We start from the raw sequence: 267,894 nt of genomic DNA, 5'->3' as shown, positions 1-267,894 counted from the left end.
TCTCCGAAATCCCCAGTCTGCCCTTTTGGTGAGCTCTGTACCCAAGAAGCCCCATCTCTCTGCTTGCCCACCATGGTACAAAGGAAAAGGTGGAATGGATCTGAGCATCCATACTGAAGGACGGTCTTCATTTCTTCCTCCCTGTGTCTCTTCCCAGTTCCTTCCAACATCTCTGTCCACCCCAGAGTCCATTCATTGCAGCCTTACCCTCCCCTCTGCCCTGCAGCTCGAACCCCTAATGAGCAATGTTCACTGGGATGTGCTGCCCTTTGTGGGTCAGTGCCTGGTCTGGAGGGGAAATGCCTGACCCAGAAATGTACCCACCTCCTATTGCTTTGGACACCAATAGCTCATCGGTTAACATCTCCTGGCCCAAGGTGTGGTCCCTTGTTCCCGACTCAGAACCCTTGGCTTCCTCCTGGGGAAACCTTGGGCGCAGGTTTCCCATCCAAAGAGGACTGAGGGGCCATTAAGCCACCCTGCAGGCAGTTGTTCTGCAGGAATGTCAAGGGGCAAGAGGTTAGACAAGCTTTTGGGCACAAAGTGCCCTTCCTCTGGTCTGGAAAAGAAGAAGATGCAGCTTGAACTTAATACCAAACACCAGATGAAACGATGTCCTGTCTATAACTCCACATGCAAATAAAGACGACCTGCTTGAAGGAGTGGAGGAGCACTGTAAAGTAGGAGCCAAGAGGCCTTATCAGGAGGAGTTTAAACACAAGCTTGTGCAGTAGAAAGGAAACTTCGTAGAAGAGCAAGACCGTTCCAGAGGAAAAGGTCATTGCTACCTGTGGAATGAAGAGAGATGGACAGAGGTGCCGGGTACATAATAATGAGCCATAAATGATCTGGACACTGGTGTCAGAAGCGGACTGGCCAAGTTTGCTGATGACACCAAACTCTGGGGAAGAGTGTCCACGCTTGAAGATAGGCTGGTGATCCAGGCCAACCTCAGTAGGCTTGCAAGGTGGGTGGATGAAAACCTGACGGCATTCAATACGGAGAAATGCAAGGTGCTCCACCTTGGGAATAAAAACCCGCATCATGCTTATAGGCTCGGCGGTGTTACGTTTGTTAGCACCATGACCGAAAAGGACTTAGAGGTCATGATTGACCACAAGATGAACACAAGCCACCAATGCGATACCGCAGCCAGCAAAGCAAACAAAACTCTGGCTTGCATCTACTGATGCATCTTGAGCAAGACCCAGGATGTCATCCTCCTGCTGCACTCGGCCTTGGTGAGGCCGCAGATGGAGTACTGCATCCAATTCTGGCCTCCACAATTCAGGAAGGACGTGGAGAAGTTTGAGAGAGTCCAGAGGAGAGCCGCGTGCATGATCGGAGGGTAAGACAGGGTGGGCAAAATGCGGCCCAGGGGCCGGATGTGGCCCGCCAGGCCATTGTATCAGGCTATTAATTTTAGAAAATTAATATTAATCTGCCCTGGGCTGCCTGTCATATGGCCCTCGATGGCTTGCCAAAACTCAGTAAGTGGCCCTCTGCCCAATATAATTGCCCGCCCCTGGGGTAAGAGAACAGGCCTTATGAAGGGAGGCTGAGAGCCATGGGACTCTTCAGCCTGGGGAAGCGCAGGCTGGTGGCAGCCTGTAAATACATCAGGATCTGGGGGAACACCTGTTCACCAGGGCAACCCAAGGCATGACAAGCTCCATTTGTCACAAACTCCTGCAAGACCGTTTCAGGCTGGACATAAGGAAAAACTTCTTTACTGTCCAAGCCCCCCAGGCCTGGAACGGACTTCCCCCAGAGGTGGTACACGCACCTACTTTGGACACTTTTAAGAATCAGCTGGATGCCTATCTTGCTGGGATCCTTTGACCCTGGCTGATTTCCTGCCCCTGGGCGGGGGGCTGGACTCGATGATCTCCTGAGGTCCCTTCCAGCCCTAATGTCTATGAAATCTATCAAATCTATGAAATCACAGACAAAGGCTTCCTGGCTCATTACAGCCTACCTACTATCTCTGCTAATCACCCAACGCATCCTTGCCTCTCACTTCGCGCTTTTACACATGCTCCGGGGGTGGGGGGAGAGGGGTGGGATGCTTTAATTAGAGCACTCCTGGAGCTGCTCTAACTAAAGCGCCTGGAACGTCTCGTGTGTCACCCTCCCCACGCTTCAAAATGGGAGCGGAGGTGCCTTATCTAAAGCTTCGGTAAAGCACCCCGCGGCCGTGTTGAGGCGAAGGGATGCTGATCCATGAGATGCAGAGACTGCTGGATCAAGGTAATTACCACGCTCCAATGCACTGCCGTTCCAGTGTGTCACAACGGCCTCTCGGCTGGTGTACAACAGCCTTCTGCTCTTGGACTGTGTTGGCCATCACCACAATGCAAAAGTGTGTGACATTGGCTCCTCTTGCCATAGCAATAGAAACGATCCTCGCTCACCGGCCTGCTCTTCTGAAGTTTTGCAGGGTCCCTCTCAGGAGGCAGCGGGTGATACCACCCCCTCAACAGTCCCCGAGAGCGGCGTCATCGCTTGGGGACTCAGTGGATACGGGTGCAGTCCTGGCCTGGAGGATTTGGTGTCTCGCCTGCAGAGGAGCCTGTGTGGCCCCAACCAGCTCCGCTCATCAGGTACTTGTGTTCTTGTGCGCCACCAAGGAAGGCAGGGCCTGCGTGAAAGAGGAGAGTGCTTTTCCTCCTTGTCTCCCCATTCCTAACAGCAGCTTGTGGGAGGATAATAGGCGGTACCAGTCTTCGCCATGCAGTGGCACTGGGCAAGGGGGGGTGCCGTCTGTGCATAGTCCTGTTGGCAGACAGGGTTTTTTTGGATAATGCCACTGATATCGTGAGTGCAGAGATACTGAGAGATACACCACCGCTCAGGAGCTGGTTCTCATCGCTGACTGGAGCCCAGGACGTTTCCTTCTCATGGGGAATGTCTCCGCGGTTTTATTTAGAATAAAAACTTTATTTGAATGTCTCAAAGATACTAGTTCTGGAATTGGTCCAAAGGGGAAACAGTAAAATTTCATGATGAAATATTGAGATTTTGCACTGAAATTTTAGAATTTTTTTTCCATTTTTAGATAATCAATATAGTATTTGTATGGTCATTGAAAGCAGGGTCATAACAACGGTGTGCATTTTCACTATTCCCCCATCAGCATATTATCTGATGTAATAGTTGAAATATTTTATTGTTGTTAATTTATTTCTAATGTCTTTCGGTGCGGCTCCTGCCCATTCCTGGTTGAAATATCTGATCTGCTTTTCTAGATCAAAGTGCTTCCTTGTGAGACAGTTGACACTGGGCGAGGTTTTGTGCTCCCGAATCCCTCATGTCCTTTTGCAAACCTTGTGCTCCGTGAGCTGTTATATGGAAGAGTTTGCCAGTGTTCAGTGTCATTAATGGGGCTTTCTGCTCACTTTTCCCTCAGGGGGCACCAGCTGCAGAGTCTGCCCCATGAACTGGCTGCAGCACAATGGAAAGTGCTACTGGTTTTCTCAAGAGGCCCAGCCCTGGCATGAGAGCCATAAGGACTGTGCAGCGAAGGACTCGGAAATGCTGGTGGCCCCACACCTGGATGAGATGGTAAAATACAGTAGGGGAGGAGGGGCAGAGAGAAAGAGGGGAAGGGCTGAATTTCGAGGGCAGGGACTGCCCACTGGTTGCACCAAAAGGTCAGGATAGATGTGCACCTTATAGACTGACCGAAGTAGTTGCAGTGTCACAGATCTACAAGGGAGGCAGTATAATATATGCATTGTATAATGTGATGCATTGTGTGCCTTGGAAATGTGATCTCAGTATCTAATAGAAGGGAACAACCCTGTGGAGTCCTGCTGCCTGTGACCCCAGACTACAAATCCCAGGGGCACTGGGAAGCAGGAAGAGCAAGTAATGAGCAATCCTGCAGAGTCCTGCTGCTGTGATGCTGGACTGCAAACCCCAGAAACCTGGGGACAGGGAAGCAGGAGGAGGAAGCGAACCCACAGCTCATGCTGGTGATATGCCAGAGAGCCTGGGCTGGATGGAGAGAGCGAGCTGAGAATGAGTGGACTAGAGGCTGGTTCTTGGGGCAACGTCTGGAGGTAGGGAGGGGACTGCATGTACTGAATGTATGTACTCCAGGGGTGTTGAGCACTACCTGTTTAGTGGCCCTTTAAGTGTGTGTTGTTATACCTTGAATGTCTATTTACCTGTTTTTGTCCCTTGCCCATGGCCTGTCGGCCAGTGACCCTAATCCCTAGGATGCTCTATATAAAAGTGAGTAAACCCCTTGTTGACTTTGGAGATTGTGCCTGATGCCGCAGGGGTTTGCTACAACTGGTGGCAGTGGTGGAATTGGCGGCCACAGGTCATAAAGTGCCAGGCAAACTGTTGTAGTGAGTGCATAGTTTTGTCATTGCGTGGGCTTTGGGCAGGGGAGATGGATGCTTCAGGGGAAGGAGCACCCCCATGAGAAGGGAAAACACACAAGCCCCATCTCTTGGTCAAAGTTTTATATTCAATCCTGCACCCTGTAGTGGGGAACAACAGGAGTGGGGTATCCGGCATCCATATTTCAAACTGGCAGCTAAGGTAAATGGATGGCATGAGGTTGGCAAGCTAGATTTACTAGGCCTACTGCTCACAGGGAAGCAGGATTACAAAAGCCTATTAGGGGCCGTCAGGAAAGCTTTTGAACCAACCTCCAGTCCAGAGTCACTCTGTACTCGTCTCTAGGACAGGGATTACACGCAGTTGGTCTGCGGTTCATCTCCGCTGTGCAGAGGCTTCCCTCCCTCGCCATTCATTCCCAGCTCTCCCTCTCCAGCCAGCCCAAGCTCTCTTGCACATAGGCAGTCTGGGCTGTGTGTTTGCTTCCTTCCCCTGCTGCCCCCGAGGTCTCTGAGATTAGCAGTCCAGACTCACGGCAGCAGGACTCTGCAGGGTTGCTCATCACTTCCTCTTCCTGCTTCCAGGTGCCTCTGGTGATTTGTGCTCCACCTTCACAGCCAGCAGGACTCCACAGGGTCGTTCCCCTTCTGTTACACACTCACGTCCCATTTCCCGTACACACAATGCATCACATTACACGGCGCATACATTGCAGCAGGAATCCCGCCCCATGGGCTATGGTAGTAACATAAGGAGGTTGCAACCAGCCCTGCTCCAAAGAGAGGAAAAAGTACAAGCCCTGCCCAGCTGCCAGCTCGTTCCCTGCCCCTCCGTGCCCACTGTGCCTCCACTTGGTCCTCCTGCTGCCTTCTGCTCCTGAGCGCGCCTTCCCCTCTAGGGCCCAAGCACGGAGAGTAGCCAGACAGGGGCAAGCAGTGGCATCAGCCTGTCTGAGTGGAGTTTTCCCAAGTGCCCAGGAAAGTCCAGAACTCAAATGCTTCTTCAGACAATGACAGAGACTGTCGTTGTTCCTCGTGTTCTTCTGTCCCTGTGCAACCCGGCCCGGAGCCTGGGTCACTGTAATAGCCCCTTCTTGCCAACACTGGTGCTGCTCTGTGGATGGGAGCGATGGCTGGACCATCACCCGCCAAAAGTCACGTGTGGACGTCAGTGCTCCAGCGCCTGTTGGGAGGGATCTCGGTCAAGCTTTCTAGTTACCTATGAAGCAAAGAAGCCCAGGAATCCTTGCAGGCTGTGCTCACCCTGGCACCTTGCTCTGCCCCCTCCACAGGAGCTCGTGCACAATGTCACGCAGGGGCAGTATCCTGTCTGGATTGGAGTCCGTGTCGTATCCCCCATGGAAGAGTGGGTTTGGGTGAATGGCTCCACATTGGACCAAGATCTGTGAGTGTTGCCCGCTGTTTTGCGACTTCCTAAAATCCTGCTCTGGATTGGGTTGTCTGATCTTCCAAGATCATTTTTCAATTCTGTTATTCTATTCAATTCTGTTATGTTTATATAAGTCTGAATGCTAAAAAAATAAAAAAAATCCCATGCTTTTCTAGTCCTACTTCTACAGGGCCTGCTCTGTTAGTCCAATGATTATGAACAGCTTTCCAGGGTGTGTCTGTGCAGCTATTGAGGGGTGGCTCTTGATTTATAGATTCATAGATGTTAGGGTCGGAAGGGACCTCAATAGATCATCGAGTCCGACCCCCTGCATAGGCAGGAAAGAGTGCTGGGTCTAGATGACCCCAGTTAGATACTCATCTAACCTCCTCTTCAAGACCCCCAGGGTAGGGGAGAGCACCACCTCCCTTGGGAGCCCGTTCCAGCCCTTGGCCACTCGAACTGTGAAGAAGTTCTTCCTAATGTCCAGTCTAAATCTGCTCTCTGCTAGCTTGTGGCCATTATTTCTTGTAACCCCCGGGGGTGCCTTGGTGAATAAATACTCACCAATTCCTTTCTGTGCCCCCGTGATGAACTTATAGGCAGCCACAAGGTCGCCTCTCAACCTTCTCTTGCGGAGGCTGAAAAGGTCCAGGTTCTCTAGTCTCTCCTCATAGGGCTTGGTCTGCAGGCCCTTAACCATACAAGTGGCCCTTCTCTGGACCCTCTCCAGGTTATCCGCATCCCTCTTGAATTGCAGCGCCTAAAACTGCACACAGTACTCCAACTGCGGTCTGACCAGCGCCCGATAGAGGGGAAGTATCACCTCCTTGGACCTATTCGTCATGCATCTGCTGATGCACGATAAAGCGCCATTGGCTTTTTTGATGGCTTCGTCACACTGCCGGCTCATGTTCATCTTGGAGTCCACTAGGACACCGAGATCCCTTTCTGCTTCTGTGCCTCCAAGCAGGTCATTCCCTAGGCTGTAGGTGTGCTGGACATTTTTCCTCCCTAGGTGCAGCACTTTGCATTTCTCCTTGTTGAACTGCATCCTGTTGTTTTCTGCCCACTTGTCCAACCTGTCCAGGTCTGCCTGCAGCTGTTCCCTGCCCTCCGGCGTGTCCACTTCTCCCCATAGCTTTGTGTCATCTGCAAACTTGGACAGAGTACATTTCACTCCCACGTCCAAGTCACTGATGAAGACATTAAAGAGTATCGGTTCAAGGACCGAGCCCTGCAGGACCCTACTGCCCACACCCTTCCAGGTCGAGACCGACCCATCCACCACGACTCTCTGGGTGAGACCCTCTAGCCAATTCACCACCCACCGGACTGTGCAGTCATCCACATCACAGCCTCTTAACTTGTTCACCAGTATGGGGTGGGATACTGTATCGAAGGCCTTCCTGAAGTCTAAGTGTACGACATCCACCCCTCTTCCTGTGTCCAGGCGTTTCGTAACCTGGTCATAAAAAGAGACTAGATTGGTCAGGCACGATCTGCCTGCCACGAATCCGTGCTGGTTTCCCCTCAGCATAATTTGTCCTGCTGGGCTTTCACAAATGTGAGCCTTGATAATTTTTTCAAAGACTTTACCAAGGATGGAGGTGAGACTGACTGGCCTATAGTTGCCCAGGTCCTCCTTCCTCCCCTTTTTGAAAATGGGGACCACACTGGCCCTTTTCCAGTCCTCCGGGACTTGGCCCGTGCACCACAAGCGTTCGAATATTCCCGCCAGTGGCTCTGCAATGATGTCGGCCAGTGCCTTCAGCACCCTCGGATGGAGTTCGTCCGGGCCTGCTGACTTAAAGGCATCCAGTTCTTCCAAGTGACTCTGCACCACCTCAGGGTCTACGCATGGTAGTCTGGCGCCTTGCTGCTGCCTCTCTACAACCCCAGTGAGAGACTTGTCGTGCCCCTCACTTAGGAACACTGAGGCAAAGAACTCGTTGAGGAGTTCAGCCTTGTCCCCCCTGTCCTGCACCAATTGTTTCTGCCCATTTAGCAGGGGTCCTATTCCTCCCTGAAGTCTGCCCTCCCTTGAGTCTGCCCTGAAGAATCCCAAGCCACATGAGCTGGTCTGTCCCCACCTACATCACCTCGCTAAAGTTGTGCATGAGGTACTGAAGGGAGAAATGAGTAGCAGGCAGGCTGTTTCCTCAAAAGCCTGGACTTGTGCCTTTTTCAGGAATCAACCTGTCTACTGCTTATGTCTCCCTCCTGTGCTCAGCTGTTTAGGGGCAGCAGGAGGCTTGTCTGTACCATGGCAGCCTGTCCCAAAGAACCTGAGTGCAGGCTGTAGGGATGAGCCCCGAGCAGGCTCACTGGTGCAGCTCCAGCTCTGGTGCACATCAGTAGACTGTGGGTGCCTGGGGCATGCTCAGCCCCATCAACCCAGGGGCACTTCACTGCCAGAAGCCTAGGGAATAGGGTACAGAAGGATCAGACAGCCGGTGCTTGTGACTTTTAGCTCAGGTGAGTTTTCTGCACCCTGTAGGGAGGGGCAGGCCAGCGCTTAGCTTGACTCGAGGCCCTGCAAGTCAGGACAATTCCTGGGGGAAGCCGGATGCTTCCCAGGGTTGAGGAGTTAGACCCCGGCTCCATGCGGCGCCCAACGACTAGGGAAACGATGGTCCAATTACCGTGGATCCTGGTACTCGTTAGCCAGAGCCGAGCAGGGAGCAAACACCAGCACACATTGCTCGCAACAGCTTTATTCAGAAGGAGACAGCTTCGGACAAGGGCCTCACGCCATAAGAGACGGGGTCCTGCCCTGAACAATAGTTTTTTCCCACATTTGTACACTCTGGTTTATGCTCATTGCCATTCGTTCTACCCTCGCCCCTCCTGTGATCCCCCCATTTCTCCTCCCATCTCACGCTCTGCCTCTGTTTACTGTTCGTTTCATTAGCATGGAATTGCCTATGCATTTCATTCATTTACATATCTTTTTGCTATGAGCGCATGTCTAAGACCTTGACTTCTCTTCTTCGGCCAATGGGCGGACTTTGACCAAAACCTGGAAGCTGCTGGAGGCTTCTTCACCAATCACCATTCACCTTTTTCCATACGTTCATCTTGGATTCTGCTACCAATTATGTGTTGTTTTCCACATTTCAGCCTGTTTTTCTGTCTCAGGTTGTGCCATCCCCACCCTTTTTTGGACCCCTGTATCTTATCTCGTTCCTTACTCTAGCTGGTTCACAGCACACAGCCTTAATTGCTGCTTTTTCCAGAAAAATGGTTGACACAGTTAAGATGGTTATTTAACATAAGCAAATGGCTGGCTTAGCTATCATTCTGCCTTGGGGTCAGCAGCTCTGCTAGGCCATGGGTCATGCCTTGTATTCAGCTGCAAATCCAGTGCTCTCTAAGATCCAAATTATTGTCACCCTGACGGAGGACAGGAGTTTTCATGTAGAAGTCAGGCAGCTCTGGGCTAGAGGGCAGGCCTGAGGGTGTCCCAGGGTAGCAGTGTGGATCTGCCCAGAAATGGCTGCACATGGGCCGAGGCAGGGTAAGGAGCTGCCCAGGGGTAGTAACTGTGATGTGTAAGTGATGCAGGAACTTGCAGAAGAGGCGCGTGGGAAAGGAAGAGGAGGAGGAGGAGGAGGAGGAGGAGGAGGAGGAAAGCTGCCCCATGAGGTGGGGCCAGGTCTGTCCCTGGAGCTGCTTGTGCCATTGGCTCCAGTGGGACGACAGGGACCAGACGTGGCTCACTAACAATGACTTGCCTTCTCCTGTGCTCTCCAGGTTCCCGCTGCCAGGACCTGCTGACGGTAACAGCTGTGGGATGTTAAAGGGGGATCAGACTAAATCTGAAGTTTGCACTGCTGAGTTCAAATGGGTTTGCTGGAAGGAAGGCATCCCGCTGTGAGCGGGGGCACGGCGGCTCCTCCTTCCCACAACAGAAGAAGAGCTGCCCGGAGCGTCAGCCCCTGAGCAGAACAAGGCTAGGGCAAGATTATAAAAACAAAAAACAAAAAGGGGATCAGACCTTTCTCTGGATCACAAGAAGGCCCAGAGCTGTAATCAATTCTGATATCATTTCTGGCAAGGTCCCAAATCTCATGTTGCTTTGTAGATGCCTGGTGCTTAGGCCAAGAGCTAATGGGTCTCAGCCCTGTTGTTGCATGGTCCATGTATTTGCCTCAGACATCACTCATGGGCAGTAACCCAGGTCAATCTGTGCAGCTCCTTATCTGGGCTGGTGCTCAGAGTCAGCCATCAGTTGTGAGGCTGTGTGCTCCAGCGCTATAATCCCAGCCCTGGGCATCATTGCAGTGCAGCTGCGTATCCAAGTCACTTCTAGTGCGCTTAAATGCACCGACCAGCGTGGCACAGGTTTCCTGTGCTGTTTCTATCTTCCCTTCTCTTCCCCACAATCCTGCTGCTGCCCAAGGAGTGTGTGGATCAGCTTCCCCTTCCCCAGACATAGTCAGACACATGTCCCTTCTCACTGGGCTGGCACAAGGACTGATCCCATCTTGTCCCAGCCATAGCAAACTTGCCCAGGTTGTGCTCTGACTCCTGGGGAGAGACCCAGAGCAATGGCCTGCAGGGAGACAACCCCTGCCCTGGCTACGATCGGGGCCCCATTGTGCCAAGCACTGTGCTGAGACCTGGACAGAGGGTCCTCCGTGTCGCTTGCTGCTGCGCGCCGTGCAGGAGGCGCCTCACCCGCTTGGCCAGACTCCTTGTGCGCTTGTTTGAAAAAATAGCCTCATAAACAACATTATTTATTTTACCACAAAATAACCCCCTTCTCTGTGATCCCTTCAACCCCAAACTCCCCCATTGCGCCTTGACCACAGGGCCCAGCTGGACCACTGCAGGTCAGTTCGGACATGCCAAGGCAGAGTCTGTCCCCTGGCCTTTTGTGCCAGCACCGATCCTGGGGACATCATGTGCATGAGGGCCTTTGGATTTTTAAAAGCCTTCCCCTGATGCCCTGGGACACACTGTCCTGCTGTTTCCCTTTGGGAAGGCTGACAGGGGCAGCCGCATGGGTGGGAACAGGCGTTGGTCCCCAGGTGAGCACTCATGGCCCCACGTAGCAAGAGGTGGTGTCCAGAAGGTCACAGAGATGCTGTCTGTGGCTGCTGCAGGAGACAACGGCCTCTGTGCTGAGCTATCCTGGGCCAAAGACAGCCCTATCTGATGATGACCAGGGACAGAGCCATGCCTCCAACTCCCTCTGCGAGGGCTGCGGGTTGGTAGGCAATCTGGAGCACACGGACAGGGCAGGAGCTGGGGGGAAGTGGTCTGTGGCTATCCCCAGCTGGGGTTGAAGGGACATGGGAGAAGAGCCCTGAGATCTGCCTGGCCACACCTGGCCAAGTCCCCACTTGCCACAGCACAGCTGGCTCATGGAGGGGTCTGCACTGCTGTTGACCCTGCGCCACCACCCCACACGCCTGGGATAGTCCCTTGGGATGGGTGGTGTTTCTTACCCCTCTCCACAAAACCTATGCAAGAATGTGCTACCCCGGTTGTCTTCCCCTGGGGATCTGTGCCCATCAGTGCATGGGGACCAGACCACCTTCTTTAAGCACGGCAATGATTATTGTCATGGTGGAAACAATGCAGAGCCCTGCAGCCAGCAGAGCTTGGGCCTGATCCTTTCAGCTCCCTGCTGCAGTTTTGGTGCCTGGAGTTTCTGGGTCTTTCTGGACCCCGACTCTGTCTCTTAACAACCTCCATGTATTTGAGGAGAAGGGGCTTCCCTTGAGCCCTTCCTCCCTTTCCTGCTGGGTTTCCTTGACAGGTCTCTCCCAGTCCGATCCAAGAGATGCATCCACACCAAGCTCTCACACACAGCTAAGGGGATAAGGCTATGCGTACTATACAATACTGATGCCTAACCACTCCGGGTTCATTTCACATAGGGGAAGCAATAGGGTGGGGAAAGGGGGCTGCTGGATGAAGGAGAACAGGCATGCAGGGGTGGAGGGGCATGGCGGGGGAATGGGGTGGATGGGGGTCTTTAACTCTAACCCCTCCTCCCAGGTCTCAGACCCAAGGGGAGGACCCAGGTGTCTGGGCTGTGGCTCTGGGGCCCTGCACCATGGTAGAGGCTTCAAGGTGGCGACCTCTCCCCTTAGCCGGGCTGCAGGAACAAACAGAGGCAGTGGCTGCTCTTTACCAGTGCTTTACTACCAGGGGAGAAAGCTAGGGGCTTTAACTGGGGGGGTTATTGCCCTTTTTGTGGGGTTGGTGGGCAGGATCGTTATCTGTGGGGGTTAATTGCCCCTGGGTGGGGAGGAAGAGGGTGCTGGGGCTTAGGCCGGGGGCTCCAGGGTGGAGGCCGCACTCTCCACGGCCTGTGTGGCGATGCTCAGGTGCTTGCGGACGGCATCCCAGTCCCTTGCCGCATGGGCCTCAGCTAGGCCTGGGAAGGTGGGGACACCTGCGGCCCGTGGTGTCCACAGCACGTGGCTGAGATGGAAAGCAGAGGTCACTGTTGTTGTAGGGAGGGAGCACAGCTTAACAAGGGGTGCTATGGGGGGGGAGAGAGGTGGCAGAGCCAGGGATGCAACCCAGGAGTCTGGGCATCCCGTCCTCACTGCTCTCACTCACCAGACCCCATCGCCCATCCCGAGTGGGGAGAGAACCAGGCGTCCTGGCTCCCAGCCCCTCCTGCTCTTACTCACCAGCCTACACTCCCCTCCCGGAGCTGGGACAGAGCCCAGGAGTCCAAGCTCCCAGCTCCAATCCCCTAAAAACCATAGCCTTCCCAGGGCAGGGGGTGCAAGCCCAGTGCCCACACTCCCTGATCTAACCCTCCAGCCCCCATTCCCTTTCTAAGCTGGATGGGATCTAGGGGCATTTATACACATACTCATGAGGGGGTGCTTTAATTAGAGTGGCTCCAAGAGCCGCTCTAATTAAAGCAAGCGCTTGCAGCATCATGTGTATTAGTGACCCCGCACTGAAAAACGGCGGCAGGGGTGCTTTAGTTAAAGCACCCCCACTGCCATTTTTCAGCATGGGGACGCTGATGCGTGTGATGCTGGAGTCTGCTGGAGGGTGGGAATTCCCACCCTCCAGCGGTCTCAGTTAATCCAGTCTGCTCCGATCCACTGTAATTACAGCACATCAAACCAGCCTCAATGCATGTGTATAGGCACCCTAGGTATCCTGGCTCCCAGCCTTCCCTTACTAGACTTCACTCTCCTCCAACAGCTCATGACAGAGCCCAGGCATCCTGGCTCCCAGGACCCTTCTCTAATCCTTCAGCTCCACCCCGCTCACAGATCTTGGGGCAGACCCAGGCATCTGGGCTAGTGTCCTTCCCCCCAGTGAGTTACCTGTAGTAGTACTTGCTGGGGAAAGCCCGGGGATCCAGGAAGGCCCTTTCCAGTAGCATGATCTGGTCATTCACCATCCGGACCTCCAGGGGACTGGAGAGGTGAGAGAGCGGTGGGTGGTATGTGAGACGTGCATTCACAAGTGCGTGCAAGCCCCTGCATGGGTCACAGATGCAACTTGTCCTCTGCCCCTGCCATACCTCATGCTAACACCAGTGGACTTCACCTGTGCAAATGCCCCACAGGGTTTGAGCGTACACATGTGCAGAGCTGCATGCACATGTGGGTGCATCATATGAGGGAACCCAAGCAGGAGTGGCCCCTGCCTACAGATAGGCCTAAGTAGGAGCAGGCAACACACGTGTGTGATGAGTGTGTGTATGTATGTGTGTATGTAAAGCATGCCCACGGCAACGGGTTACACATGTGCATGTGCACTTGTGTTGCATGTATGATGCATGAGCCAATGGGCACCTACAGGGGCAACAAGGACTTGCTTCCATGCTGCCATGGGCACACACGTGTATGCACATGTGTGTCACAGGGCTGCTGCATAGGTAGCTGGACTTACTTAGGAGACGACTCTTCCTTGAGCTTCATTACCCGCTGGTTGAAGTCAGAGGCGATGGCCTTGAACTGATCGATAGCGGCTTTCAGCGGGGCTGTAAGGGGACAAGATGAAGGGTTGGAGAGCGGGGTGCCCCTAGTACTGGGGCAGCGGGGCCGGCCCTGCCTGCCCAGGCAGGGTGCCCCTATGGGCCCCCCTTTGTGCCAGGGCCTTGCAATCAGCTCTGCCTGCCTGGGCACCCCTGCTGGCTGCCCCCTGCCTCACCAAGGGAGATGTTGTGGGCTGCGAGGTCAGCTTGCACCTGCCCCTCGGCAGCCACACTGTACAGCCCCTCCAGAGCCTCCCCGTAGTCGCTGACATTGAGAGGCAGGACCAGGCTGTCGGCCAGACGCAGCAGCACGTTCCCAGCTGTCCGTGCCACGGCCTGGTGGCTGGTGAACCCTGTAGGGAAGGCAACTCAGGAATCTGGCCCCTCTGCTAGGGGTGGTGGGAGAAGGGTCCGAGCCCCTCCATTACCTGGGTCAATGAACCTGTCGGTATAGTCGAAGGTATCGAAGGCCGTGTGGTAGGCAGGGTAGATCCGGGCTGAGGTCTGGCTCTGGGGTAGAAAGGAGGGTACACACAAATCAGCTGGGAGTGGCAGGGGCATCTGGACAGAGCATCTCTTGCTGGCTGCCCTTGCAGCATGGTGCCGGGGGAGCAGGATCAGCCCTGCCTGCCCAGGTGGAGCACCTCCTGCTGGACCCTGTAATTGCCCCCGGGGGGAGCACTGAGGCTTGTTACCCGGTCATAGGTGTAGGCGAGGTCCATGGAAGTGATGCCCAGGTAGTGGATGAAGGAGGCATAGTCACTGCCGGCACCCAGCGACCCCAGGCTGAGGACGGTAGAGAAGTGAGGCATCACTGAAGCTAGCAGGGACACCCCTAGCCAATCCAGTGCCCCCTGGATCACCCTTCCCAGGCCCAGTCAGCCCCATATTCCCCCTCCTCCCCACGAATCAGCTTCCAGGGTCAGCCAGCTCCACAGCCTCCCCCCCCTTCCCCCTGGATTGACTCCCCAGGCCCAACTATCCCCATGTACCACCTCTCCACTCCCCAGGTTGGCCCTCTTTGGTGCCCTCCAAATCCCACCTGGGGACGACCCCATAGGCGGGGCTGCTTCGGTTGGTATGATGCCTCCAGTTATCATAGACTGACCCAGTGCCGCTGCCCGGGGCTGGAACCTGCGGGGGGTGAAGGGGAGATGCATGAAGGGGAGTTGGGGCAGGGAAGGAAGGGAATGGGTGGAAAGACCCCATTGCCCCACACCTGCTTGGCAGCTGTGAAGATGACGCTCTGGGCAGGAGGGGTCCCCTGGCCTCGGAGGGTGGCATTAGCTGTGGAGATATGGAGGGACATAGGGTCAGAGGACATAGGGTCATGTGTTTGGGCATATGTGGTCTCTCTTGTGCATTTTTATTACGTGAATGTTCTCCGGTGTATTCACATTTGCAGGCTTTTGCATGCATGCTTGATATGTATGCCTTTGCACACCCTTGCACACCCTCGCCTGCAGGGCCACTTGCACCTTCTCACACATGCTGTGCTGCATGCATGATCTCTTGCAGGCAGATTCTGCTTCATGTGCACTCACTTCTGCACACATGCCCTCTGCCCTGTAGAGGCTGCATATTCACTGCTTGCCCTGTGCTCTGACTGCTCATGCTGGCACACCTGCCTACCTCAGACAGCCCTTGCACACTCTTACATATGTGCATTTGTTTGCACTATATTTTGCATCCAGTGGACTTGAATCACTAGAGCAAGGTACAGACATTCAAAAAGCTTGAGGCAGAAGCGATCTAAGTTACATGGTTTTCTGTAAGCGGCATAGTTTATATCATTAGCAAGAAGATCAATAGCACACGTGCGTGTGCGTGTGTGTCTGTGCTCTCCTCCCTGCAGGGAGATCTCAGCAGATCCCAGAGCCAGGCCTCAGCTTAGAGAGGCTGCAAAGGGCACAGCGTGCTGAGGGCAGGGGTTGGATGGATAAAGGGATGTATAGAAAGACGCACCAAAGACGGAGATGTCCACATTGATGTAGGCCACGCTTCGTGCCTGCAGCTTGCTGGAGAACTCCTGGGGGAGAGATGGGGGTTAATACGGTGGGGGCTGGGGGAGGCAGGAGGGGATACAGGGCTGGCTGGGCCCAGGGAGAAATGGGGAGATGGGGGCCGATCCAGGAAGCGGGAGGGGACACCAGGCTGGCTGGTGAGCCAGAGCATGTTCAGTGCAGCCCTACACCCATGCACACACGCGTACCTCTGTGTACTCAGTTGAGCCAATCAGACCAAACTCCTCTGCCCCCCAGCTGCCAAAAATGATGGATCTTCTTGGGCGCCATGTCCCTAAGGGGAGAGAAACCCCAGGGGTTAGGGCCTGGGGCCGGATAGCCTGGCCCCTGGGTCCGGTGCTGCTCTGGGAAGGGAGTGAGGCCCAGTAGGTTACAATGGTGGGGGCTAGGATCCTGGATACCTAGGGTCTCTCCTGCTGCGGGAGACGAGTGTGGGCTGGGGGGTCAGAACGGAGGAAGCTGGGAGCTTGGATACGTGGGTCCTCTCCCTGCTCTGCTCTCCCCTCCTGCCACTCACCTTCCTTGAGCATCTTGCCCAGCACACGTGTGATCTCCAGCATGACAGCCGTCCCGCTCCCAGGGTCCACGGCCCCATGCACCCAGCTGTCCCGGTGGTTCCCATAGAGCACATACCTGTCTGGGAAGGCAGGGTTGGGGGGGACGCAGATAATGGGGCTAGGCTGGGCAGTGCAGGCAGGAATCTGGGGGGCTGGCTGGGTGTGAGAGGGGTACTAGAGGTTGTGTGGGGAGTGGAGATTGGTTTGTTGGGTGGGGGCTGCAGGGTGTGGGGGTTGGCTGGGTATTGAGAGCATGGGGGGCTGGCTGGGTGTGGGGGTCAGCAGGAGGCTATGGGACCCCGGGATTGCTCCCTCCCTGGGGGAGGGGACCAGCCTGGGAGTGGGGGGGCAGCCCTAGGGGCCAGATGCGAGGGGTCCAGTGGGGGCAGCTGGAATGGGTGGGGATCTGGGAGTGGGCACAGGAACAGGAACTGGGGTGGGGGAGTCTGTGTGGGTTGGAGGGTCTCAGGGGCATGGTGGAGGGGAAGCCAAGGGGGCACTCACCGGGCTCCTGGCTGCCTCGGATAAAACCCATCACATTGGCCGACTTCTCGATGACCCGCTGGTTGTAGACACTGACCTGGACCTCACTGGGGAAGGGGTGTGGGGGGTCAGAGCAGGGAGGTCAGCGCAGGGGGCAGAGGTTGGGGAGCGAGGGCAGGCCTTGGGGTTTGGTGACTCAGTGGTGGGGGAACCAGGGCCAAAACCTGCTGCATCCCTCCATCCTTCCATACCTGGAGCTGGGGAACTGCCCGTCCATCCGGAAGCCCGGGCCAATGCAGTAGGTGCAGCCCAGGGCACCCTGCCAGGCTGCGGGGGCCTCTGGACCAGCCAGGGAGCTGCAGCGCACAGAGATGGGGCAGTTAGATCCTCAGGCCCCCCTCAAAGCCACTGATATTGGGGAAACCCCCAGCTCCCCAGTGGGTATCCTGGTACCATGAGTGGGGAAACTGAGGCACAACAAGTTGAGGCAACATGATTGTATAGGGACACCTGGCAAATACAATATAACCCAGGCATCCTGGTCTTCCCCATCTCCCTTGGGGAGAACCCTCCCCTCCCCTCCCCTGCCAGAAACAGGAATGGATCCCAGGGAGCCCGGATGCCTGGGCTCCACTTCTGTTTCAGGGGCCAGGAATAGCACCCAGGCCAAAATGCTGAGTAGGTTGGAGTATGGGAGCCAGGCACCTGGGTTCTCCTTTCACTTCGGGAGGGGAACGGGGGCTGGTGCGGACTAGAGCAGGTGGGGTTGGGAGCCCAGACACTTGGGTACTCTCCCTGCTCTGGGGTTCGGGGCCCCACCGTGCCCTGTCACCCACCAGATGAGGGTGCGGGCATCCTCAAAGCCAATGGGCTGGGTGGGGATTGGGGGAATCCCCTGAATCTCTGACTCGTTGATCCGGTAGGTGAATTCTGGAATGGGGGGAAGAGAGAGGCAGTCAGAACATGGGTCACTTGGGGCAGGTGGGGACCCCACACACTTGGGCTCTTTCCCACCGCCAGGAGGGGAGTGGGGTGAAGGGTCACAGCAGGGGGCACTGGGATCCTGCACAGGGGGGGTGGGCTCTGACACTGAGATGTGGCTGCCGCTGCAATGGGGCATTGGCCCCCCTTGCCCAGCGCTGAGATGCAGCAGCCTCTGCAGTGGGATGCGATATTGCCAATCTGCAGCCCACAGCCGGCCCCTCCTGCTCTCTCTCCAGGCAGAGATCATGCCTGTCCCAAAAGCGCCAGAGGAGAAAGGGCAGACTAGGGCTCCCTCCCCAGCTCCGGGCAGTGGGGCCTGGTGGATCAAAGCAGGGAGGCCTAGGAGTCTACTGGGTGCCTGGGGCTCTCCCAGTTCTCGGGGGAGGGGAGTGAGGTCTGGGAGCCGGGTGCCCCACTGCATCATAAGCCACGTACCTTTAGCAGGGTAGTAGGGCGTCAGCAGGTCCCCAAAGCTCTCGGTGTAGGACCCGCGCTCAACACCCGAGGGGGGCAGATGCCAGGAGTTGGGGTAGGTGTCATTCTCGCCTGCCCGCCCATCATTGATGTCCTTGGGGTCCGTGTACACGATCAGGCCAGCCACGCCGAACTCAGCCCCCACCACTGCCTGCAGGGGGTTGGGGGCTCTGATGTCTGCCTCAGTTTCCCCTCCTCTAGTTAGACACTTCTGCTGTACCCTTCCACCCCCTCCCCTCCCAGAGCAGAGGAGTGTGGTCTGGGGAGTTAGGGCAAGTGGGGCACTGGAAGCCCAGATGCTGGGTGGGGGGCCGTGGGGACAGGGTCCTCTCTCACCTTGGTGGCCCGCCCAGCACCCCCATAGCGAACGATAGCGATGGTGCCGTTGAGGTCCAGGCCGAGTCCCACCAGGGTCTCATAGTCGCTGCGGGTGCCCTGGTGGGCAAAGACCAGCCGGCCCTGGGGAGGGAGAAGCGGGGTCAGGTCCACAGCGATGTCACCGTGGTAATGGGATGTCCCCAGGCAGGGGTCTGCTGGCGTGGCAATGCGGAGGGGCAGCCCTTCGCCTCTGAAGGTATGTGGCCATCAGCATGGCGATGCTGGGGGGTATGTGGCCGTGGGCATGGTGACACATGGATGCATGCTTTGTTGCCATGGCATAACTTTCTGAGGATACAGGGCCATCGTCATGGCAACGTGTGCCTGCGGATCTCTGGGGACATGTGGCTGTTGTCACGATGACACGTGGAGCAGCCCACTGTTTCTGGGGATACGTGGCCATCCCTGTACCAACCAGCAGGGGCCATGATCCTAGTCACAGCACCATGGGTACAATGGTCCATAGTCACAGTGAAAGTCAGGAGTGGTTGCCATGGTCCCCGCATGGCCTTGGGGTGGCCATAAAAGTAGGGCGGTCCTGATGATCAGATAACAGGGCTATTAACCCCCCAGGGGAGGGGACGATGCCCCAGAGGGCTGTTAACCTCATGGGGAAGACTGTTAACTCTGAAGGGGGGGGTCTCCCATACCTGGGGGCTCCCCGATGGTGCATATGCAGCGTAGGGTGGGACCACGTCCTCCTGGGCCTGGTCCGGGGTCAGGACCTTCTCGCTACGCCGGGCCTCGAAGAGCCGGGACCCATTCAGCACTGGGGGACAGATACTCTCAGGGCAGGGGATGAGGGTCAGGCAGGGGTGTAACCCCCATTTGCCTCCACCCACCCCATCTGCCCCAGTCCCACCCTGGTGCTGCCCCACTCATTCCCCTCCAACCTGACCAGTGCAGGGAGAGAGCCCAGGAGTCCTGGCTCCTAGCTCCCCTGCTCTCGGCCATCAGAGTCTCTTTGGCTTACACATACCCACAGCCACACTGTTGGGATGCGTGGGGTCAGGGAAGGAAAGAAAGACATCGTAGGTGCCCTCAGCAACACCATCCAGCCCCGTCTGTGGGTCCTGCCAGCGCTGACGCAGCAGCTGCACCAGCGCCTTGTCCCCTGGGGTTGTTGCCAGGTGGGGCCTCGAAGCCAGGACCCTACAGAAGGAGAGGGGTAGCGATCAGGTCATGGCGGGGCTGGTGCCCCGGGTCCCAGTCCCTCCTGCTCGAACCCAGCAGCCGCCATCCCCTCCCAGAGTGGGGAGAGACCCCAGGCATCCCAGCCCTCAACCGCCCTGCTCCAACACAGCAGACCCAGATGAGAAGCCAGGTGTCCTGGCTCCCAGGCCCCCTGAGCTCAGCCCCCAGCCCCACTCCCCCTCCCAGAAAGCCCAGACCTCCCTGCTCTGCTCACCGCAGGTTCTCCCGGATCCGGGCGCTATCCACCTGCCCCATGAAGTCCTGTATCAGCTTCTCATCCAGGTCTCGGCTCGCATCCTGTAGCCAGTTCGGAGGGTCTCTCCCACCCCCCGCCTGGGGCACAGCAAAGTGCCCCAGCAGGATCCCAGCCCCCAGCAGCAAAGCTCCCCCACAGACTGCCCCCAGCACCTGCCACTGCCACTTCATTGCTGCCTGGGCTGTGCAGGGCTTGGTGGTTTTTATAACCCCCAGATCCTGCTCTGTGGGGGTTACTCATTAGCTCCTATCCCAGCCCTGTCTCCTTATCACCTCACCAGCTGGCACTGCAGCCTGGCACCTCACCCCTGCAGCCTGACACCCTTTGATCATAAGGAGGGTCCAGGGGGTGGGTGGGAGGAGGGCATCTGTGTGGGCACAGTGCCAGCTGGCTTAAGGAGAGCTCAGACACCTGGGTTCCTTCTCCTGCTGTGGGATGGAGGAGTATTGCTGGATTGAGCTGGGGTGGCATCCATCCAGGCATTTTGGTGCTCCCCACCTGCTCTGACACACTTGAGTCTATGCGGAGATGGAGCCCAGGCGTCCTGGCTCCCACTCCGGGCAGCATGATCTTTCTTGGTTTCTTTGGGACAGGCATGATCTCTCCGAGCTGGCTGTGGGGGGTAGGTTGGCGATACAGCACCCCACCCCACAAGCAGCCACATCTCAGTGCTGGGCAAGGGAGCTCTGTCTACCCAAACCTGCATGCCTCACGTCAGAGTCAGTCACACCTCAGTCCCAGAGCCCCCCCCCCGAAAGCAGGGAGAGAACCCGGGGGCTCAGGATCCCAGCTCCCCTGTTACATGCCCTGGCCCCCACACCACTCCCAGAGTGGAGAGCTCACTCAGGGTCCCCCATTCCAGCCCCCCTGCCCTTCCCTGGCACCCTTGGACTGTGAGTGGGGGTGGGGGGGTGCAGCTGAACAGGTACAGTGCCAGCTGGCTTAAGGAGCGCCCTGCCCCTGCTCTAACACGCCAGCCCCACTCCCCTGGCAAAGCTCGGCAAGAACACATGTGTTCGGGCTCCCAGCCATGTCCACCCCTCGCCCTGGACCAGGGCACAGAAGTCGAGTGGCACAGGCTGAACCAGTGCTTCACAGAGCTGCTGCAGGGGCTGTTTGGGGCCCAGCGCCCAACTGGGAAGGGAGAAAGGCAAGTAGGGAGGAGGAGAAGGAGGAGGAGGAGGAGGAAGGTCTTCAGGGGCTCGTATTGGGGTCCCATGGTGTGGGAGACAGGAGTCAGGGCAGGATGCTAGCACTGGGGGTATTGTGCCCACTGCCCTCAGCTCTCTGGTGCAGGGGGAAACTCATGACCTTGCCGTGAGCCATAGCACCAGGCATCCCCAGAAACCACCCTGGCCAAACCTCCCATTTGTACCAGAAGACATCAGAGACATCCCCCCTCCCCCCAGTGCAATTTGCAGGGGCCAGGAGAAACCCAGGCATTGGGCTGCCAGTCCCCCACGCTCTAACCCACCAGCCCCAATCCTTGCCTCCCACAGAACATGAGGCTGTACCGGACCATGCACTGTGACCCCCGGCAACTAGGCAGCCACGGATGGCTGTGGGTACACAGGGCTGAGGCATCCTGGAGGGGCTGCTGGGGAGCAGGTGGAGGAGGAGCGGGTGGGCAAAGCCATGGAGTCCACGCTCTAGTGACCCCCGCAGCCATCCCCCACCTGTACATTTGCTTCAGCCCCCCACACCTGCCTGGCTCAATGCCCCCCAGCCCCTTGCCCACATCTCTTGCCCCCTCAGACCTCAGGGGCTGGGTATAAAAGGCCCCCTCACCCAGCATTCAGATGTGGCTGGTGCTGGGGTGGTGTTTGCTACCCTGGTGCTAATGGAGGTGGGGTCTTGGGGAGTCTGGGTTTGGTGGGGGGAAAGAACTGAAAAGGCAGCTTTTCATAGATTCATAGATGTTAGGGTCGGAAGGGACCTCAATAGATCATCGAGTCCGACCCCCTGCATAGGCAGGAAAGAGTGCTGGGTCTAGATGACCCCAGCTAGATACTCATCTAACCTCCTCTTGAAGACCCCCAGGGTAGGGGAGAGCACCACCTCCCTTGGGAGCCCGTTCCAGACCTTGGCCACTCAAACTGTGAAGAAGTTCTTCCTAATGTCCAATCTAAATCTGTTCTCTGCTAGCTTGTGGCCATTGTTTCTTGTAACCCCCGGGGGTGCCTTGGTGAATAAAACCTCACCAATTCCCTTCTGTGCCCCCGTGATGAACTTATAGGCAGCCACAAGGTCGCCTCTCAACCTTCTCTTGCGGAGGCTGAAAAGGTCCAGGTTCTCTAGTCTCTCCTCGTAGGGCTTGGTCTGTAGGCCCTTAACCATACGAGTGGCCCTTCTCTGGACCCTCTCCAGGTTATCCGCATCCTTCTTGAAGTGTGGCGCCCAGAATTGCACACAGTACTCCAACTGCGGTCTGACCAGCGCCCGATAGAGGGGAAGTAAGCCTTAGGGTTGCAGGGCATGGGGAGCTGTACTCGGCGCTGAGGGCTGGGTGACAGGGACTCTGGAGGTCAGGGAGGTGTGTGGGGGGGGTCCATCTGTGCTCCATGACCCCTACCTTTCCCTGCTCCCCACCTCTCCGGCCTGCCCCAGCTGGCTGCTGGGGCTCTTGGGAGACCCCTGGCCTTGTGGGGGGGGGGGAGGCAGGGACCCCCCACTCTACTCCTGCCAGCCGCCCAGGGCTCTTAGTTTTTCCCAGAGACACTTTTGGAAAACCAGAAGAATTTTCCCTTCCAGTGTTTGTGTCACAGGCTTGTGGGCTTTCAGAAGAAAAATCCAACACCTTTGATCTCCTCTCCCCCGCAGTCTCAGGCAGACTGCTTCATTGACAACCCTCCCTGTGCCATTCCCTGTCCTGCGGTGTCCTGGCCGAGCTCTAGGGCTGAATCCTGCCTGGGGTCTCCACTTTCTGGAGACAAACTGGAGCTGATTGATTTGAATTCCTCACAACGAGACATGCCTGACATTCACCAAGGCAAAGAGCAAGGACGGGAAATGTTTCCCCATAGCTTGGTGGGGGAGGAGAGGTCGATGATGAAGAGTCCAGACCAGAAAAGCAGCAGGGAAACCACTGGCAGAGGAGCCAAAGTCCATACAGGTGAAAGAAGGGAAGGCCTAGCCTGCTCCTGCAGCCGTATGGCTGAGGGCAAGCAAAACCCAGGGCATCCGAACCCTGAGCCTCCAGGCTTGGGCCTGCACGTCGGATGTCCGTCAAAGGATTTGGAAACGTCTGAAGCCCCAGGTGGGGTGGAGGATGTTCGCCGGTTGTAAGGCCGCGTATGGTTCTGGACTGACTCATGGATTTGGACTTGATTTGACTTGGAAAACAAAAACAATTCGTAAAAAATGTGAAAGATGGGAAGACTTTCTCTCTCTTATGCCTGTATCCGTCCTGTCCGCACAAGTCTCTCTGACTTCTGCAGCTTCGCGCCAGGCTCCCTCCTTTTGTTTGCTCCAGAACAATTTCCATTAACCTCAGTACCTCAAATCTTTGAAAATCATACTGTGTCTCCTTGATAATGTACTGCTGCTCTCGAAGCGAGATGACGGGCTCAAAAGAAGAGCCCCATCTGTATTTTCTGCTCTGAGCTGAGTATGTGGCACCTTCCTTTTCCTTCCTGACCACTCTCCAAACCTGTGTACCATAACCTCCCAGGACAGGACCAGAAGTCTCTGCCGCCTGATTCAGAGTATGCTTTTTGTCTGTTTGTTTAATGCTGTAGTCATGCTATCGTTTCTCTGGGGGGGTTGTGCTGGGGAAGTGCGGGGAATGGCACGTTCTCTACCTGCGGGGCCTTGGCTCCCAGCTGCGGGAGGGAGCGCAGCACAGGCTTCCCTCGCGTGATGCCGGTTCTGTATGTGCCAATTCGCTCTTGCGCGATGACCCTTTTTATACCAAAGACTCGTTACACGCCAGGTCAATTCGCTCTCATGCCAGCGGCGTGGTGGAAGCCCGCAGCCAGCTGCTTTGCACGGCGCATTGCCACGCGCCAACATACAGTCTCCCGTGTGGATCCGCGCTCGTGGCCTGCGACGCGTGCTTCTGTAGCCGCGTCCCCGTTCTGGCTTCTCCGCTTGTCTCCCGCCCCGCTGCCCGGTCCACCCGTGATGCCTTCACCACCCTCTCTCCCCACCCGCAAGACAGGCAGCGCCCGGTGCCCTGTTGCTGATGCATTGCCCTTTCTCCCAGGGAAGAAAAGTTTCATTGTCAGCCAGCCTTCACTGAGAATAAACCCGTTTCTACTACTCCTCGGCCGGGAATTACACAACGTCTCTTACCATGGGCACACCGAAAACAGCCATAGCTTTATCCTTCTGCTCTCCGCCACACCCCAGGTCACCTCCTCTCCACCCGCGCTCCCGCTGACGGCTTGTCTCCTTAAAGACGGGAGAACCGGGCCCGCAAAGTGGCGATCTCGGGCTGTATCCCCGCTGGATACATTGTTACCCGCCGATGGCTGCCCCGGGAAACCTTGCACCTGCCTCCCGCAGCCTGCACCTGCCAGGCATCCCTCTGCTCAGCTTCCCTTTTTTTCCGTTTTAATTCACCGCTGACAGCCGGTTCCCCTTCCCACCCCCTCCAGGGAGGGTTTGCCTGCCCCGGCGCCCGCGGGAGTTTCCTCTTGCGGAGCAGCCCACGTGCAGACGCAGGCGCGGCGCGGTTCCCTTCCGGAGCGGCGGGGCCGGGCCGGGCCGGGCCGGGCCGGGTCCCCCGGAGATGGAGGAGCAGGACGCAGCGGGGGAAGCCCAGTCCCCGAGGTGCTCGGCCCGTGCGGGGGGCGCCCTGCCCACCCTCGAGACGCGGCGCCGGCGCTTCAGGGGGCTCCGCTACCGGGCGGCCGAGGGGCCGCGGGGGGTTTGCAGCCGCCTGCGGGAGCTGTGCCGGCGCTGGCTGGAGCCCCAGCGCCGCAGCAAGGAGCAGATGCTGGAGCTGGTGGTGCTGGAGCAGTTCCTGGCCGTCCTGCCCCGGGAGATGCGGAGCTGGGAGCGGGCACGCAGCGTGGAGACCTGCGCCGAGGCCGTGAGGCTAGCCGAGGGGGTGCAGCTGGGGCAGGAGGAGGAGGAGAAGCTCCAGGTGAGGATGTTTCGCCCTGGGCATCCATGCTGCCGCCCCCTTCGCCATGTCCGACGCTTACCTGGCAAGGGGAACACCGCGACCACGGAGGAAGAGCGGGGGTAGTACCCGCCAAGGGCATGCATAACAAACCTCCCACTTAGCTGCTGGAGTGGGAAGATCTTGGCTTTCCACCCACTTTACGGAAACGGGCGACTCTTCCCTGGTTTGCCCCGGCAGCCGTACGGCTGAGGGCAAGCAAAACCCAGGGGCATCCGAACCCCGAGCCTCCGGGCTTGGGTCTGCAAGTAGGACGCCCGCCAAAGGATTTGGAAACATCTGAAGCCCCAGATGGGGGTGGAGGGTGTTTGCCGGTAGGAGGGCCACTTATGGTCTGGACTGACTCTTGGATCTGGAATTGGTTTTGGCTAATTTGGCTTGGAATATGGAAAATGTAATTAAAAAAAAAAAAATGTGTGGGAGGGATGTTCCCTCCAACCCCAGTCTCTCCCATTCCCAGCTCCCCAGTGACATGTTTGTCTCGTCCCCAGGTCACAGTGTGTGTGAAGGTCAAAGAAGTTGATTCGTGGCTGCAGCAGCCAAAGGCCCACTCTAGAGACGCGCCTCTGCAGGAGGCAGGGCAGAGAGAGCCCCCAGAGCCCCAGGATGAGCTGCCTCTTGTGCCCAAAGAAGAGCTCCTGTCCTTCCAGGAGTCGGGTAAGGTCCAGGCCTGGGTCTGGGGGCCTAAGTAGCTGTCCTGCATTTGGGGCGAGAGGCTCGAATGTCTGCCCCTGCCTGGAACGGGGCCGCAATATTTCTAACCGAATGGCTGGGGTGCCACAGGGCTCTGATCTCCGTCACTGGGCAGCACCAGGCTGAGGGCGCCTGATTTTTCTCACTGCATGTGTGCAGCACCCAGCAGAAAGATCCTTTATCTCATTCAGGCCTCATAATGCTACCATGGTAACAATCAATGATCTAATTGATATTCAAGTAATCAGTGTTCTACTTGCCCTTTTCTCGTGCCCCCCCACTGAGCCCTCTGTGCCTAATAAGGCAGGGATATGTGCACATGGCAGGGAAATGGGTTTCCCCACTTACAGTTAACCCCAGGCCTCTTTCCTGCTGCAGATTCCCCCAAAACAGAGGAGACCTGGGAGCGGTCAGCAGGTGGAAGCTCCTCGGGCTGGTGCCCCAGACAAGGCCCTTTCCCAGGAGCAGGTAAGGAGCTGTGTTTCACCCCTCTCCAGCAGCAGGAGGTACCATCCATCCATCAAAGGAAAAATCTCTGCCAGAACATTGCAATGGGGTCAGTGCTTCAACAGATCAGCTTTTCCTGTTCTCCCAGTGCCCCTGGAAGCATTTCACACACCCTGGCAAAGACTGCCCTTGCATTTCCCCTCCTCCTCCCCTTAATATGTGGGTGCCGACACAGTACCAACATCCCTCCAGCTTCTTTCTCATGGAGCAATGTCCGCCTAGGATCTGCCATGCCATGGTGCTGTGGTCACCACCGAGTTGGGACAGAGTTATTAGGGCTCATCTCCAGCGTCGTGCCTGTGGATATTTCTTAGAAAGACCTGTGGGATTTTTTAGTCCTCCTTCTCCCCCCCAACCCCGCCCCATGCACACACTGATGCCTCTGGCTGTCTTAGTTACAGGCCGGTACAGGTGACTAGCAGGGCTTTCCCCATGCCAGCAGCACCAGGGCTAACCTGTGGATTTTCTTCCCTACCCGGCAGGTGCAGGGACCTTGAGTAGAGCTGATCAGCAGCCTCCTGAGGAGGGGCCTGTAGACTGGGAGCTGCAGAGGACTTCCCCAGGGAGACTGGAAGAGAGGGGCTCCCTGACACCCGAGCCAGGCCAACTGCAGGAAAGGCAGGCCAGGCCTCCAAAGCAGGGGGAGAGCATGGAGGTGAGCAGGGCAGAGGACTTAGCTGGGTGTGGGAGTGCAGCTGGGGCAGAGCCCAGGAGGAGCCAGGGGCACAGAGAAGAATTTGGGGAGGGCAGAGACCTGAAGAACAAGAGGAGGCTTCACTGGTGATAGGGGCTGCAAACTCCCCACGCTGGCATTAGCAGGAGCTCACTCCCAAGTGCAGATGGCCAGTGGTGCCAACCCTGGAAGGCCAGGTCAGAGTCCATGGACCCTCTAGACGAGCTGCTACAGCTGCCTCGAAGGACTGATCAAACATGAGCTAGGCTAAAGCAGATACATTAATTTGTATGCCCACAGAGTTGCATCCACATCACATGTCAGCTGAACAATGGGGAATTTTGCACCCCTTCCTGTCCTGGCTAAGCTTCAAATATTTGTAGTGCAGAGTAGTACAGGTCAGGGCTGTGGGGGCTGGAGGCAGCTGGACCAGGAGATACTCGTGGTATAATGTTTTGTGACTGCAGCTCCGGCAGATCTTTGAGGACATGGCTGTGTATTTCACGCGGAAGGAGTGGGAGCTGCTGGAAGATGAAGACAAGGTGCTTTACCGGGACCAGATGCTGAGGAATTTCCATGCCCTCGTTTCCCTGGGTAAAGCTTTGCTTCTTGCTTCTCCATGGAGCCATGTGAGCTCAGAAGTTTATTGTCTTGTCCCTGGTTTTCAACAGTCTCATCCTCAGGAACTTTTGGCTGGTGGTTTAAATCTGCTTCCTCCCCACTGCTCTGTCAGTGATCAGGCCTGTCTTGCATTTCATAGTGATATATATATCCTCCTTTATTTGATGCAGTTGTCTTGCCTTGAGTCGTCCCCATTATTGTAACTTCTGGTGCTTCCATATTAGCAGCTTCATGGCAACACGATGTCCCTTTGCTTTCTCAGCGTATTCGTATCACCTCCAATTCCTTGTGCATAAAATTTCACTAATAACTAGTCCTCGGGGAATTATTCTGATTTCCTCCCTCTCTTGTCTAGTGTGTCCTGTCCAAACACATTTAATAATCCTAGCGTGCTGAATTCAGTGCTAGCTAAATCCCCTTTCTTGTTCTTTGGTTATGCCCCAACAGAAGTTCATGGAAGTCTTACCAGCCTCTGCTGCTACAACAGATGGATTAAGCATTTTCTCAACTCCTTCTCTAGTGACACGGTGCAACCCAGGTACTTCCAATAAGGAGTCACTGGAAACGTCCATCCATACTCCTTCCTAACATCGTCATCTCCATAGACCACAGACTAGCTTTGCTGCATGTACTTTGAGACCTGTGCTCTGTCTCACTGCCGGTCTCAAAAGTTTGCTTGTCCTGCTCCTAACACCCTTCCTCATATCCGATGTCCATCATAGTGATAAAAAGAAGTGGGCTGGGTGCAGGGCCTGGTGAAAACCAGTTGTTGTTTCCAGATGATCTCTAATACAGGCGCTTGTTTGGGTCTGTGTGGAGGTTTGGGGTATTCTACTTTTATACTATTATACTAGGTCAGTTGGCTTCTCTGGCGCTTTCTTTTCCCTCTAGTTCCCCCAGAGGACTTCCTCACGGAAGCGCTCAAATGTATTTTCCAGCTCAATAAAGACCATATAGAGCTTTTTATTCTTTCCTGTAATTATCTTGAAAGCGTCGGAAGGTTTTTTTTTCTCTCCTGTTGTAAAATCAAGCTGGTTCGCACTCATTTTGGTGGTCCTCTTGACTCTGGCTGCAATATATTTTCCTTTAATTTTTTTAGCAAGTAATTATCTGTTCTCTTGTTGTTGGAAAACTGGTATTTACTCCCTTTGTCTTTGCTGTCTTGTTACTTTTCACCCCCCGTCTCATGAAACCTCCATTCCTTACAGGTTTTGCAGCCTGATTTTCCTGACACGACTGGGTTTTACTTAATAACTACATCAGCAACTAAAAGTGCAAACTTCTTCACTGTATCCCAAAGTGTATCTGCATCAACCTCTTTATTATAATAACAAGACTGTTGGTTGACTTTGCTACATAGCTCAGGCGTTGTCTTACAAGCTAATATCTACCATTTTAGGTCTCTGTTTTGCCCTTTGGCTCTCACAAGATCCCACACTTTCGCTGTGTTGATATATCTGTTCCTAGTCATTGTGCAATCTATTTGTCTTGAATGCCCTCTCTTTTAGATGCGGTTCCAGGATTGTCTTTGTCTTGGAAAACTCCGTAGATCATTTCCGCATTATAGGATTTCACACGCTGTAAAAATGTTTTTCTGCCTTTAATCCATACCCGTGACTCCCATGAGCTTTGTCTTAACCCCTGCAGTATCTGGCAACTTGTGCGCCCATCTCCCCTCCTTGGATGATCCTACCATTGGATGGGATGATTGCTTCAGTTGCATCTACAGTTATTTAAAAAATCATCCTTTCCCGTGCCCTGTTGATGATGAATTGCCTTTTCTCCCAGGGAAGCAAAGTTTCATTGTCAGCCATCTGTCATGGATTCTTCTCACTGCTGAGTCCCCACTTCAAACCTTCGCTGAGAATAAACTAATTTCTACTCCTTTGCCTGGAATTACTCTGATAAGATAAATATTAGCCATTACACAAGTGTGTCCCATGTCTCTTAACAGCGGTATGTTGAAAACAGTAAAAGCTGTATCTTTCTGCTTTCTGCTACATCACAGATCACTGCCTCACCACCCCTGTCCCCGGTGACTCTATCAGTTTTGTACCCTTTTTATACCTGAGTGGTTGGTACTTTGTTCTTATGACCATCCCTCTACTACACGGGTGTTGAGGACTGTCATCTATTGAAGGCTTCTCCCAGCGGTGCCTTCTCTTTCATCCTAAATGCCCATCCTCCCTTGTCCTTCTAGACCCCAGTAGAAACCTTGAGTTCACTGGATCCATCCCTCAGATTTTGGTTGGTTATTCTTCATCCAGCACCCAGTCACAAACACTCCTTAACCGCTTCCAAAACAGGATATGGAGGTCCCACACCTGACGTAATCTGCCGCATCCAGCGAGGGGAGGCGGACCTCTGGATCTGCGATGATGAGAACCATGGGGGAATCTTAAGGCCAGAGGACCTGTTGCCAGGTGAGTTTTGGCTAGGGTGACCACGTGTCCCAAATTTCAGAGGCTGGTCCCAGCTGGCTGTGTAGAATTAGAATGGGCATCCCAGAAACTCAGGGGTGCGGGGTGCAGGCTAGGTGGGAGTCGGAGCAGAGTAGAGCACCTTGCAGGTGAGCAGGCAAGCACACAGCCCTACCCTCACTGAGCAGTGAAAGCGTAGGGCAGGGGAAGAGGGGACAGTCTCCCAGACTTCTTGGGTGATTTCCATATAGTCAGCCTACTTGTGGCTATCCCCTCCACTTGACTCCCCTCTCAGAAATATCCTGTACCCAGAGTGACAGGAGGACCTGGGAATGGCAGACCTGCCCTGTGCTGCCATTCTAGGTTGCTGACCTCAAACAGCTTATGCTGTAATGCGGGGGCAGGCAAAGCCTGGCCCATGCCTGCATCGCTCCAGTCTGTCTCCATGCAGATCCCAGGAGCTGTGGGGACCACTACAGTGCAAGCCCAGAGTGTGGTGAAGACTGGCCCAAGGGGTGATGGCAGAGCATATGGCTGGGCAGGGAGCTGCTCCAGGGCCAGGATCTTGCAGCAGTGATAGCATGGGTCGGAGCTGGGGCAGAGCCATGATCCAGTGCCCCAGGGGTGTGCAGGCAGTGGATTGTGGCTCTTCCCCGGCTCTGGCTTATGTTGGCACCACCACAAGCTCCTGGCCATGGAGCAGCTCCCTGCCCAGCCACGTGCCCTGGCTGCACCGCTTGGACCAGAGATGCTGGCCCCGCACTGTCACAGCCCCACCGCTCTTGGGGTCTTTATGGAGACTGGCCAGTACGATGTGGGCAAGGGCTTCCGGGAGATGGGTCCAGCCACCAGCTGGATCCACCGTTTTGCCCGTCCATACTGCAGTGTGTCCCGGCAGGTGTTGTTCCGTGGAATTCAGTGATGTGGAGACAAGCAGCTGTTCCCTTCTTCTCCTCCTAATTATGGCTGTTGGAGGACAAGCAAGTTTGCCATCTTGATTTTTAGGCCCAGATTGGTTTCCTTGGGATACCATGATCTTTATAGTTTCCAGCTTCACTCAGCAGTGTAAGAGTTCATTCCCCAGCCCAAGGTAGCCATACCTCTATACTCTTCCAGAGCATGATGAGATTTGTAGTCCCTCATGGAAATCAGCATGGTCGGCAGAAGCTCCGTGTAGCCATTATTGGACAGGAGAGAGGTTGGGGCTGTCCCTGGTTTCTCTCGGTCAGATTGATCTGGAACCCAGAGAAGTGATTGTGGTCTCAGGTCGCATTAAATGGCTCCACGGGGTGGGTGGGATTCACAAGCTATCATGCTGCGGGGGGAGGGCAAGTGAATACTCCATGGTTTGCACCAGAATCTTCCCCTTCCTGTTTCATCTCTGGGGACCTGAGTTGTACAAAGCCTGCAACTCAACACAGAGTCCATGTGCAAGTTAATGTGCCAAGGCCTTTATCCTGGGGCAGGTTCCTGTGACACGAAGGACAACTGGGACTTATCAGCAGAGGAAAGCTCCACGGGCTCGTTCCCTACATCAGACCTTTCCCTGGAAGCAGGTAGGAAGCAGAGCCCTGTCCTTCCAGAAAACAAAGAGCCGGAGCTCTAAGTCCTCCCCTCCCAGAACATTTCTTGGAGGGAGGGGTGAAACATTTTGGCTTTTTCTCCCAAGCATAAGCAGCACTTGTGTGTATCACAGAAGCAGCTGGTGCAATGTAAGGCAGTGCTCCACAGCCCCCCCATAACTGCTGACAAGCCCTAGAAATCCACTGTTAAGTTGTTCACCCTTGTACTCGATGCTACTGCCAGGACTGCCAGAGACCAAGGGTGAGCACAGGAAAGCAGTCTCACCAATGTACCTTGGCTTCCGGAGCATGTCAGGCCAGTCAGGTGGAGGGCTCGGCATCATGTCCCCGTGGGATAGCCCAGCCGTTAGGGAGCCTCGCTCTTCCTTTAAGCAGATGTCTCTGGTCTCATCCTCGGCCCGTTAGAGCATGAAGCCATTCCAATGTTGTCTTTACGCACATATCCCACATATATTTCTCCGAGCAGGCTCTGAGGTGATGGGGCTGACAGCTGGGACAGAATTTGGCTCTGAAATCCACTGAATAGAGAGCATTAGCATTGCACACTGACCTGCCCCTCCTTCACCCCAGCACTTGTGGTTTTGGAAGGAAAACCTTGTTTTCTTAAGGAAACACAAGTGCCAAGGTCCAGTCTTGCTCTGAAGCCCATCCCAGCAGAAGGGATCCCAGCAGTGCTTGCCCTTTGGCAGCAGTGTGGAGACTAATCCAGAGTTTCTCTTCCCCTGACAGGAGGTGCCTGGCTGCTGAGCAGAGCTGAAGAGCAGCCTCCTGTGGAAGGGTCTGCAAAACTCAAGCCAGCACAGACTTCCCCGGGGAGTTTGGGTGAGCTGGATGCCCTGAGACCTGAGAAGGACCAATGGAACAAGAGCCAGGGGAGACCCCAAAAGCAGAAGGAGACTACAGCAGTGAATCAGGTACCATCTTTAGTTGGGTGTGAGAGTGGAGACTGGACACAACCCAGTAAAAGCCCTGGGTGCAGGGAAGAATTTATGGAGCTGAGAGACGTGAAGAGCCACCAGACAGAGTTCCACTGGAGAGAGACGCTATATCCGAATGAAGCCAGCGGGGAGGGCCTCAGCGGGAAGCAGAAACTCGCCGCCGAGAAAAGGGAGAGAGCCCACCCCTGCGCTGAATGCAGGAAAACCTTTAACTGTCCATCACTCCTGGCTTTGCACAAGATGAGGCATGCTGGGGAAAAGCCCCACGTATGCACCAAGTGCAGGAAGAGCTTCACTTGCCTCTCGACCCTGGTTGCTCACCACAAGACCCATTCTGGAGAGCTCCCCCATTGCTTCACCAAGTGTGGGAAGAGCTTTGTGTACCCCATAGACCTGGTCAAGCACCAGCACGCACAAAAGGGGAAGCGTCAGTACTGCTGTACCAAGTGCAGAAAGAGCTTCACCCTTTCCTCCAACCTGGCCCGGCACCGGCGTGTCCACACAGGGGAGAAGCCATATCAGTGCGCTCTGTGTGGGAGGAGATTCACCCAATCCTGCCACCTGGCCCGGCACCAGCTCACTCATACAGGAGAGAAGCCACATCAATGCTCTCTGTGTGGGAAGCGCTTCACCCTCTCCTCCAGCCTGACCCGGCACCAGCGCATCCACACAGGGGAGAAGCCACATCGGTGCCCTGAGTGCGGGAAGAGCTTCACCCAAGCTTCCCATCTAGCTGACCACCAGCGCATCCACACAGGGGAGAAGCCACATTTGTGCCCTGAATGTGGGAAGAGCTTTAGCCAATCTTCCCACCTGGCCCAGCACCAACGTATCCACACAGGGGAGAAGCCACATCGGTGCCCTGAGTGTGGGAAGAGCTTTAGCCACTCCTCCCACCTGGCCCAGCACCAGCTTATACATACGGGGGAGAAGCCACATCGGTGCTCTGTGTGTGGGAAGGGCTTCACCCAGTCCTCCAGCCTGGCCCGACACCAGCTCATCCACACAGGCGAGAAGCCACATGGGTGCCTGGAGTGTGGGAAGAGCTTCACCCAGTCCTGCCACCTGGCCCGGCACCAGCTCCTCCACACCCAGGAGCATCCATAACTAAGCAGTGCAGGAAGGGCCTGGGGATCTCTACTTGCTCTACATGTTCAGGGCTGTATTCAGGCAATGCTGGTGCTACAGAAAAAGTTGACCCATGCTTCGGACCATGTAGGGCATCGCAGATCCCAAAGGATCCAGATGCTGGCCCCCAAGGTCTGATGGTGGGGAGGGGCTAAGAGAAAACGGCCAGGCCAGATGCTGAGAAAACTTGTGAGGAGACAATCTTTGCATCAGCCTTGCAGTCTAAAAGTGGTCACTGCTGCCAGGTGAAGAAGTACCCTCCTAGCGAGATATCTCTCCCCTCAAAGACATCCCTAACTTTCTATGAACTGACTCCAAATAACACCCAGGGACTAGCGTGGGACTTATTCCAGCTTTGTCTTCCTGCTTGTTTCCCAGGCTCCGTGCATTTGTGTACAGGCACCCGAGGTTACTAGTTGATTGCCCTGATTTCTCAGGAAGTGTGAGAACACCTCCCCTGTTGCCCCCTCCTGCTTGCTCTTCCTCTGGGTCACCCGCTTCCCCACTGACCTCAGGGCTTTGGTTTCCATCTCCCGGCAAACCTAGTTGAAAGCCCTCCTCACTAGGTTAGCGAGAAGTATTGCCTGCCCTGCACCCTAACCTCGACTTTCCTTCCCACCACATACCCCTCTCTCATGCCTGCTAATGCCTATTGGGGTCTGTAGAGTTGGTTTGGACGGTTTTGCTTCTCAGCCTCTCTTAGGACTCTTCACTGCCAGGGGCCTCATTGCCTCCTCTGCTCATAAAACCCCCAGAACTGAGCATTATATCCCTGTGGTTGGCCTCTATCCTCTCCAGAGCTGTGCAATGGGAGCAGACCAGACCCAGACCGTTTCCAGGGCAGATATCTCTGATTTCCTAGACACTTCCCTTTCCAAAGGAGTCACTGTAATCCGGGGCTTGTTGCTAACTCTCGGGAGCAGGAGTTGGTCACATTCGAGGCATTACTCCCATGTACGGCTGCGCAGCAAGGATCCTGCACTTTTGAAGGAGCCTCTGGCCAGGGAGCAGTTGAGTCCCTTTTCTGGGTGTAACGGGGTAGCAGGTGTGAAGGAGGTGCAGCCTGTAGCAGGTCCTGCCTCTCCTGTGGAAGGGTGTAAAAAATATGAGCACATTCCCTGGGTGAAATTCAGCACGCTGTAATCTCCCATTGTGAATAGTGAGACTTCCCTGCTGGTGCCAAAGCCATTTGGGTCCAGGATTGTTCTGTAAGGGCTACTCCAAGAGATTACTAAACCATTATCGAGCACACTTTTATTTGTCTTGTCTATAATTGTTATCACTGTTGATTTCTGTCTCCCCAGGTATAAAACTGCCCCCCCTTTCCCCATATTAAGGTGTTTTAAGACAATAACCTGTGACACTTGAAACGAGTCTCAGTTTTCTGGCCAGAGGGCTGGTTTGTCTTGTTGTTGGAGGTGGCCACCTCCATCAAAAGGGAGCGGGACTTTGTTCAATGCATTTTGAAATGGCCTGTTACTTTCCGAATGTCTAAGGGGCTGTGTAAGTAGGGGAGAAGTGTGCGTAGGCGAAGGAGTGTGTGTCAAAGGAGCTGATATCCTAACCACTCCTTTCCAAGAGGGGAGCACGTGCGCAAATCAGTTAAGGTCGGCTGATCTGTTGTCCTTGATTTGACTTGTGGTTAGGAGTGAAATTAGCTGATCAACGAGACCGTTCCAATCGCAATTCAAAAGCTTAATACAGTAAAATCTCCATTATCTGGCATGAGTGGGGAATGCCGGGTGCCGGTACTGTAAAAATACTGGTTATCTAAAAATCCTGGAGCTGGAGGGGAGTTTAGGAGGGGCTTGCACGCGGCTTGCACGTGGCGGCAGTGCAGGGTGGTTGCATGCGGCGGCGGTGCGGGGTGGTGGATGGGAGCAGAGCGGTGCCGGTTAATACAGTATGCTGACTAGTAGAATGCCGTAAAAACAGGGATTTTACTGTAGCAAAGACTGATTTTTAGTGATAAAGGCAACGCTTAGGCCACCTTGGATTCAGATACAATAGGTCTGCTGGCCTGGCATCTCTGCTTCCCTGGGGACTTTCACTGGGCTGGTTTCTTCTGCTGGGCTTTGGGAAAAGTCCAGTTTGTTGCTTAGCCCATGCCCAGTCTTCATAAATGGACAATTAGACATGCTAATAATTGACCCCTGGTTGGTTTTATTGAATTTTTTTTGTTTCAGTGGAACCGAGTGGAACCAGATTTTAGAGGTCCTGGGAAGGGGGTCGAGGGATCACCTTAGCTCAAGCTTTTTCTCCCTAGGCTGCCTGACCCTGGTCTCTCAATCACCTGTCAATTTTGACTTCAATCAATTGAAATCTATATCCCTGCGATAAGGAATCGTCCCTTCTGCTATCTCTCATTGTGACTTGCTCTTTGGTCTTGGTGTTATTCATTAACTGCAGCCCGTGGCCTAACAAAGCTGCCTTGCTCTTCCCCTCACCTGCAGAAGATGGCTTTCAACTATCACCTGAGCAAATGCAGGATGGCTGTTGAATGTGCCTTTGACCGCCTCAAAGCACGGCGGAGGTCACTGAACTACAGGCTCGAGTTGGAGCCAGAAAATAGTGGCTTTTATAGTGGCAGCCTGCATGCTCCACAATATTTGCGAAACCAGGGGAGACATTTTTAGGGAGTCTCGGGCTGAGGAGGCAGCGGGATGCAGGCGGGCAGTACATGGCACTCCACACCATCAGCACGGAGACGCTGGTCGGGCAGCCGTCATGCAGGATCGCCTGGCTGCACATATCACAGATGCCGCTGATGGAGTCGGTTCCCTCTAGGCCGATGGATACGTTCCTGATACCTGCTGCTGAGTGTTTCTTTGAATAAAAACATTTTCATTGCAACACAAAGTTTCTGTCTGTCTCTTAAGCACATTGTCCGTAGCGGCGGGGAGGAGGATGCGGTGGCAGAGGGTGTGAAGGGGCAGGTGGGGGTCCCTGCAGGCAGCTGCAGCTTCCCATGGTTATTGAAATATGAATAGCCGCCCGCCAAGGGTCCACAGACCACAGGTTGGAAACCACTGTTCTAGGCAAAGTCCTTGCCTTTGTTTCCTCGTCTTTTGCCTGCTTCAGCTCTTGGGTTCTCTCTCACTTTGAACCTGTGCAGCATGTGTGACGTGCACAGCATGACAGGGCCCCAATTTGACCTGGGGATCTGGGCAGTGCCCAGTGCAACGGGGCCCATCTTGACCTGCAGGTTCTGGGTCTCACACAGTGCGACAAGTGCCAGGCAATGCCCACTTCTTATGATCTACTTGCCCCTCTTCTGCTACTGACTCCCCTTTCGAAGCAGCTTTCGTTCTGCAGCATCAGCTGTCTCCATTTCAGCCACTCTGCAGCTCCCTCGGAGCCCCTCTCTTTGCCGTGCACTTCCCCTTCGCGAACTGACTGTTCTCACATACTACCTGGCATTAAGGTGAAGTTGGATCTGCTGCTTCCCCAGGAAGGGCATTTTGGGATCAAGAGCTGGTTGTATGGGGACCCCAGGCTGGGATGCAGCTGCCTCTGAGGTGTGGTGTATTGGGGGCTGGTTATACAGAGCCAAGCAGCAGCCACCTTTGGGGTGCGAGCCCCGGGGCTGGTTATACAGGGCCCCATGCCCAGCATCAAGATGCAGCTGCTCCTTGGTTTGGTTTTCTGAGTTGGGGTGGGAAGTGGAGGGACAGGATTACCTGCCCCAGGTGTTGCAAATAACCCAGTTCCTGAGTGTGATGTGGACTCCACACTGAAGTAGATGGGAGTGCTTTCCCCAGAAGCCACTACAGCTTAAACGCAGGGAACAGGCCTGGCCCCATCCTGCCCCCCAGCAGTAGCTCTCAGTACCAGGTTAAGGATGGCCAACCCTGCCCAGGGGTATTAACTCACACTGCTCCATCCCAGAGGGCCCCACTCAACTTCCCCACTCACAAGTGATTTCAACTAATAGAAGTTTATTAAAAGGTAAATAAATAAAAATATTTCAACCTCATCTAATTTTCCCTTCAACTATTCAAACTCCCCAGCCATTATAACCCCAAAATAGTAAAACATCCCCAAACAGCATCCCAAATGTCCAACACTTCAAAATATTCAACAACTTTAATATTAAATTACCCCAGCGTCAACCTCCCCCATTAAATACCCTAAAATATGAAAAACATTAAAAATATTAAGTACCTTATCAACACCTATATATTATGCACCTTCAAATTTTAAGTTTCTGGTTTAAGTTTTAAGTGCAAACTCCCCACCTGGGAATTGCAACCTTGCCCAGTGTAGTGGGGGTGGGCTGAGAGGTTTCTTCCAGGGTTACTAGGGACAGTTTTTTGTCACTGCTTGCTGCCTTTAGGTAAGGGTTGCTGGGGTCTCCATCTCTAGATGCTCATGGTCGCTGCCGAGGCAGCCAGCGTCACTGGGAGCTTGAGGAAGCCCACCGCCCAGGGTTACCACCGACTGGGTGGGTTGTCATCAGTCATCACTGGCTGCTGCTCCAGGGAGCGCTACGTGGGGGTGCTGCTGCTCTGGATCACCCACAACCACTTTAAGTGCTGCTGCCTTTCAGTACCCAAGACTGCAGTTGCCACTTTCACCAGCTTGCCACTGCTTCGAGTGCTGTCTGGCGACATCGCTGCAGCCAGCTTAAGTGCCACTAGGATTGGCGCCGTCTGGAGTCACCAATGAGATGTGGTGCCTGGAGCACCGCTCAGGTCTCCATCGCCTCTCAGGAGCATCATCTCATGCCGTTTGGGATCGCTGCTGTACAGACTTGCTGCTGCTGTCACCTCTGGACAGCATCTGTGCTGGCTCTAGGGATCGCCAATTGGGGTCTCTGTCACTTCACAGGACTGGTGCCACTGCTTATTACTTAGAGTCAGAGAGAAGTAGGGCTGGAAGAGGCAGGATCATCACTACCCAAACAATCCTATAAAAACCCAGTTTAACCTCTTACCAAAACTACAAGCCTGATGCAACACAAGACATAACATCCCAACCTGCGACACGTAAAGCTGGGAAACCGTGGCAGCAAATGTCCTGTAGCTGCACGGGTTGATAAACAATGCTTGAGAGACCAGAGGAAGAGCCCCCCCCAGCCTCCAAAATGCAAAAACTCCCAGTCAGTACCAATCTGACCGTGCGGTAAAATTTCTTCACGACCCCCAAGTACAGCAATGGGTCCAATGTTGAGTGGAGGGGCAAGCCCTCCAGGGTTTAAGTACCAGAAGGACTGGCAATCAAGTTTTTCCTGATACCCAACCTAAACCTATGCTGCAACCTCAAGCCATCAGTCCACGTCCTACTCTCCGCAGCACAAGACAAAACGTGCTTTTCCGCACTTTATGGCAACCCCTCAGGTATCTGAAAACTGGTATCATGTCCCTTTTTAAGCATTTTTTCCACAATCTGAACAAGTCTAGATCCTCCAGCCCCTTTGTACGATTTGCCTTTCAAGCCCTTTATCATTTCTGTCACCTCCCTCTGGAACCTAACTTCATAGATTTCATAGACATTAGGGCTGGAAGGGACCTTGGAAGATCATCGAGTCCAGCCCCCTGCCCAAAGGGCAAGAAGTCAGGAAGTCAACTTCTCCATGCCTTTTTTAAACCATGGAGCCCCAGATGGCACACAATACTCTAGACCATGGGGTAAAATTAGGCTTAACCAGTGTCAAGTAGAGAGGCGTTATCACCTCCCGTTTGCACCCAATGTTTCTACTGATGCATTCCCAAAATTGCGTTTGCCTTCTGTGCAGTTACTACCTCCCAAGACTCCAGAGCCTTCTCCGTAGTGCAGCCATCCCAGTTAGGTGTCACCCATTTTGCATTTTTGATTAGTCTTCCTGAGGTATACAACCTTGTGTTCATTAGCATTCAACTTCATCTGTCCAAGCCCAACTTTCCAGTCTGTAGAGACCTTTCTGAGTTGTGCCCCCTCCCCACAACATGCTGACAATCCTTCTCAATTTTGTACCATCTGAAAGCCTGCGCAAGCTTTCTACGCCACCATCCAGATCATTAATACACATGTCCAACAGCCCTAGGCCCGGGACACTCAAAGCCACCTGCCATTCTGACATGGATCCATTTATAATTACCCTTCAATGTCAGCTACTGAGCCAGTTGTCTATCCACCTCACAGGGTTTTTAGCTCACATTTCTCCAATTTGTATCCAAGAATGTCCCATGGGACAGTCTCAAAAGTCTTGCTGAAGTCCCGATACACTATACCCACAGCATTCCCTTCATCCACCTAGTTACTTTTTTGAAGGACATCAAGCTTGTTTGACACAATTTGTTCTTGGTAAATCCATGCTGACTGCTTGCAATCAGCTTTGCCTCCTTGAAATGCTTGCAAATCCTTAAAGGCTGCAATAACTTCCTAGTTGTTACAGTGAGGCAAAGAGGTTTATTGTTTTTCAGGTCCTCCTCCTTGCCGTTCTGAAGGGGAGCACCACCGCTCATGTCCGTCTCCCATGACTTCATGTATATCCCCACCAAGGGCTCCAACATCCCCTCTACCAGTTCCTTCAGTACCATGGAAAGAAGTTCATCAGCTCCTGCTGACTTGAATTCATTCAGACTCAAAGCAAACTCTTCGACTATCTTGTTATCTCACTCCTCGGTTTGCTCCCCTGCTCCTAAATAATCTTAATTACATGTTTGTTTGGAGCTTAATTTTTTGGGGGGGACAACATCAAAGTAGCTCTTGAGTAGCTCTGCCTTGTTAGGGTCTCAAGAATTCCCTTGGCTCGGTAAGTGGACCCAGTTTCCTTAGTGCTTCTTTTTGGGCCACCTTACTTGTAGATCCTCTTGTTCTCTTTAACCTCCCTCACCAGGTGCAGCTCATTCTTTATCTTTGCCTTCCTCATTTTGCCCATGCAGATTCTTGCTATTTCCTGGCAAGCTTCCTTGTTGACCTGCCCATTCTTTCATTGCCTGTATGCTTTCCTTTTCCATTGGAGAGCGAGATTGTCAGGAAAAGTCTATGCTTTTCTCTCTCTAGGCCAGTCCTATAAATGTGGTGAAAAGTGGGCAGACTTTCCCAATCCCTGTATCCCTTCCATTTTCCATGAGTCTCCCTGGTCTCTGTAACCCTTCCAGGACCCTTAGCTCCCTATTACTCAGGCTCCCCAGTGTGACACTTGCACAAATCTCTATCACCTTCTATCACCCCAAATACTATGCCTCCTGCAGGGTTTCCCTGCCCCCTGCAGATCCCCAAATCCCAGTCTTCCTGTGAGCACCTCTATCCCCCCAGGACACACTCCTAATGAATCCCTTATAACTTACAATTATAACCCTGATCTACATCATGGCAGGCTGCTCCTCTCTGCTTAGTTCTGTGGGGTAGTAAGGGCTATAGTGCTGTACCAGTCACCTGCCATACTCCCCCAACAACATGCCAAAGCCCTGAGCATGGGAAACCACCCACCCCACTCCCCAGAGCTGAAACTGGCTGGGGGGGGGGGAGGGGGGGGAGGCAGAGTGAGGAAGATGGGCTTCTGTGGGTTTTGAGGGTATGGAGAGAAAGAGCTGTGAAGGGAACGGGGTGCTGCAACAGACACACAGATGCTGTAACCATTTTGGGGGTCAGGGCTGGGACAGTGGGAGGTTAGGTTAGGGGTACTGTAAGGGAATTAGGCAAAAAGAGTGGAACAGGTGCCAGAAACACTGGTATTTTAATCAGTATGGTTAGCCCAGATAGGACTATGAGACCTCTCATTCCCCAGCTGCTCTAGCAAAGTGCCTGATGTTGATACAGCTCTGCTGAGCTGTATCTCTTTTTCTGCTTCAGCCCACGTCATCCGGAAGGTGGGACATCTACTCCCTCTGCCAGCACAGGCTGCATCTGAACTAGGGGTGCTGCCACCGTTACTGCACCAGCCAGGCCTCTGCAGTGCAGGTGGCCTGAGTCTCCCTTGCAGAAGCTGTTCTTGGCAATGACTCGCATGCAAACCCCCATGCCAGGACAGATGCTTATATCATGCCCTATCCAGGAAGCTTCAGCAGTTTGCAATAAAAAAAAAACCCACAAGCAACAACCCAAAATGTGAACCCCACCCCGTACACATGCAACCCCCCCTGCCAACCCAACCATGCCTCCCAACTGCCAGTCACACCCAGATGAAAGAAACCCTCCTGAGCCCCTCCCCTACCATCCCTGACCCACCACTCCACCTCAATCCCAGGCAAAAGCCCTTCAGTCTCCCCTCAATATTTCTTCCAAACCTGCTCCCAACCCCTGCGGAGAGGCTGCAGTTGTCTCCTCCCCTCCTCAAAGAGCATCCAACTCTTCTCCCTCCCCCCAGCAAGCACAAGACGAGAGTCCAAAACCCCCTAAAACAAACTAAAAGAAAGCCTCTCTGTCCCCACCTCAGACAATGTCAAAGGATGGCTTTAAGCACAAACAAGGGTAACCCATTTGAGTAGGTTTGGGTATTTGACTGGTCAAATAAAGTTCAGTCCATTGACCGGTCAAAAATTGTAAAAAAAAAGTTGCCAATAGGTCCAAATAATGCACAGGAAAAGCCCAATTTTCCATTAAGAAATGTGTCAAAAACAATTTTAAAAAAGTTATATTTCTGTCAAGAAAACTACAAAAAAAAAATTTACTTTTTTGGTAAAATTTTTGACCAGTCAAAAATATGCAGTTAACTGACAATATCTGACTGGTCAACTGACCAGATTGCCAATCCAAAACTTGAAAGACCACAGGGCTCCTGAAGCACAGGCCTGAGCCCACCTATCTCCTCCATCTCAGTTGCAGCCCAAAACCCAACTATGGCATGTTTGAGTCTCCTGGACAATACTCCTATCCCCAGGCCTGTGTGAGCCCCTAGTACCTGGGCAGATGCAAAGGTGAGGCCATTTTAGTTCAGGTGCCAGATCCTTCCCTACCACCCCAGGGCACAGACTGTAGGGAGAGAGAGAGCTGAGAAGAGAGCTGGCAAAAACTGATCCCACGTCAATGGCAAGGGTCTGATCTGTGGGTTTCCTGGTGCTTGCTCAGAGCAGACTGATCCCCAAAGCTCTTCCCACACTCGGCACAGCAGCATGGCTTCTCTCCCATGTGGACACGCTGGTGCACGTGGAGGTAGGATGGGCGGGTGAAGCTCTTCCCACACTCGTTGCAGCCATACGGTTTCTCCCCGGTGTGGACGTGCTGGTGCACGCGGAGGTGGGTTTGGCTATTGAAACTCCTCCCACACTCTATGCAATGATAGGGCTTCTTTCCGGTGTGCAGGCGCTCGTGGATGCGAAGCTGCGATGGGTAATGGAAGCTTGTCCCACACTCTGCGCATGGGTAGGGCTTCTCCCCTGTGTGGACGTGCAAGTGCGCCCGAAGGAAGGATGGGCGGACAAAGCTCTTCCCACACTCCGTGCAGTGGTATGGCTTCTCCCCCCGGTGCACGTGCATGTGGATCTGGAAGAGATCCGGGCGAGCAAAACCCTTCCCGCATTCGGGGCAGTGGTAAGGCTTCTCCCCCGTGTGGACACGCCGGTGGATGCGGAGCCGTGACAGGTCCCTGAAGCTCTTCCCACACTCATCACAGTGGTGTGGCTTCTCACCCGTGTGCACGCGCCGGTGAACACGGAGCCGTGACGGGTCACTGAAGCTATTTCCACACTCGGCACAGCGGTGTGGCTTCTCCCCAGTGTGGAGACGCTGGTGCACACGGAGGTTGGATGAGCGGTTGAAGCTCTTCCCACACTCAGCACAGCCATATGGCTTGGCTCCAGTGTGCACGTGCAGGTGCTGGGCGAGGGTAGACCTCTGCCGGAAGCTCTTCCCACACTCAACACAGTGATAGGGCTTCACTCCAGCATGGATGAGCTGGTGGGACTGGAGGTGGGAGAGCTGATTGAAGCTCTTCCCGCAGTCAGCGCAGCAGTAGTGCTTCTCCCCAGTGTGGATGCGCTGGTGCACACGGAGGTGGGACAACTGATTAAAGCTCTTTCCGCACTCAGAGCAGTGGTGCGGCTTCTCCCCGGTATGTACACGTTGGTGGACATGGAGGTGAGAGAGCTGGAGGAAGCTCTTCCCGCACTCAGGGCAGAGGTGGGGGCGCTCCTCCAGATGTATTCTCTGGTGCTCAACAAGACGGGATTTATAGGCATGGGGGTCAGCAGTCTCCCTCACATGGGTCCCCCCATGGACCCTGAGCTCCTGTTGATCTCTGAAGCTTTTACCACAGTCTCCACATATATATAACACTTCCCCCCTCAGAGTGCTGCCCTCAGGGCTCTTCAGATCTCTCCGCCCCTTGAATCCTTCCCTACATGCAGGGCTTTTTCGGGGCTGAGCTGCTTTCTGTGCCCATTGCACAGGTAGCTGGTTTCTAACTGGGACCAGCTCCAGGTATGCAGGTGCTTCCCTCAGATGTTGCTGCTCAGCTCTGCTCTCCATCCAGGCATCTGCTGGGTAGAGAAGGGAATGCAGAAATTAGACCCTGTGCCTCTGGCCAAGTGGAAGCGCTGCTATTCCACTTGCCTAGATGTGTCCCAGAGCAAGGCTAGGCCTTGGCACTTGGGTCCCCTGTGAGAACAAGAGATCCAACTTCAAATGTTCCCAGTGCAGATGATGGAGGACCAGGTCCGTACACTTTGCTAATGCTGCTTAAGTGGAAGACTCAGATTCCCAGTAGTTCTGTCCCAAATCTAAGCCTTATCTAAATGGGGAGAATTCAGAAGTGTAACAGTCAAGGTCTGTGCCCTGGGCACCAGTGCTGGTAGAAGCAGTGGAAAGGGCCAGTCTGGCTGAGGGCACTAGGTTGGCAGTGGCAATAGCTGCAGCTATCATTCATAATGTCCCTCTAAGTGGGCACTTGGGGCTGGTGCTCCAGTTGCCCATCACTCATCATGCTACTGGGAAAGATGTATCAGCTTAGACCCTTCAGGGGTAGACATATGTGGATTGTGTGTGCTGGCAAAGAATCTGACTGGCTCCATGCTCTCTATGGCTGGGAGACAAGAGGCATCCGCCTAATGGAAGAACAAAGTCTCAAAAGAGCTTACGTACACTAGAGCAGTGGTGGGTCCCGGAGGAAGATTGGGCCAAGCACTCTCCCACCCACCCAAAGTTGCTGCCATACTATAGAACCACGACTTCACCACGAGGTTGCTTGGGGCTCATGCTTATTTCCCAGGTCCCAGTTCTCTGGCCATCCTGAGAATGGCATGTGTGGGTAAATCTGAAGCAGCCTCACTGGAAAACTTCTGAGTCTGGAAAATGTTAGCAAGTGTGGGTGCATGGGGTGTGATGAGCACTGCCCTCTCTGGAACATACCACTGCTGTAGTATAAGCAAGCCCTAAGGCAGGGGTGGGCAAAATATGGCCCGCGGGCCAGATCTGGCCCACGAGGCCATTCTATCCGGCCTGCAAGGCCCCTAAAAAATTTAGGAAGTTAAGATTTATCTGCCCTTAGTTCCTGTCAAAAATGACAGGAACCAAAGGCAGTAGGACCCAGGCGGGCTCCCACAACAGCAGGGCCCACCCGGCCCCACCCCATAAGCCCTGGCTTCTGGCCCGGGCTATAGACCTGCCTGGGGCTGCCCGTGCCTGCTCTGGACAGCCCTGTGTGGGCTGCAAGCAGCTGCAGCAGGGCACACTGGCTAAGGGGCAAGGGGCTGCTTTCCCCCTCCCCCCATGCTCAGCTTTTCCCTGGGCTCTTGTCATGATCCAAGAGCCCTAAAAGGGAAAGAAAAAGTTAACAGTTGCTTGTGCCCACATCACTGAACTGCAGGGACTAGAAACACCTACCTGCCTGGACCACATAGATGCGGGTAAGCTGTTTAAGGTCAGTATCTTGGGGTGGAGGATGAAGGTGGCGTTGATGGGTTCCGGCTCCCCGTCATTCTGGTACTGAGAGGTTCTAAGGAGGTGGAGCAGGTGGAATTGCCACAACTCACCTGGGGACAGGCCCTTGGATGACGCGCTTTCTCCAGAATCCTCATCATCACAGACCCAGAGCTCCACCTCCCCTCGCTGAATGCGGCAGATTAAATCTGGTGTGGGACCTTGATATCCTGTGTAGGGAAGTGCATAAAGGATGCTTATGCTTTGTTAGTCTCCACTTAGTCCCCTATTGGGATTTAAGGAATGGATCCAATGGACTCAAACATCCCAAGAGGGCCTTGAAGGAAAAGGGAAGGACATTTAGCATCAAAAGGAGGGCACTACAGACAGAAGCCTTCAACAGATAATGGCCCATGCCACCCAGGTAAGCAGAAATTATGATTATATGAAATAAAAAGTATCAACCATTCGGAAGAAAGAAGTGCAATGATCTGTGATATACTAGAACAGATGAGGAAACTTTCGTATACTTTTAAGATACTAGGTAGAAAAGTTAAACAGACACACTTATGGATGGATACAACTTCTCAGGGGATTCCAGGCAGGCAACTGAAAATCAATTTAGTCTCACTAAGTTTGCACTGACAAGTTTTGGACGTGAAAAGGGTCAGTGACAGTCGGATGAAAATGAAGCTTTCTATGGCGGGTGGGAGGGGGAAAGAAGTAATTCATACCAATAGTGCACAAGAAAGAATGACTTCACATTAACTCTAGAGGTGACTATATTTTGACCTACAGTTGTAGACTGGTCTTTAACAACTTTGTCTCAACAAAACTAAGAAGTCTAAAAGACTGATTATATGAAGACTATAATAAAACTCTTACCTGACAATTGGTAAAAAGGGAATGGTGTCAAACTTTTGCTATACCTGTTACAACCAATAAGATTTCTAAACTGGGGGAGTGGGGGGAAAGAAAGCATTTATGTAGAATCAAACACAGTCAGATTATGGAAAAGAAAGAAATCCCCAAGACCCGAAAAGGTTACAAGCAATATGGTTATTAACCTAAAGAGAGAGATAAACATTACAATTCCTGGGGGAAAAAAGAAAATGGTCTTAATATTCTAAATGTTCTTAGTGCTATGGTTTTAAAATCACTAACAGGTGGCTAGCTTGTTAAGACAACCTACTTTACCCAAGTGTTAGAGATTAAGGGCATTTATACACATACATTTCTCTGCTCCGACACACTGGAGATCCAGTCCGTTGGAGCAGACACTATTAATCGAGTCTGCTCCACACGCAAGCTGACACACCTGGCATTGTGTCGCATGCATTTCTATAAATGGTGAAATGTGTCAGCACGCAAAGTAGCGGCACTGCACGTCTGAATTAAAACACCTTCAATGCGTTTTAGTTCAAAAGCGCACCACCGCCATGTTCTGTGTGCTGATGCACATTTCGCCGTTTATACAAATGTATGTGCTGCAGCGCTAGGTGCTTTTAGAAGTGCCCGGTGCTGCAGCAGGAGCATGCACACAAATGCCCTAAGCCTCAATAGCAAGGGTATCTAAACATCTGTAGATGTGTTCCTGTACCTGAACAAGATTTCGGTGCAAAAGTAACATAGCACCAGCTGAAGATAAAACTGCCCTTTTACCAGCCAGTTAAAACCTAAATAAGAATTTGCCTTAATGCTAATTGAAAGCAAGTCTGTGTGCTGTTCTAATATTTTGCAGTTAAGCTAGATACAAACAGGTCAGACTGAACTTAAAACCATTAACTTCTGCAGTCTTTCCTTGTCATTGTACTTTGTCTTGACTTTTTCCTTGGCTATCTAGGTTATTTGCCTATGATGTTACCTAGACTCTTTCCAGTTCTGTAACTTTTGTTTCCTTTAGCCTGTTGACATGAATTGGCCTAACATCGGTTCCTACTAGCTGACATTGGATTATTCCCACAGAAATAATATAATGAAGACAGGTAACCCCAGGGGAAAAGATGAAATGGTGGAAGTTAGCTCAGAACTGAAATCTAGGGCTTTATATAACAAATGCCACAGTCTTGTTATAATAATAAACTTGATGCAGATGCATTTTGGAATATAAGGAAAGGAGCTGTCTTTACAACCACAGAAAACTTATTAGGTGATATCAAGTCACATAAGATTAGGGTTGTAGGAAGGGCAGTGGTAAGAGAAGCAGCATAAGCGACGCATAGAAAAAACGAAACAGTAGATGAATGAGAAAACAATCAGCTGGCTAAAATCCACTATGCATGGACTTGGACAAGTGGAGGACTTGGATAATAAATGTCTCAAGTACTACTAGTGATGGAAAAGGTGGATTAACAGTTTAGCTAACAGAAATTGTCCGTGCATGAATGATGAATTTTGAGAATTTCTTGAAAGAAGAATATCCCAGAGAAAATTTATATCCACTGACATTGTAAATGAAATCGCAAAGCCAACTGACAATGCAGAGAAAGTTAGAAGAGGCAAAAGTAAACTGAATAAAATAGGAGAAGTGGCAAGGTTATAGAACCAACCTGTGGAAATTCCTAAAGCATTAGGAGATGAAGGGGAATGATGGTTGGTTGCTTCATCCAGAAAAGTGTATAGTACAAGAAGTTTCCAGATAACTGGCAACCAAATGCAGTATCACTATTCTTGTTCAAACTGAAAGAGAGCAGTACCATGGTTTTAATTGCAGGAGCAAAAAATTACTTAGGCATTCACTGAAGGAAAATGATGAAAAAGATATTTAAAGTTAGACATAAGAGAACCACAATAAATCAACAATCATTAGTTTGATTTTAGAAAAGGAGAAAAAGCAAGACATCCCCAGCCACTTACAAGAAAAAATAAAGAATAAGCTTGCCCTTTTTAGTTTTAGGAAAAAGACTAAACAGAACCTAAAAGTAGGTCTTTGATGAAGATAGAGGAAGAATAAAGCACCACAAAAGTACACCTGACTAGCTAAATGCACATACAAACCTCAACAGTAGTCAGAACAAGGATCAGGGCTCTGCATTCAGCCCACTTCTTTATCACAGTGATCACTGTCACCTGCCAAGAACTTAGATGCCCTGCACTCTGGATCAGGTGATGTTTGCAGGAGACCTCCTGAAATACGAAGAGATTTTAGAATGGAAAAAAACTTACAGAATAGCACAGTGAGCTTGAGAAGATGGGTATTAAAGTAAATGCAGAGAAGGCAAAATCCATAGTCTGTGGACATAGAGATGTTAGAGAGGTACGTGGGCAGAAACTCACAGGCACTCCTTAGAAGGACTCAGATTGTATTGCGTGTAGAAACGTCATCAGAGGACGAGTTGAGGAAATGGAAAAGCCAAATGTTGAAGGAGATGCTGATAAGATCTCCATGGATTGATGCTGGGTAGTAACCCAAGAGAACCAAGTGGATTAAATTCCACTGAAGCATGCAGCTTAAGACAGCTAAATGCTTGGGCATGATACAACAGGAAAGAGAATGAGAAAGGAAGACTCATATCTCAAGCCAGAGCACTTCTTGAATATTTATAAACAATGGGTTGGAAATAGTGTAGGCATACTGAGAGAGCCAAGGGAGATCTCTTGCAAAATAATTTCTAAATGTGGATGCAGCCCAAGGAAAACCCAGAGGAAAGGGGCTGGTTCAAATAAAGGAGGATATGAAAATACAGAACAGAAACATAAGCCTGATCAATGGCAGAACACTAGGGGAATGGTTTAAATCCACCTTCAGCCCAACCCTTCTTGAGGGGAAGGTTTTCTGCCATCCTGTTGCAGGGGGCACGGCCCTCTACTCAGGATCTCAGCCTATATTGACAACATTTCACAGGAACAGTTCCCTGGCTTTACCTACAGAAGGCGAGGGTCTTGGGCCTCCATTGTATCAGAACTGATGATAGTCTTTTGTAGAGTTTTATGTATTGCACAGCATGGTTTGGACAGGGACGATCCTGCCTCAGGCAGGGGGGTGGATTAGTTGACTTCTCCGATTTTATGAAGACTGTAGAGAAGAAAGTCAGAACAAGCTCACATAACTCTTTCCTGTCTATGCAGGGGGTCGGACTCAATGATCTACTGAGATCCCTTCCCACCCTAACATCTATGAACAACTCTGGGGAGAAGCAAGAAACAGAGCTTTACCCAGGGAAACAAGGGCTTGGTAATTCCTCAGCATCTGGTCCCGGTAAAGCACCTTGTCTCCATCTCCCAGCAGCTCCCACTCCTTCCGTGTGAAGAACAGCGCCAGGTCCTCAAACGCCTCCTGAAACTGCAGGCACAAGGGTTACGCGCTCAGTCCCATCGGCCCCAGCCTCCTCCAACCCACAGCGCCCCGAACCGTACGCTGCGCTACAAAGACCTGCCAACATGGCTACGCTGGCCGTGGCTACGAAACGTCCCACCCTTCTGCTAACACAGTCGCTCCAAAAAAAGCCCCCGGTGTGACAAACGTAGCCGTAACGAAACCAGCAGTAACGACCCCAACAACGTGTGCTGCTCCGCCACGGGACACCCTGCGATGCCCACACCTCCGCCCTCGCTCTCCGTCGCGACGACAAAGCAGCCTGGCTGCTCAGGGGACGGACGAGCAACTGCCGACCCCGCGGCTAACGCAGCTGTGCCGAGTTCGAAGCGCGTTCGCCCGCATCGTCCGGGGAGCGGCGCGCCCGCTCTCCCTCTCGGCACCGAGGTGCATCGTTGCACGGACTATCTACACCGGAGCGAGGATTTGGGAGGCAGCTCGCCTGCCAGGCGTTTGACCTAGCTGCCCTGAGGGTGTTTCCAAATCCTCTGGCGGGCGTCCTAGGCGCAGGCCCGAGCCCGGAGGCGCGGGGTTTGGATGCCCGGGAGCCTGGGGAGCCTCCCGTTTGCATCCAGTGGGTGTAACGCACTCGGGGCCATCCCGGCTTTCTGCTACTCTGTCCTCTACGGGCACGAAACCCGACGCCTCGATGTCCTCCGGTGACCCCCGAGTGAGGCAGACCTGTGCGGCCATCCCCGCTGGGCCCGGCGGGCGGCGGGGCTGGATCTCCAGGGCCCGAGGCCGAGGCCCGAGGCCGGCCGCAGCAGGAGGGAGCGGGCGGTGCCCGGACCAGGCCCCGCTCACTGCGACCCCCGCGCTCCGCGCGTGCGCAGCAGCACTCCCTGCCGAGGCAGGGCGGCCTCCTCCAACCACGGCTTCCGCTCTACTAGCCCAAGGCGACCGCAACTCTATGGTCACTCCGCCTCCGCTCTGCTCTGCTGGCCCCGGAGGACCTCGACTCTACGACCGCTCTGCTGGCCCCGGACGACGGGGACTCTATGGTCATTCCGCCTCCGCTCTGGTGACCTCGGAGGACCCGGACTCCATGGTCGCTCCGCCCTGCCCTGCCCGCCGAGGGCTAGCTCATGTGCCCGCGTTAACCCCTTCCGTCCCGGGCCGGCACGAGGAAGGAGGTCGGGGAAACTGTTTCTCAAATGTGTCCGTATTGTGCTTTGACAAAGCAAAAAGCAAAAAAAAAAAAAAAGTCAGCTGCGTGGCTTCCTGGATGTTCAAAACGTAGCCACATGAAAGAAGCCGCGGATGAGAGATTAGATTAGAAACGCTCTTGTAATCAGGGCTGCCGCCCGGCCACCGGCGCCTGATCGCTCGCAGACACACAAATAAGACTCGGATTGCAAACAGCACTGGCGCGGGCGCAGGGATTAGGCGAGGCAAGAGGCTGGGCTTCCCGGAGCGTGCTCTCTTACTGGACCGAGTGCACGCTTGGAATACACTCACTTGCTTATGTAAAAGCCTGTTTTATATAAGCCTAAAAAGCACCCCCCCCCCCAAAAAAAAACCCACGCGTGCCCGAAACCCCCCGCGGCGGGCGGGAAGGGGCGCGGGGCGCGCGCCGGGCACGGCGTCTTCCTCCCCGCTGCGGGGCTGCCGTGCGCATGCGCGAGGGCAGGGGGGCGCAGAGCGGGGCTGCGGGAGGAGCGGTGAGGGGCAGCGGCCGTGTGCAAAGGGGGGGCCGTGTGCAGGGGAGCGTGGGGGGCTGTGGCCCATGTGGGTGGTGGGGGAAGGGGCCCTGCCATGTGGGGCACGTGGTGCAGCTGGCTGTGGCCGGGGAGGAGATGTGGGGGTATCTGCTGGCTCTGTCCTGGGAGGAGATGGGCCGAGGGGCTGCGCGTGGGACTGAGGCGGGCGTGGGGTGCAGGCGCTCAGGACCACGACCAGGGCTGACCGCCGGGGTGTTTGGGGGGGACCCGCTCCCTGCGCAGCAGGGTGCGTCGGAGCAGGGCAGGACAGCACCACGTGGCCCCTCCGGTTGGGCCAGGCCAGGGGGACCAGGGCTGGGTGGGGTCGTGGAGCCGGAGCAGGGGGCCGTGGTCCCGACTCCCCCATCGGGCAACGTGTTGCGCCCTGGGGCATTTTGGAAACCTCTTCACCGGCTGGAACAGCCACAGTCCCATATTGCGCATATGTCATTGGGGTTCGTTTCCAACTTTGTGGCCAAAGCATGGTTCTTTGACGCTTCCTTTTTCCTTCTCTCCTGTACAATGAAGCTTGCAGCTCCTGTAGGCGCATGTCGGCATGGGGAAATAGAAAGGGCTTCCCTGTGCCCAAAGCACCAGCACTAACCTGTGGCATCTCTTCCCCTTCCAGCTCTTGCAGGGACCCGGAGCAAAGCTGATGAGCCGCCTCCTGAGAGAGAGCCTGTAAATCTGGTGCTGCTGAGAATGCTCCCAAGAAGATCGGGGGAAAAGGACTTCCTGGCACCGGAGCCAAGCCAACTGCAGAAGGGGCAAGGCAGCCCCCCGCGGCAGAGAGACAATGTGATAGCGAGAAAGGTACGTGCTCCAGTAGGGGGTGGAAGTGGAGCCAGGGCAGAGCCCGGAAAGATTTGGGAGCACAGAGAAAAAATAGAGAAGCTGAGAGACCTGGAGAGGAGGAATAAGCTTTACTGGAGAGTGGCTACTTTCAAACAGCTGGCAGGGGGGGCCTCGGGGAAGCAGGTGCTCACTGCCACATACAGATAGCCAGGGCGGGCAGGACTAGGACTGTGCAGTCAAGGCTCTCTGACACTAGAAGCAATGCCTCAAATAGCTCAAAGAGTTGCACACACAACATTTTACAAATCGGACCCCAAGAAAGGAAATCTCTTTTTTGTGACACCCAGCCAGCACCAAGGAGCACAGGGAAGAGGTCTCTGCAGCTGAGCTCAGCAAGGTCTGCCCTTAGACAACTAGGCCTGAGGAGCATGGGACGTTTCCATTGCTAATCCCAGCCGGGTCCTTCCAGGAGCAGGCAGTTCTTGAGAATGAGCAATGTTCCTGACTGCTGGAGGAAAATGGGAGCAGCCCATGAAGCAGTAAAATGAATCTCTGTTCCACTCTTTTTGCACCAGTGTCTAACAAGGTTAAAAGACGCATCCCAAAAGCTGTTACTATCTGGAGGTTGTGCCACCATGCACATGGCTTGTGCTTAGGAAAATCTGGGCTGTGTTATTCCAGGAGCTGTTCTTTTGTAGTCTCTGTGCTTGGGGGTGGAGCACCTTGATCCCCTCTGTCTCCTGCTTCTAAGCTGATTTTGTACTGCGTCTAGCCTGTCTTAAGCTACTAGGAACCCACATTTCCCCTTTATTCCTTCCCCAGCTCTTTGTTTCCACTCCACTGCAAGACACAACAGGGATGACTGCAACAGCCCCTGCTCAGATAGGACATCAGCAAGGAGGTTCTTGGGTGTTTAAGGGCAGTAAATCCCCTGGAATTCAGGGTCCTTCAGAGCTCCCATCCCTGATTCTTGACCCCATCCTGCAGGGTCCTGGGGTTTATGGGGAGGTGTCTGGTAGATGAGAGTAAATTCTGTGGATCCTCTGTCCCAGGGAGGAGATTTTCCCTGTGAGTCACTGTCATGAAAAGAGCTTCCTTGGGAGAGACTCAGAGCACCTGCCCTACTGATTCTCTGCAGGTGTAGTTACGATAGTGCCCAATGGTAGACATAGTCTATGCCAGCAGAGGCATAGCTGACCTGCCGCCTCATATGACATGGGCTAAAGTGGACAAATGCATTGAAGCACTGAATCCATGCCATGTTCCCTGCTGGAGCATCTCTACTTGGTGTTGCCATGCAGGAAAATTTTTGTAGTGTAGAATAAGGCTCAGGGCTGGAGGAGGCTAGAGCTGAAGGGACTGAAGATGAAATGCTTGTCATTGCAGCTTGAGGAAGCCTTTGAGGACGTGGCTGTGTACTTCACGCGGAAGGAGTGGGAGCTGCTGGAAGATGAAGACAAGGTGCTTTACCAGGACCAGATGCTGAGGAATTACCACACCCTTGTTTCCCTGGGTAAAGTTGTGTTGCTTGCTTCTCCTTGTAGTTGTGAGAGCTCGGAAATGTCCCTTACTTCTCCTTGCTCTTTTGCAGTCTCATCATGAAATATGGGATGCTGGTTTAAAACTGCTCTCTGCTGTTGTTCTGTCATTGATCAGGCCTCCTGCGTCGTGTATTCTTATATCCTCTTTTGTTTGAGTCTTCCCCTTGGTCTAACACCCGGAGCTTCCATATTCTGCAATTTCTTTTGTAAAATGATTTTCCCTTTTTCTCTCCCAGCATGTCCATACCATCTCCAATGCGTTGTTCATGGATATTCACCAACAACTTGTCCAAATATGTAGCAGTCCTCGTTTGCAGATTTCAGTCCTCTCTAATATGCTGGGGAGTAATAAAAAGAAAGGATAAGTTAATGGTGGTCTTAGCAAGATCTGCCGTTTCACCCCATGGTGTTTCTATTTCCACAGTTCATCCTCTGGTGACATTTCTACACATAACGGAACTTGGATACTTCTAAGAAAAAGTTGATGTAAATTTCTTTTAGTATTCCTTTCCACTGAAAATCGGTCTGCAAAGATAATTTATAGTTATTTATTCTTCTCTGTACTTTCCTTGACCGTGTCTGAGGGTTTGTTTAATCTTTTATTTTTCTAGAACCACCTGAATTATCCCTGAATTTTGTTTACAATGGTTGCAGTGCCTTTTTTTTATTGCTGTTTAGCAAATGACTAAGTGACTATTTTCTCTTGTCAGCTGGTTGGGCATTGGTAGTTACTCTTCTTCTGTTTGAACAAGAATAGTGAAACTTGGTCATTGTTCTGTAATCTTGTCTTCCTGTATAATTTTCTGCATTAAATGCAGTGATCACCATTCCCCTTCATCTCCTCATTCTTTTGGAACTTCCATAGGTAGGGCAAACAATCCTGCTATATTCATATTTTTAATGTAGTTATTGTGCTCTGTCAGCTGGGATTTCAACCCCATCTACAGTTGTAACTGAGGCACATGTTTTCTGGAATATTCACTTTTCAATAAAGTCTCAAAATTGAAATCCTGTGTGCCTGAAAAAACCTTGAGATCAGCTGTTAATCCACCTTTCCCATCATTAACATCATAGGAGACCTCAGTATCTAACTGCTTTGTTTATGCATTGTGGTTTTTTAACCAGATTCTCAGTTGTTCTTTCATCCTCGTTGCCGTTCAGGTTGACAGCATTCTGTTATGAGCTGACTTCCACCATTGCATCTATTTCTCTGGTGTTCTTTTTCTGTATTAGGGATTTGAGAATAGGCTGGAGTCAGCAGGTAAAATGCCGTGTTGGACCTCACAGTATCAACTTTTGACCTGTACTATATCTCTACTTCCAGTCCTGGTGAAATCTTTTTGCATTGGTATCTGAGCATTGGTGGTTCAATGGTAGAGTTCCTGCTTGCCGTGCAGGAGACCTGGGTTCAATTCCCAGCCAATGTAGCTTCTCTACGTGTTCAGTTGGGGTCCTACATGTCAAGATTGCTGTACTATTGGCCCTTGTTTCACACGTGTTTTCTAGACATCAGGAAGCACTACTTCACAGTCAGGGTGACTAGGATCTGGAATTAACTTCAAAGGGAAGTGATGCTCACTCCTACCCTGGGGGTCTTCAGAAGGAGGCTAGACAGTCCTCTTGCTGGGGTCGTTTGACCTCAGCATCCGTTCCTGCCATGGCAGGGGGTCGCACTTGATGATCTGCTCAGGTCCCTTCCAGCCCTACCAACTACAAAACTATGACTTGCAAGTCATTCAGTACTGCTTCTCTTGCTACTGAATTTTTACAGATCTTGTCTTTTCTGCATTAAATGGCTAGGTCCAAATCTATTTTTGTCACTCATTGGAGACTTCTCTCTTTCCTTCAGTCTCTCATTTGAACCTTTGTATCCCACCACGTTTTCTGCCTGGCTTTCCTAACATGTTTCATCTATGACTTCTTCAGTGGCTGCACAGATCATGCCTCACCTGAAATACTGTGTCTGCCTTTGGGCCACACACTTGAAGAAAGATGTGGCCAGATCAGAGAGAGCCTAGTGGAGAGTGATGCAAATGTGTAGTGGCCTGGAGACATGACTTACAAAGGAAGGCTGAAAGAACTAGGATTGTTTCGTCTGGAGAAGAGAAGGCTGGAAAGATGCAAGTCTTCAAATACCTGAAGGGAAATTAGAAAGAGGACGGGGATAACCTTTTCCTTGTATGTACTGGGGACAGGACTAGAAGCAATGGCCTTAAACTGTAACAGGGGAAATTAGGTTGGAGAATAGGAGGTTCTTTCTGACAATGAAGGTGATCAAACATTTGGAACAAGGTACCTAGAGAAGCTGTGGAATCTCCATCCCTGGAAGCTGTGAAGAGCAGGTTGGACAGATCCTTGGTTTGGTCTGGGATGATCCTGCCATGAGTTGGAGGCTGGATGTGATGACCTCATGAGGTCTCTTCCAGCCCTGCTTTGCTGTGCTCTGCATCAACCTTTTTCTGTTACAGATATCTGTTATGCGCTAACTTCCACCACTGCATCTATTCCTCTGGTGTTCTTATTTCTGTATTGGGTATTTGAGAATAAGCTGGAGTCAGCAGGTGAGATGCTGTGTTGGACCCCACGGTATCAAGCTTTGACTTGTGCTATATCTCTTCTTCCAGTCCTGATGAAATCTGTGCATTGGAAGGCCATCTCTTTCAGAGGTGATTCTAGGGTCATCTTTTTTCTAGGGAAGTGTTAGTTAATTTTGTGCTATGGGTATTTGTTTGGTTTTTGACTGTAAAAAATATATCTCCTTTCTCCTTTTGTCTGTACCCATAAGTCTGATGGACTCTCCTACATGCTGTCCTCGTTTTTGCAACCTGTGCATTGATACTCACTCTTGTGATGGTCCTTCTATTGGTTCAAAAGGCCATAAGTGCGTCCACAGTTCCAGTCATCCATTTTTGTGAACTCTTGATAGAAATTACGGTTTCCATGTCATCCATCTGCTATTGATCCATTGCACTTCCAAAACTAAGCACTGCAAAACTTGGAGAATAAACCCATTTCCGTTTTTTTTGCCTGGAATTACCATGATGAAATAAATTATATCCATCCATAAGTGTGTTCATTGTCCTTTTTTCAATTCAGTGTCTTACAAATGTATATAAGTCTTATCTTTCTTCTTTCAAGTATGTCACAGATCCCTGCACCAATGCCCATGCACTATGGTACTACTGTGACGTTTCTATCCTTTATGTAATCTGAATGGTTGATGCTTTGTATGTCATATTACTATTCTGTTTCCCTGGGGTACATGGACCATCAGCTTTTGCAGGTTTTGCCTGTGGTGGCTTCTCTTTCAATCTTAAATGTTTACTGTTGCTTTTCCTGTAAGGCCCCAGAAGGCCTGAGTTCACATAATCCCTTCCCCAAATCCCAGCTGAGTAATGCAGCAAGAGACCTTACCGCTTTTTCTACACTTCTTCCAACAGGATATCGAGGTCCCACACCAGAATTAATCTGCCGCATCCAGCAAAAGGAGGTGGAGATTTGGGTCTGGAGTGATGAGGACCCTGGAGAAAGCTCCTGGTCTGAGGATCTGTCCCCAGGTAAGTCTTGCCAGTCCACTCACTGTCCCTACCTCCCACTCAGGACTTCTCAGTATCCAGTGGGAGGTGGAAACCTGCAGATCTGACTTTAACTGTTGCCCAAGGAAGTGACCTTAAATAGCATACTGTGTGTTCCTGCAATTCAGTAATGTGGGAAATGACAATTCTTTCCTTCTTCCCCTAATTCAGGGTGTTTGGGCACGAACACTGTGTTTCCTATCACTCTCTCCTCTTGGAGTTGGAGCTGTAGGTACCTGTAGGCTCTGTTGTGGGGACCACCCATGAGGAAGGCATGCCATGCTAGAATTGAGGCACAAGTCTGGTATCCCTGGTATGCCAGGGGTTGGAATTTCCACCTTCATTCAGCAATGTAAGAGTTGACTCCCCAGCTTTTAACTATCACATCCTCTGCTAAGGTGTGATGGGATTTCTAGCATACCACAGCAGCTTTCATGGTCAGCAGAAGTCCTATTAGGGTTGAGCTATGAAGGAAGTGAACATGAAAGAAGAAGCTTTACTGGGTCAGACTAATGGTCCCTCTAGCCTAATAGCCTGTCCTCAGCAGGGGGAACCATCAGGTGCTGCTGGTTGGCTGGTCCTGGGCACAGCTCTGAGGTGCTGCAGGCTCTTGTACCCACCTGGGTACTGACCCATGCCTCCTTCCCCACTTGGGAGGGAGATGCTCCTCTCCCTTCTGCTGCCACAACTGCAACTGCTTCCTGCCAGAAGATGTACCCCAGCATTGCTGGTGGAGCTCTTCCACTGCCAGCACCACCTATTACAGCGCATCCCCCCCTAACCTTCCTGTTGCCCCACCTTCCCCATCTACTTTCCTGTGCTGCATCCTGTTTTCTGCTCCCTAATGATGTAGGTTGACTAAGCCAGCAGTTTGCTTTCCGTCCCCCACTTTGTCACTGTTTGTCTTTCTGTGTTTATTCCCCAGCTCCCTTCACCTCTGCTTTCCCTCTCCCATACTAGCCTTTCACACAGTCCCCCTCTTCCAAAGTGCAGCCTCAGGAAGCACCCTGATACACCTTCCCTGCATGCCACCATCTTTCTGCTCCCCCTCACCATCCCACCCCTTCCCCTTAGCTTCCCATGGCAAGGCAAGAGCCTACTGTCACTCTGGCAGTCTTCAGCAAAGGAGCAGCAAATGAGATGGGGAAGAAAAAGTAAGGCCAGGGGGCTTCTCTGGGGTGGGGGGGAGGAGGGAGGGCACAGATTCCCCCAAAGAAAAGGACAGAGGAAAACCCAAGGTCTTCTCAGTATCTTCCTGCAGATGGGGTAGGAAGGGGAAATGTCCTGCCACTAAAGGGAGTGTGCTACCACCTGCAGTCACTAGGTACTCATCATCAATGAGCACCCCACCCACTTAGCCTTCCCCCAGCCCTGCAAGGCTGGCTGTCCAGCAGAGCATTCTTCACCACACCACCTCATCAGGCAGGGGGATACAAAGCTGGTCTGTTTCCATGCAGCCCCAGCTCTACATACTTATGCTCCACCCTCCTTTCCTTGTATCCTGCCCAGACATCAGGCAGGGGGATACCCTTAGCAAGGGTCCCCAGACTAACTCGTATTTCACCTTGATGCCATGAGCCTCCTGCATGGAGCTGTGTCCATGTGTGTGTATCTGGCAAACTTCAGGGTCATCCCTTTGTTGACAGAGGGGGCAGGTGTTAGAGGGGAAACCCTCACACACCTAATTGGAGTGGCTGCAGCCCCTCTATTGGCTCCTGAGTAACCTGAGTTTCTGGCCACGCTTCTCCTTGCACCTCTTCTATGCACTGCCCATCCATGGCTTCACCAAATCCCAGGACATCCTGGTCTAACTCCTCCTCTCTCTAATCAAGCTTGCCATCTATCAAACCAGGAATCAAATTCTGGTGAGGGGGAACCCAGGCAATTCTTCCTGTTACTCCTCTGTGCATGTCTCTAGACAGAGTTTCACTGGGCAGCATCCATAGTTTTCTTGGACTTGTTTGAGGGGCAGTGTGTACTGGACAGTTCAAGTCCCTGCTTGGATCACTTGTTATTAACCTATGAGAATGTTCTTTGTTTTGCTTTCTATTCTCTTGTTAATGATGCCCAGCATTTTACTGACTTTTTTTGGTCACTGCTGCACACTGAACTGATGTATATATTTCTCTAAAAACAATGATTGCAGGAGGCACTGAGGTGGAGCAGTGGCAAGGCGAGAGCGGAGCTGGCTGCAGAGGGTGGCAGTGCCACAAGGTCCTGACAGCCAGACTGAGACAGCGGTGGCATGAAGCAGGACATGGAGCAGCAGCAGCCCATCTTCAGCCAGCCCAAGGTGAGTGGTGGGCGGGACCTGCTGCATCTTTCTGGGGCAGGGGGTCGGACATGATGATCATTTGGGGTCCCTTTCGACTCTACAATCTATGAATCCCCCCACATTGCAATGGGACTGGGGGGGAGGCACCCCAGCTCCCACCTTGCTCCCAGCTGGCAGCATCCAGGGGTGCAGCAGCTCGTAGAGCTCAGGACAGAATGGGAGCAGCTGTTCCTGCCACCATGGCCCCTGACCCACCCCAAATTCAATGCCTGGGTCTGGCGGGGCATGTGGCTGCCAAGCAAGAAGTAGAGCCCAGGTGCTCTCAGGCTGCACTGCACTGCAGGCAAGCAGTCCAGCCTGGCTGTGCCCTCCATTTGGGAGGTGCCCTGTGGCAGGCACTTTCCCCAGCAGCTTCCACCCTTCCTCCTGTGCTCCAAACTGCACGGTTTCTCTGCTTGCCAGTAAGCATTTTTTCCCCACAAGCCCACCAAAATTGTGGAACTGGGCACTTGGGGATGGCCTGAAACCATGGCTTAATTACCCTGGATTAAGCCTGGGGAATTAATTAAGCCATGTTTAATAACATATGGATTAATGGCTTCCCCTGGCTTAATCAAGGTAATTAAGCCTCAGTTTCAGGCCATGTGGCAATCTCTTGGGAAGGGCAGGACTGCTGGGGTCCCTTGGCCAATCGGAGGTGTGGGGGACTCCACCATACTAAGCCTGCAAAAATGGCTGGCCACCCTTTCATGTTCAGTAGACCCCTAACTATAGCAGTGGTAACTCCAAGGAGGCTGGTAGCCCAACACACCGAAGTGTGCTGACGCACTCCAGACCAGAATTTTACCACTGTGGCAGCTTCAGGCTCATCCCCAGAAACTTTTCCCTGGCCTACCAGAAACTGAAAGCTCAAGAGCAAGCACTGGGGGCTTGTCCAAGCAGCCTCACACATGAACTCATGGGTCTGGAGCATATCAGCAAACTCAGATGCATAGGGAAGTGCTCTTACCATCTTTCTTAGGAATAGTCAGTGCTTTATTTATAGACAAAGCCTTAGCAATCCTTACTTTTCCTTAAAGCAAGTGCTTCTGGTCTTGCCTCTCCCCTTTAGAGCATGGAGCAATTCCCATCCCAGCTTATGTCTGACATGGCTCATCCAGTTGGGGCTAATGTAACACAGTTCTCCCCACTCCGGTGTGGTCAGAGCTGGACAGAACCACTGAGAAAATGGATTCCACGTTCATTGACTGGGGCAGGGGTGTGGCATCTATGCTGGACTGCCTCCGTGTGCTAGATCTGGGACAGTTTGCTGGTCTGATCTGGATTGGCCCTGGATCCAGTGCACAGGATCAGTCTCGCATATGCAACACATGCAGTATGTGCCCCACACCAGTCCTAGCCCATGCTAGATAGACTCCATGTGCCATATGCAGACTGGGGCCAGTGCATGCAGCAGGCAGCATTTTGGGCTGGTTGACATGGAGTAATGTTAGCCTGGCACTCTCCAGTTCCTCTCTACCCCCAAGACTTGGGTACCTAGGAACTAGCAGGAGAGGGACTAATATTTAGGTTCCCTTTTCCATCCAGCAGGTGCCAGGGCACTGAGCAGAGAAGAGGTGCAGCCTCCAGAGGATGGGCCTCCAAACCTGGAGCTGCTGAGGACATCTTGGGGAGATCCTCTGCCCTGGTCTCTCTGGGCACAAGAGCTGGGCCAGCTGCAAAGGAGTTGGGGCAGGTCCCAAAAGCAGAGAGAAAATATGGCTATGACCAAGGGACTGTTTCCAGTTGCGTGTGAGAGTGGAGCCAAGTCAAAGTCCTTAAGGAGCTTGGAGTTCAGGAAAGGATTGGAGGAGCTAAGTGATCTGAAAAGCCATATAAGTAAGCTTCATCTGCAAGAGAGGATGCATCCTAACCAAGGTGGTGGGGAGGTTCTTGGGGGTATGCAGGAGCTCACCACCAACTGTAAGGAGAGAGCCCATCCCTGCTCTGAGCATGGGAAATTTGCTGACTGGCAGTCATGCCTGGCTATACACAAGCCAGTGCATCCATGCACCAAGTGTGGGAAGAGCTTCACTGACCCCAGCAACCTGGCCACCCACTGCAAGATCCACTCGGGGGAGAAGCCGCATAGCTGCATGGAGTGCAGGAAGAGCTTCGCTCGCCTGTCAGATCTGGTGAAACACCAGCGCACACATACGGGGGAGAAGCCATACTGCTGCACCAACTGCGGGAAGAGCTTCAGCCAGTCCTCCCACCTGACTCAACATTGGCATGTCCACTCTGGGGAGAAGCCTCACAGCTGCACTGTGTGTGGAAAGAGCTTCAGCCAGGCCTCCAACCTGGCTCGGCACCGGCTCCAGCACACGGGGGAGCGGCTGCACCACTGCCTTGAGTGTGGGAAGAGCTTTAAACACTCCTCCACCCTGGTCCAGCATCAGCGCATCCACTCTGGGGAGAGGCCATATCATTGCACCAAGTGTGGGAAGAGATTCAGCTCATCCTCCACCCTGGCTCAGCATCAGCGCATTCACTCTGGGGAGAAGCCATACTGCTGCATTGAGTGTGGGAAGAGCTTCAGCCAGGCCTCTGCCCTGGCCCAGCACCAGCGCACCCACTCTGGGGACAAGCCATATCATTGCACCGAGTGTGGGAAGAGCTTCAGCTCCTCCTCCAACCTGGACAAGCACCAGCGCATCCACTCTGGGGAGAAGCCGTACCACTGCACCATGTGCGGGAAGAGTTTCAGCCGGGCCTCCCACCTGGCCCGGCACAGGCACATCCACTCTGGGGAGAAGCCATACCATTGCGCTGAGTGTGGGAAGAGCTTCAACCAGTCCTCCAACCTGACCCTGCACCAACGTGTCCACTCAGGGGAGCGGCCTTTCCGCTGCACTGACTACAGGAAGGGCTTTGGGCACCAGGAGCATCTGGCCCGGCACCAGCACATCCACATGCAGAAGCCTTAATTCCACCTGCAGTGTGGAAGGGCAGGTGACACTCAGCTCCCACTAGGAGATGCTTTTAGACAAGCAGCCTCACCCCCAAACTGAACGCAGGAAAGAATTCATTCTGTCTTCATCCCTCACAAGACACCACACACAGGCCCTCTGGGCCCAGCAGCTGGTTCCTGATGTTTGATTGAAGGCTGAGAGGAAACCCCCCCTGTAAGTGGATACAGTGGAGGGGCCTGGGTTGGAGCCTGGCTCTGCTCCTTGTCATTTGAAAGAAAGGGGAGTGAGGTCAGCTGCCCGCTGTTTTCCCCAGCCCTTTCCCCTGCCCTCTTCTATAATGGTTTCTCTGCTAATAATGTCCAGAAACTGAACATATTATCTCTGTACTTGGTCTCTGTCTCTTCTCTAGAGCTGGAGCACGGGAAGAGGTCAGGTGCCAGAGCCCCTTCCAGGCCCAAAGGTTTCTGAGATTTCCAAGCCTTCCGCTTCCAGTGGGATCAGCGAGATCCAAGGGTTGTTCCCAACTCAAATTGAGAGCAGGTGTCAGTTATGCCTGGGTTACTGCTTTTCAGCAAAGACCCTCTGAGCTGCACCTGAGTCCCTCTGAGCTGAGGGCCTTTTCTGGGTGAAATGGGGGTGAAGGAGGTGTAGTCTGTGGCAGGCCCTGCCTCTCCCATGGAAGAGGATGGAAATGGTGCAAGCAAGCATGGTTCTGGGATGATGTGGAAGGAGCTATGCCTTTCCTGTACTATGGGTATTTCTCATGCTCCTGGGCTTTGCTGTTTACCGCATGGGGCTGGGAGGGATTACTTTCCCCCTCCTGTTGCTACAAGTCGGGGTTTTCTTCTTCCTTGGAAGCATGGGGTATTAGCTGCAGCCAAAGATGGGGATTTTGACTGTGCTATGCCAATGCTTCTGCTGGGACTAAAACCTGGAGGTTCCTGGCTTAGAGGGTCTTGTCCCTGTGCTCAGGATCAGAGCAATTATCATACATGGGGTCAGGAAGGAATTTCGCCACGTGGAGCGGTGCAGACTAGGGGTTTCATCTGTAGTGGTGGATGTGGCCCTCTTACTTGGATCTCCTTCATTACATTTTAACGCCCCTCACAGCAGCAGCACACCGGCCACCCTTGTTCCCCTGCTTTCTTTCGCATGTTAGGGTGTTATGCTTTTTGGTCATGACAGATTTAACCGTGTATTTTAATTAGTAGCTTAAATGAGTATTTATATGCAATGGTTTGAATAGGAATGATTCTGCCTCGGGCAGAAGTTTGGACTAGAGGTCCCTTTCAACCCCACGTCTCTTATGTTTCTGTGATCCTCTGGCTGAAATTCAGCACATTGTAATCTCCCAGTGTGAACGGTGTAGTCTCTGCTAGTCCCAAGGCTTTCTGGCTCTGTAATACTCCCATAGGGACTAATTCAAGGGACTAATTATGTGGCATCATGCACACCTTTTTCCTTTCATACTCTCCATTGTCCTCTGCTGATTCCTAGGCCATAAAACAGTCCTTACTTTCCTTCAAAGTAAATAAACCTTGTGACTTTTAAATGACCACTATTAGTTTTTGTGGGGAGGGCTGGTTTGTCTTCTCATTGGAGGTGGACACAGAATGAGGGAGGGGATGGGACTGTGCACCATGTGTTGAATTTGTAAGACACTGTAGGCTGGTGAGTGGTGGGAATAGGTAAGGGTGTGTGGGGTCAGAGGAACTGAAAACATAGTCATCCATTAATGAGAAGGTAACACAGTGGCAGATCTGTTAAGGTCACTTGTCACTTCTCTAAAAGGCATGAACTCATAACCGGGTTAGAGAAGGTTGCTTTCAGTCCACCCTGATGTAAATAGGAACCTGGCTCTTCAGGGTCGGCGGCGGTCACAGGAGGTAGGATGGGATGCTGGCTGCATCGCACACGGCTGCTGCTGGCTGTAGAAACACCAGCACGTGAGGCCTTGCTCAGCATTAGTAGACCTTTGGCTCTACCCAGAGATAGTATTCTCACTCACACCTGCAGCCAGGGCAAACAGTAGCCTTCAGGCCTTCCAAAGAGGGGAAACCCAGACCCACAACAGGGCTGTGGAGACCTTCAGGAGCAGGATGGCATAGAGACTGGGTGAGGAAACGGAGCCTCCAGCACAAGGAACATGCCCCATGTTTTCCCCAATGGTTTCCCCAGTGTCTTCTTGTGAGCTCAGTGGGTGACCTGCCTGCCTCCTCCTCAGCAGCCTTTAATTCCCAGCCCGGTCTCCCTGAGACCTTATATACTTTTCACTATAGTGGGACATAAGTCATATGTGTACAGCTACGAGGCGGGGACCCTCCCCCATGTGCTGTGCGCCTGCGGGCCCCACACCAGAGTCTGGGCTCTGCCATGATGCTGACCAGGACCACCTGGCAAAGGCCATCCCGGCCACAGTGGGGGAGATCTCCATGAACCACGCCGTCCTAGTGACCATAGCGAGCCAGAGCACCAGCGTGAGCAAGTGCTTGGGGATCGTCTTATTTGAGAGTGGAAGAGCAGGGGCACAAGGCAGGATTTTGGAAGAGAGAAGGCGGGGGGACCTCTCTGTCTCCACTTCAGAGGCCGTGGCAGGGTTTGGGTGGGCTGGGCGAGCCAGTGATTCCTCTGCCTGACCCAGCAGAGTGGGAAGGATGAGCTGTGGGTGCCCAGCCCACCTAGGCAATGGGAGGAGGTGGGCTGGACCTCCCTTGCCACTCACTTGTCAGCTCATCTCTCGCAGCAGAGGGCTGTGCCACCGTGTCTGTCCTCCCAGGGCTAGCACGCCCCATGACGGGCTGGCAGCCATAACAAGTAGTGGCATGGATCGGCACCACCACCAGCAGCATGCTGGAGAGAGGCCTGGCATGGGGTGCAGGCCCAAGGGCCAGCCCAAAGCACCAAGGGATGGCCTGTGCAGCTGGATATACTTGTGCTTGTCAGCCCAGCTTGGAAGCAAGAAGAAGCTGCGGTCCTCGCCCATGTGCAGCCCTGCGCCAGGCTGACCAAAGTGGGGAAGTTGCTGGGTTGTCCTCTGCTGCAATGGCACCAGCTGGGCAAGGAGGGAGCCTTGCAGGGAAAAGAGGAGATAGCTGTCAGCAGCAGGATTCAAACCCATGGTTTTAGGGGAGACTACAACCCAAACACTGCACTTTTGACCACTCAACCATCCTGACAGGTAGTGTTGTCTTCCACCCCTGATCTTCCCTCCAGCACACTCCGGCCTGAGTGTGCCTTCCAGGCCCAAGTGCTGGGTTCCCACCAGTTAGGGCTGCCTGGAAGGGAATCCCCTCTCCCAGGGGGAACCCAGCAGCCCCTTCCTTGCTAGGGAAAGACCAGACGGTGCTGCGGGCATATGCTTGGCTGCAGAGCCTGAAGGGTTGCTTGGCAGAACTTGATGGAGCCAAGGGTAGGCTATAGCCCTGGCCAGTCTCTGTGGTGCAATGGGTTAGCGTGTTCGTCTGTTAACTGAAAGGTTGGTGGTTCAAGCCCACCCAGGGATGTGGTTGGTGTACCCTCTCCCCGGCTAACCTTTTGGACTAGGAAGCAACTGCAAATGGCAGCGAGAGCTTTGTGCCTCTGTGGTGCTCTGAGGGCCTCTCCCAGTGCCAAAAAGTCATTTAGGGCATCAGTCCTCGCAGCAAGGGATGTATCAGAGCTTAAACTGCTAAGAACTGGAACTTTTTACATTTTATTTTTATTTGATATATTCCAGGCCCCAAGCCCCACCACTGCCCAGGTGGACAGCAGCCTGAGCTCTAGCCCGGTCCAATTCTCTCCCTGTGGGTGCCTCAATCCCTCCCCCCATCACTTACCTGTGAGAGCTGCTCTTCAAGTTCTTGGTGGCCACGTGCATATACACACACAGGGCACCCCCTGCCTCACTGCCCTCCTCCCGCTCCCTCCCAGCCTCTTGCAGGCTGGAGCTCTGCCTGTTTCCAAACTGCAAAATCCACGGGTTTCTACGGTAAAACGAGAAACCCACGGTTTCAACTGTAAAATCTGCAGTTTGCTCCATTTTGCCATGGGAAATGGAGACCCCGGATCCCTGCTCGTTAGTCATCCCATGGAATTGCTTGTTTCTGGACATGGAGAGAGAGAGATCACAAATTGGCTATGGCCAGCAGTATGAGATGTTGAGCAGTGCCTTTGAATTAAAGACCCCTCGTCAGGATATCCAGACACTAAGGAACTGTCAGTGGCTCGAAGACAAGGTAAAACTCGTCAAATGGGAATTCGTTTCCTTGTGCATAGATTAAAAAGTATATCTCTAACTTCTTTCTAGCTTGTTTACAAGGCTGGTTTCTGACTTTTGCTTTGATCCAGCAGAAAGATGTGAATTTGAGCAGACAGGCAATCCAACTTGACTTCCTCCCTCCCTTGCCCCCAAAAAAGCACTGGTTACCTCCCCAGAGAGACTGTGGAACCATCCTTAGAGGTTTTTAAGATCTGGCTAGACAAATCCTTGGCTGGGATGATCTAGTTAGGGATGGTCCAATTTGAGCCATTGGTGACGCGTAGGGGGTGCATGTGGCATTGCACCCCCTGCGAAAAGGCGATGCCAACATTGCTGGCGGCACCTGCAGGCGGTCACTGCTTACCGTTCCCCCCACTTACCACCGACACTGCTGGCGGCATCTCTGGGTTGTCCACGATTGCTGTTGGCCGCCACTGATGCTGCCGGCGGCGTCTGCGTGTGGTCGCTGACTGGTGGTTGGCACTCGCCACCCCCCGCCATGGACAGCACTGCAGCCTCCTGCAAGAGCTCCCCGCTGCCACACTCCCACCACCACCAACACCGCCCGCCGCCACCTGCGGGAGCTCGCTGTGGCCCCCCAGCCTCCAGAGGCATGCGGCGTTAATGCTTTGAGCAGGGGGTTGGCTTAGATGACCTCCTGAGGTCCCTTCCAACCCTACTTTTCTTTGATTCTATGAAATATGTTCCCTTATGAATAGGTGACCAATTTCTACATGAAACTTCTGGTGGAGAGCAATAAGAAGAAGGGATTTCCAGTGCTTCATGATTTCAATACTTTTTTCTAAGCCTGAATAATTTCTGGAGGTTATCAAGAAGTAAGAAGGTGGATACGTTCAGTAAGGACCTAATCTTGGTGCCGATTAACCGCGTGGAGCACTGGAGGTTAGTGGCGAGTCAAATTGGCTCTTTCTTTCAGCTAAATGAAAAAAGAAGCTAAAATAAAAAGACTTTCCGTTTCAGTCTGGTGTGGTTAATTCCTGTGCTTCCATAATAGGTGATATATGACAGAAGAAAGACCATTAAAATTTGGACTCCCTGGGTGAAGATGGCCAGCAGATATGTAAAAGTTTGCAGTAAGTAAATGTTTCCTTAATGCATTTCATACACCACCCCCCGAGGAGAAGGAGTTCCCAGGATTCCTAGCTGGAATGGGAATTTTTTATTAGCACTTGTCCTTGGCTGACAGGAATCTCCATTCCCAATAGAGTTACTCTCAACGGATGATAAACACTTGATGTTAGCACACCTCTCCATCCTTTTCCCCTCGAAACATCTAGTATCTTATACTCTACTTTCTTGCCAATATCCCATATCCGTTGGGTGAACTCCTGTCTGGGGTCGTGTGATCCCAGCGTGTGCTCCGGCCAGTGGCGGGGGGTCAGACTAGACCCCAAACTACTATGAAACTATCCCCACCCGCTGAGAGTGCAGATGGCATTCTGGGATTGTATAGATGCCTCATGGCACAATTGAGTGCCCTGTAAATCAGTATTCTGGGGAAGCACTGCAGGTGCCTGTGCTTCCCTGGGGGACCTCAGTGTTAAGACTGGCATGGGAGCCCATGGCCACAGTGAAACCCCTGGGCCTGTGGGTCAGACTGGTGTGCTGCTGGTACCACTGTTTGCTTGCTCTTGAGGGGGTTGGAAGTCATGGCCTGAGGATGAAGTGGATTGGTGTTGTGGGTCTGCTGGTGGAGACTGAACTAACGTCAAGTTTGTGAAGAGAGAATACATTGTGGGCATTGGTCCCACTCAGTGAGTTATCCAATACGGTATTTAGAGTCCTTTTTCTATACATCCTCCTCGGTGGTCAGCATGACCTAATTACGCACAGCATAAAAGAAGCCAGAGAAGAGAACGTGCTTTTCATGTGAATGACTGGTTTCACAGTGTGTTAGCCAAGGGCTGTGACTTTGGAGTTGGCCGGAGCTGTGTGCTGCCACAGCAGTCTGTCTCCGGATCAAGTAGGACTTGATGTGATCCCCTACCGGGAACCGCATGGACTTATGGACAGGGTATGTTGAAGAGGTGTGTTCAGTAGAACTAGTGGACTCTAGCCAAGCTGCTGCTGGAAAAGAGTTGGTAACCAGATCCAGTATCACGATGCAGTACTGTACTTCTGGTACCACAATCCACTCCTGGCACAAGCACAGTAAGTGCTATGGATCCGTCAGGCGGTGCCTCTTAAAATTCAAGGGGAGACACACAACTGAGTACATCTTCAAAGCCATCCATAGCAGTGCCCAGTTGTAAAAGTAGTCATGACATTGATAGAAAGACTTTCAGTTCCTTGAATAGTTCGGAGCCTCCTTATGGGACCTAATTCTTCAGGAGTGTATGAGTTAGGGTAGCCCACTTGCACCATTTGGGCCTTCTCCTCCTCTTTAACCTCTTTGAAATTAAGTCACGTTCATAAAAATGAATAGTGTAGTCCACAACCTCCATGTGTGTTGCATTAACAAGTTATCATCCCTTTTCGTCTGTGGAATGGAGGCTTTATCTTGCCAGCCACCCATTCCCCCTCTGCAGCTCTAATCATCACCCATGTAGGAGCATATTAACACCCCCCGAATTCTGCTCCCAGTCCCTACGCTTCCACGTGACGTCTGAGCACAGGACTTACAACAGATTTGGAATGAGCAGCCCCTGTTGGCAGCTTTCTTGCTGGCAGGGTTGCCAACCCAAGAAACTTTGTTGTCTCTTTTAATGACCATCTGCAAACTTTTTACTGACAACCACACTTCTGAACTGACCTGTTTTTTTACCGACTAATTTTCTACATAACGTTAATGCAACCCTCCCTCCAGGCCCTGCGCAACAGCAGCATGGGTCAGTGTCAAGTTTAGGGGTCTAACTCCAGCCGTCGTTGAAGGCAAAAACGTTTGTCAATGAGTAAAAATGTACACGTGGGTAGTAAAAAATAAAACATGGTGTTGGCAACCATATTTGTTTAACTCGTGCGGCTCCAAGTTGCCCGCTGCAGCAGAAGCTTTCGTGAGATCGAGCTTCCTTCTTCAGGTGCCCTGGGAGGCCTTTTGCGGGGCAGTTCGAGTTGGCATTTGAAGTTCCGTTGCTTGACAACGGCGATTGTGAGGTCAGCGACGGAATGTCCGCGGCTCCACTGGTCTGCCGCCGGCTGGCGCGTCTGGCTGGACGGGCTCTCTGGCTGGCTCGATCCCTTCTTTCTCTCTGCGCCTGTGTGTCCAACGGAGGTGGCAGAGGGGGAACGTTGAGCTTGTACGGCCCTACCTGACTGGTAGAGAACCAGGTGAGTGAACCTTAGATGTCAAAATCAGCATTCATAGATATTAGGGTTGGAAGGGACCTCAGGAGGTCATCGAGGCTGACCCCCTGCCCTGGGCAGGAAAGAGCGCTGGGGTCAGACGACCCCAGCTAAGTGCTTGCCCAGTCTCCTCTTGAAGACCCCCAAGGTAGGGGAGAGCATCACCTCCCTTGGAAGCCCATTATTTGATCTGATGTTGCAGCGGGGGCACAGCTGGCATCTGGGTCAGCTGAAAGGCCTCAGGGAGAACAGGAGTGAAGTAATCAGCTGCAGGAGAAACCTTGTTTGAAGTTGGGGGGCTGTCTGTAAGCTGTGACAGGTTTGCCTCCCACAGTGGGCTTGAAACATTCCTCCATTTCTGGGAGGCTTGGAGGTCATTTAGTGCTGGTGCCAAAGTGTTGAAGACCAGAAGGTTGTTGGTGGCACCCAGAGCGACTGGGTTGGTATTGTAGCAGGTTAGCACAGGGTCCGAGTCTGGCTCTGTTGATTTGAAATTGGGATTGACTTGAACTGGGAACTGAGGAACGAGCAATCATCCACAGGATGGATTGTGTTAAATGTGGTCTAAATAGGGACTCTGGATTTTTATCCCATTATCTGGATTATCCTAAAGGTTTATTGTACATTTGTTCTTCTCTTCAACCTCTTATGCCTCTCAGCCCTGGCCTCTCTCCTTCCTTTCTCCCCTTCTGTCTTCTGTCTTTAAGTTGCTCCTTTTGTTGCATAGCTTGCTCTCTCTGGAAAGCAAGCTATTCCCAAACTTATGAATCTCTGCTTCAGTTTAGTCTGTAAGGTGTACCTCTACCCTCCCACCTGCCTGACTTCACACTGACGTGGTTAACTGCTTCTCTCATGCAGTTCGGTGTGAGAGGTCTTTGCTTGCACAGGTCAAAGGCTAATAAGGAGATTTAGGTGTATAACGCGTGCAGATTTTTTTTTTAATGGATCTTCCAAAACATCTTAATAAAAACCCCTCACTCCTTGCTTTCTTATATGTTGCTATGAGACATTTTTAGCACCTGGGAAATTTCTGCCTGGTGAGGGAGTGAGAGATATCTGGAAAGCCTTGGGGGTTGTGTGGCTTTTCTCTTGCTTCTGTGTGAAGCCCTGAGTTGTTTGGGGTGGCTCTTGTTCCTGCTCAGTCCTTAACTCTCTGCTCTCATGTTTCCCATTGAGGAGCAGCCTGGTGTGTACATCCTGGGTAGTGCTACCAACATGGCAGAGGGTGAAAGGCAATGGAGAAGGGCAGGAAACCGGCAGGAGGGGGAGAGATGGGGCAGGGTTGAAAACCCTTAATCGCTGCTGCACGAGGCAGTGGTGTCAAGAAAAACAACTTCTCAATTTGGAAATGAAAAGTAGACGGGTGTTAGTAGGGCTGTGCGAAACGGCACCGTTACGGTTTCCCTTCAGTTTCGACGGTTCGAAGGAACAGCGTTGCGTTTCGAATTTCATTTAGATTCGAAACAGCCGTTCCATTCCATTCCGTTCTGTTCCGTTCTGTTTCATCGAAACAGAAAGGCTGGTTCGATTGCGTTGTGGGTGGGAAGTCTGGGCTGACTTCCCACCCCCAGTACTAGATCACACAGGGGACGGGAAGTCAGCCCAGCTGAGTTGACTTCCCAACCCTGGCGCTAGATTGAGTGGGGGGGGAGCGGGGCATCAGCCCAGCTGGGCTGACTCTCCACCGCACCCCACCAGATCGCAGCGCTGTTATCAGCTTCCGGCAGCAGGAGACGGGGAGTGCCAGGGCTGCACTCCCAGCTGGTGCTGGGAGCGCAGCCCTGGTTCTCCCCTGTCTCTCGCTGCTGGCTTTGCAACTCAAAACAGTTCGAAACTTCCGAAACGTTTCGACTAGCCTCGTTGTGTTTCGAGGCTGTTTCGAAGCCCTTTGTTTCAATTCGATCTCACTTTTTCGAGCTCAAAATTAGTCGAAACAGTGTCAAATCGAAACAACCGGTGAAATTTCACATGGCCCTAGTTGTTAGCTTTAAATAACATCCCAATCAGTGATCCTGGGTCTGTATTTAGGGTTGTGAAGGGTGCAGTGTTTCTTCGAGGTGCCTTGGCCATTCTGGGACCAGAGCCTCCAACTTTTTAACACAGCAGACTCAAACTTTGGCTTCTCTATACCTGTGTGTCAGAGGCTGAAAAATTTATCTTTGGCTATGGCATCTCTGGAAGGCACCTACCTGTGCTCATTTGGCACTAAACAACTGTGGTTGCACAGTAGCACTGAAACACTAGGTATTTGTCATTCTCTGAATGGCTGGCTCACATAAAACAGCCTTTCTCCTGCTCTCTATTCATCTAGAGGACAGGGTAGGGGTGCAGCTTCATCGACTAACTGATTTAGGTGAAACATAGCTTGGCCAGATGCCACGAAAGGGCATGCAGGGAGCCGGCTACCACCTAGGAGCAATGTAAATGCGGAAGGCATGGGCAGATTTGCACTGTGGAGACCAACTCAATCTGAGATGTGCAGCAGAAGCTTTTGTGAGCATGAGCTCACTTGTCCAGGTGCTGTGAGAGGCCCTGCCCAGGGCAGTTCCCATTGGGTTTTGAAGTCCTGTTTCTTGACAACGACGATTGTAAGGCCAGCGATGAAATGTGCAGGGACTTCCCTGGTCTGCCGCGGGCCGGTGCGTCTGCCTGGACTTCGTGTCTGATTGGGCTTCATTTCTTCTCTGTGCCTTTGCCAGTCTGTCTAGAGGAGGTGGCAGAGGGGCACTGTGAGTCAGTAAGGCCCTACATGACATTGGGAGAGAGGCAGGAGAATGAACGAAGGGATGAAAACACATGCCCACTACTATACTAGGGTCGGACTCGATGATCTACTAAGGTCCCTTCTGACCCTAAACATCTATGAAATCTAGACCAGTTGCCAGAGTCAAGAATCAACCTTCTCGATTAACCAATTAACATTTGTCTTTTCTTGCAGCTTTGAAATATGTCCCAATCACTCTTCCGTTCGATTGGTTCGAAAAAGACTGTGAAAAGAAGATGCCCTGATCTTACGTACGTATATGGCAGGGTAGCTCTGCTGATATAATGCCCTCACTTCTTGGGCAGTTGTTGAAAGGAAACATCATTCTGCCAGATTTATGTGAAAATAAGGAGCGCAGATGGGCACTGTCCTCTGTGCAACTGGGAGGAGGAGACAGAGCGGGGAATGTTCCCTTCTATCTGGCTTGTGTCTTTCTAATGATTGGGCCAGGATCAAATGATCAGCCTATTTTAAATGGTACCTCTCCCTGGTGTCACTCCTTTTTCCAGCTTAGTGTTAAAGGCTATGGCATCCTAACAAAATTGTATGCGTGGCTTTTGGGGAAGAGCTGGCCGAGAAAAGATTCACTTTTCCCATGTCCAGCTTTCTGGTCTCCTCACGGGCTACTCGTGCTCGAGGATTTCTGACTTTTGTCTGTAGATGTTGTGCCTAAGCTGCAGAAGCCATGGAGCAACTAGTTGGGCTAAGTGATCAAGGAGGAATTTCAAATCTGCCACTCTGGGCAGGTGATTGCCTGTATATGGAAGTGGCCAAAATACTTCTGATGTGACGAAGCCATCAGAAAAGCCAATGGCACTTTATCGTGCATCAGCAGATGCATGACGAATAGGTCCAGGGAGGTGATACTTCCCCTCTATCGGGCGCTGGTCAGACCGCAGTTGGAGTACTGCATGCAATTCTGGGCGCCACACTTCAAGAGGGATGCGGATAACCTGGAGAGGGTCCAGAGAAGGGCCACTCGTATGGTCAAGGGTTTGCAGACCAAGCCCTACGAGGAGAGACTAGAGAAACTGGATCTTTTCAGCCTCCGCAAGAGAAGGTTGAGAGGCGACCTTGTGGCTGCCTATAAGTTCATCACGGGGGCACAGAAGGGAATTGGTGAGTATTTATTCATCAAGGCGCCCCTGGGGGTTACAAGAAATAATGGCCACAAGCTAGCAGAGAGCAGATTTAGACTGGACATTAGGAAGAACTTCTTCACAGTTCGAGTGGCCAAGGTCTGGAACGGGCTCCCAAGGGAGGTGGTGCTCTCCCCTACCCTGGGGGTCTTCAAGAGGAGGTTAGATAGGCATCTAGCTGGGGTCATCTAGACCCAGCACTCTTTCCTGCCTATGCAGGGGGTCAGACTCGATGATCTATTGAGGTCCCTTCCGACCCGAACATCTATGAATCTATGAAAATGAAGCACCAGGTGTGGAAACTCTACATGCAAAAGGAAAACGAGCTCTCACAGATGTCCTTATTTTAGTCAAGTATTGGACAGTGGTAAACAGTCCATCTTCTCTGGGCTACCACCACTTTTTCGTTACTTTAATACCTGTTATCTCTGGTAGGAATCTACTCTTGGAAAGCTCTCAGGAGAGGTGAGCTGAGTCGAGGCTGGCATATTCCCTTGCCAGAACTGAACTGTTCAGACAACAGCATTAGGATTCGAGTCCAGGTGCCGCTCTATATAAGCTTCCAGGGATGCAGAGGGTGCTGGATGCGGGGTGCTGGCAACCTCCTAGTGCTGTCCATGCAAGAGGGAGGATGCCTCAGTGTTAGGGTGCTAGCCTGGAACTAGAAACCGTCCTTTGAAGCCCCACCACATGCTTGCTATGTGACTTGATCAAATTGCTTAGCTTCTTTGTGCCTCAGTTCTCTAGCTCAAGCGCTCCTTGTGCAGAGAATTGGCCTAGATGATATCTTGCGGTCCTTTCCACCCTGCTTTTCAAGGGCTCTGACTTTAACATGGGATTGACAGCAGTTCTGCACCCTGAGGCGGGGTTGGGATAGGCACTGTAGGTTGGGAAGGCCTCAGCTAGTTCAGTCCCTTATTGCGCTGTCAGTCCTGTGATAGGTAGTGGGATGTGTTGTTGAACAGTTGGAGCTTGGAGAGAGGGGAAGGGAAGAGGATCCTGCTGTACAAAAAAAGAGTTTCATCCGCCTGCCTGTGCCTTATCCGATCCCCTTCTTTAGAAGTTCACTTCCGAGACAGAGGCCAAGGGCAGCCCCTGTTCGGCTTATGAGAAATGGGGGATCAAAGCTGAGCCCAAGATCCCTGTCTTAGTTTGTCCTTACACCGAAGGTAAGAGGACTTTGCCCATTCCTGGAGACATCTGGGAGCTCCAGGGACTTATAAAGGTCTTGAAGTTCCCGAAGACCCGAGCGCTCATCTTTGTGAAGACGCTGCTTCCTGTAAAAGCCTCTCCTTTGACCACTTGTTTGACTTTGGTTTTACCGTGTGCCAGGGACTGACCTCAGACTGACCAGACAGCTCACAGCTGGTGCTGCATGGGACAGGGACAGAAGGCACTTGCAGTGTTTTGCCCAGAACAGCTCTGAGATCGTGACTTTTTCAAGGCCTTTGCTCTCATTTTCCCTCCCCCTGCCCCAGCAGGATGAAATGAGGTGGTCTGGCAAATGTTTGACTCTTGCCACTGCCTATGTTCATGCCAGTGGGTCTTGTGCCAGCCTCACACTACACCTGCTCACACCCTGACTGATGTCGTTAGGCCAGCAAGGACTTGTAGTGTTGGCCTGGCCTGAGTTATGCTTAAACCAGGGGCAGGCAAAATACGGCCCACGGGAAAGCTCTCAGGAGAGGTGAGCTGGCCGTATTTTGCCTGCCCCGATCTAACTCCTCATTCTTACATCTGCCACCTTTTGCTGACACTTTTTCTTCAGCTGCACCACGCTGTCACTTAGAAACGCTCATGGCCTTGCTCTACTTGGGGAGAAATTATACAACTGATTTAGGAAAGCGATCCATGAACCTGGACTCCTTGACTAATGTTGCAATAGACACAACTTAACTCCACTGCACTCGCATGTGCACACACTCACCTGGCATCCTCGGCGACACTCTTCTATCTGTCTGGCCCCTGCCGACATGCATCTGAATTCAGTGTTGACCAGAGGAAGTCTGCCCGCACCATCTTTTTATCAGAGGGTCCGACTTTGTTCACCTGCATGGATAGCAACAAACAACCCAAAAAAGCCCTACGCAGTCACGTGCGCTGGCTAAATGTAGACACCTGCCTACTTTGGCCAGTCATTGAATGCACCTAGCACAGGACAGATGACTTGAGCCCCTTGAATGAAATGATGGTTGTTACCAAAAACCAAGTAGGTGAATGGTTCTGTCTTGAGAGGAAAGACTTCTCTGCAAGCTTAGACATGAATTCATGGACACTTACAATTCCCTTGCTGATTTTTACCCTGCGTGTGTACACCAAGTCAAGATACAATAATGTTTCCTAGTGATCCTCCATTTCCTCTGAGCAGGTAAAGCATTGTTACCACCCAAGTCAAGGGCTAGAGACAGGTCTATTACCCAACATTTTGTTGATGATACCCCAAAGCATAAGAATAAGCACCTTTATGCCTAGCGAGCTACTTGCAACAGCACAATACAAATCTTCACCTCTACAGAGGCTGAGGAAGACGCAGGAGGGAGGAGGAAGCTAGCTTGCAGGCTGGAACCATGTCGTCTTGACTCAGTAAAGGTCTTTCCAAAGAACTCCCCCTGTTTTCATCCAATATAAATATTCTTATTGGTGTTATTTAAATGTCATTGTTTCATTAAAACTTTCAGGATAGGATTGAATCGGTTTTCCTGTGGACTTGGGAGATGCAACTTAGCTGGAGCCCATGTCCTCGAGAAACGTCCAGTTCTTCATGGGAGGACTTATCCCTTTCTCTTGCGATCTGGGAACGCTACTTGCCATGTTTTGTTTCATTGACTTTGCTGAATAGACCAGTTTATAATGGGCAACTGGTTAACTAAGCAAAACATCAGCTGCTACTTCTAGCTGCTGTTACATGCCTTTCCAAAAAGCAGTCATTCATTCTTGACCTAGCCTAGATCAAAGACTTGATAAACAGATTCTCATGCTACTTTTTCAGGCTACTGCTTGTGATTTAAGTCGCACGTATTAATTATTGATGAGCTATCATCTTAAGCACGTATGACTCAAAACTGGACTTTTGCTAGGTCTGTCATCTCACTAGTTGGCATGGTCTGTCAGTCAAGGACCACGTCTACAGCCTATGATGTTGGTGGGTGAGAAGTGCGTTCTTTGGGATCCTGCCTGGCATGCATGCAGACTGCATGGTTCACACTCACACAACACTGCTGCGGTGCCAGTGGCTGCAACCTTATCGACTTTGAGGTCCTCCTCTGTAACCCAGGGGGTCCTTAAGGCTGGGTGTAAGCAGAAGGCCTAGGGGCAGGTAAACTCTCCCATGTTACAGAACATTTGTTAGAGGTCGTGAGGGGAGCTCACCCTTTTAGACACATCTGCTGCTGTGAGTAACTTTTGCCTGCTCTTCCCTCAGCATTCATATGTCCATGTCTGTGGAGGACCCAGAGGAAGCACAAGCCAAAAGGCGAAGAATAGGTATTTTATTGCATATTATTTCAGGACTACTGCGGTGTGTCTGTGCAGGATGTGGTTGCCAGAAGTGTGAAGAGTCTGGCGGTGGCAGATACTCAAAAGCAATGACACCTTCATCGTGTTTCAAATGTTCCTCCTCTTCTCCTCTCCTTACTTCCCCCTGCCTCTTTAACTACCTGCACACATACCCGCAGGAGGGTGGTGGCAGAGGCTGGTGGGGCTTTTTGAAATCCTCTGGTTTCTTCCGGGACAAATGTGCCCACAGCATTCCCAGGCTGAACTATGTCCCTGTGACCCTTGCGGGGGGGCTTGGAGCAGAGCTCTAGATGGTTGCCCTAAAGTCAGGGAACACTTTTCATCGGGAATGTTCTCAGCAACTGTCTTGGCAGCGTGGCGTATGACGTGCAAGAAGCCCTTACAGGCTCCGACCGTCTGCCCGGGACTTGAGAAGATAGCTGGCATGGGTGGGCATGCAGCAAAACCCGTTGCTTTCTGATGGTTTGTCCTGCTGTTGTAGATCAGGGTGCCTGGCACCTGGGTGAGGCTGTGGACGGAGTTGCCGCTCAGGGGGAGCACCCTTCTCAGCTGCCCGGGAGCGATGGGCAGACGTCAGTCTCTGATGGAGCTCCGCGTGCAGAGTCTGCGGATGAGGTGAGTGGGGACGCTTGGCATAACGGTGTTGCCTGTTCTGTCTTGCGGAGGATGCTGGAACCAGACGAAGGTGCGGTGCAGACCGGCTGCTCACGGGTGGGCCCAATCCAAAGTGTTTCTTTTCCTGTTCGGTGGGCCCGAACTTGGCACCAGTACAGATCCTGTACTGGAGTATTTGTAACCGAGAAGCTGAGCATTTGCTCTGCTGCTCCTTGTTGAGGTAGACTATATCCCTCAGACCATGATTTTGTTCTCAAACTTATGCTTAAGGAATCCTTGTGCCTCCTTTCCTCCTGACTAATTCTGAACCAGAAACTCTTCTTCAAGCATATAAGAGCAGGCGGAGATGGGTGGGGAATCAGTGGGACGTGCTTTTCCCTCTGGCGTGTGTGAAGATCCAACTTTGTTACTTCCATGTGAAGTCTCCACACTGGTGGGTGCCATTCACTCTTTGTGCACCGTGCAAAGACCCTTTGGCAAAGCAGACCTGGGAACGCCGGCCATAATCCAAACCAGCACATTGAGGTCGCTGGATGAATATCATTGGTTAACCCTAGAGTGGGGGAGGCTGAGACATTTGCTTTGATCATATCCAGGTTTATTCTTAAGTCTTTCCTTTTTTTTCTTTTAAGACTCTTTCGGCCACTGCTGATCTTCTTCCTGAAAGCCTGTCAGGGTCTGCCCCTGAACTAGAAATGCTGCAACTAGGTAAGACTGACTTGAAACCCTTATTCTCTTCCTGTTTGCCTCCTGGCTGCCGGGACTCATCCCAAGGGGTATACAGTGGCATCACGTTTCACTTGTGTAATGCTGTTTTGAGGGTTTGAGTCCCTCATAATTGCGAAAGGGACACCACCTGTATGATTGCAAAGGCCAGGCACGCTGGAGAAAAAACCATGAGGGACCAGCTCCTGTTTCACCTGTGGCTGGAGTCCTTGAAAACACTCAATGCCAGACATGAGGGTGGTCCTCCTCTTCTTCCTCCTCCCTGCCTTGTTGCAACTTAATCTTAAGGCAATGGTGATGGGGATCTGGCCCTTGGTTTCCCTTCCTGCTTGAACAGACCTGGTACAAAGTGTCCTGTTTCTAGTTAACCCCCCTGCACAGGGGTGCCCAACTCCAATGAGTCAGTGGCCTCGAATGGTTAAATCATGGCAGCAGCAGCGTTGACTCCTTCACTGGCAGTGCTGGCAGTGACTCCAGCAGCTGCGGCAAGAAGCCTTGTGGGCTGGGGCTGGATCCAGACCACGGGGCTTCTCACGGGCATCTGAGCTGGTGTTAGCAGCGAAGGAGTTCCTGGTGATGCTTTTCTTATTGCAAGTTCTTAACACTCCTCTGCTCCCCTGTCATGACCACTAATGGTTGCATCCTTTTTCCTAGAGAAGAGAATTCCTCGTGAAACCAGTGTTTGCCGAAATCAGAAGACAGCAGTGACTTCTTGCCCGGCTGTACCTTGCTTGGGGTAAAAACCTTCCTTTTGCCTTGCATAGTCCCTTCTCTGCTTTTGAAAGGATTCCCTCTGCCTCTTCTTGGAGCATGTTGCTTATCCCTAGTGTCTAGGCTTGTGTGGCCTTGTGTTCATGTCCTTAGAGAAGTGCTTATGTGCCTTTCCACCTGGGTGTCTTTATCAATGGGCACTCCACTGAACTGCATCGCTGCCGATGTGCCCCTTTTCGCCTTCTGCCAATACCTGACGCTTTCAGTCTTTAAACTCCAGTTTTTACAGATGCTCTAAGTAGTAATACATGCCTTTCTTTTCGAGCAAGCTTGCTGGCATTGCATTTTGGTGGTATTAAAAAAACAAAAGTCAACCCTCCTGAAGTGAGGGGGAAGCTCCTTGTGCTGAATGGCCCTCGGGAGGGTGTGCCACAGCCTGAGGAAGAGAAGGGACAAGCAGAGTGTTACAGGCTCCTGGCCACAGGGGCAGCTGCGACACCCCGCGGTGGCCGAGCTCCTATCTGGCTCGGACTCTAATGTTACTGTCCATAGATTGCTCTCCTGCCATGCCTTGTTTTTAATATTAAAGGTTGATTAAGAGAGGCTGCCAACAGGCCTTAGAGTGAGCCCTAAACCTCATACTTTCCCACCGGGTTACTTGTGAGCCCCACTAGCCTCAATCCAGCCCTCAGGCCTAATGGGTCCCTTTCAGCCCAAGTAGGCCCCTGTAGGACACCTGTAGTGTTAAGGGAAAATTGCGTGGCTCCATTTCCTCCCCTACATCATGCCCAAAGTCTCATGGATGTTATCACTATGATGTTCAATTCACACACTTCTCTTTGGCCTTTAGACCCCCATGGTTCCACATTTGACCCTCTCAGGGCTCCAGGACCCCCAAGTCCAGCTTGCAGCCCTGTCTCTCTCTGGGCTCCCAGATCCCCCAATCCAGCTTGCAGTTCCCCTCTCTCAGGGCTCCTGGACACCCCCATACAGCTCGCAGCTTCTTCTCTCGGGGCTCCCAGACTTGCCCCTGCCCTCCCGGTCCGGCTTTCAGCCCCCCTCTCTCAGGGCGCCTGGACTCTCTAGTCCCGCTCAACCTGTCCCTGAGCCTATGGACCCTCTCGTCCGATTGTCCGTCACTTGCTGGTTCCTGAACATTCAGGTACTCCCCCTGTCTTTAGACCTTCTTTCGACCTCTCTCTCAGCTCTGTTTGTCCCTTGACCCTAATCAGACTCCTAGCCCTTTCTGGACCTGGGACTTGTGGATCCTGTGGTCACTACTCTCTAGGCCCTTGCAGCCCCAGCTGAGCCCCCACTCTCAGCCCCTGCTAGGCTACTGGACCTCTAGGTAAGCCTTGCCTGCCCTTGCAGGGCTCTAGGCTGAACTGCTAGGACAATTTAATAATGAATACTGCCCTCTCCCAGGCATTCAGGCCTTCATTAGGTTTAACATAAAACAGCCTGCCCATATAACTAAGCCCTCCTCTGCTCCAGGTACTTTTCCCTGTTCCCTGCATTGCAGAGCCACTGTCAGTTCAAAAGTCCTTCTGCTTTGCTGTCAAGGGCTCCTCACTCCATAGCTACCAGGGAAAGACTCACTGACGGTGCAGGCTCTGGGCTTATATAGCTAAAGCCTGAACCATCTTCCGGTCAGGTGAGCCCCTCATCAGCTCCCCTTTGCCACCTGCAAGCAGCAGGCACATCCCAGTGCCTTGCTACACAATGCAAAGAGTAGGATGGGGCACTTTGAGAGGCCCTGAGAGGGAACGTCAGGTACCATGAGAAGTGAGGTTCGAAGACTGATGGGAGCTCTTGTGGGAAGAAGGTCCTGGCTGTGGGCTAGAGGGACCTTGGAGGACCTGTTCGGGGAGCAGTCTAGCAGCAGGATGCGTGCCTGGAGGGTTCTTGGAACAAAAACGATTAGAGAAGAGAAGGGTGCTTGCATGTGACCCTTCCACCTGACTGCAAGGCACTGGTAAACCTTGCACAGCTCTGTAGCACAGGGCTCTGCCCTGAATGATGTGTGTGCTTCCTGAAACACCTGAATTTGAATCACGGCAATACAGGTCCCAATGTCCTGTTCTTACTGTCTCCTCTGCCCAGGGACATCTGCAGCGAGCTAGGTCCAGAGGAGCTGCCCGGTTGGGAGCCCGGCGTTTCCAAAGCCATTGCTTCAGAAGCTAAAGGGATGAGCTGGCCTTGCTCTACTGCTGAAGAGGCAAGCAGTCAAAAGAGAGCTTTGGAAATCTGCTTGCTTCGTCTGGGTTGATTCTCCCTGAGTTTGTCTGGCGAGATGCTGCCTATTGGGGGTGTCACGGGTGGCCCTGAGTACAATGGAAAGGGTTGGTGGAGTGGTGTCGCTGTCCTGACAATTGACGTGTCGTGTTGGACCCTTTTCCTTGCCTTGACCTGTGTAAAGATTAATTGTAAGGGTTGCAGTAAAGTGAGTGACAACTGCCTCATGCCAAAGGGATCATTTCCCCTTCTTGTCCTCATGGGTAGGCCTCTGCCGCTGTGCCTGGCCTCTCCCTCATGCTTTATCCTGACCAGCAAACACAACTGCAGCTCTTGTGGTTTTGTGTTTGCTCATTGTTGTCGAACTGATCTGTGTGGCTGCTTGCACGCTGTCCCTAATCCGGCTTCTTTTACCATATGCAAGCCTGGCGTGGGGTGAGTGGGATTTTCAACCTGGAGAGTGGCCCATTGTCCGGAAGAAACTGAAGTACAGGGGCTGCTTGAATTCTTTCCTATAATCCACTCATTTTGCTTTCAGGGATTAGGTCTGAGTGCTCCTAGTTCTCTTGTGCTTCTGTCCTTGGCTGGAGTACAACGCAGGTTTGGGGAGGTCCCAACGTAGGTTTGGGGAGGTTTGGGAGGCATTTGCTTACATGCTGTTCTTTGCTTTCTCTGTCTTGTTGCACTCAGAGGAGTTAAACTGGGAGACAGAACACGTTTAGGGGCACAAGAGGGGGGAGGCGCTGCTCCAAGTCATCATTGGACAGACAATCTCCAAACTAGCAGCTTGTGTAACAGTCATCAGATTGACCTGGCAATAGTTTTAACATGACTATTTCCCCTCCCATTAGGGTGCTGAAGGACAGGAGAGAGGAGAGTACAAACCTCCACTGGAATTTCTGAAGGAGCAGTCTTCTAGGAACCACCCCACTACCATAGCTGCAAGCCAAGACAAGTAATTACTGCTCCTAACCAGTACCTTTCCCCTTTGGGTTTAGTTTTGGAGCGTTTCTGCCACCTTTGAGCTCTTTTAGAGGGTAGATATCTGTCTGGATCACCCTCTGAAGCATTTCACATGTCACCTCTGTGCTCACACTTTCAATGTGAGAATCACCAAAGCCTGGGTGAGCTGTCACTCTGTATGCCAAGTGCAAAGAAACTGCTGCAGCCTGTTGCATCGTGTTGCTATGATGGGTTAAGCGGTTCATGGGGTTGGAGTTTTTCCATGAATGGATCAGTAGCCCTAACCCTGGTTGACCAGGTTCGGCTCCTTGTTCTGTGGTCACACTTAACGTTCACACGCCGGGGCTGTGTGGGAAGGGTTTGCAGCCTCCTTAAACAACGTGCGAGTCGTGGTTAGTCTAACACATGTAAGGGTTCCTTCAGAGGATGTTCTGACAGCCTTTTCTCCTCTTTCTGAATCTTGCTGTGCAAAAGTACTCAAGCCTGCTCCAGGAAACCTTTTGGGGATGATTCCCATGGAGATAAACGCAAGCCTATAGCAGTAGTGCACACATTCCCGATATGGAGGACTGGTGAGTACGTGTGAATTCCTTAAGCAGATCTGTATTGTAAATGCACAGGGGACCAAGCAGGTAGTGCTTCTTCCCTTTAGTCAGTGCCCAGGACATTGCGCACAGACAGGCAAAGAAATCCTGCCTGCTGTTGCCTTGCCACAGGTTCATCGCTTCATACCCATAGTCTGTGCTAGTAAGCTTTGCTGGTTTTACTACGCAGATCAACTTTCTTATTGTAGACACAGCTTATAGCACTGAAACTGCTTTAGCTGTCTTAGCTGAACCCAGTTGCCTAAATAAGATAAATGGCCTCGTGCTGTAGCCCTCAGCTTTGCTGGAGTAAAGTATTGTTAAATCCTATCCAGAATGAACATTATATAATGGCAGCCATGCAATGTAGACCTGGATGGTGTTGCTGGAATATGCAGTTTGTGAAGAACTGTGGAAAGCAAAGCTTGATTTTGTATCGCAGAACTGGATTGGAAGGATCCAGCAGTGGAAGAGACCTCAGGAAGTCACCTTGTCCAGCCTTGCACTCAAGTGAAGGAGACGTTGTTTAAATTGCTTTGAGGAAAAATGCTTAGGTGTGTTCTGAACTTGCAAAAATACATAGTTCACACACATTTGTTTTACAACAATTGAGAATAGTTTTTCAGGAATAGGGTCGAGGTGGGTGGGTGGGTGTGTAAATGACCGTCTCATAGAGGAATTTTCAAAGTTCAGTTCTGCATCAAGCCCTCAATAAGTATGAGAGCTCTCATTGTTCAAATACATTTCAATGTATTTAGAAAGTTAATGACTTTTATACCAGTGTGAGTGTTCATTGGAAGGCCCTTTGGAGCACAATAATAAGCAGGAGAACTCATTAGCTTTCTTTCTATGGTGAAGATGCCTAACCTTGCCTTGGAGCAAGAGCTGTCATAAAACCATCCTGGCAGCAACATTTGGTCAGAGCAACACCTTCCCGTGTAAGCGACTGGCTAAGAGTCAGAAGATGCTCATGGTATAACCTGTGAATGAGCTGCTCCCGCACTGGTACGAATCTGAAAGTTGACTTTGTTTTCAGTTTGCATTTCTTGTCCTTCCATGCAGGTAGCGGAGGTCCTGAAACTGAGAGCCTGCTCGCATCTGGAGGAAAGGATGCAAGCAGGTAGGAAAGCTCTTGTGTTTGGCTCGGCATGCCTGGCTCTTGGCATCTGTGTAGAAGGCGGCAAAAATCTTCATGCTACAGATAATCTACCGAGAGTGCAGACACACATCCATTGGGAGTGCTTTCCAAAGGAGAAGGGTGGAAGAGCAGCAGCTGCTACGTTGTATTTGGGTGCCACTTGTGTCGTTCTCCTCTCAAACACAATTAGAGTAAAGCAGCAGTAACACACCTGTGTTAGGCATGAGGACTGCCAAGACGGAGCTGTGTTGTCTTCCCTTCCTTCAGGGACTCAAAAATGGGTTGTTTTGATCTCAGATGGGGGGTAGTTGCAGATCTTGATGGTGTAGAAGACAGCCTGGCTTTCTGGTCCTCATGGCAGTCCCAGCTTTTATCTCCGGAGTAGGAACGTGTCCTCCATTTCTTCCATGTGCACATTTGTTAGCAGTGGAGGGGAGGAAGTTTTAAACGTGGTGTTCCTCCTCTCCCTGCAGGATTTACTACCTCACTCTGATACTTTGTCTATCGACTGGACCTCTGGTACAACAGAGACCCAGCTAGCTGGTGGGGACACGTGGTCCTAACTTTCCTTGCATTTACCTTTGTTCCTTCTCCTCTACTCACTCCCCCAGACTATCGGTGCTTTGAGATAGTCAACCTGTAACTCTTCTTCTTGCACATTAGTGATGCGCTAGCTGTGTTGATCCCCTCAGAGGCAATTCCCAGCCCCCCTCAAAACTATGACCTCAAGGCTTATTTGTCATAAAAAGGTGTATATGATTTGAAACATGCCTCATTTGAAATATGCCTCATTTCTCTATCCTAGAGGTCAGAGGATACGCAGAACCCTTGACGAACCTGGATCGACAGTCCAAAAAACAAGCAGAGGGGTAAGCTTGGAGTCCCTGTGTGTTTCCTCTTTGGATAAACTTGCCTCTTGTGGCTAAACTGTTTTCAGCCATAAGTTGCTGACTTCCTCGCTGGAGCATGTCATTGAGGGACTCTGCCATGCTCCTCCCTATGGTAGGTGGCCTTTGTAGGAGTGTGGTCACCAGAATGGCATGTATTGGAGGAGCAAGGGCCTTGAATCCCAGGGCATCTCCGAGTGCGGTCTGATTCCCTTTGTGGGCTGTTCCTGTCATCAGCTGATTAGTGAAACTTTAATACCTGGAGCACTGAGTGTCATTGAGTGCAGCTGCAAAAAATAAGACAAATGATGATGCACCCTAACGAAATACGTGCTACTGAGGTTCTTTCTTTTTAACAGAGACATGCTGAGACGGATGTTTTGGAGGAGGGGTTAATTTGGTCATGCCTGGCTTCTGCCTCGGCTGGGAGGCCCCCTGCACTTGAGGTGGAAGAACAGATACGCCCAAGCTCAGACAAGACTGTAAAATACTTTCCTCAAAGGACAGAGGTACCATGCCCTTTTACATTGCCTTGCTGAATGAGAAGATCATAAAGGGAATGGAGTGATGCAGCCTTTTCGCAGCTTATTTTGTGTTCCCCTGAAGTCTGGTGGGTTAAGAGCTCGCATCTGGCCACATACCAAGGACGAATAAACTTTCAGATCCATAGGATGTCATAGTTGCTGCGGTTAATTTAAATGTGCAGCCCTTGGCTTTGGGGACACAGGTGTATGTTTTAGACTGGTTTTAAAATTACCCCCAGGGTGACTGAAATCAGCATCTGATTGACTGATGTTTGCTTTATTTAGACCCAGCCAAAGATGCGTGCAGTAATGGCTGCATCAGCCACTGTGTGCATGTTCAGTAGGCCATAGCGCCGGCCTGGTTAGAAGGGATCCGTAGGTATATGGAAATTCTGCCTCGCATAGAGCAGAAATGTGTTTCCTTCTCCTTTCTAACAACGTCTAGATGTAGCAGGCATTAGATGTGCTGTAAAGTTTTCAGTGCTTTTTCTTGGCAATAATTTTTGTCCTGGGTAACACCCTTCTCAAGGAAAAGCGCTGCCTTGGGACTTCCCAGCTAGAAGCTTTCTTTGGTCTTCACTCTTTTGAAAGACCTTTCTGAAACCAGCCCTGGTGCAGTTTCTCAAGGGCCAAGCCTCTGGCTTTCAGACCCTGCCTCTTCTATGTGCCTGGCTGTTTCGGTGATCCGTAGGGCTCTTTTTTTTGTGGTCAGCTCCCAGAAAGGGGAGGTGTTTTTCTCTTGGAAATGCTGGGCCAGAGGACCAACGTCCTAGCCAGCACAGCGGACTTCCTGGCGCCAAGTAAACAGCCTTTATTGTGCCACAGCAGTTCCCTCTCTTGTTTCTCAGACTCTGCTCTGTTCTTCAGCCTGTCCACCCTGCAGCCACCCTTTCTCTCTCCCCAGCTCTCTCTGAACTTCTCTCATTCTCCTCGCACCCCATCAGCCAAACTCAGGAGAAACCCATTACAAAATTAGAGCATTAGCTGGGGAGCTAAAGCACTCCCAACCAAATTAAACACAATGTCCTGGGGAAGCAATGAGGGAGCAGTCTCTGTGGCCTGCTCCCAGGCCCAGATTGCCATCCACCCCGAAGGCAAATGGGCATCTAGATGTCCTACCTACAAAACTTTTAACAGAATATATTTCCATCAACACAAGCTCACACCGCACCTGCCCAAAGTGTTCCCCAGCAGAGCTGCACACTAGACCTCAGCCCATTTTGCCTCTTCCATCCTGACTTTACCATGGTTTTTTCTTCTCTCAAGGATGTTCCAAGAGAGGAGAGAGAAAAGTACAGACTCTCATTGGTATTTCTGCAGCAGAAGCATGCTAGAAACCAGTCCACTGCCACAGCTGGAAACCACTGCAAGTAATTACTTATCACTTCAATTCAATAGGGGTGCAAATGTCAGCCCTCCCTATTAGGAGAGGCCAAGGGAAAATGCTCTTTTGATTGGGAACCTGGTAGCTGTTTAGTGAAAGAACTGGTTCATGCTGTCCAGAATCCTGTTGACTGGACATTGCCAAAGGACTTCAGCATGCAGCGGGACTGGTCCAGCGTTGTATGGGAAGGGGTTCCAGCCTGCTTAAGCAATGGACATGCACGTGGACTTAGTATATGTAGGGGGTCGGTCCATTAGAAGAAGTTCTGACAGCCTTTTCTCCTCTTCCTGTGTCTTGCTGTGCAAAAGTACTCAAGCCTCCTCCAGGGAGCTGCTCAAGGCTAGTGGCCACGGGGAAGGACCCATTTGCGGAGTAGGAGTGCCTCCGTTTGTGACACGAAGGATTGGTGAGTGTGGGTGTATTCCTCCAGTAGGTCTGTATTGCAGATACATACAGGCATAAACAAGTAGGCCCTCTTCAATTAGCACCGAAGGTGCTAATTGAATTATGTGGGTGGACAATGAAATGGGTGAGTGGGGCAGGAAGATGTGTGGGGACCACCGGTCTGCCTATTCTAACCTCATGGGGTAAATTAGAGCAACAAAGCACTGTTTAATTTTGGGCACGCTGCCTTGGTTTAGGTTGCCCCAGCACAGGCACATGGACTGGTTCTGCCCATCAGCTGCCCCGGGGCAGGTTCCTGCCCACTGTTGCTTCCCTGCAGGATCATGTGCCCCTACCCATAGTTTGTGGTAGGAAAGGTTTGCCAGATTTACTACACCCGCTCACCTTCTTATTGTAGCTTATGTCAACTGCCTGAATAAAATAAACTGGCTGATACAGTTGCTCTGTACCCATGAGTTTTTGTTGGAGTAAAAATATTGTGAAAGCCTATCCTTAAGGAACACTGTAATATCGACTGTGAAGAGTAGACCTGGCTCAAGTTGATGGAGTACGTGGTTTGTGGGTAGCCAGGGAAGGAAAAGGTTGAGCTTATACCGTTGTATAGTCAGGTGGGAAGGGACCTCAGCAATACCTCCTGATACCATAGAAATGACCTTGAGGAAAAATGCTTAGGTTTATTTATAACTTGTATAACTTATACACATACACTCCTAAAGTTTTACCGTATCTAAGATCGTATCTTAGATTTACCGTATCTAAGATCGTATCTAAGATCCTCTTCTCTATAGATGGACAGACAGACATATCTGTCAAGAACACAGAAAGGAGAATCAAGACAAGAATAGAAAGAAGACAATTTCATTTTTGAGTGGATAGAAAAGAAAAGAAACTGCTTCTATATAGAGGCTGAGAAAATAAAACAAGACTTTATTGAATTGAAGATATTTGATATACTAGCTTTACCTCTGGGATACTTATTAAAGCAGATTTATGTATAACCCTAAATCTGATGACCAGTACTTCCTTGTAGAGCCTTGTGATACATCCCATTTGTGAATACTCTGTGGTGGGAGAATTGTCAGAAACAAAAAAAAGGATTTTTGAGGGTGATGTCTCTTAGTGAACAAATTGCATGGTTCAGCTAGATTTCAACAAGCTTTCCCAATGAAAAAATCCTTGGCTCTTGCATATTTCTTGTGGCTCCAGTATCACTCCAGTACAAGCAGAACGTATCAGTTAATTATCTCTTTTGTGGCTAATGAGAAATTTAGCTTTTTTTTTATTCAGTTATTTTTCTATGTAGCTGCCTCCCTGGCAAGTTGAAAAGTTGGTGTGCAACTTTTGGCAGTTTTCTCATGAAAGAATGGGCCGCTGGAGATGTGTTTTGAAAGCAGGTTAGTCTTTCAACTCCAGCTGTTCAACTTCAAGTAATAATCCGGTCCTCTCTCATTACATATTATAATTCTGCTGGTTAGGTTTGTAGCAGCGGGTGCCCTTTCTTTTCTACTTGCCATACGTAGTCATGAAACTACGGACAGTTTTTTGAAATAGTTAAGAGTCCGCATTGGAAGCTTCTTCAGAAAACACTGAGGCACGGGAAAATGCACCAGCTTTACCCTTTAGGGAAATTGTCTGAATTGGCCAGGGAGCAAGATCTGTCATAACCCCCCCGGCAGCAATATGTGGTTAGAGCACAATCTATTTCCTGTGTAAGCAAGGAGCCGAGAGTCAGACATAGCTCACGGTCTAACCTATGAATGGGTGGTCCCCATGCTGGTACCAGTCTGAAAGGTGACTTTTATTGATAGTTTCTTTTTCTCGTCCTTCCACGCAGGTAGCAGAGGTCCTGAGACCGAGACCCTGCTTGGGCCTGGAGGAAAGGGTGCGAGCAGGTAGGAAATCTCTGTTTGTCCTTCTGCGCCTGGCTCACAGTATCTGCCTAGAAGAAGGCCTGGAGGAAAGGGTGTAGAGCGTAATCCGGAGGGGCAGACACACATCCATTGGGAGCAGTTTCAAAAGGGGAAGGTTTTAGCGGGGAACAGCTGCTACATTCACATTGTTTAAGGATGGGAGAGAGACATACGAGGTAGCAAAACTCACTGTCATCCAGGGGTAAGTGGCACAAGGGGCAAAAGGAGGTTTTGTTCCATTTGTATCATTCTCCTCTCCTTCCCGCATCACAAGGAGAACAACGCAGCTACTGCCCTTCCTGCCCTCCTGCCTCTGTGCCCTCTTCACGCAGTTAGACATTTCATAGATTTCATAGACATTAGGGCTGGAAGGGACCTCGGAAGATCATCGAGTCCAGCCCCCTGCCCAAAGGGCAGGAAGTCAGCTGGGGTCATAGGATCCCAGCAAGATAAGCATCCAGTTTGCTCTTGAAGGTGTTCAATGTAGGCGCTTGAACCACCTCCGGACATGTTCCCCTGCTGCAGGCTCGGGAGCTAAAAAAAAGCCCGCTGCTACATCATCTCTTTATTTCCACCCACTGCTTTTTTCAAAGTGTAAACCGCCGGCTGGTCAGGAGGAAAAAGCCCAGTTCTTAATCTAAAAGTCTCCGGGGTAGAAGCATTTTGGTCTGTCACCAGATACCCATAAGGTTTTTTAGTAGCATCATCAAAAGCTTCTAGGAAGAACGAGGTCTTGCCCAGGTGCATCTGCCTTGCCAGGGATACCACCTGTAGCTTATTCCTGGGATTTTGAAACAGAACTATGTATTTTGTGTTGAGGGTAATGATGCAACTCTCTTTTGTCCCTTGACAGAAAACGTTTTGAATGATATATATGATGCTAAGAGTCCTATGATGCAAAGTCTGGAAGGGAAGCATTTGTGGGGTCCTATAATGGGTCCCCAGGGTAACTACCATCACCCCCAGTCTCAGGAGGAGCGGAAGCTTTTGTGGGATTTCCAGGATCACCATCACTAGGGGTCACTTACTGTTCCTCAACAGGCACTTAGCCCTTTGGACTGTCATATTTAAGAAGGCTCTGACTTTTTGCCTCTTGTGCCACTTACCCCTGAGATTATTACCTCCTCCCTGTGCAAAATGTGTGCTTTTGCTCCGACAATATTAAAAGCAACCTGCAAACTCTTTCTGCAATGTATGCATTTGCCTGCACCCCCAGTTGGCCACTTCTTTTTGTTCCAACACCAGTCGTGATCTTTCGAAGCAAGATGGGCACAATAATTATGATCTTTCAAAATCAGATGGCAGTGCTCATCCTGAGACTTCTCTGATGTACATTCACAGTCAGTACTGAGTTTCTTATTCACAGGTCCCAAAGCACCAGCTTTAATTAATTAAGTGTTCAGTGTAGGGTACCAGAGGCTCGTCCTCTTCATGGTTCACTCCATGGAAAGCAGAATTTGGGTCTTCAGTCCAGTGAATATGGTTTATCATCGCCGCACCCTGAGCAAAATGTTTCTCAGGGAGGCACAGAGAGTCCATAGAGTACCCTAATGCAATAACTGCTTTTAGACCACTTTCCATACACAGCTCAGTACAAAGTTCCCAAATTGTCTGGTTTATCGCCTCATCTGTCCAGTCCGCACACTCATAGCTTCCTTGTCCTGGTACAGCTAGGAGACAGCCCACACAGTCTTCAAAAGTCTCTTTCTCAAGCAATATTTCAGTATGCCGTAGGAACAAACACGGATAAGAGATTTCATGAGGCTTTTATGTTCCTGCCGCGAGACGGGTCCTATTCGTTCAGTCCCTAGTCGCCTTCTAAAGGTGACAGCATCTTCTTCTGAAACACCAGACCTCTGCTTGTCACAAAACCAGTTTCTCTTTTCCAATACAGCGGTTACAGGTTTGTTGATGTGCTGTCGTTCTGGTGGCATTAGAAAGGCTTCATCAAGCTGCAGAGGGATTTCAAAGGAAAAGCTCTAATTAGCTTCTGTTTAAGGAGTGCATAGCTAGTTCCTGCCCCATCAGGGTCCCCCCAAAACCCCTACCACCAACTCCCCTTAGGGCACCCACACCCACGGTACAAGTCACTCACCAGTGCCCCTGTTCCCTCGGAGATGTCTTCTTCTCCCGCCGCGTCCGGCACAAGCCACCCCCTTCTCCAGAATCCGCAGCATCTCCTCTGGGCCTTGGGCATCTCAGGCAACGCTTGGATTTGGGGGCTACTCTCCTTGATCTCCCCCTCCTCAGAACTATCATTACAGTTGCATTTCCTTGGCAGGCATCTTTCATGCCTTGGTGGTAAGGCAGGAGCCAAGGGCCTCACTGGTGTAGTGTAAGAATCCCGATTCGCTTCCTGCAAAGAGATTACATAGTTAACACAGATCCACCCTGTTACCATAGAAAGCTGCTCCTTCCAAAAAAATCTAGAGCAATGCCCTTGGGGTTCAACTTTTCCACCACTTCCATACTTTGCTGGTGGCTCTGATGCAGGCCATTGGTGGTGGTGGGGGGGGGGGGGGTGTCCACCATGGTCCCCAGACCTGTTTTAGGAGTCTGGGAATCTGTCTCCACCACTGAGCTCTTATCCATAGCACGGCACAGCGATGTCTGAACAGTGTCTGAGGCTTCCACAGCGTAAGAATCCATACTTGCTTCTGTCTGCATGAGCGTGGTCCCAGAAGACACATGGCCTGGTTTGCAGGGTCTCCCAACAGGATTTAGAAAAGAGGCATGCCAGGGACTTCCAGCTTAGGTCTCACCTCTATACTTGCTCCAATTGGTTCGGCGCCATTCTTGGGGGGGGTCTGATGCCCCTGAAACCCCCCACCTTGCAGATTGGTCGAGGGGAGCCGGGCAAATTGTTAGAGGGGTCACAACCCTTCGCTACCTGATAGCCCGTGCCCGTGGCTCACACACAACCTAGTGGGGGCTGAACTTCTGGCGTCCCAGGGTGGGCCGTGCAGCTTGCTGGGTGGTGTTTCCCAGTCAAGAAGCGTGCCCTCTGATGTCACGGGGGCATGCAACGGGGCACCAGGGGTTTCTGGGACCAAGATGATGCCCAGCATGGCTGCCAGGAGGGTGGGACTTCTGATGTCACGGGGCCTGTGACGGGGCAGCAGGGGATTTTGGGGCCAACATGGCAGCCAGCATGGGGGCCTGGGGGGTGAGACCTCTGATGTTACAAACCATGTGATAGGGGCAGGGGGTCTGGGACCATCATGGCGAACAACGCAGCGGCCATGGGCTAGGATGGCCACGGGGCAGGACTTCTGGTGTCGAGATGGTGGGTAAGGGGGCAGGGCAAGGGGGTGGAGTATCTATCAGGGGGTGGGGCTTAAAATTTGACAAGAGGTGTACCCATTATATACTGGTAGTCACCCCTTTTGGGAGTGGCTTTTCCAGTTCCCTTTCTTCCTTCTTCCCTAGTGTCTCCTGCAGAGCATCGGTCAACTCTTGGTCTTCTCCCCCAGTACTAAGGCATGAGCTGTGTTGGCCCCATAGAAGCAGCTCCCAGGGCCCTCTCATACCTCCAACCCCAAAGCATATTGTCAATGTGTGTGGTTTGAAACCCCCATTTCTCTGTCCTAGAGATCGGAGCCCACTCAGACCCTCCCCAGAACGTGGAATGACAGCCGGACAGACACACCGAGGGGTAAGCTTGGGATCCCCACGTGTTTCCTCTTTGGACAAACTTGTATCTCATAGCTAAACTGCATTGTCAGCCATTAGCTGTGCACTTCCTTACTGGATCACATCCCTGAGGCCCTCTGCCACTCTTGTGCTGATGCTACGTGGCTTTTGTAGGTTTGCGGTGGCTTGAACGGCATCTACAGAAAGAGAGACACTCTTGCGACTCTGGGCTTCTCCATGGGCTGGTCCAACTCTCTTGGTTTTCTGGTCTCCTCATGGAGCCTGCAGTGTAAATGGGTGCAGCTGCAGAGACCAAGACAGGGATGATGCACTCCAGCAACATCAAGCCCCTTTTCTCCTGGCCACCAGCTTCATAGTTTCAGTAGATCTGAAGTTTCCAGCTGCTGGGGAGCTGTGCTTTTTTTGGACATCTGTGAACTGCCACCCCCCCTTGCCTGCACCCGGGGACATGGCCACACGCTACTCAGCAGCACCCTGCCCTGCATGCATGCTGTGCCCTCTCATGGGCATACAAAAATAACAAATGAAGTAAAATGCCATTATTGCAGCACATTGCCACCACTCTCATGGCACAGTAGTCTCTGAGAGTCTGTGCCCGTGGGTCTACCTGTTCACTCCTGCCAGATCCCTCGGTGCCTCACTCTTTCTCCTTAGGCCCAGTCAGCCCCACTCCCAAAAAAACCATTGCAAAACCAAAGCATTGCCAAGTGGACTTACTCTCCCCCAGTGAAATTAAATATTATGTACTGGGAAGGCAATCACTGAGCAGCCTCTACGGCCTGGTGCCAGGCCCAGGCTGCCATCTCCTCCTCTGGGGAAAAGCGCCTCTAAGTGTGGTACTTAATCAAACCATTGACAGCACCAATTGCCATCAATACAGGCTCACACTGAACCCTACAAAGTGTTCCCCAGCAGAGCTGCAGGCTAGACCTCAGCCCACTTTGCTTTTTTTCATCACAGCTTTAACAGGGCTTTTTTTTCCCTTCCCTTAGGGTATTCCAAGAGCGGAGAGAGAGAAATACATGCTCCCACTGATATTTCTGAAGCGAAAGCATGCTAGAAACCAGTCTGATGCCATATCTGGAAACCACTTCAAGTAATTACTGATCATTTCTGTTTGTAGTAAAATGGCTTGAAATATGTCAGATGTCTCTTTTTGGAGAGGTCAAGGGCAAATGAGCTTTTAACAGAGAACCCTGGACTTGCTGTAGTGCAAGAACTCCTCATTGTTCAGAGTCCCGTTGACTGGACATTGTCAAAGGACTTCGGTGCTGAGACCTCCTCTGAACCTGCTGCAGTGCCTGCAGTTGTGTCACAGTGCAACATCTCTGTGGCCCTTACAGAGGCTTAAATAGTGCAGCCAGGACACTTGGCAGAGTACAGAGAGTGAATTGTAGGCATCTTTCTCTTCTCAGTTTCTTTTCCAAGCCTCTGTTATTTCTGCATTAGGGAAACTCTTCCCCTTAGAGCCATGCCTACAACCTTCGGACAGGAGCAGTAAAATGTGAGATCCAAGCCTCAACTTGGGTTTCATTCAGACAAGGGAGTTCTCCAAACCTGCAACCCAATGCAGGTGGAAGCAGACATGATGTCTGAAGTGTTTCCCACTGCAGACTAAGGGGCACCCGTCCTGGGCACGGGTTTCAAGGGGGTGCCAGAAGAGTGCCCAAGGAAGCCTATGCCGTGGAGCTTGCTGCAGCTGCTGCATAGGCACTGATGCTGTAGCAGCAATCTGAGCCCGGAGCAGTTTGCAGCCCTGAGTCCCTGCCAGGTTGCCAGGTGCCAAGCAGCAGTGGCCGGGGTCCTGGGTGAGGTTAGACTTGCTCAGATCTCCCCTCTGCACAGCATCCTCCTTCCCCCTCTGCTCTGCCCGGGGCACTGGCATTGTGAGATCCACCTCTGATCTCACAGTGCAGCTCTTGCTTTGGTGCGGAGGCGAGGAGTAGTGAGAAGGGGAGATGTGTGCTTTGGGAGAGCAGGCAGGAGAGCACTTGCCCTGTGCAGGGGTGTGGTTGGGAAGGCAGAGCACTACAGGATGCTGGAGGACCCAGGGATCCCCTGGCATGCTCTGAAGCACGTGCTTATACAGGAAGCCTTTAATTTTGAACCGCTGTTTCCTGTGGGGTTAGTTCTGCTGCATTTCTGCCACTTCCGGAGCTCATCAAAGGGCCCGTGCAGCTGCCTGCCTTGCCCTGTCAGGTGTTTCAGATCTTACACCTGTCCACACCCCTTCAACACTAGTGGAAGCAAACCCTGCCGGGTGAGCTGTTGCTCTGTCAATGCAGTGCAGTTAGTGGGGCCAACCTTCTTGGCAGCTGTGCTACAGATTAAGCCATGTGCCTGCACCCAGTGTCACTCCAGTTCCCTTCCCCTGCCCACCCTGCTGCTCTGCTTCTTGCTCCCTGCCCAATCTGCTGTGTGCTGCAGACAGAGGCTGCCCTTTGGCATGCATGTCACAGATTGGGCCCCCGATGAAACTCTGCCACTATGCCCGTGCACTGTGTTGATATCACTTACTGAAGAATCCTACCAGATCTGCATGGCTATGCTGGTCCAAAAATGCACAGGCCAGAGCTAACTGGAGTTGGATGTTAGAAGGACAAAAGAAGTGAGAACTGACTGGCTGAGGCAGAGAAAGAATCATTGTGTAGATTTGTTAATGTTTCCCTGCATGTCGCACCGCCCACTTAATATGAGCATCTGCCAGAAAAAGGAGTGAAGAGATGAACTTGGCACGTGATCTTTCGGGAACGGTGCTTGTGCCAAAAAACTTTAGCTCCCTTTTCCTTTTCTGTGAGGACAACATGCAAAGCCTCCATCTGACTTTTGTATCTGAAGTAGGCAAACCCTCCTTGCAGCATAATGTCCATATATCCTTCTGCTGCTTGAGGGTAGAGAAAGAGAATAGCTAAAACAGACAAAACCAAAATCTCAGTACTTATATCATTTGATGAGTAGTCATGACAGAGTGGCATACTAGCCACTTCTTGTTCTCCCCTGGCCTTCAAGATGTAATGAAGATCCAGGGGAGCTACAAGTCTGGTGCAAAGCATATGACAAGATAGTTACCCCTGGAAAAGGAGTTAATGACCTGATCAGGTTTTAGATGGGACAGAAAGAAAACTGGATTGTCCCAGAGAATGAAACAAGGCGACTCTTCAGTGAATTTCATATTACTGTGGTTGTGTGTGGGGGGGGGGGGGGAACCCTTAGGGCATGCAAAGTCCAGCCCATGGGCCAGATCGGGCCCTTGGTGGACTCCGTTTCCCAGCAGCCCCTACCCACGTCACTGCAGCCAGTTTCCATGGAGACCCAGGAGCAGCGGTGGTGGCGTGGGACCAGGTTTTCCATGGCAAGGCATGCAGCTGGGTGGGGAACTGCTCCAGGGCTGGGATCCTGTGGTAGGGACAGCATGGTCTGGATCCAGAGCAGAGCTGGGATCTGCTGCCCACATGCAGCAGATCACAGCATAGCCATGTCCACCAGCATAGCCATGCTGGGCAGGGGTGCGAAGGCAGCAAATTGCAGCTCTGCCCTGGCTCCAGACCAAGCTGTCACCACTGCGTGACCCCAGTCCCAGCCCTGGAGCAGCTCCCTTCCCAGCCATGCGCCTTGCCAGCGCTGCTGGGGCCGGTCTCCATGGAAACCCTGGACCCACACTGTCAGGGCGCTGCTGCTCCTGAGGTCTCCATGGAAACCGGCAACACGAGCAGCAGTGGCTGGGAAATGGACCTGACCCACCATGTTGCCCACCCCCTCCTGTCAACCATGTGATGGACTCACGCCCCATCTCTTGGGATGGCTGGGAGACGAATGCAGAGTTGTGCTGGAAGGGATTCCAGGATGCCCACACACTTTGCACATCTCGGTTACTTAATATATGTAAGGGCTGTTTTCAAAGATCGTTCTGACAGACGTTTCTCCTCTTGTCGAATCTTGCTGTGCAAAAGTACTCAAGCGCTCTCCAGGGAACCATTCAGGGCTGGTAGCCATGGGGAAGGACCCGGCGAAGGAGCAGGAGTGCCTCCACTTGCAACACTAAGGACAGGTGAGTATGTGTATTGTGGAAAAGGTTTGCTGGATTTGCTATACAGTCCACCTTCTCTTTCCAGTTTGCATCAGTTCCCTGAATAAGAAACTGTCTTGTACGGTTGCTCAGTACCTGAGGTCTTTGCTGGGGTAAAAATATTGTTAAAACCTACCCATAGTGAACGCTCTAGAGTAGCAGCCGTGAAGTTTAGACCTGGCTGACATTGTTTCCTACATAGCTACCTCTCTAGAAAACTGAACACTTTGGTGTCTAACTTAAAGCACCTTTTGTGTGGGAGAATGAGCCACTGAAAATGTCTTGAAAGCGGGTTACTCCCACGGTTCCCAACCTTGGGGTTGCAGTGAGAAAATGGGGTTGCAAAAGCACACAACAGTGGCAACTGATTACGACGAAAATCACAGAAAAAAAGTGGGCAATGGTGGGTTTCCCCTTGCAGGTTGGGGGGAGCTGGCAGGAGGGCGATCAGGCGGGGGTTGCCATGTTCATGTGCATGTGCCAAGAGCCTTTATGGGAAGGTCCTTCAGAACACGAGGGTGCACAGGAGAATTCACTACATCCTATGGTGAGATGTCTAAACTTGCCCTAGAGCAAAAGCTCCCATAAAGTCACCCTGGCAGCAACATTTGGTCAGAGCAGCATCTGCCTCCTGAATCAGCGATGGGCTGAGAGTCAGAGGCTGCTCACAATCAAACCTGTGAATGAGATGTTCCCACGCTGGCACCATTTGGAAGATGACTCTGTTTTAAATGTGTTTCTTGTCTTTCCATGCAGGTAGCAGAGGTCCTGAAGCTGAGGTTGGGTCTGGAGGAAAGCGTGCAAGAAGGTAGGAAATCTCTTTTGGCTTTGTCCTTGCGTGCCAGGCTTTCAGCACCTGTCTAGGAGAAGGCAGAAATCTTAATGGTTTTGAGTATAATCCTGAGGGGTGGACACCCGAAAGCTGATTTGTCAGAAGTCCAATGTATCTGGTTTGAAACATGACCTGTTTCTTTATCCTAGAGAATGGAGTCCATGCAGAAGCGCTGCAGGCCCTGGCATGACAGCTGGACAGACGAACAGAGGGGTAAGTGCAGGATCCCTGCGTGTCTCCACTTAAGACATATTTGTCTCTTGGAGTTTAATGGTGCTTGCAACCATAACTTGTGCCTACCTCACCTGAGGGCATCACTGTTGAAAGCTGCTTTTCTTATACCTGTGGTGGGTGGCCTGTGTAGGAATGTGGCCATTTGAATGGGAAATACTGGAGGAGAATGGCCCTTGTGACTCTGGACTTCGCAGCGTGCTGATCCAAACCACTCTGTGCTGTATTCTGATCAGCAGCTGACCTGTAAACTTTTAATGCATGGAGCATATAGTGTCATTGCAGAAAACAAGACAGGCAATGATGCTCCCTAGCAAAAAGTGTGCTCCTAAGGTTGCTTTCTTTAACAAAGAAGAGCCGAGATGGATGTTTCGGAGCAGGTGTCATTTGGGTCAGGCCTGGCCTCTGCTTCATCTGGCAGGCCCACTATACTTGAGGTGGAAGCAGAGAGATTCCCAAGTGCTGGAAGGGATGGACTTCTCAGTGCACAGAAGTAATGTGTCCTTCTCCTTTACCTGTCTGAACTGGTAGATCCTAAAGGAGCAACCGTGAAAAGGTTTTTAAGGTTATAGCAGACCAGCAGTTTTCAACAGCAGTTCCCTGAATCTGCCATGGCTGAAAGGGATCCTTAGTTATATGGAAACTGCTTCAAATTGAGCAAAGACCTGTACAGTTCCTGGCAGTAGTTTGTGTCCTTCGTTACACCTCTTTTGAGGTGAAGCTCTGCCTTGGGATTTCCAAAGTGGAAGCCTTCTTTGGTGTTCGTTTCCTGAAGGACCTCGCTGACTTAGCCACGGTGTCGCTTCTCAAGGGCCAAGTCTCTGGCTTGACACCCTGCCTCATCGCTGGCCCTAGTTTCCCCAGCAATCCATCACCTCCCTCCCTCCCCACAGCCCACCCGCTTTGGAGAGCTCCTTCTTTGTGGACAGCGCCGAGGAAGCAGGGTGTTTGTCCTTGGAACAGGAGAGCTTGGATCGCTGACCTGTAAAACAGCACAGCAAGCAAACCGCCTTCATGGTGCCACTGCAGTTTGCTCTGCCCTTCCCCAGTCTCTGTTCTTCACTCTGTCCCGCTGCTGCTCCCCTTTCTCTGTCCCCAGCTGCCTCAAAGCCTCACTTTTGCCTCATGACCACTCAGCCAGGCTCACAACAAAACCATTACAAAATCAGAGTATCAGCCTGGGGGCTAACACTCCCCCAGTCAAATTAAATATTACGTTCATGGGGAGCAGCCAGGGAGCAATCTCTGAGGCCTGCTGCCAGGTGAAGACTGCCATCACATCTGTGGGGAAAGGGCACCTAGATGTGGTTACTATGGGTGGCACCAATTCATGTCAACACATGCTTATGTTGAGTCCCACAAAGTGTTCCCCTGCAGAGCTGCGGGCTAGACCTCAGCTCACTTGGCTTCTTTCATCACGGCTTTAACAGGGCTTTTTTTCCCCTTCCCTTAGGGTTTTCCAAGAGAGGAGAAAGAGAAGTACAAGCTCCCACTGATATTTCTGAAGCGAAAGCATGCTAGAAACCAGTCCACTGCCATAGCTGGAAACCACTGCAAGTAAGTACTGATCACTACTATTACTATTTAGAGGGCTGGAAAGTGTCAGACTTCTCTTTTGGGAGAGGCCAAGGAAAGTGATCTTTTGACTGGGGACCTGGGTGCTCCTGCAAATGGCCCATGAAAGAACTGGTCCATTTTATTCAGAATCCCATCAACTGCATGTTGTCAAGAGATTTAAACATGGAGCCTGCATCCGAACCAGCTACAGTTCATGCAGTTGTCATATACATGGCCCTTAAAGAGGCTCCAATTATCGGACAAGGGGTACAAAGGATGAGCCATGGGAGTCTTTCTCCTCTTGTTTTTTTCCTGCTTCTCTGCTGTGTCTACATTGGGGAAGCTCTTCCTCTTTGATTCACTTCTGCAAACCACACACGGGAGCAGTAAAACAAGAGATCAAAGCCTTGACTTGTGTTTCATCCAGATGAAGGAGTTCACCAGCTGGGTTAGCTTCCATAATCCTTTTTCTTGCCTGGGTGAAATGGTTGTTGGAGTTGGGGTATTTCTATTAATGGATCAGTAACCTAATCCTGGTTGACCAACTTAGAATCATAGAGAATTAGGGTGGAAAGGGACCTCAGGAGGTCACATCTAGTCCAACCCCTTGCTCAAAGCTGAATCATCCCCAACTAGATCATTCCAGGCAGGGCTTGGTCGAGCCAGGCCTTAAATATCTCCAAAGATGGAGATCCCACCACCTCTCTAAATAATCTGTTCCAGTGCTTCACCACCCTCCTAGTGAGAGAGTTTTTCCTAATATCCAACCTCAACATCCCTTCCTGCAACTTGTATTGCTTGTACATGCTAAACGTCCCACATGCCAGGGCTGCATGAGAAGGGATTCCAGCCTGCTTAGACAATTTGCGCACGCTGGTTACTTTAGCACACGAAGGGGTTCTTTCAAAGGAAGTTCTGACAGCCTTTTCTCCTCTCCCTAAATCTTTCTGTGCAAAAGTCCTCAAGCCTGCTCCAAGGAACTGTTAAGCACTGGTGACTGTAGAGAAGAACATCATCGTGGAGTAGGATTGTTTCCATTTGTGCCACGAAGGGCTGGTGAGTACGCGTGTATTCCAGAAGCCGGTCTGTATTGCAAATGCACACGGGCACAGACAAGTAGTGTGCTTCTTCTCCTGGCAGTGCCAAAGGATATGATATAGACTGGCAATGAAGTGGATGCCTGATTGAACAGAGTGGGGCATGGCCTTATCACACAACAGCTTGACGTACAGTGACCCTCCATCTGCCTATTCCCACATCTTGGGTACATGAAAGCTAAACTGCGGCAACTTTAGTGCTGGTTCATTTGAGATAAGGAGGTCTCGGTTCAGCTTTCCCCAGCATGGGCACGTGGACTGTTTCGGCATGTCAGCTCCTCAGTGGGAGGTTCATACCCACTGTTGCTTCATGACAGGTTCCTTTGTCCATATACATTGTCTGTCCCAGGAAAGGCATGCTGATTTTACCAAAATAGCCAACCTTCTTATTTCGGACAGAGCTTATAGCACTGAAATTGCTTTAGCTGGTGTAACTTATGTCAGTTGCCTGATTTAAAAAAAAAAAATCTTCGGCGGTTGCTCTCTCCTCATTGAATTTTGCTGAAGTAAAATCTGAAACCCCACCCTTTGTGCACACTCCCCAACAGCAACAGTGAAGTGTAGACCTGGTTTAAGTTCTTGGCATGTTTCCATTGTGAGGAGCCAGACAAAGCAAAGAGTGAGCTTGTATCAGAGAGCAGTCTGGTTGGAAGGAACCTGAGGAAATCATTTAAGATACAATTTAATTTGCCTTGAAGAAAATGCTTAGCTCTGATTATGACTTATTACGATACATACTGCATACACATCGTTTTACCACATTTGAGAGGACTTTTCAAAAGCCGTGTGTGCGTGTGTGTGTGTGCACATGTGCGCGTGCACACGTGTGCAGGTGTATCCATACAGATAGACCAGCAATCTCTTAACTAAGGTATAGGAGGACTTTTCAAAGTGCTAGCCTGCACTGAACGCTACAGCACGGAGAGAGAAAGAATAGAGAAAAAAGAACTTAATTTTTGACTGGGGGTGGGGGGGGGGAATGGTTTCTATGCAGAAGCCAAGAAAAATAAAAATAACACTACCTTTTTTTTAAAAAGAAGCTGCTTGATATACCAGCTTTTACCCCTTAGCTACACATTAAATTGAATTAATGTGTAAATGTAAGTATGAGATACAGTAACCATGAAGAGTCCTATTGTATATCCCACTTATGAATACTTCATGGTGGGAGAATTGTGAAAAACAAATAATGATTTTTGTGGGCGATACATTTTATTGGACAAACAAACATGGTTAGGATAGAAATAGATAAGCTTCTGAATGCAGTGCAAAAACCCTTGCCTTGTGCATATTTCTTGGACCATCGTGGTTACAATATGAACAAAACCAGTATGCTGATTACACCTTCTGTGGCTAATGGGATGTTAGCCTCTTTGTCCTATTCAGTAATTTTCCTGCATAGCCGCCTCTCTAGCAGGCTGAGAACCAGGTGCCTAACTAAAGGCACTTTTCTCATAGGAGAATGAGCCAAAGAAAAATGCATTTTTGAAACAATCTAGATTTCCTCTCCTGCTGTCCAGGTACATCTACTGCAGTCCCCTCCAGCCATGCACCCTAGTTTGGCTGTTTAAGAGAGCTGCAGTGGGTGCCCTTTGTTCCCCTCCTGCCAGAGGTAGTTGTGAGATTGTGCAGAGTGTGTGAAACTGGTTAAGAGCCTCAACGGGAAGGTCCTCTGGAACACAATGAAGCACCATAGACTTCTCCAGCTTTACCCTACGGGGAGAACGTCTGAATTTGCTGTGGAGCAAGACCTGTCATAAAACCATGCTGGTGCAACATTTGGCCAGAGCAGCAACCATTTCCTGTGCAAGCGATGGGCATCCACCGCAACTACCATTGGGTCTTATTCATGGTCGACCCTATGAACGAGCCTTTCCTGCACTGGTACCAATCTGAAAGTTGATTTGTTTCCAATTTGTGTTTCTCATCCTTCCATGCAGGTAGCAGAAGTCCTGAAACTGAGATCCCACTCAGATCTGGAGGAAAGGGTGCGAGTAGGTAGGAGATCTCTTGTGTTTGTGTGTGTGTGCCTGGCTCCCAGCATCTGCCTAGGAGAAGACAGAAATCATGGTGCTGTAGAGCTGAGGGAGTGGACATGTGCCCCTGGAGCAGCTAGAAAAAGGGAAGGTTTCACAAGGGAGTAGCTGGTGTGCTTTATTATTTCTGTTGCTGCGGGAGGAAAACAGAACAAGGTAGCAAAACTCCCTGCAACCTGAACACTGAATCCTTCAGGGTTATAGCTAGAGGTTTTGCTCCATGTGCATTATTTTCCTCTCCTTCATGCATCGCAATGAGCAGGAAGGACCGGCTGCCCTTTCAGGCTCCTTGTCCTAGGAATATGCTTGGTTAGGCTTTTGTCCTGACAAGCGTGTTGTCTTCTCTTTCTTCAGAGGCACCAAATGTTGGATGTTTTGGCCTCAGACTAGAGGTAGTTACAGATGTTGATGGTGTAGAAGAGAGCCTGTCTTTTCAGTTCTCATGGCAGTCAGGGCTCTTTAGCTGTGGGCAAGGAATATCTCTTCTCTTTCTCCCATGCGCACAGTTGTTAGCAATGGAGGGAAGGACATTTTTAAACCTTCGGTGTCTGCTCTACCTGCAGCATTTACTATCCCGCTGACAGTCTCCTCGTTAGCTGAACCTTTGGTACAGCGGACAGTGACGTAGCTAGCTGGTCAGGACTCCAAGTGCTTTTGGGTTGCAGTGCTCCCTTCCCTCTGGGAGAAGTGGGACAGCTTGTACCCCTCACAGGTATTGGTTGAGACTCTTTGCAAACAGAAAGGTCATGTTGTGAAGGAAGTCTCTCTCCTGCAGCAGTGAGGCATTTTTAATGTGTTCATTTGAAATTTTGGGTATCTAAAGCACGGTTCCACCCCAGCTGCCGTGATTTGAAGGAGTGTCTGACTACAGCAGACCTGGGACTAGAATATGAACTTAAGTGAACAATGAGTGGATTAGGAGCCTACCTGTTCAGGATGCACCCTGACCAATGCACTCTTTGGACCCCTAACCCAAGCAACACAAACTTGGCGTGCTTGGGATTTATTGAAAGAAAAGAGGCTGGGATCTTGCACATAAGGAAGGACTTTTAAGATTAGCCTTGAGGTCAAGTGTCTTAGACACAGCCGTCACTTCTGGCTATGGTTTCAGTTTGCCTTCTAGTTGCCATTTTTCCTTCTTTCCAAATGGCTCCTGCAAGTTTTAGGCACTGTAAGATGCTCAATATTTACCTCTTGTCATCTTGCCCTCTGCTGAGGTCATAGCTGAGTTCACCCCTGTAGAAGCCGCTCCCAGCCCCCCTCAAACCTCTGACTGCAAAGCTGTTTTGTCAAAAATCAGCGTGTGTGGTTTGAAACATACCCCGTTTCTCTCTCCCACGCAGCACCTCTCCAGAACCTGGCATGACAGTTGGACAGACAGCCAGAGGGGTAAGCTTGAAATCCCTGCATGTCTTCTCTTTGGATAAACTTGTATCTCAAAGCTCAATGGTTTTTTCAACCATAAATTGTGCCCTTCCTCACCTGAGTGTGTCACTGATGGTTATACTTGTGGTATGTGGCCTGTGTAGGAATGTGGTCATTTGAATGGGAAATACTGGAATAGAACGACCCTTTAGACATAGGGCTTCGCAGTGTGCTGGTCCAGTTCACTTTGTGTTCTGTTTTCCAGCCCACTCTGTGTTTTCTTGTCCTCAGAAGCTGCTTTGTAAACCTGTAATACATGGAGCATTGCATGTAATTGCGTGCAGTTGCAGAAAACAAGACAGGCAATGATGTTCCCTAACAAAATACGTGCTGTGCTATTAAGGTTCCTTTCCTTTAGCAGAGAAGTGCTGAGATTGATGTCTTGGCGGAGGTGTCAGCTGGGTCAGGCCTGGCCCCTGCTGCATCCTGCAGGCCCTCTGCACTTGAGGTAGAAGAAGAGAAATGCTTAATCTTGGAAATGAAGGGCGAACACCTTCCTCAACTCTCAGAGGTACTGTGCCCTTTTGCTTTGTGTCTTTGAACCACAAAATTGTAAAGGAAATGAAGTCGCTCACTCTTTCATGGTTATTTTTGCGTTTTTCTAAAGTCTGGCCATCTGCAAGGGTGATTAAATGTTCAGATCTACAGGACCTGATGGTAGCTGTTGTATATTTAAACGGGCAGTCCCTGACCTGGGTGACACAGGGATAGATTTTAGAGTAGATACTTAGTTCATATACTGGAAGATTACTCCAGACTAATCTCAGGGCAGTTGAAATCAGGATCTAAGATTTGCTTCATTCACTACAGACTTAATACTAATGTAGGCGTGTCCGGTGGGATGCCCCTTGAAGGTGGAGTTGGACTGCTTTTTGTCTCTGGGGCTCAGCTTTCTGCTCCGTTATTTCATTAAGCCACGTTTTATCACCCCTTTGCCATCTGGCCTTCAGAGAGGGTGACAAAATAAGGAACTGCTTATTCTCATCAGTTTTGGACTGCCTAATGCTCCAGGTCCACAGAGGAGGTCCTCACCGCTAGAAGAGAACAGGGCATTTCTCATATCTTCTCCACTCCAACTTGGACAAAAAATAATTTCACAGATCAAAGTTCATGCTTTGGCAGCAGAAATGAAGTGTTGTTTTTTCACCTGTTTGCATCCATGTTGGCTTTGGATTCTGGCATGAGACCAACTTCAGACTACATATTGTTTTGGGGTTTTTTTTCTGCTTGACACTAACAGGCCACCATCTCTTTTCCTCTAGATCCTTTCCCTGTCGGGCCCCTCTCCCTGAAAATGCCTGCACAAAACCTGAAGTCTCTTTTGAAGTTCACCAGATTTCAGACTCTTACCAATTGGCTTCCTCCCCAGTATCTGACAGCCGCATTGCTGTGTTAGGGGCAATGGTTTTCTCTCTGCTCCCTTAGCCGTGCTCTGATGCATCTGCTTGTGTTTGTGTGAGCGGGGTGGTGGCCAGTAGGGGGTGCTCCTGTGCTGAGCCACCCACCTCATTGCACCCGTCCACCTGCCTCACTCCAAATGCCTCCCTGGGGGCACCTCATGTCTGGCTGACCCCCTTCCTGGACACCCGCAAGCCTGGGGGTACCGCTGCCACCACCCAGGGGTCTGGACTGGTTCTGGACCCTGTGCCCCCATGCGGTACACAGTCCTTGAGGATGCTTGACCCTCTGCAAAAGCTTGGGGTGCTTCCTTTAGCCTGAAGCACAAAAAGTAGCTTCCCCTAGTTAGCCGGACCAAGGGGGCACAAAGGCATGCCTCTCCCAACACGTCCACCACACTCGGTACAGTGAAGAACTTCATTGGTTACAGCGGGAAGGTTTGGGGAAGGGGGCAGGATAGAGAAGTATTACACAATAACCTTAGAGCAAATAGCAAGGCTGGGTAGCCTTTGATCATGCATCTGTGTTACTGCAAGCTATATATCTAGAAAGGCTTCAAGTAGCTTACTCACAAGCATCATCCAGAGGTTGATAGAGCTTCCCTCTGGAGGCAGGCAGTTTGTAGTGTGTCCATGGGTTTCAAGAGAGAGAGAGCAGCAGATGTTCAGTAGCCCTGTGCGAGTCGGCAGCGATCTGATCCGGCTTCGGATCCAGCCTCTTCAGATGGCCGCGATCCAACCTGGAGCTCCGGACCGGGTTTCCGCCTCCATTCGGCCAAAACTTCGGAGCCGCCTCGGAGATCCGGCCATAGGGTATAATGTGGAATCAATGACCTATCTATAACTTTCTTGTTTTCTGTCCAATTTGAATGAAACTTGCAGGGTGGTAGCCTCTGCTGAGAGCGTGAAACCTGCCAAGTTTCAAGAAGGTCAGTGCAGGGGTTTGGGGGGACTGCACCTCAAGCTGCAGACAAGAAAACTGGTGCCATGGGTGACACCGTGTGTGTTCAGGCGCAGCGGTGTGACAGCTGCAGGGATGGTGGCCCCTGCTGAGACACCTGCCAGCTGTGGAGGAGATCGGTGCAGGGGGGTCCTGGGGCCCTGCACCCCTAGCTGCTGATGGGCAAAACTTGTGCCAAGACTGTGTCTGTCTTGGGGCAGTTGATTGTCTGTATTGATTCCTTCCTCTCCTTAGCCTGGTGTTGTAGGTGCTAATTGCTGCTCGTTAAGTCGTTGTGTAGTAGCTAGGTCCTGTGTATTGAGCTGGTCCCTAAGTGAATCATGATTGATTGATTGGTAACTGGGAACACAGCACCTGAGCAGCCAGGCCTGCAGCAGTGCCTCCCCTCCCGCCCCAGGACAGACACAGCCAGTCCCACAGCACCCACGGCACCAGTTTTGCTTGTCTGCAGCTTAAGGGGCACTTCCCCCCAAACCCCTGCACCGATTTTCTTGAAACTTGGCAGGCTTTGTGACCTCAGTAAGAGCCACCACCTCTGCAGTGTTCACCCTGCTATGTTGTAACGCCTAGACGTGACATGAGTTTTGCTTTCAACAAGTTGGGGTACAGTTGCCCCAAAACCCCTGCACCGATCTTCTTGAAACTTGGCAGACTTTGTGGCCTCAGTAAGGGCCACCACCCCTGCCATTTTGACCTTGCTATGTTGTAACGCCTAGACGTGACGCGAGTTTTGCTTTCAGGAATTTGGGGTGCAGTTCCCCCCAAACCCCTGCACCGATCTTCTTGAAACATGGCAGACTTCATTCTCTCTGCAGAGTCTACCACCCCTGAAAATTTAATCCAAATCGGACAAAAAACAACAACGTTATGGCTATTTTATTGTTTCCCCATTATACCGTACGGCCGGATCTCCGAGGCGGCTCCGAAGCGCCTCGACCCGGACGTGCTGCTTCGGACCCCGAAACGTCCGAATCTTCTCTGGATCCGAATCTCTGTCCGGAGCCTCGCACAGCCCTAGCATTCAGCTGCTCTCTGTGTCTTCATGGTGGCTGCTCCCCTCCCACCGCCGGGCAGTCTTAGCTGGTGGAGCCCTATCCATAGCACCTTTGGGGGCCCGGCGGAGGCCAGGTGTGTTGGGTGTTCACCAAACAATTTAAAAAGCATCACAGGTCATCTCAGAGAGTGACACCTTTGGAGCCCCCGCCCCCATGCCATGAGCTCAGTGCCCGAAGAATAGAGGTTAGGGTAACCTGGGGCAACCAGGTTGACAGACAGGGGAGCGAACTAGTCACATGACCTGCAGCATTGGGGGGAACTTGAGACAGAGAGGAGCAGGTTCCTCCTCGGGCAGGGATGTCCCCAGCCCTGTTACCATGGAGACCAGGTGCATCCCGAGTGTGTGACCAGGGGGGCACAGGCAGGCAGAGGGGCTGATTCCTCCACGTGCTGCATGCTATTTCCTGCTCATTCAGGGTTTTTGTGTGTGTGAGTGGAAACAGGATAGTCCCAAATGCATCGAGGGCTGCGTTTAGTCTTTATGCAGTTGTCTTCTGTGAAACCTCTTGCCCTCTTATAATCCTCAGTCTTCACGAGTGAACTTCTGAGCTGAAGCGACCGTATCTGGGCTCTGATCTGGGAGCGTGCTGGCTATTCCAAGTGACCGCAGCAATGTTTAAATCAGTCCAAATGTAGCCATTCCACTTAGTAACCGTGAAATACAGAATACTGTTTTGCGGCTAAGGACCAGATGAATACACGTATTGGCAGAAAATGCTGCCACAGCTAATGCCCATCTGCTCTTAAAAACAGCACTAGCTAGTGACCCCCGTCTCCAGAATTGCCCTGTGATCAGGCAGACCTTACGCATGTGTTTCCCAGTTTAATGTGGTGCACAAACGGACCTGCTCTGTTTGGCCTCGCTACTTCATAGAATTGTTTTTTTCAGGACATGGAGAGAAAGATAATGAAGGCACTTGGCCATGGCCATCAGGATGAGATCCTGAGCAGTGCCTTTAATTTAAAGATCACTCGTCAGGACATGCAGACGCTAAGGAACCGTCACTGGCTCAACGATGAGGTAAAACACATTAAATGGGTATTAGCCTTCTTGTGCATGACATAAATAGTTTGCTGCAAACTTCTTTACAAGGCTATACTTGGACTCTTGCCTTGATCCAGAAGAAAAGTGTGAATCTAAGCAGACAGGCAACCCAACATGACTTCCTTTTTCTTTCCCCCCCGCTCCCTTCAAATTAGGTAGTAAAGCATTGGAACAGGTTCCCCAGAGAGGTGGTGCACTCTCCATCCTTGGCGGTTTTATGACCCAGCCAGACAAAGCCCTGGCTGGGATGATGTAGTTGGGGATGGTCCACTTTGAGCAGGGGGTTGGACTCGATGTGACCTCCTGAGGTCCCTTCAACCCTCGTTTTCTTTGCTTCTATGAAATATTCCCTTATGTCCAGGTGATCAATTTCTACATGAATCTTCTGGTGGAGAGAAATAAGAAGAAGGGGTTTCCAGCACTTCATGCTTTCAGTACTTTTTTCTACCCCCAACTAACTTCTGGAGGTTATCAAGGGGTAAGAAGGTGGACAAAAAATGTGGATATCTTCAGTAAGGACCTAATTTTGGTGCCAATTCACCTCCAGGTGCACTGGGGATTAGCGGTGAGTGAATTTGGCCCTTTCTTTGGACTGGATGAGAAAAGAAGCTAAAACAAAAAGGCTTTCATGTTCAGTCTGATATGGCTAACTCCTGTCTTTCCATAACAGGTGATAGATGTCAGAAGAAAGACCATTAAATATTTTGACTCCCTGGGTCAAGATGGCCACCGGATATGTAAATCTTTGTGGTGAGTAAGCACTTCCTGAATGGATTTCGTACACTCTTCTCCTTGGAAAAGGACTTCCCAGAATTCCTAGCTGGAATGGGGATTTTTTAGTAGCACAAGACTTGCCTTTGGATGACAGGAATCTCTATGCCCAATCGGTTTACTCTCAACAAATGATAAACAGTTGATGTTAGCATTCTTCTCCCTCCTTAGCCTCTAGAAACTTATACTCTGCTTTCTTGCCAATGTAGCCACATGCTAAGAGTGCAAGTGAAATTCTGGGACCGTACAGATGCCTTGTGGCACAACTGAATGCCCTGTAAATCAATATTCTGTGGAAGGACTGAAAGGGGGACCTCAGTGTCCGCTTCAGTGCTAAGATTAGCATGTGAGCTCTTGGCCACGATGAAACCCCTGGGGCTGTGGTTCAGACTGGCGTGCCAGTCATTCTGCTGGTCCCAGTGTTTTCTTGGTGTCACAGGGGTTGGAAGTCATGGTCTGCCACTTAGCCTTAATGGTGTAAAAGAAGCAAGAGAAGAGATGTCAGAGAACATGCACTTCATGTGAACAACCGGTTTCACAGCATGTTCAATCAGTGCTGTGGTTTTGGAGTTGGCCACAGACTGATGTGTGCTGTCTCCAGACTGGGTAGGACTACAATATAAAGCTCAAAGTGATACTGTACCACGAGCTGTATGGAAATAAGGACAGAGTATGGTGAAGAGGTGTGCTCAGTAGTACTAGCGGACTCTACCCAAGCAGTGTCTTGCTGCCACTGGAACAGGTTGGAATTGGTATCCCAGGAGAGGCCCAGTGGGGATCAACTTGGGCTCAGGCTCACACAGGGCCCACAGGCAGCCTCCCTTTTATAACCTCCATTAAGAGCAAGGCGTGGCAGGAGAGATTCAAGGGAAGGGCTGCAGCTGAGCCTGAAGTGGGCCATCCCATGGCCATGGACCTGCTACAGCAATTTGTGTATGTGAAGTGGAGGCTGTGCTTTGCCTGCCACTCATTCGCCCTCTGCACCTGGGATCATCACCCTTTATAGCGTATTAAAAAAATGCCTACTCTACTCCTACTTCCCAAGCTGCCAAGTGACTTCTGAGGAAAGGATTTACAACAGCTTCATAATGAAGACACCCTGTTATAATCTTTCTAGCTGGCGCAGTTACCAACCCAGGAATTTTTTTTTTCACTCACAACCAACATTTGTATTGACCTATATTTTTACTGACATATTTTACATTGTGTAAATCCAACCCTTTCGCCAACAGCAAGATAGGCCAGGTTCAAATTTAGGTGGTTAACACTAAGCGTGGTGATAAAAATAGTTTGTTGGTTAGTAAATTATTTGCAGATTGGTAGTAAAAAAAAAAAAAAGAAACTTTGTGTTGGCAACCACACTTGATAGCACCAATAGTTTTAAACCATGCTTCTCCCACCCAAGGGACCCCCTACTCCTCGGACAATCTGATCCCCCCCCACACTCCCATGCTGCTTCCTCCTCCAAACCTGCCCCCCAGCTTTACCCCTGCCAGCCCTGCTCCCCTCATCCTGGCATGGGCCCTTATGCAATACCTCTCCCCATATCAGCCCCACAGCTCTGCCCTATCTGCACCATCTCCTCCCTATACAACCTGGAGCTGTGTGACCCTGACTGTCTGTCAGGCGGTGGTATAGGTAGGTGACAGTATGCAGCAGTGGCAGCACATGGCTGGGGGGGGAGGGAGGGTGTAGAGAGCTAGGGAGGCTCTAATAGGTCAAGAAGTATGCTATGCTCCCGCTCAGACCACAGGGAGCTGCCTTGCTTTGTCTGTCCATCAACATTTTGCAGACAGCTTCCTTCTATCACTGAAACTCCATTCAAGCTCACGGTTGCTTCGTTTTGATGGACTTTATGGACAGGTGATTTTACCTTTTTCTCTGGACTGTCCCTACGTGTACGAGCTGTTGGAAACCCTGCTGGGTGGTTTCGATCAGAGACCTAGTTCAATACAGAAGCCTTGTAGATGATGTTGAGGTCATACTAACTTGTGATCTAAAATCTCAGCTGTGATGTGCGTAGTTTTAGGAACAGGAAGTTTTGCCTTTGACATGATATCACATTCTGTAGCCTTTCTTCTTGGCACCTTTTAGTCATTGGTGTAGAGATAGTTAATCCAATAACTTTACAAACTGTTGGCTACAGTATGAAGATGCCTGACGCTTTATTACTTTTGCACAGCCAATACCTGCTGGAAGAAAGCAAGACCAAGAGGAACATAGAGATCTCTCCTTCAGAGTGGACCCTCTACTGCATGAAATCACATGTACGTCAGCATTGTTTGTCTTTGAAGTGTAATAGTTTGAAGGGTTTTAGGCAGGCTTCCCCCGCCCCGACAGCTGTGTGCTGTCGGCAGCTTTTAGTCATGGTTTGCCGGAAAGGTGCTTTTCTTTGTATGAAATGGTATTTGCAGGGGAGAAGGGGGAAGTATGGCAGCAGCACTCTGGGCTTGATGAATTAGAACTGTGCCTCTCAAACTATGTGGCTTGAAACAGGTTCCTACCAAGTGGCATTAAATGATGGTCAAGAAAAGTTAGCTGCGAGTCCCACTCAAGCTTGAACTAAGCAGCAAGGTCCGGGTTTGCCTTGTCAGACCTGTTGTGCACGCAAAGCAGATTGTAATGCTACATCTGTTGAACGTCGCAGGATTGTGTTGCAGATTCGTGGGCACAGTAAACTCCCCAGCAGATCCCATTCAACAGTCCATCCCCTTCTTCCAGGCTCCTAACAGATCTTGTTTTTGTCGTGGGATTAGCAGTGAAAGTAGCTGTGCTTGGATATGTCAGGCAGGATCGGGCCCCTGCTGCCTCTGGGGCTCCAGGGACACAATCCTGCAAGACAATGCCTCTGGATGCCTGATCTAGACTCGGGGCTTATGTCTGTGGGCTCAGAGCAGGGAGCTCCAAGGGGTTTCTTTGCTCTGCAGTAGGAAACACATGCCCCAGCATCCCAAAGGGGCCACTTTAGAGCACAGGAAGCTCTGGGCTGTGGGGATCATACCATGACCCAACAGATATTCCTGGCAGTAAAATGACACAAACTATTTATAGGAATCGTTCTCCTCACATTTTTGGGCCCTGCGGGCGTTTTAAAGGGCACAGACATCCGTTCACTCCCATTTTGGGCAGGCACAAGCATTGTGCTGGTGTGACAGGGGTGGTATCTGTGTGCAGCCCCAGAGCTGTAACTTCCTCCCTCCGTGCAGCAGGAAGACAAGCAGAGGGGGGCAGATCTGACCCTTTGTCACACAAAGCCGCTGCTGAGAACTTGTGGTGAGGAAATTCTGAAGCTGTAGAGCAACATATGCATGTCCCATTGAAACCCAGTGCCGAAGCTGGTCCTTCAGTAGCTTGAACTGCAGCAAGTGATGAGGGGAGGGGCAGAATTAAACTGATGCCTCCACTCTAAGTTGTCTCTGTTGGAGATGAAAGGTCCCAGGTGGGACCAGGACCCTGTTGCGCTGGGCAGCATTCAAAGCAGGAATTGACTTCCCCTTGAATGTGATATATGAGCCACAGGAGCAGGAAGAATTGGTCTAATTACATGGGTGTTTTGGGAGTGAGTTTTAAACTTGGTGTGCTGGGATAGGCCCACGAATATGCTGGGAACGGAGTGTGGCTATGCAATCCTGCACCTCTTGCTGGCAGAAAGCAAGTTTGCAGTGGGATGGAGGAACTTGTGTGTAACCTCCCGTCCCTTCATCTCAGGAGATTCCACAGCAGCTGAATGGCAGCGACTGTGGGGTGTTTACCTGTAAATATGCGGACTATATCTCCAGGGACAAGCCAATCACTTTTACTCAGGTGAGTGAAGCTCATAACATTTTGGGCAAGTGACTTCATCTCTTGCATCTTGCCCAGTCGGTGGTTTATAAAGTCCTTGGGGCAACAGTATTTGGGGTGGGATGGGGAATGGGTGGTCTCTGGACCTGGGCCTAGTGCTGTGCTTTCCAGCCACGTGCAGCTCCATTTCCTTCTGGTGACTCTCCCAGGGGTCTGCCGCCAAGCCCACCTCCTGCAGACCAGGCCTTGCTGAAGTAGTACTGATAAGTAAGCCTTTGCAGGGCTGTTTATGTAGTCACCCGGCCTCTTCCAAATGCCCATTTGCCAAGGACAACCTGTCCAGCTCTTCTGAGATGGGGGACTGAGTTGAAGGACCGGAAGCGTGTGCCCCACTTTCATAAGGGTGTGTATAACGATCCAGTCCAGATTCCTGGGTGAACGCTAGCTAGCTTTCAGGTGTTTCAGGCTTGTTAGTTATCAGCCATTGACCCAGGTGCTACCATGTTTAATGCTGGCATTTCCTTGGGCTTTGAATTTTCTGTGTTTAGTGGAGAAGAAAACCAATACTATCACATATACCTTCAAGGAAAGTGGTGAATGCTGGTTCTTTGTAAAAATGTGTAATGTGAATGTAATGCGTTCAATATCAGGAGGCGCCAGGGGGAAATCTACAGATCTGTGCTGGCTATTAATTTGGACGACAACTCCCAGAAACCCTGAGGGGCTGTGGAGGCAAGGGAGAAAGAAAGACGAGGTTAGGGGGACGAGAGAGAGCAGCCTATAGGTGGAACGTGGTCCGTCCTACACAGAGAAGTGCACAGTGGATATGGAGATCTCACTGGCTCGGTCATCTGGCTTGGGGGCAACTGCAGTCTGCTGTCTGCATTGGTGATGCGCAGGGGGCACACGCGGGTGCCCCTGCACCCCCTGAAATTGGCTGCTGTTGCTGGCGGCATCTGCAGCAGTTGCCACTCGCCACCTTCCCCCCACCTCGATGCTATCAGTGGCGTCTGCAGGTGGTCGCCACCGCCACTCAGTACTTGCCATCCCCCCCATCCTTGCCACCAACACTGCCACGGCTGCCTGCAGGTGGTCCCCGCTCGGCCCACTCTTGCCGCCAACATCGCCGCGGGTGCCTGTGGGCAGTCCCCACTTGCCACCACACCCCGGCCGCCGCTGCCACCATCGCTGCCTGCAGGCGGTCGCTGTGCCCCCCCAGCCTCAGGAGGCACAAGGCGTTCATGGCTGCCTGAGTGCTCTAGGGACTAAAGCCTACTTTGGGGACACATACGGAGATGTCAGGGTGAAATTAAGGTGCTGACTATAAGTTACCACAATGCTGATGCGTCTTTACCTTTAACCTATTCCCTCCCTTTTGGCCCCTTGGCTTGTGGCGCTAACCCCTATGATTTTCAATAGAAAAGTGGGAACTCCCCCTTTCTTCTTGTGCCAGGTTCTGGGTCTGCAGGGTTGGCATAAATTATCATGATGGGATTGCCTACAGGTTTAAATCTGTTTTTTTTATTCCCTTTACTATGACTGCATGTCTAAGAGAAATTATTTTTAACTTTTCTTAGCACCAGATGTCTTACTTCCGTAGGAAGATGGTGTGGGAAATACTCCACCAACAGTTGCTATGATTTGAGGTATAGTTTTCTCTGGAGTATAGAAGATCTGCCTGATTCCTGAAACTGGTTTTGTAATGATCCTAGGAAGAAGGCGTTTGTCTCTTGATTTGTAACAAATCCCTAATGAAGCCCTTATGGCTAGAGTTTAATATTTATTTGTAGAATATATTGAATATGCGGTATATATTTATTTCTTTTTAATAAAATATGTATTTAACTTATGCAAGGAGTCTTTCCTGAACTCGGATGTCTAGCAAAGAAAATGTGAACGCATTTGAAGTTACTATTTAAAAATATATATATGTGAGAGGGGGTGTACCCAGCATCCAAAGAGATCGATGCCCAATCCTGTTCTAGGGCAATCTTCCCCACTCTTGCCTGCCATGCCTTTGATGTGAAATAAATGCAATGCGGGAGGCTGCCCCATTTGCAGCCCTGGTGTACTGGGCCAATCACACGGCTCCGAACCATCCCTACACCGTGCCCCATGCCTTGCAGATAGCATCCAAATCCACTACTCCTCCAGCCCCTCATTGGGCTGCACTCAGTCTCTTGCTCACTCAGGCCTCAGGCCCCACTCAGTGCGCCTTGACCCTTTGGCCCCTCATCAGGCTGCAACCCAGTTCCTCACTGGGCTGCACTCTGGGACACTTACCCATCAGGCCTCAGGCCCTACTCCCTCTCATGGCTCTCTGTACCGCTGGCCCTCTTCTATGCCCAGACCCCTTATTCTAGAAACCTCTTCTTAGATGGATTCATTTGCCATCATCATGTGAACTGTAGTGACCCTGGTTTCTATATGTCTGCAGTGGCCCCAATTCACGGACCTTCAGCCTCCCTGAGGCCCTGGCCCTGCTCACAAGCCAGTCACAGCGCCAGACCCTCCAAAGCTCTGGCCACACCTCACTGTGGGTTTGTTCCCTTTAGCCCCTCCTGGGCCCTGCCCTTAGCCTAGACCAGTTGAGGTCTTCAACACCGTTAGATTGGCCCTTGGTCACAGATTCTCCTTCTCAGGCCCCTTCAACTACGTGCTCTTCTCTTAGCCAGGTTCAGAGCCATGCCACGATTGGGTCAGTCCTGGTCCTTGGGAATGCCCTGGCACGGTCTCCATCAGGTCAGGTCCTCTGTCTGAGCCTGCCTGGTCAATCTTTGGCTGGATGACCCTGGGCTCTGCCCCCCAGGCTGGTCCAATCACCCAACCTCTACTTATTGAAAAGCCTCCGAGAAGTTGTGTAGCAAGTTGCTGGTAGATGCCTTTTCATGACTGAAATATATGTATTGTCAAGTTTGGACTCTGACTAGAAAATACCTTGTGGAGACACTGGGGTGAATTAAAATGAAAGAGCGTGTTGGCTGACTTGCTCAGCAGGGCAAATTTGGCCAGCACAGAGCTCTGTGCTATTGCAGGCCCCCAGGCTTGTGTGCAAACTGGCTGTATACTATGTTTTCCCAGATACACACCCTTTTCCCTAAAATCAGCACCCCGCCAAATTAGGGGCCGTGTTTTAAGCAGTTTTAAGCAGGGAAGCTTATTCCTTCCCTGGAAAAGAAGCAAGGCTGGTGCTACTGCGCAGCTGCCAACGTAGAGGGGTCCTGTCTTAAAAGCCTCACAGCCATAGCTGTGGCTGAGCACTTTAGCTTGCGCCCAGTGGCAATGCGTAGGGGGTGCACGGGGGTGCGTGTGCACCCCCTAAGAGTATCTCGATGAGCCTTGCGATGTGGAAACTGTGCTTTATTTACAGGAACTTATTTAAGAACTAACAGTCCTGGCAGTGCCCTTGCAGGGGTGTGGGGCCTAACCTTTGTCGACATAGAGTCAGTTCTCCTGGAAACAGTGTGTCCAGGAAGAATAGAGGTGACAATCTGGATGAGACAGCTGGCAGCAAGAATTTCTTGGTGCTGCACTTCCTGGGTACTCGATGGTCGCAGGGGGAAGCATACTGTGCCACACAGCTGGTCGTGACTTTGGAAAAGCCTTTTTTCCCCTGCATTCGGCCTTCCAAAAACAAGGTGCATGTTTTATCTGGGGGCTATTGGATTCAGGGAAAATAGGATAGAGAGCTGTTCAGCTCTTCTAATTAAGACTGCATTGAGCTTTCGACCTCCTATGATTACATGGGTTCAGAACAATGCAATGTGTCGTTCCTGGGCCTGACTCACAGATCTCAGACTGAGTCAGTGTCCATGTGTGGCCAGGACTGCCTTTACATAGGTGCTTCCTAAGCAACTTTATTCTGCAGGGGGAAGGCTTGAAGTCAAACGGTGCTTTTATTGTCTGGTGCATCACTGCAATTGGGTGCAATCTCCTTCCCCTCTTGTCATCCTACCCGTGCACAGCATCGCTTTTGGTGCCATAGGAATGGGTTCTGAGGGCTCTGAGACCTCGCCACCTGGCAGTGAAGCTATCAATTCTCTGCTGGATGCAGCTGCTCTGGGTCATGGTCCTTGATGGATAACACCCCAATAGACAGGTGCAGAGTGAAGGAACTTGCTTCTCTTCTGCAGTCTCCTCCTCTCCTGCACCATCCCCCTTTTCCCTCCCTCTCTTCCTTTTTTCTCCTCTCTCCTGTCTCTCCCAGTCTTTGTGCTTGTCCCCTCTCCCGTGACCTCTTCTCTATCTCCTCCTTCCTCCCCTCTTCTATCTTCCACCCCATCCCTGTCCCCATTCCTCCTTCCTTTTTTCGTCTCCGCCCTTTCTCCAGGCCGTCCCTGTCAGGATCAGAGGTCCTTTTCTCCGGGCTGGGAGGACATGAAAGGAGCATGCCCCAAGCACATGGGCTCTCCCTTTTGGCTTCTGGCCTTGCCCCTGACTCAGGGCCACATGCGGCCACTCAAGAACCTGGCAGATCAGGGCTGATCCCGGCATTGAACCAGACTTCTCCAGACAGTTGGGAGATGAATGACCTGTTTCCGCACCAGGTCATCACATTTAGCCAAGAGTTTAACCGCCGAGAGAAAAATGTCCTTTGTTAGCGTCACCTAGGCTCTTCCTGCGGCCCCTGAAGGTGGAGTTATGCATCACCAGGGTTAAAGCCACGTGGACAGAGATGCTCAAGTCCTGGCCTCCAGAACTTCTTTGCTTCCTTGATTTCTTTTTCAGGGTCTTCATAAGCAGCGCCATGTAATCCCCACTGCTGAAACCCTGTGCAAGCATTTAAGCACAAATGTTTAATTTGCATGACTCTCCATCCTTTCCACTAAATGAAGCCACTCTTCACACTGCTCACCCAGGGGAGGACAAGAAATAATGGACACAAGTTGATTGAGGATTGCTTCAGGCTAGGCATATGGAAAAACTTCTTTACAAGTCGAGTGCGGAGGATTTGGAGCAGGCTTCCCCCAGAGGTGCTGCAGTCACCCACCCTGGCGATCTTCAGAAAACGTCTTGCCGCCCACCTTGCTGGGGTCATCTGATCCCAGCGGTCTTTCCTGCCCAAGTTCAGCGCGGCTGGACCCGATGATCTGTAAGGTCCCTTCCAGCCCCTACCAACTATGAAACCTTTCACCGCAGCAGGCCACTGGCTGCTGTGGCCCCCAGCTTTCCCACGTTGGGCTGTGATGTCTGGCGCTATGTCGGGGGAGGCGGGCTTTTGACTAAGAGGTTGGAGGACGGGTTTGTCTGGGGTGATTTGGGCAGGGCTGGTCCTGCCTGGCAGGGATTTCTCTAGGGTTGTTGGTTGTAAGCGTGTTGGTATAAGGATATAGGCAGAAAAGGTTCTTTGGCTAGATGTGATATTTTTATTAGACCAACTAAATAGTTGGACAAATTGTTCTAGGATTTCTGCAGGGTTTTTGGTTGTTCTAGGATTTCTATCACTCTGTGGCTCGGACTGGTCACAAGGGGGCAGCACCAGGCTGAGGAATAACCCACGGGCACCTCCCCAGAGCCAGCCGCAGCCCCTAGCCACCAGGCCCTTCTGCTCCTGCCCCAGAACCCAGGAGTCCTGGGGACCTGCTCTGCGCCACTGCCCCGCCAGCCCCCAGCCCCCTTCCAGAGAAGAGTGAGAACCCAGGTGTCCAGTCCGGCCCTGCACCTATCTGCCCCCAGAGGCACCTCTCCCCTGCCCCAGACAGGCATCGGGCCTCCAGGCCTCCCAGCTTTCACCCCCCAGGTCCTCTGCCTGGCACGGATCCCAGGAGCCCTGGTGCCTTAGTCCTGCAGGGGCAGGGCTTGGGAGCGGGACCACGGGCAGAGCATCAGGCACAGGGGCAGTGCTGGGAGCTAGCCCTGCCATAGGGCTCAGCTGCCAGCCACCGGGACGATGAAGCCTGGTGGGGGCAACAGCTGCCGGGATGGGAGGAAGCCTGTGCCCCTGCCCCTGCCCCTACTTCTGCTCCTGCCCCTGCCCTGCTGCCAGGACTCCTGGCTTCCTCCCCAGGTCCAGCAAGTGAGACAGGGACCCTCAGGACCAGGGCTAGGGAAGGGGGATCAGTGCAGCCCCAGCCTCTGGAGTGTGCTCAGGGCTGTGGGGACAGCCCCACGGCCTCAGAAATCTCCCTCTGGGGAGTCCCCCCCCACCCAGCCATGTTGGGACCCTGAGACACAGGCCTAATGGGAAGGTAGACAAGGGAGAGGCTGGGACAGGCTCCCAGCGGCAGTGCCAGGCTGAGGAAGGACCCGCCTGGCACCAACCCAGAGCCAGCCACAGCCCTGACCCACCAGCACCCTCCCTCCCGCTCCAGAGCCCAGGGGGCAGCTGGCGCCCTGGATGTGCAGCACCCAGGAGGGCCTGGGAGAGGTCTGGGGGTCAAAGCAGGGGGGCTGATCCAGTCCATGGGGGTGTTGGGGGCCTGGGTGTATCCCTGACAGTCTTTACCTACAGCAGGGACCCTGCGCCTATGGCCCTGGCCGGCAGCCACAGGCTTATCATCGGGGGGAGGAGGGTGTCTGTGCTCTGCTCTCTTCATCAGTGGGGTCTCCCTTCACCTGCTGTGTCTGCCGGTCTCCCTCACACCCCCAGTCTGGACTCTCCAGGCACCCGTCCAGGTCCAATCTGCCGGCCAGGTAATCCCACGCACAGCAGACCCTCACCCCCACCTCCCAGATCCAGGGGATGCCACTGTATCCCTAGATGCAATGCCCACCCCAGAGCCAGCTGCATCCCAGAAGCAGTGCCCCAGAGCTGCCCCTGTGCTCCATCTGAATCCCAGCAGTCCTGTTCCCACCCCCCCACCCCTGGCCAAAGCCAGACACTGGAGCCCACCAGGCACCTCGCAGAGTCCTTTATTGACCAGCCCCAGACCCCAGCATCAAGCCCAGTCTCGCCCGCAGGCCCTGGGTGAGGGCCAACAGTGCATTGTGCTGGCAGCAACAGGGAGGGGGTCAGAGCCAGCACCAGCCTGGGAATGTTGCTTTGCTGTGTGTGCATGCGTGTGCATGTGCAAGTGTGTCACATACCTGTGTTCTGTGTGTTGGATGCCTGCACTGCGTGTGTGTGTGTGTGTGTTGAATGCCTAGGTTCCAAGGGGGGGGGAGGTGCAGGGTGGTCCCAGACCCCTGGATGGTCTGGGGTGGGAGGAGAGGGGTGTCTGAGGGACAGAAAGAGATGGGACAGAGCCCTGGTGTAGGTGTGACTGAATGTGTAAGTGTGAGAGATGCGTGCAGGAGGGTGCAGTGAGAGATGAGGGGGGCTCTCTATGTGCAGCTCTGCATACAGGGGGTGGACTGTGTGTGAGGCATGGGGCAGGGAGAGACTGCATGGGCGTGTGTGAGAGAACGACGGTGCAAGGCCAAATGCATGTGTAAGAGCAGGCAGGTGTGTACAGGCATGAGGGGCTGTGTGCGCACATGGGTGCCAGGTGTTGCAGGCCACGTGTGCTTGACAGACGTGGCGCAGACAAGGCGCACAATGCGAGGGGCTGCACCTGGGGAAGACCCCTGCAAAGCACAGGCTGGGGGGCAGCTCTGTGGAGAAGGGCCCAGGAGCCCTGGCACACCAGACCCACACGAGTCTGCCATATGGTGCAGCCGCACACAAGGCCAGTGCAGCTCTGAGAGGCATCAATGGATGCAGGAGGTGCAGGACACGGGCGGTGACAGAGTCTCTGCTCAGCCCTGGTCAAGCCGCATCTGGACGCTGTGCGCCGTTCTGGGCTCCGAATTTCATAAAGGGCGTGGAGAAGTTACGAGGTCCAGGGCAGGCAGCAAAGTGGTCGAGGGCTTGCAAAGCAAACTGAAGGAGCTGGGCAGGTCCGGCTTGCGGAAAAGGCATTTAGGAGGGGACGTGACAGCAGCCCTCAACTGTGCAAAGGGCTGCCGAGAGGAGGACGCGGCCCCATGGCTCGGAGTTGCAGCAAAGCCAGTTTAGATTGGAGACCCGGAAACACATCTTCACTGTCAGAGCAGGGAGGTCCTGGGAGAGACGCTGAGAATTAAAGGCTCTCATCACCGCCGGGGTTCAAGGAGAGGTTGGGCAGCCACAGTCCGGGGATACTCTAGGGGCCACGATTCCTGTGCTCTGCTGCAGGGATCTCCCAGCTCTGGGCTGTGCTGCTTGCCCCCACCCCACTTTCTGCTCTGTGAGTCTAAGCCTCCCCCAGAGGTGCTGGGTGTTGCTGCAGCCCAGGCTGGGGATGGGCACGGGGCTGTGCCATTGCTCCTGCTGGAGCTCTACCTGGAGGGTCCTGGGTAGAGGGTCTTGTCCCTCTGCTCAGGATCTGACCAATGCTGCACTGGGGGCAGGCAGGAATTTCCTGACTGGTCCAGACTGGAAGGGTTTTGCCTTCCTCTGCAGCGGGGTCACGGCCTCGGCCTGGGGTCTCTGGAGGGAATATTAACAACCTTTTACAGCAGTAGGATGCTGGCCGCTGCAGCCCCCTGCTTTCCCTGGGGCAGGCTGGGGTGCCATGCCTGGTGCTGTGTCAGGGGTGACAGTCATTTAACAAGAGGTGGGACAAGGGATTTGTCTGGGATGGTTTGGATCAGGATGATCCTGCCTCTAGCAGGGGTTGGACTAGATGTTACCTCTTGAGCTCCCTTCCTGCCCTGCGTCTCTGTGATTGTAAGAAGATGGGGGTGTGCAAGCAGAGGGGTGCGTGTCTACAATGTGGCTTATGTGTATATGCGGAGCGCCTGAGGCTGTGTGCACGGTGGGGGAGGGCTCTGTGTGCGTTCAAAGGGAAGATGTCCGTGTGTGTATGTGTGTTTGTGTGTGTGCGCGCGTGTAGGCACACAAAAAATGATGCGCACACATGTGAGCGCATGCATGCAAAGGAATGATGTCCATGTGTGTTTGTGTGTGTTCATGTGTGTGCAGAAGGATGATGCCCATGTGTGTACGTGCACGTGTACACAAGCCTGCAGCAACTCCATTCACAGCAGCCGGGCAATGCCACCGGGGTTTGAATCCAACCCCACCCAAGGGTCCTACACCATCTCCCAGGCCAGCAGTGCAGCCCCCAGCTGCCAGGGTCCCCAGTCCAGAGAAGCCCATGGGTGGCGGCTCAAGTGGCCTTGGGCAGCAGGCTGCGGCGTGGGGGCAGCAGCCGGGGACCAGGCCGGGCCGGTGGAGGGGGGCCACGGCGGCGCCGGGAGCGCAGGCTCTGCTTGCGCAGCAGGTAGCGGGAGTACTGCACCTCGGGCATGACCAGCTTGAGGCAGCGTGGGTCCGGGGGAGCGCCTGAGCCGGGCGGCAGGTCATAGCCCACGATCTCCACCTGGGCGCTGGGCTGCCAGGGCCGCAGCTCCTTGTTGCGGATCTGGGTGGCGGGCCGGGGCTGGGGCCGGCCCCCAAAGCAGGTGCCCACCAGGCGGTCGCGGGCGGCTCTCAGCGCCTGCACCTCAGCCTCCACGCAGTCCCGCCCGGCATGGTTGATACGGGCCCAGAAGGTGGCATTGAAGTGGGCATAGAGCCCGGCGTCCAGTGCGTTCCAGGCCCGGACTTGGGCAGCGACGCCTGGGGCTGTGCCATTGCCCCGCGACTGCGGTGCCCGCATGTTGAGCTTGACATAGAGGACATCGTCCAGGTCCCAGTTGAGCAGGCGGCGGAGAAGCACCAGGGACTCATCGAAGTACTCGGCGATCATGACCAAAGCGAAGGCGTCTTCCACTTGGCGGATGAGGCCAGGCAAGTAGGTGGCATCAGCGGGATCATGGTCGTTGTCGCCGCCCAGGTCATAGACCAGCGTGTTGTGGGCGTACATGGCGTACTTCTCCTGGGGGCGGTAGTAGGCCCGCGGCTCCTCCAGGAAGGTGGCAAGGGAGGCGTTGGGCACACGCCGGAAAGCCGGGCAGTACTGGTTGTAGTAGGTGAAGAGCGACTCGAACATGGCGACGGGCTCACGCAGGATGGTGACGTAGACGGTGTCGTTGGGCATGAGGCGGTGCAGCTCGGCGGCGCGGAAGCGCAGGTGGCTGGCGATGAAGGCGGGCGGGCGCGTGTGCGGGTGGACGTAGCGGGCTGAGAAGTCGCGGGGGTAGCAGAACTGGTGGTCGCAGGGCGGATGGGGCAGGGCCACCGTCAGGTTGTGGCGCTCGGCGAAGCGGAAGAGGATGTTCTGCACCGTGGAGCCGGCCGTTTTGTGCGTCTTCAGGAAGGCCACAGCCATGCGCTTCGGGCCCGGCGCTGGGGACGGGCAGGCCGGCGCGCCTGACTTGGGGGGCCTGAGGAGGGGGGGGGTGGGGCGTGAGGGGTGTGGGCAGGGCATGAGGGGAGGCGGTGATGCTGCCGCCACCCCTCCTCTTTGGGAAGCCCTGTCCCTGCCATGGCCACAACCATCCACAGCCCAGCCCTGCCATGCTACTCCCACCCACAGCCCCACCCACTTCCCATAGCCCCACCCCTTAGTATAGCCACACCTTCGTGGACATTCTTCTTCCCATAGCTCTGCCCTGTCATGCCATAGCCAGCCATAGCCCTGCCTCCAGCTGAAGCCACACTCACCCATACCCCCGTCCCTGCCATGGCCCACCCCTGGCCATGGCCCTCCCTGCTGTGGCCACATCCAACTGTACCCCCTCTCCTATAGCCCCTCCCCTACCAGGTCACACCTTCCTGTTGCCCCTCCTCTTTCCATGGCCCCTTCCTCTCCCATTGCTCTGCCCCATAAACTCTCTCCAGCCCACTTCACAGCCCTGCCTCACAACCCCTCTGAGCTCCACCCCCTCTCCATCTTCCCTGTAGCCCTGCCCCATCCCCTCTTGTCCCTCCCTGCCATGTAGCTCTAGACCAGTGTCAGACCTTGCCCATATACTGCCTTGGCCCGCCCCAGTCTCAAGCCCTGCCTCAAATCCCTCTTGCAAACCCCCAGAAGCCCTCCTTGTTCCACTCCCAAGCCCCACCCCCACCCCGGGAGACATCTCTAGCCCCACCCCACCCTCAAGCCCTGCCCATAATTTGCCCTTGCCCCTCCCTTCCACATAGCCCCACCCCCACCATCAAGCCTGCCCAAGCACCCCTTAGCCCCTCCCCAAGCCCTACCCACTAATGTCCCTAATCTCCACCTCCAAGTCCCACCCCCAATTCTCGCTAGGCATAAAGCACTACCCCCACCCTAAAACCCTGTTCAGACACACCCATAGCCCTGCCCCTGCTTCAAACCCCGCCCCCAGTTCCATCGAGCTCCACCCTCATCCCCAAAAGCCTGTAGCCCTGCCCCCAGTTCCTTCTAGCCCCGTCATTGGCCCCAAGCTCTGCCTCCAATATTCCCAGGCTCCACCTCCACCCTTAAACTCCGCCCCTGCCATACAGCCCCACCCCTGAACTCCCACCCAGGCCCACCCTCAGCCCCACCCCTGCCTCCAATCCCACCCCCAGTTCCCTCTAGCTCCGCCCCATACCTGCCATCTAGCCCCACCCCACCCCAAAGCCCCACCCAGGCCCATCCTTAGCCCCTCCCCACCCCTGCCATATAGCCCCCCCCCCGGCCTCGCCCCGCCCAGGCCCACTCTTAGCTTTGCCCCTGCCCTGCAGCCCCACCCCGGGTACCAGGAGAGGTGGGCGCCACGGTGCAGCAGGAGGCTGAGGGAGGAGCCGAGCAGCAGCAGCAGCAGCAGGGCGCGGCGGCGCGACAGCATCTTGAGCGCACGGGGCGGGGCGGGCGCGGTGCAGGCCATGGCGGGCGGGGGCGCAGCGACCCACCCACCCTGCTCAGGTCGCCACGGCGAGGGCAGGGGGGGCGGCCGACCGCCAGGGGCGCCTGCGGGGGGACATGGGTCAGGTGGGCCTGCACACACACGTGCACACATGCATGCGTGCATGTGTGCACACCTGGTGCCCTACTGGGCCTTGCCTGTGTGCATGCACATACATACCCCATGCACACACAGCTGTACACACAGCCTCAGGCACACACACCTACATGTGTGTACACACACATGCTGACCTGTCTTGGCCCCATGTGCATACATATGGCTGTGCACACACGCATGTACACAGCCCCATGTGCACACAGCTGTGCATGTTGCCCCACCCCTGTACATACAGCCGTGTGCGCACACATACATGTGTACACACATGCACACGCTACCCTGCCTGGGCCCCTTTGCACACACACAAATGCACATAGTCATACATACTGCCTGCTCCCTGAACATACACATACACACATGTACACACACATGCTGCCCTGTCTTGGTCCCTGTGCACACACACTGCCCCACCCCCTGCACATACACCCATGTCATCCACACACACTGTCTTGTCCTGCCCCTGCTTACATGCCCTGTGCCCACATCCCCATGCCCACACCCCCATACACACACAATTCCCTGCATCCATACTGCTTGGCTTTGCCCTGTGCACACACCCACCATGCACACAGCCCTGTGAACATGCACACTCTTCCACACTCCTCACCCTACCCCAAGACTCACGTTGTCCAGTCCTTGTGCATGTGTGTGTGTGCACACACGCTGTCCTATGCAGCCTTGCTTCTGGGCACAAACAGCCCTGAACACGCACAGCCCACCCACCCACCTCCCAGCCCTCCCTTGAAAGTCCATGTGCACATTTACCCCTTTGCACACTCCCACCCTGCTCCTGCACACCTGTCTCTCGGGGCCTTTGCACACATGTGCCCAATCTGAGACACCCTGGCAGATCCCGGTCTAGCCTGACCCCTGCACACACCAGCATTGCCTGAGCTGGCTGTTACACCCAGCCCCAACCCCACCCCAGAGCCAGCTGTATCTCAGTGCTGGGTACAACCCCTGTTATACCCAGTCACCAACACACCCACCCCAGAGCCAGCCGCATCCCAGCCAGGCGCCCCTCCCCCTCCCCGCCAGGAGCCATGTTCCAGGACACACTAGAGCAGCCAGGCCTGCGTGTTCCCGTCCCTCCCACCTGGATGTGGGTCAGTGCCAGCACGGGAGTGGGGACCCATGGCCAATGAGCAGGTGGAGTCGGGCTGGGCAAGGGCGGGGGCCAGAGTGAGGCTCAATGGGCCGTGTGATAGGAGCAGCCGCTGGCTTTGCGTGTGGTGCTGTGGCGCCTCCACACAGAGCAGGCTGTGCCTGGGAGGCCGGAGAGAGCCAGGGCTGCAGGGCTGCAGCCAGCTTGCGGGGGGCATCGGGGCTGGGGTACAAGCCCCTTGCCAGGATGCAGCTGGCTCTAGGGTGGAACATGCCAGTAGCCAAATAGGACAGAGACAGCTGGCTCTGGGGGGAGCTGGGCCTGGGGATACATGGATCCCAGGATGCAGCTTGTTGGGGGCGGGGGGCAGGGGAGGCATATACAGGGATCCTGGATGTAGCTGACTCTTGGGGGCATTGCGGAGAGGAGGGGAGGGCAGATCCAGCTCAGTGCAACCAGCACAGACCCTCCTGCCAGGGGTTGGCATAACCCCTTCCTCCCCATACCTTCAACCCCCAGGCCAGAAATTGAGGGCAGACCCTGCCCAGCTCCCTGGTGACCCAGCAACCTCTTGCCCCAGCTACTCCCAGTGCCCCCTATGCCCCGAGCCAGCTGCATCCCAGCACCAGGTCTATGGGCCAATATGGTGCCTTGGGTGAGAGCAGGGGCGCTGGAAGCCCGGACACCTGGGTTCTCTCCCCGCTGCCCTGATCCTGATGCCAGGCACGCTGGGAGCAGGTCAGGCCCCTCTCAAGAGCTGCAGGTGCTGGGGCAGTGGGAGGCCAAGAGGTCCCCAAGGGGTTTAGACACCTCCAGAACCTAAAGTCCCCCTCGGCCCTGCATCCTCCTGGTGCTTTAGCGTACCTGGCCCCACTCCCCTCCCAGAACCAGAAAAGAACCCAGGAGTCCGGGTCCGCGCCCCCGTCCAAGCCCCTGGGACGCTCCCTCCTGCCAGCTGGGAGAGACCCCAGGTGTCCCGGGTGCCAGGGCCTCTGCACACCCCCTGCTCGACCCCATTAGATACAGCTCCCCTTCCACAGCAGGCGTCTGCAGACCTGAGCTCAGGTGACAGCTTGGCAAGAGGAACCCAAGGCAGCCAGGTCGGCTTTCACCCTCCCCCATCCCTCCTCTCAGCCCTCGGGGGAAAGGTAGGGTTACTTCAGCCCTGCCCCTCCCCCCATCCCACCCCAGCTACGGTTACAGGGAACTGGGACAGGCCGCAGGTGAGCTCAGTACAGGTCCGCCTCCACCGCGCCGGGGCTCGGCACCCAGCCCCCTGCTCTCACTCCCCAGTCCCGGAGGGAACCCAGGTGTCCAAGCGCCTCTAGCCCACCGGACCCCCATCTCCCTTCCCAGCATAGAGAGAACCCAGGCACCCCGGCACCCAGCCCTAAGCCCCTAGACACCACTCCTTTCCTGTGCCTGGGAAGGGAACCCAGGTGTCCTAATTTCCGCATTCCCCTGCTATAACCCACTAAACCCTGCTCTCCTCCCAGAGCTGGTAAAGGAACCCAGGGGTCCCGGCCGCACCAGCCCCTGCCATTCCCCTCTGCACCCAGGGCCAGGGAGAACCCAGGCGGCCAGGCTCCCCTGCCCTAAGGCGCCAGACTTCACCCCCCTCCCAAAGCTGGAAGCACACCCAAGTGTCCAGGCTTGCACCCTGCTCCCAGCCCCTGCCCCCACTGCCAGCCCACAACTGGAGAAAGCCCGGGTGTCCAGGCTCACGGCCCCCCTGCTCTCAACTTCCAGTCAACACTCCCCTCCCAGATCTGGAAAAGCACCCAGGTGTCCGGGTCCAGGTTCCCTGCCCGCCCCATGCCTGCTGTCACAGACCTGACCCCAGTCCCATCTCAGGGCTGGGAGAGATCCCAGGGGTCCGGGCTCCCAACCCCACCTGCTCAACACAGAGATCCCAGGCATCCAGCCCAACTGTAACCTATCTGTTCCTATTCCCCTCCCAGAGCAGGTAGAGGACCCAGGTGTCCGGCCCCCTTCCTGCTGCCCCCCTCCCCCCCCCCCCGCAGCCCTCACCCCCCCAATCCCAGGCTGGGGGAGAACCCAGGCGTCCTGGCTGGCAGCCCGGGGGCTCGGACCTACCGGGAGGAGCAGAGCAGTGCCGGGATCTGGCTGGCGACAAGTGCGCAGGGGATTTATAGCAGAGGGACCAGGCACAGCGCCAGCCTGGCACAGCTCAAGGGCACCCACGGCACTCGAGCGCCTGGGGTGGGGGTCATGGAAACTGCCCCGGGGAAGGACAGCTCCCGCAATGGGGCAGGTGGGCTCAGCCACTGCCCCCATGGGGTAGCAGAGTGGGTATTGTGGCTGGCGGGTGGGGCTGGCAGGGTATTGTGGCTGGCGGGTGGGGCTGGTGGGGTGGAGCAGCCCTTCCAGGAAGGCTAGGGCCCTGCTCAGGTATGGGCTCTCATTGTGTTGGGGCACTGTCTGGTGTGACAGGCCCCGATCCTGGCCTGGGAGGTTTGTGCCGCACCCAGAACCTCCTGATCTTGGCTCAGGGGTCTGTACAGCACCTGGCTTTACATGGCTGTAATCTCAGCCCCTGACTGGGAGCCAGTTCAGCCCCGCTCCGAGGCTGACAGCACCCGCAGGCCTTGGTGTGCATGCCCCTTACCAACCCACAGTCTCCAAGTCTCAGCTCCTTCTCACCAAGGCCAGCTCCCTGCCCAGTCGTCCAGCTCCCAAAACCCCCAGGCTGGGGCTTGCCCCAGCTCTGCCAAAGATGTCCTGCACTGCCCAAAAAAGCAGCGTGGGTAGCTCGTACCATGGGCACAGCGCTCAGGCTGCTATCACGCCTGCCCCTCTCATCGGGATACCCATGGCTCTGTCGTGGCAGTCACAGCGCTCAAGGTTGCTATCACGACACGTGCTTGCTCTCATGATGCTCACATTTATATCCCCCCGCCGTGGGCCTGTATTGTGACCCTTGCTCCTTTCTGTCCCAATGCTTACAGCTCTGTCACGATAGCCAGGGTGCCACAGCCACTGTCACAACAGCCACAGCTCTTATCGTGACTCCCTTGGATCAACCATGACAGTGACTGCACTCACGGCTGCTGTCATGACATGCCGAGCTACTGTGACGGGTCGCGACGTGCCAGGCTATCACAGGTCTCTGCCTTTATTATAACCTTTGTACCTCTTATTGTGACTCCCACAGGTCCATCATGATGGTCATGGCTTGCTCTATCATGACTGCCATGCCAAGGCTACCACGAGTCTGGCATGACTCCCAGAAACACACGTGGTCCTATTATGACTCCTCCATCTTGCTGGGGTTGTGTCACGATGCTCTCTAGCCTCACCATGACACATACCGCAATGCCCATGGGTCTCTTGTGACCTTGCTTGTCTATCACGATGCCCATGGAGCTGTCATGGTCCCTGTGACTTTATTGTGATACTCACAGGCTTGTTGTGACTCCTGCTCCCCTGGATCCCATGGCTCTAGCATAAGTCCCCACTGCTCTCATGACTCTCCACTCTTCTATCATGTCACCCATGGTCTCACCGGTCCATCACACCTCCCAGTCCTATCACGACTCCTGCAAGTTGGTCATGACAGTCACAGACTCCTGCGGTTTTGGTGTGACCCTCATGGCTCTATCACAGCTCCTCCAGCCTAGATCGTGACTCCTATAGATCTGTCATGACACCCGCCTCTCCTATCACAACTACTGCCTGCACTGCTGCGGGTATTGTGGCTCCGTCTTGACTCCAATGCCGTCTATGGCCATCCTATTGTGATGCTAGCCAGCCTGTAACAACACTCACCAGTCTATCATGACACTCACGATCTATTGTGACAGTAGCTGGTCTGCCCCAACACTCATCTTTCTATGGCACCCCCGTTCTATCACGGTGCTACCTCTTCTATCCCAACACGCACTGTTGCATCATAACACCCATTGTTATATTGTGACACTGGCCAGCCCATCACGTGTGTGCCATTCTATGGCAACGGTCGCCGCTCTATCGTGACACTCACTGTTCCATCGTGATGCCAATCCCAGGCCTGTGCCCCTCCCCCATACTTGTGACCCCCACCCCAGATGACTCGAGTACCACCATGCCCCCCCACAACACAGCCCGCATCTCCTGTTCTGGCGCTGGGGCCTGGCTCAGTCCCAATTATCCTCCTCCTAGCTCCAGCAGGCACACTGGGGGAGCAGAGGGACTGAAGTGGGCAGGGCCATATCCTACCATCCACTGCCCCTTCCAGCACTCAGTATGGTGGCTGCCTCCCTCTACGGTCAATAGGGCTGAAGCTGGCACAACAGCTCTGGGCTGGGGGAGATATTGCCTCTAGTCAAAACAGAAGCTGTCTCCTCCACCCAGCTCCGACCCTCCCAAGCACCTGAAGTCCTGCCTACAGGGCAGGCAGGGGCAGGGGGCTGAGGTGGGTAGGGAGGTGGGGTTGGGTCCTGAGCAGAGGATGCTCGGCATGAGAAGTGTTGTGTTATTTAATCGTGTATGGACATTTTTCTATCTATCTGAGACCTAACAGAAAATACACTTCCGTGCGCTTGAGTCTCACTTAGCTTCTCAGCATGCCACGTATTAATTTCGGAGTCATAGCTGACTCAAAGATGAACATGAGTCAACAGCGTGACAACGTGATCAATAGAAATCAACCGCACTCTATTATGTATTAACAGGTGCATCTAGGGAGGTGATGCTTCTCTACGTGGCACTGGTGAGGCCGCAGCTGGAGTACTGCATTCAGTTTTGGGCGCTGCACTTCAAGAGGGATGAACTTCTTCATGGTAAGGGTTACCAAAATCTGGAATGGGCTTCCAAGGGAGGTGATGCTCTCCCCTACCTTGGAGGTCTTTAAGAGGAGACTGGACATGCACCTGGCTGGGGTCATCTGAACCCAGCACTTTCCTGCCCAGGGCAGGGGGTTGGACTCGATGATCTGTTGGGGTCCCTTCCGACCCTGAAAATCTATGAAGTCTATGAAATGTACATACTCAATTTACATCAACCACATAGAATAGCTAGAGATAATAATATACATGAAATAATATTGTAATACAGGGTATATCATATCTGTAATTATGTATATCATTTATAACATGGGGGGTGCATGCATGCACATGTGTGTGTATGAGTGTGTGCATACACGTACTGTTGCGGCTCAGTGGTAGAATCCTTGTCCATTGTGCAGGAAACTTGGGTTTGAGTCCCACACGTGCATGTAATGCACAGCCATTGAGGCGCCAAATGTCTGGCCTCTGGATGTGTCTCAAGAGCCTCAAGTGGGCTTGGAAGGTCTGGGCAGCCTCCACCCCCCATGCTAGGTGTATGCATTGAAGGTCCTGGTGACCTCTCGTGCCTACACGGTGATTCAGAAAGATTGATAGGTTGCCTTCCATGTGTACATACACTGCTGTATACCATATGTATACGTGTTCATCCATTTCTATAAATACATACAGGTGCATATACATATATACACACACGTACACGTGACTGTGCATGCATGCGTGCATGCACACACATTTAGCAAGGCAAGGCAATGCAATATCATCCCAGCTCAGCTCAGCTCATGCCCAGGAAGCATGACAGACCCACAGGGATGTGTTCTGGGTGGGTATTGGGGTCAGACTCATCTAGCCACAGGACCCACTTCTGGCAGCATCAAGCCCTGGGGTCCAGGGGCACCCAGCATGGTGATAGGCCCAGAGGCCAGATCAGGCTCACAAGAAGCCCCATGGGCTGGGTGTCTGATGCTGGACAGAAAGAGAAGGCTGGATGGATGGATGCTCTTATTCAGCATATAATACATGCAAAGCAATGCAATAAAATAGAATAGAATAGAATAGCTGGAAAGTATGGCAGACACAGAGACATGCCTAGAGCATATATTACATGCAGACACATGCTATTCACTAGCAGAAAATATGACACAACGTTACAATATGTTAAGATAGAATAGCTGGAAAGTATGGCAGACAGAGACATGCCTAGAGCATATATTACATGTAGATACATGCTATTCACTAGCAGAAACTATGACACAACGTTACAATATGTTAAGATGTGTTACCCATGAGATGAGACCAGATGAGATGAGATGAGAACTGGAAAGCATGAGAGAAACACACGCCACATATAACGTATATATAATTGATTATGCTATACTGTAGAGCTACACTATATATTTAGCATATAATATACTATACTATACTATAATAGGTTAGGGATTCCCAGCAGACCCCACTGGGGGCAAGGGGAGGGCACCCCCCTGAGGGGTAGGCATGCAACAGGGAGTACCACATGTGCAGGGGAGGTGGTGGGGGCAGGGGTTGGCATGAGCCCTGGCATGACCTCTGCACTGGCCTGGGCTGACCCACCCCAGCGGGGAGAGAAGTGGGGCACGGAGTTGTCTATTGACAGCAGCGCCCATCAATAGGACAAAAGAGTCAGCGCCGGGTGCTGCGTGACTAGGAGCACACTGCACCCTGCCCCAGGGCCCGGAGGGAACCCAGGTGTCCAGCTCCCAGCCCCTCTGGGTCTACCCCACCAGACCCCAGTTCCCTCCCAGCACTGGGAGAGAACCCAGGTGTCCAGGCTCTGAGTCCCTACCGCTCTAATTAGACCCGGCCCAAGGCTGGGAAATAACCCCAAGTGTCCTGGATCCCAGCCCCAGTCTCTCCCCCTTTGAACCCTGTAGTCCCCACTCTGCTCTCAGCCCCCGGACAGAACTCAGGCGTCCGGACTCCCAGCCCCCCCCATGCACCCTGTGCAGAGCTGGACAGCTGGGCAATGGGCACCTGGCAGCAGCAGGGGGGCCGGGATGGGGGCAGGCTCCAGGGAAAGGGGCTGAGTCAAGCAGGACCCACCCCGTGAGCTCAGGGAGCCACCACCGGGGCAGCAGGAAGGGAGGGGAGGGGAGGGGAGGTGTGGTGCGCACATGCACTCCCATACCCGTGCACTCATATATGTACACACTTGTGCAGGATTACACCCAGGTACCCACCCACGCACACTCCGTGGACATACATACACCTTGCCACACTTGTGAGCACTCGTGCATCTGTGCACTCATAGACATGAGCACATGGAAACACACATGTGTACACACAGACACATGCACGTGTGAGTGTGTGATCCCACAGTCCTGCCGGACTTGCACCCACCATCCATCCATGTACATACCAGGGGCTGGGATCCCTGCTCTTGCACACTGTTTGCAGGGGTCTCTATCACACACATATACACGTCTGTACGCACATGTGACCACACAGCCCAGCTTGCCTATGTTTGCTGGGAGCAAGGATCCTTGCTCCTGCATGGATCTTGTGTGGGTCTGTGACTCACACATGCACAAACATGCACACACAGAGGCATGCACATATGCACACACAAAGGTGTGCACACATATATACACAGAGGCATGTGCACACACATGCACGTGTGCACACACAAGGCTACACACAAAGATATGTACACACACAGGCATGCACACACACGCCTACACACAGAGGCATGCACACACAGGCACTTATACAAGCACACACATGCAGACATTCACACACACACACAGAGAAGCACAGGACAGACGTGCATGGAGCCAGGGACACACATGCGGGTACACACAAACATACGTTCCCACACACACACACACACACACACACACACACACAGAGGAAGTCACACATGCAGTCATGCACACACGGGCATACAAGCATGTACACACATGTGCACACACATGCACATATGCACAGAAGTACAGACAGGCAGGCACACAGGCAAGCATGCACACACACAGAGTCACAGACACAGACAGGCGGACACACTCATGCACACATACCACAGGCAGGCATACAGGCACACGCACACACACACTCACACACACACAGAGCGTAATCCTGGCCCCCCCACCACCCCACTCCCCCCCCCCACGCCGTGACTCCGTGTCCCCCGCGCGTGGCAGCGCCGGGCCGCAAGTGCCCGCATCCCCCCACCCGCGCCTCCATCCCGGCCCGGTCCGCGGCGGGGGGAGCCCGGGCGGGGGTGCAAGGGACCCGGCATCCGGGCGGGAGACGGAACCCAGGCGTCCGGGGGGACCCGGAGATCGGGGTGATGGGGGGACCCGGCGTGCGGGGATCGAGGGGGGACCCAGGAGCCCGGACGGCGGGGCGTGGAGAGCAGGGGTCGTGGGAGGTGGGGGGGGGGACGGACCCGGAGATCGGGGTGGTGGGGGGGACCCGGCGTCCGGGCGGGGGCGGGGGGCAGCCAGGGCTCGTGGGAGGGGACCCGGCGTCCGGGCGGGGGGCACTCACCGCATCCCGGGGCGCCCGGCCCGGCCCCGCGGCCGCCGCATCCCCGGCTCGGGATCGGGGCCGGCGCGCGGGCGGGGATCGGGGCCGCTCAGCGCGGCGCGGGCGCGGGCGGGGGGGGGCCCATCGCCATGTTGCGGTGGCGGCGGCGGCGGCGGCGGGTCAGGTGGCCGCGTGTCCCCCCCCGGCGCCGCCGCAGCCCCCCGCCCCCGCGGGACCCAGGCGTCCGGGCAGGCACGCACCGGGGAGCCAGGTGTCAGGGACACGCGCACACACGCACGCGACCCGGGTGTCCGGGAGCGCGCACCCACGCGCACACACGGTGCACGCACACAGAGCCCCCCCCCCACACACACAAGGATGCACACGCCTGCACACGGCCCTGTGCACACACAGACTCCCTGCACACGCACACAGGGGTGCGCACACATGTACATGGCGGGCGCACATGGGACCCAGGTGTCCAGGAGACACAGACACAGACACACACGCTCCATGCCTGTGCCCACTGGAGTGTGCACGCACCCCTATAGACAAGCGCACATGGGACACAGGCATCTGACATGCACAACCCAGGTGTCTGGGACACCCACACCCCAATCTGTGCATGCATACGTAAGCTGTCTGCGTGCACACACACACATACCGCTGCACATGCATGATTGCACATGCGGGGACCCCCCCGGCACACGCACAGGGCACCTCACCCACACAGGCTCCCCACTCACACATGCAGCAGCACACACCAGTACAACACAGACCCCATGTACCTGCCCAGCCCTGCCCTGTACATACAGCGTGCAGCACGCACACCCCCAGACAGCTCTGCACATGCACACAAATGTGCACATATGCACACATGGGGCACAGCACCACAGGGCATGGCACAGATCCAGTGCCACACACCAGCACCATCTGTGCACACGCAGGCAGGCTCCCTGAACATGCACACAAGTGCACGCACCAGTGCAACACCCCCCACCACACACGCACACGCACCTACATGAAGCCCTGCCCTGACACAACCCTGCACATGCCATGGGGAGCACATGCACCCCCAGGCTCCACTGCCCTGTAGAGACCCACCGCACACACATGCAAATGTGCACACACTCTCTGCAGGAACACATGAAAGGCACTGTGATACAATCCCCTTTCCTCCCCCTGCTTCATAGCACAGGCACACGCAGGGCTCTGCACCCTATCCTGGCACATGCACTGCCCAAGACACACAGGCACCCAGGACACACATGCGCCTGTCTGCACTGCACCCACATCACCCAGTGCACACCTGTGTATGCCCCCCCACACAAACAAACATGCCCGCACACAGATGCTACCATGTATCCTGTAACAAGCGGGTGGAAACAGGATAGGGAGACCCATATGCTTGCGTGTGCATGGCACTGCCGAATCTGCACACACTGCACTGCTACACACACACACGCACACAACCCAGATATCTGACACAGAGAACACAGGCATCCAGCATACATGCACACAGAGAACAGAGGTGTCCAGGAGACACACACATGCACACACAGACCCCCCATATCCCACACACACACATACCCACATACACACACAGAACTCAGGTGTCTCAGACACACACATGTGCACGCACAGAGAACCCAGGTGTCCCGGGGAGACAAACACTCAGGACCCAGGTGTCCCAGGGATGGACATATGCACACACATCCACCCCTTGCCCGCCCCCCAGGCCCTCCTTTGCACACACACTCACATGCTTGTGCGTACCTCACACGCCTGGGGCTGCACCTTGCACGACGGTGGTGGCGCTGGCGCCAGGGCGGGGGTGGAGGGGGCTCCAGTTACCGCCTGCCCCACAAAGCCGGCAGTGTGGCGTTGCACCCCTGCGGGCCCAGGGAGGGGCGGGGGCCGGGACCACAATGGGCCTCTGTGTGCCTGGCCTCCCATGGCCAGCAAGGGCAGGGCAGGGCGGGGTGGCGGTTGGCAGGGGCTGCATGCAGACCGGGGCACCCACCACAGCTTGGAGCTGTGGATCCAGGCATCCTGGCTCCAAGGACCCCAATCTCAGCCCCGGTCCCCACTGCCCTCCCAGAACAGGGGGAGAACCCAGGCGTCCAGGCTCCAAGTTAAGTCCCCGCAAGTCCCCACATCCTACCTACGACAGGGTGGAACCCAGGGGTCCGGGCTCCAAGAACCCCCTACTCTCTCCCCAAATCCTCACTGCCCTCCCAGAGCTGGAGAGAACCGAGGCATCCTGGCTTCTACCCCACCTCCCATAGACCCAGGCCCAGGCAGGGGCAGGGACCCTGTGAGTTCCTCCCAGAGACCCCAGCCCATGGGCCCAGCGTGTCCCCCCCCCCCCCAGAGCCCAGACTCCTGGCTTCTCTCCGGCTCCAGAAGGGAAGTGGGCTGGGGGGTGAGAGCAGGGGTGCTGGGGGCCTGGGGGCCTGGGTTTTTTGGGAAGAGAGGGGAGGCTGGGAGCCTGGACCCAGGTGCCCCCCTTGGTGGGCTTGGCCTGAAGGCTGGCTGCTGGGTTCTCTCTGGCTGCGGGAGGGCAGTGGGGGGTGAGTGGTTAGAGCTGGGTGCCTGGGAGCTGGGAGGCTGGTTCTCTCCCACTCCCACTCTGGGAAGGGAGTGGGGCCTGGGGCGCCTGGGCTCTCTCCCTGGGCTCTCCCAGGTCCTAGGCATGCTCCAGGCAGGATTAGCCTCCCCTCCCCCTCCCAGGGGCTCAGGTTCCCTTCCAGTTCCCCCCCAGGCCCTGGCGAGGGCTCAGTCAAACCTGTTCTACCAGGTGGGGGCGGGGCTGAGCCGGGTGCCCCCATGTGGGCAAGGGGGATGATACAGACGGGAGCCAGGTAAGGGCTCCCTGCCCCCCCCCCCAGCCCTGTGCCCACCTATACCCAGAGCACAGTGGGGGAGGGGGAGGGGGAGGGGGGGAGAGGCTGGGAGCCTGGATGCCTGGGTTCTCTTACACCTTGGGGAGGGGAGCAAAGTGGGGTAGGAGTGAGGGGCACTGATAGGGATGGGGGGGCAGAGGGCTGAGGGTCAGGAGTGGTGGGTACCAACAGGGCTGGGGGCAGGGGGCTGCAGGTCAGGAGTGAGGAGGGAGGAGGCAGGGGGCTGCGGGTCGAGAGTGAGGAGGGGGGAGGCAGGGGGTTGCGGGTCAGGAGTGAGGAGGGGGGAGGCAGGGGGCTGTGGGTCGGGAGTGAGGAGGGGAGAGGCAGGGAGTGAGGGGCACCGCAGGGCAAGGGGCTGCATTCCCCTACATAAAGAAGGCTTCAGCTGAACAAAGAGCAGCTCTGAGCAGAGGCCCAACAGCAGGAAGGGCAGTAGGGCAGAGTGGGCGGAGATGGCTCAGTGGGAAAGGGGGGGGCGGCTCTGGGGTGGGGCTGGGGCACAGGGCCTTGGCCCAGCTCCAACCTGCTTGCTGTATACCCCAGAGCCCAGGCCCCCGTGGGCTGGGAAACCCAGAGCCCTGTAGAGCATCCACAACCAGCGAGGGCCCCGCGGCCCCGGCTGCCTGTAGGACTCTGCTCCTCCCTGAGCCGCGATCGTGTTTCGGGTTGGGATCACACAATGGGCCCAGTGTGCAGCCCACGTTCCCAGGGGATGCCTGAGCGGTCCAGCGCCGTCTTCGCCTGGGAATTCTCCGCCCACCCGGCCAGGCCTCCAGGGCGATGGGCTCCCGGCTCCCGGCTCAGGGCTCAGACCCGTGTTGGAGGGGGAGGGGGCACGGAGGGGCTCATGGCAGAGGCAGAGCCCTGAAAGGTGGGGGTGTCAGGCCTCCAGGTATCCCACACTCCCTCTCTCTGTACCCCAAGGGCTGCCAGTCGCTCTGGTCTCAGCTGGAACTCTAGTGCCCTGGGAGGCAGCTGCATGGGGGGTAGGCAGGGAAACTCCTCATGGCCTGGCCGGCTTGGCCCATGGCCTCCAGACAGGCTCTGTGAAGTCCCATCCAGCCCAGCCCATGCCCGAGGCCCTGTCCCAACCCCCAGATGTGTCCCTGTGCTATACAACAGCCCCAGGGTGCAGCGACAGGCAGCACCTGGGTCCGAGTCCCATCTGCAGCCTGGGGCAGCCTGGAATAGAAGCAGGGAGACGCTGTGCTGCAGCCGCTGTCAAGATGGCTCCCACGCCTCTGCAGAGCTGACACCAGCAGTGCAGAGGAGGCCCCGGCCTGGCCGGTGGGGCTCAGCGCTCAGGCCCAGCCCGGCCGAGATGTCTCTGCACATCGCGGCCCCCGATCAAGGGCGGCTGAGCCAGGCTCTGATCCAGGGCTGCTCCCTGGGCTGCCCAGTGCCCAGTTCCCACATCCCGCCCACCCCTGCCTGCACCCCCAGCTCGTGACCCCTTGGGCTCCAGGCCTCCGCTGGCTCCTGCCTCTGACCCTGGGTCACGTCCTTGAGACAATGAGCTGATTCAGGGGGTGGCAGGGGAAACTGAGGCAAGGGACAAGAGGGGACATTCCCACTGGGGGGTGGCCCAGATTGGGGGTGGGGGCGCTTTTATACCAGTCTCTTATCCGCCCTGGCATGAGCCAATCCCGCGTGGCCACACATCACCACTGGCCAATCCCATGCTGGCGACCCAGGGCCACACACGCACATTCCAGCCTTATCTGGTGCTGGGCCCCAAAGCTCCTGCTGTACCTTATCTTGGGGCGGCTCCTTCCCTAGATGACAACATCCCCCCCGCCCCCCCCAGCTGCCCCCGCCAGGCACCAGTTGGACCCACAGGCAGCGTCCCACCCTCGTGATCACTAATGAAGTCATTAGCCAGCTGGGCTGAGCCCCCAGCCCGGTTAGGCAGGGCTTGCTCAAAGGCGCCCCCAGAGCTGGGTGCCCCCCAGAGCTGGTGCCCCCACACCTGTTATACTCTGCTGCCGACTCCCCACCCTAGAGCCAGTCGTGTCCCGGCACCGCCTTTCCGGTGAAGACAGAAAGCGTGTGGCTAGTGCTGGCTGGAAAGGGCTGTCCCGCTCCGCGCTGAGCACCCAGCACCCCAGGGTCCTTCCAGAGCGGGGTGTGGGGTCTTGCTTCCTGGTTTCTCTGCCCCACTGGGGCCAAAACTGCAGTCTCCACGGGGCAGGGGGCGGATGGCCTTCCCTTCCCACCCCAGGGGCTGCTTTCATCAGCCCTGGACCAGGAAGCAGGAGCTGTGGGTTCAAATTCCTGCAGAGGCTGCAATGTGGGGCATGGATGGGGCAGAGTTAAGGGCAGAAGGTGGGGCTCCAGCGCCCCCTGTGAGCTGGGGCTGCCCTGTGCCCACCCCCCTCAGAACTACAGGTCCTAGCATGCAAAGGCACTGAGGACTATGACTCCTAACAGGCAGTGGGGGTAGTGCCAAGCCCTCATTGGTGGCTCTGGCAGCTTGAAGGCTAGCCCAGGAGGTGATGTCACCGCATTGCTAAAGCACTTGTCACCTGCTGTTGGTGCTCACTGCCGGGCAGGAGGCTGGGGGAGGCAGAGGCACTCTCCCATTACCCACAACCCTTTGCATGCCTGGCTATGCCCACCCCAGCTCACACCACCCCCAGGAGCCTGTTATGCCCCCCCAGTACCCACAATCCTTTGCATATCTGGTAATGCTAACCCCCAGGAGTTTGCTACTGCCCCCCAATAGAGCCCTGAGACCCAGCGATTACCCAGGGCTTGGGAGATCCCCACGCGCCCAGTGCAGGGGGGGGGGGGCAGTTCCAGCTGTGTCCTCCCCCAGCCCTGGCTCAGGCCCAGGTCGGGTTCACCTCCTGCAGTCCACACCCTGGGGGTCTGGACTTGGGCTCTCACCCACAGGCTGGGCTGTGGGGAGGGCACCAGGGCTGGAGACCTGGCAGCTGGTTGGTGTGTGGGAGGGGGAGCAGATCAGGCTGTGCTGAGCTCTCCCTGCAGCGGGCGCTGTGGAGCCAGGGTTCTTGCCACCACGGGGTATCCCGAGGGCATGGCTGGGTCATCATCCATCCCATCACGGGAGACCTGGCTGCAGGCCCCATCCTGGCCCCGGGTGGAGGTGCTGGGGAAGTGTGACCTGAGCGCCCAGAGCCATGCCCCCTCACGCCCCTTTGCGGGAGACACAGGACTTGTGATCGTGCCTCTTGTGCGAGCTGAATGAGGCTACATGCCTGCCCCTTGCACGTGCTTGTGAGCACCTGCCTCGTGTGAGCCATGTGCGAGCAGGGCTGTGGCTCTCCCGTGCGCTCCTGATGGGGCCTGTCATGAGAGGAGAATGCAGCCAGGCGTGTGCCCCTTGCGCACGCTTGTGAGCACCTCCCTCGTGCAAGCTGGCACGAGGCTGTTGCGTGGATTTGGGAATGTGTCTCTTGCGTGAGCCGAATTTAACCAGGCGCGTGCACCTCATACACGCTGGCGAGCACCTCCCCCGTGCAAGCTGTGTGCAAACTGGCACGGAGCTCTTGCACAGACTTGTGAACACGTCTCTCGTGCCAACCGAATGCAGGAGGAGGGAGGGGGTCTGGGAATGGGGGGGCAGGAGGAGGGACAGGGTCTTGGGGGCAAGGTGGGGGGTGGGGCGGGGGTGGGGAAGGGGCTGGGTGCCCTGGGGGAGGGGAGGGGGGCATTGGGAGATGGGCAAGGATGCGGGAGGGGGCTGGGGGGATTGGGGTGGGGTTGGGCAGCGGGGGAGGGGCAGGGCTGGGCGAGTGGGAGGGGGCTGGGAGGACTGTGGGGAGGGGTTGGGCAGTGGGGGAGAGGAGGGAAGGGCGTTCGGGGGGAGGAGCAGTGGACGGGCCGTGGGATTGGGGGCGGAACCACCCCCGCACATGCGCACACGCCACGAGCCGCGGGTGGCCACCCTCCCGCCCCGTCCGCGGGGAAGCGCATGCGCGGCGGCACCCCAGCCGGCCTACAGCTCCCATCCGGCCGGGCGGCACTGCCCTTGTCCCTGACGTCATCGGCGCGCGCCCGCCGGAGGTTCTGTCGCGCACCGCCTGCGCAGTGCGTGGCGGCCGGGTCTGCGCGCGGCAAAGATGGCGGCCGAGCACCCCGAGCCGCCCGCGGCCGAGCTGCCCGCGCCGGGGCCCGCGGCCGGGCCGGGATACGCTGCCTGGGCCCCCGCCGAGCTGCAGGCCCGGCTGGCCGAGATCGGCGCCCCCACGCAGGGTCAGGAGGGGGAGGGGGTGCGGCGGGGCCCGGGGCTGCCCGGGAAGGAGGGGGAGGGGGAGGGGTTACCCCCGGGCCCCGCCGCTCTGACCCGGCCCGTGTGCGCAGGTAGCCGCGAGGAGCTGGTGGAGCGGCTGCAGACCTACACGCTGCAGGTGAGCCCCCGCCCCCGCACCTCTCCAGCACGTGAACATGGGCTGGACCCCACCTGCCCGGCAGCCTTGGCCAGGCCTGGGGGTGGGCAGCTAGGTGGGGGAAGGGGGCACGAGCCTTTCATCCCTGTAACCCAAGCCCTGACGCCTACACCTGTGCCCTTGCGCCCCTGCCCTGCCCCTCCCGGGCGGGTGGAGGAGCACAGGGAAGCCACCGTGGGCCCCCGAGACCCGTCCTGCCCCTGCTCACCCTGTGTCCTTCCCTCAGACGGGCATCGTACTGAGCAGACCGGTCCTGAGAGGAGAGGATGGCGACAAGCCTGCCCCGCCGCCGCCACGCACGGGCCCGGTAAGGAGGGTGTCGAAGCTGGGCGGGGGGGTCCCTGGCACAGATACCGACGTGGGGTGCGAAGCCTGGCCCCGTGGAGGAGCCACAGGAGGCCGTTCTGTCGCCTCGAGCCCCTCGGTTGGGTGGGGGGGCGTCATGCTGCCGGTCTGTGTGCTTGGCGCCGACCCCCCACCCAGAGCTGGCCGCATCCAAGTGAAGAGCGAGAGGCCTGAGGAGGCAGGGCATGGGACACCAAAATGAGCAGCTGTGCCAGGCATCCTGAGCCCCCCCCCACCCGTACCCCCCTTCACCTGGGCTGGCTGCATCCTGGTGAGGGGCCTTCCCGATGCTCTCCCCAGAGCCAGCGACATCCCAGTCCCAGGTGAGAGGTCCTGGACCCTCGGTCCTGATGGCCCCCACTCCCGCTTCCCCAGAGCTGGCCACAGTGTATCCTCAGACCTGGCTGTGTCCCACTGTCAAACAAGGGGTCCTGTATCCCCAGAGCCAGCTGCATCCCGGTGCTGGCTGAGGTATCCCTTTCCTAGCTGGGATGGCCACCCTAGAGCCAGCTGCATCCGAGCGAGGGGCCCTGTATGTCCAGCGCCACTGCCCACCCCAGAGTCAGCTGCATTCCAGCAATGGGGTAAGGGGACCCGAGCCCCAACTCCCTGCCTCAAGCCAGCTGCATCTCTGTTATATTCAGTCCCCAGCATCCACCCCACAGCTGGTTGCATCCTGGCAGACAGCCTGTGCTTTCCTTCTTACCTGTCTCTCTTGTTCCCTCCACAGCTCTCGGGGATCCCGATGCCCCCTCCACCGATGGGGATGCCCATGCAGCCTCCACCGCCCCCTCCCCCGCCACCAGGCATGGGCCTCAATTACTCCATGGGGGTGGGGCCACCCCCGCCACCTCCCATGGGACCTCCCCTGCGTGTCCCCAGTGTGGACCCCGTGGCCCTTTCAGAGGAGGAGCGCCTCAAGCTGGCCCAGCAGCAGGCTGCCATGATCATGCAGCAGGAAGAGCGGGCCAAGCAGGTCAGCTGGGGGCTGTGGTGTGGGGGGGTGGGCTGGGGGCTACAGGGAGCAGCTGTGGGGCTGCTGTCTTGGGTGGTTTGGAGAGGGGCATTGTTGGTCAGGAGGGCATGCGGTGGGTCTTTGGCTTGCTGGGGTGTCTGTATCTTCAGCCCTGCTCTCCTAGTCTGGAGCTGGCCACATCTTGGGGCCGGGCAAGGCGCCCTGTATCCCAAGCCCCAAAGCTTGCCACATCCCAAGTCTGGGCCTCATATCCCCAGCCCCGACACTTGCCCCAGAGCCAGCCACATCCCAGGGCTGGGCGGAGGGCCCTGTTCCCCCTGAGCTCTGGATAGGATCAGACCCAGCTGCCCTGCACTTTGGCACTGCTGTGGGCTGTGGTCTTCCATCCTGGTGCCCCCAGCCCTCTCTTCCCCCAGTATACTGGTGCCTACCCATTCATGCCTTGTTCTCTCACAGGGGGACAAGCTGAAGGAGCAGGAGTTGCTGGAGCAACAGAAGCGGGTAAGTCTCCCGCGGCATGTACTACTGGGTGGGTGGGGTAGCAGCACGGTCTCTGGCATAAATGATGCATGCCCCTGGAGACTGGGGGGGACACGGGGACTGCTTGCAGGCAGTGGGGGCATGGCAGCGAGCGGGGAGCTCCTGCAGGGGGCGGTGGCATCAGCGGTGATTGGTGACCGCCCGCAGATGCTGCTGGCAGTGTTGGTGGCAAGGGGGGTGGGTGGGGAGTGGTGACCACCCACAGGTGCCTCCGGCAGCATCAGCAGAGCTGCTTTCAGGGCGTGCACCACCAATCCCAGGTGCATGTGCACCCCCTGTGCATTACCAATGGTCTGTGGGGTCCCCTTGCCCCCTTTACCAGCCTCATCCCAGCTCTGCCATCAAGCTGTTGCCACACACTGAGGTCCTTGTCGAGACAAACCTGTACTCCGTGCGGGACAGAGATATCTGATGGTACTCAGGTGCAGAAAGAAAGCAGAATACCCTCTTTTCATATACCACATTCCCCTGGATAAGGCTGCCCCCCCCCCAGTTGCCCAGGTTACAGGTAACCTTGCAGGTTGGCTACTGATAAAAAGCAGAAATCGGTCTGCAGCTAGATATTTTTTTGCTTGCACCTGGAAACACAGAAAAACAAACGCTTATCCCTAAGTCTGGCTGGCTGCTGTGACAACACACCATAGGTGCCCACCTGTAGGGAGAATTGAGCTGGAGGGTGGCATGTAGGTTGGCAGGACTTGAATTTGCTGAGCTCTACAGGCTCCCCTTTAGCTTACGCCCCACGTCTGTAGGTGGCTGGTTCTAATATTCCAGCAAATGATCTCTGATTGGTTTTATTTAAGTTTCTTTGTGTTACTGAAAATTTTGGAACTGAACTTGGCTGAGCCAGATCTCATGGATTTGGAAGGTGTCAGTTGAGATTTACCATATTTACTAGAATATGTCAACCCCGATTATAAGACAGTTCCCAATAATTAGATTCTAAGTAAGCACAGCTGTAATAACTTACATATGGTACCCATAGATTTAGTTCCTCCAGAACTATTGCATGCTACTTTTTTGAAACTGCTGCAAGTTGTAGTCGAGCTACTCTATAAACACACTTTTAAGCAGCACTTTGCCACCTACTTGTATTTTTTTTTAATTTCATGTATCCCAGGGCAAATTAGCAAAAACTAATTCCAAATCCAAGAGTCCAGAACCATAAGTCTTTTATTAGACCAACTAGATTTTTGGTTGAATTGAAGCTTTCAGGCACAAGCACCCTTCTTCAGGCATAGGAGTGTGCAAAAGTGTGCAACTACACTTGATCTGAGCCTTCAAGAGGCTGAGAAGCGACTTGTATATGCATGAAATTTAGTCCAAAGCCAAAAGGCTCAAGATTTGCTATACAGTTCACTGGGCTGGGCCCCACCAGTGTGTGTATGTGCGTGCTCCAGATATCCCCTCCCCACCCCACAAAGGAGCCATGAGCTGGCTAACCTTCCCCCCCCCCCACACACACACACACACACACACACTCATGAGTGGAACCAGGTGTTCTTGTTGCCAGTCTTGGCATGCTCCAAAAATGTATATGCAGAGGTGACTCAGGGCAACCTTGTTCTGCTTCACCTCATGGAGGGAGGGACCACTAATTGTGTGCACCAGGCTGAGAGAGGCAGCCACAGAGGGATTCTGGGTGAACCCGTGTAGTGATGTTTGTCAGGTATCCAGATTGTAGCTATATTGGTCTAGAGACAAAAGGCATCAGAACTCATGGTAAAGGTGATATCTTTTATTAGACCAAGTAGATTTTTGCAAAAAAAAAATCTTTAATTGCAAGCTTTCAGGCATATGTGCACACTTTTGCACATTTTTGCACACACCTATGCCTGAAGAAGGGTGCTTATGCCCAAAAACTTGCAATTAAAGCAAAAATATAGTTGGTCTAATAAAAGATATCACGTCTACCACGAGTTCTGTTATGTTTGTCAGACACTTAAGGTAGGTGAAGAAGCAAGAATAATTGGAAATGGGAAAGAAAGATGCAGCTCAGTTGTGGGAGTGAAAAGGGAGTTCAAATGTATTCACTGTCGTGGCTCACCATGACTTGAAAAAGAGTTGGCAGTGAGGGGGACAGCACTCAGTGGGCACTACCATATATCTTATTCAGGTGGGCTGCGCTAGTCTACTGTGGGGTTAGGTTCCCAACAGTTATGTTGGTTGAATGTGGGCCATGTGTTGTACAGCCATGCTCAGGGGTAGCTGCATTCAATCAGCTTCATAGTTGGTTTCCATTACTGAGCACATGCTGCTTTTAGCAGCAGTTTAATAATAGACACTGTATTTAGTTAGTTTTCCTTGTGTGCAAATGTAAGACAATGGTCTTCTTTTCTTCTTGCTGACTGGGGAGGGGGACAATGACACCTCATCTTGTATTTGACTAAATACAGTATATCCTTGAAAGTGAAACAGAGTATTATCTTCTTTCCTTCCTTTTTGCACAATACTGTTCAAAACTGGCCTGTTCCTTCTTTACCTTGGCCGAGAAGATAACAGATTGTTTTGTTCTCATGCATTATGCATTTTAACAAAGAATTATCTGTTTTAACAAAACAGCATCCAATATGCTTGATTTCATTCATCACTACTACTAATACTTTAAAGCTCTGATATAGTGCACTTGGATTATTTAATGTGCAGTGTTTCCTTACAATGACTCCTTTCATGCCTTGCAGTCTGTTTGGTTGCATCTTATTACTGGTTTAGATAGATGCTTCCTTTCTTTTGCTGATCAAATTAGTTGTCATATCTGCAAAAGTTCATGCTGCGGTCACTCAGAAGTAGGCTTTTGGGGCCTTCTACTTAGCCCCACTTCTGTGGCTTGGCCAAGACCTGTTGAAAATGGCCAAGGCTGGCAGAATACTGTATTTCCTTGCGTATCTATGCTGCCAGATGTGACTTGCCTGGTTTTCAGAAGGCAAAATAAAGAAAAGTTCATTTTTTCAGCATCCTGATCACAAAGGCAGAGTGCCGGAATGCTGTTAACCCTCTCACAGCCTCTTCTGTTGAGCATAAGAAACCGTGAGAGGGTTAACAGCATTCCACACACACTTTTCCCCCAAAATATTAGCCCTCCCAAAGCTTAGGAGTGTTTTAGGCAGGGAAGCCTAGCTATGACCTTGAGCAGTGAACTTCATTCCAGCCACTGCCTGGCTCCTCCATTGTGGTGCAGAAAAATCAGCCTCCCTGCTTAAAAAACATCTAAGCTTTGGGGGGGGACTAGTATTTTGGGGGAAAGGTGCAGGTGGTATGTGGGGAAATATGGTAACATAACACTTCACAACCCAGCTGGAGTGTGTGACCATCTCAGCTGTGTTTCCCACTGCTGGCTCTTGCTGTTGCCCCATAAAGGGGTGGGTGGTTGCCAGCCAAGCCGTGTGTCACCACCTACTGGATCCAGTCACTTTAAAGCCCCTGGCATGGGCTTTTCAGTATTGGCTTCTTGTTCTGTTTACTGTATATACTCATCGACATAGTGTATTGAGCAGTTAAAAACTGCTGCCAGGGACATATTCCATAGATTCCATAGACCTTAGGACTGGAAGGGACCTCGGGAGATCAAGTCCAGCCCCCTGCCCCAAGGGCAGGAAGTCAGCTAGGGTCGAAGGATCCCAGCAAGATAAGCATCCAGACACTTCTTAAAGGAGTCCATGAGTGAATTGAAGCCCCTGCTATTGCTGCACGCATTTGGCTTTCATCAGGGCTCTGGAAATGGTTTTTCTTCATTCTGCCTTCCCAAGTGGAGATGTGGGTCTTAGCTGGGGCATGGAGTGTACGAGTAAATGCAGTAGCTCCCTCCCACCTTCTCACACTGGGATCTCCAGCTTCTTGAGCAGGTGCCTTCCGTGGTTTGAATCTTGCAGCATCCTGAATCTGTCAAGAACGGGGGTTCCCTTAGGCAGGGAATGGTCCTAGTTGTGTTTCCCACTTGGGGTCAGCAAATCCTCCTCCTTGGAAGTTTCTCCTGTCCCAGCTGCGATGGGTGCAGCTGCCAGGCAGTGTCATCAAAGCTAATGTTTTGCTTCTGTCCTTTCTCTGAGGTAGAAGATGTTACCATGCAGCCTTATCTAGATCAGCAGTGCTTAACCTTTTGGCCCCACAGGGTAGAGGAGTACGGTAGGGCTGGTCTACTGACTAGATCATGTCCCATGCACCAGAATCTGGTCCTGGGCCTGGCACCATCCCTGCCTTGCTTTGAGTGCTGGCAATGGCCCCTGGGACCCAATACTGCCCCCCACGTGCCGATATTTGGTTCTCAGGGAGCCAGCAATGCTCCCTCCTGCCCAAGCACACCAAGATTGGACCCTGGAGGCTAGGTACTGCTGCCTTCTGCCCTAGTGCATTGGCATTGAATCCTGGGGGCCTGGCACCACCCCTTCTTGCCCCCTGTATACTGGGATTGGGGCCTGGTGCCAGCTCTGTGTTCTGGGATCAGGCAAAGATAGCTGGCTTGTCCTTACCCACACCCCCCTGGCCCTGCCAGTGTTTGACCCACAGTCCCCTGCTACCGCCTGCCTTGCCACAGCCTGGGTGCCTGGCCACTTTCCCCCAGTGCTAGCAGGCACCAGCCCCCCCTCCCCACACATACACACTAGAAAGCAGGGTAAATTGGCACCTTATAAACCAGGAGAAGTGCCGATATCTGAGGCGCAAATCCATGCTCCTTCACTGGATTTGACGTGGTCCTCTAACTGTAGATGCCAGCACTTAGCTGCTTGCAGAGGGGCCCAACCCTGGGGATGCTGGATCACCCAGGCTGGGAGAAGGCAGAGCCTGCACTTTTTGACTTAGTTGCTCTGCTCATCTCGTTACCTCATTTATCCCCTAACACCTCTTGCTGCTGGCTGGGTCTTGCTGCTCTTGGCTGCTGGAGACACCCTCAGGGCCTTGGCTAGTGGCACAAAGTAGCTGGTAGCATGGGGGGGGTGCTGGCATGGAACCAGAGCTGCTGCTGCCAGGGGAAGGGGGTGAGCGGGCCCCTGCAGCATGACCCAGGCTGGGCATTACTAACCACCAGTTGAAGCCAGGCTGACAGCTGGGCAGTGAGAGTCAGGGCCCTGTGATGAGCTGCCCACCCAAGCTGGCCTCTGCACAGCCTATGTGGGAGTGGCACGGCATCTACAAAGCGGGGCAGCCAAGCCCTCATCCCCATGGAAAGCGCTGAAGCCGCACAACTCTGCGCTAGCCACAGCTGCCAGGAGGACAGGCCCGCAGAGAACCTGCAGCTGAGCTGTAGCAGGGAGGGGCCGGGGGGCTAGGCTCAGGCCAGGGCTGGGTGGTGCTGCAGCCTACCGGGCTTGGCTGAGCCCTGCGCTCACCTCATACTGGCTGCCAGGCTGGAACAGAGAGCGGCAGGGCATTGCGTGCACCCTCCCCCACTTCCCAAGCCCTGGCCTTTCTCCCACACTTATCTTCTGGCTCCTGGGGCTGTTCCCATGACTGTGTCTGACTGCATGCTGGCCATGCCCCAAACAGCCCCTTGTGGGCTGGAGCGCTGCTAGCCTGCAAGGGGAAACCTGTGCTTACTTGCTCCTGAACCTTTGAAATATGATTGTGACCCACTTTTGCGTCGCAACCCACAGGTTGAGCAACTCTGGTCTACTCTAGAGAAACCTTCTCCGATTGTCCCCTACCTGCACGACTGTGACTTGCCACTAGAGGCCGGGTGAGCCCAGGCAGGGCGAGGAGCTGTAGCTGTGAATTGCCACTAGAGGGTTGGTGAGTCAGGACAGGCCTCTAACCATGCTGTATGGGTGGAGGTGTGAGAGATCCTGGGATACTGGAGGATTTCAATTTGGGCTGAACATCTGTGGGGAGCGGCCACACCTTAATGGAATAGGGACTGGGCTGTGGGGATCAGAGGTGATCCTGCCCTGCAGTGGCAATAACTTTGAGCCACAGAAAGAGTGCTCGACACCACTTTAAACCATTAATGTGGGGTCATTCCCAGGATTAAGCGCTCCAGGAGCCACCCAGAATTGGCATGTAACAATGCCCTGAGTAATTATTATAGGTTGGCCTCTTCTAGTTATTGTTTTGCTCCCTGTGGCTAAAGCTTCTTATCTTGTGATCCTAATATAAACCCATTACCCTACTTAAAGTATCTGTGAAGTATCTAATGAGTACCTATGAAGTATTAAGGTAACACTTTTTTCCCTGGTACAATACCAGCTAATTCCAGTTAATTGCTATTCAAGCTTCTTGTGGAAATGGTCATCCCCACACCTGTTTTGACATGAGTGGAAGCCAAGGTGAGCCAAAAAGCCCCCAAGTCTGTTATTAGCCTGTGAGCCTGATGCAGATTTTGCTTTCCATTTTGTTTGTACAGAAACCGCTCTTACCGTATTTCTCACATAAAATATACAATTTAATTGCTAGTAACTGGCTGGGGGTGGGGGGACAGGCGTGTGTTGTATGCTGGAAAAGACAGAACATGTACTGTCCAAGATGGGAATTAAAGTCTAGTTGGCTGCGCTTCATCCTGTGGCATTGGATTATCCAGAATGATGAGGACACTAATTGTTCTGCCTAATCAATGCTCTGCCATATTTATACTGGGAGCTTTCCCCTTTTCTGTGGGCCTTTCGGCATTGCCAGCATCCTACAGCATGTACAAACTTTTTTGGCTGACGGACTCAGCCCTCTTGCTGGTTTTAGTGTAGACTTAAATCTATGGGCTTCTGGGAACCATTTTTCCTTATGGCTTCCAGGATGTGTTTTTGGTTCCAACCCTCCATCCTCAGCCCTGAGGCCCTGGGGATAGACAACTTTCTTTGGCCCACTGGACTAGAGAAGAAACTTCACATGTGCTGAGGGTCCAGTACCACCCTGCTGGGTTTTGAGCTCGATCTTTGGGTGTCTTTTTGGCCGCATACATCTGTTGAAATAATCTGGGTGAATTCTCCCAGGTTTGTTCACCTGGTAGAAAATTTACCTGGAGACCCCAGAACAGGCATTTGAATGCTGAGCCCTTGAGAAGCAAAGAGCTTGTAGCGTTGATGCTCTGCAGCGACATCTCGGTGCTCTGCAGTTTCCCTCGTTCTGCCTGGAGACAGATGGCACGAGGGCATAGGACAGCCCTGATTGGCTGATCTGGGCTGCTCAAACTCAGCCTGTCTCCTTGCAGCTACAACAAGGAATTGCGCAGGGGGCGTGTTCATAGAGTCCAGCAAGCAACGCACTACCCCTGAAAAGGGGGAGAACAGGAGCAGAGCATGCTGGGATGCTTGAGGACTGTGCTATGGCATCTCTCAGACGAGAATGCTTTCTCAGGAGAAACTTGGTGGTGATTTAACCCTGTTGTTCTCAGGTCATTTTTCTCTTGGAGCAGCTATAGATTCATAGATTCATAGATGCTAGGGTCGGAAGGGACCTCAATAGATCATCGAGTCCGACCCCCTGCATAAGCAGGAAAGAGTGCTGGGTCTAGATGACCCCAGCTAGATGCCTATTTAACCTCCTCTTGAAGACCCCCAGGGTAGGGGAGAGCACCACCTCCCTTGGGAGCCCGTTCCAGACCTTGGCCACTCGAACTGTGAAGAAGTTCTTCCTAATGTCCAATCTAAATCTGCTCTCTGCTAGCTTGTGGCCATTATTTCTTGTAACCCCCGGGGGCGCCTTGGTGCATAAATACTCACCAATTCCCTTCTGTGCCCCCGTGATGAACTTATAGGCAGCCACAAGGTCGCCTCTCAACCTTCTCTTGCGGAGGCTGAAAAGGTCCAGTTTCTCTAGTCTTTCCTCGTAGGGCTTGGTCTGCAGGCCCTTAACCATACGAGTGGCCCTTCTCTGGACCCTCTCCAGGTTATCCGCATCCTTCTTGAAGTGTGGCGCCCAGAATTGCACGCAGTACTCCAACTGCGGTCTGACCAGCGCCCGATAGAGGGGAAATATCACCTCCTTGGACCTATTCGTCATGCATCTGCTGATGCACGATAAAGTGCCATTGGCTTTTCTGATGGCTTCGTCACACTGCCGGCTCATGTTCATCTTGGAGTCCACTAGGACTCCAAGATCCCTTTCCACTTCCATGCCACCCAGCAGGTCATTTCCTAGGCTGTAGGTGTGCTGGACATTTTTCCTCCCTAGGTGCAGCACTTTGCATTTCTCCTTGTTGAACTGCATCCTGTTGTTTTCTGCCCACTTGTCCAACCTGTCCAGGTCTGTTTGCAGCTGTTCCCTGCCCTCCGGTGTGTCCACATCTCCCCATAGCTTTGTGTCATCTGCAAACTTGGACAGAGTACATTTGACTCCCTCGTCCAAGTCGCTGAAGAAGACATTAAAGAGTATCGGTCCAAGGACCGAGCCCTGCGGGACCCCACTGCCCACACCCTTCCAGGTCGAGACCGACCCATCCACCACAACTCTCTGGGTGCGACCCTCCAGCCAATTTGCCACCCACCGGACTGTGTAGTCAGCTACTTTTGGCCTGGGAGAAAAGTCCTAAACATCTGTATAGTCGTGGGCTAGCACCTGCTTCCCCCAGGAGAAGCTGCATATCTGTATGTGGCCTTTGTCAGAACCCTAGGCCAAATCCCTACTTTAGATGGGGCCACAATTTCCTAGATTGGGGGGCTCAGTGAGCACCTTGGAGCAGTGGGTCTCAACCTTCTTAGACTGGAGACACCCCTCAGCAAGTTTTCAGGATGTAATGGCACCCGATTTCAAAAACAAATGGAAATATTGTATGAATATTGTAATGAAAACATTCCTTTAGCAGTGAATACAGGCACTCCTCACTTAACGACTGAGTTCCGTTCCTGCGACTAGGTCGTTAAGCGAATTGGTCGATAAGCGAGGAGCTGCCCCTTGATACTGCATGCCTTGGCTTGAGACGCCACGCTGCCGTTTCCACAATACGTTTCGTACAATACCGACTGCTCGGAGAGCTGGTTGTAAGTCCGCGCGGTCGTTAAACAGGTAGGTTGTTAAGTGAGGAGTACCTGTATATTAGTTGTGTTGTTACGTGTTATTTTATATTATAACGGTTGCCCTTTTGGGCTGCGTCTCCCAGCTCTGCATGGTCCCATGTGTGTCAGGTCCCAGAGCAACACCTGAACTCCCTACATGTGGATTTGAGTTACTTAGGGTTACTGTACATCTGGGTTTTCCTTTTGGCCTCCTGTCTGGGCAGGTTTTTAAAATGTGAGCAGATGTCTGAGTTTTTGCTCTGCCTCTGGCTTTTCCTGGGCACTTCTAGTTTGGCTGCTTGGGGCTGGGAGCAGCAAGGGAAGGTGATTGGCTGTCGGGGGATCACATGCTCTGTGTGTGGGCCTGGCAATCTGCTTGTAGGTAAGAGAGACATAAACACCGAAAGACAGAGTGAGCGTGTGTAGGGTTATTTTATATTTCCAGGTCCAAAAAAGAGGATACTTGTCATGTTGGGGAGAGGGAGCGGGTTGAATAGGATGGTGGGGGGGCAGCGACATGCCCGTGCCCTGCCACTGCCCGTTCTATTACCCCTCACTGCCAGACCACAGCCCCCACCAACCCTGCTGCTGCCCTTCACTCCCAACCCACTGACCCCAGCACTGCCAGTGCCCCCCGCTCCCCAACCGCAGTGCCCTGCCCTCCTGGGCTGTGATGGTGCCCCTCACTCCTAACCCACAGCCCCCCCTTCCCCAACTCTGCTGGTGCCCCTCACTCCAGACCCACAGCCCCCTGGCGCTGCCAATGACCTGCACTCCCAAGCCGCAGCCCTCTGCACCTCCAGCCCTGCTAGACGGGCCCCAGCTGTCCCCGTGTTAACCCGGTTGGAGTGCGATGGGTCCGATTCATCCAGGTGGCGGTGGAGCGTGCCCAGCCCCAGCACAGGCTGGCAGAAGAGGAGGGGAGGCTTGTGGCATGCCCTGCCCTAGGATGGGGCTGCGCTGCACCTGGCAACCTGGCCACAGCAGGGCACGGGCATATTACTTCCCCCTTCCCCCTCTATTCTCCCTTCCCCTTCCCGCGTGCCCTCCTCCCCCCTCCCCCTCCCATAGGTGTCTTCTTTTGATATTGGAAAAATGGTAACCCTAGAGTTGCTGCTGGGCGAACCCAGAATGCCCTTTGTCCATGGGACTCTGTGCCTGTCATAGGGAAGAGCGAGCGGCACGTTTAATGCATTGCATGGGTTGGGTATTGTGCCACCCTGACTTGTAGCACCTCTTAGGGGATCTCCCAGAGATCTGGTTGAGAATCACTGCCTCGGGGACTAACTAGGTCAGGGGCGGGCAATTATTTTGGGCGGAGGGCCGCTTACTGAGTTTTTTGGCAAGCCATCAAGGGCTGCATGACAGGCAGTCAGGGGCAGATAAATATTCATTTTCTTAATTTTGGGTGGGGCCCTGTGGGCCGGACAGAATGGCCTGGTGGGCTGCATCCGGCCCCCAGGCTGCATTTTGCCCACCCCTGAACTAGGTTCTCCTGTAGGCCCAGTGGGGAATCACTACCTTGGAGAGCAACTAGGACCTCCCAGGCCCAACTGAAAATCACTGCTTTAGAGACTAGCTGGTTGAGAAAGGCATGAGCTTTCCTAGGCAACAGCCTAATTTCATAGATGCCGGGAATGGCTGAAAAAAGAAAGAGCATAGAAGGCCAATGCTAAGAGGTAACCAGGAAGCTTAATTAGCTTAGATAAGATAAGGTAATTACCACCTGGCCGGAGGCCAGAGGACAAAGCTAGGCCAGGTAACAGGATCCAGAAGCCCTGTTGAGACAGGTGAATGCAGTCCAGGCTGTGGAAGATTTCTCGCTCTGCTGTTTTGCATCCTAGTCAGTTTTTAAAGCTGTTGGGGCTCAGGGCAGCTGTTCTGAGGTCAAGGCTGGTTGTCCAGGATGGTGGAAGCTTCCTGCCAAGGGCTTTGGGGTCAAATTGGCGTCTGTTTGTCTGCTTTGTAGGGCTTGCCCTGTCTGGCCAACACACGCAGGTCACGGTGAGCTGGCACGGTGCCTTCTGCTCATCTGCAGGCTAGCGCAGCTCTCCATCTCCGAGCTCCTGGAATTTCCTTAATTGCTTCTTTCAGAGGCAGAAGCCGTCTGCCTGGGAAGCTGCTTAATAGCTGGTGCTTTCTTTTTATTTCCTTTGGTTACTTTCGCACAGCCGTTAACTGTTCCGGACAGCAGGTCTCAACCTCATTAGACTCCGGGGCCCCCACGGAAAATGCTGGCTCTTCTCTTTCACTCCTTTCTTGGCTATGGAAAAAGTACTAGAGTGATTCTGGTGTTGCAATGAACTCAGAGCCCGTGGCAGGCCAGGCCGGTTTGGACACTGCATTGGAACTCTGACGTTTACTTCATTTACTGGAATACAGCATGCACCCCTTTCTGTGGAAATTGGGGTGCGTCTTCAGTGAGGAAGCATGGGAGCTGAACTGCCCAGCCCTTCTCGAGCTGGGTAGGCACTCAGGGCACTCCTGGCTCCAAGAGGGGTAGTTCAGGCCCTGAGCTGGCCTGGGAGGCAGGGGAAGGGGCCAGGGGCCTTCTTGGCTGGAGTAGAGAAGAGGGGCTGGGCAGTTCAGCTCAGCCAGATGGACCTGTGGCATCCTGCAGCTTGGGGTTAACAGAGCACTTGCAGGTTTTTGCTGCCCCCCTTCGCCGTGTGTCAGGGGGTGTTTTTACCTCTCTCCGAGGCACTGGGTGCTGGTTACATCCCAGGCTGGGGCTGGTGACTGCTCTGTGCAGTGCTCCAGCTGAGACTTACAGCCAGAGGTTCCTGGCCGGAGGGTCTTACCTCTGTGCTCAGGGTGAGACTGATGCTCCATTTGGGGTTAGGAAGGAATATTACCCCATAGTTGGGTTGGTATGGAGTGGCAGGTTTTGCTGCCTTCTGTAGCAGGGTGGATCAACCACTTCCTTGGCTTTCAAATGTATATAAGCAAGTTTTGCAGCAACAGGATGTTGGCTGCCATAGTCCCCCTGCTTTCCCTGTGCCAGATTTGGGTGTGGTGTCTTGTGTTGTGTCAGGGGTGACCATGTTGTTTTGCGAAGAGGTTGGACAATGGATTTGTCTGGGATTGTTCAGACAGGGATGATCCTCAGGCAGGGGGTTAGGCTAGATAACCTCTGGAGGCTCCTTGTAGCCCTACTTCTCCGATTCACAAGGTCCCTTCCTACCCGGCTTCCTTATGATCTGAAGTTACTAAAACAATGTGGCATCACTATTACTACATCGTGTGCAAGATTAATAGAAGCTGCAACAAAGTAAAATATTAAAAAAAGAAATATATGACTTAATGGTGTGCGGAACACAATACTTGGTATATACAATAATACAAAGTGCATTTAGACAACGCAGCATACATAAAACAAACCACAGTTTAAAAAACTGTGGTGCCAATTGATAGATGGCTGCATGCACTTACGTTAATGTGTGGATATGCACCCAGTAAAACAGCTTGTTCCAGAAGGAGCTTAAATAGCAAAAGGAGAAGGAAAAATATTAAATGGAAAATTCAGATAAAATTAAAAACCTATTTTCCTTTTGGAATTCTGCAGGCAGCCAGTGTTGTGTTTTTCGCTTTTAAACAGAGCACAGCAGCCTTTTCATCCCTTAAATTTTATTTAGTTGGGACTGAGAACTCCCAACTCAGCGCTGTGATGAAAAACTAATTCACTTCTAAGTGCTGGAAAAAAACTCCACGTGAGTCTCAAGGGTTAAGAGATTTCTGGTCTGTACTGCAGCCAAGTCCTGGCTACCTTAAAACGCAGGAGAGACTGTTGTTTTAATGCCCTAGAACTCAAATGCATTTTGATCATATTCACTGATACTGTTTAGACACCAAACTCAGAATCAGTCTTTTTAAAAGACCTGAATTCTCTCTGTATTTTCTTAAACTGGTTTAAAAACAGAATTGTAAAAGAATTTTTGGCTGGCTCTTTCTTTCACATTCAAATGCTATCGTGAAGGGGGGGAAACCCAGTTAACTAAAACTGGCCTATTCTTAATGCTTTTAACACCAAAATTAGCACAAATCCATCTGTGATGCTGGGTTTGTCGGAGGCAGTACTGTCAGGCCATATGGTTGTACCAGAAGCATTTGGTTCAGTTACAGTCGCAGATGCAAAAACATCTCTGAGCTGCTTCTCCAACGCAACCCAGAGATTTCCAGGCTGGCTGAGCTCTTTGCCATTGCTCTAGTGATTGAAGGGATGAGTAAAAGCAAAGAGCTGGCATTTTCCAAGCGGGGCCCTTGGGTCTAACGAAGCTGAGAAGCACTGCAGCAGAGTCGATCATCCAGTAAATCAATTACTGTGCTTACTCGCATGCTGCACACACCGTTTCCCGCAGGAATCAGCCCCCCCGCCCAAATTGGGATGCCTGTCTTAAGTGGGGAAGCTGAATTTTCTGCCTGGGTTAGAAACCGTTTGCTTTGATTTCGATCCATAGTACAGCAACTGTGGCTGTTGAGGGAGCCCAGCCCCTTGGTCTTCTCTCCACCAGTGTTAATGACCTTCTTTGCCCTTTTAATGGTTCTGATGTTCCACCAATCAAGCTAACCTTTCTTAGGGCACTCTTCCTGTCTGCTTACCGTTCCTAGCCTCTCTCTTCCTCTTTCAAAACCCAGAAGACCCTTTCGCTCTTTCCAAAACCAAAGTCATTTACAGAGATGGGTCTCCAGCAGAGCTGAGGTTTCAGTTAAGAAAGGGAGGGTGAGTCAGCTCAAGATAAGGCTCCATCTTTGCTCTATAGAGCCATAGCTCTGGAAAAATCTTCCCCCCCAAAAAGCAACACATATATCTTATTCCAGAGCGTGTTGTATGTAAGAAAAATACTGCAAGTCATATTTTGCACAAACCAAACTCACAGTTGCGTCTCTCTTCTCAGCATGACAAGAGCACATTGTTTCCTGACCAGTGCTTTGAGATTTTCAAACCTTGCCCAGAGCCCTCCATTGGTCTCCTGTCGTTCTTATTCATAGATGTTAGGGGCTGGAAGGGACCTCTCGCGATCATCAGGTTCAGCCCCCCTGTGCTTGGACAGGGAAGACAGCTGGGGTTAGATGACCCCAGCAAGGTGAGTGTCCTGGTGTTTTTTGAAGATATTCAGGGTAGGTGATTGAACCACTTCTGGGCAGAGTCTATTCCAGACCCTGGACACTCAAGTTGTGAAGAGTTTTTCCTTATGTCTAATCTAAAGCAGTCTTCTAGCAGTTTGTGACTGCTAGTCCTAGTCTTCGCTTGGGGAGCCCTTCTTAATGTTGGCTGGCTAGAATGGGGATTCAGGTCGAGTTTTCAGACCTTGCTGCTGTGATGGTTGGTTATCCAGAAGGATGGGACATTAATTGCTCTGAATAATTGACTCCCTACAGCATCTCTGTTCCTAAGCCCATGCCAGTGCCATCAACTAAGGCTTCCAGCTTTGTATTAGTCCCAGACATCCCTGCTTGGGAACTGGTTCACAATTGCACATGAAGTGTTATGGTGCTCACAGCAGGAGTTGGAGGGGAGTGAGCCCCCAGCCGGCCTCAGAGTGGGCGAGTTAGGAGGTTGCACCCATGGTTTGGGAATCCCAGGAGCTGGCGGATGAGCAGGGTAGTGGTAGCCTAGGGAGTGAGGACACAACTTGTTGTTAGCCAGATAATCAATGCAGGGAGCTCATGAATTTTTTGAGAGAGAGAGGAGGAAGGGGGCAGTAGAGTTCTGGCTATATACCAGAGCAGCCCGTGGGGGAGCAGTCCCAGTTGGGGTGGGAGGGAGAAGCAATGCAGTGTGGGATGCCCAGAGAACTGATCAGCACCATATCTTGAGCATATATTAACCTTTACAAAAACAGGGCATTGGCTGCCGTGGTCGCCTGCTTTCCCGGTGGCAGGTTCAGGTGTGAAGTCTTGTAGTGTTTCAGGGTTGGCAGTGGTTTTATTAATACGTTAAGTGACGGATTTGTATGGGATGGTTTGGATAGAGCTGGTCCTGCCTCAGGTAGGTGGTTGGATTATAGATGTGACCTCTGGAGGTCCAACGTCTCTATGATTCTATGTCCAGAATGTCCACACATAACACTAAAACTGTTCCAAGTACCTACATTCATCACCTACCACACTCACTCTTTGAATTGCTAATTTTGGGGGGCAGTGAGTCTGAAAGGATTCTTAACTGTTTGGTAAAAAGGCAAAAACTTTTTATCTTCATTCTGCCTTCCACAAACAAGGTGCGCATCTTACTTGTGGGGTTTGGGGTACGTGCCAAGGGCAAACAGCACTGTTTACATCAGTGCTTCTCGACCTTTATTAGACTTGAGGCACCCCTCGATAGAGTCATGGCACCCCCTGGAAAACGCTAGCTCCTAGGTTTCTGTCTGTTTTTGACTACAGAAAGTTAATAGAGCAATTCTTCTGTTGCAAAGAACTCAGAGAGCCTTCAGGAGGTCTCCAGAACGGTTTTAACACCATAGATTCTTATTTGAAATCTCTGGGTCTACTTCGTGAGTCGTGTTTGCACGTCTAACGGTGCTACTATTACGTGGCATCCTGGAGCCACCCTGCTTGAGAATTACTCTCCTGTTTCACAGCCCGGAAGACCCTTTACCTCTTTTCAAAATCATAGATTCATCCATGGAGCTCAGTCTTGAGCAGCAACTAGGGTTTCAGCTTTAATTAAGTCTGAAAGGGAGGGCAAGGCTGCTGAAGGTGAGGCTGTGTCCCTGCCCTATGCAACCATAACTCTGGAAACAGCACCCAGTAAGTTCAGCTCTCAGCACTAGGCTCCCCACAAGTGCCTGCCACCATAAGCTAATTGTAATCTGCCCCCTCACTGACTGACTTTTTTTTGAGTTTTGTTGGCCCACGGGTGGATTCTGAGAACCCAGAAAGGTTCAACAAGTCAGTCGCACCAATGTGAAATACTCGCAGTATCAGAATATTGAAATTTGTCATAGCAAACTCAAAAACAAAATACAGGAAACACAAATACCTAGACAGTACAACTGAGACTATCATGCACACAACTGAAAGATATAAAATGCATGTTTATCTGAAGAACTAGCCATCTTACTGAAATGTAAAAGCAATTTAATCTTAACCTTTTTGAGTCCCAAAGCCTTTAAAAGCTTCTAAGGGGAGAGCCCGGTAGGGACAAGATATTCTTATCTAGGTTTTGGAAATTAAGTCTAACTAGCATAAGAATGTAAGAAATGCCAGACTGGGTCAGACCTACGGTCCTGGTATCCTGTCTCCGAGAGTGTCAGGAACAGATGCTCGAGGGAGAGCATTGAATCGGGTATCTTTTAGGAATTATCCATCCCTTACTCAACACCCTCCCCAGTACCCACCATTTCTTGTGTTAGAGATGCCGGAGAAAACATCTCCAACTGCTCTGTTCAACAGCCAGTAATAGATCTATCAGCCACGAATTTATCCAGTCCGTTTTGGAACCGAGCTGTGGTATCTGCCTCCGCCTCTTTGGTAATCCCTCAGTTGAGGATGATTATCTTCCGTGATTGTCCCGTCTGTGGGTCCATAAACGGCTGGCGAGGCTGATCCAGGATTGACAGACTACTGCAATCTGCCACAGGAGGTGGAGGAGGCAATGAGCTCCGCAAGTTAACTGTGTTGTGTTTAAAAAGAAAAAGAAAGGGAAAAAAAAAAGTCCTTTCTCTTATTACTTTTAAACCTGTCACCTACTAATTTCAGCAGGTGCCTCCTGGTTTTAGTATTCTGGGACTTGGTGAACAGGAGTTCACTGCTTACTTGGTCCACAGCTTTTATGATTGCCTCTATTCTGTCCTCCCCTCTGCCGCCCCCTTTCCAAACCAGAGTCCCAGTCTTCTCATCGCTCCTGGCCTGAGAATCACTTTGGATGCCCTTCTCTGGACCGTTTCCAGTTCTTCTGTATCCCTTCTGAGATGTGGGGCCCAGAAGTGCGCTAACCAGGGACACTTGCAAGTGGGCAGTTCAGCAAGAAACACAGCTCAAGGCTAAGGGCAAAAATCCCAAAGCGTGGACCCCGTTTTATACTTTGCGGCTTGGCTAAAATATCCAAAAGCTTCCTAAATGAAGTAAAAAAAAAAAAAAATGAAAGCATTTCTAAGAAGTGCTACTCCATGAACATAAGGCCTACCATTAACTGGGTCAGCCCATAGGGCCGTCTTGCTCAGCCTCCTGTGTCATGGGGCGACAGAGCGGAGGCTTGAAGGGAGAGCGACTGGGTCTGACCAGGGTTTTCCTTGTTCCTCTCTCACTTGCAACGTCCAGCATTTAAAGTCCAGGAGGTTCGGATTCAGAAGCCGTGCCCCTCACTCCTGAGCTCAGTAGCTATTGATGGCCCTTTCCTCCACAAATATATCCACTCCCTTTTTGAGTCTGGCTAAGCTCTCGGCTTCCACTACATCCTGTAGCAATGAGCTCCACCCTTTAATGAGACGCAGTGTGAAAAGACTGCCTGGTGTTAGTTTTAAACTCCCTATCTCCTGGATTCATGCGATGACCCCTTGTTCTTGTCTGGGGAGACACGGTAATAATAAATCTCTACTGACTTTGTCTTTGCTGTTCAGTATTTTGTAAACCCTTCTCATGTCCCTCCTCTTTTCTAAAGGGACCAGGCCTGGCCTCCTAGTCATTCACTGTTCAGCCGTGTTGCCCTCTGGACCTTCTTCAAAATCCTTGTGGAGGTGCAGGGAACAGAACTGGGAAGTCATGGACACCCCACGGCTTTGTAAAGGCGCATCGGGATGCTTTCTGTCTTGGTCACAACTCCTTTCTTCCTAATCCCTAATGTGTTGTTTGCTTTTTTGATGGCTGCTGAGCACTTGAGCCGATGGGTTTTAGCAAACTGTCCCTAGTGACTTCCACATCTCTTTCCTGTGTGGTAACAGCTCATGTAGAGCCCATCGTTAATAAAGCTCTAATTAATACTCTTAATTGAACAGAGCGGCTGGAGATGGTTCCTCTGGCATCTCTAACCCAATAAATGGTGGATGCCAGGGCGGCTGTTGAGTAGGGGATAGATCACTCTAGAGAGATCTGGGTCGATGCTCTCCCTCTAGAGCATCCGTTTCTGCCACTGTCGGAGACAGGATACTGGGCTGCAAGGACCATTGGTCTGACCCACACTGGCACGGCTGGTGTTATTATGTTCTTAATATTCATAGGCCTATTTTTGTTCCTAATACATAAGCATCATCTTATCCAAAATTAGCCTTGTCTGTCATCGCGCCACTAAATGAGCTTGAGGCAACTTTGCAGCCTTTACCCTGTTTTCCTTTTCATTCGTCCTTGAGCTTGTTAAAACGGTTCAAATGTCTGTGGTGTTCTCTGGCCTGATCATTCCCTTCGCCTCTTCTCTTCGCCCAGCGTTTCAGTCTTTGGAGGCTTGCATCCCCCTTTGCTTTCATTCTCTCTCTCTCTCTTTTATTCCTACAAACAAATACTAGAGCAGTTTTTCCTGTGGCAAAGAGCACAGAAAGACACAGCTGGGGATTCCTGTTTGAAATGTCTGGGTTTCTCTCAGGAGATGTAGTTCACTGCGATAGTCCAAAGTCAGTCGCATATGCGCCTCTAGAGACAACTAAATAATGAAGAGAGAGAGAGAGAGAGCAAAAGCTTTTGTAAACCCAAACTCACTTCATCAGATGCTGCAAAGGATGTACATAAAGCAGAGTATAAGGAGAGAGAAATTAGAATAAAAAGACATGGGTAGGGGGGCAGCGCTAGGAGAGAAAAGCAAAGGAGCAGTAAACCCGTAGGAACAAAGAGGGGCACCAAAGCTAATCCAGGTAATGAGATAAGAATCCGCAGTCCCTGTTTTAACCAGTCCTAACACAGCCCCCACTGTGGATGGCCTCTTGTTCTGCATTTTCCTGTTCAAGCTGGCTTGAGACCAGCCATCCCAAGGTCAGTGATGGGGTGTCCAGAGAGGCTGAAGTGTCTGCCGCAGGCTTCAGTGTTTTTCTGCAGCTGGTGTTCATTCATTCATTCTTGCACGTAGAACTTGCCCTGCCTGCCCAGTGTAGACAGCAAGGGGCACAGGAAGTAGTGGTGGCGTGTACGACCGTGTACTGGCGGGTGAATGAGCCTTGGATGTTGCACTCCACCTTATAAGGCCCAGTGATGATATGGAGACACAACAGGTCCCCGTGCCCTGCCACCCCTGAAAGGATCTCTAGGCACCCTAGGGTGCTAGGGCACCTGGTTGAGAAGCATTGGGTTAGACTCGTAGGAACCCAAGAACTGCCATTGACTGCATCGGACCCAAGGTCCTTCTTGTCCGGTCTCCTGTGTCACCGTGGCAGAGAGCAGAGGCTGGAAGGGGAGTGACGTAGGTCTGACCAGGGATTTTCCTCCTGTTCCCCTCTCACTTGCAGCCTCCTTCATGTAAAGTCTAGGAAGCTCTGATTCAGAAGCCGTGCCCCTCACATCCCTACCCAGTACTCATGCCCCTTTCCTCCTAGAGCTTGCCCTGTCCCTTGATGAATCTGGCTAGACTCTCAGCTTCCACCACACCTTGCGGCGGCAAGCTCCATCCTTTAATGCGATGCTATGTGACAAAGAACTGCCTGGTGTTAGTTTTAAACTTCCTACCTACTAGATTCATGCTGTGACCCCTCGTTCTTGTCTGGGAAGAGACAGCCTGTAATAAATCCCTACTGACTTTCGCTTTGCGGGTCACTGTTTTGTAAACCCTTCCCATATCCCCCCTCAAGCATCTCTCTTTTTTAAATTGTCCAGCCCTGGCTTCCCTAGTCAGCGTCTCCTCCTGTGGAAGCCCCTCCATACCACTGGTCATCCTTGTTGCCCTTCTGTGGACCTTCTCGAGTCTTTCTCTATCCTTTTTGGAGGTGTGGGGACCAGAACTGGGCACAGCACTCGAGACGTGGATACCCCATGGCTTTATAAAAAGGCATCTGGATACTTTCTGTCTTGTTCACCGTTCCCTTCTTAATCATTCCTGGTGTGTTGTTTGCCTTTTTGACAGCTGCTGAGCACAGAGCTGGTGCTTTCAGCGGGCCGTCCATAAGGGATCCCAGATCTTTCTTGTGGGGCAGTGGTTCATGTAGAACCCATTACGGTGTGGGTCGATTTTGGGTTATTTTTGCCCTGGTGCATCACTTTTATGCTTGTCTGCATTGAATTTCACCTGCCATTTAGGTGCCCATTCTCTCAATTGTGCCCAAATCCTTCTGTGGCTCCTTGCAATCCACCTTGGTCTTTACTGCTGAATAATTTTGTGTCATTGGCAAATTTGACCAGCTCACTGCTCACCCCCTTTCCAGATCAGTCCAGACTCACGCTGCCCTTAGGCGGCTTAAAGTAACAGCAAAATTGCTTCTAAATAGGCATACAACGCATGGTGCCCTAGACTGGCCCTGTCCTCGTCTCCCCCCATTCCTCTTCCAGCATCAGCAGTGCTGAGACCTCCGCCTCTTTTCTCCTTGCTCCACGTGACCCTTCCCTTCAGCTCGCCGACAGAGGAGCACAAAGCTCCATGCTTTCCTTAATGACCCATTTTCCTCAGCTGTGCTAACACTGGGGGTTCTGGTGCGTGTGACGCCAACGCATCAGCGCTCAACCAATCCTTCCCGCAGTATAGAGCAGGGCAACAAGGAGGATTAGCAGTGTGGAGGGGCTTCCACATGAGGAGAGACTCATGAGACCAGGCCTGTTCAGTTCAGAAAAGAGGTGTTTGAGGGGGGAACATGAGAAGGGCTTACAAAATGTTAAATGGCGAAGAGAAAGTCAGCAGGGATTTATTATTGACTCTCTCACCAGACAAGACCTCAGGGTCACAGCATGAAACTAGGGGCCTTGTCACATGTTCCAAATAAAGCTGGATAGAAACTGGTTGTAAAGTCATGTGCTTTCAAGCACTAACATAGCTGGTTCGCTTTCTTTATAGCTGGACGGCCATTTTTATAGCATGAGGATTATCTGACATGGCCAGGCTACATTTATTGCACGATGAACTCGTTAATTGCAGAATCATTACTTGGTATGTGTGGCCTTATAGCACAATGAATCCGTTAATTGTGTGATTGTTACCGGGCACGTGTGGCCAGGCTACATTTATTGCGTGATTTGCCAGTGAGTTGCATGATGTATGCAGTGTGTGGCAGGGGCATAGCTGGTTGTCGGTTTAGAACTAGCACACGGGAGTTCTTTTTTACCCGGTGCGCAATTAAAGGTTGGCGCTCGTTGGCACCAGCTGTGGTGGAAGCTGAGCGTTCAGCCCGATTCCCAAAGGGATGGGACATGTCCTTGGAGGAAAGGGGCACCAGTAGCTATCGAGCACGGGAGTGAGGGAATCGGAACCTCCTAGACCTGAACTGCTGGAGGCTGCAAGTGGGTGAGGAACAGGGAAAACCCTGGGCAGACCCTGTTCACTCTCCCTTCCAGCCTCTGCTCTCTGCTGCCGTGGGACACGGGAGACGGGGCGAGACAGACTGAGAGTCTGGCCCAGTCAGTGGCAGTTCTGAGGTTCCCCTGCCGCAAGCCCTCAGGATTTAGCAGCCTCTGGCAAGTCCCCGGTCCAGCCAGTGAGGGGTTATTCTGCAGTCCATGCTGTGCAGTGCTCTCCTGGCTCCAGGGACGCGTCCCAGAGGTCTCCAGGTCTGGCTTGGCTCCGGGGTTTCTTTTGGAGGCTTGAGTGTTGGTAGCCATCTCCTGGGGAGAGCAGAAGAGGTGGGAGCCACTGCCCTGCCTTGCTCATGCCCTCTTTGCCCCTCTCCCCTGCCCCGCAGGCTGCTGTTCTCTTGGAGCAGGAGCGCCAGCAGGAGATGGCCAAGCTGGCCCCCCCAGTGCCCCGCACGCCCCCCGATGCAGGGCCAGTGAGACCCGTTGGAGCCATGGGGCCACGACCCCCCATGGCACCCAGAGGTGAGAACAGCACAGATGCCCAGCCCTGCTGGGGGTGCCAGACCCCATCAGTCCTGGCATGGGGGGGGTGTCAGGCGCCTGTTCCCTCTGAGGGGCACTGGCCTGATCCCCCTGCCCCAAAGGGAGCACTGGGGAGGGTGTAGGTGGGACACTGTCTGGAGGTGTCTCACAGGGCCTGTGTTCCTTGTTCTGTAGGTGGTGCCCCAGTGGGGGCTCCGCTGCCTGGGGTTCCCATGGGGGCCCCCAGCCCGAGGCCCCGCGGGCCCCCCCCTCCCCCTGGAGAGGAGATCCGAGAGGTAAGGGGATCCATTTGGGTGGGACTGGAGGCTGGGAGCCTGGACGCCTGAGTTCTCTCCCAACTGGGGGTGGAGGGGAAGTGGAGTCTGGGGGTGGGGGGTGAGAGGATTGGGAGCCCAGACACCTGGGTTCTCTCCCCATCGCGGGCTCTGGTCTCGGCCCTGGGCTCAGTACTCTTCTCTGCCCCTGCAGCCAGACGACTCGTCAACCGGCCCCAAGATCCCACAGGCACTGGAGAAGATCCTGCAGCTGAAGGAGATCCGGCAGGAGGAGCTTACAGTGCCGGGTGCCCCTGGTAACAGCCTGGGCCTGGGTGGAGGGTGCTGCCCATGTGCTGGTGGCTCTAGTCCCAGCTGGGGTCGAGCAGGGCGGGTTCCTGGCTATATACGAGCTCCAGCAGGGGCACTGAGGTGCCAGGACTCCTGGCTTCTGTGCCCTGGGAGGTATTGGATCCCCCCTGACCACAAGCAGTCCATTGCTGTGGTCTCTTTCCTGGCCTCCTGCCTGGCATCAGGCCACAGTCCAGTCCCTGTCCTGTCCTGTCCTGTCCTCTCCCACATTGAGGGGGCAGAAGCCCCCCGCTGACCTGCCTCTCTACCCTCAGATGATGATATGGAGACAGACTCAAGGGCCTTGCTCAGCATCTCTGCCTCGGAGACCGAGGAGGACATGCTGCTCTCCAAGAAAGAGGTGAGGGGCTGGGCCTGGACACCTGGGTTCTCCGTCCTGCTCTGGGAGGGGAGTGAGGGCTGGATGCCTCGGTTCTCCCCACACTTTGCGAGTGAAGTGAGGGCTTGGAGTTACAGGAAGGGGAGGTGAGAGCCCAGATGCCTGGGGTCTGCCCCTGCTCTGGGAAGAGAATTGGGGTGGGGGGGGGTGTTCTAGAGCAAGGGAAGGGCTGGGAGTCTGGATGCCTGGGTCCTCTCAGGAACGAGAATACAGTCCAGTTCCTTAGGAAAGGGCCCACAGCTCTGCCTCAGTTTCCCCTTTTGCAAGACTGGCTGGATGGGCCCCTCAGTCCCTTCCCCAGTGCTGGAGACCTGTCCATCGGGACCACCATCTGTCTCCAAGGGGCCTTGTGTCCCTACCCCATAGCCAGCTGCATCCCAGTGCTGGGTGAAAGGCCCTGTATCCCCTACCCTGACACCCTCCGGTGCCGTTCATCTCCGCCCTGCAGAGAAACCGGAAGCGGCGGAACCGGAAGAAGAAGAAGAAGGGGCGAGTTGGGCGGGAGGCCACAGGGCGCCAGGGCCTGGCCTCCACAGCAACCCCTGAGACCAAGGGCCCCGATGCCACCGTGGACATCGAGTATGTCACCGAGGAGCCTGAAATCTATGACCCCAACTTCGTGTTCTTCAAGCGCATCTTCGATGCCTTCAAGGTCTGTGGGGCGGGCAGCCCGGATGCCTGGGTTCTCCCTGCTCCGGGAGGGCAGTGGCGGGGTTTGGGGAGCGAGAGCAGCAGGGGCTGAGGGCCTGAATACCTGGGTTCACCCCACTCTAGGAGGGCAGCAGTGTCCTTGGAGGGGTTGGGAGCCTGGTCACCTGGGTTCTTTCCCTACTCCATGAGGGGAGTGAGGTGATGGGGGATTAGAGCAGGGGTCCTGGATGCCTGGCTTCTCTGGGTGGGGAGAGCGGTTTGGAGGTTTAGGGCAAGGCGGGATGCCCCTTCCAGGTTCTTGCCTCATTTTAGGAAGGCAGTTGGGTCTGGTGGGTGAGCAGGGGTGGTGCTGGGAGCCCTTAGTTCGCTCCAGCTCTTGGAAGGGAGTGGGGTCGGAGGTTACAGCAGGGGAGGCTGGGAGCCCAGACACTTGGGTTTTCTCCTTGCTCTGTCCAGGCTATTTTCCCTGCCGTGGGGTGACTGAACCCAGTGCCGCCCTACTGCCTCTGCCTGAGGTGCCCCTATCCCTGCTGATCCCACCCCCTCTTCCCCACAGCTGACAGACGATGTGAAGAAGGACAAGGAGAAGGAGCCTGACAAGGCCGACAAGCCCGAGAGCGCTGCTGCCCCCAAGAAGAAGGGCTTCGACGAGGGCCGCAAGGGCAGTGATGATGACAGCACTGATGATGAGCAGGTGGGTGGGGTCACATGGTAAAATAGGTGGGGCCAGGGTGGGGTGTGGGCGGGGCCCAAATAGCAACTGGGAGTAGTGAAGCCTAGGCAGGTGGGTGGGTGGGGGGGGGGGAGCAGATGGAGCTCTGCCCTGTGGGTGGCTCTGCTGCAGGGGTGTTGGGGGGCTGGGGCTTGGGAGGGCATAGGACTATCGGGGCTGGTGACGTGATTGTTAGGGGGTTGTGGGAGGGGCTGGGGGGGCTTATGGGAGTTAGCCCTGTCCCCACTCCCAGCCCGTGAGACGGGTTCATCCTGGGCTGTGGGGTGGGGGGTGCAGGACTCCTGGGGATGGGCCAGGGGCTGGCTGGGCCCCTGGAGCACAGGGTGGTGCTGACGGGTGTGCGGCTGCAGGAAAAGAAGCCCGAGGCGCCCAAGCTGTCCAAGAAGAAGCTGCGACGCATGAACCGCTTCACTGTGGCTGAGCTGAAGCAGGTGCAGTGGGGGAGGGAACTGGGGACTGTGGGGTATGGGGGCGGGGGCTGGTTCCAGTATGAGGGGAGTTGGAGGGAGCCTCCAGGGCCCAGTGCAGTGGGAGGACAGTTGGCTGCAGGGTGGCCTTCCTGGCCTAATGGTGAGGAGCCTCTGGTACCAAGGTCTGGCTGGACCAGGGCAATGGCTCTGGTAGTGGGGGAAGTGAGGGGGTGAGATTTGGTAGGAGCATGATTGGTGGGGGGGGGTCCTGGGGGCTGAAGCGGGGGTAGGGGCAAATTTTGGGGCACCAGTGCTGAGGGGGTTGAACAGGGGGCTCCAGTGTTGGGGGCGGGCAGGGGGGTGGTCTGTGGCTTGTGGGGGGGGCAGGGGGGCTTGGTGTTGGGGAGTGGGGCTGGGCAGGAGGGCTGGGGTAGGGTCAGAGGGCAGGATGGGTGGCTCTGGTGTCAGGGAAGGGACAGGGTGGGCGGCTCTGGTGCCAGGGAAGGGACAAGGGTGGTCGTCTGGGGTGGGCTGGGGGCAGGACTGGGGGGCTCGGGTACCTTGGGAAAAGAGGGGCATGTAAGGGCTGGGTAGGCCCGTTGCCCAGCCATGACACTGTGCCTGACTACAGCTTGTGGCACGCCCGGACGTCGTGGAGATGCATGACGTGACAGCGCAGGACCCCAAGCTGCTGGTGCACCTGAAGGCCACACGCAACTCAGTGCCGGTGCCACGGCACTGGTGCTTCAAGCGCAAGTACCTGCAGGGCAAGCGTGGCATCGAGAAGCCGCCCTTTGAGCTTCCTGACTTCATCAAGCGCACTGGCATCCAGGAGATGCGTGAGGCTCTGCAAGAGAAGGTACCAGTTGGGCCTGCAACGCCTGCCCCAGCCTCTTGCATCCAGCTCCCCAGAGCCAGCTGCATGTTGTACGCAGCTTAGGCTGGGCCCGCTCTGGTGTGGGCATGTTATATACCCAGCACCCCTCAGAGCCAGCCCCACCCCAATACTGGGCAACATGCCCACAGCCCCTGACACACCCCCTGAAGCTGGTTGCATGGCAGTGCCAAGTGAGGGGCCCTGTATTCCAACCCCCAGCACCCATCCCACAGAGGTGTACATCTTGGCTCCATATAAGCAACTGCTGCCATCATACCCCAGGTTAACACCAGGTAAGTTTCCACCTGTTATTCCTAGCTCCAACACACCCACCCAAGAGGAAGCCATATTTCATCTCCCACTGGGAACAGTTCCCTCTGGGGGTGGTTAGAGGTACCCACCCAGGGTCCCCCCCAGCTGCACAGGGCAGGGGATCAGGGGTCAGTCCTGGGAGCCGTGAATGGTTTGGAGGGGCACCAGCTCTCAGCTCAGCAGCCAGCACAAAAGGGTAAAGAAATGTTAGGGATCACAAAGAAAAGTGGAAAGACAGGAAAGCATCATGATGCCTCTTTATGAGCTCATGGTGCAGCCACACCTCAAAGCGGTGCCCCAGTTTGGTCCCTGTACCTCCCAAAGGACATACAAGACCTCAGGAAGGCCCAGAGCAGGGCAGCAAGGATGAGGAAGACATGGAGGGACTTCCACAGGAGCAGAGACTAGAGGCTGAGAGAAGAGACACTAGTGGGGGAGACACAAGAAGGGCTTACAAATGGTGGGGAGAGTTGACAGGGATTTCTTATTGCCTGTCTCGCCAGACAAGACTGGTCACGATGCCAAACGAGTCAGCCACCCATTTAAAACTAACGTGATGAAGCCATGGCGTCTATTTATTGCGCTGTTGGCTGAGGGGGAGGGGGTGGGAATTGCACAATGTATGTGATGTGTGGCAGGTCCTCTGCTGAAGATGGACACGAGGCAACTCTTTTTCACCACATGGAACAAGCGTTGGGCTTGTTGCCACTGGAGGCGGTGGCAGCTGAGAGTTAGGGGTATTCGGACACAGTTTTGGAGGAAAGGGGTGTCAGCAGCTATTGAGCATGGGAGTGAGGGGCGCAGCCTCTGAATCAAAGCTGCCTGGACCCTAAATGCTGGAGGCTGCAAGGGAGAGAGGAACAGGCAAATCCTGCTCAGACCCAGTAACTCTCCCTTCCAGCCCCCGCCGTCTGCCCCCATGTGACACCGGAGACTGGGCAAGACAGACCTGGGGTCTGACCCAGCACATGGCAGCTCTTACATTCATATGAGTCTAACCCACCCCAGAGGCAGCTGCATCTGGGTTCCAGGGAACGGTCCCTCCGTGCACAGGGTGGGCGACCATCTCAGGGCAGGGGTTGGCCCAGGGCTGCCGGCTCACCACTCCCCTCCCCACAGGAGGAGCAGAAAACGATGAAGTCGAAGATGCGGGAGAAGGTGCGGCCCAAGATGGGCAAGATCGACATCGACTACCAGAAGCTGCATGACGCCTTCTTCAAGTGGCAGACCAAGCCCAAGCTCACCATCCACGGGGACCTCTACTATGAGGTGTGGGGCTGGGCCGGGCCAGGCCTGGGGTGGGCAGTGGGCTGCGTGGTACTGGGGCCTGCTCTGACCCTTTCCATGGCCCTTAGGGCAAGGAGTTTGAGACGCGGCTGAAGGAGAAGAAGCCAGGGGACCTGTCGGACGAGCTGCGCATTGCCCTGGGCATGCCTGTGGGGCCGGTGAGCATGGGGCAGGGCAGGGGACTCTGGGTTGGGGGGGGGCAGAGGACTGGGTTGGGAGTGACGGGCACCCATAGAGTTGGGGGGCAGGGTGTTGTGTGTCAGGAGCAGGGGCACTGGGGGGGGCAGGGGGCTGTGGGTTGGGAGTGAGGGGCACCGGCGGGGGGAGGGGGAGGCAGAGGACTGGGTTGGGAGTGATGGACATCCATAGGGTTGGGGGGCAGGGTGTGTGTGTCAGGAGTGGGGGCAGGGGGCTGTGGGTTGGGAGTGAGGGGCACTGGCAGGGTGGGGCGATCGGGGCTGTGGGTTGGGAGTGAAGGGCACTGGGAGGCCATGGCTGGGCCATCACTGAAGCTGTCTCTCCTGCAGAACGCGCACAAGGTGCCCCCGCCCTGGCTCATTGCCATGCAGCGCTACGGCCCCCCACCGTCCTACCCCAACCTCAAGATCCCGGGCCTCAACTCCCCCATCCCTGAGGTGAGTCCGTCTATCCCTCCCATCCCACCCAGGGACGTGCCCCAGCACCAGCCCTGCGTGCTGTTGGCAGCGGCGGCTCCACAGCTGGAAACCGGAGCCTGAGGTTCATCTCGCAGCATGTCTCTGCACGAGTTAGGAACAGACCCCCTGAGTCCTGGGTGGCAGCTCCCTGCTCAAACCAGCTGGCCCCCTCATCTTCTGAAACCTGGGATAGAGCCTGGGGGCCGGGTTCCCAGCTCTAATGAAAGCCCGGAGCTGGGAGGGAACCCAGGGGTCCAGGCTCCCAGCCTCCTCTGCTCTTAATCCCTGTGCCCAGTGCTGATGCCCCTCCCAGAGCCAGGGTAGAGCCTAGGTGTTGGGGCTCTCAGTCCCCCACTCCTTTCCCTAAGCCAGGCTCTGGAGCCCAGGTGTCCAGGCTGCCAGCCTCCGCTCCCTTCCCAGCATGGGCTGGAACAGGACCCAGGTGTCCGGGCTCCCAGGCCCCGCTCCTCATAGAGCTGGGGTGGAACCCAGGCGTCAGGGCTGACTCTCCTGCCATGTGCAGGGCTGCTCGTTCGGGTACCATGCCGGGGGCTGGGGAAAGCCGCCTGTGGATGAGACGGGGAAGCCGCTGTACGGGGATGTCTTCGGGACCAACGCCGCTGAGTTCCAGGTAAGCCCTGCCCCGGAGCACGAGGGGCTCCCATGGGCCAGGGGTCCCAAACCCTCTGTACCCTTCCAGGGGGGCACCAGTGCCCCCTGGAGGGGCTTGACACAGCCCCCCTCACCTCACCCCGCCGTGTGTGCAGACGAAGGCAGAGGAGGAGGAGATTGACCGGACGCCCTGGGGGGAGCTGGAGCCCTCAGATGAGGAGTCCTCAGAGGAGGAGGAGGAGGATGAGAGCGATGAGGAGAAGCCTGACGAGACTGGCTTCGTCACACCCGCCGACAGGTTGGGGGCCCAGGGAGCAGGCTACTGGGACCCTGCCTGGCGGGGAGGGGGCACTGGGCGCTGGGGGAGGCCCTGTTGGGCAGGGGGAAACATGTGGAGGGTGGTGGGGCAGGCCCTGGCCAGTGCGGTTTGGGCTGTGGGAGGGGTGGGGGCAGCTACTGTCCATCCAGGTCTGACCACCTGTCTCCTCCCTTCCCCGCAGCGGGCTGATCACGCCGGGCGGGTTCTCGTCGGTGCCAGCCGGCATGGAGACCCCCGAGCTCATTGAGCTGCGGAAGAAGAAGATCGAGGAGGCCATGGACGGGTAGGGCCGTTGGGGCTGGGAGGTGGGGGTGCCATGCTGTGGGGGGTGGGTGCCATGCTGTGGGGGGGGGCACCCTCTGCCCACGCTGACCCCCCCCACCCTCGCCCCACAGGAGCGAGACGCCGCAGCTGTTCACGGTGCTGCCCGAGAAGCGCACGGCCACGGTGGGCACTGCCATGATGGGCTCCACCCACATCTACGACATGTCCACGGTGAGTCTCCACCGCACTCCTGCACTGGGCCTGGCAGGGGCCATGGGGGGGCTGGAGCCCACCCCACCCCATGGCCTTCACCCCGCTCACCCCCATGCCTCCCACAGGTGCTGAGCCGCAAGGGGCCGGCACCGGAGCTGCAGGGCGTGGAGGTGGCGCTGGCCCCCGAGGAGCTGGAGCTGGACCCCATGGCCATGACGCAGAAGTACGAGGAGCACGTGCGGGAGCAGCAGGCCCAGGTGGAGAAGGAGGACTTCAGCGACATGGTGGCTGAGCACGCCGCCAAGCAGAAGGTGAGGCTGGAGCCAAGGAGTGTGTCTCTTCCTCCCCGAGCTGGTCCTGACGGGGTGCAGGGGTGACGGACAGGGGCGAGCCTCCCCCCTCCAAGGGTGCCAGCCTCCCTCCGGCTGCAGCACTGGCTGGCTCTGTGGGCACGGGGGGGGGCGTGGGGCCCGGAGCTGGCACGGGGGGGGGGCCGTGCTGGGGGCGCGGGGCGCGGCCGGGCAGCGCCTGACTCTCGCCCATCTCCTTGCAGCAGAAGAAGCGGAAGGCGCAGCCCCAGGATGCCCGCGGTGGCGGCAAGAAGTACAAGGAGTTCAAGTTTTAGCCCCCGTCCCCCCCCCCCCACTCTGGTTTTACACCCGCTGCCTGGGGGCAGCCCCCCCCTGCCCCCCCCGTGGTTTTGTGACCTCCCTTTTGTAAATAAAGTGCTGGGCGCTGCCCGTCCTGCCCCGCGTGCTGCCTGCCTGTCTGCGGGGCCGGGGCTGGGAGCCGCCTCCACAGCGGGGGAGGGCGCGGGGTGCGGCGGGCCCGGGGTGCGCTGCCGCCGGCTCCGCCCACAACCCCCCCGGCACGCAGCGGGGTCTCCGCGTGTCCGTGGGTCTTTGTACGCGTGTGCGCGCCTCGCACGGGGACCCGCGCTGACACACGTCCGTGCCTGTGTCCGTCCCTCGGGGGGCCGGGTCCGCGCTCTCCCCGGAGGCTGCCTCGGTTTCCCCCGGGCGGGGCGGGGCGGGGCGGGGGGCACCGGGCGGGGAGGGGAGAAGGCGGCGCGTGACCCCCCCCCCGCGGGCGCCCCCCCTTTTCCGTTTCCTCCGGGGGCGGGGCGGCGCGCGGCCAATGGGCGGCGGCCCCGCCCCGCCAGACCCCTCCCACAGCGGCGGCGGCGGCGGCCCTCGATGGCGGAGCGCGGCGGCCCCGGGGGCGGCGGCCCCCAGCGCGGCCCGGGCCCCGGCTCGGCCCCCGGCCCGCCCGCCGCGCAGCCCCCGCCCGGCCCGGCCCCCGGCCCGCCCGCCGCGCCCCCCGCCACCCCCGCCGGGCCCGGCTCGGGCTCGGGCTCGGGGCCGGGGTCCGGGTCGGGGCCGGGCACGCCGGGCGGCCGCCCCGTGCACATGAACCTGTACGCGACGTGGGAGGTGGATCGCAGCTCGCCCAGCTGCGTGCCCAGGTCAGCCGCGCCGCGCCCGGCCGGGGGAAGGGGCCCGATCCCGGGCGGGGGGGCGGACCTCTCCTGGCCCCGCCCTTGGCACCCCGGGCCCGATCCCGGCGGGGCGGGGAGAGGAAAGTGGCTCCTCCCCCCTTCAGGGCCACCTGTGGGCGGCGGCACCTCGGGGGGGTCCCAGCTCCCCCCCCCCCCCCCCCAGCACGACAGACTCCTCCGCGTCTCCCCGCAGGCACGGCCCCCCCCCCCCCCGACCGACGCTCCCTGGGGACAGCCGCGGTCCCCGGGGGCAGGGCTGTGTCGCTGCCCACTCGCCCTTGGTGGAGTCCTTGGTGCCGCGGGAATGCCAGCCCCGCCGGGATCCCCCCGCTGCGCAGGGGGCCTCGGGGCTGGGCTGACGGGGGCTCGTGTCCCGCCTGGACACGGTGCCTCCCCCCGAGCCAGGCCCCGGCACCTCTCGGGGCTGGGAGATTGAGTCCCCCAAGATGGGGCCTTTGTGGGCGAGGGTTTGGAGGCATGGCGGGGCGGGAGGGTCCCAGGGGCAGGGGCTGCAGGGCGGGAGCGAGGGGCGCCCGCAGGGGAGGTGGGGTCCAGCTGCGAGGCCGAGGCCGTAGCCCCTGAAACCCTCCCGTCGCCGGCAGAAGCGTACGTAACGGTGTGCGTGTTTGCGCGGCGTGGACGTAGCAGCTTAGCATTGGCGAGCTCGTGTTCGTGACATGTAACGCCTGTCGGCCGAGGGACAAAACGATTCCGCTCGCTTAACGACGTGTCCTGTCACTGCTGCACGGTATCAATCTTTATCAGCCCGGGCACGTTATACGATAGCCTGTAATAGCACTTCGGCTTCCTGTAACGCGCCGTTAATGATTTCCCTGCATATTCATGTGGCTGCCCACGATAATGCGTGCCGTAGTCGCTCATCAGCCCGTCCAACATGCCAGTCATGACACGCGTGCCTGTTAACATGGAATCGCTTCCTAATATGTGCTGCAAGAGCACAGTAGCGTGCTACGATCTGCCATTCGTGAAGTATCTGCATAGGAATATGGAGATGAAGTATATATAATCCACGCAGAGGAGCAGGCCAGGGAGCCCTGCCGGGCCACAGATCATGAGCTGCGTAGGAATAGGGCGTTACCGTATTTGCTGGCATACCACGCGCCCCAAGACAACCACCGCCTTGTTTTGGGAACGCAGAACAAATAACAAAAATAAAGACCTTGTCTTGAATATACCACAGGCCAAATAGCATCATGTGCTGTGCTAGCGCAGCAGTACACTCTAACGATCTACACTCTTCGTTAAGGGAAGGCCCCCCGTCCCTTAACGAAGCCCCTGCATATGACTCTGGAGACGGATCATAACGTATGCGGTAATGGAACAGCAGTGGGCCCCAGCGGTCCGTGAATGAAGTGCCTGCACGTAAGCATGGAGGGATGTTGTGATGTACGCGGTGCGAGCCCAGCGGTGCGCGGTAACGTTGCACCAGGGCAGCTGTGGCGCGTTAACGTGGAGCTGGGTTATAATATATGCGGCAAAAGCGCAGCAGTGTGCGGTAACAGGCCATGAGTGATGGAGCTGCATATAAATAGGGTAGGATACTGCAATATACCCAGGGGTCGGTGCCCTGTAACTGCCCCGATGCTGCACGCGTATAGTATATTCATGTGGAATCCCATCATCTTCCATGCACTGACCGGCCTTGGGCCTCAGAGCTGGTATCCTGCTGGCTGATTTCCTCGCTGGGGCAGGCAAGAGCTCGGGGTAGGGCCTGGTTGCAGCCATTTGCACCTTTCGGCTATTTCTGCCTTCGTATAAGCCACTAAGAGCTGTTCTGTGGTTTTGAAGCTGTCCTCCCTGCCCCACCTTACCCTCTTCCTGCCATCATTAGGTGCCAGGGTGAACAGCCCTACGGTTTGCAGGCATTGCCCCAGCTGCCTTGCTCCTAAGTCGCTTCGCGTGTTGCTGCTAGGTTCGAGTGAACACCCGGCTTATAGGAAGGAGATGCAGGCGCTGGCCGCCCCAGGCCCCATCCTCATTAGCTTCCAGAGCGAGAGCCTGTTGGTAGGAAAAGAGGCTATGTGGTTTGGCAGGCATCAGCTGCCCAGCCCCAGACATGCCCTCTGTGTGTTCACGTTAGGCACCAGAGTGAACGTGCTGTTGCTCGGGGTCGCCTGGTTCTGCAGACAGCGTCTCCCTGCCTCAGGTGTGCCCTTAACTTGCAATCGTTATCATGAGTTTCCAGAGCAAACACGCCATTACCGTTAAAAGGGTCACCTCATTTTGCCCTTCCCACCCCCAAAAGTATCCGTCGCCTGCCATCATTAGTTTCCAGAGTGAACACCCCCCTGTAATTTGGGCTACCTGGTTGTGCAGGCTGCTGCCCTGAAGTGTGCCCAAAATACTCCCCCATTAGTTTCAAGAGTGAGCACACTGTCACTGTAAGGGGGGGATTACCTTGTCTTGCCCCTCCTGCACCCATATGTGCCCTCCATATGCCATCATTAGTGTCCAGAGTGCACAGACTGTCACTATGGAGGGGGTTCCCTGGTCCTTCCACCTCCTGCCCCAAGTGTGCCCTTAACACGCTCCCAGGGGGTTTCAGAGTGAAGGTGTTGCCACTGTGAGAGCCTCTTGCCCCAGCCAGCTCGTCTTGCCCACTGTAGTGAGGCAGGGACCCAGGAGCCTTCCTCTCCTCTGCCAGCTCCAGGGGATGGTGAAGGCTCTGCCACCGTCCCCACGCACAGTGACTTGGGGACCTGGTGCAATCGTGTCATTGTTGGGGTCCCCGGCCCCCTTTCCTGGCAGGGACTGGGCTCCTGCCTCCGTGGGACGAGGCCTAGGCCAGGTCTTCCTTAGGCTTCAGAGTGAACAGCATGTTAAAGGGAAAGGAGCCTGCCTGGCCCCAACGTGTTCACTCTGGCATCTAGCGATGCACTCACCACACAGCATGTTCACTCTTGTACCTAGTGATGACACACCACAGGGGCACTTGCCATCCTTAGGCACCAGCGTGAACACACTGTTGATCTAAAAGGGGGTCTAACGAGCCATCTGCTTGTATGGGGGACGGGGTGTGTGTACTGTGTGTGGATGTGTTTTTGCAGCCACTGAAAGGCGTTGCGGGGAGCGGAGTGCAGGTGCGAGTGGACTGTGACAGGTGTGTGCGTGGGCGAGTGGATTTGGTGGGGCCTGGCACATGGGTGTATGAGTGGCATGAGCATGTGTGGGCACTGGGACAGGCATTTGCATGGAGGATGGGCTCTATGTAGGTGCGTGTGGATGATGCGTGTGCAGCAGGCAGGTGGGTTTGGTGGGGTGACGTGCGTGTATGAACTGCATGTGTGCACGTGGACTTTGACAGGCATATGCGTGCACGAGGCGGACTGTATGTGGGTGCATGGACGATGTGACAGGCGGGTGGATTTGGTGGGGGTGACGTGGGTGTATGAACTGCACGAACGTGCGGGGTGCGTATGGGAATTGTGACAGGCATGTGCATGTGTGAGGTGGGCTGCAGGTGCATGTGGCTGGTGTGACAGGCGTGTATAGGGGTGGGTGAATTGGGTGAGGGGTGTGACGGGTTTATGAACTACATGAGTGTGCATGGAGACTGACAGGTGTATGCATGGGTGGGGATGGACTGTATGTAGGTGCATGTGAATGGTGGGGAGGCGTGTGGATTGCATGTGTGTGCATGTGAATTGTCTGATAGCCGTGTCTGAGGCAGGTGTGTGGATTCATGTGGATTACATGTGTGTGCATGTAGATAGTGACACGTGTGCATAGAGCAGGGGGGTGGATTTATGTGGATTGCCTATGTGTGCATGTGCATTGTGACACGTGGATTCAGTGCGGGTAGCATGTGTGTGCATGTGCATTGTCTGCGACATGCGTGTGTGGGCAGCCAGGTGGATTCAGTGCGGGTTGCACGTGTGTACATGTGCGTTGTCTGTGACACCCATGTGGGCAGGCAGGTGGATTCAGTGCCGGTTGCACATGTGTGTGTGTGCATTGTCTGACAGACACGGATGGGGCAGGCGGGGGAGTGTGACACATAGGGGCATGTGCCTCACACGTGTGTGGCCTGTCTGTGACAGGTGTGTGCGTGTGTGTCAGCCAGGCAGGCCTTGCTCCTTTGGGACAGGAAGTGGAGCTTCGTGCCTGCGCTAATTGGAGCTGTGGGGGGCAGCCAGAGCCCCCCAGACCCCTGCCCGGGGGGGCAGGGAAATGCACCCCAACCCCCTAGACCCCCCCATTCCCTGCACAGTCGCTATAGCAATACAACATCCTTTTCCTCTTATCCTGCACCCCCCCCAGCTTGTCTCCACCCCTTGGCTGCTCCCAGCCCTCAGGCCCCTCCGCTCCTGAATAAATGATGCCCGCGGCTCTTAATGCGCCACGATGAATTGGCAATTAACTAACGAGGCCCCACGGACTCCGGCGGGCTGGGCTGTGCTGGGCTGTCCCTGCCCCGGGATCCTGCTGGTGGCTGTCCAGGTCCCGGATCCGTCTGGTGGGGGTGGAAGGGGGGGCACTGGCTGGCCTTTGGGGTCCCCACGGGGCAGGTCATGAGATCTCATGTGCAGCCAGTTCTGGGGCATCTAGGCACAGTTAATGCCCCCCCCCCCACCTCGGCAGCCATGTCCCAGCGGCCAACACCACACACAGCTCAGAGGACCCGGCCTCAGGACCAGCTCCTGTGCCTGCCTCTGGACCTGGAGCCCCCTGGGCATGGGGGACCCTGATCCCCTCTCCAGTGCTAGGGGAAGAGCCCCCCCTTGCCAAGCTTCAGCATCTCGGGACCTCCCGCCAAGGTCACGGATCCAGCCAGGTGGGGACAGGAGGAGGGTCCTTTCCTGCTGATCAGAGCTCACTGGCAGGTCTTTATTCTCCGGGTGGTTGAGAACTCAGGGTTTTTATTTTTGCCGTGTGTGGGCGGGGAGCGGACGGGGGTGCAGGCCTGTTAAAGCACCCCAACTCCCCATCTGTAGGCAGTAGCTCTTGGCTGGGGCTGGTGATCCCTGGTCTGGATCCTGAGTCTTTCTGGTCCCCAGCAGGGGCCGGCAACGGCAGTGGCCTGCCTGGCCCCAGGGCTGGGGTGAGGCCCCTGATCTCTCCTCTTCTCACCCTGTGCCTAGAAATACCCCTGACACTGAAGGGGCCCAGCCCAGAGGCCTGACTTTGGCAAGAGCCAATATCCTCAGGAGCTCCGAAACACACAACCCAGTGCCCTCCCAGCCCGTTACGTGTAGCACACAATTAACTGGTCATTTGTGCAATATATGTAGACCAGTCACGCATGCCAAGTAATGAGCACGCCATAAAAATGGCCATCCAGCCACAAAGTCAGTGCTTGAAAACATGTGACATCTTCACAGCTGGTTTCTCTCCAGCTTTCATGTGAATGTGTGGCAAGGCCCAGGGGCCCTGCACTGGGCTAGACCCGGTGCCGTCAGCGACTCTGAAATCACCAGTCCTTCCCTGTCCCTTTCACCAAAGGAGCCCTGGAAAGGGAGGGTGGATCCCGGGTGCCGGACCGGGGGTTAACGCAGCCCTTGGGCACCAGGGGATCAGTGCTGCGCTGGCCAAATACTCAAGCACACCCTGGGCCCAGGCCACGGCAGGTTCCAGCCCTAGCGATTTGTTCTCTCTCTTGTCCTGTTCCCCAGCTCTAAAGCTGTGAGGGGGGAGCCGTTGTTGCAGCTATTCCGGGTGTCAAGGCTTGCCACCTACTGCAGCAGTGCGGGGTGCTGGTCGCAGCCCGGGCCGGGAGGTGCTGATGCTTCTGCCAGGGTCAAACCCGGCAGTCCCTGGCTGGAGGCAGAGTGCTGCCCCCTGCTCAGAGCCAGCCCAGCGCTGCATGGAGGGTCAGGCAGGATTCGGACCCCTGCTCACGTCGGCCTGTCTGAGCCCCAGGGTGCAGGGCCCTGCCTGGCAGCTCCGGGGGCAGCAGAGCTGCACACCCATGGGCAGAGCCCTCGGCCCCAGTGCGGGAGGGGTGCTCGATGTTCCCCCCATTGCATCTGGGTGAAGTTTTCAGAGCAGGTTGGACAGGCCTGGGTCTGGGCCTGGGCCGGGTCAGATCCTGCCAAGGGCTGGGCTGGACGTGGTCCGTGTGACCCGGCCGCCCTCAGAACCCAGTGTCTTCCGCATCACACCTGGTTCGCCCCCAACCGGGGACAGCGTGGGGAGGCCCTGCTGCCATGGGACCAGCCCTGCAGATCTGCACACCCGATTAACCACCTCCCGGAAGGAAGTGCCGCGGCCGTGCATTGCCACACTCCTCTGAACCCACCGCACTTCCCCATGCAGCCCCCTGCCCCATCCCGTCCTCCCAGCCCTGCCCTGCCCTGCCCTGCCCTGCCCGCGCCAGCCGCTGGCACCCTGGGCCTGTGGGCAGCTCTGCATCACGGGTCCCTGCAATCCCAAACCCCAGCCCGCCCCCCCACCCCCCAAGAGCCCTGGCGGAGGGATCTGAGAGCTGGCAGGAAGTGATGAAGCCACCTCGTAACCACCCAGTTTGTCCGGGGTGGCAGGGGTGGCTCAGTGTTGGGGGGAGGGTGGGGAGTTAAGCCCTGCCCCCTCCTTGCTTTGACCCTGCCCCTCAACATCACCCCTTGCACACCAGCATGGGGGCGGCAGGGCTTAGTGCCACCCTGCCCTGGCCCACATTTCCTCGTGTACCTCGTGCCCCTACAATACACCCCACACCTCGGCGCTGGGAGGGAGAATGTGGCTGGCCTGTGTGATGCAGAGCGAGTCCTCCCCAGGGCGCAGGGTGTCCTCATCGTCAGCCCCCCCCGAGAGACCGGGAACTTCCTGGTGTGGCGACAGCCCCAGCCCCATGCGAGGCATTTGCCACTCTCCCGCAACTTGGTCTTTCCCCAAGTTCCCATGAAGTGTCAACCTCGTTTTCTCCCCTCGAGAGGCTCCGGGCCGGCTCCAGGCACCAGCTGTGAGGCTGTGGCTGTGAAAGGGTTAATGCTGGGCCCCACCCCTTGTGCCTGCTGGGCGGAGAGGACCTGCCTCTAGAGCACAGCGTCTCCGTGCTTCTGTTCCAGGCTGTGCCAACGCTGCTGCTGGGATCAGACCTGGAGGGTCCTGGCTAGAGGGCCTTGCCTTCCGCTCAGGGTCACCTGCAGGCTGCATTTGGGGTCAGGAAGGTCTTGTCCCCCATGGACAGATCAGTGCTGCCCCTGAGGGGGCTAGAGAGGGGCACGGCCTGTGCCTGGGACCTCTCCAGCCCCTCAGCCCCCGGCTTCACTTGGAGCTGTCCCTGGCTCTGGGTGTCTGGGCACTGGGCCTTATTGCTGGGTGCTGGGGCTGTTGAGTAGCTAGACCTGCCTGGGGGGGTTTGGCTGGGGCTGATGCTGCCTCGGGCAGGGGGCTGGGCTGGACAAGACCTCCAGTGGGCTCTGCCAGCCCGGCTTCCTCCCACCCCTCGATTTTGGAGGGCAGGGGTGAGCGTGTGGTATGCGGAGAAATGCGGTAGGTGCCTCAGCCCGAATATCTTCCAGGGGTGCATCTGCTTTTGCTGCCACCGTAAGGGCCTGGCCACACATTGGTCAGTCTTCCAGGCATCCCATGCTGCGTTGCTTCTCACCCCCTGGGCTCCAGCTGGTCGCTCTGGTACACAGCCAGAACTCTACTGCCCCCTTTTAGTCTCTTGCTTTGGCCTCTTGCCCTGCTTGATCAGTCCAAGGGATCTCGCTTACAGCCAGCCTGGTCCTTGCTCCCAGCTCCACCGTGGCCCCTCATCATCGCCACCCCCCAGCCCTGGGGACCTCCAAAGGCTCCCTGTCCCCAGCAGGGCAGGCCGGGCTGGGGGCTCACTCCTGGCACCCATGGCACTGTCTGAGCCGCAGCACTTCAGTGCCTCAAAGGTGCCATAGAGAGCCTGGTGCTGCACGTGCAATGCCTCCAACCCACAAACCAGGTCAGGCCAAGCCCTGCGCCGAGACCCTTCCACCACGCCGGCCTTCACAGACCCAGTCACCTGGACAGTATTTACCTGCGTACAGTATGCGCTCTGCCCGCCCAAACTCAGCCCCTGGTCATTGGGAGTGTGTGTCTTCAACAAAGGGGCGTGGGGAGCAGAGGCCTGAGGACGCAGGGCCACTGCGCTTGCCTGCCAAAATCCTTACCGGCATTTTCAAGGCAGGGTCGTTTATTTTCCGCCAGAAAGCAAGGTGCAGAGGCTGTTTGGGTGGCGCGTGGTATTCCAGGAAATACAGTAATTGCCCTTTCCTTGGCACAGCTGATCGCTGGACTGAGTCAGCTCCTGGGCCTAGAGGTGATTGCATCTAAATATTTAGCTTCGGCTGGTTAGCGGGGAAATGTTTAGACATGTCAGCTTGTTAAACTAATAGCTTGACCGGGGCGGGGTTGGCAGTGAGCTCAGCCCCGGCCGGATGCAGCCCCGAGGCCCCGAGCAGGTGCCCTGACTCACCCCCCCAGCATCAATTGCAGCCTCCTATAAAGTCATCAGGTGCGTCATTGTCAGCCACAGGGACTGATGGCGGGGCTGCTCTGACCCACCTCGGAGCAAATGCCCCATCCCCAGACCTGATCCACCCTCATGACCCCCAGGGCTGGGGACGCCACAGTTGCAGCCTGCCTGATGCTGCCTAACCCTGGCAGCTCCTCCTAGGACCAGCAGCACGCTGCTTTGGGGGTCAGGCAGGAATCAGATCCCCATCTGAGACATGGGGGGCTGCGCCTGCCTCCGCAGCAGGGACCTGGGAGCTCTGGGGGCGCTGCGAGAGGTCTCCCACGTTAGGCTGGGCTGGTTCAGATCTGGGGGCCAGGCCCCCCACCACTACAGCCCAGCACGTGCCCCATGGCCCTCTGGATTGCCCCCAGCGTCCACGGGTGGGGCGGGGTGACTCAGGGAGCATCTCAGCCACCACTTCCTCTTCCCACCGGGCCTGTGAGGGCACGTGGGGACCCGCCCTGCGAAGCCGGCAGCCTCGGGGCAGAAAACAGAGCTGGGGATCCCCACACCCCTCCCAGAGCACTGGGTGCCAGCCAGGGGGCCAGTAGCTGCCTCAGTTTCCCTTGGAGGCAGCTGATCCTCCCCTGACCAGGGGCCCTGGCGAGCAAGCTATAGAGATGGGGCAGGTTCCCTTGCTCCCCCACCCGACATGCCCCATCTTCACTTTGGCCTGTGCTGGCGTCAGGTCACACGCAGCTGTCCAGGGCATTAGCCCGTTCCAGCCTCCACATTAATGGGATCAGCCCATCTTTGCCCTCTGGCCATGGTGGGTCTGGGGGCAAGCACAGATGGGGGTGATGGGCCTAGGGCTGGTCTCTGGTCTGAGTCCCTCACCACCCATCCAGGCAGCCTGGCACTGGCAGCTGTGCCCTTCAGGCTTTCCCATGCTGGACTCAGCTCCCAGGGAACCCGGGTGGGTGAGTGCCTGGGCTCCAGGTGCTCTCCAGCCACTCTTGTGGGTGCTGCAGCTGCGGGAGGCTGGGCCGAGGCTGGGCGGTGTTGGGAGCGGCTGCATCCTGAGCTGGGGGCTTGGCAGCGCTAATGGGCTCCCTGTTGAGGGACTTGGCTCTGAGCAAGGGTCTGGCACCTACCGGATCCACGCGCCCACACAGAACCCAGGCATCCAGGACATGCCCCCACACACGTATGCAGCCCAGCATCCGGGACACATGCACCCACACACATGCACTCACAGGCAGCCCAGGCATCTGGGACACGCATGCGCACGCACATGGAAGCCGGGCATCCCGGGCGCGCACACGGAACCCAGTCATCTGGGACGTGCCTACGCATGTACGCAGCCCAGGCATCCGGGGCATGCACGCACGCATGTACGTGTGCTCACAGGACCCAGGCGTCTCGGAAGACACCCCAGCCCCTTACCCCCGTTCAGTGGTGGTGTTGGGGGCTGGCAGGGCGTGTGAAGGCCCTGGGGCAGCTGGTCCCACCGGACCTGCGACAAGGGCAGGGGAGCTCCGGGGATCCCAGGCTGTGCTGTGCCGGGGGGGATCCCGGGGGCCCGTGCTGTGCTGGGGGAAAGCTGAGGTTGTGACTGATGCAGAGCCCCACGTGTCTCAGGTTGTTCAGCTTGACGCTAAAGAAGCTGGTGATGCTGAAGGAGATGGACAAGGACCTCAGCTCTGTTGTCATCGCTGTCAAGCTACAGGTCTGCCTGGCTGGGGGGCATGGGGGTTAGAGGCAAGAGGGGTGGGGGCCAGCACGGCCTGAGGGTGGGTGGCATCAGGGGCCACATGATGGGGTGCTTCAGGGGAGCAGGGGGACTCTGCCCCTGGCCTGTGGGCTCAGGCCCCCCCTGCCCCAAGCTGCCCTTTGCTCTGTGCTCTTTCCCCTGGCAGGGGCAGGCACTGCTTCCTCCCACCCTGGCACAGGTGGCACCCCCCGCCCCCTCCTGCTGCCCCAGCATGTAGCTGATCCTGTAGCTGTGACCCTGCCACTGCCCCGGGGGTGGGGGAGTCAGGCTGGCTCCTCTGCCCTATGCCCAGGGCTCAGGGTATGGGGAGGACTCATGCATGACCTTGTCCCTCTGCCCCCAGGGCTCGAAGCGGATCCTGCGCTCCAATGAAATTGTGCTGCCAGTCAGCGGCCTGGTGGAGACGGACCTGCAGCTCACCTTCTCCCTGCAGGTGGGCACCACACTGGGCTGGGAGGGAGGTACGGGGGAGGCCACATGCCAGCCCCTAGTCCGGGGCACTAGCTCTGGCGCTGGGGGGAGGGGGCTGCAGGGGCTGGGTCCTGACACCCTCGTGCCCGCAGTACCCGCACTTCCTGAAGCGGGATGCCAACAAGCTGCAGATCATGCTGCAGCGCCGCAAGCGCTACAAGAACCGGACCATCCTGGGCTACAAGACGCTGGCTGTGGGGCTTATCAACATGGCTGAGGTGAGTGGGGGGTTGGCACCGCGGGGACCCCCCAGCCCAGCCCCGAGCCTTGCTCCAGTCCCATAGCTCCCAGCTCTATCCTGGCCCCACAGCCCTGCCCTTGGCCCCTGGCCACCAGCTCTACCCCTGCCCCCAGCCACACAGCCTTGCCCTTGGACCTCTGCCCCCAGCTCTGCCCCAGCCCCACAGCCCTGGCCCTGGCCCTGCCTTGGGTCCCCAGGACCAGCCCTGGCCCAGCCCCGGCTCCAGCGTGCCATCCGCACCTGACATCCGCTGCCTGCAGGTGATGCAGCACCCCAGCGAGGGGGCACTGGTGCTGGGGCTGCACAGCAGTGTGAAGGACGTGTCGGTGACGGTGGCCGAGATCAAGATCTACTCACTGTCCAGCCAGCCCATTGACCACGAGGGCCTCAAGAAGCTCTCAGGTACGGCACCCACATGGGCAGCTGCCCAGTCTGGCTTGGCAGGGCACAGAGGGGCCCGTGCCTCGGTTTCCCTTCCCTGCCCTCAAAGCTTCTTGGCTGCCTGCAGTCAAGCCCTGGCCTGGCACTGGGTACCAGGTACCCCCCTCCTCCAGCATCCTGCTTGTTGCCAGCGCCAAGGCTTGGGCAGTGCCGGAGGCAGGCTGCTATCTTGGCAGCCACGTTGATGGTGCCCACAGTGCCAGATGCCTGTGTCCCTCACACCAGGCCCTGTCTTCATAGCTTCATATTTGGTAGGGTTGGAAGGGACCTGAAGAGATCATCTAGTCTGATCCCCTGCCGTGGCAGGAAAGAGTACTGGGGTCAAACGACCCTGGCCAGATGTTCGTCCAGCCTTTTTTTTAAAGACCCCCAGGCTAGGAGCCAGCACCACTTCTTTTGGAAGTTGGTTCCAGGTCCTAGCCACCCTGACAGTGAAATAGCACCTCCTAATATCTAGCCTGAAACTACCCCCCGCTAGCTTGTGTCCGTTGTTTCTTGTAACTCCCGGGAGTGCTCGGGGGAACAGGGACTCTTCCAATGCCTGCTGGTCCCCCTTGACTAGTTTGTAGACTGCCACTAGACTGTCTTGGTGGCCCCTGGGGCTGTATTGCCTGCGTGTCAGATGCTACTGCCCTGTCTTTGGCCGCCTCAGAGCTGAGGCCTGGGCACCGCCTGAAGTGGCACATCCATCTTGGGCTCCAGCTTCCGGGGCCAGGCCCTAGCCAGGCAATGCCCAAAGGAACAGGGGTCCCGGGGCAGGGTCTGACCCCTCTGTGTTTTGCAGACCGCTCTCCTGACATCGACAACTACTCAGAGGAGGAGGAGGAGAGCTTCTCGTCAGAGCAGGAGGGCAGCGACGACCCTCTCCATGGCCAGGTAGGTGCTCCCGCCCCTGCTCCCAGCCTCCCCCAGAGATGGGCAGCAGGTGCCCATGGATGCCCACGGCCGCCCCCTACAAGGGGCTGAGTGCCCTGGGCATCCTGGCACCCTGGCTCTGGCAAGGGCAGTTGCGTGGCTTGGGGTGGGAGCCCGTCTGACCACCGCTGCCTCCCCAGGACTTGTTCTACGAGGACGAGGAGCTGAGGAAGATGAAGAAGACGCGGAGGAAGCTGACCTCGGCCTCGGCCATCACTCGGGTGAGTCCCGTTGCTGCCTGTGGGGCTGGGCTGCGTCCCACGTCTGGGCCAGGCCACGTCCCATGTTCAAGCCACGTCCACATGTCTGGCCTGTGCCCGTGGATCCAGGCAGGGCTGTTTCCATGTGTCTAGGCCGCGTTCACATGTCTGGGCCAGGCTGGGTTTGTGTGTCCCAGCCATGTCCACCTGGCATGGCTGGGCCATGTCCGTGTGTCCAGGCAGGGCTGTGTCCACATGTCTGGGTCATGTCTCCATGCCTGGGTAGGACCAGGTCCGCATGTGTGGGCCGTGCCCACATGTCCAGGCGGGGCCACGTCCGTGTGTCTGAGCCACGTCCGTGTGTGCAGGACCCTGTCCTCGAGCCCTCCTCACCACTCCCCGCCCCTTTCTTCACAGCAGCCAAACATTAAGCAGAAGTTTGTGGCTCTGCTCAAGCGCTTCAAGGTCTCGGATGAGGTAGGTGGGGGCTGTGGGCACAGAGCGTGGGAGCCGGGAGCTGGATGCCTGGGCTCCTTGCATGCTCTGAGCACGCCCGGGGAATTAAAGCGGGGGGCTGGAGCCCGGACGCCTGGGTTCTCTCCAGGTCTGGGAGCGGGGGAAGGCCAGGAGGCCGGGGCCTGGACTCCTAGGTGCCACACTGACATGTTGTGGCAGGTGGGCTTCGGCCTGGAGCACGTGTCACGGGAGCAGATCCGTGAGGTGGAGGAGGACCTGGATGAGCTGTACGACAGCCTGGAGATGTACAACCCCAGTGACAGCGGCCCCGAGCTCGAGGACACTGACAGCGTGCTCAGCACGCCCAAGCCCAAGCTCAAGTGAGTGTCTGCCCAGCCCTAGGCCCAGCCCCGCTCCGCCCCCAGTGCATGGCCCTGCCCCTGCCCCTGGCATAGCTCCCACTCCCCTGCTTCTGCCGCCCCACCCCTAGCCACTGTCCAGCTGCAACCATCAGCCCCATTCCCTGCCCCAGTGCCTCCCACAGCTCCAGTTCCCTGCCCCACATGCTCCTCCTGACTCAGCCCGGGAGCATGACGAGCAGGGGCCAGGCACTCCGACGCCTGGGTTTCATCCTGCTGCTCCACGAGGGTTGCAGGGAGGCGTCTTCACTGGGTCCCTCTCTGCAAGGTGCCAGAGGCCCCTCTACACCCACCCCACCCCTAACACCCCTCTCCAGGCCCCCCAGGTGGTCACAGGCCTCTGGGGCCCTGCTGACCCCCCAGGCACCACAGTGGGCACTGAGAGGCTGATGCCCACCCCATGATGCCCCCTCTCATCCCTCACAGGCCGTTCTTCGAGGGCATGTCACAGTCCAGCTCCCAGACGGAGATCGGGAGCCTCAACAGCAAGGGCAGCCTGGGGAGGGAGGCTGGCAGCCCCGTGAGTGGGGGAAAGCACTGGGGGGTGCTGGGCATGGGCAAGGGATTCTGGGGCCATGGCAGGGCAGGGAGGGCACGGAGCATGGGATTTGGGGGCCTGACACAGATGCCCCCTGCTCTCTGGGGGGCAGCCTTGCCCTAGGGGAGGGGGGAAACTGGCCCTGTTCTCTCCACCAGAGGGCGCTGGCTCTGCCCAAATTTGGGCAGCCCAGAAGCCTGGGTTCCACGCCCAGCGTGGAAGGAGGGCATAGCAGGGAGTAGCGCCCGGGATGCTTGGGTTGTGTGCCCACTTCCTATGGGAGGGGGCACACCCAGGCTGCTGGGAGCCAGGCCCCGGATGCCTGGGTTGCATGCCTGTTGGGGATGGGGGGTGCGTCCCAGCCACAGGGAGCTGGGTCCCAGACACCCGGGCTCTGCACTTCCTATGGGAGGGGGCGCTGCCAGGCTGCTGGGAGCTGGGCCCCGGACACCTGGGTTCCATGTTTGCTGGGGGTCAGGGGACAGAGCCCGGCAGCAGGGCAGGCATGGTGCCCCAGCCCCCTCCCCACACCTCACGAGATGGGGGACAGGCACCCACCTCACCCAGCCTGGGCTCCCTGGCACCCAGCGGTGACGTGGGCACCTTGCAGATGGAGGTGGGCGACAAGGGGAAGGTGGCACGAGGCCGGACCCCAGACGAGGGCCTGCACGAGCCCGACATCCCGGTACGGGGTGGGAGCTGGGCTGTGGGGGGCAGGGGGCTGGGCAGAGGGGCAGGGGCCTGGGTTGGACAGGTGCTTGGGCTGGGGGGCAGGGAGGCTCTGCCTCAGGCGTGACAGACCCATTCCCCAGGAGGTTGGGGAGCCAGACACCTTCGGGGACGGGGGCCCCGCGCTGGCTGTGCCCGAGAAGGTGAAGACGCCCATGAAGAGCAAAGCCGAGATGCAAGGTCTGGCCTCGCCCAGGTGAGCCGGACGCCTGGGTTCTCTCCTGCCCTGGGGGGCGCACAGCTGAGGATTGGAGCTGGAGGGACTGTGAGCCGGGATGCATGGGATCTCCCCAGCTCGGGGAGAGGAGTGGTGGCTGGGGGCCGAGCAGGGCGACTGGGCTCCTGGACACCTGGATTCTTTTCTGGCCCCGGGAGAAGAGTGGGTTAGAGCATGACGGGGCTGGATGCCCAGGTCCTCTCTGGCTCTGGGAGGGGAGTGGGGTGCCCGGATGCCTGAGTCCCGCACGCTGTCCCTGCAGGCCAGAGGGAGCAGGGCAGACGCCACGGCAGAGGCGCAGCACCCCCCTGCGCGAACGCCAGCTTTCCAAGCCCCTGAGCGAGAGAACCAACAGCTCCGACAGCGAGCGCTCGCCCGACCTGGGCCACGGCACGCAGGTCAGCTGTCACTGAGGTGTGGGGGAGGCAGAGGGCACACGGGGGCAGGGCGTTAAGGGGCGGCAGTAATGTGTGCTGGGGGTTAGATGAGGGAGTACAGCAGAGGTCACTGTATTGCCCCACAGGCCCCGCGCAAGGCACTGTACGACCAGCTCAACCAGATCCTGGTGGCGGAGGCCGGGCTGCCCGAGAGCCTCATCCTGGTGCACAGCGCCGACTGGCAAGGCCAGGTAGCGTCCCGCAGCAGAGCGTGGGGAGGGGACGGGGTGGGGGATCTGGCTCAGCCTCCCTGATGCCCGTGTACGTCCCCCCAGTATGTGGCGGAGCTGCTGCAGGAGCAGAAGAAGCCGCTGGTCTGCACATGCTCTGGGCTGGAGGTGCAAGCCGTGCTCTCGGCCCTGCTCACCCGCATCCAGCGCTAGTGAGTGCCCCCGCTTGGACCTAGCACCCACCCGAGCCACCCGCAGTCCTTTCCACCCAGTCCCTGGCACCCCCCAGAGCCAGCCACGTTATACTCGTTGGAGAACCAACTGCAGTCTGTTATACCCTGCCCCAGGGCTCACCCCAGAGCTGGCTGCAGCATGATATACCCAGCCCCCAGCACTCCCCAGAGCAAGATGCAGCTGTTATACCCAGCCTGCACCCCACCTCAGAGCCAGCTGCATGGGCTGTCGATGCCCCTGCTTTCCCCCAGAGAAGCCTGCATCATGTTATACCCAGCCCGCACCCCACCCCAGAGCCAGCTGCATGGGCCATCTATACTCCCACATCATGTTATATCTAGCCCATGCCCCACAGAGCCAGCTGCATCCCAGGGCTGGGCCAGGGGCTCTGTCTCCCCAACCCTGATGCCCCCCAGAGCCAGCTGTACCCAAGCCTGGCTGCAGTATGTCTCTGTTTCTCTCCCTCCTCCCTGTTCCCAGCTGCAACTGCAACTCCTCGATGCCGCGCCCGGTGAAGGTGGTGGCCGTGGGGGGGCAGAGCTACCTCAGCGCCATTCTCCGATTCTTCGTCAAGCAGCTGGCCAGCAAGACCTCCGACTGGCTGGGATACATGCGCTTCCTTATCGTGCCCCTGGGTACGGCCCTGCCACCTAGCTGGTCCCAGTGCTAGCCGCAGCTTTAAACCCAGCCCCTGAGATCCGCCAGAGCTGGCTGTGTAAACTCAGCCCCCAGCACCTCCAACCACAGCCTGTTGCATCCAGCCCCTGATGCCCACCTCACAGGCAGCTGCACCTGTGTCTGCTTGCACCCACCCCACAGGCAGCTGTACCTCAGTGCTGGGCAAAGGGTCTGCATATCAGCACCCCTGACACCCACCCCACGACCAGCCACAGCACCCTGCCTTGTGTGGCCAGCTTCTGCCCCCTGGGGTGGCTTCCTGTTATACTCGACTTCCAGCACCACACTCCAGAGCCAGCTGCATCTCAGCCCCACCCCTAGCCAAGACTCCTGTTTTGCCTCCGAGGGGAGAGCCCATGCTAACCTCCTCTTCTGCTCCCCAGGCTCCCATCCTGTGGCCAAGTACATGGGCTCAGTGGACAGCAGGTACAGCGCCATGTTCCTGGACGCTGCCTGGAGGGAGCTTTTCAGCCGGACTGAGCCCCCAAGCACCGGTGAGGGGCTGGGGACAGCTAGGGGGTGGGGGGGAGACAGCCAGAGGTGGCTGCATCTGAGCAGTGTGTGCCCGCCCCTGCTGCTGCAGCTCTGTCATACCTGGCTGCCTACCTCCGCTCCCCCCAGACATGGCCATCTCAGCACTGGGCAAGGGCTAGAGCCAGGTCCCAGCGTGCCCCTGTTGCACAGGTGGCTGAAGCTCTGTTACACCTGGCCCCTGGCACTGCAGCCTGTTCTGCTGAGCCCTTGGTGCCCCCTAGAGCCAGCCGCAACTCAGTTCTGAGTACCCCTAGCCCCTGCCATGGTCCCCTGGCATCTCAGTTGTGCTTGGGGCCTGGAGCCCACCCCAGAGCTGGCTGCATCTCAGCGCTGGAGGAGGGGCCTGGAGCCCTGGCAGACAGTGGGTGGCGGAGGAGGGTAGGTGCCAGGATGCGGGGTGCTGGTGGGCAATGCCGAGCCGAGTGCACCAGGCTGATTAGCGCTATCCACCCCCGCAGAGCCGTTTGACGTGGTGGGCCGCATTGGGCAGTATGTGGCCAGCGCTGCCGTGACACTGCAGCTTCCTGTGGCCGAGGCCATGCTCACCTGCAAGCACAAGTTGTGAGTGTTGTCCCCAGGGGTGGGCAGGGCACTTGAGTTCCCTCTGCCTCAGTTGTGTGTCGTGTCCCCCCCCCACCCTGACACCTGGGTTCCCTATCCGGTTCTGGGAGTGCAGTGGGTTGGGGGAAGTGGAGCCTGCACGCCTGGGTTCCCTGCTCTGCTTTAATAGCACTGCTCTGACTCCTGGGTTCCCCCCTTCAGCCTCCAGAGCACCACCGGGGCTCCCTCGGAAGCACCCCCTCATGCCTGGGTTCCCTCTACAGCCCTGGGAGGGTGGTGGGGGCTGGTGGGTCAAGGGGCAGGAGCAGCCTAGACTCCTAGGTTCCTTGTTGTGCTGTGACAGCACCCCCGGCCGCCTGGGTTCCCCCTTCAGTTTAGGGAGCTCTGCCCGGACTCCTGGGTTCCTTTTCCAACACTGGGAGAGGAGTGGGGTCCTGTGGGTTGGGTGGGGGATTGGGAGGCTGGACACCTGGGTTCTCTACCTGCCACTGACTGCTGCTGCCTCAGTCTCCCCACTCTGGGTGCGATGGCAGGAGGGGAGGGGGCCGTGGGTGCAGGTGGGCACTGACCCTGTGCTTCCTCTGCAGCCAAGATGAGGACTCCTACCAGAAGTTCATCCCCTTCATTGGGGTAAGGTGGGGGAGGGAGCCTGGACACCTGCGTTCTCTCCCCAGATCTGAGGGGTAGTGGGGTATAGGGGGTAGAGCAAGGGGGGTGGGAGCCTGGGTTCCCTGGGAGGGGAGTGGGGATTATTAGGGGTTGAGGGGAGTGAAAGCAGGGAGACCTGGGAGCCCAGACACCTGGGTTGTCTCCAGCTTGGGGATGGGGCAAGGAGCAGAGCTGAGTGTCTGTCTCTGCCCTGCAGGTGGTTAAAGTCGGGCTCATCGAGGACTCACCTGCGGCCCCAGGTGCGTGCCCCCCCAGACCCATCCACACCCCAGTGAGAGCCACCCCCCCATGTCCAGCCAATGCTCCCACAGTCTCTGGCACTCCAAGGACGGGCCAGCCTGGGCCCTGGGGCGGCTGGGAGCCCGGACACCTGGGTTCTCTGCAGCTCCTGGGGGGTTGGAGTCTAGGGGTCAGACTGGAGGCACTGGCTGCCCGGACACCTGGGATCTCTCCCTGCAGGCGATGGAGACGAGGTGCCTGCGCTGAGCCTGATGGTTCCCTCCACGTCACCTCCATCCGGCTCAGGCCTGGCCAAGGACACTGGGGCCACCCCCCCTTCGTCACCCTCCATGACCAGCGGCCTGGCCACTGCCGGGTAAGATCAGGGAAACTGAGGCACAGCAGGCAGACCCTCAGGGTGCCCTGCCTCGGTTGGGGGGCAGCGCAGGCTGGGCCATGCCTTCGTGGAGCACCATCCCTGGCACGTCTGTGCGGGGAAGTGGGTGTCAGAGCAGGGGAGCCCGGATGCCTGGGTTCTCTCCCGGCTCTGGGAAGGGGGTGGCAGGGGCTGGTCAGAGCTTCGCCGGGATGCCTGGGCCCTCTCCCTGCTCAGCGAGAGCTGTGGGGGAAGTAGTCAGAGCTGGGCCAGGATGCCTGGGGTCTTTTCCCACTCGAGGCAGGCTGTTTGAGGGAGGTGATCAGAGCCGGGCCCGGATGCCTGGGTCCCTGACGCCCTCTTCCTTGCAGGTCCCCCGGGGGGGCGCAGGGTGAGGCCATCGGCCTGCAGGTGGATTACTGGCTGGCGCCCGGGCGGCGTGAGGCCGGCAACAAGAATACGCTGAAGAGCGCCTTCCGCTCCGTGCAGGTGTCGCGCCTGCCTGGGCCTGGCGAGGGGGGGCCCGGCTTCGGGCCCACCCCCGCCCCACCCCCTGCCATGGCCATGACCGTTGTCACCAAGGAGAAGAACAAGAAAGGTGTGGGGGGGGGTGAGGCTATGAGACGGGAGGGTTGGTTTGGGGCCAGAGGAGCGGCGGGGCTGAAGGCAGTGGCACTGGGCAGGGCATGGAGAACAAGAGGCAGTAACCTGGGCACAGGGGGCCCCCTGGGAGCCCGGACACCTGGGCTCTCTGGGACCCAGGACAAAGGGGTGGGGAAGTCCTTTCTCCCCAGGACACAAGGAGCACAGGCCAGGGTGGGGGTGACCTGGGGCTGGGCTGCAGGCTCCCTTTGCCCACCTCCTGCCCCTCTCCCGGCAGTGCCCACCATCTTCCTGAGCAAGAAGCCCAGGGAGAAGGAGATGGATTCTAAGAGCCAAGTCATTGAGGGCATCAGCCGCCTCATCTGCTCCGCCAAGCAGCAGCAGACCATGCTCAAGGGTGAGGTGGCACCGGGGTCTGGGTCTCACGCACTGCGGGTGGCTCTGGGGGCGCGGCGTGGGCGGAACGGGCTGCGGGTGGCTCTGGGGGGTGCCAGGCTTCCTGCTGACCCCCACCATCCCCCCCAGTCTCCATCGACGGCGTGGAGTGGAGCGATATCAAGTTCTTCCAGCTGGCACCGCAATGGCCGACCCACGTCAAGCACTTCCCTGTCGGGCTTTTTGGGCCCAAGCCGGGCTGAGCGCCCGGGGCAGTGGGCAGGGGACAGTGCCCAGGCCCCTATGGACAGACCCGGACCAACAGATGGATGGACAGAGGCAGCAGGCACCCCAGGGGCCATGGAAGCAGCGCGGGTCAGTCTGGAAGCACAAACAGCCCCTGGCACCAGCCCCCGCCCCCCCCCAATCAGCGCCACTGGGGCCCAGCCCCCATCCATCCTGCCCCATGTCCCAGCTGCCGGGCACCCCCCTGCTGTGGGCTCCAGGGCTGGGCCCCGGGCAGGAGAAGCAGCACTGCCAGGTGCGCCCAGCCTCACTGCCCTCCGCCCTCACTCACACTGCAGCGTGGCACTGCCCCAGCCGCCCTGGCCCAGGGGAGCCCCAGCCGCCCTGGCCCAAGGGAGCCTGGACGCTTGGGTTCCCCATGCCCCTCATGCCAGGGAGGACCAGGGACCCGCTCCCCACTGTGCCAGCCACCCCGCCCTGTACATAGCTCGTGCTGTGCCCATCACACCCGCACCTGGCCGCACTCCTGTATCTCAGCAACGTGTCACCCTGGCAACGGGGACCATTTTGGAGAGTTGTTCCTTTTTTTTTTTTTTCATTCAATAAAATTGTTGTTTTTCGTACCCGGCCTCGCTCTGAGCTGGGGGGGCGGGGCGGGGCGGGGCGGGGCGGGGCGGACACCTGGGTTCTCTGCAGCAGCGGCGGGGTGGACTGGGAGCCTGGGTTCTACCCACAATCCCCAGCTTCCGCGCGGACTACAGCTCCCAGAATGTGCGGCGGGGCAGCGCCTGCGCACTGAGCTGCAAGGACTACACCTCCCAGAAGGCTAAGCGGCCGGGTCCCGGCTCAGACTGCAGCCCCCAGGGGGCTGCGCGTGGGGGCCCCGGCGCCTGCGCAGTGCGGGGTAGCGTCACCGTCAACCAGGAGCGTGGGGGCCGGCGCCGCGACCCCGCCCCTCGCGGCTGGAGGGGCGGGGCCGAGCTGTGCAACCCCCGCGGCCCGGACTCCTGGGTTCCTTGGCGCTAGCCAGGGGGCGTGGTTTCGCCCGGCCCTGCGGCCACGCCCACTCGGGGAAACTCCGCCCCTACCCCGGTGGCCGCAGCCCCCCCGGCTCGCGCGTGTTGGACGGACGGAGCCGAGATCCGGCGGCCGGCGCGCGCCCGCGTGTCCGTGTCCGTGCGCGTGCCCGTGCTCGTTCCTGCGCACGGGGCGGGGCCGGGGGCAGCGCCCCCCCGGGCGCCTCGCCCCGCCCCCCCACGTCGCGATGGCAACCGCCCCGGGCCCACGCAGCTCACGCGCGGCAGCGGAGCCCAGGCGGCCGGGGCCCCGCGCGCCCCCGCGGACACGGAGTCCTCGCGCGCGCACACGTCGGGGCACGCAACACCCCAGGCGTCCGGGGCGCGCACACGCACACGCACACGCACACGCGCGCCGCCCGACACGCGCAGGGAGCCCAGGCGGCCGAGGCACGCACGCACGCGCCCGCCGCCCCGCGCCGCCCCGCCCCGCCCCGCGCCCCTCCCGCGAGCACCGGCCGAGCGGGCGGCGGCGGCAGCGCGCAGCGGCCCCGATCCCGACGCGGGGCCCGATCCGGGCCGGCCCATGGGCGCGCGGCGCTGCTAGGGCGGGCGGGAGCCCCCGGGCCGGGCCGGGGCTGACCCCCCCCCGCCGCCCCGGCCGAGGGACCCAGGCGTCCGGGCCATGGCGTTCACCTTCGCCGCCTTCTGCTACATGCTGACCCTCGTGCTGTGCGCCTCGCTCATCTTCTTCGTCATCTGGCACGTGAGTCCGGATCGGGGCCGCCCGCAGCCCCCAGGCCCGGCCGGTGCCATCACTCCCGGACCGCCCCCCCGTCCCCCCCGTGCCCATCACTCCCGACTCGCAGCCCCCCCTCCCCGCCCCCCCCGGTGCCCCGCACTCCCCGGACTCGCAGCCCCGCCAGGTCCGATGCGGCGCCCGGGGATCGACCCCCCCTTCCCCCTCCGCGCCCCCCATCATCTCCTCTCCCCGCCGTAACCAAGGAAACCGGCGCTGGTCGCCATGGCAACTACATCTGTTTACAGGATGGGGCTGGGGACCAGACCTGGCACCCCCCCAGCCCCGGTGCCCCGCACTCCCGACCAGCCCCGCTCGGCCCGGCAACCCCCCCACCCCCAGCCGGGGGCAAGGACTGCGGGTGGGGAGTGAGGGGCGCCGGCGCGGCTGGGGGTGCCGCACTCAAGGCCTAGACCCAGCCCCCCCTCCCCCCCCCCCGAGAACCCAGCAGTCCGAGCTCCCAGCCCCCCCCCGCCCCCTCTCCCCTCCAACGGGACCCCGGCGGGGGGGAGGGGCGGCGTCGGGGCCCGTGCCAGGCTCGGGGAACCCGGGCGTCCGGGGCAGCGCCCGCCCCCTCCCCGCGGCGGGAGCGATGTTCTCTCGCCCACTCCCCCCCCGTCGGGAAACCATCGCCGTTTCCCCGGCGACGGTCTGCGCGCCGACCAATGGCACCGAGGTGAGACTGATGCCATGGCAACCGGCCCCGCCCCCTGCCCCCGGCTGCCACTGCAGCCCCCCCCAACCCCCCCCCCAGCGGTGCCCCTCACTCCCTCCCCCCCCCCCGGTGACCTTTTACACGGGCAACATCATCGGGTGGCAGGGAGACAGGAGCCCGGACACCTGGGTTCAACCCAGGCCTCGATCCTGAGCCTCTTGTTCAGGATCGTGGCCCGGGGGGGGGCGGTCTTCCAGTGACAGGCGCCTGCCGGGGGCAGGGGTTGCGGGTCGAGAGTGCGGGGCACCGACAGGGCTGGGGGTCGGAGTGCGGGGCACGGGCGCTGGGGCCGCCTGGCACCGACGGGACGGACGGGCTGGGGGCTGACCCAAACCTTGGCCCCTTTGGCACTGCCCGGGCCGGGCCGACGGGGCTCGCACGGGGAGCCGGGGGAGGCGGCGGGGCCGCGGGAGCAGCCGGCGGGGGCCCGGACGCCTGGGTTCTCTGCCCTGCAGGGGGTCCCGGTGCGAGCGGCCCGGGCCCCCAGAGCCGCCGCGGCCGGTCCCGCCCGGGCGTCCCCCGCAGCCGCCTCCCGCCCCGTGTCCCCGCAGATCATCGCCTTCGACGAGCTCCGCACCGACTTCAAGAACCCGATCGACCAGGGCAACCCCGCACGGGCCGTAAGTGCGCGCGTCCGCCGCCCCTGTCTGTCTGTCTGCCCGCCGATGTCTGTCTGTCTGTCTGTCCGCCGGACCAGGTGCGCGCCGGGCGCCCGGGCTCCAGGTCCTGCCCCGCCGGTGCCCCTCACTCCCGACCCCGCACCCCCCATCCCCGTCCGTGCCCCTCACTCCCGACCCCGCACCCCCCAGCCCCGTCCGTGCCCCTCACTCCCGACCCCGCACCCCCCACTCCCGACCCCGCACCCCCCATTCCCGTCCGTGCCCCTCACTCCCGACCCCGCACCCCCCAGCCCCGCCGGTGCCCCTCACTCCCGACCCCGCACCCCCCAGCTCCGTCCGTGCCCCTCACTCCCGACCCCGCACCCCCCAGCCCCGTCCGTGCCCCTCACTCCCGACCCCGCACCCCCCAGCCCCGCCGGTGCCCCTCACTCCCAGGCGACACCAGGACGAGGCACGTTCCCATTTCGCTATCGGGGACATTCAGGCCCCAGGGGGAGGGGAACAGGCCAGAGCTGGGGGGGCGTTGGGACGGAACCAGGCGTCCGGGGCTGCCCCGTTGGGGGACGAAGACGCTGCAGGGCCGTGAATTCAGGTCATGGAGCTATTTCTAGGCTGCGATCCCAGCGGGTCGGGCAGGCTCATGGCACCATGCCCCTTCCTCCATCCCACTGCCTCCCCCCGTTCCGGGGCAGGAGGGGCCTGTATGCGGGAGACAAGGACATGAGAGCACCCAGGTGTCCGGGCTGTCGCCGCCCTCGCCCCACTCCCTTCCCAGAGAACCCAGGCGTCCGGGCCCCTCTTACCCTTGCGTTTCTCTCCTGCAGCGCGAGAGGTTGAAAAACATCGAGCGGATTTGCTGTCTCCTGAGGAAGGTCGGTCTGTGTCCGTCTGTTCCCCCCCTCCCTCCCCACCCCCAGCCGTGCCCCGCACCCCCGACCAGCAGCTCCTTGCCCACCCCCAGCCCTGCGGGTGCCCCGCACTCCCGACCCGCAGCCCCCGGAGGGGAGGCAGGCCCTGGACACCCGAGCATCGGAGGCAGCCCGACGCCTGGGCTCCCTGGCTGGTCTCTGAGCCACACACCCGGGTTCGCCGACTTGTTGTGACCCGGGCCTGGGTTCCCGCAGCTGGTGGTGCCCGAGTACTCGATCCACGGGCTTTTCTGCCTCATGTTTCTCTGCGCGGCCGAGTGGGTGACGCTGGGACTCAACATCCCCCTGCTCTTCTACCACCTGTGGAGGTGAGGGGCTGCGGGCGGGAGTGAGGGGCACCGGCAGCTGGTGGGGGGCAGGTCGGAAATGAGGGGCATCGGGGGCAGGGAGCTGCGGGGCGGGAGTGAGTGGCGTCGGCAGGACCGGGCGGGCGCAGGGAGCTGCAGGACGGGACTGAGAGGCACTGTCAGGCGGGGGAAGCAGGTCGGGAGTGAGGGGCACCGGCAGGTCTGGGGCAGGGCAGCGCGCAAGGGGCTGCTGGTCGGGAGTGAGGGGCACCAGCAGGGCTGGGGGGCTGTGGGTCGGGAGTGAGAGGCACTGACGGGAGTAGCAAGGGGAGAGGTCGGGAGTGAGGGGCACTAGCAGGGCTGGGGGGCTGGGGGTCGGGAGTGAGGGGCACCGACGGGAGTAGCAGGGGGAGAGGTCGGGAATGAGGGGCACCAGCGGGGCTGGGGGTCAGGAGTGAGGGGCACTAGCAGGGCTGAGGGTCGGGAGTGAGAGGCACCAACGGGAGTAGCGGGGGGAGAGGTCGGGAGTGAGGGGCACCGGCAGGGGCAAGGCAGTGGGCAGGGGGCTGCGGGTCGGGACTGAGGGGCACCAGCGGGGGAGCAGCAGGGGGCTGCAAGTCGGGAGTGAAGGGCGCTGGCAGGCGGGGGAAGCAGGTCGGGAGTGAGGGGCACCGGCAGGTCTGGGGCAGGGCAGCGGGCAAGGGGTTGCTGGTCGGGAGTGAGGGGCACTAGCAGGGCTGGGGGGCTGTGGGTCGGGAGTGAGAGGCACCGACGGGAGTAGCGGGGGGAGAAGTCGGGAGTGAGGGGCACCGGCAGGGGCAAGGCAGTGGGCAGGGGGCTGCGGGTCGGGACTGAGGGGCACCAGCGGGGGAGCAGCAGGGGGCTGCAAGTCGGGAGTGAGGGGCGTGGCAGGCGGGAGGAAGCAGGTCGGGAGTCGGGGGCGCTGGAGGCTGCGGTGACCCCTGCCCCCCACCCCCAGGTACTTCCACCGCCCGGCGGACGGCTCGGAGGTGATGTACGACGCCGTGTCCATCATGAACGCGGACATCCTGAGCTACTGCCAGAAGGAGTCGTGGTGCAAACTGGCCTTTTACCTGGTCTCCTTCTTCTACTACCTGTACAGGTGCGCGGGGCTCGGGGGCGGGTGGAAGAGGCCCGGCCCGCCCGGCCCGGCCTCGCCTGCAGCCCCCGCTCCTCTCCCCGCAGTATGGTTTACACCCTGGTGAGTTTCTGAGGCCGGACCCGCCGCTCCCCGACGCCTGGGTTCGCCCCACCCCGCGCCGTCGGGACCGACCACAGGGGCTGCCGGGCGCCGAGGCTCCGCCCCTGCTGCTGTGAGGCCCCGCCCCATGGACCTGGGGCTCCGCCCCCTGCGCCGGTGACTGGCGGGGGGCACCAGGGGGCGGGGCCGGGGTCGTTGTCTGTGTCCTGTGTGTCCAGTGGCTCATGTCTGGGGGGCGGGGCCGGGGGAGGGGCAGAGCCCCCCCCGGACTGGTGTGGGTGGGGCGTGGGTGGGGGCGGGGCAGCAGAAGCCCCGCCCCCTGCAGGACACCCCAGAGCCCCCCCCACCCCCCCTCCTGGGGGCCTTTGTGTATCAGAAACATTTTTGGGGTGAAAACCCCCGAGTTTGTGGCTGAATAAAATACTTGCAAAAAAAGTACCAGGAACCCGGACATGGGGCGGGGGAGGGGGGCAGCCGGGACGCCAGGCCCCCTCCAGCTCTGGGGCGGGAGCAGGGGCTGAGCGGACATCTCCCCAGGCACGAGGCAGCTGCTGGGCGCGAAGCCCTTTGCTCCCGGTGGGGACGTTTCCAGGCTCAGCACGGATCCGGGCCAGCCGGCCGGGGGCGGGTGCCGTCGAGGGGGGGAGCAGAGCCCATTGCCCGGCGCGCTACAGGCGCGGTTTCCTCCTGGCCCGGCCCCCTCTGCCCCCAGCGGCTGTGGGCCCCGTGTCCTTGCCCTCCCCCATAGTCCTGCCTTAAGGGTCAGGTCTCCAGCACTAATGCCCCCCCTCCCCACACACACACACGGGCAGGGCCTGCGGGCCCGGATTGAGGGGCACCATCAGGCACCCCCAGGACGAGCCCCGCCCCCATCACAGGAAGGCAAGAGGACTGTCCCAGTCTTTATTGCCGCCCCGCGCTCGGGGGGGGGCCGTGTCCTGTGCTCGGGGCATTTGCTCCCAGGCCTTGGCTCCAACCTGCGGGGGGGTCCAGGCAAGCACGTGGCGAAGGCGCAGGCGTGGCGGGATCTGTGCGCGGAGGACTCAGGTGTCCGGCTGTCTGCGGCTCCGGGATCCCGGGGTCCGGGGGTCGCTGTGCTGAAGGCCGCAGGGATCGGCTGGCCACGCGTGTGAGGACCCAGGCGTCCGGGCACGTGTGCGAGCACCCTGGCGTCCGGGCGCGTCTCAGGAGAGCAGCGGGGCCGTGAGCCAATAGGCAACGAAGGGCTGGAGGGCGGCGACCGCCAGGGGCAGGTAGCTCCGCCCCCGCCCCGCCCCCCGCGGGGCGCCGAGACCCTCAGCCGGGGACAGCTTCGTGCGCAGGGACCGGGCCTGGGGGCAGGGGGTTTCAAACACGGCCCTGTCCCCAGCATCAGCCCTGGGCCCAGGCAGGGCTCCGGGGCGAGGGGTCCGGGCTCAGAGGCAGGCTCACCAGGAAGTAGGCGAGGGCACAGGAGGTCCAGGCGAAGAGCACGTGGAAGCCGTCGGGGCCCAGCACCAGCCCGCCCAGCACCGCCAGCAGCATCCTGAGGAAGGGGCGGGGCTAAACGCGCAGGCCCCGCCAGGGTTTCGCCCTCTTCCCTGCTCAGCTCCGCCCCCACCCCCTAGGCCCGCCCACATCCCCATCAAAGCCACGCCGCCAACCCAGCGAAGCCCCGCCCCGTCCCAGGGCTCACACCCACCCCCTCGAGCCGGCCCCCGCTAGGCCCCGCCCCCTAGTGCAAGCCCCGCCCCGGCCCTACCCGACGTATTTGTAGCCGCTGTAGGCGAGCAGGTCGCAGAGCCCGAGGGCGCCGGGCGCTGCCGCCACGTAGAGCCCGAGCAGCAGGGCCAGGAGCTCGGCCAGCGCCCAGCCCAGCGCCCGGCGGGCCCAGAGCCCCAGCGCCTCCGGGGAGAACCTGCGGGAAGGGGGGACGGGCAGCCGGATCGGGGCCACAGGGGGTGCGACCCGGGCGGGCCCTGGGGGGGCATCCCGTGGCCGGGTGCAGGGTCCGCGGGGCATGGGCGCACTCACCTGTCCTGCAGCCCCAGGGCCATCCCTGCCAGGAGGACGTAGGTGATGAAGGCCATGGCTGCAATAAGAGGGGTGGGGGGCGTGAGTGGCCCGGCGGGGGCTGCAGGCCCAGGCCCGGGGGGCGGGGCGGGGCGGGTCGCACTCACTGGGGATGTAGAGGTCCGGGGCGTTGAGGTCCTGGCGCGGGGGCAGGGGCAGGTCGTGGCTGGTTTGCAGCTCCCAGTGCTGCGGGGCAAGCAGGGCGCTGAACCCCGCCCGGCGTCCGGGCTCCCCGGCCCCGCTCCCCCCGGCCCCGAGACCCCAGGCGCCCGGGATACCTGGTGGGCGAAGGGGAACAGCAGCAGCCCCAGCTTTCGGGCCACGTAGGCCGTGTCCACGGCGAAGAGGTGCCGGAGCCTGCTGCCGGCCACGAAGCGCTGGAGCTGGGAGCGGAGGGGACCAGGTCAGAGGAGAGAACAGCCCCCCCACCCCGCCGGAGCTGGGGGGGGCCCAGGCGTCGGGGCAGCCCGTACCTCCGTGTGCATCACGTCCTGGCCGTGGCTGGCGAGCGACGCCCCGTAGGCGGCCGCCGCGTCGGCCACGGGCCCCGGGAGCAGCGCCCCGAAGCCCATGTCGATGGCGGGGGCCGCGGGGCCGGCGTGGGGGGGCCCGAGATCCGCGCTCGTGTCATCGAAGAGCTGCGGCGGGGACCCGACGGGCGGGCCGCGGAGCCGCTGCTTGGAGCCTGCGGGGCAGAGACCGGCCTTGCTGCGCCTGTCCCGGCCCGGGACACCCCGCAGCCTGCCCATCACGAGGCAGGGCGGGCTGTTGTCATGGAGCCCCTTGGGGGTGACGCTTCTCCAGCAGGGGGGGGCACATACTATCTAGCATGCAAGAAATTGCAGCCCCCCCGCCCCCAGCTGCTGGGGGAGCAGGTAGGGAACACTCCATGACGTCACTGTACCCTAACCAAGCCTCCCCCCACCCCCGTTGCCCAATCAACCCCATTGCCTCATTGTTAGGGTGACCCTGTCCCCGCCCCCCCCCAGCAGCCCCTGTCCCTCTGGTGTGGCCCCGAGCCCTCCGCCCCCAGCCTGGCTCGGCCGGCGCTCACCGGGACCCCCCGGGCCCTGGAAATGGGCCATGGCGGGGCAGGCGGTGGTCGCGCTGCCTTGTGGGTATGAATGACAATGAGCGCCGGGGTCTTGGCTCCTGAGACCCCAGATGTCCGCGGAGGCTGCGGACTCGCTCTGGACTCGGATTGGCTGTCCCCAGGAACCCTGCGTACTGATTAGCTGAGCTAATGCTCTTCTCCAATTAGCAGCGAGGCTTCCGGCGCATGCGTAGTGGTGGTGGGTGAAGCCGGGCCTGCCACGACTGCAGGGGGGAGGGGATAGGTGCAAAGGGGCATCTGGGGGCGGGGCAGTAATGTCAGAGGTTCCCCCGAGCTAGCGTGGGCCCCTGGTGTAATGATGTCAGAAGTCGTAGTAGCCAGGCACATACACAATGACGTCACTGCGAGTTACGGAGAGCGGTCTGCCCCGTTTGAACGTGACCTCAGCAGCTATTTATGGAAGAGTCCAGGTTGCACTGTGACCTCAGGAATTATAAATACGCCCGCCTTGGGGGGTAGCTGTGAGCCCCCCCACCCGTACGAATGCCGCGAAACTACGCCCCTTTATCTCAAGCCACGCCCCTTTCCCCACCAATACCCGCTCGTGCCTTGAAAACACCACCCCTTTATCCTAAGCCACGCCCCTACACGAGCCCCGCCCAGAACCTCCACGCCCCCGTCCTCAAACCCCTCCCCTCCCCCACAAATCCCACCCCTTCTTCCCAAACCACGCCCCCGATGGCCAAGCCACGCCCCTCTGCCCCAAAACTGCCCCACCAGCCTGGGGTCTCTGGGATAGGAGCCAGGAGCTGGCTAAGATCCTGGAGGCTGGGCAGGGGCTAGACCCCCTCCCATTGGCCCAGGCCCTCCCAGGCCCCACCCCTTCCTCCAGGAGGGTTGGGAACCCAGGGAGGCCCCATCACCTCCAACCTACTGCCCTACTGAAGCACCTAGAACCTGGGTGGCTCCAGACCCGGCCTGGCGCTGTGAGGTCTAGACATACCTGGGGAACCTAGAACCGTCCTACAAATGGGTCAGTCCATGGGGATCCTGCACAGCCTGTTGATCTAGAACCCAGGCACGGGCTCCAGATCCCTCCCCCCCCCCCCCCGGTTCAGGTGGGCTGGTCCATTGGCATCCAGATCTGCAGGGTGCTCTAGAACAGAGCACTACACCCCGGAGCAACCCCCTGCCCTCCTGGGATCCCCTCCCTTACCTGGGATCCAGAACTCCTGGGGCTCTAGGTGGCAAGCACGTCCCAGGGCTCTCCTATGTGGCCCCAGTGACCTGGTGCACTCCAATCTAGAACCCAGGTGCTCTAGAACCCAAGCACTAGGACAGGACTCAGGTCAGCCGAGACCTGTTGGGTGCTCTAGAACGGCGCAACCCCCCCATCCCTGGGTCCCCCTCCCCCTCCTGGGACCTAGAACGGCTCCCCCCCCCCCGGGGCTCTGGACAGCAGCCCACCAACCCGCCCCCAGGGAATGGATCCCTAACCCCGCCTGGGATCTAGAACCCAGACCCCAAGGCTTGGATAGAGGGGCGCTGGCAGGACTGGGGGGGCAGGGCTGGAGTCCGGTAGGCGGGGCTAGACGTGAGAAGGCGCGGCTAGGCTCGATGGGGCGGGGCAATTACTTGGAGTTTGGACCCTGAGGGCAATGAGGCGGGAGTTTGGGCCCCGAGGGCGGGGCTTAGACCCCTGGGGCGGGGCAATGACTTCGGTTAACCCCTGCGAGCCCGGGCCCGACGCGGGGCGGGCCCTGGACGGGGCAGGGCGTCCGAGCACCTGCAGTCCCGCCCCCTGCGTGACGTAGCAGGAAGTGACCGGGTGGGGGCGGGGTCCTGCGAGAAGTCCCGGGGGCCAGGCTCCGTCGCCGGGCTCGGGCGGCAGGTGGGGTCGCAGCCCGGGCTCCCCGCGGGAGCGGTAGCCCGGACGCCGGGTCCTCTGGCCCCCGCAGCCGCAGCCCCCGGCCATGACGAACGACCTGGACATCTTCGTGGGCAACACGACGCTGATCGACGAGGAGGTCTATCAGCTCTGGCTGGACGGCTACTCGGGTGCGCGCGGGCCCCGGCGGGGGCGGGGGGGCAGGCAGCCCGGACGGCTGGGGTCTCTCGGGGGGGAAGGGGTCGCGGGTGCCGTGGGGAGCGTGGCTCCGGGGCTGCAATCCCCCCAGCACAGTGTCGGAGGCCCGGGGGCGGTTCTGGCTGTGACCCCCGCTCCGATCCCCTCTCCTGGTGGGGTTGTGGGGTGCTATGAGGGCTCTGCGGGGCTGATGGGGTGGCTATGGGGTTGGGGGGATGGTAGGGCGCTATGGAGCGCGCGTGGTGGCTATGGGGTGGTTACCTGGAGGCTCTGGGGCACTGCCACCTCTTCCCTGGGGGGCTTGACCGCACTGCCCCCCTCCTCCCCGACGTGCAGAGGCCGTGGGAGAGTTGCGGGGGGCTGTGGGGTAGGGTGGGGGTGCGCGGCACTGACCCCTCTCTCCCCACACAGTGTCGGAGGCGGTGAGCCAGCGGCTGCGGGCGGGGGCGCTGGAGCAGCCGGGGGCGGGCCCCGGGGCGGGCCCCGGGGCGGTGCTGCACAGCGACACCCTGGACCACTACCGCACCTGCCACATGCTGGAGCGCTTGCTGCACGCGCCACCCAAGCTGGCACACCAGCTGCTCTTCCAGATCCCACCTGAGCGCCAGGCCGGCCTCATCCAGAGGTGGGCGGGGCCCTGGGGGCTGAGGGCGGGGGCACAGCTGGGGGGTGGCAGCCAAAGGCTTGGGGCAGGGCCCTAGCACGAGGGGGCGGGGCTCTAGGGACCAGGCGCAGGGCCAGATCACAGGGGTGGGGTGTAAAGGGGCTGGGGCAGGGGTAGGGTCCTAGGGGTAGGGGTGGTGTTGGGGTGTTTGGGGCCGGGGGCTCTGTGGGGTCGTCTCAGCCTGACCCCCCCCAGGTACTACGCCTTTGACGAGCCGTTCGTGCGGGAGCTGCTGGGCAAGAAGCTGTCCAAGGGCACCAAGAAAGACCTGGATGACGTCAGTGCCAAGACAGGCATCACCCTCAAGAGCTGCCGGCGCCAGGTGGGCTCGGCCCGGGGCCATGGGGCCTGGCCTGGTCGCCCATGGGTCCTGGGGCAGCGGGGCCTGGGCTACCAGAGTGCCCACAGTGCTCAGGGGTGAGGGGCTCCCAGGATGTCATGGGGCAGGCACTCACCCCCCACCCGCCTGTTCCCCCCCTGCAGTTTGACAACTTCAAGCGCGTGTTCAAGGCGGTAGAGGAGCTGCGCGGGCCCCTGGTCGACAACATCCAGCAGCACTTCCTGCTGCCCGACCGCCTCGCCCGGTACCGTGGGGGGCTGCGTGGCGCGTGGGCAGGCAGAGAGCCACAGGGCTGTGTCTAACCCCCCTGCCTCACACAGGGACTACGCTGCCATCGTATTCTTTGCCAACAGCCGCTTTGAGACGGGCAAGAAGAAGCTGCAGTACCTGAGCTTCCGGGACTTTGCTGCCTGCGCCCAGCACCTCATTCAGCACTGGACGCTGGGTGCTGTGGGTGAGCCCGGTGCCCGCCCCTCTTCCACTCAGCTGCAGCCCTCAGCACCCCCAGAGCCAGCTGCAGTGTTGTGCTGAGCCCTGCCCCACCCCAGAGCCAGCTGCAGCCTGTTAAATCCAGCCCGCCCCCACCCCCCCCCAATTTCCCTGGGCCAGCTGCAGCCTGTTCTACCCAGCCCTGCCCCACCCCAGAACCAGCCACAGCCTGTTACACCCGGTCCCCAGAGCCCCCCAGAGCAGGCTGCAGCATTATATCATGCCCTGCCACACCCTAGTCTCTGTGTACTCTGCCCGGCCCCTGGCACCCACCCCAGCCTCAGCTGCATGTGCCGTGTCCCCCCCCCCCCCCCCCCCCCAGACTCCCATGTGGACGACATGGATGTGGACCTGGACAAAGAGTTCCTGCAGGAACTCAAAGAGCTCAAGGTGCTCGTGGCTGACAAAGACCTGCTGGACCAGCACAAGAGGTGCTAGGGGTTCCCTGGGAGGGGGCGGGGCTGGGGGTGAGAGCAGTGGAGACTGGCTGGGAGCCTGTTCCCTGGGACGGGAGTTGGGAGCTGGAGGGGTGAGAGTGCAGGCCTGGGATCCCCCCGGATGCCTGGGTTCCCTGGGAGGGCAGTGGCAGCTGCGGGGTTAGAGTAGGGGGTTCTGCATGTGTGGGACACCTGGGTTCCCTGGGAGCGGAGTTGAGGGCTGGGAGGGGAGGGCAGGTGGTTTTCAGTGCCCCCAGACACCTGGGTCCTCTGCCAGGGGGAGTCTCCCTGACCCTGCTCTGCCCCCAGTCTGGTGTGCACGGCGCTGCGTGGCAAGATTTCTGTGTACAATGAGATGGAGACCAACTTCAAGGTGAGCCAGGCAGGGCTGCCCCCTACCCACTCCAGCCTAGCCAAGCCTCCAGGGGACCTTGTGGCCCTACCTGGCTCTGCAGGTCTGGGGGTGTCCAGCAGGGGGTGCTGCCAGCCCAACCCTGTCCTGAGCCCTGGTGGCTAAGATGCCTGGGTTCCCTGAGAGGGGGAGCTGGGAGCGGAGGTTGGGGGGGGGGCTCTAGCAGTGGGGCCGGCGAGCCTGGACACCTGGGATCGCTTCCTGGTTTGCTCTGGTGTTCTGGAGCTGGGGCTCCCCCAGGTCCCTTGGCCGGGGGCGGGAGGGTCCTGTGTGCTATCTGACTCCCCCACCCCAGAACCTGTCGCGGGGGCTCGTGAACATCGCCTGCAAACTGACCCACGCCAAGGACCTGCGCGACTTCTTTGTGGACCTCGTCGAGAAGGTGCTGGTCCCGCGACCTCCCCGCCTCTGTGCCCCCCATGGCTCCCCCCGACAAGCACTGCCAATACTCCCCCCACCGCTTGGCACATGCCACGTGGCCCCCCTAGCCCCATGGACCCCATGCTGGTCCTCAGCACCCTGTGGACCCCCCACCCTCTCCCTGGGTTCCTTGTGGGGAGTCCAGGGCTTGGGGTGAGAGCAGGGGCCTTGCCCACAGGCCCTTCCCAACCCTACCCCATCTCCCTTCCAGGCCCCCTCAGCCCTGTTGGGTCACTATAGGGGGCCCCCTGTCCTGGGATAAACCTGCCACTGCCCTGCCCCTTCCCAGAAAGCCCAATGCCCTTCTCTGCCCCCCACTTCTTGCGGGGGCTAGGTGCTCCTGCCCCCAAGGGGCAGGAGAAGGGGTGGAGAGGTGCAGCCCCCCTGACCTGCCCCCCCTTCCCCCCAGTTTATCGAGCCCTGCAAGGCTGACAGGTGGCCTCCGAGTGACATGCGGCTCTTCCTGACCCAGTACACGGGCTCCGCCCACGCCCTGGACGCCTTCCGGTAGGCACTTCCTGTCCCAAACCATGCCAGGGACCTCCCTGTACAGAGCTGGCTGCAGCCTGTTGTAGCCCCCAGAGCTGGCTGAGTTATACCCAGCCAGCGCCCCCCAGAGCTAGCTGCATGTTGTACCCAGCCAGCGCCCCCTAGAGCCAGCTGCATCTGGTTGACCCAGACTCTGTGCCCACCCCACAAATAGTGAGAAGCTGTTGTACCCAGCCCCTGCCCCCCAGAGCCAGCTGCATCCAGTAGACCCAGGCTCTGTTCCTACCCCACAACTAGTGAGATCCTGTTGTACGAAGCCCCTGGCCTGCCCCCCAAGAGCCAGCCTCATGTTACACCCAGCCCCTAGCACCCCCCAGAGCTACTGCTCACTGCCTGTTTTCTCCCCACAGCCACCAGGCCCTGTGGGACCGGTACATGAACACAGTCACGGCTTGTCTGCTCCAGATGTACCATGACTGAGCACCTCTCCCCCCTCCAGCCCCCCAACTCAAGCAGGGGCTCCTCTGTGCCCCCCACCAGCCCTCCACACCCCAGTCCCTTTCCCATGGGTGTCACAGATAATAAAGGCAATGTCAGGGCTGGGCCTGCGTGTGTTTGGGACCCTGTTCTATTCGGCCGTGCCCCAGAGCCAGCTGCATCCTGGTACTGGAAAGCTAGAATTTGGAGCCTGGCCCCTTCTATCAGCCCTGAGCTAGGGCTGAGCCAGGGTGGGGGCACCCAGGTGTCCTAGCTCCCATCTGCCTGCTATGGAGTAGCTCTCCCCAGTTCCCCCACACCTGCCTTGGGCCAGCCCAGGCAGGAGTGCAAGGCTAGCCTGGGGTTAATCCTCGCCCCGGGGCAACCCCTGCGTGGCAAGGAGCCCGGACACCTGGGTCCTTGCAGCAGGGGGTGGGGAGAGGTGGTGGGGGGCTGCTCCCTGGGCTTCTCTCCTTGCTCTGGGGGGGAGTGGGGGCTACTGGTTAGAGCAGGGGGGCCCTGGCAAACTTGCATGGGGGGGTTAATCCCCCTGCAAGAGGGGGCGTGGCCCACGGGCGGGGAGGAGGTCCCTGGGCAGAAAGGGGCGGGGCCTCCCAGTTTAGGGGTGGAGCTCGGAGGATGGGCAGCTAGAGGGGGCGTGTTCTCGGCAGGGGCGGAGCTTGGCAGCCGAGGGGCGGGCTCCGGGGGCAGTCGCCGCCAATGGAAATGAGCCAGAGGCGGGGCCTGCCGGCGGGGGGTGGAGCCTGCGCCCCGGGGGCGGGGCCCGGGGGCCGCCAGCGCGTCGGGCGGAGGATCCTCGGCCCGGCAGCGGCGCAGCAGGGCCCGGAGGGACGGGCCGGACCGGGCAGCGGGTGAGCGGGGACGGCCCGGATGCGGCGGGGGCGGGGTGTCGGGTGTCTCGGACCCCTGGGTGCCGTCCCGCACGCTGGGCTCGCTGGGGGGGCGGGTGCCCGGATCCTGGGCTCCTTTGGGACGGAGGTGTCCCGAGCACTGGGGCTCTTTTGGGGTGGATCTCGGCCGCCTGGGTTCCTTCGTGGGTGCCCTGAGCCCCGGGCCCTGGAGGAGGGACCCACCCCCGCTCCGTCCCTCCTGCCCCCGCGGGGTGTGCACTGTCGGGGCGGACGCGGAGCGGGGCGCTGCCCCCCACCCCCTTGCTGGGGTCCCGGGAGGGGGAGAGAAGTTCGCATTGGCTGCCTGGCTCCCGGCCCCGCCTCCTGGTGGAAGGCAGCCAATTGGGGCTTGCGTGGGGCGGGGCTTCCCTGTGCGCCCCCCCAGACTCCCCCCTCCCAGTCCCCCTTCCGTGCGCACACTCGGACCCCTGGGTTTCCGGGGGGCGGGGGGGCTGCTGGTGCCTCGCAGCCCCCTGCCCCCCAGCCCTGCCGTGCCCCGCATTCCCGACCCGCAGCCCCTGCCGCCCCCCAGGACATGGCCCCGGTGTCGTGGCTGCTGCTGGCGGCGCTGGCGCGGGTCGCGCTGTCCCAGGAGCCGGAGGAGCCGGACACGTTCACGGTAACGCGGGGCGGGGGGGGTAGTTGGGGGGCGGCCCGCGTGGAGCCGCGCGGTGCTGACCCCGCTCCCCCTCTCCCCCCCCCAGGAGTGCACCGACGGCTACGAGTGGGACGCCGAGACCCAGTACTGCAAAGGTGGGGCCGGACGCTGCGACCCTGCAAAGGGGTCCCGGACGCGTGGGTGTCTTGACAGGGTCCCGGACAGCGGGGATCCTCGGGGGGGCAGTTCCGGACTCCTGGGTCCTCCGTGACGGGGGGTGGGGCGTGCGGGATGCCCGGGTCCCCGGCGACGGGGGGGTGTGGGATGCCCGGGTCCCCGGTGCCGGCGGGGGGGGCGGGACGCCCGGGTCCCCGGTGCCGGCGGGGGGGGCGGGACGCCCGGGTCCCCGGTGACGGGGCGGTGCGGGACGCCCGGGTCCCTGCCTCCCGCAGACGTGGACGAGTGCGAGACGATCGCGGACGCCTGCAAGGGCGAGATGAAGTGCATCAACCACTACGGCGGCTACCTCTGCCTGCCGCGCTCCGCCTCCGTCATCAGCGACGTCACCGCCCCGGGCCCCGCCCCCCCGGCTCCGCCGCGGCCCCCCCGGCCTCCGCCCCCACCCCTCCACAACCCCTGTCCCCCCGGCTACGCCCCCGACAGCCAGGGCGCCTGCGCGGGTGAGCTGGGGGCGGGGCCTGAACGGACTGGGGGCGGGGCTTGGGCAATGTGGGCGGCAGCGGACAGGCATGGGGAGGGACTATGGCCCTGGGGGCGGGGCCTGGTTGGGCTGGGGGCGGGGCGTGCGGCTTGGGGGTCCACCGGGCCGGGCTGGACTGAGCCCAAAGGCCTGGGGGCGGGGCCTAGCGCGGAGGGGGCGGGTCCAGGTGAGCTGGGGGCGGGGCTGACGGTGGCTCCGCAGACGTGGACGAGTGCGCGCTGGAGCTGCACGACTGCCAGCCCAGCCAGGACTGCCTCAACGCGCCCGGCGCCTTCCGCTGCGCCTGCCCGTCCGGATACCGCAAGGTCGGCGCCGAGTGCGTGGGTGCGTGCGGGGGCGGGGTTTGGAGCCGGGGGCGGGGTTGGGCATCGCCAAGGGGCGGAACTTGGAGCCGGGGGCGGAGCATGGCTGGAGAGGGACAAGGCCGGGGGCGGGGCTTGGGACATCAGAGGGCGGAGTCTAGGTCAGGGGCGGGGCTTAAGGGAGGGCGGGGCCGCCCGGGTTAACCCCCGCCTGCCCGCAGACATCGACGAGTGCCGCTTCCGCTACTGCCAGCACCGCTGCGTCAACTCGCCCGGCTCCTTCGCCTGCCAGTGCGAGCCCGGCTTCCAGCTGGCCTCCAACAACCGCTCCTGCGTCGGTGAGCCCCGCGCCGTCCCTGTGGCTCTGGGAGAGAAGACATGGGGCTCTGGGAGCCGCCTGGGCGGGGGCCCAGAGCCCTGGGCTACCCGGGGGAGGGCTCAGAGCCCGGGGCTGACCGGGGCGCTGTTGCAGACGTGGACGAGTGCGGGATGGGGGCGCCGTGCGCCCAGCGCTGCCTCAACACCTACGGCACCTTCATCTGCCGCTGCGGGCCCGGCTACGAGCTTGACGCCGATGGCTTCGCTTGCAATGGTAGGGCCCTACCCCACCCGCCACCCCCACATTGACCAGCACGCAGCCATGGGCCCCCCCATCCCCTCACCCCCTCCTGGCTGTGCCCCGCTCCCCCCAGCTCCACCCACCCCCATCCCGCCTGGCCCTTGCCTTCTTAATCCTTCCTTCTCTGGCCACACCCACTCAGGCCCCTCCCTCCCTGGCTCTGACCACACCCCTAGTTTAGCCCATTCTTAGTTTTTAGCCTCTTTTTTTAGCCCCTCCCATCTAAGTGTGGCCATCCCTTAGCTCCTCCCCTCTTTCTGGCCACCCCTCTTACACCTATGCTCTCCTTTTCTGGCCCCTGGGCCTATGCCTGGCAGAGGAGGGGTCTCCCCAGGGAAGGTGGGGGGGATCTAGTCTATCTGTCCATGTGTCTGATCCCCCTCCCCACCCCCCGCAGACATCGATGAGTGCAGCTACTCAAGCTACCTCTGCCAGTTCCGCTGTGTGAACGAGCCGGGGAAGTTCTCCTGCACCTGCCCCCAGGGCTACCAGCTGCTGGGCACCCGACTCTGCCAAGGTACCTGCTCCCCACTGCCACCTGGGGGAGGGGGTCTGGGTAGTGCCTGGCACTCCCCGCGCCCAGCCTCGGCAGGTGGTCTGACCCCCCTCCCTCATTACCCGCAGACATTAATGAGTGCGAGACAGGCACTCATGAATGCACAGAGTCTCAGACCTGCTTTAACTTCCATGGGGGCTGGCGCTGCCTGGAGAAGAACCGCTGTGTGGAGCCCTACGTCCAGGTCTCCGACAAGTGAGTGGGGCCAGGGTAGGGCCCTGGGAGGTTCTCCCTCCCCCCTCAAGGAAACAACCGAGCTATCCAGGAGTGAACCCCGAGTTTGGGGAGGGGCCCCCCTGCCACGCAACCCACAGCTGGGAGGGATCCTAGGCATTAGTGTCCAGCCCCCAGGCCTGGGAGGGAATGCAGGGGGTCTAGGAGAGCCCCCAGGATGGGGGGAGGACCCCATAAGCCCGTGGCTGACCCCTGCCCCCGCTGCGCCGCAGCCGCTGTGTGTGCCCAGCCTCGAACCCGCGGTGCCGGGAGCAGCCATCGTCCATCGTGTTCCGCACCATGGCGCTGGCAGCCGAGCGCCCTGTCCCCGCCGACGTCTTCCAGATCCAGGCCACCAGCGTCTACCCCGGCGCCTACAACAGCTTCCACATCCGCGCCGGCAATGACCAGGGCGACTTCTACATCCGGGTGAGCCGCCAAAGGGGCAGGGGCCCGGACACGGGCCTGTGGGCACATGGAGGGGGTGGAGACTGCCTGATTAAGCTGGGACGCTGGCCAATGGCAAGCAGGTGGGACTTCCTGTCTTAGCAGGGAATTCCCACCAGAGGAAGGCTGAACTTCCTGCTTTAGGCAGGACATTGGCTAATAGGGAGCCAGCTAGGCAGGACTTCCTGTTTCAGCACAAAACTGCCCCTGGAGGAAGGTGGGACTTCCTCAGTTAGCCAGGAAGGAAGCATGGCTTGCAGGTGGGAGTTTCTGGATCGGGCAGGGAGTTGGCCAATAGGAAGGTAGAAGGGGTTATTGGAGAGCTGCCTCTGGCTCCATCCCACTCGGGCGACGTGTAGGTGGTGCACACAGGCCCACGTGCACCCGCTACAAAGAGGCACCGTCAGCACCTGCGGGTGCTTGTCGCTGGCCCTCCTGCCACCGACACCACAGCTGGAGTCTGCGGGCGGTCAGCAATCGCTGCTGGCCATTGCTGATGCTGTCAGCGGCGCCTGCGGGTGCTTGCCAACCTCTGGTCGGTGCTGGCCATCCCACACCCCTGCCGCTGGTGCCATCTGCGGGAGCTTCCTGCTTACTGCTTCTATGCTTCTGCCACCACTGAGCCCCCACACCCGCCCAGGACACGTGTTGTTCACGATCCCACTGCCCACCCTGGCCCCAACCCTGTGCACTGCCTTGGCAGGGTAGCACCCCCAGCCCCTGCCCCTTTCCCTCAAGGCCTCGAACCCGCCCCCCCCATGCCCTCTTCCCCCTGTAGGCTTACCTGCAGGGAGCTGCTCTCCATGCTGCCCAGCTGTATTCCCGGCCACCTGCATCTGTGCAGGTGTACACGTGCTCATGGTGCTCCCGTGTCCCACTCGGGCAGCCCCTTGCTGGCTGGAGCGCTGCCCTTGCAAGGGTAACCTGCCGCTTCCCAAACCAGGAGCCGTGCAGGATACTGTGAATCCGGGACAAATGCTGTCCCAGAGTCATGCAGCCTGGGACCTGTTTTGGGACTGTCCTGCCTAATAAGGGGTGGGTGATCACCCTACCTGGGTCCTCAACAGGATCCTGACTCCACCTCCTCCCCTGCTCCGCCACAGCAAATCACCAATGTGAGCGCCATGCTGGTGCTGGCCCGGCCCCTGACGGGCCCCCGTGAGCTCGTCTTGGATCTGGAGATGGTGACAACCAACGCACTGCTGAGCTACCGCGCCCGCGCCCTGCTGCGCCTCACCGTGCTCGTGGGCGCCCACCCCTTCTAGCCCCCCGGGGTGAGAGCTGTGCAGACACTGGGAGTGGGGAAAGTGGGGTATGGGGACAGGAACCAGGGGCCGGGGGCTGATAGTAGGAAGAAGTAGGGGTGGCTGATGGGAAAGAGGTAAATATCAAGAGGAGAGGAGCAGATATTGGGGCTGGGTGGCTGAGAACAGGTAAGGGTGGAGACCGTGGTGGGAGGGGGCAGGAGGACAGAAACTGGTGTGGGGGTAAGAGAAAAGGGGCAGTAATGGGCTGGAAGTGAGGGGCATGAGCAGGATTGGGGGAGCATGGGCTGCTGGTCAGGAGTGTGGGGCATGGGTCGGGATTGAGGGGCCCTGGGGCCAAATCCCACCCCCATCTCTCCCCACAGGTGGCGCTGACCCAGACCTGACCCCCTTGGCCTGGAAGATGACAAGGGGGGGCATTGGGGGGGCACTGGGGGGAGAGACCCGCGTAGGAAGAAATGATGGCGCTAAGCTGAGTCCAGTCTCGTCCATTCTCAGGGGTGGGAACACAGGTGTCCGGGCCCCCATGCCCAGCCCTCCTCTGCTGTGCTCCCCACCAAAGATGGGAGCAGAAACCCAGGTCTCTGGGCCCGAACACTCCAGCGTGGTAGAAAAAGGTCTTTATTGGTACAAAAGATGCATTAAAATTTGCAGAAGGACCCAGGTGGCGTGGGGGCAGGGCCAGATCAAGGGAGGGGCCCCGGGGTGCAGTAGAGCTGACTCAGGGTGCGGCTCAGCGCGGGGCCCAGGTTCCTGGGGGAGGAAGAAAAGGGGAGGTCAGAGGGGAAACTGAGGCACAGAACAGCCAGTGCTGCTCCCCCCGCCTTGCCCCACCTGAGCCACAGGAAACCCAGGCATCCAGGCTCCCAGTGGCCCCCAGCTCCCACTGCCCTCGCAGAATTGGAGAGAACCCAGGGGCTGGGCTCAGACTGGGGAAGAAGGGATGGGGGGAGAGTGGGCAGAGGGCTGCAGGTTGAGAGTCAGGGGCAAAGGCGGGGGGTGGGTCTCACCTCTTCAGCTTCCCACACTTGATGCCACTCAGCAGCTGCTCACGGCTTCGGGTGTCGGGGCAGGTGGCGTAGGCCTCACGGAGGCTGCAGAGAGATGGGGGGTGTCACCCAGGTCTCCCTGCTGCTGGTCCCAGAGAACTCAGTTCCCCCTGCTCTATCCCTGCAAAAACGGGATGAACCCAGGCACCTGGACTCCAGGCCACCCCCACCAGCCCCTACCTCCACCCCCCAGCTAGGGTGGGACTCAATAATCCAAGTTCTCCCCCCACCACATCCCAGGGGGCCCCAGCGTCCAGCACCTGGTGGGGGTTGGGTAGCGCTGGAGGATGGCGGCTGCACGCTCCCCACTGACCCCGCTGATCTGCATCAGCTGCCGGGCGAAGACCCCCTGCACCGTCTGTGCCTGGGGGGAAAGGAGGGGGGTGAGTGGGGGAGCAGGACCCTGACCACCAGGATTGGCCCCCCAACCAGGATCAGGCTCCTCACCTGGTTCTTGGCAGCCATCTGGTTGAAGCTAGTAAAGGGCAGGAGAGCGATGGGATCCGTGAGGGGTGGCGGCGGGGGGCCTGGGGCAGCTTCTTCCCTCCGGCTCACCAGAGTCTTGGGCTGGGGAAAGGGGGGCAGTTAGGGACCTATGGTGCCCCCCCCCAACTGGTGCACCTCACTTCCGACCTGCAACCCCTGACCCCCCAACCCTGCCTGGTGCCTCACTCCTGACCTGCAGCCCCCGCCTCACCCCATATAGCCGGGCCAGGTGCCGCGTGAGCAGGGTGAGATAGGCTGCTGTCTCCCGCAGGTCCTGGGTGTACTTCACGAAGAACCCGTCCACCACCTGCAGAAACAAGGCCCGGATGCCTGGGTCCCTTACGGAAGTGCTGGGGAACGTGGGGGGCTGGAGTAGATTCTGGGGGCTAGGGTTGGTACCTGTGTGCTGGAGGGGGTATATGTGGGGGTGCAGGGACACACCAGGTGCAGAGACCCATGGGAAGGTAGGGCTGGGTCCATACTGGGATGCTGGGTCCAGCTGTTTCTAGGGTCATTTGAGGGCAGGGGCCATGCCTGGCTGTGGTGGGGTCTCTAAGGGTAGGCAGCAAGGACTTGTGGGTCTGCCGTCCCTGGTGCGGGGGCCCTGGAGAGGGTAGGGGAAGGGGGGTGCTAGGGAGGGCCTGAAGCAGGCTCTGAAGAGGGTATGGGGAGGTCTGGTGAAGGCTCTGAAGGTATGGGGATGTGGTCCGTGGGGAAAGCTAGGATGCCGAGGCTGGTTGGCTGAAAGTGGAAGGTATGGGGGGGAGGGGGGCGGAGGGGTTTGGGGGGCTGCAGAAGGCAGGTGGGGGACCTGGGGAGTACCTGGGTGCTGACGGCTGCCTGACGCAGGGAGCTCTCTGGCAGACACTGGGTGGCGGCACCGGCCTCCTCCACCAGGTAGATGGGGCAGCGCAGGCCACAGCGCCGCAGCCGGAACTGGGGTGGGGTGGGAACGTGTCAGAGACTGCCCCCAAATCTCAAGCCTCACCTCCTGGACTCCCACCGCTGCCACATAGCTGTGCCCACTGTGGGTTTAGGGACCTGCCCCCAAGACTCCAGGGCTCCACACCCTGCTTTGAGCCTTGCCCCCAACCACAGGAGCCCTGCCCTCACAAGCCCAGACCACACCCCTGCAAGGCAAGACCCATCCCCAAGATATACTCAATGCCCAACCTCTACCCCAGCCCCCACCTTCTGCTCCCGGAAGCGCCCGTCCATGATGCTGCTACAGAGGTCGGCCATGCGCTTACGCTCTACCGCGTAGTCCAGGACCAGCTCCCGGAGGGGCCCCACGCCTGGGAAATGGAGGGGTCTTAGAGCAGCTGGTTCTACCCATTGCCCCTGAGCCCCGTGCCCCTGGAGCTGTCTCAGCCCATGCTACCCACCATGGGGCTGGCGCTCCCGGGCGACCCAGACGAAATCAGCTACGTGGAGCTTGCGCACATCGTAGGGCACTGCACCCCGCACCAGCGCTTCCAGTAGTGCCTGTTTCCGGCCCCCTGCTGGCCTGGGGGGTAGGGTTGAGATCAGGGGGGGCCAAGGTTCCCCTGACTGTGTCAGGAGGTTCCCAAATCCTCTAAAGCCCCCCCAGCTCCTCCCCTCCCCAGCTCCTGGCAAGGCCCCAGGCAGCTGCCCCCAGCAGTGACCCCCAGGCTTCCCCCATATACCCCCCCAAACACAGACCCCCCCATAGCCAACCCTATACTGCCTGTGACCCCAAAGCCCCCCAGACTCCTGATCCTCCTCCCTATAACCCAGCCCCGGTAGCCCCAACCCCATACAGCCAGCTCCAGCCCCTGTCACCTCCCCACAACTCCCACCCCTGACCTCGCCCCTCTGGACTCCCCACAGCCCCCAACCCACTGATCTCTCTCAAAATCAGCCCCAGTACCAGTCCCCCCATTCTCTCCAACATCCAGGCCCCCACCAGCTCCCCCACCCCCTTGGTCTCCCCCAAACCTATGGTCCAGCCCCCCTGGACTCTCCTAAACCCCTACAGCCAACCTCCTGCTCCTGTCCCTCACCCTCCCAGTCACTGCAAAACCAGGGCTGAGCTTCCTCAGATCCCCACGTGGTTCTCCCACACGATCCTCCCTGAAACCCAGACCCCGCCCCAACCTGGCCCACAACCAGTTCCAGTCCTCCCACCTGATCACCCCTATGCCCAGCCCCCTGTTGCCACACCAGCCCCCACAGCCCCTTGCTCCCAGTCACTCTGACATCCATTGCCAGCTCCCCAAGCCCCGCCCCCAATTAATCTACACCAAACCCAAGGCCCAGGACCCCCAATTTTCCCTGCAAACACTTCCAGGCCCCCAGAGTCCCCTCCCAAACACAGGGCCAAACCTCCCAATACCCCTAATCTCCCACACATCCAGCCTCAGCGTGCCATGGACAACCTCCCCAGTCTTCCCCAAACCCACAGCCCCACCCCCCTTACCCAACCTCATGTCCCCCACACACCCCGTAGTCTCAATAAAGTCCACGCAGAGGACAATGTCAAACTCCCCAGGGCGCAGGATGATCTCGGGGGCCGGCTCCCCTGGGGCCTCCGTCAGGCTGGGGGGAGAAGGGGGTGAGGGGTGGGTAGTGACACGGGCTGCAGAACCCAGGCACCCGAGGCGCCCAGTGTCCTATGATCTAACCCCCAACCCCACTCCCTTCCCGCAGCTGGGAGAACCCAGGAGTTCGGGCCCCCGGCTCGCCCCATCATGCTCTGGGGGGGAGCTGGAGGGACCTCAGGCGTCCAGGCACAGCTGCACTCACCAGACGGGCTCTGGGGGTTGGTTCTCCTCCTCATCCTCGGAGTCCAGGGGGGTCTGGGTCTCAGGGCCCCCCACCAGCCTCTGGGCCAGCTCCAGCCCCTGGGGGGTCAGTGAGTACCTGGGAGGGGATGAGGCCAGTCTAGTCCCACAGTCCCATGATCCCCAGATTCACACCCCAGTCCCCCCAGCATCCCATAATCCTCTGCAGAGTCCCCCAACCCACTGGGACCCCCACAGGCACATAATCCCCGGAAGCTCCCCCTCCTGGCCCTATTGTGAGCCCAAGCATCCCACAACCCCCTGCAAATCGCCCCCACCCCCCAACCAAGCACATCAGGATCCCCAGAGTCCCATAATACTCTGGGGCACCCAGTCCAACTCCACCCTGACCTGCAGTGTCCCATAATCCTTTGTGGACTCTCCCAACTTGCCAGTGACCCCCAGCATCCCATAATCCTCTGCAGACCACGCCCCCCCATCCTAGGCCACTGGGACAGCCATCATCCCACTGTTCTTGGGATACCTCCCCTTCCTGGTCCCCCCCCCCCGCCTAATCCTATACCACTAATGTCCCGTAATGTCCTGCCAGTGTCCCATAAATCCTGTCCCCAATCCCCCAGTGTCCCACAATCCCCTGGGCTCCTGGCACCCACCTGGGTGGCACACCAGCCTTGAGGACGAGGTTGCGGCGGATGAGGGTGCTCACAGTTGCCCAAGCCCCACTCCGGCCCCCGGTCTGCAACACAAACCCCATGATACCCCAGAGGTCTGGTGGGGTCCAGGGCTAGGGGCAGAGACGCAGGGACCACGACTGCTCAGGCCTGGCAGTGAGCGATGTCGTAATGACTCTGGAAGCTAATGAAGGCAGACCGGCCTGGTGGGGGAGCCCCTGTGGGGGTGGGGCCAGGATTGCAGGGCGGGGGGAGGGCAGGGCTGCAGCGACCCCCATTTGCTGGCCATGAGAGATTTGGGCATGTTGACTCTGGAAACTAATGAAGCAACATAGTTTGAGGAAGTGAGGGAGGCCCCCTGAGCCTGCGGGGCTGGGCTGGGGCAAGTCAGAGGTGCAGGTGGGGGCAGGGCTATGGGGGGTTCCCTCGGTGCAAGTCCCAGTGATCATGTGTGAACTCTGAAGCCTAATAACAGGTGACTGATTTTAAGGGAGAAAAGGGAGCACTCCAGAGCCTGTGCGGCTTGGGATGCCCGGGTGGGTCCTTGAGGTAGTCGCAGGTACAGGGCGTTAACTTAACTCTGGGACCTAACAGTGCCAGCTAGCATTGAGAGGCGGGTAGGAGCCACGCAGAGCCTGTGCAGTTCAGAGCAGTGCAGGTGCGGTGGGCGGAGGGGAAGGGCACGGCTGGGGCCCCTGAAGTGCCGGCGGTGGTTTTAAGCCTAGTGATGACAGACTGGGCCAGAGCCTGGGATGCCACAGGGGGCTGGGAGAGGGGGGAGTGGAGAAGCACCAGGTAGACGGCGGACGTGGAGTCTGGAGTCTAATGGTGGCAACAGAAGGGGGATTCGAGGGAGGACCGAGGGCTGCACTCACCGGAGCCAAGGGCTGGTCGCACAGCGGCTGGGCCGCCCGCTGCAGCTCCGCCTTCGTCAGGGCCCCGCGCCCGCCCGGGGTCTGTGGGGCACAATGGGGGGGGCCAGGAGTCCAGGCTCCCCTCCCTGAGAACCCAGGCATCGGGGCTCCCAGCCCCCCTGCATCCCCCTCCCCTCCCAGGGGTCCAGGATCCCAGCCCCGTCCCACCCCGGGGAACCCAAATGTGCAGGCCCCCTGCCACCCCTCCAGGCACCCCGCGCATACCTGCCTCTCCTTGTACAGCGCCAGCAGCAAGGCATGTCCCCCGGAGCGGGGGCCCGGGAGGTACCCCCGGGGGGCGCGTGGCCGCTTCTAGGCAGGGGGGCGGGGCACAGCCAGGAGTCAGCCCCACCCCTCTGGGCTCAGGCCCCGCCCACAGACACGCCCCCACAGGGGGAAGGAAGCCGACCCGCGTGTCCGCACCCCCCGAGGTGCAGCTCCCCGCCCCCACCCCCGCTGGAAGGAGACCACTCACCTGCGGGGGGGGCGGCGGGGGGTCCCCAGCACTGGTGGGGGGGGCGGGGCCCTGCGGCTCCGGGACGGGAGGGGGGGCGGGGCCCTCCGCGGCCTCCATGGGGGCGTCCTCACCTGCGGCGGGAGGGGATGAGGGGGGCGAACCGCCTGGCCCCGCCCCCTCTCCTGTGCCCGCCCCCCGCCCCCCGCCCGTGCTGCCCCCCGTACCGCGCAGGTGCTGGTCGAGGCGGCGGCAGAGCCCGGGCCCGAAGTGCTGCAGGATCGAGGCCTCCCGGCCGCTGCGCAGGGGCAGGGGGTAGCGGCGCAGCGACACCAGCGCCTGGGGGCGGGGCGGAGCGGGCGGGGTCAGCCCGGACGCCTGGATCCCCCCCGGCGCCCCGGGCCCCCGCCCGCCCCGCTCCGCTCACCCGCTCGTAAGCGAAGCGCGCCTTGCTGCCCCGCGCCGCCGCCTCGTCCCGCCACGCCCGCAGGCAGCGCTCCAGCGCCGCGTTGGGCCGCGCCGGCACCGGCCGCTTCCTGCCCAGCCGCGCCGCCATCGCCCGCCCCGGTGGGGGGCGCCCGCCCGCCCTGAACCGGAAGCGGCCGCCGCGCTCTTCCGGGCTCGGACCATAGAGACGAGGCGGGCGGGGAGAGTGTCGCCAGCCCCGTCTCTCCTCCCCCCGCAACCCGGCTCATTCATGTTCATGGACCCTCATTCACATTCATGAGGGCGGGGGGCGCGCCAGCTCCAGGGGCGCGGCTGCATGGCTGGGCCCTGCCTCTGTCCCCCCCGGGCACCTGGGATCTTCGGGGTGGGGGTCCCGGGCCAGGGCCACTCAGACCCCATGCTGCCCTCCCCCCTGGACACCCGGGGTCTCCTCCCCCCTCCATGCACCCAGCCCCGTGTTTATACCCCTCCAGGTGCATACCACCCCCCCCATCCCCTCCAAGAAGCACACGGGCCGGTAGCAGTACAGGGGTTTATTAGGGCACAGGGGGAGCCAAGGGGGCCACGTTCCCCCTCCCCCAGCAGGGGACAGGCAGGAAGCCACGACACCACCGACGCTTGGCAGTGGGGGGCAGGGATAAAATCCTTCCAAAAAACCATTAAAAAAGGGGATTCACACACACCAGAAACAGCAACTTTGGAGGGGGCGGGGGTGCTAGACAATGGGGGGGGGCGGGGCGCCTAGGACCAGCCCGGACTCCTGGGGGCTCTAGCTGAGCAGGGGAGGGAGGAGCTGGTCCCTGGAGTGCAGGGGGGGGGGGGGGGGGGAAAACACTCCCCTGCACTAGGGGAAGGGGTCCCTGTTGTGGGGAGGGGGGGGGGGGGGGCACAGCTCTGTCAGGCTGGGACAGGGAGGCAGGACCCCTCCCCCCAGAGCCTAGGACAGAGTAGCCTGGACCCAATTCAGTCCCAGGCTGTAATGGGGGCTTGGGGGCAGAAGTACCCCTATCCCCTGGCTGGAACTACTCCACCCTAGGCTGCAGGGGGAGGGGAGTAAGTTAGGGTGGGAAAAGGGGCTGGAAGGGGGCTAGGATAGGCAGGACTGCTGGGTTCACCAGCTTGGGGGGGGGGGAGGAATGTGAAGTAGACAGAGCTGAGGGCTGGTCCCTTGACACTAGAGTAGCTGGGAGGAAACCCCACCTGGGACAGATAGGGGGAAGGGGGGGCACTTGAGGGGTTTGGCAAAGGCCCCGCCCCTGCAGAGAGAGACTGGGAGTCGGACACAGCAGGAGCAGCCCTTCCCCCCAGCGGGAAGGGCCAGACTGGTGGTGGGGCAGGGCATGGGGGCTCACACAGGCTTCCCCTCCAAGCTGACGACAGAGCTGCCCCCCAACTTCTCGGCCAGCGTGCACCGGTCCTTCACCTCCTCGAAGGAGTTGGCCTGCAGCTCGTGCTTGATGCCTGCGTAGGAGGTGAGGGGGAAAACGGGGAAGTGAGGGAGCCCAGGTATCCAGGCTCCTCATGCTCCCTGGCACCACTCCCCTGTTAGATCTGGGGGGAAAAGAACCCGGCATCTGGGCTGCCAGTGCCCCTGCTCTCACCCCCCAGCCCTCCCTCCCCACCCCTCTCAACCCCCACTCCTCTCCCAGAGGACCCAGGCATGCACACCCCCCACAAAGAACCCAGGTGTCTAGGCTCCCAGTCCCCTTGCTCCAACCAGCTCTACCCCCCACCCCAAGACTACCTGCCCCTCCCCCCACTCCCTCCAACTCACCTGTCAGCTTCTTCTTGATGGCATCCTTGGAGCTGGCATAGATCATTTTGCTCTTCAAGGGGGCACACTCAGGAGCCCTGCCACAAAGGAGAGGGGGGGGAAAAAAAAGAGGGGTCACACCAGCCTGGACACTTGGGTTCCCTCCCCAAATACCTGCTGGGTCCCCCAGGGATGAGACCTACAGCCCCTCCCCCCCCCCAATCCCATCCCAGGAAGCCCCTTTAAACCACCCCCCTACCCTGGCACTGGGGGTGTGGCTAGTTGTGCAAGACTATGTCCCTCACCTGATGGAAGGGGTAGGACCCCAAGGAATGGGTGGGGCCTGCAGGTTACACTGGGGGCCACTTGGAGACAGTGCACCAGGGGCAAGAGGGGCCTTACATGGTGGAATAGACCCAGCGCACCCCTCCGAAAGTAGCTGGCAGAGGAATCTCAGGGGTACCAGGGCTGGACAGGCCAGGGCTACATGGGGCACTTCTAGGTGGCCCCTACCAAGAGATGAGGGGGCTGAGGGCCCCCCCCCCCTCAGTGTGGGGGGCAGACAATAAACAGGTCTTCTGTGTGGGGGAGGGGGCATGGTTTAGGTGGGGTGTCACCTCCCTTGATGAAGGCCAAGCTCTCCCAGCTCCTGGGCAGGGGAGCTGTGATGGTTAAGGGGGGGGGGCCTGGAAATCTCACCCCTAAACATAACCAAGGTCTCCTCCTAGCTGTGGAAACCAGGCTTTAGGAGGTGGGGGGGCATGGGGACCCAGCTCAGCAGAAGATGAAGCCTAGGCCATCCTCCTTGCTGGGGCAGGAGACTTATAGGGGACAGCATGGTCACCCCAAAAGATGAAGACCAAGCCCTCCACATTGTGGCCAGCTGGCCTGGGGGGTTATGTCAGGCTGTAGAGGGCTATAGGGATGCTGGGGGTGGGGGACACCCTCTCATCAGGTCCTCCACGCTGTGGTGTTTTGGTTGGGATGAAGACATTGAAGACTAGGTCTTGGTCTGGCTGTGGGGGCTGCTGTAGGGGCTGTGGGGCCCCCCAGAAGATGACAACAAAGCTTATAGGGGCCCACAGGAAGTCCCCAGGAGCATCATCTCACCAGAAGATGAAGACCAGGTCCTCCTTCTTGGTCTCACGGGTCTCGTAGGTGGCATCGTAGAGAGCATAGCGGCAGTCACGCTCAGGCAGCAGGGCCACGAAGGCAGCATAGGGGTCGGGGACTGCGTCGCCCACAAGCACCTCTTTGCCAGGCTCCAGCACGATGGCGCGCTGGTCCTCGCTCAGGCAGAAGAGCACAGCCTTCTTGCGCTGGCTCAGCTCGGCCGGCCCCGGTGATGCTTTGCGCACCTTCATCTCATTGAACACCTTGATCACCCCATCCGACACTGCCACACCGGATGCCTGGGGGGTGGGGATGCACATGAGTCAGAGGGTGCAGGGCCCCCCCCGCTCACACTGCCACACCTGGCACCCTGGGGGCAACGGGAAACCACCCCACCATCTGACATCACTATACCCAATGCCTGGAGCACTGGCATCCACCCCCTGGGTACCACACTGTCATGTCTGACACCTGGGGTGGGGGCACAGGGACCCCTCCCCCCACATCTGATAGAACAGGCCTAATTCCTGGGGGTGGGACAAGGGGTGCATGCTCCCCCAGCCAACCCCAGTTCAGGGGGTGCACTGGAAATCTCCCCTAGGGGGCAGAGGGTAAGAGGAAGGTCCCTTCCAGCCCTCAGTACCAGGCCGGACCCTTGGGGGGTGCCCTCTGCCCCTATGGCTCTGCCTGCATTTGGCCACGCCCCCCCAGTAGAGCAGAGCAATATGGGGAGGGGGCAGGGACCTGCTCCAGTAGCTTAGGTGGGGGGGGGGGCAGGATGTGGGGAACACGTCCCCCCACCCCAAGGGCACATGGGGCAATGCCGACGCCACATTTTGAGCAAGGAGGAAGTGGAAGCCTGCACCGGAAACCCGGGCACATGGCCCTGCCCCTAGCACAGACCCCCCTGCCCCAGCACTGCTCTCTTCCACCTGCACCCTGCCCAACCTTCCTCCTCCCAGTACCTGCCGCCAGGACTAGCCCCTGACCCCTCCCAGCTCTGCTCCTCCCTCCCCAAAAGGCAGCTGATGCCCCCCCATGGCCCTATTCACAAGCCAGTGAACACCCAAGCTTCATGATCTGACCCCACATGGGTGGGGGGGGGGGAAAGGAAAGCAGGTGCTGCTGTAGCTGAGGACACCCCCCTGCCCCCTCCCAGGAGTCTGGCCCCACCCCCACAGGGTGCCCCAAGATGTGGGGTACACCTGGGCACAGCCCCCACATGGGGGAGGGGGGGGGATCAGCATGGGGGGCACTAACATGGCAGCAGGGCCCAGCACTCCCACAGAGGTATCCAGCAGCCCCCAGCCCCATCACTGGGCGGCGTGGAAGGGAGCCTGCCCCCACCCCCCAAAGGGGAGCTGGTCCCCACAGCTAGAGGGGAGAAGGGGCTGAAGCCCCCGACAAGCTATACCCTGCATGGGGTGGGGGGCAGGAGGTTGGGGTACCCCACTACCCTATGGGGGCCCCTGTATGGCCCTGCCAGACCCACAGGGAAGGGGGACCAGAAGTGACCCCCTGCTGAAGGCGCCACCAGGAAAAGGCACCGGAAATGCCCCCCGACAGACGCCCCCGAGGGAGGAAGGGACCGGAAGCGGCCCCCAAGGCGCCGCGCGGGCTCTCACCATGATGAGAACGCAGCTACTGTTACCGCTATCACCGTCGAGTGCCTCACTCCGCCGCCGCTTCCGCTTTATATGGGAGAGTGGCACTTCCGGTGGGGCACGCTGGGAAAGCGAGTCCTCCACCTCCCTGCCCGCAATGCGCATACACACGGACCCCAGAAACGTCCGGTTTGCAATACGCATGCGTCGGCTTGGAGCTGGGCATGCGTAAACCGTTCCTGGTTCGACCTACGCATGCGCTCTCGCGAGCTTTTGTAGCTGCCGGACGCGGAGCACTCCGGGACTTGTAGGGCCTGCTGCGCAACATCCTGGGAACTGTGGTTCCGGCGAAGCTACTGGGCAAGATGGCGGGCTTGGATGGGTGGGGCGCCGCGCATCCTGGGGGATGTAGTTCCAGCCGTACAAGCCGTTCCAGGCTTAGCCTGGACGCCTGAGTCCAAAGGATGCTAAGTGAGACGGCCCGAGCGCCTGGCTTCTCTCCTTTCTGTTCTGGGGAGGCCAGACTCAGGGGTTCCTCGTGCTGGCCCCGCCCCCCTGCACCTTAATGCCCTAATAAGGCACGGAGGCCGCGAGGGGGCGGTGCTTGGCAGGGGGCGGTGCTCGCAGCCTTATATGGGCAGGTCCATAGATGGGGGAGGGGCTGCCTTACGCATGCGCGGGGGGGACGGAGTCGTGCTGCACCTGCTGTGGGCGTCTCCGTGTCCTCCACCCTGAAGAGCTGTTTCTTCCCGGCATCTAAATCCCCTTCTTCAATGGTTTTGAAGGGTCAGCAGCTCCCCTTGCTCGTCCCGCACCGCTGCAGGGAACCCAGGCGTCCCGGCTCCCAGCCCCCATCCCACCTCTTGCTCTAACCACTAGCCATCACTTTATGTACGACTGCATATTTGCAGGAATGGTACAGTCCAACCCATGCTCTGAGTCAACCCCCCCCTAACATGGTCTGTCCCACTCCCCCCAGTGTCTCTAAGGAAATGTACCATTGGCCCCTGCCAACAGGGGATGCAATCCTCTCCCCCCCACCCCCCATTCCCAATGGGTGCACTTTGGAGGGTCCGTGCATTCCCTCCAGGTGCAATCAATGGTTTGGCCCATTCCTTCAGTGGATTTTCAAAACCAGGCAATATTAGCACCCACCATGGGTTAGCCTAGATGCCATTTTGTGACCCCCCACATTGGAATGGTCTCACCCAACCCTCATATGCATCAGTGGGGATGGGACCAAGCAGCAGATGGGGGGGTGGCCCTCTCTCCCCCCGTTTCCAGGGCAGTAGTGGTGCAGCCCAGGTCCCTATGATGATTGTGACTTCACTAGGGCTCCTAACTGTTGTTGCCATGGCCCCTGCTCCTGACATCACTGCCCTCATAGGTACTGTTACCATGGCACCCAGCCCCTCTGTTGCCATGGCACCTGAACATGGCATCCCCACTGTACCCATGATGTCACCCTGTTGCCTCAATAGCAACATCACCATGGCACCCACTCCCATCACTGCCGTGGCATCCAGGTTCAATGTTGCCATGGCAACCCATCGCGCCTATAGCATGGCAGCTGCTTGTGCTGTTGCCATGGCATTAGCTGCATTGTTGCCCTGATGCCAAGCCATGACGTCACCATGACACCACCTCCCATTGTCATGACACCTAGCTTTAGCATTGCCAGGGCACCTGCTTTGCCCTGTCACCATGGCAACTGGACTGTAGCGCTACCCTGGCTCCAGGGCACCAAGACATCACCAAGTAGCTATGACATCAGGCTGCCATAGCAACAAGGTCTCCCAACTTGTTACTCACTACCCAAAACCCTCATGGCATGGACACGGCGACAGGCCTGCTGGCTTGCCAGTCTAGCTGCCATGGCACTCAGCTGTGACATCAGCAAGGTACCCAGAGCTGTGTTGCCATGGAGACACATAGCCCCTCCCCCAGCAACACCCCAGGAGCTGCCTTGCTCCCAGGAAGGACCCACACATGAGGCAAAGGGTGGCCCGGCCCCCTTTATTGTTCCAGGGCAGGGGAAACTGAGGCACAGACAAAACCCAGGCATCCTTATCCTTCAGCACTGCCATGGGGGAGGGGGAGAGAACAGCTGGGTCATACCATCCATCAGCAGGAGGGGGGGAAACTACATTTGGGTCAGTCCACCCATCAGTTCCAGCAGGGGGGAGCCAGGCTGGGTTGTTCCATCCGTCCCAGCAGGGAGGGAAACCCAGTTGGATTATACCATCTGTCAACATCCATGGGGAGTGGGGGGGTGTCCAGGCTGGGTCAAACCCATGAGCCCTGGCAGGGGGTAGCCACACCATCCCTCAGGAGCAGTGGAGAGAGCCAGGCCTGGGCTATACCATCCATCAGGAGTGCCAGGGGCAGCCCAGGCTGGGTCATACCATCTGTCAGAAGTGGTGGGGGGATCCTGGGTTGGGCCACACCATTCATCAACAGCGACGGGGGGAGCCGGGGTACTTGGCCTTCAGGTCCTGCTTGAATTGGCGGAAGAGCTCCCGGTTGCGGCGGTTCTCTGCGTCCTTCTGGGGGTGGAAGTCGCTGGGCAGCTTGAAGCCCTTGTGCACCACGAAGGCCTCGTTCAGCACCCAGAACTCGTAGCCGGCCACGTGCAGCTCGCAGGCCTGCGGGGAGATGCAGGGAGTGGAGCCAGGGGCTGGGAATGACAACCCGTGACTGCCTCTGGGTTTGGTTACAACATGCAGTTGGCTCTGGGTGGGGAGGCACTAGGAGCTGGGTATAACAGGCTGCAGCCTGCCCTGGGGTGGGCACTGGGTATAATGGGCTGGGGCAGCTCTAGGGTGGATACAACATGCAGCTGGCTCTGGGGGACACCAGGGGCCTGGGTGTAACAGGCTGCAACCAGCTTTGGGTAGGAGCTGGGGCTTGTTATAATAGGCTGCAGTGTGCTCTGGGCTAAGTATAACCTGCAGCTGGTGCCAGGGGCTGGCTATAACAGCCTATGGCCAACTCTGGGCTGGGCACAACATGCAGCTGGTTCTGGGGGGTGGCGGGGGCTGGATACACCCTACTCCTGGCTCAGGGGTGGGCACCCACCTGGCTGATGCGGTTGAATCCGTACTGCCGAAACCTCTCGTCGAAGGTGGGTGCAGCAGCTGGCCCCAGGTAGAAGGGCTCCCAGGGGTCCCTCCAGGCGACTGTGTAAGTGACACTCAGGGTGCCCGCTGGCGGCAGCCCCAGCCAACGCGGGTAGTCGGTGGGCGCCTGGCAGCGTGGGCACAGCTCCGCATAGAAACCCCGCGCCTCCCCAGCCTGGTACATGGCCAGCAGCTCCTGCTTGGTGCCAGGTGGCCGCAGACCCTCCTGGATCTCGAAGGCTGGGAGCACGAAAACCCCGGTGGGGCCTGGGATGCCCCCGGGGGCACCCAGCAGAGCCAGGAAGGCTGGGCGCAGCCCGCGGCTGGGCACCATGTCGATGTCCAGCACTAGGGCATAGCCACCAGCTGCTGCCCCCCGCGCCACGTTGCGGAGGAGGTTGTTGGGGTAGGAGGCGTTGGGCAGCGCATAGTTGGTCTCGCCTCTCCCGGCTGCTGCCAGCTTGGCGTGGACCTCGGCGCAGCTGCGCAGCCGGGCGAACTCCCCCGGGTCAGGCAGATCTGGCAGGGCGGCCAGGTGGCCGGCGGGGCAGACAAGGTGGGCGTGGAGCTGCAGGTGGGGGCAGCGGGTGCCCAGCGCATACAGCAGCAGCCCGGCCTGGCGAACGGCACTGGGCGTGGGGGCGAAGACAGCCAGGGACATGGGGCCCCCCCAGCGGGCTGCCAGCCCCCGCAGGTGCCCCAGCTGCCCCAGACTGGCGTGGGTGGCCAGCAACACCGCTGGGAGTGCTGCCTCGTTGCCCCCCTCCCCAGGGCCCAGCAGGTCCCGGTAGACCCGGTACTGTCCTGAGGCATCCAGCTGCCCCCCCCCCGCCAGCGCCTCCTTGAGGTGGTGCTGTGGTGGGGGGCGGTGGCGGTGGGGGGAGGGGGGCGGCGGGGGGCCGGGAAGCCCCCCCAGCAGGGCTAGGTAGAGGAGCTGGAGGAGGGCCAGAATCCCCAGTGCCCCCAGCAAGGCCCCTGGGGGGCAGCACCTGCGCCCTGGCATCCTGGGGGGGTTAGAAGGAGGGCATGGGGGAGTGGGGGTAGCTATAGGTGGGCAAGGTGGGTGGGAGGGGTCAGAAGTAGCTCTAGGGAATGCAGGGAGGTGGGGCAACTGCAGGGGGGCACGGTGGGGTAGAGGCAGCTATAAAGGGTGCAAGGAGCATAAGGGGGACAGGGAGCAACAGGGGGCGCTTGGGGGGGCAGAAGAAGCGATAGGGAGCATGGGGGTGGAGGTATGGGGGGGCGAGGCAGCTAGAAGGGGGCACAGGTCGAGGGAAAAAAGGGGGAGGGGGGCAGCCGGGGGTTGGCAGAGGCAGCTACATGGGAGCACAGGGGACGGGGGCTATAGGAGGGGCAAGGAGCAGGGGGAGTGCGGGGACCGAGAGGGTAAAGGGGGCAGGCTAGGGGGCCAGGAGCCGGGGGCACGAGCAGCTGCGTGCGGGTGGGCTCGGAGGGAAGGGGCAGGGCGAGGTGGGGAGGCAACAGGCTGCGGTGAAGGGGGCGGGGAGCCCGGAGTCGTGGGCTCCCTGGGAGGGGGCTGGGGGTGGGGGTGAGGGTGCAGGGGGCGGGGCCTGGGGACGGGGCGGGGCCGGGGTGGATCTCACGTGCGGGTCCTGAGCCCGGTCCCTGCAGGCTCCAGCCCAGCGGCCGCCAGACGCAGCCCCGCCCCCTCCCGGGAGGCCCCGCCCCTTCACCGCCAGGCCCCGCCCAGCGCGCCCCCTGCCGGCGCGGAGGAGCCGCAGCGCTGCAGCACCGCGCGCACTGCGCAGGCGCGGTCCTATGTGGCGCGGGGAGAGCCCGGCCGCCCGGCTTGCGCCCCTTTCCCTACGGGGAGAGGCGGGGTGCGGGCTCGCAGCCCCGACTCCGCTCCCGGAGACCCCGGGCGTCCGAGGCAAGCCCACCCCAGGCCCCCGCCAAGGTGAGGCTGGGGGACCGGAAAGGGTGGAGACGGGTTTTGGGTAAAAATAACCCCCCTTAATGGTTTAAAAAAAAAAAGTAAAAACCCTAAAAAAAATTAGTAGGATCCTCGCAAGCTACAGCGTGAGGTGTGTAAGTGTGTGTGTTTGCGTCCCAGACAGCTGGGTTCTGTTCGTGTGTGTCCACACGCGTGTGTGTGTGTGCGCGCCCTTGCCCTACCCATGCACACCTCTCTACATCTACCACATCAGTATACACCTCTCTACAACCCCCGGGCACACACGAGTGTGTATCAATGTACGCAGCACGCCACTCGATGTGTACGTGTGGGACATATATACATGTAAAGCACGCGCACACACACACACGCACCCCCCCCGTATGCAGAAGCACGCAGGCAGGCCCGCACACTTGCGTCACCACCCCAGTTACCCAATCAGGCCTCTCCCCAGCTGGGTCCCGATTTAACCGGGTGCCCCCATCCCTGGCACCCAATCAGCTCCTTCCGCTGCGGCCCCCGCAGCCAATAGGCTCCCGCGCTGCATCTGCCCTTATATGGGGGGAGCCGCTCGCTGTTGCCTGGCAACCCGGCGGCGTGTGCCTGCGTGTTTGGTGCGTGAGCGCGGGCGCGCGTGTCCCGGCCCTAAATATAGCCGCGGCCGGTGCGGGGGCGCCAGAAATAGCCCGGTTATATTTAGCGGCGGGGCCGCGTCGGCCGCTTCAGCTCCTTTTTTGGGGATAAAACACAAGAAAACGGGAAAAAAAGGGAGCGGGGGTGGGTGTCAGCATCCTTGTCATCATCACCGCCCGTCAAGAGCCAGACCTGGCCGGCCCCAGCCTCGGTGCCATTAATTAAACATGTCTCGTTAATGAGGATCCATCACCACCATCATTAACAAAGTCATCACCTTCCTCATCGCCCTCCTTCTTCTTCCTTAGCTCGTTATCTCGTCATCATCGTCACTGCGATCATTCATGGCGATCTGTCATCGTCGTCGTCATCGTTGGATCTCTCCTCATCGTCGTTAAGATCCATCATCCAGGTCCGTCATCATCATCATCACTACTTAGATCTATCCTCAATGTCCTCCTCCTCCTCCTCCTCCCCATTTACAGTATACATCAATATTAAGTAGGATTAATCATTAATACAAATGAAGATCTATCATCAATATAAATCATCATCATCAGTATAAGTCAACATTATTACACAGGATCTAGCATGATCAAAACCGATCTATCATCATCATCAATATAAATCGACAATAAGAGCTATCAATCATCATTATTAAATAACATCTATCAGCATCATCTTTCAGATCCATCATCATGACCATCATCATTAATATTAACCAAGATCTATCGTCTTCATCGATATAAATCATCACCATCACCAGGATCCATCATTATCATTAATGAAAACCCATCATCAACGTTAGTAGTAACCCAGATCCATCATCGTCATCGATATAAATTATCATCATCAAAACTTTCTATCATTGTCATTAATGAAGACCTCGTCTTAAAATGAAGTTTACATCAGGATCGTCAATGTAAACCGTCCACACCCTTATTAAGGACGCTCATCATCATTTACAAGAGAGATCATCATTAAATGAGTGCTATCGTCATGATTATTCATGAAGATCTAGCATTGAGAGAGGGTTTATCGCTCTTATTAATATCGTCATTCTGGTTCTTACTATTTATACTATATTAAAATGAGTATGCAGATGAGTCTATTGTCTATGCAGTGATTGGCAGGAAGGGGGAAGCATGGGCCCGGACGACCGGTCAAGGTTAATGAAGGATTTGGAGGGGGTAGTGGGGGGAATGGGTGCCCCCCCATGCCTGGGGAATAGGGAAAGGGGCGGGGCTAGGTTCCCCCACGCTTAGAGGGGGTGTGGCTAGCCCCTCACTCCCCACGGGCCACGATCCCACCCTGGCCGCACTCGGGGGTGGCTGGTCCTTGGTCCTGGGATGGGCGTGCCGGGGGGAGGGGCGAGCAGAGGCCGAGGGGGGCGGACCCGGACACTGGAGGGCACTGTCACTTCAGACTTCCCGCCAAGGGACGGGGTGAGGGCGGGGCCTGAACTGCCCTCCGATCAGACGGGCACCCTGCCACAGCATCCACCAATCAGAAAGGTGCCTCGTACACACCCACCACATTGCCCCTCCCCTCTGCGTATCTCTTCCAATCAGGGGCAGGGATCCCTACCCCACCGTCGCATCACCCTGCCCCCTGGGTGCCTCATCCAATCAGGAGTGCTTTCTCTCTGCCCCCCCCCCCTTCGCCCTGACTCTCTGGTCCCTTCCTCCAATCAGAAGGGGCCATTGCCCCGCCCTCCTTTGCAGGTGCAAGGAGAGCTGGGTGGGGACCGCCCAGTCCACCCCCCGGGAGGGCGTGGCCAGGAAGACCCCTCCCCCATTCGGGCCCCTCCCCAGGCATGGCGGGCACAGAGGCCGGACCCGTGGGCTCTCGGGGAGAGACGTGGGGGCTGGGCCCGTGGGTGACAGCGGGGTCCCCGCTCTCCGGACCCGTGGGGTCTCTGGGAAAGCAGTGGGGGCTGGAGGGTTAAAGCAGGGGGGTGCTGGGAGCCCAGACGCTGGGTTCTCCCCGGTGCTGGGAGGTGTTGCTTCTGCACCCCAAAACCTAGCCGCCCAGCCCCGGTTGGACCACGCCTGCCTCCATTAGTGCTCCCTGCTTCCCTCTCCCAGTTCCCGCCCCCACTAGAGGCAGCTTGGGGGTCTGGCCACCCCCTCCCCACACCAAGTTCCCAGCCCCAAGGGCTGAACCCTCAGGCCTCCTCAACCCTGCTGCCTCAGTTGTACCCTGGGAGGGTCTATACAGCACCCAGCACCCCCGATCCCAGGCTAGTGGGTCTGTACAACCCCTGTGCCCCCCAATCCCAGCCTGGGGGGTCTGGACAGCACCTGGCACCCCTGATCCCAGCCTGAAGGGTCTATATAGCACCTGGCACCCCTGATCCCAGTCCTGGGGGGTCTGTACAGCACCTGGCATCCCCTGATCCCAGCCTGAAGGGTCTGTATAGCACCTGGCACCCCCCGATCCCAGTCCTGGGGGGTCTGTAGAGCACCTGGCACCCCCTGATCCCAGCCTGAAGGGTCTGTATAGCACCTGGTGCCCCCCAATCCCAGTCTTGGGGGGGCTGTACAGCACCTGGTGCCCCCTGATCATAGCCTGAAGGGTCTATATAGCACCTGGCACCCCCCAATCCCAGTCCTGGGGGTCTGTACAGCACCTGGCACCCCCTGGTCCCAGCCTGAAGGGTCTGTATAGCACCTGGCACCCCCCGATCCCAGTCCTGGGGGGTCTGTACAGCACCTGGCACCCCCTGATCCCAGCCTGAAGGGTCTGTATAGCACCTGGCACCTCCTGATCCCAGTCCTGGGGGGTCTGTACAGCACCTGGCACCCCTGATCCCAGCCTGAAGGGTCTGTATAGCACCTGGCACCCCCCAATCCCAGTCCTGGGGGTCTGTACAGCACCTGGCACCCCCTGGTCCCAGCCTGAAGGGTCTATATACCACCTGGCACCCCCACCCCCCGATCCCAGTCCTGGGAGGTCTGTACAGCACCTAGCACCCCCTGATCTCACCCTGGGGGGATCTGTACAGTGCCTAGTGCCCCCTGATCCCAGCCTGGGGGATCTGTACAGCACCCAGCACCCTGTGATCCCAGCCTGGAGGGTCTGTATAGCACCTCGCACCCCCGATCTTACCCTGGGGGAGTCTGTGTACAGTGCATAGTGCCCCCTGATCCCAGCCTGGGGGGATCTGTACAACACCCAGCACCCCCTGATCACAGCCTAGAGGGTCTGTATAGCACCCGGCAGCCCCTGATGTCAGCCTGGGGGGTCTGTACAGCACCCAGAGCCCCCTGATCCCAGTCTGGAGGGTGCCCCCCTTCATCCACCCCCCAACTCCCTCCCCACCTTTCCCCCACCCCAAAAGAACCGAGTCTCCCATGGCTCCGTGCTCAGCATCTGGTTTATTCCGGCGCAGGGCCGTGTCACAGGCAGCACACGCACACGAACACGCCACGGGCCCTCCCCCAGCCCTACACGCGTGGCCATGCACTGCCAGCGGGGGGAGGCGGGAATCCGTGCGTTGTATTTGATTTTGTTCATTGCCTTTTTTGGTCTATTTTTTTTCCCCTTAAAAAAAGGAAACTCGTTACCCATGATCCCTTGCGACGCGTTACATATGTACAATCCGGCCTCCGCGCGAGAGGGGGCCGGGGCGAGGACTGAATCCTGATACTTGGTCGTAGAGAACTCTACGAGTAGACAACCGACGTCTGGGGGGACGTCACTGTTGGGGAGTGGGGCGGGGGGCTGGGTGGGAGGGGGCCAGAAATCATGTTCCCTTAAAGAAAAAAGGACTATACAGGTCTATTTATAGCTATGAACAGGTGGAGAATTGGGGGGCTCCGGCCCCGCCAGCAGGGGGCGCTAGGAGGCAGCGGGGGTATTGGGGGGCCTTCTAAGCTCTTTCTGGGGTGCAGGGGGGCAGTTTCAGGGGGTGTTGATAGTCACAGAGGGGGATTTTGGGAGCCGGGAGAGAGAGAGAGACAGAGAGACAGAGGGAGAATGTGGCTGGATACAGGAGAGGGGACTCTATTAGCCTGGTTGCAAAAGGGGGACCCCCAGATATACTATAAGGGGGACCCCAATATACAGCCCTGTGGCCATAGAGTGACCCTCTATTTTAGCCCAAGCCAATAGAGTGGACCCCAATATCTGGGCCACAGTGGGAACCCCGATTTACAGCTGAGGTTACCCCCCCAGGCTTCAAGCCTTCATCCACAGAGGGGACCCCAATATCCAGTCCAGGCTCAGCAGACCCCAAAAGCAATATTGCTCCCCCTCATTCAACCGCATAAGGCAGCACCTCAGTTTTCAAGGCAGGGCCCCCCAATACCCTAATGACCCCCCCCTCACAGGAGGTGGCTCGTTAGCAGAGCAGCTCAGCCATCCAAACCACGTCTTGCTAACGAAGCCATTATGGGAGGGATCATTTAGAGCAACTTTGGGGGGTCCCGTGAGACTCGGGGCTCCCAGCATGTGGCAACACGCATGCGCGTGCGTGTGTGTGTGTGTGCAGAGGTCTCTCGCTCTCTCTCCTGGTTCATGGGATTGTCAAGGCCGGAGGGGTGCAGCCATGGTGAAGTTGAGGCCTGGTCGGGCTGGGGGGTGCAGGAGGGGAAAGGGGGGGCACTCTCCCCAATTTGGGGGGTGTCCCCTCCTCAGCCTCCTATCCCCAGCCCCATGACCAAAATCTACTTCAGGTTTCAACCTAGTCTGCCTACCACAGCAGGCCTCAGGCTTCAGCCTAGTCCCAGTCTTTTGGCAACTGGGGTTAGTGGGGGGAGGGGGGGTGCCCTGCCCAATTTGGGGGGCACCCACTCTTCAGCTTCCTGCCCCAGCCGTTGGCCAAATTCCACCATAGGTGTCATCCTGTGTGCTAGGCCCCAGGCTTTGGCCTACTCCAAGTCTACTTGGCCATCATGGCAATGGGGCCTCCTGCCTTGACAGTCCAGTGGGAGCATTGTCTGGGCCCCCAAAGGGGGGCGCGGGGGGTGGGAGGAATGGGGGGGGGGCCTCTGGGGCTGGCGCGGCTCTGCCAAAAACCCAGAGCCAGCGCCGCCGAGAATAACCCAAACAGCCATGGGCGCTTACTGCCGTAGGTTAGATACCACCTACTCGTGCCGTATTCGGGGGGCCGGGGTGGGAAGGGGCCTCCGACGCCAGGCCGGACCCCCGGGGAGGGGATGGGGGTATTTAATTACAGCAACTCGTTACGAGTGATACAGGTCCATGTAGATATCCACGTACATTAGCACTTCCCAGAGCCCGGGCGGCTCCTTGGGCTGGTCCATCATGTTGTCTTGGCCGGGCCACGCGCCGTCCAGTGCGGGGTGTGGGGGAGTCGGAGAACCCAGGCGTCCGGGTGCTGTCTCCGTGCCGGCTGGCAGGCGGGGGAGGAGAGGGGGTTCCTCGAAATATGACAATATGCCATACTGGGTGAAGTTAAGTCACAGACTTATTTCAGAACGTGGGGTCACTCTCGCTTCCATCTGTGGGGGGCACAGAAAAGGAGGGAAGGGGGTTAGGAGGAGTGAGGGGGGTCCCTGCAGGCAGCCCAACCCTCCCCCCATGAACACAGAGGGAAACTGAGGCAGGGGCAGAACCCAGGTGTCCAGAGACTTGACTTGATCGGCCCCTGCTCTCACCCCCCACCAGCCCCACTCCCCTCCCAGAGCTGGGACCATCTCCTCCCGGAGGACCCAGGTGTCTGGGCTCCGAGGCCTCACTCTTCCCAAGCAGGCCGTGTTTCCTGACTCGGGGGGCAGTCTGCGGGTCCGAGGAATGGGCCAGTGCCATGGCTGGGGGGGTGGGGGGGGGGGAGGGGGGGCACCCAAGCCCTCACCTGGGTGGAAGGTGTCACTCGGGCGTCCATGGAGTTGATGCAACTCACCCGCCCCATCACGGGGGCGGCTCGAGGCACCTGCCTCGAAGGCGGTTTCGTAGGATGCCAGGTCGTCCAGGAGGTGCCGCTCGGCAGGGGACAGGCCCCCAGGGCCAGGGGGTGCAGGCGGCGAGGCAGCGGCAGGAAGGGGCAGCAGGCCGGGGGAGACCCCCCCCCAAGCTCCAGCTTCCACCAGCAGCGCGTCCAGGAGCTCCTCCACACTGGCTGTGTCTTCCAGCAGCGCGGCATCCTCAGGGTCTGGTAGCAAATCCAGCCCAGGCCAAGCTTTGTCCAGGGCTAGGGGCCAGAGGCAGGGCCCCCGCTTGCCCGGCGAGGCCTCGGGTGTGAGCAGCCCAGCAGGGACGTCCACGTAGAGGGGTCCAGTGATGCGGGGCAGTGTCATCACTGTGCAGTCTCCGCTGCCCGGGCTGTCGGGGGTGGGCGGCAGCTTCTCGTAGGGTAGGCCGCAGCCCTCTGGCACTGGCTCCGGTGTGGTCCCCGGCACAGACTCTTGGGTCCCAAACAGGAAGGCGCCACCAGGGTGGGGGTGGGGGGTGTAGGGTGGGGTGCAGGCCAGCTCCTTGGGGGGCGCAGGAGGGGGTGGCGGTGGTGGAGGATCGTAGAAGAGGTAAGCAAAGTCCTTGGGGGGTGCAGGGGGTGGGGGAGGCGGTGGGGGGCAGGGAGGCAGCGGTGGCAGCTGTAGATGCTGCTGGTGGCGGCTGCTGCCCGCTCCTCCGGGGGTGAAGTCCAGGCTGCCAAAGTCGAAGGCTGAAGGAGCAGCAGGAGGGCTGAAGATGGGTGCAGGGGGGCTGCTCATGGGCCCCTCGGGGAAGGCTGGAGCTGAAGTAAGAGCTGGAGCCAGAGATGGAGCTGGAGTTGGAGCCGGGGCCAAGCCCCCATGAGGGTCTTCCAGAGCCAGCTGCTGGCGCAGACACCAGGCCTCTGGCTCGCTGGTGGGGAGAGAGAGGCAGAGAGGTCAGGCCTGGATGCCAGGTTCCCTGTTCCACCCACCCCAGATGCCTGGGTTTCATGCTGTGCCTGCCCCGGACACCTGGGTTCTGTGCGTAGCCCACCCCCGTCCCACCCCTGACCTTCCTACTTGCATCCCCGTCACCTGTTGCCACCCCTCCCCAGATGCCAGGTTTCCACGTGGCCCTCACCTGATGACATAGTTGTGGCAGGAGACGTGGCGGTCGGGGCCATCCGGCCGGGCCAGGATGTAGACCCAGACCCAGCGCAGCGCATCTCGGCTCTGCAGCCTCAGTACCAGCTCTACGGGACCGTCTCCAGCATCGCCCACTGCAGGGGACAGGGGCTGTCAGCCTGGACACCTGGGTTCCATCCCACTTTTGGGGGCAACTGGGAGGGGCTGTGGGCCTGGTTGTCTGGCATCCCTCCCAACAATGGAAGGGACTGGAGGATTGGACTGTGAGCCTGGATGCCTGGGTTCTCCCCAGGTCTGGGACAGGAGAGAGGGCTGGGAGCCCAGACCCCTGGGTCCTCTTTAGCTTTGGGAGGGCTTGAGGGCTGAGGGTGACAGCAGGCAGGCTAGAAGCCTGGATGCCTGGATTCTCCCCCTGCTCTGGAAAGGGTTGGGGGTTTAAAGCAGGGGGTGGGGATAAGAGTCCGGATGCCTGGGTTTGCCCTGGGCCCAGAGTGGGTTGGGGGGTTCCAGTGGTGGGGATGAGGATGGGGATGGGACAGGGATGTCCCAGACAGGGGGTCTGTACTTACGCAGGCGGCAGTGCTGGGTGGCTGCGTGGCCAAGGTCCTCAGGGTGCAGCAGCCCGTACCATGAGCGCCCCACGAGCTCAGCCCGCTCAAAGCCCAGATGGAACAGCACACTGTGGAGGGGAAGAGAGCATGTGAGCCCAGCCCAGATGCACTGGAAGGGGCATGGGAACTGCGGGGCAGAGCAGGGGGCCTGGGAGCCGGGACACTTGGGTTCTCTCCAGCTCTGGAAGGGGAGTTAGGTGCACATGGTGATCTGGGAGCCCCGACACCTAGTTTCTCCCAGGGCTGTGGATGTGGATTAGATCAGGGATGTAGGAGCCCAGATGCATAGTTTCTTTCCCAGCCAGAGAAGGAGGGTTATTATGTGGGTGGCTGAGACCCTGGACACCTGGTTTTCTTCTCAGCTCTGGGACAGGGACTGGGATCCCAGAATCCCGGGTTTTCTTTCTGCTCTGGAAGGGGCTGGAAGATTAGAGGAGGGGATCTGGGAGCCCAGATGATTGGGGTCCCTCCCACTTGGGGGGGTGAAGAGGGGGCAGGCAGTGGGTTGGAGAAAGAGGTTTGGGAGCCTGGAAGCCTGGGTTCCCTCCCTCTTAGTGGCCCCTCACCTGTCAGAGGCATCCAGCAGAGCCATGTTCTTGGCATGGCGGGTCTCGAAGGCAGCTGGAAGCAGGCCAGCAGGGCCAGGGCTGGGACCAGGGCGTGGTGCAGGCTCCAGGGGGGCAGCGAAGGCTGTGATCACAGGGTTGGAGGCCCAGTAAGGCCCCGGCAGGGGTGGGTGGAAGCGGCCGCGCAGAAGCACCAGCTTGTTGCCTGCGCCCTGGCGCCGTGCTGCCTTTGCTGTGGTGAACCGGCACCGGAACAGGCGCTCTGCAGGGTAGGGGAGGAAGTGGGTGTGAGACATGGGCCCAGGGCCACAGCCCCCTCCCTTCCCCCATCTCTCTATCCATCCACCTGTCTACTCCTCTATCTGTCTCCATCCGTCCATTCACACGCTCCTTTATGCCTCTGTCCATTCTTCCATCTGTTCATCTATTGGGCTATCCATCCATCTATCAGTCTATCTAGCCATCCATTGCTCCCTCCGCCTGTTCCTCCATGCAATCATTTCTCCCTCTATCTCTCTCTCTCTCTACCGATACCTCCACCCACACACACATTCCTCCCCACCTCCCTCCACTTCCCAGTCCCAGCCCCACACCCACCCCTGCCCTCACCTGTGTCAGGGGGTGATGGCAATGCCAGCTGGTTCCTCATCACGAAGTGGTCGGCTGGGTCCAGGATGTCATAGATGCTGTCGCCCTGGGCAACCAGGTCCACCTGGGAAGAGGAGTGGGGCTCCATGAGCGCACAGTGCTGTACAACCCTCTTGCTGTCTCCCCATTGCCTCACATCCCTTCCCTAGCCCCTGATGTCCCGCCTCTGCCCCTTGAGCCCCGCCCCCTGTGCCCAATGCCCCGCCCCTGACCCCAGGCCCAGCCCCTTACCATGGAGTGCCCCAGGTGCTCGGCCACGTTCTCGGAGATGTAGAGCAGTTTGCCCTCAGCCGTGAATGCCAGCAGGAATCCGGGCAGTGCCCGCACCAGCTCCTCCAGCTCCGGTGCTGACAGCAGGGCCTCGGGCGCACCGGGGGGAGCACCTGTGTGCGCGGAGGGAGAAGGATGGGGGACAGGTCAGGACCCGGAGTGACTCCCAGCTTCAGGGCTACGTTCAGAGCCAGAGTTCCCTCAGCCTCTATTCTGTCCCTGACATCTCCTATCCATTTCCAGCACTTCCCGACCAGCCCCTCCAGACCGATCCTAGTCTCCCAGCCCCTTTCCAACTCCCACGCTTCGCTACTCGGCCTCCCTCAGCCCCCGACCGGCCCGATGCCCCTACAGTCCCGCCCCTTCAGCACCGCGGGCAGCGCCGGGCCCGGGCAGCCCGGCCGCCGGTGCCCCCAGCCCCTGCTCGGGCAGCGCCGGGCTTCCGGCTGCTTCCAGCACCAGGGACAGCGCCAGACACCGGTTCCCTGCGCTCTGGGACTCGGGCAGCGCCCAGTTCCCCCAGTCCCTGCCTGGTCTCCCCCAGCCTCTGCCCAGTTCCCCCAGCTCCCTGCCTGGTGCCCCCACCCCTGGCTGGACAGCACCGGGCTTCCCTCTGCCTTCAGCACCGCGGGCAGCGTCTGAACCTGGCTCCCCCCGGCCCGTTCCCGTCTCCCCCCAGCGCCCTCCCCGTCTCCTGCCCGGTCCTCCCGGCCCCTTGCTTCAGCCTTCAGGAGCAACGGGCAGCGCCTGAACCCGGCTCCCCGCAGTCCCTCAGGTCCTTGCCAGTCCCGCCAGCTCCCTGTCTGGTCTCGTCCAGCCCCTCCTCATCGCACAGCTCCCTGCCCGCTCTCCACCAGCCCGTGCCCAGTCTTCCCAGTTCCTATGCCGACAGCCCCGAGCTGGTCTCTGCCCTCAGCTCCAGGGGCAGCGCCTGAAACAGCTCCCTACAGCGTCTCCCCAGCCTTCTCCCAGTCTCTCCAGCCCCTATCGGGTCCCCTCCAGCCCCTACCCGGACAGCGCCCGGCTAGCTCCCGCTTCAGCACCGCGGACAGCGTCTGAGCCCGGCTCCCCGCAGCACCTTGCCCTGTCTCCCCAACCCTCCCCAGTCCTCCCAGCTCCTTCTCGGCTGTCCCCACAGCCCTTCCCAGTCGCTCCAGCCCCTTCCCGGCTGCCCCGGTACACCCCGCGGTACCCACCTTGGGCGAAGAAGACACCCTTGCGGGTGTAGATGCAGGCGAGGGACATGACGTGCAGGTAGGAGAGGCGCAGCTTGTCAGCCTCGGCCACGGGCAGCAGGTCCTTGAGGGCGCGGATCTCGGCGTTGATCTGGTCCCGCCGCGCCTTGGAGGCGCCCTTGGTGGAGCGGTACATGGTGGCGCCGGCCCCGCCGTGCCCAGCCGCCCCGCGCCTGCCTTATATCCCCCGTGTCGGGGCGGGGCGGCCAGCCGCGGTGGGGGGGGCACCCGCGTCATGGGTGACGTAGGGGGAGGAGGGGGGACGGGGGGACTGGGGAGCGGGGGAGGAGGCAGGAGCGCACCGCCGAATATGGAAAAGATGTGGAGGGGGCGGGGCCCAGAGAGGCTCCGCCCACCTCCCCCAAGCAGCAGTCCCCCCAGTTTTTGTATGGAGCCTCCCCCCCCAGGCATCTCTGCACCCCCATTGCTCTCTGCACCCCCACCCCCTCTACCTCAGACCCCCCAACCCCCATCCCAGCCCCCTGCCCCATCTACCCATTCCAGACCCCCACCCCAGACCCCCGACCTGCCACTGCCCCGGACCACCACCCCGCCCCGCCTCGCCCGGAGAGGATCCGGCACCGCGGACAGCGCAGCGCCTTCAGCACCGCGGACAGCGCCGGCCCGGCCGCGCTCCGGGGACAGGAGCGGGCCCGGCCCATGTCTCCACCCAGACCCCCATCTACCGCAGACCCCCGACCCAGGCCCCTGCAGCCCCCTCCTCGCTCCAGCCACCCCCAGCCGCCAGCCCCGCCATCTCTCCCGACCCCCGCTCCTTCCTTCCAGCCCCGCCAGCCCCGTCCCTCCAGACCACCCCCCAGCCCTGCCTCCATCTACCCCAGACACCCGCGCCCTCCATCCTCCCACCCTAGACCCCCTCATCTACCCGTGCCCTGCTGCTTCCCGCCAGCCGCCCCAGACCCCAGTCACTCCAGGCCGGGAACCCCATCCATCCCATCCCTTCTCCCGGACCCACACCCCTCCACCTCCTGGTCCCTTCATCACCCCCCCCCCCCATTCGTTTCTCCTTCCCCTGCAGGCCCCTGGCACTGCTAACACCGCACCTAGTCCCAGACACCCCCGCCCCGGCCTCTCCACCCCCCTTCCCCCCCATTCCCCTGTCTTGCAGCCTGAGACCCCCCCAAGCCCCGCCCCCGCGAGGCCCCGCCCCCGTCCCAGCCGCCGGGGCGGGGGCGGTGCTAAAAAAAGCCCGCGCTATATTTAGCGCCTTCCCCCGCGTGCGTCGCTGCGGGCCCCGCCCCCTGCGCGAGGCGCTGCCATATAAGGTGCTGGAGCATTTGGGGGGGAGGGGGCGGAGCCTGGGAGAGCCAAGAACCGCTCCCCCCAACCCAAACCTGGGGAGGGGGCCCGGCCGCCTGGGGCCTCTCCCTGCCCCGTCGCGGGACGGGGGTGAGGGCTGGGAGCCCGGGCACCTGGTGTCTCTCCAGCTCGGTGGGGGGGGGCTCAGACACCTGGGTTGTCTCCATGGGGGGAGAGCTCGGACGCCTGGGCTCGCTCTGTCTGTGGGAGTGGGAAGGGGGGGTCCCGGATGCCTGGTTTCCTGGACAGCAGGGGGGTCTGGTCAGCTTGGATGGGGCGGGGGCAGGGGCGGGGGGCCACACCTGGGTCCTCTCCCCGCCGCGGGGGAGCCCGGCCGCCTGGCTTCCCTGCGTCCCTGGAGAGCAGTGGGGCTGGGCAGCCGGGGGGGCTGGATCCCAGCCGCCTGGGCTCTCGCCCAGCTCGGAGCGGGGGGGCCGGGATCCCGCCCGCGCTGCGCTGCGCTCTGGGAACGCGGCGCTATAAATAGCTCCCGGGAGCTGTTTTTGGAGCCACGTCGCCGACGTCAGCGCGCGGCGGAGCCGCACGTCGCGGGGAGAGGGGGCAGCTCAGCCCCCGGCGGCTATTTATAGCCTCCGGGACCGGCGGGGAGCAGCAGCGCGGCAGGGGGGGGACGGGGACAGGCCCCCGACCCCCGTAGAGCAGAGAACCCAGGTATCCGGGACCCCAGACTCTCCCCCCCCCATAGCCATTGGATCGCCCCAGGGAGAGCAGAGAACACAGGTATCCGGGACCCCAGACTCCCCCCCCCCATAGCCATTGGACCCCCCCACCAGGGAGAGCAGAGAACCCAGGTATCCGGGACCCCAGACTCCCCCCCCCGCCATTGGATCGCCCCAGGGAGAGCAGAGAACACAGGTATCCGGGACCCCAGACTCCCCCCCCCCCCCCATAGCCATTGCCCCCTCCCACCAGGGAGAGCAGAGAACCCAGGTATCCGGGACCCCAGACTCCCCCCCCCGCCATTGGATCGCCCCAGGGAGAGCAGAGAACCCAGGCGTCCGAGGATCCCCACGACCCCCTCCCCACTTTAGTCTGTTAGATCCTCTTCCCAGCCTCCCCGGGTACAGCAAAGGACCCAGGCGTCCGGGCTCCCAGCCCCCCCTACTTTCCCCCCCCAGCCCCCCCATAACCCCACACGGCTCCCAAAGCCAGGAGAGATCCCAGGCGTCCGGCCCGCCCCCGCCGCCCCCGCGCAATCGGGCTCTGAATCGATCGGCTAAAGATAGCAACAGGGAGGCTAAAAATAGCGCTGCTTGCTGCTCTGCCAGGCTCCGCCCACTCAGGGGAGGGGCGGGGCCTGCGGGGGACTGCCCCCCCCACAGGGACACGTACTGACACACATGGAACATGCCTGGATGCTGAGCAACATGGACCGGTGGGCATGAAGCAGGCCTGGGGGCATTGGGCATGGAGCAACATTGACCGACACACCTGGGCATGGAGCAACATGGCCTGATTGGCATGGACTATGCCAGGAGGTGGACCAATGGGCATGGAATATGTGTGGGCACAGAGCAACACACATCAAACATGCTTGTACACAGTTACATGGACTGACATGCCTGGGCACACAGGGACACGTCTGCACACTGGGTTGCACAAAATGGACATGGAGCAACACAAATAACATGCCTTGACAGGCAGGGACATAGAGCAACACGGCTTGACAAGGAGTGACACAAGCACAGCCAGGCATTGAGCACACCCTGACGTGCCCATGGAGTGGCACGGGTGCACATGCCCTGACAAATGTGCACCCAAAGCAGGTGAGACACAGGCACTGACAGAGGGGCACATTTTGACATGCATGGAGCACAACAGTGCAGATCAACACAGACTTCCCCAGGTACTGCCACACCTGCATGCACATGGGCACGGGGCAGCACGGGGGTTCCCACTCTGCCCCCAGCACACCCTGACACACATGGCCACACAGCCAAGTGGACTCACCAATGGAGCAGTGTGTGCCCCCAGGTGGACCCACATGCCATAGGAGGTGGCATGGGCCTGTGGGGAGTGACATGACCTGAGTCTCATCAGCATGCACTGGCATGTGAGAACACAGACTCAGTGTGACAGGCAACACACTGTGATGCACAACAACGAACACAAATGCAGAATCCAGGCATCTGGGATGCGTGCGCACACGCACACACACAAAAGCAAATGCACCAACATGATACACAAGGCACCATGAGACAACAACTGGTCCTGGGTTGTGTTTGGTTCTGTGTTGTGTTGCCGCACAGTGCGTTGCGTTGCATTGCATTGCAAGGACTTACCCTGTGTTGAATTGTGGCACATTGCCCTGTGTTTTGTTCTGGTGCATGATATGCTGCCCAGGTGTGTTGCATTCAACTGGGATGCACACACACAGACAAACAAGCAAGCATGCCAACATGATACACAATATACCATGAGACAACACAACACTGCCACCCACCCTCTACAACCACACAACACAGCACACAACTCAACACAGACAGCAGGCTGCCCCATACCACAATGCCACTCCACAACACACAACCTGAGTGCTTCAATGCAAGATGATGCACCCGGCAGCACCACATGAGACAGCAAACCACATGCAACTTGGCCACCAAGACACGCAACACAACCTCATGTAATGCAACACAACAGGTCTCTGCACACCCAATGCACAGCTTAAGGGCAGCTTCAAGCAACCGCACAACCCAGTGTAAGAGGCTGCAGTGCAACACAACACACAACCTGGAACCACATACTGCAGGGCCACAGTGGCACACAACATAACACAATGCAGCCCAATGCAACACACACCACACACACACAGCTCCCCCCTCCCCCTGCCACCACAGGGTGAATGGCTTAGGGCAACACAATTCCCCAAGGATGCAACCACCCATGCCACTGTCAGGGATGGCAGCATGTTGCGCTGAGCTGTGTTGTGCGTCACTTTGCATTGACTTACTTGCATTGTGTTGTGAAGTCACACATGATGGTATGTTGCCTTGCCCTTTGTTGTGTATTAGTTGAATTGAACTTGTGTTGTGTTTCTGTGTGTGATGGTGTGCTGTCTTGTGTTGTCTATTGGCTAGCAAAGACTTACCTTGTGCTATTATGTGGTACTGTGTTGTGTTGTGGTGCACAGCAGCATGTTGCCTGGCCACCCAGTGCTTTGTGCTGTGTGTTATGTTGCAAGGAGCTGTCCTGTATTATCCTGAGCTGTGTATTGCATGGTGTTACTTTGCCCTTCGCTGCGTGATGTTGTGTTGGTGAAAGAACCTGCCCCAGGCTGTATGGAGCTGTGCGTTGTCCAACATCCCCCAATGTTGTAGGGCACAGTAGCCTGTTGTGCTGCAATGCAGGGCTGTGTTGTACGGTGTTGAATCGTGTTACAGTGAGGGTCCTGTGCTGTGCTGGGTTGGGTGTTGTGTCACAGCCCAGCGCTTTGGGTGGGGGTTGTGTGTTGTGATGTGTTTTGTGTTGCAGTGACTTGACCCATGCTGTGTTGCATGGTACATTGTGGGACATCCCTGTGCGCTCCATGTTCTATCGTGGTGCATGCCCTCTTGTTGTGTTGCAGCCAAGCCAAGCCATGTTGTGCAGTTTTGGAGCGAGAAGCCCTGTGCCATGTTGAGTTGAGTGTTGCATTACTGCTCAGTGTGTTGCATAGAGTTATGTGCTATGCATTGTTGCAAGAACCAGTCCTGGGTTGTGTCTTGGCTGCCTGTTGTGTTGCAAAGCATTGCGTTGTTCCACTCGTGGAACATCCTTTCACGTGGTGTTGAACAGCCCCTGTTGTGTTCCACCCCGGGGCACTGCATTGTGTGTGGTGTTGCAGCAAGAGGCCCTGCTCTGACTTGGGTTGTGTGGCTGCCTGATGCAGTGTTGCACTATGGGCCATCAACCTGCCTTGTGTTGTGGTACCTAGCTGCCTGGTGTGTTGCAGCCTGGTGCATTGCATTGTGTGGTGGCTGTATAGCAACAAGCCGCCCTGTGCTGTGTTGCATGGTAGGAGATACCCCATGCAGTGTTGTGCGGTGTGGCAGTGGGGTGCACGGTCACCTGTTGTTAGCACCTCAGGCCACTGCGGGGTGGGTTGTGTCGTGTTGTGTTGCATTGCGGTGCATGTCCACGTGTTGCGTTACATCACCCTGTTGCCATGGCCTCCGACACCGCAGCAGAGATCTCTGTGGCAACCATTGCTAAGGGCAACCCCAGCGTTGCCAGGGAGGGGAGGGGAGGGGTGCAGAGCAGGGGGGGCTGTGCCCCCCTCATCCCTCTGCAGGGCACAGACCTCAAAGAGGAGGGGGCAGGAGCTGAGACACCTGGGTTCTCTGCAGCTCTGGGGAGGGGGGCGGTTCTGCTTTGTACACAGGACCTTGCTCCCCCCCCATCTCCCTCAAGGTCCATCTCCATCAAAAATATCCTGTTGCCATGGAAACTCGCCCACAGCCTCACATCCCCGCCAGCGCCAGGGGCTACGCTTAATATAGACCAGGACCCGCCCCCGCTGCTGGGGGAGGGGAGACCCCTCCACCCCACAATGCACTGGGGTGGGGAAGAGGGGACCCCTAATACCAGCCCCATAATGCCCAGAGAAAACCCAAGCATCCGTGAGACCCCCCCACGCCAGCCTGCTCTCAGCCCCTAGCCCCCTCTGCCCTGCCAGAGCTAGAGGGAACCCAGGTGTCCGCCCCCCCCAGGCCCTGATGCTACGAGACCGGTCCCGAGTGAAGACAGAATTAGGCACCCGGGGTCCCCAGACCCTCTCCTCCAGCACACCAGACCCTGAGGAGGAGAGAACTGCTGGGACCCAGAGGCCTCTGCGCCCAGCTTGATAGTACTGGCACTTGGCAAGAGGCTGACATGTGCCCGGGCTCCCACAGCCCCGCTGCTCTCAGCCACCAGTCCCCACAGCACTGGCTAAAACCCAGGCATCCAGGCCCCACCAGGGAGGAAGCCCAGGCCAGGCCCCCCACCACAGCCGGCCCGGACTGTTCCCCTTGGCCAGCTGCCCCCCAGAGCCAGCTGCATTCTGCAGCCCAGGTGGGCAACCCAGTGCAGGGGATGAATGGATAGACAGACACACCTGTGGGACAATGAATGGACAGGGCAGGGGTCCCCCCCACAAGGCTCTGAGCTGGGGGGAGGGGGATTCTCCTCTCTCTCTCCATAATAGGTAATAGATGGAGCTGGGCTGTGACGTCAACACCCCCTGCATCACGTTGCCATGGCTACCCCACAGCAGCAACAAAGGGGGGAGCACCATAGCAACAACAGGCAAGCCACACCCCCACACACCAATCCTTCTTTGCACACAGGCCCCGCCCACCCCTTAGACCCATCCTCCAGTCTGGGGGGCAGGGGAGGGTGTCCCCAGGCTCCATCCCAGCCCAGCCACTTGTCTCCATAGCAACACCCTGCCGCCTTCCCAATGATGCTGCTGTGGCAACTGCATCCCAGGTGTTGCCACGGCAACAGCTGCAGTAAGCAGGGACCCCTGAACTCAGCAACCCAGCCCTGGGGGGCACCGATGGGGGCTCACCACTCTCCCCTGCCACACACACATGCCCCCTGCCCCATGGACACACTTCCATGGCACATGAATGCGAGCACAACCGCCAAAGGCTTGCACTCCTCCGGCCTGTATGATACCCTCATACTTGCACAGACAGAGCCTGCCTGCACATCTGACATATGCTTGCACGTGTGCACACACCACCCTGCCAACTTGCACACACATGCTCACGCCACCCACTATGCCTGCATGTGCCTCCTCATATGTTCACACCCAACTCCACATGGACACACATGGGTGAACGCACCCAAGAGGGCCTGTCCCACCACTATGGGTGGCCAGCACAGCTCCCTCCTCTCCCCCTTGCAGCTCTGAATCACCCAGGCACCGGGCCCCACTCCGGGAGAGCCCCAACCGCCTGCCCAGCCCTAGGAGCAGGCACCAGCCCTGGTCCCCATGACCCTTGGCCCTGCCTCTCCTCTTGGCCACTCCCTCCATGCCAGCCCCTTGCTCAGCCCTCTGCCCCCCAAACATTTGTCCCCCGCATTTTCTCCAACCCCTCCATGTCCCCCTCTCCCCAAGCCACTTCCTCCACAGCAGCTACTTGCCCTGCCCCCTAGCTCACCAGCCCCGCCCCCTCCACCTCTGGCTTCTCCGGCAGATTCACTCACAGGAGCCGGGGAAGGTCTCAAGCGTTTATTTTATCAGCTTCACCATTGACCAGCCAGGCCAAGGGGGACAGGGCTTGCACTGGCACCTCCGGAGCCAGGGGAGACCCCAGGTCCCCCAGTTCCCAGGCCCCGCAACCTGGTGGAGAACCCAGGGGTCCGAGCAGTCACTTGGCAGCCTCAGCCTCCTTCAGGGCCGCAGCCTGGGCTGCCAGCTCGTCTGCCCGGCGCTGGCGGAAGGTGGTGCACTCCTCCACGGTGAGCCTGGCGGGAAGGCAGCATGTCAGGGACCGAAGTGTCCAGCAGTTGCCCCCCCCGCCCCACCCAGAAACAAGGTACTGAGGCTGCTGGCCCACCCCAAAGTACCCACGCAACTGGGCTCCCAGCACTGCCCCTCTGGTCCCCCAGAACCCAGGCGTCCAGGGGCTCACCGGGGCACGACGCGCAGGCCGAGGGAGCGGGCTGAGCCCAGCAGCGAGCGCACCACGTCCTCCAGGCCCTTCCCACGCAGCTTGAACCCGGGGTCCTCAATCTTCACCTGCGCAATCTCATAGAGCTGCGACAGCGACACCACCCCTGCCTCCTCGTGCCCTGGGGAGGTGAGGGGACATCATCAGCCTGGGACCTCCCCTCCCCCTCACGGAGGGGGTGTCAGCCTGAGACCCCCTCACATCCATGGGTGAGGAGCAGCCTCCACCTCTGCATGCCCTTGGGGGGCGGGATGGGGAATGGCCAGCCTCCCCCCACCCCCATTATACGCCCCCCTCACCGGGCTGTGACGCGCCCTTCTCGATGCCAGCGGCCGCAAGCAGGAAGTAGGAGGTCGTGGGGGGGTGGATGTTCAGGTCATAGGTGCGGTCCGGCTGCAGGGATCACTAGACACCGTCAGCTCCTGAACACCACCCCCCACTCCCATCTCCCAAATGCCCCCTTCCCCCAGATGCCTCTGCAACAGCCCCCACCCTGAGCAGACACCCCCCATGTCCTGCCCCAGCCCTCCCCAAGCCCTGTGGGACCCCTCCACATCCAGCCCAGCCCTCACAGCATCTGCTCCTCGCCCCCAGGGAACCCAAGTGTCTGGCCCCTGCCCCAAGCCCACCTTGCCCCAGGGTTTTTGTGGGTGACTGGGGGGGGGGGTGTCAAGGCAACAGGGTGCCCCATAACCGCAATGCCTGGGGGAAAGCGGGGGGGGGTGTCTTAGAGAAGACCTGGTGCCTGAGAGGAGCTGCCAGGGCTGAGAGAGGTGTCTGGGGGCTGTGGCGGGGGTCTGCATAGAAAAGCACTGAAGGCACCTAGGACGGACCTGGGGGCTCCAGAGTAGATGTAGGGCCCAGGGGCAGAGCAGGGCTGGTGGGGGGGGGCACCGCCAGAGATGTGGGTGGGTCTGAGCGGGGCCGCAGGGGTGTGTGGCGGGGACTGGGGCACACAGCGGTGCTGGGGGGCGGGGGCTGAGGGCCACCAGGGTCCCGACTGCGGCAGCACCTTGATGTGGATGCGCACAGGCAGGGGGACGCCGGTCTTGATGTCCTTGGTTCGGTCGTTGAAGTCCTTGCAGAAGGCGCCAATGGGGATCCCGTGCTGGGGGGGGGGGGGGGGGTCAGGGGCGGCTGGACCCCCCAGAACCGCCCCCCCGCCTGGGCCCAGCTCTTCCCCAGAGCTGGCTGCATCCAAGGGACCCCCCCTCAGCTGGAGGGCACGCACGGTGCTGGCTCCAGCCCTCCCCCACGGGCCGCAGGCGTCCCTCCCTCCCTGCCCCGGGACAGGGCCCGGCTCACCTGGCCCAGGACGGGGCCCAGCGGGGGGCCGGGCTGCGCCTGCCCCGCGCCCAGGATCATTCTCATGCGGTTGCTGGGAACCACCCGCTTCACGGACCGCTTCACCACGGCCGAGCGCAACATGGCGCGGCGGCGGCGGCGGGCGGGCGGGCGGGAGCGAGGCGCACCACCGAGCCCGGCCCGCGCCCGGACTGACCAGGGGGCAAGGACACACGTGCAGCGCGCGGGGATGCCGGGGGCCGCGGGGCACGCCGGGAGCTGTAGTCAACGACGTCCGCAGCCGCCGAGACGCCGCGGAGTGACGTCACCAGGCGCGAGACAGGCCGGGAACTGTAGTTCTTCGTACGGTGCACGACGTTGCCGCCCCCGGGTCCTGCTGGGAGAGGTGGTTCTTTCCCGGAGTCAGAACGTCATCAACTCCAGAAGGGCGCCCTCCAAGCCGCGGTGCATGCTGGGAGCTGCAGTCCTCCCCGCCCCACCCGGGGCCTGCCGGGATACGTTATCCACCCCCCGCGAGGCCCTGATGCATGCTGGGATACTTGCCCCCTCCACTGACCGCGCGGGGCATGCTGGGAGGTCTTTCCTACTCTATCCCCGGTGCATTTTGGGATGGGTGGGTGGATGGACTGATGGGTGGACCCCCCCCGCGACCCGCTGCAGCCCGGGGCATTGTGGGATGGATTGGCCTCCCCGGCTCCGGTGCATGCTGGGAGGTGTAGTCTCTGCCCCTCATCCCGGGATTCCCGGGGTCCAGCCCCAGCGCCGCCCCGTTACTGTAATGTTCCGAGTGTAAGGGGGTGGTGGTGCACACACATGTATTCCCAGGGACACACGTGTGCACGCGCAAAGGGCCACATGTACACACGCACCCAGGCCTGTCAGGCTCATGTATGAACACAGACACATACATGAACACATGCTATGCCAACACCCACGGGCACAGGCGTCTATACGTGCATGCTGCTAAGCACGCTCGCCTGCCAGGCACACACTTGCACATACGCATTTGAACACGCACACACACGTGCAGGCCTCTGCTCACAGGTATGAATATATATGCATATGACAAGAAACACGTGAAACTCGGTATTCATATAATCAGATGCTCACACATGTGCGCCACTATGTGTGTGTGTGAGGGGGTGTGTACAAGAGCCATAGGAAGACCGTGGGTGCCCCAGCACCTGCTCTGTGCACACGCATGTGCTGTGCTCTGTGAGCTACATGTGTTGATCCATGTGCACCCACCTGCTCCGTGTGTGTGTGTGTGTGTGTGTGTGTGTGTGTGTGTGTGTGTGGGGCTGAGGCACGTGCTGCATGTGTGTGCTGCAGGCAGGCACACACACGTGCCACATGTCCACATACCGCCACACACGTGCATACACAGGTGCAAGAGGCTCCGTGTGTAAAACACGTTTGCTCTAGGCCTGCCTCTTCTCTGGGCTGGGGACGTGTGTGCAAGTGCACGCGTGTGCCCGGCGTGTGCGAGGCCAGGTGGAGCAGCCGGGACAGAGCAGCACCCCCCCCAAGCAGCAGCACAGAGAGACCGGACTCAGTGCGGACACGGGACAGCTAGGGGGCGAGTGCGGGGCACCGGCGGGGATGGCCGGTGGGGGGCAGGGTCGGCAGTGCGGGGCACCGGCAGGGCTGGTGGGGGCAGGGTCGGCAGTGCGGGGCACCGGCGGGGCTGGGGCAGGCAGGGTCGGGAGTCCGGGGCACCGGCGGGGATGGGGGGCGGGCAGGGGCGGGAGTGCGGGTCACCGGCGGGGCTGGGGCAGGCAGGGTCGGGAGTCCGGGGCACCGGCGGGGATGGGGGGCGGGCAGGGGCGGGAGTGCGGGTCACCGGCGGGGCTGGGGCAGGCAGGGTCGGGAGTGCGGGGCACCGGCGGGGATGGGTCGGGGGGGGCAGGGTCGGGAGTGTGGGGCACCGGCAGGGCTGGGGGAGGCAGGGTCGGGAATGCGGGGCACCGGCAGGGCTGTCCCGGACGCCTGGGCTCTCAGGCCTGTGCGCGAGCAGGGGCGTGGCTGTGGGGGTCGCATGAGGACAGGGCCACGGGGCGGGGGGCTGTGCGCAGTGACTCCCCAGCCCTGTTCCCTGGAGCCCGTGGAAGGCCGCGCAGGGGAGCGTGGGAGCCCGGAAGCCTGGATCCGGTCCCTGCGGGCCGGGGGGGGATGGGAGCAAGGGGGTTTGGGGGCCCGGACTCCTGGGTTCTCGGGGGGGGGGGTGACGCCCCCAGCTGCGGCCGGGCCGGACTGGACTGAGCTCATCCATGACTCACCTTCCCGGGGGCCCGCGGCACCGCCCGCCCGGCCGGGAGGGAACCCAGGCGTCCGGGCCCGCCCCTGCCCTGACCCTTGGCCCGGGCTCCTCCCGCAGCAAGAGGGAACCCAGGCGTCCCGGCTTGGAGCGCGCGCCCGCCCGCCCGCCGAGCTCACTGCGGGGGAACGCAGGCGTCCGGCTCTTGCCCCCTTCGTGTCTGTGCTGCGCACGGGTGGGAGTCTGCGTGTCCCGGACGCCTGGGTTCCGAGCCCCGTGCCCCGGATCTTTGCAGCCTGCCCCCCGTGCTTGGGCCCCGAGGCCTGGGGGCAGCTGGGCAGAGGGAGCGTGGTCCTGGGCAGAGACCCCAGACCAGCTGGGGAGGCCGGATCTCGCCCCCCCCCCCCCCGCGACCGGGGACCCGCAAGAGCCACCCCCCCCCACATGCCCACACACACACACACACACACACACACACACACACACACACACACACCCGACCCGCTCCTGTCCAGGCCACACTCGCCCCCAGTCCAACCCCTGAGGGCCAGGGGCACCTCCATGCGGGGTTGAGAGCCTCCAGCTCTGTGGGGGGGCTGGGAGTGCCCTTCTCTCGTGACATGCAGCCCCCTGAGCTCCTCAGACCCCCTGGGTGCCCCTCACTCCCGACCCGCAGCCCCTGCCCCCCTCTGCTGGGGGTCCCTGTTTGTTTTGGCTGCCGCTGCAGACCCGGCGGCCCCCCGCCCCACTTCCTGCCCCCTCCCCCGCAGTCCGAGAGCGAGCTCAGCTTACAGAGCCGGGGCTGCGGGTCAGGAGCGAGGGGCACCGGCGCTTCATATGCACACAGCCATGTGCACACACAGGGGCATACAAACACACACACACACACATCATCAGACGCATGCCCACAGCCAGGGTCTAAGGGGCGCGCGTGCACACACACATTGCATATGGCCCAGATTGGACAGCGCACACTCACGCTCAGTGCTCAAAGACACATGCAGGCCCTGTGTATACACTTACACATGCCCTGCACGCAGAACTGGAACCCAGGCGGAACCAGACATGCAGCATGCACACAGACACACACACGTGCACATTGAACAGAGGCATTCAGGGCACACACACGGAACCCAGGCATCTGTGAAACGTGCATTCACACACGCACGCACACAAACGCACCCGTGCACACGCACACAGAACCCAAGGTCCAGGACACACACACGCAGCTGTTGCCTGGTGCGTTCCTTGCACTCCCGTGACCCAGCCCCAGGAACAAACAAGGCGTGCGAGTGTGTGTGTGTGTGTGTGCGCGCGCCTGTGTGTGATCACGTGTTTCCACCAGGCCTGCCAGGCTGCCTGCCTGGGGCTCCCTGCACATGGGTGTGAGCCCCCACCCCCTCCCAGCCCTGGAGAGGACCCAGGAGTCCGGGCTCCCCCGACCCCTCCGCCCACTACCCCCCAGGCCCCATGGCCCCCCGGCCTCCGGGCCCCCCGGCCCCTGCTCTCCCCCACAGCCGCCCCGTTCCCAGAACTAGAGTGAACCCAGGCGTCCAGGCGGGCTCCCCCCGCCCCAGCTGTTTGCATCAGCCCGCGTCTGTTTCCAGTTTGAGCTAATGCGGGACTGAGCCAGAGACGCCCCCCTCCCCTCGGGGGCACCTTAACCCCTGCGGGTCGGGAGTGGGGGGCATGGGGGGGCAAGGGCACTGCGGATTAGGAGTGAGGGGCACAGGCAGGGCGAGGCGGGGCAGGGGCTGCAGGTCGGGAGTGGGGGGCAAGGGGAGGGGGGCTGGACAGGGGATGCAGATCGGGAGTGAGGGGCACCAGCAGCTCCAGGGGGGTCCGCGGTTGGGGGGGGGTGGTCACCGCAGGGGGTTTCCAGGCCCCGGGATCTTTAATTACCTCCTAATTACAGAGCTGGAGACAAACAACCCAGCCCAGCACTGGCTCTCACCCCGGCCCCACGGAGCGGGAGGGAACCCGGGCGGCCGGGCCCCCCACCCTGTCCCAGAGCCCGGGCGGGCGGGCCTCCCAGCCCTACCTCACCGGCCCCCACCCCCCTCCCAGGGGCCGGGGTGGAACCCAAGGTCAGGAGGGGGCAGGGGGCAGCCCCCCCAAGAAACACTGGGGCTCGTGCGTGAAGGTCCCTTTATTACACAGACGCCCCCCAGCGCCTGGACGAGTCCATGCTGCCCCGGGGGGGGTCCATTCACATGGGGGGGGGCTTCATCCCCTCCCCGGGAGAGTCCATTCCAATCCGGAGCGGGGTGCTCACTTCTACTGTGGGAGACCCCCTGGGACGAGTCCATTCTGTCCAACGGGGGGGAGGGGGGGTCGATTCACTTCGTGGGGGGGCTCACCTCCCCTAGGAGACTCCATTCTGCCCGGGGGTGGGGGTGGGGGGCAATCACTCGCTTGGGACACTCCATTCACCCCAGCGAGGGGGCTCTTACCCCCTGGGAGAGTCCATTCTGCCCCATCGCGGGGGCATTCACCCCTAGGAGAGTCCATTCTGCCCGGGGGGGAAGCTTTCGCTCCCACGGGAGAGTCCATTCACTGCAGGGAGAGTCCATTTTGCCCCGGGGGGTGTTCACCCCTGGGGGGGCTTTGACCATCCTGGAAGAGGCCATTCATGCGGGGGGGGGGGTCCGTCCAGCCTGCCAGAGTCCATTTACCCCCGCCGCACCCCCCCGGGGGGGGTCCTTGCTCTTTCTGCAGCAGCTCTGTGGGACGGGGTCGTGTCCGTGTCCCTGCGTGGGTCCCATGGGGGGGCGCTCTGGGCCCCTTTCTGCCACCCCGTAGCCCCCCATTCACCCGGGGGGTGGGCAGACACGGCTGGGAGCTCAAGGGGGAGCCCGGGGGAGATCAGGGGGTCCCAGCCAGATGTGGCGGGGGGCTCCAGGGGGGACCCAGCCGGGCGGGGAGCTCAGGTGGGGTGTAGTTGCGTGGGAGCCCGGGAGGTCCCAGCCAGGCTGGGGGGTCAAAGGTGGGTGGGGAGATCGGAGGGTCCCAGCCTGGGGGGTCGGGGCGGCCGGGGCTCCAGGTGGCTCAGAGGCTGGTGGCGGGGGCAGGGGGGCGGGGGGAGCCCTTGGGGCCGGCGCCCCAGCGGGAGCAGAGGGGAGAGCGGGGGCGCGGGCCGGGCCCGGGGGGGCAGCGGGTGCAGAGTACCAGCCCCAGCGCCACCATCAGCACCAGGAAGACGGCGAGGGGCAGCAGCAGCGCCAGCAGCACCCAGCGCCGCCCGCCCGGCCCCGATCCCGATCCCGATCCCGGTCCCTCCTCGGCCAGCCGCGGGGGGGCGCCCTCGGGGTCCGCCGGCGACGGGCTGCGGGGATCCTCCGCGTCCGGGGCCGTGGGGCGGGGGGACGGAGGGAGCGCGGGGGCGCTGGTGGGGGGTACCCGGCGGGCCCGGACAGTGGCGGGGTGGCTGGCGGGAACCCAGGCGTCCCGGGCTCTGGGGGGGCTGGAAGGGGAAACCCAGGCGTCCCGGGCTCTGGCCGGGGGCCTGGAAGTGGGAACCCAGGGGTCCCGGGTCCTAGGGGGAGTGGTGGGGCTGGAAGGGGGAATGGAGGCACCCCCGGCTCTGGAGTGGCCAGAAAAGGGGACCCGGGTGTCCTGGGCTCTGGGGGGCCTGGAAGGGGAAGCTCTGGAGGAGGTGGGGGGGCTGGACGAGGGGACCCAGGCATCTCGGGCCCTAGATGGAGGGTTTCTGTGGGGGGTGGGGGGGCTGGAAGAGGGGACCCAGGCATCCCGGGCTTGGTGGGAGGTGGAGGAGACCAGGGGTGCCCTGACTCTGGCAGGGCGGGTGGGGAGAACCCAGGTGTCCTGGGCTCCGCGGGGGGTGGGGGGGACCCCGGCACCCCTGGCTCTGTGGGGGGTGGGGGCTCTGGTCAGGGGAACCCAGGCATCCTGGCCCTCAGGGGGGCTGTGGGGGAGTGGGGGGCCCCTGGCTCTGGGGGGACGGGTGGGGAGAACCCAGGTGTCCCTGGCCCTGTGTGGGGGGTCAGGGAGTGAGGGGGTCTGGATTCTGGGCCTGGGGGTGAGGGGGACCCAGGTGTCCTCAACGCCCTGGGGGTCTGAAGACCTGATCACTGGAACCCAGGTGTCCTGAGAGGGGTGGGACTGGGCAGGGAGAACCCAGGCATCCCTGGTTCTGTGGGATGTGGGGGGCCTGGTGAGGGGAAGCCAGGCCCCCCCGACCCCGTGTGGGGTGGGGGGCTGGGCAGGGAGAACCCAGGTGTCCCTGGCTCTGTGGGCAGGGTTGGGGAGTAGCGGGGACTGGGCTTGGGGGGAGTCACTGGGGAAAACCCAGGAGTCCTCGGCTCCGTGGGCCTGGTGGGGGGGAACCCAGGAGTCCTCAGCTCCATGGGGCTCGACAGGGAGAACCCAGGCACCCTCAGCTCCGTGGGGCCGGCTGGGGGGAACCCAGGTGTCCTCTGCTCTCTGGGGCCGGCCGGGGGGAACCCAGATATCCTCAGCAAGGTGTGGCTGGCCGGGGGGAACCCAAGCATGCTCAACTCCATGGGGAACCCAGGTGTCCCCAGTACCATGGGGGTAAGGAGACCTGAGCAGGGGAACCCAGGCAGCTGCGGGTGGGGTGGGAGGTGCTCGGGGGGCTCTAGCTGTGCCAGGCCGGGCCTGGGGTGTCCCACCGGGGGTCCAGCTGTAGGCCAGGTCTTCCTCCTCCTCCTCCTCCTCCTCCTCTTCCTCCTCTTCTGGGGGCCGGGGCCAGGCGAAGGGAGGCCCTGGGGCAGCACCAAGTGGGGCACAGCTAACACCATCGGCCTGCAGCTCATAGCCTTCAGCGCAGAAGCACTCGAAGCCACCCTCGTAGTTGACACACATCTGGTGGCAGACGCCGGGCAACTCACACTCGTCCACATCGCCGCAGCCCCCTGCCCCATCGCCAGCGTAGCCCAGACGGCAGCGGCACCGGTACCCGCCTGGTGCATTCTCACACAGCTGCTCACATGGGGCCCCGCCTGCCTCAGCACACTCATCCACGTCCTCACACGAGTGCCCATCACGTGCCAGACGGTGCCCAGCAGGGCATAGGCAGCGGTAACCAGTGCCCTCAGATGCACAGGCATACTCGCAGGGGTGCTCACGGCAGGGTGGTGCTGGCCCACAGGACCGCCCGTCTGCCAGCAGGGCCCTGCCGCTGTGGCAGGCGCAGGTGTGGCTGGGCCCCGTGTCCATGCACAGCTCCTGGCAGCCGCCATTATCACCCTCGCACCAGCCCTCGTGTGATGCTGCTTCCTCCTCGCACGGGGGCCCTGGTGGACTCCAGCCCACAGTGCCGTCCTCGCGGTAGCGGCACAGGGCCGAGGCGGGCGTGCTGGCCCCACAGCTCATGGCTGCCACCGTACCAAAGGGCACATGGCTGAGCGGGCCCGGCACGGTGCCGAAGGGCGTGGCGTAGCTGGCGGCGCCCAGGCTGGGGCAGGCGCGAGTGTGGGCAAAGCGGCACACGTAGCCATCAGCGGGTGCCGTGCAGGCTCCGTCCAGCCAGGCCGGTGGCTGGTGGGCACCAGCGATGTGGCTCAGGGCCACGCAGCGCGCCAGGCTGCAGCTGGCTGGCGCCTCCTCCCGGGCCCAGTTGGTGTAGGCCGTGTCCTGCTCTCCTGTGGTCCAGGTGTATCCGCGCAGCGGGCGCCGGGGCTGGCACTGCCGGGGCTGGCGCTGGAGCCCAATCCAGTAGCGCCGGGGTCCCGGCGATGGGCGCGGTGCCTCATCTAGCAGCTGGGCCACATCGGCCGCCTCTTCAGGGTGTTTGAGGGTGGCCAGGTCCCCGCCACGGTCCCGACAGCTGCGCCAGGCCTCCAGGAAGGGCCGGGGCTGGGGAAACAGGGCCACACAGCCCCCAGGGCTGCAGCGGGCAGCTGAAGGCTGGGCCGGCACCAGGCCTGGCAGGGGCAGGCACAAGACGAAGAGGAGAAGGAGGCGCATGGCGGAGGGGCCCCGGCACTCACTCTGAGCTCCCCTCGGCCGAGGCCGCCCGGCTACAGTCGGGGCAGGGAGGGAGGGACGGGGAGGGGGGGCGGGGAGCTGGGCCCAGCCTCCTTGGACAGGGGGAGGGGGGGTGGAGGCAGGCAGGGATGCGGGGGATGGGGGAGCTGGCTGGGCTGGGAGAAGAAGGGGTGGGGGGGACCCGTGAGTCTGGGCTGATGGAACCCCCCCGTCACCTCCCAAAGCAGGGAGGGAACCCAGGCATCCAGGGTCCCAGCCCCCCAACTCCCTTCCCACGGTGGGGAGAAAACCCAGGCCTCCAGGCGCCCCTGCTCTAAGCTCCACCCCCCACCCCTCTTCTCTTCCCAAAGCAGGGAGGGACCCAGGCATCTGGGATCTCAGGGTCCCGCTGCTCTAAGTCCCTCACAGCCAGACCCTGCTCCCCTCCCAAAGCAGGGAGGGAACCCAGGCGTCCAGGCTCCTAGCTGTCACCCCCCTAGGTTCTCTTCTCCCTTGGGTGGGGGGGGGGACCCAGGCGTCCGGGGCTCTCTGCCCCCCTGCTCTCATCCCCCGGGCCCCTCCCAATGCTGGAGAGGACTCGGGGCCTCCACCCGCCAGCTGGGCTGGGCAGTGCCGGGGCCGGGGCCAGCCGCGGTGGGTGTGTCGTTGGCAGGCGCTGCCGGCTCACATGCCGCGGGCCCGGCCCGGCCCGGCCCCGGGGACCGGGAGGGTCCTGCACACGCACACGGGACCCGGGCGTCCGGGACACACAGACAGACACACACATACAAAGGACCCAGGCACACACGCACACACACGACCCAGGCGTCCCGAGCACGGACACCCCCCCCCAGACATGCCCCCCACGTGCCTTCGCTGCCCCCTGCTGGACGATCGGCCCGGGCCCGTGTTCCCTCCCCACGCCCCGCCGCTGTCTGTGGGGCTGGGGGCGGGGGGAGAGGAGGGGGCTGCGGCCGGAAATACCCGGCATTCCTGGGCGTGGGAACCGGGCGGGGGGACAGGACAAGGGGCAGCCCCCGGGGGCCCGATCCGGGCTCTAGCTGGGAGGGGCCGACCCCTGCGCCCCCAGGAAGGGCTGGGGGGGGGGTCTAGGCGGGGGTGGCGCCACCTGGTGGCCCAGGAGGGGAACAGGGGGCGCGGAGCCCGGACGCCTGGGTTCTGCTCCCGGGGCCCTGGGCGCTGGGAGCAGGGGGGCTCCAGGACGCAGCCCGCACACGGGTGTCCCGCCGTCCCGACCCGCAGCTCCTTGTCCCCACCCCCGAGGTGTGACCCCCGCTCGCCCCTAGAGCTCCACCCCAGGCCCCTAGGTTCTGCCCCCATGGTGTAGCCCCGCCCCTAGTGCGATTGGCCCCGCCCCTGTGCCCCGCCCCGCCCCCTAGTGCTCTGGCCACGCCCCCAGCCGCCCATAACCTCTCATAACTCCCCATTGCCCCCACCTCCGACACGGCGTGGAGGTCAGCGCCCCATAACCCCCGCCCCCTAGTCCCCCCCCCACGGCAGTGGGGGTGGGGGAGGGCGGCGCCCCCAACCCGCTTCTTGGGTCCCTCCTCCCACTGCTGCTGAACCCAGCGAGGGTCCCAGGAGTCCGGGGCTCTTCTCACAGCACCCCCCGCCCCCTCCCATTCACTTTCTTGGGGCGGGGGCTGCCCGGACAACTGGGTTCCCTCCCGCTCGCGGAGGGGGCGGCGAGGGGACTTGGAGTCCCCGGGCTCATCCCCTCCCCCCGCCCCAGCCTGGTACAAGACGCCTCGGACGGCTGGGTTCGGCCCCTTGGTAGCCCCGCCTCCCCAAGAGTGAAGTCATTGCCAAGCCCTAGCCCCACCCTATCCGTCCTAGCCCCGCCCCCATGGAACCTAGTCCCTCCCACCAGGGTTTAATTCCGCCTTCAGGTGATGGATACCCGGTGCCCCGCACTCCCGACCCGCAGCCCCTGCCCTCAGGACACACAGGCTCGCTCCGTGCATTGAGTTCATTGCTCTGGGCACCGTCAATACAAAAATATGGTGTCACAATAAATAGGTGGAGGGGTCGACCCTGCCTCCTGCCCTGGGGGGGATCTAGGTAACAAGGGGCAGGAGGGGGAGGGGGCTCTGCAGCAGCGTGTTGGGGTCTAGAGCACCCAGCAGATCTAGCTCCCAAAGTGGGGAGGGGTCCGGGGCTGGAAGGGGGCCTTGGAGCATGGGGGGGTGGGGTGGTTTCTAGAGCACCTGGGTTCTAGGTCCCGGGGGGAGGGGTCCTCGGGAACAGGAGGGAGACGTGGAATGAGGAGTTCTAGAGCAGTGCAGAAAGCAGCCGCGGGTCCCAGCTTGGACGGGGGTCCTGGAGTCGGGTGGGTCAAGAACATGTGGGGGGCAGGGGGCAGAGGAGGAGCCTTGGCTCGGGGATCTAGAGCGGCACTCCCATGCTCCCGGGATCTAGAGCCGCGAAGACCACAGCAGCAGAGCCAGAGTCCTAGGCCTGCCCGTGGACAGCTCTAGACCAAGCGGGGGAGGGGGGGTGTCCTGAGGAGGGGCCTGGGGAAGTTTCTAGACTAGCCCAGCCAGGAGATGGGATTTGGAGCCAGCCCCACCACAGGACAGGGGCTGGAGAGGATTGGGGGGGGCGGGGGGGCTCTACAGCAGTCCAGAGCACTCGCCCCAGTGCCGCAGGACGGTGGCTCGAGATGAGCTGGGAGCTGGACCCAAGCCCGGGAATCACGTGCTGGGTTCTAGAGCAGCGGGGCCGGGCCTGGCCCTTTAAGACACTGCGTTCTAGGGGCCTGGGAACCGCCCAGCAGGTTCCGCGTCAGAGGGCGAGGCCAAGTGCGGAGTGGGCGGGGCTAGCTCCCAAGGGGACCTGCCCCAGGCCCAGAGGAGAGCGATCTCAGAGCGGAGTGGCCCCAGGGCCGGAGTGGGCGGAGATAACGCTACCCCGCCACTGGGCGGGGCCAGACCCGAGAGGTGTGGCTTCAGATGCAGTATGGGCGGGGCCAGGCCCGCACGGGGCGTGGCCTCAAAGGGCCAGGAGGGTGGGGGAGTTGAGGGAGCTCGAAGATTGGCCGCTGCTGCTGCTGCTCCCGCGGCGGTGGGCGGAGCTACAGGGCTCGGGGGCGGGGCCCACGGCTGGCTCCGCCTGCCCGGGGGCGGGGCCCGCGGCTGGCTCCACCTCCCCGGGGGCGGGGTAGCTGAAGATGAGGCTGGGCGTGAAGGGCGTCAGCGAGGGCGTGGCCATGAGCGTGGGCGTGTGCAGCGCTTCGGGCTCCAACGGGGCGGAGGGCGGGGCCAGCGGCGGGGGGCGGGGCCTCGACCCCGGGGCGGGCCGGGGGGCGGGGCCGAGCGGGGCGGGCGCGGTGCAGACGGGCCCGTGAGCTGCCAGCGCCAGCTCCAGTCGCTCCTTGTCCCGCCGCAGCTCCGCCACGGCCCGCGTCAGCGCCGCGCGCTCCGCTTCCAGCCGTGCCGTCTCCTGCGGGGGAGCACGTGTCAGCGCCGGCACCTCCGCCCGTCTCCGTCCCCCCCGCGGGCGCCTGGGGCCTGTCCCCGTCCCGGACACCTGGTGTCCTGTGTCCATCCGTTGCCCGGACGCCTGGATCCTGTGTCCACCCCCTGCCCCGGGCACCTGGGGCTTGTCCCCATCCCGGACACCTGGGGTCCTGTGTCGTCCGTTCCCCGGACGCCGGGGTCCCGTGTCCACGCCCCTAGTCCTATCCAAATCCCTGGGACGCCCCTGCCCATCTCGGTTCTCCCGCCTGGCTTCTCCCCCCAGACTCGCCCCGTGCCCCCGGCGGCGGCGGTAAGTGGAAGCTCCCGCAGACGCCGCCGGCGCTGTCTTTTTGTACGGGGTGCACCGCCACGCTCGCGGTGCCCCCTGCTGGGTTTCCTCTGCCCCGGGCTCCGGCCCTTCTGGCCACGTGGGTTAGATGCCCCCCCTCAACATCCCAGGACACCTGATTTCCCCCCACCCCCACCCAATCCCGGACGCCCGGGTGCCGTGCCCAGCACAGCCTCGGACACCGGGTGCGCCCCCAGCCCCAGGCCCGGACACCTGGGTTCTCTCCGTGCCCTCGAGTGGGGGGAGGCGGTCTCACCTGCTGCAGCGACTCTGTGAGCTCCTTGCGCCGGTTCCGGCACTTGGCGGCCGCCAACTTGTTCCTCTCCCGCCGCAGCCGGCGCCGCTCCTCGTCCTCGGGGTTCAGCTGGGGGGGGGGGCGGGGGTGAGTGCGGCCGGGGGGCTGCAGCGGGGCCCGCTGGAACAGGCCGCGGCCGGGGGGGGGAAGCCCCCTGGCCCAGGGCCCCATTCTCCCTGACTCACCCCCCCTGACTCAGCCCCGAGTCATTTCCTCCCCGAGCCCCCCCGGGCCGCGAACCCAGGCGTCCTGGCCCCAAGCCAACCTGGGTGACTCCTCTGGCAAAGCGGGGCGGGCGCCTGGGTTCCCTCCACCCCCCAAGCCCTGTCCCATGTCTCGCCCGGGACCCCCCAGCCTCAGAGTGGGGGAAACTGGGAATCCAGGCGTCCGGGCTCCCAGCCCCCCTTCCCCTCCCGGAGCTGGAGAGAACCCAGGCGTCCGGGACTCACCTGCTGGCTGGGCCGGCAGGGGGGGCCGGGCGCAGGGCCCCGGATGATGCCGGGGCGGGGGTAGGGGGGCAGGGAGGGGCCGGGCAGGCCGCAGGGAGCGCCCGCGGGCGGCGGCGGCAGCAGCAGCCGGGGCTGCACCAGCCACTGCAGGGCCTGGCTGGAGGTCACTGCGTCCACGCTGGGCACGAAGCCGGAGCCCCTCTGGCAGGGGGGGTACTTCTGCAGAGAGACGGGGGTCAGCGTTTGGAGAATCACGCCCTTCGCGGGTAGTACGGGTGCCCGGACACATGGATGCGGGCTGCGGGGCCGCCCCCAGCTACCAGAGAGCAGCAGCACCCAAAGGAAAATCCCTGCCCCCTCAGGCAGTATAGGGACTAGGACACGTGGATAGGAGGCTGTAGTCTCACCCCCAAGTGCCAGGGGACAGCACCCAGAGGGAAATCCCCGTGGGCAGTAAAGGGGCTAGGACACACGGATTCGGGCTGCCAGCCGCGGGGGTCTGTGTGTGGCGGGGTTGCGGGGCGACACACAACTAAAAGAATCCCCCTAGGCAGTACAGTGACTAGGACTCGTGGATAGGAGGCTGCAGACCCGCTCCCAGGTGCCAGCAGCAGCAGCCATGGGGACTCCCCCCCACCAGGGCAGTACTGTGTCCAGGATGCTGCCCAGGTGCCAGTGGGCATAATCCAGAGGGGAATCCCCATGGGCAGTAGAGCGGCTAGGACATATGTCTGCGGGCTGCCAGAAGCTAAAGAAGAATCCCCCCAGGCAGTACAGGGACTCATGGATAGGAGGCTGCATACCCAATCCCAAGGTGCCTGGGGGAAGCAGCAGGCATGGGGAATCCTCGCCTCCAGGGCAGTACAGGGTCCAGGACACATGGATGGGCGTAAGGAGCTGCGAGGGGGGCTCCACGACCCAGCGGGAAGGCGGGGGCAGGGCACCCGGACCCCTTCCCCCATCTGTGCCTCAGTTTACCTCCCTGCTCCCCAGAAGCAGGGCACGGGGCGAGTGCCACTGCCCTGGCAGAGCTGGAGGGAACCAGGCGGCCGGGTTCTGCCCCGTGCCCCGCCTGCCCCCGCTGCCCCACCCGGCGTGACTCAGGCCCCTGGCACTCGGGGCCCCGCCCTGACCCACTTCCCAGGCCAGGCCCCGCCCCCTGCATTCAGGCCCCGCCTCCTGCCGGGGAGGCCACGAAACTGCAGCGTCATGGCCCCCTCACCTGCCCGCGGGGCGGGCGCTGGAGCCCGGACGCGGCTTCTTTCCCTGGACTAGGATGGCTACGGGGGCACCCGAACGCCGGGGGTCTGTGCAGCCCGGGGAGGGGGCCGGGCGCCTGGGCTCTCGGGCTGGGGAGCCGGGTGGCACCCGGACGCCTGAGTCCCTGCCAGGGCAAGAGGAAGCCTGGGGGGCCGTGACTCAGCGCCGTGACTCAGCACCACCGGTCCGGGGATCCGAGGGGGATCCCCTAGCTCCTGCCCGCCCCGGCACGCAGGGCAGAGAACCCGGGCGTCCGAGGTCGCCCCCAGTCCCCCCAGAGCTGTGCTGGAGCCCGGGGTCCCGGGTTCAGCTCCACCGGGAGCCCAGGCGTCCGGGCTCTCATCACCGTCCCCAGTCCCGCCGCAGACTCAGGAGATAACGCGGGAGTCCCGTCCCCCCCCATCCTCGCAGGTCCTCCCGCGGCCCCTGCCGGCCGCTCCCGGCGCTGCAGCGCTGTGTCCATAGCCCTGTACTGCAGCCCTGGGAGAGTCCCCAGCGGACCCCTCTTCTGAATCCTGCGGGCCCCGCTCCCCTTTCGGAGCTGGGGGGAAGCCTGGCGTCCGGCTCCCAGCACCCTCTGGGCTCACTCCCCTCAGAGCTAGAGGGGACCCAGGAGTCTGGGCTTTCTCAAGTCCCCTTGCTCTCGATCCCCAGGCACCGTCCCCGAGCGGGGGGGACCCAGGCGTCCCGGCTCTCAGCCCGCGCCCCAGAGCTAGAGGGAACCCAGGTGTCCCGCTCTCACACCCCAGGCCCCTTCCCTGCAGGAGCTGGAGAGGACCCAGGCGTGTGGCTCCCGGCCCCGCTTTCCCCGGTACCTGGTGGAGGCCGGGGGGCCCCGATCCCGGCGCCGGGGCCCGGTCCATGCCGCTGCGCTCTGTGCCACTCGCGCGGCCCGCCCTTTTTTATGAATGGGAACTCCGCGGCCACGTCACTGCCCTGCCCCGCCCCGCTCGGCGGGGATTCCCCCCGTCCTGCCTCGGGGACTCCTAGTAAGGCCACCCCCCGCCCGCACCTGTCGGCCTCACCTCTACCCCAGCCCTGTGCCGTGTGCCCGCCCCAGCCCAGGGAGCCCGGGGCGTGGCCGCGTGTGACGTAGATGTCCCTATATGGTCGGGTTTCCTCCGGTGGGGCGGGTTTCCCCCGCCACGTGCTGCGGCCAGGTAAACAGGGAGACAGGCAAAGAGAACACACGTGGGTCCGACACACGTGGGTCCCGCGCGCGCGCCTGTCCCGGATGCCGGTGCTCCCTGTGTGGGATTGTGAGCGCGGCTCTGTCCTGGGCGCCTGGGCTCCGTGTCCACGTCTCGTGGGGTCCGTGTCTCGCTCCGCGTCTCCCGGGCGCCGACCCTGGGTGCCACGTGCCTGCATGCCCCGCACGGGGTGCTGGGAGCCCGCACGCCTGGGAGGGGAGGGGGGGTGGGGGGCAGGCCCGGGGCCGCGATGAGTAAAGGCGGGAGGAAGGAAGGTGAGTCAGCCGAGAAGTATCCAGGCGCGACCCCCACAGCGGTGCCCCGCACTCACGACCCGCAGCCCCCTACCCCCCAGGCCTGCCGGTGCCCCTCACTCCCGACCTGCAGCTCCCCCACTCATAGCGGTGCCCCTCACTCCCGACCCGCAGCCCTGGGGGCGAGGGGAGGGAGAGTGGCTAGGGTCCAGCTGGCGCTGCCCCCCATTCCTGTCCCGTGAGTCACTGAGCTCGCTCCCGTGTGTCACATCCTGGCCTGGCCTCGGAGCCCGGGATCCTGACCCCTCCGCGTGCCAGGACGTGAGCCCCGCAAGGAGCCCGGACGCCTGGGTTCTTTCCGCCCTCTGGTCCTGCCCTGGCCAGGCACTTGTACTTTTGATTTCTCTGGCCAGGCACTTGTACTTTTGATTTCTCTCCTTCTGCACAGAGAACCCCGGCGTCCGGGCTCCCGGCCTCGCTGCTCTACCCCCACCCCGGGGCTGCGGGGCACCATCAAGGCTGGCGGGGGGCAGGGGGGCGGAGAGGCAGGGGGCTGCGGGTCGGGAGTGCGGAGCACCCCTGTGGGGGACGCGCCCGGATACTTATCGGCTGATTCACCTTCTTCCTTCCTCCCGTCTTTACTCATCGCAGCCCCGGGGCCTGGTCCCGCCCCCCCGGGAGGGAGCCCAGGCGTCCGGGCTCCTCCCCACCGTGCTCCCTTCAGGCTTTCCTCCCTCTGCAGAGCTGCAGACAACCCAGGCGCCCGGGACACACACACCTGTTGGGGGGGGCGGGGCCCCCGCGTGCCCGCTCTTGCCTCCACCCTGGCTCTGACGTCGGCGCCGGGAGTTATGACGCAGGCCCGGGAGCACCCGGCCCCCTTGCCCCCCTAGGGCATTAGGGCATCCCCAGCCGTCCCCCACCCCCATTGCTCTGATGGTGGGGGGGTGGGCTCTGGGGTCCATATGCGGGGGTTCAGGACACCTGGGTCCCGCGTGTGTGCTGCGGGGGGGAGTGGAGTCTTTGCAGGGCCCCGGGCCCGCAGAGGGTGTGTGTGTGTGTGTGAGAGAGAGTGAGAGAGAGTGCCAACACGGCTACGTGCAGTCACACAACACCACACGCCTCACCAGAGCCTCA

The 267,894-nt window shown here is 58.0% G+C and overlaps 20 protein-coding genes, 1 long non-coding RNA gene and 1 other non-coding gene across 46 annotated transcripts in view; 11 read left to right on the top strand and 11 right to left on the bottom strand.

Annotated features, from left to right (window-relative positions):
- The window catches only part of LOC106737764 (killer cell lectin-like receptor subfamily B member 1B allele C), a 15,078-nt gene extending 4,653 nt beyond the window's left edge, over positions 1 to 10,425 (top strand). The window contains exons 3-6 of the mRNA XM_019497559.2: positions 2,433 to 2,603; positions 3,410 to 3,564; positions 5,645 to 5,757; positions 9,499 to 10,425. Coding sequence (XP_019353104.1) covers positions 2,433 to 2,603; positions 3,410 to 3,564; positions 5,645 to 5,757; positions 9,499 to 9,622 — 563 coding nt within the window. The 3' untranslated portion in view covers positions 9,623 to 10,425. The remainder of the gene's footprint in view (positions 1 to 2,432; positions 2,604 to 3,409; positions 3,565 to 5,644; positions 5,758 to 9,498) is intronic.
- A 29-nt stretch (positions 10,426 to 10,454) lies between these two features.
- On the bottom strand, positions 10,455 to 24,560 carry NAALADL1 (N-acetylated alpha-linked acidic dipeptidase like 1). The gene is made up of 19 exons (XM_019497548.2): positions 20,020 to 24,560; positions 19,591 to 19,763; positions 19,262 to 19,380; positions 18,570 to 18,692; positions 18,195 to 18,384; positions 17,612 to 17,705; positions 17,027 to 17,131; positions 16,797 to 16,882; positions 16,253 to 16,372; positions 15,924 to 16,009; positions 15,677 to 15,740; positions 14,931 to 14,998; positions 14,754 to 14,845; positions 14,407 to 14,497; positions 14,140 to 14,221; positions 13,888 to 14,064; positions 13,627 to 13,717; positions 13,056 to 13,148; positions 10,455 to 12,183 (listed from the first exon to the last, which is right to left on the bottom strand). The coding sequence occupies exons 1-19, from the start codon at positions 20,229 to 20,231 to the stop codon at positions 12,027 to 12,029; spliced, it is 2,223 nt and encodes a 740-aa protein (XP_019353093.2). The 5' UTR covers positions 20,232 to 24,560; the 3' UTR covers positions 10,455 to 12,026.
- A 148-nt stretch (positions 24,561 to 24,708) lies between these two features.
- On the top strand, positions 24,709 to 36,611 carry LOC106737446 (zinc finger protein 570). 2 transcript variants are annotated; one of them, XM_014603284.3, is made up of 8 exons: positions 24,709 to 25,150; positions 25,681 to 25,846; positions 26,261 to 26,350; positions 26,872 to 27,044; positions 27,530 to 27,656; positions 29,990 to 30,106; positions 31,570 to 31,659; positions 32,416 to 36,611. In XM_014603284.3, exons 1-8 carry the CDS (start codon positions 24,794 to 24,796, stop codon positions 33,729 to 33,731), a joined length of 2,436 nt encoding a protein of 811 aa, XP_014458770.2. In that variant the 5' UTR covers positions 24,709 to 24,793; the 3' UTR covers positions 33,732 to 36,611. The 2 variants fall into 2 exon arrangements, with proteins under 2 accessions (XP_014458770.2, XP_019353091.1); XM_019497546.2 differs by having other exon boundaries at positions 31,552 to 31,659.
- A 1,059-nt stretch (positions 36,612 to 37,670) lies between these two features.
- Positions 37,671 to 50,725, bottom strand: LOC102562935 (gastrula zinc finger protein XlCGF28.1). Of its 7 annotated transcripts, XM_019497551.2 has the most exons (6): positions 50,438 to 50,523; positions 49,689 to 49,815; positions 48,531 to 48,659; positions 48,083 to 48,212; positions 45,647 to 45,763; positions 37,671 to 44,155 (listed from the first exon to the last, which is right to left on the bottom strand). In XM_019497551.2, the coding sequence occupies exon 6, from the start codon at positions 44,142 to 44,144 to the stop codon at positions 42,702 to 42,704; it is 1,443 nt and encodes a 480-aa protein (XP_019353096.1). In that variant the 5' UTR covers positions 44,145 to 44,155; positions 45,647 to 45,763; positions 48,083 to 48,212; positions 48,531 to 48,659; positions 49,689 to 49,815; positions 50,438 to 50,523; the 3' UTR covers positions 37,671 to 42,701. The 7 variants fall into 7 exon arrangements, with proteins under 7 accessions (XP_019353096.1, XP_019353099.1, XP_014458774.1 ...); XM_019497554.2 differs by lacking the exons at positions 48,083 to 48,212; positions 48,531 to 48,659 and adding an exon at positions 49,398 to 49,548; XM_014603288.3 differs by lacking the exons at positions 48,083 to 48,212; positions 48,531 to 48,659 and adding an exon at positions 49,402 to 49,548.
- An 18-nt stretch (positions 50,726 to 50,743) lies between these two features.
- On the top strand, positions 50,744 to 64,237 carry LOC102561985 (zinc finger protein 570). Of its 5 annotated transcripts, none has more exons than XM_059718442.1 (6): positions 50,744 to 50,981; positions 52,177 to 52,361; positions 53,730 to 53,856; positions 57,325 to 57,441; positions 59,606 to 59,752; positions 61,325 to 64,237. In XM_059718442.1, exons 1-6 carry the CDS (start codon positions 50,759 to 50,761, stop codon positions 62,698 to 62,700), a joined length of 2,175 nt encoding a protein of 724 aa, XP_059574425.1. In that variant the 5' UTR covers positions 50,744 to 50,758; the 3' UTR covers positions 62,701 to 64,237. The 5 variants fall into 5 exon arrangements, with proteins under 5 accessions (XP_059574425.1, XP_059574424.1, XP_019353102.2 ...); XM_059718441.1 differs by having other exon boundaries at positions 61,322 to 64,237; XM_019497557.2 differs by lacking the exon at positions 50,744 to 50,981 and adding an exon at positions 50,995 to 51,314 and having other exon boundaries at positions 61,322 to 64,237.
- On the top strand, positions 55,241 to 55,311 carry TRNAG-GCC (transfer RNA glycine (anticodon GCC)). Its single transcript has one exon. It is a non-coding gene; the product is annotated as a tRNA-Gly (tRNA).
- A 5,861-nt stretch (positions 64,238 to 70,098) lies between the features above and the next one.
- On the top strand, positions 70,099 to 115,440 carry LOC109285707 (uncharacterized). Its single transcript, XM_059719041.1, has 31 exons — positions 70,099 to 70,210; positions 73,164 to 73,240; positions 77,550 to 77,611; positions 78,126 to 78,259; positions 78,892 to 78,967; positions 79,640 to 79,721; positions 81,800 to 81,914; positions 82,783 to 82,886; positions 83,369 to 83,466; positions 84,541 to 84,598; positions 85,422 to 85,485; positions 85,863 to 86,012; positions 87,294 to 87,397; positions 87,720 to 87,817; positions 89,651 to 89,708; positions 93,318 to 93,381; positions 94,373 to 94,476; positions 97,331 to 97,428; positions 98,203 to 98,254; positions 98,428 to 98,491; positions 99,963 to 100,066; positions 101,025 to 101,122; positions 103,104 to 103,161; positions 104,543 to 104,588; positions 104,986 to 105,135; positions 108,928 to 109,059; positions 109,445 to 109,648; positions 109,754 to 109,833; positions 112,037 to 112,121; positions 113,563 to 113,658; positions 115,215 to 115,440. Exons 2-31 carry the CDS (start codon positions 73,173 to 73,175, stop codon positions 115,275 to 115,277), a joined length of 2,769 nt encoding a protein of 922 aa, XP_059575024.1. The 5' UTR covers positions 70,099 to 70,210; positions 73,164 to 73,172; the 3' UTR covers positions 115,278 to 115,440.
- Positions 115,441 to 120,473: 5,033 nt separating this feature from the next.
- Positions 120,474 to 136,815, bottom strand: GAL3ST3 (galactose-3-O-sulfotransferase 3). Of its 3 annotated transcripts, none has more exons than XM_019497577.2 (4): positions 136,621 to 136,815; positions 132,627 to 132,660; positions 125,192 to 125,402; positions 120,474 to 123,867 (listed from the first exon to the last, which is right to left on the bottom strand). In XM_019497577.2, exons 1-4 carry the CDS (start codon positions 136,798 to 136,800, stop codon positions 122,709 to 122,711), a joined length of 1,584 nt encoding a protein of 527 aa, XP_019353122.2. In that variant the 5' UTR covers positions 136,801 to 136,815; the 3' UTR covers positions 120,474 to 122,708. The 3 variants fall into 3 exon arrangements, with proteins under 3 accessions (XP_019353122.2, XP_059574475.1, XP_019353126.1); XM_059718492.1 differs by lacking the exon at positions 136,621 to 136,815 and adding an exon at positions 134,866 to 135,110; XM_019497581.2 differs by lacking the exons at positions 132,627 to 132,660; positions 136,621 to 136,815 and adding an exon at positions 134,866 to 135,109.
- SF3B2 (splicing factor 3b subunit 2) lies at positions 129,567 to 173,922 on the top strand. 2 transcript variants are annotated; one of them, XM_059718414.1, is made up of 23 exons: positions 129,567 to 129,685; positions 131,233 to 131,340; positions 142,077 to 142,123; positions 142,389 to 142,469; positions 143,238 to 143,483; positions 143,940 to 143,984; positions 165,679 to 165,814; positions 166,010 to 166,110; positions 166,304 to 166,406; positions 166,716 to 166,801; positions 167,289 to 167,492; positions 168,048 to 168,185; positions 168,575 to 168,655; positions 169,266 to 169,493; positions 170,943 to 171,092; positions 171,179 to 171,268; positions 171,638 to 171,745; positions 172,290 to 172,397; positions 172,534 to 172,676; positions 172,879 to 172,980; positions 173,093 to 173,192; positions 173,300 to 173,485; positions 173,728 to 173,922. In XM_059718414.1, exons 2-23 carry the CDS (start codon positions 131,250 to 131,252, stop codon positions 173,797 to 173,799), a joined length of 2,646 nt encoding a protein of 881 aa, XP_059574397.1. In that variant the 5' UTR covers positions 129,567 to 129,685; positions 131,233 to 131,249; the 3' UTR covers positions 173,800 to 173,922. The 2 variants fall into 2 exon arrangements, with proteins under 2 accessions (XP_059574397.1, XP_059574396.1); XM_059718413.1 differs by lacking the exons at positions 129,567 to 129,685; positions 131,233 to 131,340 and adding an exon at positions 141,813 to 141,968.
- Positions 173,923 to 174,355: 433 nt separating this feature from the next.
- Positions 174,356 to 195,193, top strand: PACS1 (phosphofurin acidic cluster sorting protein 1). Of its 4 annotated transcripts, none has more exons than XM_059718410.1 (24): positions 174,356 to 174,639; positions 184,709 to 184,796; positions 185,185 to 185,274; positions 185,405 to 185,530; positions 185,814 to 185,955; positions 186,779 to 186,870; positions 187,050 to 187,130; positions 187,530 to 187,586; positions 187,785 to 187,945; positions 188,411 to 188,504; positions 189,133 to 189,207; positions 189,335 to 189,447; positions 189,731 to 189,866; positions 189,992 to 190,096; positions 190,181 to 190,287; positions 190,790 to 190,944; positions 191,371 to 191,481; positions 191,980 to 192,082; positions 192,670 to 192,712; positions 192,948 to 192,990; positions 193,211 to 193,346; positions 193,718 to 193,944; positions 194,227 to 194,346; positions 194,475 to 195,193. In XM_059718410.1, exons 1-24 carry the CDS (start codon positions 174,371 to 174,373, stop codon positions 194,585 to 194,587), a joined length of 2,787 nt encoding a protein of 928 aa, XP_059574393.1. In that variant the 5' UTR covers positions 174,356 to 174,370; the 3' UTR covers positions 194,588 to 195,193. The 4 variants fall into 4 exon arrangements, with proteins under 4 accessions (XP_059574393.1, XP_059574392.1, XP_059574391.1 ...); XM_059718409.1 differs by having other exon boundaries at positions 187,527 to 187,586; positions 189,338 to 189,447; XM_059718408.1 differs by having other exon boundaries at positions 187,527 to 187,586.
- A 536-nt stretch (positions 195,194 to 195,729) lies between these two features.
- On the top strand, positions 195,730 to 200,985 carry CNIH2 (cornichon family AMPA receptor auxiliary protein 2). Its single transcript, XM_059718564.1, has 6 exons — positions 195,730 to 196,352; positions 197,652 to 197,720; positions 198,545 to 198,592; positions 198,845 to 198,957; positions 199,916 to 200,059; positions 200,143 to 200,985. The coding sequence occupies exons 1-6, from the start codon at positions 196,272 to 196,274 to the stop codon at positions 200,168 to 200,170; spliced, it is 483 nt and encodes a 160-aa protein (XP_059574547.1). The 5' UTR covers positions 195,730 to 196,271; the 3' UTR covers positions 200,171 to 200,985.
- Positions 200,986 to 201,047: 62 nt separating this feature from the next.
- On the bottom strand, positions 201,048 to 203,548 carry YIF1A (Yip1 interacting factor homolog A, membrane trafficking protein). Of its 4 annotated transcripts, none has more exons than XM_019486977.2 (8): positions 203,265 to 203,548; positions 202,684 to 202,895; positions 202,489 to 202,593; positions 202,318 to 202,396; positions 202,172 to 202,229; positions 201,900 to 202,055; positions 201,590 to 201,683; positions 201,048 to 201,489 (listed from the first exon to the last, which is right to left on the bottom strand). In XM_019486977.2, exons 1-8 carry the CDS (start codon positions 203,293 to 203,295, stop codon positions 201,343 to 201,345), a joined length of 882 nt encoding a protein of 293 aa, XP_019342522.1. In that variant the 5' UTR covers positions 203,296 to 203,548; the 3' UTR covers positions 201,048 to 201,342. The 4 variants fall into 4 exon arrangements, with proteins under 4 accessions (XP_019342522.1, XP_059574500.1, XP_059574501.1 ...); XM_059718517.1 differs by lacking the exon at positions 203,265 to 203,548 and adding an exon at positions 203,032 to 203,140; XM_059718518.1 differs by lacking the exon at positions 203,265 to 203,548 and having other exon boundaries at positions 202,684 to 203,142.
- A 1,538-nt stretch (positions 203,549 to 205,086) lies between these two features.
- Positions 205,087 to 209,205, top strand: FIBP (FGF1 intracellular binding protein). The gene is made up of 10 exons (XM_019492430.2): positions 205,087 to 205,322; positions 205,762 to 205,975; positions 206,210 to 206,336; positions 206,498 to 206,598; positions 206,675 to 206,808; positions 207,166 to 207,274; positions 207,590 to 207,653; positions 207,988 to 208,074; positions 208,522 to 208,619; positions 209,012 to 209,205. The coding sequence occupies exons 1-10, from the start codon at positions 205,238 to 205,240 to the stop codon at positions 209,079 to 209,081; spliced, it is 1,089 nt and encodes a 362-aa protein (XP_019347975.1). The 5' UTR covers positions 205,087 to 205,237; the 3' UTR covers positions 209,082 to 209,205.
- Positions 209,206 to 209,722: 517 nt separating this feature from the next.
- Positions 209,723 to 215,181, top strand: EFEMP2 (EGF containing fibulin extracellular matrix protein 2). Of its 4 annotated transcripts, none has more exons than XM_059718471.1 (12): positions 209,723 to 209,950; positions 210,522 to 210,608; positions 210,694 to 210,742; positions 211,040 to 211,267; positions 211,510 to 211,632; positions 211,832 to 211,948; positions 212,083 to 212,202; positions 212,627 to 212,746; positions 212,854 to 212,980; positions 213,232 to 213,427; positions 214,513 to 214,719; positions 215,076 to 215,181. In XM_059718471.1, the coding sequence occupies exons 2-11, from the start codon at positions 210,525 to 210,527 to the stop codon at positions 214,708 to 214,710; spliced, it is 1,362 nt and encodes a 453-aa protein (XP_059574454.1). In that variant the 5' UTR covers positions 209,723 to 209,950; positions 210,522 to 210,524; the 3' UTR covers positions 214,711 to 214,719; positions 215,076 to 215,181. The 4 variants fall into 4 exon arrangements, with proteins under 4 accessions (XP_059574454.1, XP_059574455.1, XP_059574452.1 ...); XM_059718472.1 differs by having other exon boundaries at positions 209,819 to 209,950; positions 210,505 to 210,608; XM_019492429.2 differs by lacking the exon at positions 209,723 to 209,950 and having other exon boundaries at positions 210,395 to 210,608; positions 214,549 to 214,719.
- Positions 215,182 to 215,315: 134 nt separating this feature from the next.
- MUS81 (MUS81 structure-specific endonuclease subunit) lies at positions 215,316 to 221,897 on the bottom strand. Of its 2 annotated transcripts, XM_059718487.1 has the most exons (16): positions 221,477 to 221,893; positions 221,277 to 221,388; positions 221,071 to 221,183; positions 220,821 to 220,907; positions 220,557 to 220,637; positions 219,664 to 219,746; positions 219,012 to 219,128; positions 218,709 to 218,804; positions 217,631 to 217,752; positions 217,437 to 217,540; positions 217,068 to 217,181; positions 216,457 to 216,552; positions 216,207 to 216,326; positions 216,020 to 216,123; positions 215,721 to 215,804; positions 215,316 to 215,463 (listed from the first exon to the last, which is right to left on the bottom strand). In XM_059718487.1, the coding sequence occupies exons 1-16, from the start codon at positions 221,603 to 221,605 to the stop codon at positions 215,397 to 215,399; spliced, it is 1,629 nt and encodes a 542-aa protein (XP_059574470.1). In that variant the 5' UTR covers positions 221,606 to 221,893; the 3' UTR covers positions 215,316 to 215,396. The 2 variants fall into 2 exon arrangements, with proteins under 2 accessions (XP_059574470.1, XP_059574471.1); XM_059718488.1 differs by lacking the exon at positions 218,709 to 218,804 and having other exon boundaries at positions 221,477 to 221,897.
- Positions 221,898 to 222,014: 117 nt separating this feature from the next.
- LOC102557891 (cofilin-1) lies at positions 222,015 to 226,185 on the bottom strand. The gene is made up of 4 exons (XM_059718546.1): positions 225,988 to 226,185; positions 224,360 to 224,661; positions 223,271 to 223,347; positions 222,015 to 222,957 (listed from the first exon to the last, which is right to left on the bottom strand). Exons 1-4 carry the CDS (start codon positions 226,168 to 226,170, stop codon positions 222,845 to 222,847), a joined length of 675 nt encoding a protein of 224 aa, XP_059574529.1. The 5' UTR covers positions 226,171 to 226,185; the 3' UTR covers positions 222,015 to 222,844.
- A 1,783-nt stretch (positions 226,186 to 227,968) lies between these two features.
- Positions 227,969 to 230,756, bottom strand: B4GAT1 (beta-1,4-glucuronyltransferase 1). The gene is made up of 2 exons (XM_019492610.2): positions 229,045 to 230,756; positions 227,969 to 228,611 (listed from the first exon to the last, which is right to left on the bottom strand). Exons 1-2 carry the CDS (start codon positions 230,086 to 230,088, stop codon positions 228,420 to 228,422), a joined length of 1,236 nt encoding a protein of 411 aa, XP_019348155.2. The 5' UTR covers positions 230,089 to 230,756; the 3' UTR covers positions 227,969 to 228,419.
- Positions 230,755 to 232,739, top strand: LOC109283737 (uncharacterized). Its single transcript, XR_002091004.2, has 2 exons — positions 230,755 to 231,003; positions 231,942 to 232,739. It is a non-coding gene; the product is annotated as an uncharacterized LOC109283737 (long non-coding RNA).
- Positions 232,740 to 235,025: 2,286 nt separating this feature from the next.
- On the bottom strand, positions 235,026 to 242,153 carry NPAS4 (neuronal PAS domain protein 4). The gene is made up of 9 exons (XM_059719040.1): positions 241,950 to 242,153; positions 240,715 to 240,866; positions 240,445 to 240,547; positions 239,836 to 240,097; positions 239,228 to 239,337; positions 238,654 to 238,792; positions 238,383 to 238,443; positions 237,455 to 238,133; positions 235,026 to 237,101 (listed from the first exon to the last, which is right to left on the bottom strand). Exons 1-9 carry the CDS (start codon positions 242,122 to 242,124, stop codon positions 237,073 to 237,075), a joined length of 1,710 nt encoding a protein of 569 aa, XP_059575023.1. The 5' UTR covers positions 242,125 to 242,153; the 3' UTR covers positions 235,026 to 237,072.
- A 7,361-nt stretch (positions 242,154 to 249,514) lies between these two features.
- MRPL11 (mitochondrial ribosomal protein L11) lies at positions 249,515 to 251,634 on the bottom strand. The gene is made up of 5 exons (XM_059718557.1): positions 251,276 to 251,634; positions 250,983 to 251,078; positions 250,270 to 250,363; positions 249,932 to 250,091; positions 249,515 to 249,764 (listed from the first exon to the last, which is right to left on the bottom strand). Exons 1-5 carry the CDS (start codon positions 251,396 to 251,398, stop codon positions 249,668 to 249,670), a joined length of 570 nt encoding a protein of 189 aa, XP_059574540.1. The 5' UTR covers positions 251,399 to 251,634; the 3' UTR covers positions 249,515 to 249,667.
- Positions 251,635 to 255,666: 4,032 nt separating this feature from the next.
- Positions 255,667 to 260,553, bottom strand: CD248 (CD248 molecule). Its single transcript, XM_019499947.2, has one exon. It carries the CDS (start codon positions 259,869 to 259,871, stop codon positions 256,581 to 256,583), a length of 3,291 nt encoding a protein of 1,096 aa, XP_019355492.2. The 5' UTR covers positions 259,872 to 260,553; the 3' UTR covers positions 255,667 to 256,580.
- Positions 260,554 to 261,457: 904 nt separating this feature from the next.
- Positions 261,458 to 266,176, bottom strand: FOSL1 (FOS like 1, AP-1 transcription factor subunit). The gene is made up of 4 exons (XM_059719039.1): positions 266,129 to 266,176; positions 264,054 to 264,515; positions 263,566 to 263,673; positions 261,458 to 262,943 (listed from the first exon to the last, which is right to left on the bottom strand). Exons 1-4 carry the CDS (start codon positions 266,174 to 266,176, stop codon positions 262,494 to 262,496), a joined length of 1,068 nt encoding a protein of 355 aa, XP_059575022.1. The 3' UTR covers positions 261,458 to 262,493.
- Between the last annotated feature and the right edge of the window lie 1,718 nt (positions 266,177 to 267,894).

This window comes from Alligator mississippiensis, chromosome 15 (genome assembly GCF_030867095.1).
Source record: "Alligator mississippiensis isolate rAllMis1 chromosome 15, rAllMis1, whole genome shotgun sequence".
NCBI lineage: Eukaryota > Metazoa > Chordata > Crocodylia > Alligatoridae > Alligator > Alligator mississippiensis.
The sequence above is the reverse complement of the archived record's forward strand: the minus strand, read 5'-3'. Positions and strand labels throughout refer to the sequence as shown.

What these genes read in the sequence shown, in the direction of transcription:
- B4GAT1 (XM_019492610.2), bottom strand. Translation starts at nt 230,088, where the DNA reads ATGCCAGGGCGCAGGTGCTGCCCCCCAGGGGCCTTGCTGGGGGCACTG. An exon ending in GATTCAACCGCATCAGCCAG is followed by an intron (nt 228,612 to 229,044) that starts GTGGGTGCCCAC and finishes ATCTCCCCGCAG; the next exon opens with GCCTGCGAGCTGCACGTGGC.
- YIF1A (XM_059718517.1), bottom strand. Translation starts at nt 203,101, where the DNA reads ATGGAGTGTTCCCTACCTGCTCCCCCAGCAGCTGGGGGCGGGGGGGCT. An exon ending in AATTTCTTGCATGCTAGATA is followed by an intron (nt 202,896 to 203,031) that starts GTATGTGCCCCC and finishes TCTGCCCCGCAG; the next exon opens with GCTCCAAGCAGCGGCTCCGC. An exon ending in CCCGGACCTCTACATCCCCA is followed by an intron (nt 202,230 to 202,317) that starts GTGAGTGCGACC and finishes CTCTTATTGCAG; the next exon opens with CCATGGCCTTCATCACCTAC.
- EFEMP2 (XM_059718471.1), top strand. Translation starts at nt 210,525, where the DNA reads ATGGCCCCGGTGTCGTGGCTGCTGCTGGCGGCGCTGGCGCGGGTCGCG. An exon ending in CAGCCAGGGCGCCTGCGCGG is followed by an intron (nt 211,268 to 211,509) that starts GTGAGCTGGGGG and finishes GTGGCTCCGCAG; the next exon opens with ACGTGGACGAGTGCGCGCTG. An exon ending in TACGTCCAGGTCTCCGACAA is followed by an intron (nt 212,981 to 213,231) that starts GTGAGTGGGGCC and finishes GCTGCGCCGCAG; the next exon opens with CCGCTGTGTGTGCCCAGCCT.
- PACS1 (XM_059718408.1), top strand. Translation starts at nt 174,371, where the DNA reads ATGGCGGAGCGCGGCGGCCCCGGGGGCGGCGGCCCCCAGCGCGGCCCG. An exon ending in GCTTCAAGGTCTCGGATGAG is followed by an intron (nt 187,587 to 187,784) that starts GTAGGTGGGGGC and finishes ATGTTGTGGCAG; the next exon opens with GTGGGCTTCGGCCTGGAGCA. An exon ending in CTCACCCGCATCCAGCGCTA is followed by an intron (nt 190,288 to 190,789) that starts GTGAGTGCCCCC and finishes CCCTGTTCCCAG; the next exon opens with CTGCAACTGCAACTCCTCGA.
- LOC102561985 (XM_059718441.1), top strand. Translation starts at nt 50,759, where the DNA reads ATGGTCACTCCGCCTCCGCTCTGCTCTGCTGGCCCCGGAGGACCTCGA. An exon ending in CCACACCCTTGTTTCCCTGG is followed by an intron (nt 53,857 to 57,324) that starts GTAAAGTTGTGT and finishes TTCTTCCAACAG; the next exon opens with GATATCGAGGTCCCACACCA. An exon ending in CCATCTTCAGCCAGCCCAAG is followed by an intron (nt 59,753 to 61,321) that starts GTGAGTGGTGGG and finishes TTTTCCATCCAG; the next exon opens with CAGGTGCCAGGGCACTGAGC.
- CD248 (XM_019499947.2), bottom strand. Translation starts at nt 259,871, where the DNA reads ATGCCTGGGTCCCTCCCTGCTTTGGGAAGAGAAGAGGGGTGGGGGGTG.
- GAL3ST3 (XM_019497577.2), bottom strand. Translation starts at nt 136,800, where the DNA reads ATGGGAGGCCAGGCACACAGAGGCCCATTGTGGTCCCGGCCCCCGCCC. An exon ending in TGCAGCCCCAGGCGTGTGAG is followed by an intron (nt 132,661 to 136,620) that starts GTACGCACAAGC and finishes CATGCTTTCCAG; the next exon opens with TTCTCATCTCATCTCATCTG. An exon ending in CATCTGGTCTCATCTCATGG is followed by an intron (nt 125,403 to 132,626) that starts GTAACACATCTT and finishes GTCCCCCCGCAG; the next exon opens with GCGCCCCTGGCGGTCGGCCG.
- FOSL1 (XM_059719039.1), bottom strand. Translation starts at nt 266,176, where the DNA reads ATGGACCGGGCCCCGGCGCCGGGATCGGGGCCCCCCGGCCTCCACCAG. An exon ending in GGCCCCCCGGCCTCCACCAG is followed by an intron (nt 264,516 to 266,128) that starts GTACCGGGGAAA and finishes CGTGTGTCCTAG; the next exon opens with CCCCTTTACTGCCCACGGGG. An exon ending in CCTGCCGGCCCAGCCAGCAG is followed by an intron (nt 263,674 to 264,053) that starts GTGAGTCCCGGA and finishes CCCCCCCCCCAG; the next exon opens with CTGAACCCCGAGGACGAGGA.
- LOC106737446 (XM_019497546.2), top strand. Translation starts at nt 24,794, where the DNA reads ATGGAGGAGCAGGACGCAGCGGGGGAAGCCCAGTCCCCGAGGTGCTCG. An exon ending in AGGAGGAGGAGAAGCTCCAG is followed by an intron (nt 25,151 to 25,680) that starts GTGAGGATGTTT and finishes TCTCGTCCCCAG; the next exon opens with GTCACAGTGTGTGTGAAGGT. An exon ending in AGCAGGGGGAGAGCATGGAG is followed by an intron (nt 27,045 to 27,529) that starts GTGAGCAGGGCA and finishes TTGTGACTGCAG; the next exon opens with CTCCGGCAGATCTTTGAGGA.
- MUS81 (XM_059718487.1), bottom strand. Translation starts at nt 221,605, where the DNA reads ATGGCGGCGCGGCTGGGCAGGAAGCGGCCGGTGCCGGCGCGGCCCAAC. An exon ending in GACTTTATTGAGACTACGGG is followed by an intron (nt 217,753 to 218,708) that starts GTGTGTGGGGGA and finishes CCTACCCCCCAG; the next exon opens with GCCAGCAGGGGGCCGGAAAC. An exon ending in AGATGGCTGCCAAGAACCAG is followed by an intron (nt 216,124 to 216,206) that starts GTGAGGAGCCTG and finishes CTTTCCCCCCAG; the next exon opens with GCACAGACGGTGCAGGGGGT.
- LOC109285707 (XM_059719041.1), top strand. Translation starts at nt 73,173, where the DNA reads ATGTCCCAATCACTCTTCCGTTCGATTGGTTCGAAAAAGACTGTGAAA. An exon ending in ATAGCTGCAAGCCAAGACAA is followed by an intron (nt 82,887 to 83,368) that starts GTAATTACTGCT and finishes GCTGTGCAAAAG; the next exon opens with TACTCAAGCCTGCTCCAGGA. An exon ending in CTGGACAGACGAACAGAGGG is followed by an intron (nt 98,492 to 99,962) that starts GTAAGTGCAGGA and finishes CCCTTCCCTTAG; the next exon opens with GGTTTTCCAAGAGAGGAGAA.
- SF3B2 (XM_059718413.1), top strand. Translation starts at nt 141,836, where the DNA reads ATGGCGGCCGAGCACCCCGAGCCGCCCGCGGCCGAGCTGCCCGCGCCG. An exon ending in GCATCTTCGATGCCTTCAAG is followed by an intron (nt 167,493 to 168,047) that starts GTCTGTGGGGCG and finishes TCTTCCCCACAG; the next exon opens with CTGACAGACGATGTGAAGAA. An exon ending in TTCGTCACACCCGCCGACAG is followed by an intron (nt 172,677 to 172,878) that starts GTTGGGGGCCCA and finishes CCTTCCCCGCAG; the next exon opens with CGGGCTGATCACGCCGGGCG.
- CNIH2 (XM_059718564.1), top strand. Translation starts at nt 196,272, where the DNA reads ATGGCGTTCACCTTCGCCGCCTTCTGCTACATGCTGACCCTCGTGCTG. An exon ending in TCTTCTTCGTCATCTGGCAC is followed by an intron (nt 196,353 to 197,651) that starts GTGAGTCCGGAT and finishes GTGTCCCCGCAG; the next exon opens with ATCATCGCCTTCGACGAGCT. An exon ending in TTCTTCTACTACCTGTACAG is followed by an intron (nt 200,060 to 200,142) that starts GTGCGCGGGGCT and finishes CTCTCCCCGCAG; the next exon opens with TATGGTTTACACCCTGGTGA.
- NPAS4 (XM_059719040.1), bottom strand. Translation starts at nt 242,124, where the DNA reads ATGTACCGCTCCACCAAGGGCGCCTCCAAGGCGCGGCGGGACCAGATC. An exon ending in AGCACCTGGGGCACTCCATG is followed by an intron (nt 240,548 to 240,714) that starts GTAAGGGGCTGG and finishes TCCTCTTCCCAG; the next exon opens with GTGGACCTGGTTGCCCAGGG. An exon ending in GAGTGACACCTTCCACCCAG is followed by an intron (nt 237,102 to 237,454) that starts GTGAGGGCTTGG and finishes TGCCCCCCACAG; the next exon opens with ATGGAAGCGAGAGTGACCCC.
- FIBP (XM_019492430.2), top strand. Translation starts at nt 205,238, where the DNA reads ATGACGAACGACCTGGACATCTTCGTGGGCAACACGACGCTGATCGAC. An exon ending in CTGCCCGACCGCCTCGCCCG is followed by an intron (nt 206,599 to 206,674) that starts GTACCGTGGGGG and finishes TGCCTCACACAG; the next exon opens with GGACTACGCTGCCATCGTAT. An exon ending in CACGCCCTGGACGCCTTCCG is followed by an intron (nt 208,620 to 209,011) that starts GTAGGCACTTCC and finishes TTCTCCCCACAG; the next exon opens with CCACCAGGCCCTGTGGGACC.
- LOC102557891 (XM_059718546.1), bottom strand. Translation starts at nt 226,170, where the DNA reads ATGCGTATTGCAAACCGGACGTTTCTGGGGTCCGTGTGTATGCGCATT. An exon ending in GACCTGGTCTTCATCTTCTG is followed by an intron (nt 223,348 to 224,359) that starts GTGAGATGATGC and finishes CCTTTGTGGCAG; the next exon opens with GGCTCCTGAGTGTGCCCCCT. An exon ending in CATCAAGAAGAAGCTGACAG is followed by an intron (nt 222,958 to 223,270) that starts GTGAGTTGGAGG and finishes CCTCCTACGCAG; the next exon opens with GCATCAAGCACGAGCTGCAG.
- LOC102562935 (XM_014603286.3), bottom strand. An exon ending in CCAAGCCCTTGTTTCCCTGG is followed by an intron (nt 45,764 to 49,688) that starts GTAAAGCTCTGT and finishes TTCCCTACACAG; the next exon opens with GATATCAAGGTCCCACACCA. An exon ending in ATCCAAGGGCCTGTCCCCAG is followed by an intron (nt 44,156 to 45,646) that starts GTGAGTTGTGGC and finishes TTCTCTACCCAG; the next exon opens with CAGATGCCTGGATGGAGAGC.
- NAALADL1 (XM_019497548.2), bottom strand. Translation starts at nt 20,231, where the DNA reads ATGAAGTGGCAGTGGCAGGTGCTGGGGGCAGTCTGTGGGGGAGCTTTG. An exon ending in GCCCTACTACCCTGCTAAAG is followed by an intron (nt 17,706 to 18,194) that starts GTACGTGGCTTA and finishes CCCCCATTCCAG; the next exon opens with AATTCACCTACCGGATCAAC. An exon ending in TCGCCTACACCTATGACCGG is followed by an intron (nt 14,222 to 14,406) that starts GTAACAAGCCTC and finishes TTTCTACCCCAG; the next exon opens with AGCCAGACCTCAGCCCGGAT.
- MRPL11 (XM_059718557.1), bottom strand. Translation starts at nt 251,398, where the DNA reads ATGTTGCGCTCGGCCGTGGTGAAGCGGTCCGTGAAGCGGGTGGTTCCC. An exon ending in TGGGCCCCGTCCTGGGCCAG is followed by an intron (nt 251,079 to 251,275) that starts GTGAGCCGGGCC and finishes CCCCCCCCCCAG; the next exon opens with CACGGGATCCCCATTGGCGC. An exon ending in GGCCTGCGCGTCGTGCCCCG is followed by an intron (nt 249,765 to 249,931) that starts GTGAGCCCCTGG and finishes CCTTCCCGCCAG; the next exon opens with GCTCACCGTGGAGGAGTGCA.